Source organism: Carya illinoinensis, chromosome 11 (genome assembly GCF_018687715.1).
Source record: "Carya illinoinensis cultivar Pawnee chromosome 11, C.illinoinensisPawnee_v1, whole genome shotgun sequence".
NCBI classification, from domain to species: Eukaryota; Viridiplantae; Streptophyta; class Magnoliopsida; order Fagales; family Juglandaceae; genus Carya; species Carya illinoinensis.
Window position 1 is genome coordinate 33838554 of NC_056762.1, and position 288358 is coordinate 34126911.

The following is a 288358-nucleotide window of genomic DNA, read 5'->3' on the forward strand; positions in this document are numbered from 1 at the left end:
ACGTTGTTTGGTATGATATTAAGTAATTAGAAAATTAATTTTTTTTATTAATAGTCAAATCTTTTGACGCCACATTAAGCTGTGATCATCATGATTAAAAAATGAGGAACGTTATTTTTCACTCTTGAATCATAGAAATCTTATAAGGTCCAAATTTGAATTATGAATCTAACAATAAACCAATCATTTTTATGATTTCTCCCATAAAAAATATATTACTAGACTATGAAATGTTGCATGTTCATTATTTCAGTATTTTTATTTTAGTGGGAGAAAAAGATAGATGTGAGTGGGAAGAATTATGAGTTCCGTATCAGTTATATAGTTTAGAAGAGATGGAATGAGATATTTTAAATAATAATAAAAATTTTAATTAAAATGAGATAAAATAATTTGTAAACAAAATATACATTTAGATATTAAAATGAGTTGAGATAATTTTTAATTTTTAGAATTTAAAAAATGTATGGATCTCACCATTTTGTAGAGTTTCAAAATTCTTGATATTTTGTACTGTTCATGTCAGTTTTCTCTATTTTATACTATTGATTTGCTATTTATTTAAATAGATATTTTGAAAACTTAAACATTAAATATAGTGCGTTTGGATAGCCAAAACCTTTATCCGTACAACACCAGAGATGGTTCTCATGTGACTAGCCAAACTTGCATTCCAAAACCTTTAACAAATATTAATTTTAGGAAAAATCTAGTTGTAAGTATAGTTGTGCATTAATCTACGCATCAATTTAATGTGATTGGTCAAAAAGTAGATTTTATTGAAAACAGTATTAATTTAAATTTTAAGTATGAAAGAATCAGTATTGATACGCAGATTAGTATGCAACTGTGCTTGTATGTAGCAAAACTCTTAATTTTATGCACAAAACTTGAGTAACTATTTAAAAACTTATATTTGGAGGCATTTAAATATTAATTATCTTTCCATAATTTCTTCATGACGTATTATACCATTGGTAAGTAAGTAAAAATTACATAACTCATCAATATTTTGATGCCACATCAAAGATGATAAACGAAAGACAATTTAACTAGAAACTTGCAAATTGTATCTCTCTATATTTCTTAGACTTTTAAATCGGGCACCTTTAAAATTGTAATGATAATTTTTTTTTAATGAGAAAATACTTAATTGATAAATTAGGTATATCGTCTAGTCACGGTTCAACTCATGGAATTTATTCTAACAACATCTGAAATCACTATTTATTTTTAAAAAAATTAAACTAATAAAAAAAATATATTTAACTATTTATATTATATTCTTAACTGAGTCATGATCTACCATTTGATCTCGAATACATTCCCGGTGGTTTTAGGTGGAAATCTTGGTCCTATCAAATGTTAGTTAAGACATTGAAATAATAAACGACGAAATTATTATTTTTTCAACTTTTTATAAAAAAAGTTAGATTTATTTCAACCTACTTTATATATTTTAGTTTAAAAAATTAAATTTATTTTAACTTAATAACGTTAAATATATGTTAATGAAACTTACAAAATATTATTATTCACAACTTAATTTATTTCATTTTAATAAGGTACACAAAATACTACTTATACAGTTATACAATTTTTTGAGATTTTCCTTCAATTTTTTAGAAAGCATGCATATATACAAAAGTACGCAAACCCCTGCCAAGAGAAACCAAGTGGTAGCATTCGTGTGTGTGTCTACATGATTTTTGCTATTCAGCATCCTTAAACACCACATATTATATTTATTTTTATTTTTTTGGTTTTATTCTTAAACTAATTAATTCTTCTACTTATCATCCATATATCACACACTTGGTAAGAGAAAAAAAAAAAAAAGTAGTGTGTGGTGTGTACTCATCATTCCCACACACCATACACCATACTTATTTTTATTTTATTTTAGTTTTTTGATTTTATTCTTAAACTAATTAATTATTCTACTTATCATCCATATATCACACACTTGGCAAGAGAAAAAAATGTGGTGTGTGGTGTGTAATCATCACTCCCACACACCACACTTTTTACTTTTTTAGTTTTTGGTGATTTTATTCTTCTTAAACTACATGAATTTTTCTACTCATCATCCATATATCATACATTTAATAAGAGAAAAAAAATGTATGTAATGTATGAGATGATGAATAGAAATCTTGTATATATATATTTTTATAAATAATTATATTTAATAGTCTTACACACCGCACACCACATATCTTTTAAATTTTTTTCTTTTTCTCATAATATGTATGCAATGTATGAATGATAAATAGAACAACTCAATTAATTTAATAAGAATAAAATAAAATAAAAATTTATATGATGTGTGGTGTTAGATTATGAGTAGCATAATCCATATATTATATGTCAACTATTCATCGTGTCTCTCTCTCTTGAATCTCTCTCAAGATACCTTGGTCGGCCTTGGATGGTCGAAAATGCCGGTTACCCTACATGCAAGACAGAATTCTAGGTCTTTTCTAATTCCCCGTGCTCATATTCTAGTGGTCGGAAGAAAAGATATATGTAGATCAGCAAATCCTTGGAAATAAAACTGATATTCTAAAGCTACACAATTAATACTTTATAATCCGACAGTTCTCATGCTATGCAGATTTTTAGGCCACTATATGTGCCACTTTACTTTCTATCAAAACGCCAAGACAGAAGGCCACGAGCCATGCCTTGACAAGCACTTTGTCGTGCCTAAACAACACATCGGGAGCATTATTGGCATCACTTGATTGCCTACAGACTGAGCCCTTGGAGAATGCTAGGTCACGGTCACCCTCAGGCAGCCGACTCAAAGTCGGCGCACACACAACTTGCGCGCGCGCAAGAAGGAGATTGTCACACCATACTCAGCGTGTGGCCAGACTACACGCATGCCTAGTGTGTGTGCATACATGGGCTACACACCCACATAGAGCGCATGCATGGCCTGTGCACAAGCACAGCACCCATGCATGGCCTAGGCACCTGCACAGCGAGCATGCATGGCCTGTGCACAAGCACAGAACCCATGCATGGCCTAGGCGCTAGCACAACGCACGCAGACATGCCCCATTTGAAATTGACTGTGTAGCTGTCCAGCAAGCTCACGCAGGCTGGCATGTCGCTCAACGCCATGCTGACCAACGCCCAGGCCCCATTAGCCTGGGCCATGCGGACCAACGTTCAGGCCCTACTGGCTTGGGCCATGCAGAAACTTGCCATGCTCAAGCCCACCATAGTCCAACCCAGCAACACACCAATGGTGCCTAACCCACACAACCTGGACCACACATGTAGGGATCAAGGACCAACCAGAACCAGCCTAGCAAGCCAACCTGAAGACCCATGCACACTAGCAAGCAGCCTATGCCGTGGGCTCATCCAGGCCATCCATGGCCTACCAACGACATGAGGCCTCAACCGAGAGGCATGAACCCAGCAACCATTATCCATTTTGTAAATATTGAATTCTAGTATAAGTAAGGCACTAGGCCATTAGGATCTTTTATCTTTGATCATTTGGACAAATTTGACTTGTAAGCCTTTGTAGGCACTCTTGTGTTTTCACTTAGGCTCTATTAGGTGCAATTCATGAATCCCAAAAGAGAAGACTACCCCTGTGCAATTCGTGAATCAGGGTAATCTATTGTTCTCATTGTTTCCCTTATGTTAATGCATTTTTGAGCTATTTTAGCATTGTGGCTTACTATTTGTTCTATTGCATTTGCCTTTACTTGCTAACCATTTTGAACTACTCGGGTGGGGCAACTCATAAGGTAGTGGCCATTGAAAGGCATTCAACCTGCACCAAGCCTCCATAATCGAATCTGGAACAAGGTTAGGGATAAGCTTGGCGGTTATGGCTAACCACCCAAGCCACACCCCCCAAACCTTAGTCACCTGTCTAGCCACAACTGCATCGCCCACACTATAAACTGCCTAACCACCTATTCAGCCAACCCACATGACCGCTCATAGTCACGTGTGCTTCACAATTAGGCGCACGTGTGCTTCACTCGATCACCTCAGCCCACTTAACCACCTTATCCCACTCAACTGCCTTATCTCATTCAATCGCTTTAGCCCACTCAACCGCTGCACATGCATGCACGCATGCATGGCTGCTAGCATTGCGCCCAATAACACCCTTTGAACACTCATACGAGTTCAACCAATACCATTCATAGCCATCACAGTAAAGCAAGTGGCAGATTACTTCAGTCATCCAGGCACAAGAAGGGGCGAGGCTGCTTGGTGTCTAGGGTCTTGACCGAGGACCCTATCACCTTCAAAGCTGCTGACTTTGTTTGTTTGGCATCCATATACAAACAATCCCAGCAAGATGATGGATCCTTCTACTTTTTCCTTTTGAGGATTATTGCTTGCTTGCTTCCTTTGGATTTGATGGGATGGCTTCCCTCCACCATTCCTCTCGGTAGACTTTGCTTGTTTTTCATTTCCCACTCTCAATAATAGAAAATAAAGGGACATCCATCTAGAAAATAAAGGGACGTCCATCATCAAAAACTTTTTGCAGAAATCGGTTTGTTATCTCTCAATCTCACAAAATTTAAAACCCAACCCCCCCCCCCCCCCAAAAAAAACACTTTTAGGTACATTATTCATTATCATCACAACTCAAGAGTAATACTACTCATCATCTTAACTATCATCTTTTTATAATGTAGTATTAGATGATTAGAGATTATTTATTATACTTCAATTGTAAACCTATCATCTAATACCATATGATCACGAGATGATGAGATAATGATGAATAAATTTTTTCTATCATCAATACCTATATAGAGTCTCCACTAGGGGTGTCCAGATTGAATCCAAATTTTTAAAAGCAGGCGGATATCCACCCAAATAGACTCGGTTAAAATCCGAATAGATATCCGAATTTCGGTCGACTTAAAAACCGGATATTCGGATTGTAACCAAATACTCATATTTTATATCCGATTAATTATTATTTTTTATTTTTTTCTTAACATTTTTTAAAAGAAAATTTTTTATAGCCTTTGTGTTCATTATTTTTTTATATAATAAACATTATTATAGGCATTTTAAAAATTTTATTGCCCTTTCAAATTTTTATAAAACAAAATAAATAATAATAAACATCAACATACACAATACTACTATGTATTAAATTGTTAATTTATGTCACAATACAAAACATCAATTTTACAAACAACAAATCTATGAGTTTTACACTTCAACAAATGGCATTTTTGCTTGCTCACATCAAATAATTGAACTGATTTCAGCAAGAACTCCTCTGCTCTTGTTCCACGCATCTAACAAAGCAATTAACCATGTTAAATTAAAAATTGAATCAAAACAATATCGATTTATCAATTTAAAATCATGTGAAGTTTTAAGAATTAAACTGAAGAAACTTTCTATGGTTTCCTTACCTATTAATCCTCGATAGGATATTATTATTAGTCGAAAAAATGAAAGGCAATTAAAATATTTTAAAATGTTAATCGTTAACATTTTCTTTTCATATACCTATTTTTTTTATACTTTTTCCATTTTGCAATTGTCTTTTGTATACCCTATAAAACCGTTGAAAAAGTTGTCCTCAATAAACTAAATACAGTGAATATAAAGCAAAACCATCGTAATATTTTCTGAGGCTAACATCCTCATAAGCCTCAGAAATTTATGTTGGATATAAAACATCATTTTAAGGACTGTTGCCATCATTAACCTTTTGTTTCAAACCCAGCAAATATATATGCCGAAGAAATATCTTCCTTAGGTGGTATTTACTATTTATCCTAAGCTTCGAAGATTTACCCCTGCTCTGTACTATAGGCTCATCAGTTGGTTTCTTAGCCCCAATTACTCAAGTTAGTCAAAAGTATTTGTGCGAGGAACTTCTAACATGTACACAAGGGTGAGACAAAATTCACATGACCATTATGGAAATCATCACCAATAATATGAGGAAGTCATGCCTGAAGATTAAGAACTACGTAAACTAGCTCTGTGCTCTTGATAAGAAATTGACTGCTTATTCTTTAGAACAGTCATCTATGGATATCTAGACCCAACAACAAAGAGTCTATCCCAATATACCACCATAACCAAAGGACTGAAATTGCAAATGGGAATTGAGAGAGAGAGAGAGAGAGAGAGAGAGAGTACTAGAATCGAATGGAGATGAAGACGAAGCAAGGTGAAGATGAACGAAGATGAAAAACAACGACGACCGGCGGAGCTTACGAAGAACAGTTAAGGTTTGAGGAAAAGGGAAAAAAGTTATGGTCGGATGATCGGTTTCAACCAATTTTGAGAGTTATTAAACCTGACTTTTACGTTAACCCAATTAACCCGATTTTTTTTGGGCAGGTCCAATCGGGTCTTTCAGTCGGATCAGGTCCAATGCCCTTTTGCACAGGTCTTGGCAAGTCATAAGCCTGAACAAATAAACATAGAACTGACTAGACCGACTGGAATTGGCCAGGCCGATTCTTTACTTGCAATGCCCTCCTTTAATTAGGAATATCGTGTACATACGTAAATAAAGCCAAGCAAGATATTTGCATAAATAATAAAATAATTGGTCATCTTATAGAAGAGTTGATAAAATAAAACGATGTCTTGAAATAAAACATAATCAAATTTTCCAAATGACTATACCAAAGGAAATGATGGTAAAATCAAGTAGAAAGCCTATAACTAAGTTCATCAGTCTGATTTTTCTATGTCTGGCCTGCCTGCTAGTGCTCATCATCATCTTCACTTGTATGATTAAAAATAAGAAATAAAACTAAAACAAGTCGAAGATTTTTCATCACAACTTAAATATAAATATAAGATTTTTCATAAAACTTTTAATGCTTGAGAGAATAAAAAAATAATAGTTCATACTTATGCTTATATTATACATGATTTATCTTAATTTATCTGAATTAGTTAACTGATCAATATACTTAATTATATATGCAAAATAGTGCACCGGTCTCACATTTTGACCGCAAAACGACAGTGGAGAAAATAAGGAAAATATATGAAAATTTTTTTTTTTTTTTTTTGAAAGGACATAGGTGCTGGCTACTCATGTTGATGGGTTGAAAGTTTGAGAGTGAGAGAGGAATCCCAAGGCGGCTGTCCCAGTCTTCACATAGTTATCTGCTTAGATGATCTTCCTTCTCATGATTTCATGCAGCACAAACGGCCTCCTTTTCATGCGAAATGCCTCTGCAGATCCTCCAATATTTCCTCATCCGGAATGAATCGATTTGTGCATTAAAAAAAAAAAAAAAAAAAAAGACCTCTTCCAGGGATTAATTTTCTACCCTGATATGTATGTCTTATGCATTTGTATATATTAAATAACCGGATTCGATTTTATCTTATATGCTCGGATTCAATTCGGATAGATAACTGTTTAAATTCATCAAATTTTTGAGTTCTAAATCAGAATAAAAAAATAAAATAAAATCTGACCTAATTGCACACCCTATGATCTCCACAAAGCACCACATGAACAAACAAGATATGCGATCGAGGGAGATCTTAGATATTGAAAAGATCGAGCAAGTCTTGGGTGATCATAGAAATTTTTATTTTTATTTTTATTTTTAGGTTTTATCATGTATAAAGCAACCTTGAACAATGCGCGTTGCCATCAAAATAAGGAATTTCCAAATCCCACCTTTCATACATAAATGAACCATGCACTTGAGACCACCTAACAGGCCAATATTATATAGAACTCAAATTCAATACACACATACAAACATACATATAAATATTTACTTATGAGTCATGAGTTGTATTTGATAAGTTGTATGTACTGATCAAGATTTACTCGAATTATTGTTTGAATTTTAGGATTTCAAGAGTATCGCGTACTTAAGTATGTTTTCCAGCTAAATGTATGTGGGTCGGATGGCATGAGATCTATTCTTTATAAGAGAGGTTCTGGATTCGATTCCCTTCTCTAAATCCTCCAATATATAAAAATAAAAATAAAAATAAAAAAAACACGTTTTGCATAAAACGTTAAGTGAACAATAATTTTTTTTATACATTAAGTGAACAATAAATTGAGCAATATTGTTAGGTATAAATTTCAAATAAATAAGTTCTATACAAATAATATTTTATAAAAATGTTGATTTCACTAAAAATAAAAATAATTTTTTATATTTTTTCAAAATAAAGTTTATTTTTTTTAAAAAAAAATTACAAAGTACTTATGTAAAATTTGTATAAAACATTTTTCATTAATTTTTCAGTTTTCTTTTATATGTTAATTAAGGACAAAAAAACTAATAATCACGATCGTTACTTATTAATAACGACTATAAGTTTAAAGTGGGAATAATTTTATAACAATCTAAAAGGATGACCTTTGGTTGGCGAGTCCTCTCTACCTAGCGAAGATGGATCAAAATTCAAAGGCGAAGTTGGTTGCTGGCACTTGGCAGCGCGTTCATAGGACCCAAGACATGACAGATGATGTTGTTGACGATGATGCAGAAGAATCGACCACAAAAAGACAGAAAACGTGTAAATGCTTCAAAGTGCGTGAGTTATTTCAAATGATTTCCGGCCAACTTCTCATAATTATATACGCCAACCCTTATCCTTTCTGAAATGTCCATGTCCTATTTCTGAAAGAAAATGATAGAGATATAATTATACTATTATTTATTTATTTAATTATTTTTTATTTTTTATTTTATTTAATAATTAAAGAAATAATTATTAATAAAATTATATATATTTTTAATAATAAAGATGTTAAAAATATATTTAAAAAAATAAAAAATTTCAAATCTTTTATAAATAATAAATGGCTTACTATCACTGCCCATTTTTGAATGAAAAAATCTTCACAATATCTCAACACTTCACATTTTACATTTTTTTTAATTTTTATTATTTTATTTTTTATTAAATATTTAATAAATAATGAATAAAAGAATTAAATTAATTTAAAAAGAATAAATTCAAAAAAAAATATTAAAAAATTAAAAAAAAGTGAAGTGCGGAGTGTTGAGAGGTTGTGTAGCATTTCCCTTTCTGAATCCCTTGCAGTGCACCCAAATGTCAAATCAAAACCTACAATTTTTTTTATCTTCCAAAAAAATTTATAAATTACAGTTTATCGTAAAATAATTTATATTTAAATTTTTATAGTGTTTCAATAAAACGAATAGAAAAAATTAAATAAAAAATATTATAATTTTTAATATTATTTTTATTTTAAAATTTAAAAAAATTGAATTATTTTTTATATTTTATTTAAAATTTTAAAAAATTATAATAATTAGATAATAATTAGATAAAAAGTAAAAATTTAAAACTAAAAAATATTTATATTTATAATATTTATATATTAAAATAAAATGAGATAAACTAAAATAAAATAATAAGATAAAATAAAATAATATAAAATAAAACAAGATAAGATCAAAGAAATGAGAATATCTTATTATTCAAGCCAGATCTACAAATCAATCAAGCACGTAATTTGCGTATCTTTTTAATCAAAGTAAGTAGAAAATGGAATATCATAGAAACTGTGAGAACTTTGCTTTGCTACTGAGATTTTTTAGATGAGAATTTTGAGTTTTAAGATTAAATATTAAAATATTATATTTTAATATTATTATTGTATTAGAATTTAAAAAAGGTTAAATTGTTTATTATATTTTATATAAGAATTTAAGAAAATTGTAATAATGAGATGAGAATTATATGTTTGAGATGAAAATTTCTTATAGCCAAACAGTACCTTAATGTTAGAATTAAAGTAGGCAAGCTAAATTAGATTTTAGCCATCACGACTATATATACATATATAATATATATATATATAAATATATTTATAGAAAAATAATATTTATAATCGTGAAATGTATAAATATAGTGTAATTTTTTTAAAAAATAAATAAATACAAGATTTACATAATTTAAAACTAATTTTTTAATAGTAAATTTTATTCTTTTTTAAAACGATTATGCGATACTTACACAATCCATAACTATACGTAGCATTATTCATATTTATATCGCCCAATAAAACAATGATCTTCAAGTCATAATTAAAATTGAAATTCTCAATGTACCATTGTAAAATTATGAAATTGTCTACCAATTTCTTTGAACAAATAAGTTAGATCTCAATTATCAAGATTATGAAACGAATCAAATACTTTAAAATAAATAATCAAACTTGCAAGATACAATGATTGGTTACGAAAGAAAACCCTTTAAAAAACTCTTTAAAGGTAAAACCCTACGAGACAGCCAAATTTAGAAAAGTGAATCTTATTATTTGAAGAACAATTACAAGCAATAATCAATTACAAAACATTTGCAATTCGACTCTCTTACATGCCTAGACAAACGACCCGTTTGTCTTCTACCGCAGTAGCAGCCAGAACCTATGACGATCTTCAAATGTTGACTTCCCTTCTGGAACTCCAGAGGCTGAAATCCAATCAATATTCCTTCACACTCAAAGGAAGATCACACTCAATAAGATATGAAAAACTCCATGAAAATTTTCAAGTGAATTTTCTCTCATAAATGTTCAGAATATCCTCTTTGAAATTCGTAACTCAAAGTCTTTGAAAAAAATACAAAACCGAATCCCTTTAAATAGAAAGTCTGGAAAGAGTTCTAATCACAGTAGAACTCTGTTGACGGTTAGCAACAGTGGCGAAAACGTATTCCGACGGACTGCTAACATTTCGCGATAATATCTTCTATTATTGACTAAACTTTGTTCAGCTTTCTTCTAAATAAATACAAATCTTCCAGGACTCGATTTTAACCTCAAAAACTTATCTAAACAAGATCTAAGATTTATAGATAGACTCAATATTGTTTAGATATAAATCAATACTTATTTTACCTTCATCCAAATTTAATCAAATAATGATAAGATAAATCTTATTATTCATCTAAATTTAATTAAATAATAATAAAATAAATCTTATCATTTAGTCATCTAATCCTAATCAATTTTTACCTTTACAAAAATTATTACGTACAAGTCCCTCGAAAAAGAGCTTTTGATTGCATCATTCTTTGATTCATATTTGGAGTAGGTGTAGTGCCTTAGTCAATGCATGTTTATGGAGTCACCAAGGGAGTTTATGAGATAACGTTTTAAATTCCTTCTCATGAACAAATTCACATTTTCTTTAGGTATAGCAAGATTATATTACATTATTATTACATCGACTGTCGTGTGTGTATATATATACATATACATGCACAAATGTTATGAGTTACAATGTATAGAACATACTTAATAAAAAGATATATGATATTTGTAGTCGCATAATGTGTGAGCACCACGTAATTTTTTTTAAAAAAAGTAAATAAAGTAAATAGGGACTCTTATAAAAAAAATTAAGTTTTTAATAATAAATTTTTCTCTTTTTTATTTTTAAAATGATTATATATTATTTATATACTTTATATACGACTATATGTAACATTACCATAATAAAAAATACTTACTATACCCAAAAGTTTGAGCTACATACCAATCTATTCATGAGCCGAACGACATTTATAATGTTCAAATCAATGACAAAACGCAAAGGTTTGTTGGCCCAATTTTATAGTCATGTGCACGAAAATCTGAGTGGCCCAATTGGCTATATATATATATATATATATATATAGTAGTTTATATGTTATAACTAGCCGAAGTCATGGTTTAATGCATGCTTGTTTTTCAAGGGAGAACGCAGCAAAAATTGCCAACAGTATCATACAATCAACGTACTTCCCGACGTCCTCCAAAGTACTTAGCGGTCATTTCTCACCATGCAAGAAAGTTTGTATTGTGTTTTTTTTTTTTTTTTTCTTTTTAACTCCAAACCATCATTAATGTATCAAACATTACTATGGCCTACAGCCATTAGATTGTTATGGCCTACATCCATTACATTACTTTGGCCTAAAACCGTTACATTAGCATGACCTACAGCCACTGCATTAGACCAAAAGCCTTGTCTATGGCATTCAGCCATGACTTAAGCTATTATACATGGGTTGATGAGATCAATTTCAATAATCTCACAACTTTGATGGAGTGCTTGCTATGCTAACTGGTGAACCACTTGATTTGGATTCCTCTTTTAATGGTTAATCTCCCAACTTATATCAGTCAAGATAGTGTGAACATCCTCCACAAGGCATCCAAGAATACTATTTTGCTGTTTATGTTGTTTTACTGCCTTCACAACCTGAATTGAGTCCCTTTTAGATACTACATTCTGCAAATTAAGCTAATCTTTAATCAAATTTGCAGTTGATATTAAACCTTTAGCTTCTGCCATGGTAGATTCTAAGCAAAACTGTAATGGTTGCATAAATGAAGCCAATAAATCACCATCCCAGTCTCTAACTACCACCCCACCTCCAATTCTATTGCGTCTTTATCTCACTGCTACATTCCAATCACTACAAAAAAAAGCAAATTTGCCGGCGTTGGTTATACGCCGGCAACTATAAAAAAAATGCCGCTAATTAATTTGCGGCGTTTTTCTAACGGCGCAACCGTCCGCCGGTAATGGAGGGTCGCTATTTTCATTGTTCCGGCGTTTGCGCAAACGCCGGTATTTGTAAATCTCATTAGTGGCGTTTGGATCAATTTAGCGGCATTTCATGAAACGCCGCCACAATAATTAATATTAACAGCGTTTCTCGAAATGCCGCCACTTTATCGCTGCCATCCCCTGGCATATACTAGCGGCGTTACCATAAACGCCACTGCTACTACATTATCGACCCATCAGTTAAATTGGCGGCATTTATTTAAATGCCACTAATAATACGTTGGCGGCGGCACATTGAATTTTTTAACAGCGTTTATTCTACCGCCACCATTTTTTCAAATAGCGGCGTTACGATAAATGCCGCTACTAGTAATTTGCCGACTCATCATATAAATTAGCGGCATTTTTTTAAATGCCACTAATAGTATCTTGGCGGCGTCACATTGAATAATTTAATGGCGTTTAACTAAATGCCGCCAATGACCTAATTTCTAGCGATTATCTAAACGCCGCCACAAGTAAACTGCCCGCTCGTCATATAATGTGGCAGCATTTCTTTAAATACCACTAATAGTACTTTGGCAAATTTATTAACGGCGTTTATCTAAACAACGCTAATTTTTAAAATAACGGCATTAACATAAACGCCACCGCATTACGTTGCCAACGCATCATATAAATTAACGGTGTTTATTTAAATGCTACTACTAGTACGTTGACGGCACATTGAATTTATTAACGGCGTTTATCTAAATGCCACCATGAGTTTGCTGCCACCACATTGCATAAATTAACAACGTAATGTAAACACCCCCACTAGTTCATTGCTGGCACATTTTTTAAATTAATGGTGTTATTATAAACGCTGCTACAAAAATGTTGCCAGCACATTGCATTAATTACCAACCTTTAGAACACACAAATAATATGATATACCATAATAAAAATATATAATAAATAAATTAATAATAAATATGATATAATGAATCATTATTCATATAATAATAATAAAAAAGTAACACAAATCACATTACATGAAAGCTCTTCTTCATGGATAATTATTTTACTTTACATTGTGTTTGTCGTTAGTTTTCCGACCATTTCTTTCATGGGTAGTTCTTCTTCTACCAGACCAACCCAAAACAAGCAAACGACCACCAAGATTGATCCAATAACTCCACCACCTGGAAGGTGAGAAGGCATGACATAAGAATTTCTCAAAGTGCACCCATCATGGATTTGGAATTTTGAATACTGTAATATAAAAAATTGCAATGCAACCATTAATATCTACCACATGAAAAGGGTAGTTGAGGTTAAAATATTTTAGGACGGAGAAGAATTTATACTTCTCAATATTTTAATATTCCTTAAATTATGTTACAACCAAGCATAATGAACCGTACGTTTGCCGTTATATCATGTATACTATTGACTTCAAACAACTTTTTGAGATATAATTAGTCTCACCATTATATACGTCCACCAACCCTTTGTATATGTCTGCCAGTCCTTTGAAGAATCCTGTTTTGACAACCAAAACAAACCAATATATAAAAAATTAAAAATCGAAAAATTTTAAAAAAGATAGAAATAGTCGAGATCACGTACAAGATCTCAACTACTACTTGAAAGTGTTGCATATTTTTCAAGCATGCATTCTTCTGTGTACGTACATACCATTATCACATTAAATTTTATTCACGTCATCGAGGTAGCAATTGTTGGGTCCCTCGCATTGACAAGAAACATGTAGCCAATTAAACTTAAAACCGCATAACAATTCGTTTCGAATCTCTTCGCGGGAAGCAGTTTTTGGATATATTGACAGCCTTCCCTCGATATTAGGGATATTTGCTCTATTTGACAAGATTCCTCCACCTGCCCTGGATATGGAGGTCTATCTAGATATTTAACATATCTATGCATATCATGGGAAGACGATGAAGAGTTGGAAGAATATACTTCGGTCTTAAAGCAATAAGTTGAATCGTTCCAATAAAAGGATGTATTCACTTGCTTTTCACAGCTCAAGAAAACCATAGTAATTAGTAATGGGAAATATGGTGAGTAAAAAAATGGATGCAACCAACTTAAATTACCAGGGATAGAAGCCGAGAAATGATCTCTCTAAATACCTGAGAAATGACAAGTAATATTTTTAGAAGCAAGCACTCTCATTTCGGGCCCCTGACACATTTGTTTTACATGAAACATAACATTAATCATTACCTGATAGACTCCGAGTGTACAAGACTTAAAACCAGCTGGACAATATTCAAAGTAATATTTCCATGTCCTTATAAATTTTTCATCAAAGCCAAGAGCTACGATTTTGCTGCAAATTAAAGGAATTAACATTAGCTCCTCAGCATCAAAATACAACAACGTCGTCTAGTTAAGTAGCTTAGTTCTTATCATTTTCAGTTTTACAACCAACGTAAAAGAAACATTATTTTCCCCATAATATTTTCAGTCAGAATAACAATATCAAGTTGTAATTTCTTTTATTCGAAGTATGACATGAATAACAATATTACATGATGGGTCGTCGCAGTTTGGTGGATCCTCCATTAATCGAAATGGATAGTCTATGTTTTGGATACAACCATTAATATACTAAACACTACAAGTTTGATGGAGTAGAAAAAGAATGAAAAGGGATGTGAGTACTGCTGCAGGGAAGCTCAGAACGGATACAAAGGTTTAAATTAAAATAATGCAGATGCTACCCATTAATAACTATCGCAGACTCTGTTTCCTGCTCTATGTCTGTGTTTTCCATTTCCAGCACTCCTTCTCAAAAAGCTGATTAAATGAGAGTCCAAATCTGTAAGCATGCTGGAAAGAAAGCCCAAATCTATCAAGATTGAAAGCATAGGTAGAAGATAAAAACACATGCAGGGGAGAGGAATCTGAAAATTTAAGGAGAGGGGTGAACCTACCAACGTGAACTCGAAGATGATACCACCCAATTCTCCAAAAGAAAATCACAGCAGTGAAAAATAGAGAGAAATTAAAATCTGTTGGAATCAGGATGAGATGGGAAATCCTACCTTCATACGATGATGGCTTCAACGGCCACCCGTTCCCTCGACTTACATGAATTCGAATAAAACATGCATCAAAATAACCAAATAAACTCAAATATACAGCTAAGAAAGATGTGTTACTTTGAGAGAGAGAGAGAGAGAGAGAGAGAGAGAGAGAGGGCAAAAGATCATTCAGCACCTTGCAATTTGGTGAGAAAGCAAGCGCTATAGTCATCAACTCCACCGTCACTTCTCGTCACCGGCCACCAAGTCCTCCAACAACGAACAGAACAACTTATTCATGAGATCGCTTAAAAAAATAAAATAAAGCATTTGGGAGAACAAATTAAAGATGGCCTAAACATGGACTCGCGACCTAGGTTTCCTATGATGGAGACCCAAATTAAAGGTCATGAGTAATTTCCACGGAATTAAGGAGATCCAAGAAAGGCATCGACATTCGGTCGCCAAGGTAGATGAATCAAGAAAAATGTTTGAGATCCAAGAAACGGAGAATAAAGCTAGAAACTTCATGAAATCTGGAACTATGCGAAGGAGAAACTACATGAGGCGCTAATTGGCAGCGTACAAGAGGCGCTAATTGCATAAAAGAGGGAACTTTGAATTTTCTGAAATTTTGAGGCAACGTATGAGGCGCCAACTTAACTTTTCACTAGTTTTTGTTTTGATAACAATATTTTAAGAGAAATCTGAATATTCGTGCATGTATATCTTAATGTAAAATTACCTTTTCTCCACCTCTATTTTCTAATTTCTTGATTATTTTTAACTCTTTCAATATTCCAATCCTATCTATAATTGAAATGTTAATATAATATTTTTTCATATTATATATAATTATATTATATAATATATATAATAATAATATATTATTATATATTATATATAAGATAATGTTATTATAATGTTATGTTAATATTAAAAATATATATAATAATGTTATTATAATCTTAAACATGAATATTTAATTGAGCATATGCTTTAAATATATACATTAACTACAAATCATTTCCAATAACACAATTATATATACCCAGAGACTCCATAAAAATATTAACTTATTTGTTCAACACACAGAAATACCTCAATAAAATAAAGTAGAGTCTCCATAAAGACTAAGAAATATCCATTAGTTAAAATATCAAAATAATATAAAATAATAAATCTACCAAATAGGACTCTCTAATAAATACTTGTACCCTTTGCACTTACTCCTCTATGGTCATCAAACCTTGCTAACATCTCTTACTCTTGAGCACCAAAATTATCTGAAAAATATTGTGAAGATACTGCAAAATAGCTCATGTCTACACCAGTTATAATAGAAAATATTTTCTCTTTTGTACATATTTCATGAGTAATGCAAAACAAAAAACTAAGGCTCTTTCAAATTTCTTTTTATAACAAAACATGCATATTTTTCATAAAATCAATCTCAGTCCAATTGCTTTTTGTAATGTCTAGCATAGGAACCTCGCTTACGTAGACTTTTTAATTTCTCTAAATTTCTTCACAATAGTGCCAAATGAAAATCAATCGTTGCCTATAAAATAGACACATAACTTACTTAAATCTCTAATAAACCACAAATTTTGATATTTAAGCCTAAAATACTAAAGAGTAATGCTATAATCCATACTTTCTTCCTATTTTCATCCCACTATGTAATATATGGCATTTTATTATCATTGGATGATAAAGAATCATCCAATAAAAGATAATCTAATGGTGATAAACATGCCACATCTTATATGGTATGATGAGAATGGGATGATAGTATATTGTATCAGTTCTGCTACATACCCCCGGGGAATAACCCCGCCGCGGCCCCAGGGCTGACATGGCAATTAAAATATTAATAAAAATAATAATTATTTAAAAAAAGAAGAAGAAAGAAACGGGAAAGTAACGTAGAAAGGTAAACGAGAGGGGGGAAACTTATGATGAAGAATTCTTGCATCAATGACCCTTGGTTTGCATAAGAAGTATCCATTCAAGTTGAGATAAATCCTTAAGACGACAGCAAAAACTAGTATGAAAGAATAAAAGTTTTAACTCAGATTTCATAAAAAAATAACAGTGAAACATCCTACCTAAGACATAGAGACAAATAAAAAAAACTTCATTACAACAATTTCAAGCAACATTCTTTTCAAGAATAAAAAATTGATCAGACTAGAAGCATGATCTTTCACAAAAAAAACAAAAAAGTTATAAGAAGCTAAGCACTCTGTCATTACCAGCAAGGTTCTTTTCTTGCAGTGGATCCCCCATAAAAAGCTAAGCTAAGAACGGTTTGCCGGTTCATGGGTTCGTGTGGGTTCACGAGGTTGTGGAGAAGAGAGGGATGGGAGAAGACAGAGATGAGAGAAAACAAAGGGATGTAGGGGAAGAGGAAATCTAGATCTAGGCTTAGGGTTACGTGGAGAAGAGAGGGATGAGAGAAGATAGAGATAAGAGAAAGCAGAGGGATGCGGGGAAGAGGAAGCAGAGGGATTTTAGCAGCAATAAAACGGCGTCGTTTATCATTTAATGCCACGTAGGCCCCGAGGCCGCAACGGGGATATAAGCCGGTTGCATATAGACTTATTGATATTGTATAGAATTTTTCAATACTAAATTAGCTTATTTTCTAAAAAATCTAAAAATGCTCATAACTATAAGCTACCATCACTTCCCAAAATCGTCGACATTCACTTAATATTCCCCTAACACAATTCTAACTCAATCAAAAGTCTATTTAAAAATAAGCCCAAATTAAAATATCTGTCTGAATTTTAAAAGTCAAGCCCATCTCAATTCAATAAGTATTCTGCCGAAGTTTGACTATAAGGGTAGTAACGTGTGTATATATATATATATTATATGAAAAGGGTACGTATAATCTCCATTTTGGGAGTTATATTGGGCCAAGATAAGTCCAAAATTGGGTATACTCATTAGTAATATACTCATTAGTACGAATATACTCATTAGTAAATCCATTAACTGTGAACAAATAAGTTAATATTTTCTTCTTGTTCTGAATTTTTTCAAAATTAAAAATAAAAAAATAATTGAAGGCTTTTTATTAAAAAAAATTCTGAAGTGGTTTAAAGCTTATCACGGCCGTACAACTGTTCCAATTAGATTAGAACTCTAGAACCCTTGCCATTAAATATTGTCAGCCAAATTATCCTTCAAATATATATCCCCACGGCCCCACAGATAGTGCATCACGTTCCCATTAAACATCTTCCCCATTAACACGCCTAGGGCTGCCGAATGTTTTCACAACACATAGATTGTGCATCACGTTCCCGAACAGCAACGCCTCCACACATCGCTTGATCATAACGCCGGCTAATCCCATCTCCTCTTCCACATAGCAATGTCCCCACACTGTAGTTAAAAAACACTAGCCTTCCTCCCTTAAAATCACTGCAACGTGCTCTGTTTTTCACCCTCAAAACAGAGAACTTCAACTGCAGTTCAAACGTCATAGCCACGGCCCACCACGCACGATACCGGGACCATCAGCAGAGGGCGCCAGAGAATAGCTCTCCACCATCAAACACAACCGTACGTAAGATTCTCTAACTCATTATTCCCTTTAGTTTAACCATTACCGTACATGATGTCCCTGCAATTTAACCATTATTCTGCTTATCATTATAATACAAATGCTATTAACTCTTGTTTAATTGTTATAATACATCCCCAAAATCGTTGCCGTATATGATGCACACTTCGATTGTCCATTCTTACAGCCTCATATTCGTTATAATACAAATGGCAAACCCATAATAATACCGTACATGCAGTACTTTTCGATCAAAGCAGTCAAAAGACTTGAAAAATTACTTAAACGTACATAAAAAGATCCTAAAAACAAACATAGTCTAATAAAGATTTTATTTTTTTTGTGTATTTTCTTTTGTTAAAATACTGCATGGCATTCCTATAAAGGGTTTCTCAGTAGGTATAATAAAATCTTTATTAGACTATGATGTGAATTAGCAATTTTACCTATGACGTGAATTAGCAATTTTGAAATTAGCAGTTTTTATTAGACTATAATACACTACCGTACGTAAGATTCTCTAACTCAGTATTTTATTAGACGATGGCATGAATTAGCAATTAGCAATCTTTATTAAACAAACATGTTAAAATACTGCATGAAGTGAATTAGCAATTTTGAAATAAAATAATAAAAAAAACTTCAAAATATTACTACCGGTGTCATGAAGTGTGGCCTGCTGTCCTTATTCATATAAAATATAAATTCTTGTGGTTAAAATTTAATGTTAAAGTTCCTGATGATAAATTGGATGTATTCAAAAAATGGATACTAAAAGACTTGGGGAAGAAATGGAAAGACTACAAGCATGAGCTGAAGAAGAAGTTACTTAATGAAAAGGACGCATCTGTAGCACAAGTTGTGGCAAAGGCAAGTCCCGATATGGTGGACTGCAACTGGCAGAGTTGGCCAATCTTTGGTTCGATCCAGAATATATGGTAACAATGCGCATATTTTTGTTATAGATTTATAAAGTCAACCAACTAGTTATTTTCATAATTCTCATAATCTTTGTGACGTTGTAGTCAAAATGTAATAAAAATAAGGAGTGTTGTAAGAAGCAGGTGATTGTTCACAGCGGAGGATCGAAAAGTTTAGCAAGATATGCCCATGATGTGGTATTTATTTAATTAATATTTATTTATTGTTGAATATTTGTTAATTCTTTGTTTTCAATATATGTGTTTAATCTAAAATATTGAAAGCAGAAAAAATCAACTGGGGCATTGCCAAGTCGAGCCCAGTTGTTTGTCAAGACCCATAAGAAAAAGGATGGCACACACTACAATGATGAAATGAGAAAGAAAGTGGTATGTTTATTTTCAAATTTATTACTTTTTAATTTTAATGGATTTATAAGATAGAAAATAATGTGTATTTTTTATTGTCTATTACAGGTTGAGATGGATGAACTTTTAACACAGGACACAAATCCTATAGAAATGGGGTCTGGAGGAACCCTGACTTGGAAATCAGATGATATTTATTCGAAAGTTATGGGCCTAGAATGGCCTGGACGTGTGCGCGGTTTGGGGTTTGGGCCAACCCCTACAAGGCAAACTTGTCAACATTCACTACCAACTTCAAACCAAGAAGATGGTATATCAAAGGAAGAGTTTGATAAAATGCGGAACGAATTAACTGCATTGCGGAACTTAGTAAACACATTCATGCATGCGCACGTGAGCACTCTACATATGTTTAGTTGATATCAGTCAACCTTATTTTGAAATTTTTGGCCACTCATTTGAATTTATATTCAGGCTTTAGGACAAAATCAAAATGAGAATGAAGAGGAAGAGAAAGATGAAGAAGAGGAAAATGTTGAAGAGGAAGAAGATCAAGAGGAAGATGAAGAAGAGGAAGAGAACGATGAGGACAATGATAGAGGGTTAGGATTATAAGTTAGACTATAATTGAGACTATATTTATGGTATTTGTCATATATCGACGTTTGCTCTGTTTAATGGTATTTGCAACTTTCCTTAATTAAGACTAAATTTATGGTTATGACATATATTGATGTTTGCTCTGTTTTGCTAAGTTGGAATTAGGACGGATTATAAAAGGATAAGTGCTGGATTATGCATTAGTTTTACTACTCTTTTTGGAAGTTGTGAATCTTAGTATGATATTTAACATATTTTGTCATAAAGTTTGCAAATGCCACATTCTTTTTTAAAAAATTAGAATAAATACGAGATCCATATTAAAAGATTAAATTTTTAATAATAGACTATTTTTTTCAAAATGAATATTGTACGACACTTGCACAATTTTTAAAAGGAATGCACAATACTTACATTACTGTATTATACATTACTTATTAAATATTAAAGGAAAGAAATTAAACGGCGTCATATTAAGATCTTGACGCGCGAACTCTCTTCTTTAGTTCTATTTAACCTCCCTCCCTCCAGAACTGTAATGCGATATATGGCATTTACAAGTAGGACATCCTAGAAATTCAACTAAGATTTTGTGGGTATTTTCGTATCGTTTAAATAAGTTTTTTTATTATTTTTATTATTTATTTTACTATCAATAAATTTATAATAGCCTTCATCGCTGACACTATATATTATTACCGTCGTCACAATAAATATTTCGGCGCATTTATAAATTATTAGTGTTTCATTGATCAATTTTCAGCATTTGGTAAACGCCGCCAATGCTATATAATTATTACCTACGTAACAATATAAACACCAAAAAACTACTTATTTACCAGCGTAAAATTAATCAATGACCGACATTTGTTCAAACGAAATAAACGCCAAAACACTCAATACTTTATCGGCGTAAACTTTATCAATTGTCGGCGTTTTGTGAAATGCCACTGATGCTATATATTATTACCGGCAGTATATTAAAGACGTCGGCAAACACGGTTAATATAACGGCGTTTAATTAATAAAGTATTGGCGTTTGTGTAAACGCCACCAAAAATATATATTATTACCGGCGTAACAATCTAAATGCCGGGAAATTACTAATTTCCCAGCGCATAATTGCTATCTTGGCGGCGTTGTTATAAATGCCGCTAAGCCTATACATTATTATCGGCGTAAAAATTTAAACGCCGGGAATCTCAATAATTTACCGGCGGAAATATTAAGCGCCGGTAAAGTTTTATATCTACCGGCGCATAAACAAACGCCGCAGATATAAACGCCGCCAATTTTACTTTTTTTTGTAGTGAATTGATCTTGATCCAATTTGCACCAGGAGGTTTCCAATGAGTAGAGCACAATTGATTATCATAGGGTCTCGAATTGAGTTGCTTGTTGTGCACTTGTTGAAAGTCTTGATATGCCTATGTAGCTCTATTCATCAAAATTGAAGGGGGTAGAAAACAATCTTCAAATAACATTTTGTTCCTTCTTGTCCACAAAAATCTGGCTATTTCTGCAAATAAGCGTATTTCAGTTAATCCTATTCTCTAAAGCATTTGCATGAAAATGGCTCCAAACTCTTCTTGTGTGATTGCAACTTTTTGAAATTTTTACTTCCTAACATCCATGCATCGTGTAGATGGACAAGTCCAAAGGATATGACTTGGAGTTTTTTCAACTTGTTGACAGATTGGACATAAATGATCATTTACTGTTTTTCTCTTGCATAAATTTTATTTAGTGGGTAAAGCATCATGACATGCATGCCAAATAAATATTTTGACAACATTTGTGGTTTGCATTTGACATATTTACTTCCATAACTCTCTATGCTCTCCCTCTGTTGAAGTTTTCCATTTTTTCTAATACTGTCTCTACTTCCATAGGTGATAGACACTCTTGACTGAGAAATACCCCTTAGTAGTATGCTTCCATACCAAGATTGTGTTGTGTTATGTTGTGTGTGGTAGGACTCCAAAGGTATATCTAATTATTGAGAGGGCGCGCATGAAGGAATCCTAACATCAGCCATTGTGTTCGTCACCTTATCAATCGGAGGAAGAGGAACCCAAAGTTCAATTGGCTGCCTCATTCTACTATAAATCATACTTGGTGATATGTCACATTTTAAATAGCTTCTAATTAAATAGTTGATAGAAGAATTGATGCTGGACATAATTAAAATTAGTCTGACGGCTAGTTAATCAATAAAAATTAAGAGTTGAAATTAAGAAAATATAAAAATTAGAAATAAAACTCTAAGTAAAAGTTAAAATTCGAAGGTCTGTTCTGAAATCTACAAGCCGGATTTAAATAGTTATGGAAATTCAAGATTATGAGATTTTTTTCCAAAAAATAAAATATGTAATGAAATAAAAAGCTTGCCAAAAATCATTTTCAAATTGGAATAAAAATGATCTCAAGTGAAAGTGAAATATTTCCTTGAAAGACAAAATTAACTTAAATTGACGATTTGAATGGAAAAACGACTGATTTTAGAGTTGAAACTTGAAATGTGCACTATTAGGCATGGCGTGGTGACCATGACATGCGTGCCAAAAAATATTTTTTCGAATTGGATCTTTCTGAATGATTCTAATACCCATAGCTAAACTTATGACTAAAATACTAACATGTATACAATGTTGCCTCAATCCAAGGAATTTTTATCGTTTCTTGTCATATTGGTATTGATCTTTCTTCTTGTCGACATTGTCAACGTAGAACCTATCAAATCTACATCATCAGACCCAGATCTTCTGTATCAAGAAGTCAATTGAAATTTGTCACATCATCAAGTGTAACAGGAGATGACAAGGTATAGGATGAAGAATAATATTTTGTTATAACTTTTGTAAATGATTATTCTCCTATGACATAATTGTTTACGAGAAGTGTAAGGTTCACATAAAGTTCTTTAAAAAATAAAACTAACAAATTAATGTAGATAGATGTGATATATTAGATCTACTTTAACCTCTTATACTTATGTTTCATGAAAGGACTTAGAATATAAATATTGATAGAGAACTTGAGATCATGGTTTTAAATACCGTACCGTATCGGCCGGTACGGCCGGAATATTCCGTACCAGTCACCGGTTCGGTACAGGTATTGTACCTGTTTCGTACCGGTCTAAATACCGGCCGTACCGGCCCGTACCGGTCGGTATTTCAACCTTCTATTTTTTTTTTTTTCATTTTTTCAAACGCCAAGTTTATTTTTTGACCCCCAATTTATACCATACTATTTATAATTTATATATATATGTATTTATATATAAATTATTCATATAGAAACTATTATTTTAGAATATAATTTATTTATATATATTTATACATATAATTTATTTATATATCGACTATCCCGAAACGGTATACGAAACAGTACTGGTATCGAAATATTTCGTTCCAATGCCTTGACTGGTACGCCATCCGGTACGGTATTCAAAACATTACTTGAGATACGATATAGAGCGGTAATATTTTTACACATTTTTAAAAACATGCTACAGTATATGGTTCCCAAAGCATATTCTCAAGGATGCTTTGGGAAGTTCCGTCATGCTTTAGTACAATATGGGAACCATAGAATATACCAGTATTTTTAAAAATATTAATATATGTTTTTACAAAGATACTAAAGCCTATACTAAAAGCCGGATTCAAATAGTTACGGAAATTTGAGATTATGAGATTTTTTTTTCAGAAAACAAAATTATAATTAAATCATAAAAATAAAATATGTAATAAAATAAAAAAACTTGCCAAAAATCATTTTCAAATTGGAATCAAAATAATCTCAAAAGTGAAAGTGAAATATTTCCTTGAAAGACAAAAATTAACTTAAATTGACGATTTGAATGGGAAAACGACTGATTTTAGAGTTGAAACTTGAAATGTGCACCACCAAGCATAATGTGGTGACCATAACATGCACGTCAAAAAGAGTTTTTCAAATTGGATCCTTCTGAATGATTCTAATACCTGTAGCCAGAATTATAACTAAAATAATAACATGTATTCAATGTTGCCTCAATCCAAGGAATTTTTATCGTTTCTTGTTGTGACGCCCCCAAATTCCGTTTGGGATCGGAAGGACATTTGAAGCGTCGAGACATGCAACACAAGGTTACCTGCCCCCGTTCATGACATATAAGATGCAATAATCCTAACATGCATCTAACATTATGCAATATTCGCAGCGGATAATTTTTTTCTTTAGCAATACTATGCACCAAACTGAAAATATCCCAATACTTAAAACATACTTCATACATAAAGATCCATTGAATAACTAAGATCACAGCACTATTCCAAAATAGTTATGATCCAAAAGTACTGGAGATACAACTCCATCGTACAAGTAGTAATTTAACTACTATATTAATATTAACGACGCACCGTCGTTCAGTCGACTGTGTCTAGTTGGTCAGCTCCTGGTCCACCTTCAGATCCTGTAACAAGATCTACCATTCGGGAGGAATGGTAGTTGGGACTACCACAGTGAGATTTGATTACAAATCTCAGCAAGTTAACAAAAAACTTCCACACAGACTAATGATGCATGAATGACAGTAAAAGCATAAATGCATAATCAAATTCATAAGTAATTAAAGAATAACTTAGCGTACAACATAGCATAATTGACATAACTTAAATTGAAATATGAACTGAACTTGACTTATCATAAACTTGCTTTGAAACTTGAATTAACATGAAAAATACATACTCCACAGTTGTTGTGGCCCCATGTATTCTACACAAACTTGACTTAACATTAAAAATACATACTCCACAGTTGTTGTGGCCCCATGTATTCTACACAAACTTGACTTAACATGAAAAATACATACTCCACAGTTGTTGTGGCCCCATGTATTCTACGTGTAAATACATACTCCACAGTTGTTGTGGCCCTATGTATTCTACACAAACTTGACTTAACATTAAAAATACATACTCCACAGTTGTTGTGGCCTCATGTATTCTACGTGTAAATACATACTCCACAGTTGTTGTGGCCCCATGTATTCTACACAAACTCGACTTAACATGAAAAATACATACTCCACAGTTGTTGTGGCCCCATGTATTCTACACAAACTTGACTTAACATTAAAAATACATACTCCACAGTTGTTATGGCCTCATGTATTCTACGTGTAAATACATAGTCCACAGTTGTTGTGGCCCCATGTATTCTACACATCATAATGTACTCAAGATGAAATGTGACTGGAATACGAAAGGACTGAAGTCCTGACGTAACATAACGTGACTTGAACATAACTTAGAATACATGACCAACTTGAGATAGAAACATTTCGTAACATGGCATAACATATAATAGACAACATATTTAACATGACATACTTGCAACAATGAATATTACATGACTTGACTTACATGTAATAGATGACATACTTAGCATGACGTACTTGTAATGTACAGTAATACATAACAGAATATATTATATAACAGATAAAAATTGATGACAGAATAAATTCTGTATAATAGACAATTACATAATAACTTGACATGGCATGACACATATGATAACATACATATATACACGGTAGTTCTTTTACTTAGCACACATACACAGTAGACTGCTAGTAAGTTAAAAGCTAACTTACCTCGATCTCCGCGTTTCTTATAAAACCTCAAGCGCGATCACGAGGAACTGTAATTAGTGATTCTAAAAGTTAGTACTAAATCACTAATAATTTGAAATATGGAAAAATACTAACTTAAAGAGTAAAATTTCCATTTTACTTCTTACATGTGGGAAATTGACCGTTTTACCCATAACTTAAGGATTTTGCATACTAACTTCAAAAGTTTCCAAAATTTACATTCCTCATGTAAATTTTGTCCTAAACTTAAATATCAACTCATAAAAATTTAAAACAAAACACAACCATGAAGAACACACTATGGTCGAAACATCCATAGGCTATTTCCCTTTATTTTTGTTGCAATTCCTTCCAACTTCAAAACTCATGCTTAAACCAAAATTTTGCAACAAACATCTTCCAATCCTAAGTTCAAAACCATACTTAAAACATCCATTTAGAAAAATCTAATAATCAACACCAAACTTTTTTGTAAAAAGATCCAAGCATTTGAATCACAAGTTTTGACCTTAAATCAAAACATCTCCAAGAATTTCAAAAATCAAATCTTACTTCTAACATATTCATAATATCATCCTAACATCAACCATGCTTTAAATCATCAAACTAAAGTCACCAAAATCACAAAATAACATTTGGAGTTTTTGGTTTTACACTTAGTCCAAAAACATGAGCTTTTTCCTCAACTAGTTTTGATAAATCTCTTGATCTATGACTTATAAATATATGATCTTCAAACCAAACCATTACATGGTTTAAAAAGATGTCCTAAAACATATACAAGCTTCTAATTCAAGATCACATGGTTAGAAATTAACCAAAACATAAATTTAGTCAAGAATATCCACACTTTGGCTTATCTGAATATCTCTTTGCATAAAATTTAATATCTTTGAAACTAACATCAAATATCTTCAAAATAATAATATAACATGTATATAAGATGTTTAGGATCCTCCAATAAAATTATCAAAGTCATTAGAATAGGTTTAGACCACCAAAGAGTTAAATTTTCTCAAAACAGAAACTGTTTTTCCTCTTCCAGTTTCTAAGTTTCTAAATCTAAGAAAATCTTTCATCAAAACCTTTAATCATGCAAAAATCCTCAACCAATAGTCATATATACATGTTAACAATACTCCATAAAAATTTCAGACCAATATCTATCCATTAGCTTAGTCAAAAACTCCAAACTATAACATACTCTCCAGATTCACGCCCAGAATGACCTTTCTATGGTTAAAAATACTTTTGACCGACCAAATGACCATGGAATGATACGAAAAATACATCTACGGAAACTAGACTCAAAGAGGAACAACTTATATGAAGGAGATTTTATGATAAAACACTTACAAAAGCTTCGAAATGGGTGTGCAAAAGAACTCCTAAAAGCTGTCCGAGAGAGAGTGTTTGGTATTCTTTCAATAGAAAGCATAAATGAAGATAATTTCGTGGGGAGGGATGGCTGGAGATATTTCTGGATAAGATATGGAAGAGATGAGGCTGGAGTGAGAGTTAAGTGTAGGAATCTCTTACCCGAAATGAGAGTTAAGTGTAGGACTCTCTTACCGGAGTGAGAGTGGAGTGTAGGACTCTCTTACCGGAAATTTGAGATTATGAGATATTTTTTCCAGAAAACAAAATTATAATTAAATCATAAAAATAAAATATGTAATAAAATAAAAAAACTTGCCAAAAATCATTTTCAAATTGGAATCAAAATAATATCAAAAGTGAAAGTGAAATATTTCCTTGAAAGACAAAAATTAACTTAAATTGACGATTTGAATGGGAAAACGACTGATTTTAGAGTTGAAACTTGAAATGTGCACCACCAAGCATAATGTGGTGACCATAACATGCACGTCAAAAAGAGTTTTTCAAATTGGATCCTTCTGAATGATTCTAATACCTGTAGCCAGAATTATAATTAAAATAATAACATGTATTCAATGTTGCCTCAATCCAAGGAATTTTTATCGTTTCTTGTCATATTTGTATTGATCTTTCTTCTTGAGATAATCCAACACTGTCAACATAGAACCTATCAAATCTGCATCACCAGACCCGTATCTTCTATATCAAGAATTAGTATATGGTCCCCCTGAAAAAAAAAAAAAAAAAGAACATGTTAAAAAATTTCAGTTAGTAATTACTTGCCTAGGTTTCATTTAGTTTTTCAACAATTTTTTCATACCTAAACCTATTTTTTGTCATTCATAAAATCTTACATTCTTATATTTGTTTTTTCACATCTCATAAGAGGCAAGAAATATCTTGGTCTTTTTTTATAAGTTATTTGATAAATTTACAACATCATTTTATCTATTTATTAATTTACACTTTTCTTTTCAAGTCTTCCACTAGCTAACTTATTAATTTAGATTAGATTTGTTAGTAAGTACATATATATTACGGTTGAATTAACAATTAGGAGTAAAGGCAAAGATAAAACCACATAGATAATTTTTATGATCTTTTGTTTATCTAATTTTTATCATTTTTTTCAAAAAATCCCAAATATATAGTTATTTATATCTTAATTTTTATCGTTTTTGATTCCGATGGAGCTCAAGTGAAGGTTCGGATTGGAAACTTTAATAATTTAGTTTGCCCTTAAATAGCTATTTTATATGGTTAATATTAAGTGCCGGTAACACATTTTACTATCTTAAATATTGGTTATTATTAACCCTTCATACGACACACTTTGCTAATGCCCTCACACACTAAATTCTAGTTCTGCCCCTGCCTATATCCTTATGCACATCATAATTGATTGAAGTTTATATGTCACAACCTGAGTTTATAGTATACCGCGTATACATGCTCCAACTCGAGGGAGAAGATTATAACTCTAAATGTAAGCTGAAGTGTATAGAATGATAATGATTGGGCATGATTCTAAGTCCTAACCTACCCTTATTTTCCCTCTCTCTATATCTTATCATTTCTTCCTTTTCTCTAAAATCTAACTTCTGATTCTCTGAATAAACTGCACAAGTCTGCATGGTAGTACTATCTTGTCGAGAGGATGGCCTTAATGCAAAACCTGCCTTTTTAATGACCAATTTTATTCATGTCTGGATAAATACAAAAAAAAAAATGCTAATTTTATTTTTTCAAAAAAATTTAGAAAAAAAATTATTTTTTCATATCTCAATTATTGATCATATGCTAAAAACTATAAAATTTAAATTTCAAAATAAAATTTATAAAATTAGTCTTGTATTTAAAATTATAAATTAAATTGTAAATACATATAACATTACTCAAATATAAAAACAAGAAAAGTAGTAAATGAGACATTAATATGTTTAAAAAGTAAGATGAGATAAGATATTCTCATAATTTTATTAATAATAAGATAGTTTGAGTTAAAATACTTGAATTAGTTTTATAAAAATGTGTAAATCTCACTGTAAAATATGTTTAGATGTAAAAATAAGATCACGAGATAATTTTAATTTCGATGGAGTTTCAAAAAAAGTGGTCAATCGCATAAAAGTTTTTTTAATGATTAATATTGATGAATAACTTTTTGTTAGCGAGAATTTTCAGTCTCTCTCTCTCGGTTTCCCTGTCTCGGTCTGATGAGTTGTCAATGATTTATACTCCCCCAAGAGAAAAATGATACGTTTACTGCTTTTTTATCACTTTTTAACTACTATTTTTTTTTTTCAATCCAAAATATCTCACTTGGTCTGATTAGAAGCGCTCTCTCTCTCTCTCTCTCTCCACTGTGAGAACAAGAAATCACCGCCAAGGACCAGTCACCGGTGGAAGCAAATCCACGCACAACATCAGCCCTAACACCGCCAGTTGCACTACCGGCACACAAACCGAGAGCCACCCCTTCATGAAAAACACGTGTCATTGTCTCCTGCACCAAGAAATTCGTCCACATTGAGTCTAGCAGCCACAACCCACGTCCAAGCTCCACCTAATTCCTCAATCAGTTCCAACCTGAAAAAACTAATGACGGGAGATAGGCAATTTTTGAATGAGTTTTGTTATGTATAAGTAAAGTCGTGTATTAATTTGTATATTGATATTGATTTATTCATATTTAAAATTTAAATTAATATTATTTTCAATAAAATCTATTTTTTGACCAATCACATCACATTGATACACAAATTAGTGCACAATTGTACTTATAACTATATTTTTCTTTTTTGAATTGAGCCTTAGACTGTCTGTCTAAGGTATGTTAGTGCATGGTCTTCGTAATGAATAGTTTTGAGAAAACTTAAGATGCAAGCTATCTCTGTGTAGTGAAACACATTTGGATATCGAGTGTAGTTGATTGTACGAAAGTATTTGAGATTCAGTTCTAATACAGCCAGTCGGTGGCTGCAAACGGCATGCAGTCGGCTGATTATATTATAGTTTGTTTTCTATTTCTTATTCAATTCTTATGCCACGTCAGCCTTATATTATATTTTTAAAAAAATGCAGAAAAGTTCAAATGCTGGTGTGTTCTTCAAGCTTTGCTGAAGTGAAAATGGAACTCTCAATCGGAAACCAACCCAGACAACAAATCGGGGCATCTTCTTCATGCAATACTCTAAATCAGAAACCAACCCAGATAACAAATCTCAAAAGATCTTAAAAAAAAAAAAAAACCGCCAAAACTGTCCCAAGAACTGAAAAACGTCCAACCAACCCACAATGAAAACAACCCATCTTCAACAATACACAAGGGACAACATGTGATACAAGGAGAGACTTACCACACGAACTCAGCACCAAAAATCAGAGACCAACAACAAACCAATTTCATAAACCACGCAATAAAAACGCAGGAGTAAAGATATGAACAGTACACAAGCATAATCATCTAATCTCATCAGCACCCATATTTTAGCTTTGCACAGAGAGCCACTTTCCTCGTGCGATGGGAAAAATCTTTGTATGAACACTGGTGCTCCGAGCTCCTCCTCTAGAGTTGGTGTGCTGTTGTGAGGGTAGGCTTGAGGGCTTGGGAACTACCGGTACGATGATGGAGAGCGGGTGAGAAGTGGGTCTTGGTGCAAGGGTGGCCTGAATTCATAAGGGGTTTCACATAGAGAGAAAGAAGACTAGAAGAGGGAGAAGGGGCGGCCGACGGCTTGACTGAGGGGAGAATTAGAGAGAGAGAGAGAGACGGTGCCGTTTTGATTTTTGATCTTCAAAAGTTGAAACACAAAGATAGAGATAGAGATAGAGATAGAGACGGTACCGTTTTGATTTTTTTCACATCAGCACCGTTTGCATGGCGCTTGCTCGTCTCGACTGCATCTAGACTTTTTCTTTGAGATTTTTGTGTTTCATCTCAACACCTGGCCAAACGAAGCCAGTTTAGGAGTTATCCTCATTGTGATGTTCAACTTCGTGGCTATTAGGCTGTACGTACATGATGGCTCCGATCACAACACTCGCTAGTAGTCCCTTTGCTATTATATGCTTTGTCTATAGTTGGAATATTGTCTCTGTGACCTTTTTGCATGTTCTTTTTTTTTTCAAGAAGAGAACGGTATCTCAATTTTATTAATTGTCCTCATTTTTAGAGGAAGAAAACCGTGTTTACAATTAGAAATCAGAGGGTTTACAAATATTTTAGAAAGACCAAATTCAGGTCTCAAAATATAAAACCATATACTCGAGTTCAAAAATATAATGTTCCAAAACAACAAAAGGACAAGGAAGATAAACGAAAACACAATAACATGCAAGTAAAAAAAAAAACAAGAAAAAAACAAAAACAAAAAAAAAAACAAAAACATAACAACCCAAATAGATATAAAATACAAATGAAAATAAAAGCAAAGAGAACATACCTCACTAAGATATCCTCATATAGGGAATACCAATTATATCCATCTGGATCAGACCTCTTAACTAATTGGGAAGAGATCTATCTTCAATCCACTCCATATTAGACCCTCTAGAACCCTTTTTTGCAAGATAATCGGCTACCACATTTCCTTCCTGAAAATCATGGCTCACACTATACTCCAAGTGATCAAGGCAAACTTGAAGCTCATCCCAATAATCCTCTAGGTACTAAATATCACACTCACCATTTTTAATCCAATTAATAAGGATTTGAGAATCTGTCTCGATGTGAACCCGTCTGAAACCCAGATGACAGCAACTCCTAACATCTTTCAGCAAACTTCTCAATTAAACATAATTATTAGAGCTCTGGCCTAAGGAAACAAAGAAAGCCGCACAAATATTACCACCTATGTCACGAATGACAACCCCAACCCCAGCAGGATCAGGATTTTCTAAACTGCTCTCATCAATATTAAGTTTAACCCAATTTGAGCGGGGCAGAAGCCACTTCACTACAGAAACTTTCTTTGCTTTAGGGGTCAAAATCAAAATATCCAACCTCTTAAGGATGGCTAAATCCTGGTTCAGAAGTTTCATAGCTTTCATATTTAAATGCATAATTCTACAGACCCAAAATGAAATAGCATTCCAGACAGACTCAACCAATTCAACCTAACCTTCATATCAAGGTTTACAATACCTATTCCATAATTTCCAGGAGGCAATGGAAGGAATAAGGCAAAAGATAGTCCTAACCTAAGACAATTTGCCAGCATGGCAAAACCAAAAATTAATTTGCTCCTTCCAAGTATGGAACTCGCCCATATACACCCATAGTTGAACAAAAGCTATGTGTCAAATATGTCTAACAAAATCACTAGTACAAAGAACATGATTAAGGTCCTCAATCCGGCCTATAGAGTTACAATTACATTTCGAAACCATAGGGATTCCAACCATTTTAATCTTTCATCCACATTCAAATAATTATTATAAGCCTTCCACATCATAATTGAGGTTTTTTTAGGAAGGTTATTGTGTCAAATCCAAGAGGTCCAAGGTAAAGGGGGCGCCCGAACCCTAATACAATCCCAGGCACTTTTAGTTTTAAAATTTCCATCATTCTCCTTCCTCCAAACTAAAACATCCTGCCTCTCTTTCCTCCTTACCAAAACCTGATACAACTCCGTGACTTTTTGTTGGCCCACCAACTGTTCTAAGAGAGGAATATCCCAACCATTATCAATGTAAAACTCTTTAATCTTAATCAAAGGTTGCTCAATCACCAGAACTTGGTCATGAAGAGGACCCTCCTCCTGCCAATTGTCATACCAAAAAGAGAGGTTGCCCTCTCGCACTAGCCATTTAGAATTATTAAGCACAATAGGGAAATCATTGACAATAGATTTCCAAACAAGAGTACTCTTATTCGGTGACAAAGGGGAAATATGATTTCCCCTAACATACTTACCTCTGAAAAAATTTGCCCATAAAGATTGACCAGAGGTCAAATGCCAGGCCAATTTCATGTGTAAAGCCCGCTGCGTATCTCCAGAATCCCTAATGCCCAAGCCACCTTCTTCAATAGGATGACATATCTTATTCCAGGCCACCCATGTTCTTTTGCTTTTCCCTTCGGATTCACCCTAAAAGAAAGTACTCAGAAGCCTATTCAACTCCATAATCACCACCTTGGGAACTTGTAAAACAGTTAGAAGATGAGTGGTCATACTCAAAAGGAACTGATGCAACAAAATAGTTCTCCCACATGCAAAAAGTAATTTCATCTTCTAGCCCACAATTTTCTTTTTAACTTTCCCTAATAACTCACCAAAATCAAAAGCTTTCAATCTACTGACCACAATACGCACATCCACCGACCACAATACGCACATCCAAATACTTGAAAGGAAAAGAACCCTAAGAAAAAACCAGTAATATGAAGAATAGCTCTCTTTCTATGCATAGAGATATGTTTAAAAAAAAAAAAAAAGATAGCACTTTTCTCTTTATTAAGGACTTGACCCAACCAATCTTCATAAAAATTTAAAATTTGGATCAATCCTTTCATCAACCTTTTCCCACCATTCATAAAAATAGCAATGTCATCAGCATACATAAGGGGGGAGACAAACAGAGTACGTCTCGCCTGATAATACTGACCAATATTACCGTTATTGAAAGCCTACTTCAACAGGCAAAAGAGAACCTCCTGCATTATAATAAAACAATTAAGGTGATAATGGGTCTCCTTCCCTCAAACCACATTCTCTTTTAAAAGACCCTAAATGAGTGTCATTCATCATGATAGAATACCAAGTCGTAGAGATACGCGAGTTAATTAAAGCACATACTTGATTAAAAAAAAACAAAAGCTGTCAAAACATGTAACAGAGACCTCCAGTCAATTCTATCATAAGTCTTAAACATATCAAGCTTAATCAACACATTACCCCCAATAGATTTTCTGTTAATAGAATGGACCATTTCTTGAGTTAAACTAATATTCTAAAAAATGCTACAACCTAGAATAAAAGTCCATTGTTCATGAGATATTATCTTAGAAAGCATGTTGGTCAGACAGGCAACAATGATCTTAGCATAGATCTTGTAAAAAATAGAGCACAGACTAATAGGTCCAAATTTATTGAACCCATTAGGTTTATCCACCTTAGGAATCAAAAAAATATAGGAGGCAATGAAAAACCTAGAAAGATAACTAGTACAAAAAAACTCAAATGTGGCTTCCAAAGGTCCTCCTTCACAAAATCCCAACAAACTCTAAAAAAACCCAAACCAAAATCATCCGGACCAAAACTACTATCAATGGGAATACTAAAGAGAGCATCCTTAACTTCTTCAAGAGAAGGGCCTTTACACAATAATAAATTTTCCTCAACAGTGATCACAGGCGAAATCAGATGATTCAAGTTAGGCAAGTCACGGTTACTTGGATTCTATGAAAAATCCTAAAAATACTTAGCAGCAACTTGGTGAATATCAATAGCAGTATGTAAATAAGTATCATCTGCCAAGCATATCTCACTAACCCTTTTATGATTCTTCACATTCAAAATAGCATGGAAAAACTTAGAATTTTTATCACTGTCTTTTAACCAAACCTTCTTAGCCATATGCGATAAGCGAATATCCTCCCAACTCATCCATGTTGATAATTCTAACTTAGCCACCATAAGATCATCATTGTCCTCAGAATTAAAACAACTTTGGAGACTGAGTTCTAGTCTCTCAATACGTTGCTCCAATTCTTGGATAACATTGGTAGTTCTACCAAACACAGTTGATTCCAATCCTTTAATGCCACCTTAGTTCTTTTTAATTTAAAAGATAAATTATTAAAACTCACACCTAACCCTTCTTGTTCCCACACCCCTTTCACAAAACTAAGAAAAGCAATATGATCAGTTCACATAAATTAAAAATGAAAAGGGCTAAGTCCATACCTGAAAGGGTCCTCTCCCATTTGAATCACCAAAGGAAAGTGATCCGATGTGGTGCGAGCTAATATTTGATAAAACACATTTGGGAAACAATTTAAAAAATTAATATCAAGAAAACATCTATCCAACCTTGCCCAGCTTCTCGCCAAACCACCTTGACCATTATACCAAGTTATACGTGGGCCTTTGAAATGCATATCCATCAATCCACAGTTCTGAATACACAAGTTGAAGTCAGCCATTGCCGAGAATTGTCGCGGGTGTCCACCCCTTCTCTCAAAGTCATCTTTAATGATATTAAAATCTCCACAAATAATCCATGGTAGGTGACCATTGCCACTAGTCTCCAAATCCTCCCAGAGAGATTTCCTCTCAATTTGATTACACTTAGCATACAGAATGGAAAGGAGAAATATATGCCCATTCTCTTCCAATTTGACAGTCAAAGATTGACTAGAACTAGTCACCCTGTGCATAGATATAGCCGATTTCCATAATAACCAAATTTTTCCATCATTCACTTCATTCGCCAGAAAATAATCACTACTAAACTTTCTAAAAAAACCAAGAATTCTATCCTCCTTCAGAAAAGGCTCAGCTAGAGCTAAAATATTAGGCTTGGATTTATTAATGATTTTTCACACTCTCCTATGAGAATTTCAATTCCCCTAATATTATAAAAAATAATAGAGTTGATCATAAATTAAGTTTGGATGGACAGATCACTGCTCGAGAGGAATTCCTTTTCTGAAACATACCAGGATTATTTTTTGGAACTTCCGCGTCCATGCTATAATCTTTCTTCATATCAACAAGCACATTGTCTCTTTCAACTTCATTTTCAGATTGAGTTTCGTCCACTGTAATTATGTTCATCTTGCTAGCAACACCTTCAACCTCTAAATACTCAATTGTCATGTCTTCATGAAAAGACCCATCGTTTCCAACCTACAGCATCTGGTCCTTCAATCTCACTCCACTCTCACCCATATCTCTACCCAACTCCAAAGGCCCATTTAGATCATTCACGGACTGGAGGTCCATTGCCAAGTAGTTCAAGTCACACCTTTCACCATCATGACTGAGCCTATACGAAGGACCTGCACCATCTAGATGAGTATGAGCTCCAGTCTTCACCCTTATTTCTTCATGTATCATAGCAGGTATCATGGCCTCCTGTAAAAGAGGCACTTCATGCATGGCCATGGCATCCTTTTCCGACGTGGACTCACTCAGTACAGCAGCGTCTTCCAGGTTCGGCAACCTAGCCTCCTGCTGCGACACGGCTACCTACATGGATGGCGAATGTGCATTCAAGGTAAGACCCTCTCCTTGTTCTAAGCCCAATGTTCCAGCCAAGCCATTCTCTGAAGTGTCCCAAACAACGAGATCCATATTAGAGCTCTCCTGATTATTTTTTTGAATTGTCTCATGGTTTTCTTTCACAATAGCACTATCTTGTAGCACTAAACCCTTCTCATTCAATTCTACAATCGGCAAAGAAGGATCCAAATTCAGAGTACCTTCAGCTACCTTCACTTCCTCCGTAGGTTTTTCTCCCTGCTTAACCCACATATGCCCTCCCTTTGGTTTCCTCTTTTGGCCAAGACCATGCCTACAAGTTCTTTTGTTATGTCCCTAACATTTATAAAAAGTGCAGTAAACAAGAAGTGTTTCAAAAACAACCTCCTACCTCCTGCTACTTGGCATCCCTGGTATTCCTAACCAAAAGTGTGTAATCGGCTCCTAGAGGAATCTGTCTCTAGACACACGGGCCCATCTGTTCTCGTAGCACAGGTTGTAGAGTTGTTAAAGCGGATGAATTTGCCAATCGGTGTTATGATCATTTTTAATACAGAATGATGGTAAAAATTCGGCGAGAGTTCAGGTAAAAATACCCTTACTGGCACACGTGGTGGTTCAAAGTCTTCGTCAAATTCCGGTGTCCATGCAAAGGATCTATAGGGAACATCATTAACCTTGCACGATTCTCTGGACAAAGCTTTATGGAGGTCATGCTCATTAGTCATCCTTACAAAAACATGTCTCGGACGCCGCATACTAGAAACTACAGGCGTGCTAGAGAGACCCCAGCCGCTGCGAATGAATGCTCGAACGACGTCTAATGAAGGCCTCTGTTGTAGGAACTTAATCACCATCGAGTTGCGGAACGGCTGAGCCATTCTATCTATCTCCTCCACTGTAAAAGGGAAGAATAATCACCCCTCTAAGTATTTCGGTGGACAAAAAGGTACCTCCATCTTCGGCAGTGGTTGAGGCATCACAAAGACGATGTCAGCGAACGATTAAGGAGGCCTGCCATGGGCGGTGAGGCCTCTACCGCCATGCAGCCAACAAACCCAAGCAGAAACCAAATCGCAAACCCTAGTAGAGCTTTTACATAAATAAGGAAAGTTGACTCATACGACCTTTCTACAGGTTCATCAGTTGGCAATCTTTCGAAGTCTCTTCTCTCATTCTCTTTCTTTTCTTTCATGACCATGGCTCTTAAAGAAACTGTTCGCAGAAACTTTCAACGCTAATTAAAAAGAAAACTTAAAAAATCCAATATCACAACCAACATAAAATATAAAATATAATAAATATTGAGATAAAGAAAAAACAAATGAGAGAGACTTTGATGGCTACATTTTTTTCATGTTCAATTGTAATTGAATGCAAAACAATGGTTATTGTTTGTAGGAAAAAAAAAAAAAACATAGAGATTAGTTAGTAAATATCTTGATCATTACGAAAACCAAATCACTTGATTTGATAATAATAAAAATTAAATCAAGATAATACTATTGATTTGATTATTATCTCTAACATTCTCTCAAACTCAAATTAAAGAATTTAAAATTTTGAGTTTAAAACTTAAGTCTAGCATTCACATCCATTGATGAACGGTGATGAGGTGATAAAAGTAGTGGTGGTGATAATATAATTGGAATCTAGAACATCAAATCTAAAGTTGTGGTTGACAATGTGTTCCTAATGGACTAAAACCAATAATGGCCTAAATGGCCATAAAGATTGGCTCCACAATGTGTTACACATGATATGGTCAACTATAGGACAAAATCAAAAGACAAAACATGGATCTGCCCATTTGGGTCTTCAAACAAAATTCATAATATAATAGATCAAAATTCAATAAAAATACTCTAAATACGTGCATTTAGGATAAAATATGGTTGATCGACGATGAAAATTTTGTGAGCATTTATGTTAAAACTACATTTATAATTCATTTTAATATGCAATGAATTTATAAATAAAAAAAAATTGATAAATCTAAAAGTTTGTAATAAAAAAAAATATGAATTTTTATCACAAAATAACGTATGATCTATACACTACAACAAAAAACATTTTTTGGGACGAAAATTTTCGTCCCAAAATATATAGATTTCGTTCCGAAAGATTTTTTGGGACGAAAAAATTTTGTCCCAAGGTCGTCCCAACATCACTGTCCCAGAAGATATATTGGGACGAAAATCACAATTTCGTCCCAAAATATATTTTTTGGAACGATTTTGAAATTGACCATTCGATACCGTTCGAACGATGGATGTTTTTGTCACAGTTTAAATTCGTTCCAGAATAGCGTTCGAATGCTTCTCATATAACGTTCGAACGTTAACGACTCTTTTGAACAGTTATCAAGATACGTTCAAACGCTCAGTAGAAATACGTTCGAACGTTAAATGAGACGATCGAACGGTATAAGAGTTCGAACGGTGATGATCAACGTTCGAACGATATGGTAATGTCATGTGTTTGAACGGTTTTTTGAGCATCTGGTATCGTTCGAACGGTTTGCGCATTGTTGTTTGAACGGTACATTATCGTTTGAACGGCATGCCCATTAATGTTCGAACGTGACTCGGTCGTTCGAACGGATATTATTTTTATTAAAACTAATAATTATAAAAAAAACTAAATAGATATCCATATTATTTGAAAAACATAAATTAGGAACTGTTTAATTACTCACAAAAGTTTTATAATAAATGCGAAGAAATAAATAACCATAAAACTAGCATTGTTCATACATAATTAGATAATGTCATAAGCTAGACGTAAAAAACCATCAGTTGGTTGGAGGCCTGTACTGTTGCATAAGCTGTTGCATTTAGAGTTGCATATCTCTCCTGAACTGTGCTTGTTCTTCTTCATGTTGTTTGAGGCGCATCTCCATGTCTCTTTGTCTCGCCAATTGAGCCTCTAACTCTTGTTGTTTTGCAACCAATTCTTCAATTCTACGATTCGCATTCTCTTGAGCTATAGAGGCAGACCCGGAAAAAGAGAAAGAGGGAGAAGGTTTTACACAGCGACCCAAACCCCTCAAATATCCTGAACATTCACCCAGAACTTGTGTAAAAATCTCAACATCTGTATTTGAGGAATTTTGATCTGCCGCAGATTCAGCACGCAGGGCAACCATTTTATCCTACACATAAGATAAAGAGTTAATATCATCATAAATATTCAAATATATTTATTTAAAACAAATTATAATACTTACATAATTTTCACAGGCATCAGGATGACTCCACTCTCCATTACGATTAGTATGTGATGCAGCATATAATTTTGTCAGATCATAATTGGCATCTGAATCTTGCTATAATAACTCTCGAACGGGTCTAAGGCTAATATTGATGAACAAGCAATATAAGATATACCAATATTTAACATGTATCAAACAAATAATTCAACATCATAAATAATTAAGTTTTGTAACAAATCTTAGATGATTTGTAATTTAATTCATTCTCATTTGATTATTTGAATCTTTTAAGTATTTAAGTATTATTAAATGTAGATTATAATTAATTAATTTTTAATTACACTCCTGCATTTAAAATGATAATTATTTTAACACTGCCCAAGAAATCGTTCAAACGGTGCTCGTCACCGTTCGATCTAATATATTACGTTCGAACGGAACACGAATACCGTTCGAAACATTCGGAATATCGTTCGAACGGAACACGAATACCGTTCGAACGGATTACTTCCAGAAATCACTCGTCTTCAACTTCCGAAAACCCCAAAATTTACAGTCCATATTACATCAAAAGATAGCAAACTATATGACGAACTCATGTAAGCAAACGAAAACACTTATATAAAAACTAAAATGAGGTTAAATTTAAGGAGAATACCTGATTTGGAGAGATAAAGCGGAAAATCCACCAAACGGTAAAAACTCTTCACCAAACGGTAAAAACAACCTCTTAATCCGAAAATATAAGAGATTGATAGGAGTTAGTAATATTTGAGGGCTATATTAAAGAATAATGGCGTTGGTTGGAACAAAATGAGCGTGGGAGTGATGCTCGGTCGACTGGAACGAGTGCGAGATTGTGAGGTTCTGTCGTGTAAATGTAGAACAAAAACGTTCAAACGGTGTTTAATGAACGTTCGAACGTCAAATCGACTAGCGGGAAAAATTTTATCCGCTAATTTAACGTTCGAACGTGAAAATTGGCGTTCGAACGTTTTTGTTAAACGTTGGAACCGTTATATTAGACCGTTCAAACGTCAAATCGATTAGCGGGAAACATTTCCCCCCCTAATTTAACGTTCGAACGTTAATATATACGTTCGAACGTATTATTAAACATTTGAACGTCAATAGTAAACCGTTCAAACGTTTAAGTTATATTGTTGCATAAAGTATTTTTTTTGCACTATACCTTTAAATATAATAATTTCTAAATGTACTATAGTTTAGAGCCATAGTAATATAACTATATAATATATAATCAAACATATATTATATAGTTTAGTAACATATATAGTATAAAATATCATATTACATCTAATATTATAGTCAAGTACTACATATATTAACCTATTATATATAACATATATATGGTATCATAGCATAGGGTTATATGTATCACATGCATATATATATATATATAATGTTTATTTCTATAATATTAATAGTAGATATTTAATAATAGAATATCTACTATTAATATATATAGTGTCATCTATACTAGTATATATATGTGATACTAGTTAATATCACATATAATATATATGTTATATAAATACATGAACATAGCTTCATGTATATAGTAGTCTATATTATATTAATTATACTATATAATATAACTTATACTATATACTATATAATATTCAATAGTATAATATATTTTAGTACTAAATATAATATAATATATACTATATATATAAAAAATTATATATATAATACATAGTGTTTAATAATATATAAGTGCATTAAATATATTGCATTTAATATATTTAACAATTAAAATATATTATAATTGAATTAATTATTATATTTAATATAATTAATACCGAATATTGCATTTAAATATTATTTATTATCATAAAAACCGATTAATTAGGGATGGATATTAATATTCAGTTAATGCGTTCGAACGGTATAACTTACCGTTCGAACGGCACTGCATATATAAGCCCATCCCGACGTCATTTTCACGCATTTCCTCCGTTCTAACCCTCCAAACCGTCGATCTCCACCGTTGAACGCCGTCTTCGCCGCCGTCAACAGTGCCCACTCGAAGCCCCTACCTCTAACAACCGGTATTTTTCATTTTTAAAGCATTTTACCGTTTAGATTTAGGTTTTTGATAGATTAATTATTTAAGTTAGGGTAAACCGATTTATACATCAAAATAATCGGTAGATTTGCATAAATCCATGTTAGGAACGTTTATTTAGGTATCTATTGCATTTATTTTGGTGTAAAATCCAGGGAATCGAAGGATTCCATGGATTTCAATGGCCGAGTCGACTCGGCCTGGAATCCCGATCGACACGAATAAGTAAACGTTCGAACGGTAATTAATATTATATTTATATTATTAATATTGATATTGAGAAATATATTTATTGTTGATAATGTTGTTCAGAATATCAAATATTATTAAATTGCTGTTTGTTTCAAACTACTGTAAATTGTTCTTTATTGTATTTTTCTTGTTAATGTTATATATCTAGTTTGTAATTATAAATTTCAGGTTGATTATAATGTCTACTTCTAGACCGGCACGTAAGCGACGCAATCTTGGTGAGAGTAGTAGTGGTCCAGTTCGGGAGAGGACAGTTTCACTGGAGCGACCAGTGAAGATTTCTGATTTCCAGAGTCTTCTCTGGGAGGGTCATTCATTGCCCTCAATATTCAATGATCGTGGTTGGGGACCTATCTTGGATGAACGGGAGGAAGCATGGGAGCCAGTCTCCTACATTGACATTGTTGCTGAGTTCTATAGAGAACTCGGCAGTGCCAGCGCAGATGATTCTGGGGCCTACAGTATCACTGTCCAAGGAGTACCCGTTGTATTTTCACGAGATGGACTTGCTGAGCATCTCGGTGTTCCTAGGCTGCCAGATGCATATCCGAATGTGGTGCCTAGAGAGACTGATCCTTCAGTTGAGGCGGAGACAGCTGAGGAGGAGGCATCAATTTATACTGATGAGGTCGATACCCTTGCTGATCACGAGGTGAGGGATTTGGTTGTCGGTCCAGATGCTCCACCGTATGACGGGACGAAGAGCATCAAACAGACAGATTTATCTTCTTTCTTTAAGATATTAAATTTGATAATTGCCAATAACATTGACCCTCGGCAGCACAAGACAGAAGTTGGCATTGATCGGACGAAATTTATGATACGGGTCGCTCGTGGCATTCCTATCGACTTGGTGGGGTATATATTCGATAGGATTCGATTAGAATCTCGGTACATTTCAATGGATATACTACCATTCGGAGTCCTGATCACCCGATATCTATTATGTGCTGGTGTTGTGCCAGATGTTGCTGAGCGTAAACGGGAGCCGATGGGACCGATAAACAGCACCACCCTCTCACGCAGCACGGGACACTCGAGACTACGTTTTCGTGCACATGTTCCAGAACCAGTTGATCCTCACGGAGATGCACAGCCGGGAGATCATGGAGTCTCAGCTGCAGCTGCAGAGACATCTACACGGGCCGAGGCATCAGTCCATAGTGTTACTCGTGAGGAGATGGCTGACATAGTGCGTGCAGCGATCAGCGAGAAGACATCAGCAATGATCGATGCAGTGCGTATGGAGATCCATTCTGCTGTGTCTGAGCTTCGTACAGAGTTTGCTGCCATGTCTGCGACTCAGGTCACCATCAATACCCAACTGACACAAATAGAGGAACGTATAGCTGCAGTCGAGGAAGTGTGCAAAGACTTGGGGTCTTAATTACTTTATGATAAATTTTATTTATTTATTTCCTGTTTTTTGTATGGACAATATTTTGTGTTTTGTAAATTCAGTATTTAAGTTATATGAAATAGTATTGTTTTATAATTTCTAAAGTAATTCTTAATTTAGATTATTCATATTATTTAATTAACCAATTTTTTATAATTACTAGTTAATCTAAATATAATTTGGCAAAAAACTTAAAAAATTAAAACTCTGTCACCGTTTGACCGATTAAAATAACGTTTGAACGGTGAATATGCATCATTCGAACGGTTAATATTAACCGTTCGAACGGTTTATCTATTTCCCTCCAAAATATTTTTGCCTATCGCGCCAATATTACGTTCAAACGGTAAAAATTAAACGTTCGAAGGGTTAATCATTAATGGTCGAACGGTTAACTTATTTGGGACAAAAATTTTCGTCCCTAAGAATACCGTTCGAATGCGTTCGAACGGTCTGGCATAACCGTTGTCATTTTGGAACGAAATTCAAATTTCGTTCCAAAATCCCACTTTTTGGGACGATTTCCATTTCGTCCCAAAGTAATTTCGTCCCAAAAAATATTTTTTGTTGTAGTGATATTTTATTAAGGTTGGAAAATATTATGAACATATTACATACAAAGTATTATACCATTTGGATGGAATTTATATGGATTTGATTACTATACTAAAACAACTTCATGAGTTTTTGCTCATATTGAAGTTGAGTCGACATCATTATCGAATTTTTTACTATAGTCATTTTACTCATCATTTTTATACCATACATTATATATGATTATTTATTATTATTTTTATTTTATTATTGCTAAATTAAAAGAATTCTTCTACTTATTATTCTTATATTACACATTTAATAAGAAAAGAATTATTAATGTGTAACGTAAAAATAAAGAATATATAAAATTTTCTTGCTTTTAACTTGCATCCGAAACCATTCTGATGAGGGCAAGTTAATTTGCTTAGGTGTCACAGTTAAAATATAAAAAGAAAAAAGAAAATCATTGAGCAGAATTTCAAACTTTTCATGAATGATTTGGTTCATTAATTCAAAGCATTAATGATTAATATTTGCACTAGTTGTATCATGTTGCTAAGAAAATAAGGAAAAGTCAACTTCATATCCACCGAAATCTTCTATCAAAATTTATTTTTTTATTTAATGATTAAGTAAATATTTTTAAATGAATATGTGGTTGTTTTTTTATTTTTAAAAAATGATTAAATAGTTTAAAAAATGTTTGAAATAAAAATTATAAAAAAAAAAAAAAAGAAACTAATCGGTGAAGATTCTTAGTAATCCTGTGTGGACGTAAAAAATTTTAAAAAAAAATATTTATCTCATTAATACTGATCATTAAAAATAATTAAAAAAAAAAAAAAAAAAAAGAAAGAGGAAGAACTTCCACCAGCGGGTAAATGAGCTCTCATTCAAACTTCTAACGCCAGAGAGAAAAAGCATTAAGACTGTCCATTAACGTCTAACCTACTCGATTTTTATTTTCCCGCACCCGATCATTTTTTTTTTTTTTTTAAAAAAAAAAAAAAGAGAGGCTCTGATTTCTAATCCTTCTATTCAGCTTAATTCGTCGGAGACTTCACCTTTCTCTCAATCTTGCTTTCTTTTGTTGTTTCCTTTTCGCTATTTATATATGAATATGTTTATACGATAGTGTTTTTTCATTGGTTCAGATTTTTTTAGATCTATAGCTCTCTGGCCATGAATAACACGCGCCCCCACCACGGCATTCCCCTCCCACAGATTTACAGGGATGATGCGGAACTGTGCCCAAAATATCGACACGTAACCATCACGCGCAGCTTGTTTTTGTGCGTGGCCTTCATGCACCGTCACACTCCGACAGTTTTGCTGGCTATATGCACTGTACTAGTAGACTCTTCACCCTCTGATCATTCAAATTGGCTTGACCTCACCTCCATTCCACTAGCGTGTGGTCCTTACGCGCCACTCCAAGGGGGCAGGTTGGCTATTCCGCCACTGCATATCTGCCCTTCTGATGCCAGTCTATCCGAGTTATTGTTTTTCCTAACTGGTGATCTTGTGAAAGAGACTAAGGACCTCACCAACAAATATCTCAAAACTTTCAACTACAGTGCTTTCGCTTGCATCGCTTCCAGTGGTGGCATATATTTAAAACGTCTTTTAAGATAGTACCCTTTTTGTAGGGCTTGAGTAGAGACTAAGAAATTAGTCTCAATACTTTTTTTTTTTTCTTTTCTTTTCCACCTTGTTTATATTATAATTGTTATTTTGGGGTGTTTTTGTAGGGGAACCTTACCCTGTTTAACTTATATCATCTTTTATTTTAATGAAGTATGCTTGCTTAGAAAAAAACAAAAAAACAAAAAAAAAAAACGAGCTCTCACTCATACAAAGTATCAAGAGTCTGTTTAACATTATTATTTTTAAATATTCACAATATTTTTATATATTTTTGAAATTTTTTTAAAATATAATTCAAACACAAAATGCTTATCAATTTTAAATTTTCGATATTTTTATCTAATCATTACAATTTTTTAAATTTAAAAAAAAAACAAAATAATACTATATTTTCAAATTTTAAAACAAAAATTATATTCAAAGATTATGTTCAAATAATTTTTTAACTTTGTAAAAAAAAAAATTCAAATTTTTCTCTCTCATTTTTCAAAATCTAATAAAATATCTTAATTCAAACCATTTTACTACTATTAACATATATACTAAGACTTGATTTGGATATATAATAAGTTGCAATGAATTGATTTTTAAAAGTTCATGTGTTTGGATTTATATTTTTTTGGGATTTGATAGGGTGGTTTCTACTAATTATAGCATTTGTAATAATTGAAGATAATTTTTAAATATAATTTATATTATATATTTATAAATAATATATAAATTACAAATACTATATGGATCAATTTCACGAGGGAGGCAGGGGGGAAAATGGGTTCTGCTACGTGGTCTTGGACTCTTGGCTTTTCTTCCCGTTCTCTGCTTGAATTAGTGTGTATTGTTAACAGTGCTTTTCTTTTCTAAAATACTTTTTAATTTATTTGATATTAAAAATATTATAATATGTAACATTTAAATAATCTATTTTTTCATTAAAAAACTTTTAAAACTCCTATCATAATCTTAAACACACTCTAAAATATTTTAAATATCACAACAGTATGTAATCAAAGGTTAAGGTTAAGCTGGTTGGGGGATACGCCATACCAAGATGTGACAGATAATGTAGATGAGAGGAGACGCCATGGTGACAGGGAATTTGGAGTCTTTTCCAAGAGGTTGAAACACTGAATGAATTATTTTTGCTTCCTATTTTTTTGTTCTTATTGTATATTTTCCAATCAAAATACATTGAACTGAAAACAAGTACATCCCATGCCACCTCATGGGAGTTACAAAATATGCCAAAGTAATGAAGTATCATACTATCGACTCAAGTTGCCTTTAAAAATAAAGAGCAAATAGACAAAAATATACCTCCATTCGGGTACCCAAAAAAAAAAAAAAAAAAAAAAAAAAAGGAGCTCAATTCACGTACCTCCCCAACAACCCACACGCTATTTATTTTCTATCAATCCTAGGATAATTCTCAATCTGTGGGCATCTATATATCTTATAGACGAAACTTTCAAGTTAGACAAAATTTTCTATTATTTCTAAATTGATAACAATAGTAATAGATAAATGATATTTACAGTTGTTGAGTTTGCATGTGCTGTTTAATCCTTTTAAAAAAAAAATGAGTAAATACGGAATTTATGTAAAAAAAAATTAATTTTTTAATAATAAATCTCAGTTTTTTTTTTTAAAATGATTGCGTGTTGCTTGCATACTCAACAATTATATCTAGCATTACTTGCCAAAGTATTTATTTCATCAAAACTTTTATATACAGTTATTTTTGTGTATTCTTTGTACATTTTATTAATGTGATTGACTACATTACTTTTGTTAATATAAAATAATTAATTTGATCAATCACATTATTTGAGTGTATAAAAAATATATAAAAGTAATTATACATAACAAAACTCTTATTTTCAAATAATTCATCTAATGCTCTTAAAAAGATATAGAGAATTTCCGATCCCTCCCCACAGAACACAATCAACACTGTTAAAAGAAAAAATTTACTCATAATTTTTTTTTCTTATCATTTTATAGTGTAATATTAAATAATAGATTCATAAATAAAATATAATAAATAATTTTTAATTATCTAATATCATATCATATCATATAATAATAATAATAAAATAAATAATAAATAACATTACTCGTATCGACATCTTGATATAATTAACTGATTATGATAATTTATAAAAAAACAAGTTGAAGTTATCCCCGGCCCTCAGATACGGTCAAAGCCTTAAATCCACGTCCTCCCCGCCACAGAATCCCATAGAAAGTGTCCTCGCTCCCGGCACTGCAAGTCCTTAAAAAAAAAAAACACACACACACTTTCTTCGGCGTATTGTCCACGATGGCATTAAATGGGCCAAAATCCGTGTGCTCCTCCACCCCCATTTCCGACGACGAATTCAAAACCGACGGCGCAGCTGGCCATAGCCAACATACAGATAATTCCCTACCTGGCCCCCTCTCTCTCTCTCTCTCTCTCTCTCTCTCTCTCTCTATATATATATATATATAAGCCGTTCCGTATCTTTCTTGTTCATACAGAAGATGTGTAGGTCGACGGACTATCACCGATACCTGTCTTACAGTCGAGATTGCCGCCTGAGAATCAGAGCGTTCTTCGTCCAGTTTTCCGGTCTGAATGCCCGGATACCGTTGCCGGCATCGGTCACTCTCCTCTACCTCCCACGAATCAACGAGAACGCGCTCGATGTCGACGGGGTAAGTATCAGACCGGGCTCACCAGTGTTTGTTACTCTGCACCGGGTCGTGACAGCGAAGACGAGGGATGGGGAGGCAGTGTTCGGGAGCAGAGAGCGGGTTCGGGCCAGCGAAGGGGTGCGGTTCGAGGTGTACCTGAGAGAGGAGAAGGTATTGAAGGGGATTTTCAGAAAAGACGAGGGCGACGAGTGGAAACTGGAGTGTAAATGCGCGGTGGAGGTAGGCGAGGTTGAGGTTTCGGAGGCAGAAGTTTGCGTGGCCGTGGAGGGTCACGTGGCGATGAATGAGAGGGTGGAGATTGTGGCGAGGAGGAGGAAGAATAAAAGTAGGGGTTGTGGATGGTTGGAGGAGATTCCGGAAGAGAGAGAGGAGGAGGATACCACTCATGAATCATACGGCTGCTGGTGTTCTTGTGGGGAAGAGGAGATCAGTGGATGGGACGGTGGAGAAGTAGGGGAGAAGTGGGGCGAAGAAGATAGTAGTAAGTTGGTGGGGATGGAGAAGGAAATGGAAGGAGTGAGATGGGCCGTTGATGTGGGGATATGGGCCATGTGTTTGGGGGTTGGCTTCTTGGTTTCTAAAGCTTCAGCTAGGAGGTTGAGACGCGGGAAAATATTTTGAGGCTTTTGTTCACCCTTCCACTTAGAGTAAGCTTATAGTTGGAAGATCAATTTTGAAAAACTTTCCCTATAAAGAAGCCAACAAGATAGTAGTGAGCTTATAGTTGGAAGATCGATTTTGATAAACTCTATAGGTCACTTTGTATTCTTTATACACTCTATACAGTCATTTGTTAGACATTCTAATTGTAAACTTTTAGAATTAGGTGGGTTGGTCCTAATCAAGTGTCAATAAAAAAAGAAAATCTTGGGTTAAGCAAGAAAACTTTGATCAGTAATTCTTTATGCTTTGGCTAGATTGAGATTAGCTCATTGTGCATTTTTATCATTAATAAATAGGACAAGTTTTACATCAGACTCCCTCATTAGAAATTTTGTTCACTCTAATTAACAAAATTATTTTACTTATTTAAAAATAAATGAAAGAACAAAACAAAAAGACATAAATAAGATTCGCGAGGGGAAGTTAGATTAACAGTGTGAATAGGTAGATCTATGTGCTGACCAAATCCAAGCCACCACAAAATTGCTTGAGCTCGGGCACATGAGAGTGGACGAATTTGTACAAATTATATTATAATAATATTTTATTCAAATAAATATCAAAATTTTCACAAAACCAAAGCTAAAATCTCTAAACTCTTAAAAACAACCGCAATATTTTACTACCACAAACAATTTTGAGGTGTTGCGACATTTTTGGTCAATATTATCAATGGCGAGCCTTTGCCTTAGGTGACTAGGTCTAGGGGTGCAAGACATATCCAAAAAAAGATTGAACGAGATGAGATTAATAGTCTTATTTGTTAATTTCAAGATGTAATTTTTATAAAACATACTGGATTGAAATTGGCGAATGTATATATATTTAAAAATTTATTATATATAATATATTATTTTATATAATAATTGTATAAATTGATTATGTAATTTTCATTTAATAGATTATCATTCACTATATATATTATAAAATCATTTAATATTTATTAACCATGTGTAAAATGTTAAATAAATAACTTAATTTTAATTTTACTAATTTAATAAAATTTTTATATTAATTTTTTTGCCAAAAAAAAAAAAAGATTAGAAAATGTTTATGGACCGACTAGACCATCAACTAATGGTCCTGCTTGACAAAAATGATTAATTGAAATTTTTAGTTCGTGATCTTTCTAAACTGGTTCGAGTACGCCCCTGCTTGGGTCAACTTTTTGGATTCCTCGTCTGAGGTCAAGTTAGGCGCAATTACTTTAATTGAATTGAATAACCTAAGCATGTATTTTATTAAAATATCATCGAGTATTTTAATTAAGCAATTCATTTTTTATCCCATCTATGTAATTAATTGGTTTTGATGATTTTCCATCAATATATTTGTTTTAGTTACAAGATAACAGTCTCACTCTAAACTTTTAGGCTATGTTTGATTAGTAAGGTGAGATTACATTATACTATTTCACTATTATTTATAAATTATTCGCTATTTTTATTATTATTAATTACTTTTTCATTATTATTCACAAATTATTTGAAACTACCTCAACATTCAAATATAGCCTAAGGGATTGGCTCGAGTCGTAAGGGCCTTGGGCTTAGGGCTGTAAGAGGATTGGATCGAAAAAATCAACTAGACCAGATTGATAGTCTTATTGGTCGGTCTTGGGATGTGTTTTTTTGGACCAGACCAAATTGAGATTAATTGAATGTATATATATTTAAATATTTTATATATAATATATTATTTTTATATAATAATTTTATAAGTTAATTATGTAATTTTCATTCAAGAGATTATCATTTAACAAATATATAATGAAATTATTTTATATTCATTAACCATATATAAAATATTAAATAGATCATTTAATTTCATTAACCATATATATACAATGAAAAAAATGTTCAGAGACACAATCAAACTGAATGGACATGACCTATAACTAACGGTTCAGTCTGGCAAAAAATAAAAAAAAAATATTGAAATTTTTGATTTGTGACTTTCCCGGACCAAACCGATTACATCCCTACAGTTAAGCTTGAGGGTATGCTCTCTTAAGTCTAAGGTTCAAATCCCCTTAAATATAAATAATTTTTAGAGATTATCAGACTAAGAGATTTTTTATACTTGCAAAAAACTTCTTATTAAGAATCTACGCACTTTTAAGATTAGTTAGAACGTTGTTTTCGAACACCCAATATCAATAATAAAAAAAAATCATTCTCACGTTAATATTGAAGCAACAATTATAATACGTATAATTATTTTTACATACTCAATATTTATTTTATATTAAAAAAGTGATACAACCAATTACATTAATATATTACATAAGAAATACTTAAAAATAATTATATATAGAATTTTTGTCAAAGTAATATTACTTACAACATCACCTGCTAAGCATCTATGTAATATTATTAACGTAGCCATCGTGCATTAATTATAAAAATAAATTGAAGTTTGAAAATCAAGTCTGCTTCGTTTGTTTTCATAATCATTATCACTTTATCTAATTTTATCTAATTATTATAATTTTTTTAAATTTTTACAGAAAATAAAAAAAATTTTTTTTAATTCTATAATAAAAATAATATTAAATTTTTTTAATAATATATTTTTTAATTTTTATTTATATTTATCTCAACTTATCTATAAAAGCAAACAAAATTAGACGTAAAGTTATATGAAAAGTAGTGCCTGGTAAAGCGAGATGTACGATATCATTTTATCTCACCATGTAAAATAATTATTTATAAGCTAAATACTGATTTTCATATTAATTACTGTTAATTATAATATTTAAAATAAAAATAATATTCTTTTATTTATATTTATTTTTATGAATCAAATATATTTTTTTAAAAAGTTTATATGTAATCATTTTATGTATTTTTTTATACTTTATTAATGTAATTGATTATGTTATGTTTTTAATAAAAATTTTATGTGTAGTCACTTTTATATATTCATTTTATATTCTAATAATATAATTAATTGAGTCACTTTTTTTAATATAAAAAATTATTTTAAATAATTATATTAGTTAAATAATTTTTAACTAAAATAATTATATTATTTTAGCACCTCCATTAATATTACCCTATGGAAAAAGTCCATTTAAGCCGGTCCATCTCTCCAACACCAAACGCTATGACGTGGCAAATCCGGTCTGATCGTCACTTTACGGTCTGATCGTCATTTAAACTCCTTCGTGCTCAAAAACCCCTACGCAGAAAACCCCCAGTATCTCTCGCTCTCTCGTCTTCTCCTTTGTCCTCTCCCAATAGGCCAATATCTTCTAAAAAACACAGTGCCCGATTCTTCTCAAATTGGTTTCTTCTCAGTTGCCCGATTCATTTCTTCTCAGATCGGTTTCTACACGCAGAAATCTGCATGCAGACATGCAGAAACCCACGATTACGATCCATTTCTCTCTCGTTTTCTCCTACACACAAAAACCCACGATCCCTTTCTCTCTCGAAATCTCCTTCGTCCTCTCCTACACGAGAAATCTCTTCTCCTTCGTCACTTCCCTATCGTTTGACTACCCTCTCTCCCTCTCTCACTTCCGTAGCCACTAGCCATCCCTCGCGACAAGAACTTCCTTCTCGTAGCCCCGATCTGTGCCTGCTTCGCCAATCTGTGAGTGATAGTAAGCTGGAGGAATTTGCTGCCCGATCTATGCCTATGTCCCCAATCTGCATAGGAGAAAAAAGGCACCAAAAGAATAAGAATTCCAAATACTGTACGCAGGTATGCAGATAAATGTGGGTGTTCTGTGTTTTACTTTTTAGAGAGAGAGAGATTACCATAGAGAGAGGAGTGGAAAGAGAGGACCTTTAGAGAAAAGCAGCACGAAAGCCTGCCGAATCCGACGCTCTTTGGTCGATCGGAAGCACACGTACTGCAACACGGTGGAGGGAAGAAATTCGAAGCGTGGAGGGAGAAGTACGTGAGAGGAGAATTCAAACGGAAGATTCGGGGAAAATTGAAATTGTGCAAAAACGTGGGGTTTCTTCTTTCTTCTAAACGAATCGTTTTGATGAAAAGAAAATACAAAGAGTTGTTCTATACAGAAGCCACTGTAGCAGTGCACACAATGCACTCACTACGTGGCTTCTTCCGGTAATTGTTCTTTTAAAAAAAACCAAAAACAAAACGTCTGTTTGATCTCAGTTCATTTTCTCTTTTCCCATTTGAAATTTCCTCATTCGAATTTGCCCCGCGAAATACCTCCTCCCTTGCCCGCGTCGCGTCGCGTCACCTTCCTCTACCCAGAGCCACCCGGCGATGCCGTCTCTCTATTCAGCACCACCCCCGAAGCTCATCCGTCTGCCCAGTGCCGCCTTTCCCCGCGAGCTCATTCAAAGCAAACCAACCTCTCCCAGTACTTTTGCCGACACGAAGAAAGAAATGGAGATGTGAATGGTCCTCCTGTCTCGCCCTTAACTCTCTTTCTCTAACTCTCTGCTCTCGATTTCTTCGCCTTTGCTTTACTTGAATACCCTAATCTCACTCTATCCAAATTTCTTATTTTCGTTGTCCGATCCCCAATTTTGAACTGCAATTTCAGGTACGACGCTTTCCCGATTTCTCTCTCTAACATAGTTAACTCTATTTTAAATCGTATTTGATACTCCATCTCCATTTTCAAGTTATCATTTTCCCTTATTTTCTCGGCTCCCAAACGCAGGTAGTTTTTCATCAAATCTGCCTGTTATTTTTCTGGAGATTCATCGGTCTCTCTAGTATATTTATGCATAACAACCTCTTTAAATGATTTGAGTTATGTGCTGTTGATTTTCTTTGATTTTGTATTTTATCGTTTGATCCTTCAGTTGAGTGTTGTATAATTTGGCGTTTTTCAATAACGATAGCTTGGGGGTTTTCATCCTTCTAGTTTTTATTTTTATTTTTATATTCGTTGAGATAATATGGTATTCTTTCCTTCTTGTTTGTCACAATGCTCACGAAGGAAATGAGCTTAATTTGGTTTTTTGTGCTTTTACTTTGTCATGTTATCATAGAATCCTCGTCTGTGTATTTTCTACTCACTGGCATAGATTTAGGACACCAGCTGAGACATTATTTTCCATATGGTAGTGGGAAAGGTTTATAAATGCCTGGAAATGTGAGATAATCTGGTGGTTTAAAGAGCCAATTTAAGGGTTTAAAAACTCTTCTATTAATTTGTAAGCAATATGGGGCTGGGAAATGCGTGCTCTTTGGGTGTTGATGGTTTAATATAAACTTGCTAGTGCATGGGTGTTATGGGCGAGTTCTTTGAATATTCCTTTACCCTTGAAGCAATCGCAACAAAAATATGGATTTATCTTAAGGGTATGTATAGAAATGGATTTATCTAATGTTGTGGGGGATGTCATTTGGATTGGAATAAATAATGAAAAGTCGTTTGGCAAAAAATAATGCATGTCCATGACAATTCTGTGTAAGAACCTCACTAATGTTCCAATTGGTAAATCTACTGATTTGCCAAAAGTTAATCCAATTGTGAAGCAGAAACTTGTGGAGAGTAAAGATCAAATAGAGCCTAGCTCTACAAATACTAATTGTTCAGTCCCTGTTATTATTGAGCCTTTTTTTTTTCTTTTTTTTTTAATGATGCTACGATTGAAGAAGATGGTAATCAAAATGGCCCCTTAAGGTTTCCTTCCTTCTAAATTTGATGAGCTTATTTTATATCAGACTCTCTCTCTCTCTCTCTCTCTCTCTAACAAGAAGAAGGCTTACCAAGAAGCAGAGGAATGTGAAGTAGAAGATTTATGTCATCTTGCTTTGATCTACTATATGGAGCATTGAAGCAGCTCCAGTTGTTCTATTTTCAGTCTCCGTTGGTACCAAATTTTGTCACACTCCTTTTGTTCTTCACCTTTTGCATGCAATCTTGGTGTTAGCCATTCCGAAAAATAGACTTCCCCGACCTTTTCCATGCGATTAAGATCAAAACGGTATGTGCTTTTTTGTTTGACCTTTAGTTATTTTTCATGCTGATTATTGTATTTCTATTATCCAATGCAGCAAGCAACATTCTTTTTGTATTCATGGAAAGGATTTTGATAGGTTTTAGGATCTTTATACTATTTTGTCTTGTTTTTAAGGAGTAGATTTTTGTGTAGGACTTGTTCTGGAGTAGAGTGCTTTGGTTCTAATCTCAGAAAACATTGTTGTTCTTTCACTTTGAGTTTTAAAGGTTCTAGAAGAGAATTTCTAGTATTCTATTGTTTACTATTCTCTTTTCTTCTCTTAATTAAAGAAATAATTGGAAAATAAAACAACAAGTACAAAAATGAGTAATAACTTTGGGGTTCTCGTACTATCCAAGATTGACAAAGATATATTTTTTCCCAGATTTTTATCTTCCTTCCTCTGGGGTGATTTTACATGGTATCATAACAAAGATTCTAAGTTCAAATCATAACAAAGATGGAAGTTTAATCCATCCCTCATAAATTTTTCTCTGTTTTTTTTTTCTGCAGAAGTAATGATGGAGATCGAAAATGGTATTGGATAGTACTCTGGACACTTGCAAAACTGAAGATCTATGGAAATAGTTGCAGCCAAATAGTGGCCATGGGAGTTGATTTTGTCTTTGTTGTTGCATTTATATACACTTAAGTTAGAAAAGTATAATACTTTGTTGTTGTTGTTTTAGTTTGGAAACTGAACTCGTGTATTTCCTTTCATTCATGTATGTTGAGTTATTTAGACTAATGAATCTTTGTGAAGTAGGAAATCTGTTATGTGCTCCAGCCATTGTATTTTGGATTTTAATGAAATGAGGTGTTGCTTGGAAAGTACACTCTATTCTTATCATTATATGCAGCTTCTTGTGTCAAGTTGTGGAGATGTACTTGGTGTTAATTATGTAGATTTTAGACTTGGGATTTTGTGTGCAAACACTTGTTGTGTTGTGGAGATGCTGTAGTGTAGTTTGTGTAGATGATGTATAGCTTGGTAGCATTCACCATGTGTAGCTTGTGTATATGCTGATATCTCTCTGAAATTCAGACTCTAATGTACATAATTATAAGACTATCAATTTCTACTATTTTGGTTTATGCCCAGCTCTACAACTTTTGTGTTTCTACAAGAATGATAAATTTTTAATTTTTAATGTTGTTAGGCACTTAGGTCTTGATGTTTTGGGAAAATTAGATGTAGGAATTTGAAAACTTTGGTTACCAGTTACTTGCCCAAGAATATTGGTATATTGTTTGCACCAATTTTACAGCTCTCAAGGACATGGAAGAGTGCTTTAATTTGTTTCGTCCCTTTTGTCCATTGTTCATTGTTATTTTGAGTAAGATCTAGCCTTGTAAGATCCCCAACATGTATGGCTTGGTAAGCTTGCAAATATTAAATATGCCAATAGCATCATAACTTTGATATAATTATCATGCTCAATAGACATTGTCAAATAATTTTATAATACCGATCAAACAAGATGGAACTAGAAATTGGATTCTCATTTGAGATTTTTCTCCATATAATAGAAATCAAAATTTTCTAACACACTAATCTAAAATTTATATATATATTATTAAAAGCAAAATCAGAATCGGGTCAAGTCTCAGTTTTCATTTGACATTTTTTTTACATAATGGGAATCAAATTTTTCCAGCATATGATCTAGAACTTATATCAAAAGAAGAAATGAAATGAAACAGGGACAATTAACGATCTCCCCAATCATTAGTTGACCAAAGAAACAAGAACAAGAAGGTAAGTTTAGATTTCTATTACAAAAGTAACCTTGGATTCAGATTAGATAAAAATCAAACGCAAGAGTCACATGTTAAGCATCCTCATGGATATAATCCAAGGGCAGGGCATGCAATTCTTTGAGGAGTCTTCTTGTAATATATGCAATTCTCCTCCCGAGTTTTGTAGTCTCCTCCTGAGTTTTGTAGAGATGGTAAGAACATAGCAGAAAACATGAAATTCTTTGAGGAGTCTTCTTGTAATACATGCAATTCTTGTAGAGCAGAAAGAACATAGATCAACTTGTAGAGCAGTCTTCTTGACACTCACCACTCTATTAGTTTGCTCTCATTTTCTTGTCCGCATCTAAACTTCCATTCCATTGCTATCCCTAAGTGGAGAACAAAATAATTAGTGTTTGAAGGTGCATGAAATGAGCATGTGGCACCACTTCTAAGTCAAGGTTTTGGACTTCAAATTTGTCTTAGTTACAAGATGGACAATTAAATGTTAATGTGGCTGTTTGTGTCACAAGAAAGGAAACTAAAAAAATTGTATTAATCATGCCACTTATTATACACACGAAGCAGGAATTTGCAGCTGCAAACTATACAGAAAGAGAATGGGAACAAGTAAGTAAAAAAGGTGAGATACATTCCTGATATGCAACATGAACTACTAGGAAGGAAATGTTAATTTCCCATTAATTTAACAATTTTTTTACAAGCAGGAAACCCAAATTAATTAAAAACACAAAATATCCTTCAACTATAGGATCTTTTCTAATTGAAAGGTTCTAATATATTTATATATCCTTCTGCAATGTAATTTAATGTAGTGTGGCCCAATTGCAATCATTATATGCATTTAAATGCACGATTATTCATTGCAAGGAATATTTACCCAGTACCTCATAGCTTGCATCTCAGAAATAATTTAACAAAAGAAAGACGGAAATATATATATATATATATATTGCTGAGAGAAAAGATGGAAATAGTTACTCTAGGTTTGAGAAGAAACTCTCTTAGAAATCTTAGGTGGCGAGATTGGCAATGGAGAATGTGAATAAGGAAATTCTTCTGGTCATCAACCAAGAACACATGAACCAATATTGAAAGTGGTGAGATATGCATCACCCAAATGTCATGATAGCCACGCTCAAGTCTCTTTGATTGTTCTTTGTGAATCACCAAATTGATCGACTATATGTTGGAAATGTAAAAATGTTCCTTATTCGTACTCGAGTCCTAAATAATTGGAAAAAAAAAAATCCAAATAATTTTTACACCACGAAAAGCAAAACAGTTAGCAGTTGATCTAAACTTTAGAGATAAAATCAGAGGAATAAATACACAGAAGCCTAGAAATGTATTCATAAACCCTAGCATCACAGAGAAACAATGAGTAAGAAGGGGTTACCTCTCCAGCAGATATCTGGATGTAGTTTCGTAGTGTCTGGACTCATATCGTTGTGGAAAGATGAAGGGTCACATGATTGAGATGGGGGAAATCACATCGGGGGGAAAATCACAATGTAAGGGAATGAAGGGAGGGGGAAATCACAATGCATGTGAGGGGACTGAGAGACTCACATAGAAGAAGAAGAAAAAGGTCTCGCCGTCGAGAACATATTTCGTGATTGAGAAGCAGAAGACTAGAGAACTTGGGGTTTTCGAAATCGTCAGGGGACTTTTTGCGATTCATAGAGGAGAAGAAGAAGGTTCAGGGTTTTGTGAGGAAAGTTGAGGGATTTACAGTGAAGAAGTTGGATTAGAAACTTGAGGGGATTGAAGGTTGAAACCAAGAAGTAGGTTGGGGTTTCCTTCGAAGCCACTTTCGAATTCGCGAGGGGACTAAGGGCTTCGGGGAGAGCGGGGGCTGAGGTAAGGAACCGATTCGTTGTTAGTGAACCCGGTCTACACGTAATGTGTGCAATGACTTCACCCAAATAGTAGCTTCCGCGAAAAATATTTCAAATAGAAAAAATCAGCTCAGCTGGTGTGCTGTGTTGGAGAAATAAGTGGCATTTATAGCAAATTTATCCATTTAAAAATTGTATCTAATATTATCACTTCTGTAATTACGTAATATCTTGATCCATTCACCTAAGAGCATTGACAACAGTCTATATATTTTTATATTCATTTTTATATTTAAATAAAAATTTTTTAAATTAGTCTATATTAAATTATATATTTTTAAAATTTTACATAACTATAAATAGTATTTATTTAAGTTTAAATAATCACAATTCACTCTTCAAATATTATTTTATTATTTTTTTCTCTCATATCTATTAAAATTAATTTTGTGAAATTTGTATTAATATAATTTTGATATATTAAGTTTATATTAAGTTGATAATATAAAGTATTTTTTAATATATATTTATATTTATTAATAAAAATAGTCATTTTGATATATAAAATTATTAATATTTAGATATATAGAATTTATATTTTTAAGCACATTACGTTAATTATAAAATATATAAAAATAATAATTTAAAAGAAAATATTTTATTATTATTTAATTCAAAAATATAGAATTTAACGTAGTAGTTTTTCTTTATATGTAAAATTAATTTTTAAAAATTGTGATTTTGAAGATGTGCGTAAAGAAGCAAGAGTAATGTCACATACAGTCACTTTTACGTATTTCCTGCGCACTTCACTGATATGATTGGTTGGATTAATTTTTTTTAATATCCAACCAATCATATCACTGAAGTGCACAAAAAAATGTACAAAAAAGATTGCACATAGAATTTTTGAAGAAACAATTTCTCTAAAATAGTAGTGGCAATTCTTCGAGTGTGCTCGGAAAACGAGATCCCAGTCGTCCATTATGACGATGTACCCACGTGTCAACATCCCAAAACACCCAGCAAGACTCCGACACGTCAGCAACCGCACCTCTCTCGCTCTTGCTGCCTCACTCTCAGTCTCTCTCCCATCTGAAGCAAGCAGTCGAATCTCTCTCATCTTTATAGTATAGACCTTTTCATGCCGGTCAACGACTCGATATTCCAATACACTCCGTGAATACTGAATTACTGAATCCAGATAGCTGTGGAGAGCGGCTTTCGATCTGTTTAGGCGGGTTCACGAGCTGTATTTTAGGGGCATGGGGAGGACGGGAGGTAATCAGAGGACATACTCGGCGAATCCCGGTGACTACAAGCTTCTGGAAGAGGTAGGGTACGGTGCGACCGCCACGGTCTACAGAGCAATCTATCTTCCGCTCAATGAAGTCGTGGCAGTCAAGTGCTTGGATCTCGATCGCTGCAATAGCAATCTGGTTAGCTACTTCGTTCACTTTCTCATAGTTTGCTCGGGTTTTCCCTTTTGGAAGATTTCTTTACCGTTTGGTTTCATTAGTTTTCAGTGAATTGGGTTTTATATGAGATCGTGCTTAGTTACTGCGATTTGGTTTTGTCTGTGAAGTTGAAGCTTGGAGGTGACGTGGATATTTTTGAGATGAAAATAGCGAGCGATTGAGGTTTGAGGAAATATTATTACACTTTATCGAAATGGTTCATTTGAAGTTACTGTTCGTCTGCTTAGAATTCATCGAGGGCGATTTTTTTTAGAGTTTTTATGTCTCAAGAGGGTTGGTTTAATTAGGCGGGGGTATTGAGTAAGCTAATAAACTTGTTTTCAGCTTAGAAGCTGTTCTTTTGGCCTTGAGTTGAGGTAATCGATTTTTTTCTTCTCTTTTGTTTTTCTCTTGAATCTTTATTGTATCCTGGTCCGTGCACAATCCATGATGTGTGCACGGAGTGTACAAGGAAGAGTACACTATAAAATAGAAAAGATGTTTCTGTTTGGCAGGAAAACCTACGGATTGCTAATATTTTCAAAGCTATTTTTTTTTTTTTGGTTTTGGGTAGAAAAATTGCACATCTTTTGTGTGTTATGATGTTATCAAGGAGGAAAGTGCATTTAAAATTGTTCTCGAAATTATAGTAGTAGGATAATTGCCTTGTTGCTTTTGTATCACGCACCGAGCCCTCAAAAGTAATATCTACTTTTAATTTTCCACTTATGTGTGCTCTTAAGAACTTCATCAATGCATGCCTATGTGAATTTTTTGGATGTTAAGATTGGATGCTTTTATAGAAAGAAATTCGATCCATGAGCATTGCTTAAAGATCTGTCTATGTAGTTTAGTGGTGGGATGAATTTTGGGAAGATTGTGATTGTAGGATTTGGGTTACTGGTTTGGCTTGTAGTTTGAGTATGGGTCCCCAAGGTTTAGTACTATTTCTGGAAATTGCTGGGAGTTTTCCAATGGTCTTGGGACCAAAAGACATCTCTTATCTCTATTAACAAAGGAGCAAGGGTGATTTTATGGGTCCATTTTCATATGGGCGCCTGTGTTGTCTTTGGCTGTCAAGGAGAAAATTAATAAAGGTCTAGATAGGTTGGATGAATATTTCAGAAAATTGAAAATTGTGCCCGTAGCAAATTCTTAACAGTGCCTGGTTGTGTTTCAAAATGTGTTTTGATGAGATATTTGTAGCTACACGCTAGGGAAAGTACTGGCTTTTATGAGGTTTCACCTTGATGCAACGACTCGTCTAGAGTGAATTTCCTAGGGCTGGCAATTCATGTTGCCGTGTCAAGTCTCAGCTTGCATATGAGTCAACCCTAACCCTACCCATTTAATTAAAGGGGCCAAATCCCAAACCTAATCTGCTAATTTCATGTTGAGCTGTGGATAATGACAAAAATTGTTAGTTCTTGATGTCATATATTGCGTTTGGGTCGTGTCAAATTGAGTTAGATCATATGTGAGTCAATATAACCCGATCGATTGATTAATGGATTAAATTCCTAAACCCTTACTGTTATTTTTGTGTCAGGTCATAGGTCATGTAAAAAATTCTTGGACCTAGAATTTGCTGAACTGGGTGGTCATTTTTTTTTTTTCCAAGAAAAAGATGTTACATGAAACAGTCAACCTGTAAATGTCAGGGTAGGGGGAGAAGCTTTTGGTTGTTCAGGGGCTGTGTAAGAACTCTTAAAACAATTGCAAACATTCCATTTATTCATTTCTAATAATCTCCAGCAATACAAATATAAATGCATTTTCAAACCCAGCTTCCCGGTCTTCTTATTGTTCTCTCTGACGTCTATAATTTTACTTGGTTGCCTTTTTGTGTAAGTTATAAACTTTTTGTCTATTTGGTTCTTCTTTCAGTCAATTACTTGTTCCTCTAAATGGTGTTTACTTGCTATTGATTTTATTGTTTTGCAGGATGATATACGTAGGGAGGCTCAAACGATGAGTTTGATAGATCATCAAAATGTTGTTAGGGCATATTGTTCATTTGTTGTTGAACAGAGCCTTTGGGTGGTCATGCCATTCATGGCAGAAGGTTCTTGTTTGCACCTCATGAAGATAGCTTATCCAGATGGGTTTGAAGAAGCTGCCATTGGTTCTATACTGAAGGAAACTTTGAAGGCTTTGGAGTACCTACATCGACAAGGACATATTCATAGGGATGTGAAGGTCCGTTGAATCTGGAACTTCAACATTGTCTCATCATATAGTTTGTTTTTGTTCTTTTGTTTTAAAGATATGCTGGGAGGGTTTCAAGGGAGTTTATTTTGATATTTGTGTTTACAGGCTGGAAACATATTACTTGATGACAATGGGGTGGTAAAGCTTGCTGACTTTGGTGTTTCAGCTTGCTTGTTTGATACAGGTGATAGACAGCGTTCCCGAAATACTTTTGTAGGGACTCCATGCTGGTAAGACATTGTGTCAATAGGCTCACTCGTTTTTTTAATATCTTATTGATAGGTAATTGATATTTTTAATATTTTTTGGTTTATGATTGTATCTTATGCTAATTTTCACCATCCATTTGTCTGATATTTCGACTTATCTTTTCTTTTTAGGATGGCACCAGAGGTATTGCAGCCAGGAAGTGGATACAACTCCAAGTGAGTTTCATTCCATTGCAACTTCATAGAAACATTAAGGGACTCTGAGGGGTTGGGGTTTGGGGGTTGGAGTTTGTACATGTATGGTGTCACTACTGTTGATTGCAGCCCCAAATTGAATTCGATTTGAGCACTTGAACTTATCGTATGAGGAAATATACTTTGCACCCTCCAATTACTAGGTGTTTTATACTTTGTATCCTAAACTACCAAAACTGACATGTACCCTGTGCCCTCCAATTACCAGCACTTGAAAAATAGTATGCTCATCCAATTCTGGCTTTTAAGGTAGATGAAAAATAGGTGACACGGCACGTCTTGACAATCAAATCTTAAAAGGAGGGAGCGAACTCTGTTTTTTTTTATTATAGCACTTTAATGATTGTCATTATGTAATATATGGTCAATGCCTGTTCTTATGATCATGAAAATCTTGCTTACTGATAAAAAAATGATTGTCATTATGTAATATATTTGACACTACCTACTTATATGTTTAAGAGCTGCTATGGTAGTTTGAGCATGTCCTTTTCTAGGTCATTTGACTTGGGCAAGAATAGGATTTGTGCTTGGCTTGGGACATAAGGCAGACTGCCATTATGTGTTCGTATGTATATGTCTAACCCCAGTAATAGATAGTTCTTTAAACTACATTTCTTCTTCTGTGCCTCCTTTTATTGAACAGAAGCAGATCACCTTCTTATGATAGCTGTCAAGTGTCTCCTTTGCATAAAGTGTAATTAGAAAATGTCTTTAACACTTGTTTTTTTTTTTTTTTTTTATCACTCTTGTACAGGGCTGATATTTGGTCATTTGGGATAACGGCACTTGAGTTGGCTCATGGTCATGCACCATTTTCAAAATATCCTCCAATGAAGGTACCACATTTTAACAGTTCAATAAGACATTATACACAAATAGGTAGGAGCTTGAGAAGGCTTCCTTGGAAGTGCTTTCGTAAAACATCTCAAATATATCTGACCTAATATTGTTCTGATAGGTTCTCCTGATGACCATACAGAATGCCCCTCCTGGACTTGATTATGATCGTGATAAACGGTTCTCTAAGGTACTGATGTTCTTTCTGGCTGAAGTAGAAAAATACACAAATATGTGCTTTGCACTTAGGTAGTTGCTATCTTTAAATCTCTTCCTACTATAGAATGATATTCTAATTGGAGGATTTCCAGTTGTGATCAGTCGTTTAAAGAAATGGTTGCAATGTGTCTGGTGAAAGATCAGACAAAGAGACCGACGGCAGATAAATTATTGAAACACTCCTTCTTCAAGAATGCGAAGCCTCCAGAACTTTCTGTGAAGAAATTATTTGCTGACCTGCCACCCCTTTGGAATCGTGTAAAAGCCCTCCAGGTTAGCCACTATACTGCTGTGATGCAGCTTTCACGCTTTGACATGCTCTGGTACGCTTATCTGATGGATGTCTTCAAATTTGGCAGCTTAAAGATGCAGCACAACTAGCTCTAAAGAAAATGCCTTCAGCTGAACAAGAGGCAATATCACAGGTCATAAGAATACTTTTAGTTTGTTTTCTTTCATAATATGTTCATTGTGGAAACATCAATGAACATGATCCAGTAATTATCAGTGACAAGTGCCTCCTGTTTTGAAGAATATTCATGCTGCCTTATTATTGTTAATCTGAAATTACAATCTTGTTCTTTAATCTGGAGTTTCCCAGAACATCCCTTCCATCCTAAATTCCCAATCAATGAGAACCCGTCACATATGAAGCCATTAAAGGAGTAACAATAATTTAGCAAAGAATAACACCTGTATTAGAGGGTAGGGTTTTCAAAGGAGAGATTTCCTGTGGTTGATGTATGTTAGAATGTCGTTCTCTTATTGTGAATTTGCTATTTCATCCTGCTTAGATCTGTTTTATTACAATTTCTGCCAGCTGCTAATAAGGATCAACAACATAGGTATCTTTTTTCTCTTTCTTTCTTGGTGGAGTTTGTCATTCATATACTAGAGACTTAATCTCTATTATGTCATATGAGTTATTCCTCTAACTAGAATTAATATAAATAAGTTGGGAAAATGTTACTTTTCAATATAGACAAGTTTCTAAGATCTTCCATTCAGCTGTCGGAGATATCTGAACTTTCTAATTTATGCATGTGTCCTTTGATTATTTCTTATCCTTAGTTGTTATTTCTTGTTTAACCCACCAGAGTGAGTACCAACGAGGAGTTAGTGCTTGGAACTTTGATATTGAGGATTTAAAAGAGCAAGCATCACTGGTAAGAAACAGGTTTTTTATTATTTATCAATTATCATGATATTGAATATTGATATGGTATCTTCCCAGTGGACGTTGTTTGCTAGATATATTTGTCAGCTACCTTAAGTAATTTTTTTTATTAGTTGCAAGATGATGATGATATGCCAGAGATGAGCGAAGAAGATGAAGGCAGAAAGTCTTTGGTCGGTGAGAAGGTATTAGTTTTAAAAATCATAGAGTGCATATCATTCTGATTTTGAATTTGGGTTCTTTTGAAAGTTTGGATCCTAGTGAACTTTTGGTTTCTCGTCTTTCATTGGCAGTATTCACCTGATTGCCAATCCGGTTTGGTGAAATTGAATTTAAACAACAAATTAGTGCAGCCTGAGTGTGGGGAACAAACTAGTGGTGAAGAATTACCACAGGTTGACTGCTTGAATAGAAAGGGAAAGAACCTGGAAAGTGATTTACTGGAATCTGGATGCCAAGAGAAAGTTGGTTGGAAGAAAGATGTTTCAAGCCCTGAGGCATCGTCATCTATGACAGAAAAGGAAATGTTACAGGCCAAGACTAAAGCTCAAATGTTGAAAAGTCGTCATACTCAGAGTGGCCCACTCATGCCTGGTGCTGTGCTTAATCATTCATTATCAGAGAGGGGACAAAGCTCTGAAAGGTTTGTAAGGTCCAGTGCGATGTATTCCATGAAGACAAATTAACCTCTGTTTCTTTATTTGCTGTATGCTTTAGTCATTTTGGATGTTTTCTTTTATTTTGCTGTGGATAAGTGGCTCATGGTCAATTAATTACCAGGAATGAGAATGAAATTCAACAATGTACTGAGAAAACTTACCGTGAAGTACGGCGGCCACCAAACTTTAGTGGTCCTTTGATGCTTCCAAACCGAGCTTCAGCAAACAGTTTATCAGCTCCAATAAAGCCTACTGGAGGTAATTAAGTTATTCAATGTGCACTAAAGATTTTTATTGTTGTCATCAATGTTGCTATTGCTATTAATATTGATATAATACAGGCTTGAAGATTAAATGGCACTAATTGTTTTTCTCTTAATAGGGTTTAGAGAATCTTTAGATGACAAGTCAAAGGCTAATCTGGTGCAAATTAAAGGACGGTTTTCAGTAACATCAGAGAATTTAGATCTTGTAAAGGTAATGTTTATAATGATGACATTTTGTGTCTCTCCCCTTTTACCCCCCCACCCTCTCTCTCTCTCTCTCTCTCCCCCCCAATTAAGTGAGTGTCGCTAACTTGAATGTGTGTGCTAGGATATTCCATTAAGTACAGTTCCACGTCGGTCCTCTCAGGTAGTTGGCCAGTTTTGATTTACAAATTTTGTTCAACTAACTAATTTGCTTTTCTACTTACTTGGTGTTCTGCTTTTGTTGGTTTTAGGGATCTCCACTTAGAAAGTCGGCTAGTGTTGGTGAATGGATTTTTGAATCCAAACAGATGGTTTGTATACTGACCTATTGCTCTAACGTGGTTTAAGTTTTTATTAAACAGTTGTTTTGTTTATCACCACCATGATCTTGTTGGTACAGCCTCTTAAAAGCTCTATGAATATGGTAGATTCTCAAAAGAAGACAATGTTTAATGGCTGTGTTTCTCTGTCCTAATTTGACTTATTTTCCTTTTGAGAGTCCCAAAACAATCCACTTGCCAAAAGTGAAGTATTTGCTCAAAAACTGTCTTAAACTATCCTCATCTATATAAATATATATATTTTTTTCTTAAAAGAGATTTCAACAAATTCGTTTTAACTTCTGATAAAGAGTGATGAATATTTTTTTATTTTTTGAACTTTTCTTCATTTTATTAATGGTTTTCAGATTTTTTTTTCTAAGCATTTTTTCAGATTTGTCGCATGGTTTAATTACTGAATTATTAGATCCGTATATTTACACACACGGGGCCACATAAGTATGATTTTATCGTTTGAAATGTTCACGTTTTATACATCGCATTTTTTTACCAAAATCATTTTTTTCGTATAGCAAATTATTGCAAAATTAATTCTAGATTCCAAGCAGCAAAAATTTGGAAGATTAAACCTCATATTAATTATTATGTCAGTTTGATAGTGTTTATTTCCTCTCTAAATTAGTACATTGTGATATTCTGTGTTTTCAGCCTGTTAATCAGTCGCCAAAGGAGTTTAGCAACGGCAATTTGCCTGCATCACTTCTCATGCCGCACCTTCAGAATCTATTTCAACAGACTGCAATTCAACAAGTAAAAAAAGCAATCTTAGAATGAGTTTATGATTTTTGGTTTGATTTTGACAATGAAATTTTTCTTTTCCTTGATGAACTTAAAACCTCTTATCAACAAATGCTTTTATTAAAAATTTTACTTGTATACCAGGAGCTTATCTTGAACTTCTTGAATAGTTTGCAACCACCTGAGGTCGCGGATGGTGAGTATGATACTTCATACAGTTGTATGTGCTTGCATTGGAAAATGAGGTATCAAACAAGTTTCTGAGGAACTCCTATTTTTTTTTTTTCAGCTTCTCAAAATGGAAAATTGCCCCCACTGCCTCGCGGTTCAGAGAATAATGGAATTGTGAGTTTTCCTTTCTAGTTGGAGCTTTCCTGAAATCCTTTTCATTTTCTAAAAGGATCATTGGAATTTGCAGAGAATGTGGTTGTCATGACTGTAATAAGCTCTTAGCTTTTATTAGCTTTGGAAGTTTGTAGACTTAAAAGTTATTGATACAGGCTATTTGATTAGATTTCACCCACGTAGGGTTCTTGCTAGATGACTTTCTTATACACATCTCATTGTACTTCCATTGTGCCTTTGACAATTTTTAAGGAAATTCTTATTACTTGTAAAAAAATGTGTAGGGTTCACTTTTTAGTTTTGGACACTGGAAAAATAAATGTGTAGGTTCTGAGACTGACTTCACCAAATTGAAGATCCCTGATAATTGATTTTTTAAATATGTTCAGATAAGAGATGTTTGATTATCGTAAATATATTTATATAATCGATTAATGTTATCTAGAGCAATGGGAGTTTTCCTTATGAAGAGCTTCCATGAGTTCTCTCCAGGCAATTTAGCATGAAAATCAAACTAACCAAAATGATTGCATGAGGATCCCTTGGCCTAGGTTGAAATTGAGATGAAAGCAAGTAAGTGGATCAAAGCTGGCATGTTCTATCCTTTCATTGTGCATTGGCGGACATGATTCCATCAAATGTAGAGCATGTAATCAGATCTGGATTTTGTTTTTTCCAATTATTTAGCCCGTTCAATCACTTTGAGATTATAGATTTTGATGACTTGGCATGCATGGTATTTGGTACCAAAATTTATCAATGTGAATGCAGAGGTGGAGACAAGGCCCATGAGAGCACTTTTATGGAACCTTGTTTCCTACCTTATCAAGTCTAGAGAAAAATCCTGTGTTTTCTGAATAACAACTTTTTTTTTTCTTTGCTTGTCACCTGAAAACAGTTTGGCTTGCCTGTCGTGATTAATGGTTTGCTGGTTATTCTTGTCCTTCTTCTCTTTATCTGTTCGACAGATTGAACTAGCGGCTTCTGAGAGGGAGCGGTTACTACTTATCAAGATCTCAGAGCTTCAAGCTAGGTTTGTCATCATGAGTACTTCTGATGTGTTTTTCTTTCTTTGTTTTCCTCGTGTATGGTTATTTCTCTTATTCTCTCTCTCTCTCTTCCCCCCCACCCCTCATGCCCGGCAGGATGATCAATTTGAATGATGAGCTGACAGCTGAAAAGTTGAAATATACCCAAGTGAGTAGCTCAAGGGTGTTTATATTTAGTTCTTACTGTTTCAAGTTACCTGTCTCCGTGTCTTGGGGTTGGGCCTATTAAGGATTTGTTTAAACATGAAAACTCTGAAAACTGGTTGGTTTTAGTTGTTCTTTGGCTGTTGACATAGGATTACCATTAGATTAACATAAACCGTAGATATGTTCCTCTCAGCCTTGCTCCATGTGCCTCATCTTACTTTTGTTCTTTTACCCATTGATAAATAAAGAGGGTCAGATTGTTGTTGGGTATGTAGGAATAAATTGTCAAAGTAATTTTAAGCTTACGTTGATGATGATTTATTGCTCAACAGTTGCAATGGCAGCTAAATGCTGCGTCCGGTCGGGAAGAAAATGGGGACAAGAGGGAAGGGGATGCCTGAAACTCAGATATTGTGGTCAGTGTAAAGTAAAATAATCATGTACATCCAGGCAAGAGATCTGAGATGCACATCGTATGCAGAAAGTGTTTTCCTACAAATTCTTTATCTGTGCCAAAACGGGACTGTTTTGGCTGTTGACAGCGATAGATATGAGCCGAAGTGTGGCAATGCATGTGTCTGGATCACTTTTGCCACTGTGTTTAATAAGTTTTTTTAGAGATCTCAGCCACCAAAGATTATGAGCAACAACAGTTCAAGTCGTTCAGTCAGTTGCTCTCATACAAAGAAAAACGAGCTCCTTCCGCAATGTCATGTTAATTGTAGCTTGCGAGTTGGCAGCTGATTCTTTTTCCTTTTCATTTTTTCCCTTATAAGTTATAGTTATGGGTGTTAATTTATAATTTACAGTTTTTGTGGTAATAATGCTCAATTGTAATAATAGATTTTTTTATTGTGTAACATAGGACTTATCAGCTTGTAAATTTGGCGATAAATATTAGGAAAAATCTTCTTGTCATCCTCACACTAAATATTAACACCCCCCTTTTTTCTTCTTTTGTTTCTCCTGGGAATTTTGACTTTGTTATACACACGACAAATGTGTAAGCCAAAGAAATTATATTGCTTAAGGTGAGAGAAGAAAATTGTTAGAGATACAAAGAGATCTCATAAAGGGATTTCATACATTGACTAGCATTATTTTTTTTTTCTTTCATCCTCTCTCCTCTCCCCCCCCCCCCCCCCCCCCCCCATGCCTCTCTCCTTTCCCGACCTTTCATTGACGTTGCCGCAGCAATGTCTCACCAATGTCGCTATTGCAACCCTCATCTTCCTCGCCACTCATTGACATCACCCTTCACCGCAGTCCAGTCATCTTTCTCACCTCCATTACTGACTTTAGAACATTGTAGTTGTTGTTGTTGTTGCCCTTCACCAATAGGTACAAGATCTCTCTCTCTCTCTCTCTCTCTCTCTCTCTCCTCTTGGTCGGGTTGAGGGAGTGGGGGAAGGGGGTTGGGAAAGTAAAATTGAAAAAAAAAAAAAAAAAAAAAAACCTAATTGGCGTGGTTTCATGACAGTTTATAGAATCTTTTTGTGATTATAGTGTTTTTTAAGAGAAAAATGGTACTAAATAATTAGTTTGCTCCCGTAATTGTTCTCTTTGAAGGCAAATGTTAGAGATTCATTGGTTGGATTGTTTTGAAACATTTACTGCATGTGAATCTCACAAGAAGATGCAAACTAAGTATGACTATTTGGAGGCTTAGTCACTGGATTATAATCTTCAATCCGATGCATTGTTAGATGAGGATTGATAGATATATAAATTTTGATAAAAGAAAGCATTGTTGTAGTCTCAAGGTGACGGATAATCAAGTTTGGAGGAGGGGAAGAGCCCTCAACCGTTCCATCATCGTGTGTAGCTTACGCCCTGCTCATAAATGTGCATGAATGGATGGTACGGGGAGACGGTTGATCGGCATGCGCCCATAGAGGGATGTGGCAAATGGGCATAAATTGGTCTGACTCGGCCCATTAGAATGGCTCTGCAGGCATTTGTCTATTTCCATCTTCTCCTCTAATCTCTTTGCTTGCTTGCCCGACTTACGCTACTGTATAGACGGACAGAGCATAAACATTCTGATTCTACTACGCGTAGCGTAGGTGGTGCAAGTATATATGTACATAAAGTTTTTCCAACTGTGTATGGACTGTTTTCGGTCATTTTCATTATTTGCACTACTTTATATATATAAAGTAACTTTCTAACGGAATTTTATCAGTTTAACAGTTTTTTTTATTTTACCGTTAAAATTAACGCCGTTAATTGTATGAATAAATTAAAGTAGCTCTCTCTTCTTAAAAGTTCTTAATTTTTTAATTTCTCTTCCAAATCACTTATAAATAAATTCATAATTATTAAAATTCATATAGCATGTATCGATCATGTAACTTATGCATTGATGATCATATATAAATATATATTCTATATTCTATTATATATATGATATTATATATAAATTATAATTTATATATAAATTTGTATATGTAATTTAAAATTTCTATTCAAACAAAGAGAAATGTAAAATAATTAAGTTTAAATCTATTTATCAACTAAATTTACGAATACAATTATTCTAATAAAATATTATTTATTTATCAATTTAAATTCATTATAAAACATTAAAATCAAATAATAATATCTTATAAAAATCTTAGTATTTTATTTCTTTATATCAATTTTTAAAAATAATCTATTTATTTAACTAAGAAAACGTGCTCGGCACGTTATTTTACTGTTAAAGATTTATCTCCTATGCTGCATAGGTTTGATTCAAGGTTCATTTTTTTTTTAATTCTAAATGCTTTAAAACTGACTTAAATCTATCTTATTAGAAATTATATATATATTTTTAAAAGCATTATATTATTAATTAAAATTTTTTTCTTAATAAAAATAATATTAATTTTTAAAAATAATATTTCTATATATTGGACGAACGTCCTTGGACGTTGCCCAATTACTAGTGTGTATATAATATATATATATATATATTTATATAATGGGGAAAAAATGACTGAGGGAGTAAAACTGACCCAAAAAATTTCAAAGAGATCGAGCAAAACTGTGTTATATGGAAAATTTTAAGATTATCTGAGTTATAATATTCGTAATTATAAAATTTCATTTCATTTAATATTTCAATTTTTTTCTTTGCCTTAAAATCAGTAATGTTAGGTTTGTTCTTATTGATGTGACATATTTTAAATAATTTATATAATGATAAATAATATTTTTCATGTAGAACAAAAATATGTAGAAATGAATTTCTTGTTTGAAAAGATTTTGACATAATAAATGATAGCTTTTATAGTTGATTTTGTCATCTCAATTCCATCAATTGATGTATTATAATTAAACTAATTTTTATTTATTTAAATACTTAACTTATAAAAGAATTTAAAACATATCAAGTGAATATGATAAAAGTTTAAGAGGTTGCCTAGAAAAAAAATTAAGAGATTGTTTAGATAGTGAGATGAGGTGATATAGTTTTAAATAAAAGTTGAAGGTTGAATAAAATATTATTAGAATATTATTTTTTAATATTATTATTGTTTTGATACTTAGAAAAGTTGAATTGAGATTTAAAAATATTAAATTGTTTATTATATTTTATGTGAAAATTAAAAAAAATTATAATAATGAGATGAGATAAGATGAAATAAGAGTATTTTTTCAAACGGTTGGAAAGCCACAATATAATTTTTTTAAAACAAAAATGAGCAATTATTGTTAGCGCACGTTTGAGATTGTAATATTAAATATAACTTATAATTTTAAAACTTATACCTTATAACTTAAGTAATAAGTTCTACTATTAAAAAGTTATTTACTGTTTGATAATTATATATTTAAAGTACTTTCAAACATTTTATATTTGTTTGGAAATAAATTTAAAAAGTATTTTTTGAGGTAGAAATGACGATTATTTAAATTTTTAAAAATTATGATCATATTCTTAAAAGTTTGAAAGTTATAATTATTTTAAAATTGTATAGTTATTTTTGTCCATTGAAGGTCTTTTTAAAATTTGAATTACGTCCGCATTATCTAGAAAATCATATTTGAGAAAATGATGTTTTTCCTTAAACGTACTTTTTAGCTTATTCGAGATTAAAATTTGTTTAATATGTAACATCTAAACAACTTAATTTTTTCATTAAAAAACTTTTAAAAATATTTAAGAACTTTTTAAAACTCTTACTATAATCACAAACAGACCTTTACAAGAGAATATAGGTTGAATGGTACTTTTCTTTATAACAATAAAAATGGATGCATATTTAAATCAAAACAAGAAGGAAATTTTTGACTTTTGATTTATTATTATTATTATTATTATTATTATTTATCTTTTTTATTCATCTATTACAATTCCCAATTTAACGTTTCCAATAGAAGAAGTTGAGGATGGTGCATTGGAATTTGGTTCTAAAAGCCCGAAAGGTAGAAGACGCCATCAACGGTCCAAGACTCCAAGTCATGCTCGCACTGTCCAGAGGGTTTAACCATAGGTTTTTAACCTTCCACAGGCACCTTACTAGTCCTCTCATGGCCAACAACGCTCCCCTGAAGCGCGTCGGCACTCACAATGGGAGCTTCCACTGCGACGAGGCCCTCGGTTGCTTCATGATTCGCCTCACCGATAAGTTCTGCAACGCCGAAATCGTCCGCACCCGCGACATCCAGGTTCGTTCCTCGAAATGGTTTCCTGCTTGGTTACCTAGAGATAACGACGGAAATAGAAAAGTAAATGGAAAGAATACGGCTGTTTTCTGAATTGGTTGTTCTTAGGATTCTCATGAACTTTTATTAATTTAATGGGTTCTCCTAAGTGGCCAAGTCCGGATTTTCTTGGTTATAGAGAAAACGGTTGAAAAATAAAAGGTTATAGGAAGAGAAGCTAATATTTTTGTAGAAGCCTGTTGTTTGAATTTGCTGTTCTTGGGATTTTCGCATTTTTCGTTATCTCAAGGGGTACTCAGCAAGTATAAGTGGACCATTGTTTAGCTCGGAATCAAAATGCTCTATCTTGTTACTGAGGAATTTTAGTTCTAAGGTTTTCGAGGAATTATTGAGTTCAATCGATTAACGGAGAATTAGAAGTTTTGGTTTTAAGGATAATCTCTGAAGGAGGTTTGGTTTTAGTGGGATCTGAATGGAGATGTTTTTCATTTCTCTATGTGAATTTAATTTTCTTTTTTCAATCGTTTTGAGGGTTGTAGGTGCTGGAGGGTCTCGATGCTGTTCTTGATGTTGGGGGTGTGTATGATCCAATTCAAGATCGGTATGATCATCACCAGAAAGGGTTTGATGAGGTTTTTGGGCACGGCTTCTTTACCAAGCTCAGTAGTGCTGGTCTTGTCTACAAGGTAATCCTCTGTTCAAGTGCACATTGGTACTTGATATGTGGGAGATGGAAGTATCTACACGGTTTGTGTTAGTTTTATTTGATCTGATTTGGTTTCATTTTTTTTCGCCATTTTCTTTGTTAGAATCTAATTTTCATTTCTTTTACATGTTGGCATTTAGCATTTTGGAAAGGAAATAATAGCCAAGGAACTTCAAGTTGATGAAGGGCACCCGGATGTGCATCGGTTATTTTTGGCTGTGTACAAGAGCTTCATGGAGGTACTAATTTATTTATATTGGGATGGCCGTGCATCTATGGGATAGGATTATTTTCAGAAAAGTTTTGTTACTTCCTGTATTTGAGTGAAGATGTTCATTTAATGTGATGTTGAATATCTTCAAAAGAGGAAGGTGACTGATTTCATATTTATTGCGTGCTGACAGCTTCAGATGTGTAGATTCTTCTTGTTCTTAACTGGTGGTGAATGAAGTGTCCATTAAGTTTTTATATATTCTTGCAGGCAATCGATGCTATTGACAATGGGATCAATCAGTTTGATACGGAGAAACCTCCAAGATACTTGAATAATACAAACTTGTCTTCAAGAGTTGGAAGATTCAATTTGGATTGGATAGACCCTGATCAATCACCTGAGAAGGAGAATGAGGCCTTTCAACAAGCTATGTCTCTGGCTGGTCATGAGTTTTTAGATGTGAGGTTTTTATATCGTTAATGGTTAAGCTTCAATTTTGTTCTTTTATTCGTTAAATTATTTACTTTTACCATACACCTGCAAAAGCATAGAGATTAAAATGGGCCATAGTTATTGCATTTTTTTTTTAATGTGTGTACACTTTTAATGTGACAGCCCTCTCCTACTTTCAGAGTGTTAGGTATCATGCAAAATCATGGTTGCCAGCGAGGTCAATTATAGAGGAGTGTCTTGCAGCAAGACAGGATAGTGATCCTTCTGGAGAAATTATGGTTTTGAATAGATTCTGTCCTGTAAGTTGGCTAGGCTTATCTTTCTTTTTGCCTACACAATATTGTTAGTCTAAAGCTGCTTCATACGGATATTCTATTCGATCTGCAGAATGTTTCATCCATTTGATCTGTCGTATGCCACTTACTGTTTTTTTCCTCTCTGTTTTATGTTGATTTATATAATTGTTGTTTTCTGTGTCTTTTTTATCCGGTAATGGGTAGAGAAGTTGAATAGCTACTACATTTGGATTGCCTTTAATTTTTCTTAAATAAAGCATGTTGCTTAGGATATGAGCTTCCATGTTATGGCAAACAATGGTCTCTACATTACTACATCAATTACATACTTCATGTTCATAATCTCTAATCTGGTTTTATGTGCTACAGTGATTTTTCTTGAATAAAAGGCTAAGAATATAAATTACTCTATTATGGCAAACAATAACATATTCATCGATCATCATGTTCAGAAGACTTTAACCTGATTTTTTGCCTTGCAGTGGAAGCTTCACTTGCTTGAGCTTGAGGAAGAGATGAAGATTGACCCTCTCATCAAATATATTGTCTATCAGGTAGTTATACCTATCTTGTGCAATTTTTGTGCTTTTTTGTTTCCTTCAGACAGATAGATGGCTTTGTTCACAGGTAGGTTTGGTAGCAGGATATTTTTCCTATCATTTTTTTCAGAAATTCTATTCATCATTCTCTCATCATCTTCTTATGTAGCACCAAATGATTGCAGAAGTATCTGTTACTTTTCACTTATCTACCAATCATTTGATACCATATTAGGGGATGATGAAAAAGTGATAAATGGTATTTTCCCTTTTTTACCATATCGTTCAGAGATTCTGTCCTTAAAAAGAGGCAAGTCGTTTTTCTCTAGCATGGTAATTTTTAATGTAATTTTTTTCTTCTAGATGTAAAGCTTGGAGCGCCTGGAGTTTGAGAGAGAGAGAGAGAGAGAGAGAGAGAGAGAGAGAGAGAGAGAGAGAGAGAGAGAGAGAGAGAGAGAGAGAGAGAGAGAGAGTGTGTGTGTGTGTTTGGGGAATTTGTTTGCATAATGGTGTTCTACCTTTTATTTTCGCATGTGACTACTTTCTGTGTCTCCTGGTTACAAATACCTTTAAAATGAAGGTTGCTATAATATGTGTTAGGCATACCCAATTGAGAGTAATGTTATTTTTTAGTAGTGCAACGGCCCCAGCGGGGCACTTTTCTCTGTTATTTTTCTCAGATTGCTGTCTGCCTATGATCAGTAAGGATATCAAATAAATGTCGCGATCGTTTGAACATCTTGTTTAGCATATTCATTTGATTCCAGTTTACCGTCCTAAATTATATGTTTTTTCTGAGGAGACTTCTGAATGTGTATATATTGCAACACAATCTCTAGGATGACAGGAACAAAACTTGGAGAGTGCAGGCAGTAGCCGTGTCCCCTGATAGGTTTGAGAGCAGAAAGCCTCTTCCTTCTCAATGGCGAGGACTAACAGATGATGAACTCTCAAGGGAGGTGGGTATTCCTGGCTGTGTTTTTGTCCATATGAGTGGGTTTATTGGTGGGAATCGAAGTTATGAGGGTGCTCTGGCCATGGCAAAAGCTGCTTTGAAGCTCTAACTGAAGAAAAGTGATCTGAGTCAGTGATTTTATTAGTTCGGATTCTGAGAGATTTTTGGCATTTCTGCGGGATCTACCTATTTTTTTTTTTCCTGTTTCCATTTTATGTGCCTTGGGCAGCAATTTTGAAGTCCCATGTGGTTTCTCACAGCTTGTTGTGGGATGCATTTGGAAGATTTTAGCTTTTGGTTAATAACTTTTATCCATTTCCGATTTCAGCATGTATATATAGCTGTGTTTTCTACATAAAAACCAACGCAGGCCGGTGTTCATCAGCTTGGAATGACCAGCAAATCAAATGCAGAATACCTTAACACAATAATCGAATAGCCAACAATAAATGATAAATTGATCTCAAGGGCAAGACGATAACGAGTTATATTGCGTCTTTTATAGAGGTTTGGTTAAGATTGCACGTGCCTCATAATTGCACGTGCACGTGACTCATCATCGAATAAAATCTTCAGCAAGGATGAGTGGCAATCGAAGTCAGCACTCCAATCACGTCTCTTTGAACAACTCCCATGGCCTCCGCCACCCCCAGATCCCTCAAAGCTCGTCTCAACGACGGTGAAGGGCCCTTCTATGGCCTCTTCCTCCTCAGCTTCTCACCCACCCTCGCAGAGATCGCTGGCCATGCAGGCTACGACTTCGTCGTCGTCGACATGGAGCATGGCTCCGGTGGCATTTCCGATGCCCTCCCTTGTCTTCGCGCCCTCGCCGCCACCGGTACCCCTGCCATCCTCAGGGTCCCGGATAACTCTCCCACCTGGGCCAAGAAAGCCCTCGACTTAGGCCCTCAGGGCATCATGATTCCCATGATCGACTGCCCACTTTCCGCCCAGCAAGCCGTCTCCCATTGCCGATACCCACCCGCCGGAGTTCGAGGAGCAGCCTACCCTATCGTGAGAGCCTCCAAGTACGGTATGGACGAAGATTACATAAACAAGTGTGAGAGCGAGCTCATGATAATGTGCCAGGTCGAGTCGGAGGAAGCCGTGAGAAAGGTAAAGGAGATTGCTGCTGTTGATGGGGTTGACTGCATCATGATTGGGCCGTTGGATTTGAGCGTGAGCATGGGGTACCTGGGGGACCCAGGAAACGGGAAGGTGAAGGAGATGATTAGGGTGGCGGAGAAGGCGGTGCTGGGGACGAAGGAGAAAGGAAGCGATGGCGGGAGTGCAGGAGCTTATCTGGGTGGTTTTGCAATGCCACAGGATGGGCCTGAGGAGCTTAAGAAGCGCGGATACAACATGGTGTGTGGTGCTGTTGATGTAGGCTTGTTTAAGTCTGCTGCTGTTGAGGATGTGAAAACGTTTAAGATGAAATGACTTCTCATGATCACTCAGGACCCATCCCTTTTCTTTTCGAATTCCTGTTTGGTTTCTGGTTGTTCTTGTTGTTTTGTTTGTGGGGGAATAGATGAAGAGATGAACTATTGATCTTACCTTCAAATAAAGTTAATATTTCATCATGAAACATGTCCTATAATGACCTACCTAACAAGAAATCTTATGCATATATTGGTTTGTTAATTTGTTTGGTGAACCTTTTCATGAAAGAATATTGAGAAACAAATTCATGACAAGTTGGACATGTTTCACCCTGCAAAGCTCCTGACACCTTTACTTCTGAGTGCACATAAAGGATAGAGAAAACCTAGGGAGCGGTCGGGCTAATAAACATAGAAGAGCAGCCCACCACTAATTAGCTTACACCTAGGCTTTCCATCTAAGCTATCATGTGTTGCACAACATCTGACACATAGGCTTTCTCTTCCACATTTTAGCAAACACCTTGTATGCACCCTATGTTCTCCATTGCAATAGGTCTTCTATGTTTCCATCATCCCTAATACTTCAATCCATCAAAATAGAAATTGAGAAATTTTCCAGGAGACCATCATCATCTTCTTTTTTCTTTTGTTATTCTAATCTAATTCCTTGGTTCTGTTTACTTTACTCATGTGTTTTTAGAAATTGGATATGAAATTTATTTACTTGCTTTTTGTTGGAGTTTGAACGCCATATGATGCTTCTCTCCAGCCACCGCCGAAGACTTATACAAATTGAATTTTGTAAACCCAATTGATTTATAGTCAAACTCAAGAAAATATGGATCGAATTTTCTCCAATAGAAAACCAATGATTTTTGTCGCCAAACAAATGTTGAAAAATTGGGAGATTTCTTTGAATACCGTCAAAAATGGGAAGAAATGGAGCTTTATTTACAAATTTATAGAAATCACATTTCTTCATCGAAAGCAATATTCAAAGGTTTTTATTATTTGTTGGATTCCATCACAATCAGTGCCAGCCATTCGAGTTGCCATCGGGGATTATTTTTTCAGTTGAGATCTTCGTTTGGGTTGGGATGGAGTGGAAGATAGGAGCAGCGAGGAAGACGAACAGACGAAAACATGAAGTGCTCTTGGCGAAATTAGAAGTACGTGTTTCTGTGTGGTGGAGTCCATTTCTCTTATGGTGTATTTTCTTACTTGGCAAGCAGTGATTGGAGGGTTGCTCTTCTATGTTTATTAGCCTGACCATCTTGCAGCGGCTTTGTAAAGGATATGGTTGCCTTTCAACAACAATATGCATATTGTCCCATTATTATTATGTATTTTATATATTTATTTCATAGCTGAAAAGATCAGTCATGTTTATTTATTCATTTGATATATTTTGTAGTATAAATGGATCTAATATAGATCCATTTATACTACATAATTCTTTGTGATCAAAATCTATATAATTCTTGACCATGTTATCAACAAGGAGGTGCCATACATGATAAACCATACATAAATATTTAGTATATGTTCAAATCACATTAGCATTGCATTAAGTTGTTAGATTGTAAATAGTGCATTAAACAAGCTATATGGATTGGATTATGAGATACTCTATTTGTAACGAATCAATATAAAAGTCTAGTCAATAATAATTTTTTTTTTGCAAGTAATAAGATATTTTATTGATATAAAGATAGGCCTAGCCCATGTATACTGGAAGTATACATATGAATACACCTATTTAAGAACTAGAAATTGTTACAAGAAAATCATGAAAGCTGAGACTATTTAAATCTAAAGTAATGTCCCATATAAATAAAGTCTTCTAGAAAAAACTCTTAAACTCTTCTAAGGAGCATTCATGATCCTCAAAATGTCTATTATTTCTTTCACTCCAAATACACAAAAGAATACATATATGAGCCATATTTCATACGACTGCAATCTGTGGTGTCCTTGTGATCCCTCTCCAGCTTGCTAATAGTTCAACCACCTTTTCCAGTATTACTCATGCTATTACCATTCTGCTAAAGAAGTAATTTCATATATCCCAAGCAAACTCACAATGTAAAAGTAGATGGTTCACCATTTCACTATTATTTCTACACATATAACACTAGTCCGTAATTATAAGGGCACGTCTTCTAAGATTATCAATGGTCATAATCTTCCTTAAGCTGAGTAGATGGCCTATGTTGCATGGTAATTGTGTCATAGAAAGAGCATACTGAAAATTTCTCTTTCCTAGAAGATCTCCATTCCATCTTATCCTCATTTGTGATAGCAGGAGTAGTGTTATAAAGCAGGTTAAAAAATTCTACCAGAACAATCACTTCCCAATCATGTGCCTCTTGAATGAGGTTGGTGTTCTACTCCTGTAAGCCACGAGTGATTACCTGCAGGTTAGCCACCATAGCTTATTTTTCCTGTGCAATTCTGAAAATGGTGGGATAAGCATCATTCAAAGCCGTGTCTCCCACCCACACATCATGCCAAAAGTTGATCATGTTGCCATCCCCTAAACACAGCCTAGTATTACTAGAAAAAGAGTACCAACTGTTCCGTATATACTTCCATAACCCTACACTATATGCCCCCTACCCTCCTTAGAACACCAACCCCCCTTGCACTTCCATACTTTGTGTCAATCACCAATTTTCATAAGTCTTCCCCCTCACAATTATAATGCTACAACGATTTTTCTAATAAAGTCTTATTAAAGGTCCTCACATTGCGAACCCTTAAGCCATTATCTCTCAAAGGAGTACGCATCTTATCCCACCCAATTAGGTGAAATTTAAACTCATCTCCTAATCCACTCTATAGAAAATCATGTTGAAATTTCTCTATTCTAGATGCAATGCTAGCGGGGAGGGGGAATAAAGACAAGAAGTATGTGGGAAGGTTGGATAAAGTACTATTAATAAGTGTCATCTGTCCCTTTAGATAAATACAACATTTTCCACCCGACCAACCTACGCTCTAATTTTCTCCAACACCCCTTCTCAAATTGTATTAGCTTTAAAAGAATCCCCCAATGGAAGACCAAGGTACTTCAACGGCAGTGAAGAAACCATACATCCCAATATGTTAGCCAACCCCCTGATATTGCTTACATCACCCACCGCAACTATCTCTGTCTTAGCGAGATTAATTTTTAACTCGGATACTGCTTTAAAATGAAGTAAGATAGCCTTCAAAAGATTGAATATATCCTACATTTGCCTCAAAAAATAGCAACATGTCATTTGCAAACAAAAGGTAGAAAATAATGATGGAGCCGTGATGAATATCCCCGGTTGAAAATTCAGAAAAAAATCCACCATTTATTGCAGCTGATACTATTATACTTAGAGCCTCAATCTCTAGGAAAAATAAGGTGGGTGATAATGGATCACTTTGTCGTAGTTCTCGTGAAATTTTAAAAAAACCCACAGGATCACCATTTATCAAGATCGAAAAGCGAGTTATTGACACACATTGCCTCATCCACTCCCTCCATCTTTCCTCAAAACCATATCTACTCAACATATATATTAGAAAATTCCAATTAACTTGATCACAAGCCTTTTCCATGCCCAATTTACATAAAATACCCGGTACCCCCGACTTGATCTTACTGTCCAAGCATTTGTTAGCTATAAGGACCGAATCCAATATTTGTCTACCTCTCACAAATGAGCTTTGAGACTTAGAGATAATCTTATCCATGACTGTACTCATCCTATTAGCAATGACTTTTGAGAGTATTTTATACACGCTGTTCACAAGACTAATAGATCTAAAATCTTATACCTCTATTGCACTAGCCTTTTTAAAACCTACATGACATCCTCTTTCACCACCTTCCAACAAGTTTAAAAAAATGTTATAGCAAAACCATCTGGGCCTGGAGCTTTATCTTTATTCATTTTTCTGATTACTTATTGTATCTCTTCCTCTTCAGATGGTCTTTCCAACCAAGCCAGACTACTTTGATCAATGGACTCAAAAGCTAGTCCATCTACTGTAGGCCTCCATGCATAAGGTTTCGACAGCAAGTGTTTAAAATGTCCAGCCACTTGATCCTTTATCACTAGTTGATTTAAAGATGCACCTCCATATATGTTCATGGACTCAATAGTATTAAACCTCCAATGTGAGTTTGCAACTTGATGAAAAAACTTTATACATTTGGCCCCCTCCCTAAGCCGCAATGCCCTTGACTTTTACTTTCATGAAATCTCCTCCATTAGAATCAACCTTTCTAATTCTGAAACTACTTGGCCTTTGCTGTTGTTCTTGTCTCTTACACCCTCTAAGCTTTGTAACACTTGGAATAAGCCCTTCTTCTATAAGGTTATATTACAAAATACCTGTTCATTTCATATCTTCAAATCTTTCTTCAAAACTTTCAATTTTCAACCAATACATTGCTCGGAGTGCCTTCTAGTTGATATGAGTTCCACTATTGTCTAATCAAATCCACAAACCCATCAGTTTTTAACCACATATTCTCAAATTTGAGCAGCCTTCTACCCTCTTGAATACCTCCACACTCTAACATTACAAGAAAGTGATTAGAGCATATCCTAGAAAGTCTTTTCTAACATAAATCTGGAAATTGCAGCTCCCATGAGTGAGATATGAGAAATCAGTCTAGTCTTGATCAGACTTGATTATTAGACCAAGTACCTTCACCTCTCATTAGAGGTATGTCTATAAGTCTCAACTCAAATATGAAATCCAAGAATTCCACCATAGCATGGTTTTGGCGTCCATGACCCGATCTTTCGTTGGAAAATCTTGTCATGTTAAAATATCCACCAATACACCATGGAACCTCCCACCAAGTACATAGGCCAACAAGCTCATCTCAAAGCAACTGCCACTTGCAATCCAAATTAGGACCATATATCCCAACAAAGGCTGATAAAAAACCATCTTCACAATTTTTAAATGAACACCCCACCAAGTATTCTCTCACAAACTTATCAATGTTCTCCACCACCCTTTTATCCCACATAGCAAATACTCCACCCGAAGCCCCTTTTGAGGGTAAGTATGACTAGCCTACATATTGGCAAATCCATATGCTTTAAATAGTTCTTCTGGTGATAAGCTTCAGTTTTGTTTCCTGAAAATAAATGATGTCCATCTTCCATTGTCTTAAAAAGATCTTATTTGGAGGTGTTTGTTGATCTCGTTCAACCCCCTTCATTCCAAATCAAGATTTTGGGCTTTTATGAACTATTTTAGCCCTCCCTTTGTTTCTTCCATGTATTACACTCCCTTCCATTCCATTATAATTAATAGACCAAGTCAGTCTCTTCAATTCTATTTCTTTTTTACCCTGCTCCATGTCGGCCTACCTCAATGGCGCTATTAACAGTGACTTAAATTGATCTTCATAGCCTTCACATGAGATCCTCATGCAACACTAAAGTTCATCCACTTTTTTCATTACCCAATCAGAGGATAGAGTAGGAGGAATCATACTTATTGGTGAATGATCCTCCCCTGAAGGCTTCTCGCCCCCTGTTAGGTTTCTACAAGGCTCAAATAGGATCAAAGATCCTTACCTCTTCTATCTCCCCCTTTTCCGTCTCACTCTCACACTCACTCTCCAAAACAACAAGAGTTTCATCTAGAACTCCCATTGTTGACTCACTGTGGTGCATAACTTCAACCATCAACCTATTTTGTGCCTGCCCCCAGGGTGGCGGTGAGTTTTGTGGCAGCCCATGACTCACCAACATGTTCTGTGGTAGGCCACAGAGTGAAGACCCTCCCTATGCAGGAACTTGCTTCGACAGAGGGACTCAATTCCAACCCTTCACCTCCTATGTTGATCTCCATGATTTCCCCCCTTCCACTACCGGCATCTGAAGTGCCACCATTGGACTACCATCTATGTCATAGAAGATTGCCGCACTTTTTTGTACCAAATTGAGAAATCTCAGCCTAAGATTAGGTTCTGATGTGGATGTTTTTGGAAAGTCTGAAATACCTTAAATCCGATATGAACGTTTCAACCCTTTTTCCTTCCAAACCATTTGCGTTACACAGGCCCGACCCGACCACCTTATTCTTCCCTTTTAGATCTAATACTCCTATATGGGCCACAATATTAGATAGCTTCACAGGTTGAGGCCCGTTAGACTAGACCCGGTCCATTGGTACATGCCCACCTAAAACTCTCATTTTGTTATCGTTATTCTTTCTTGCATGTTATCTAGCTGGCTCTTTAGCTCAAGCAATACTCGATGCTCCCTTTCCTTATTCAAATCAACAGCACCCCTGCCACATTCCTCCAACGTCTGTACACCTATAGAAACGACAACATTGTCTTTCCTTTGGCCTACCACTCCTATCGAGCATGCCGAGATGTCAAAGCTAGCACCCATCCTGACACTTACTCGGGGTTGAAGTGCCTCCTGATACGACTGAGAAAGTGGTTGATGTTGAGCTAGTGTCGTCGTTGGTGGTGGTAGAAATGTAGGACCACTTGCACTACCAAACTCCCTCAAAATCTCAGCCAACTTCCTTCATCCCCTACCATTCTTATCCTCTGGTATGAAGATAAAGCTCTAATGATCACCCCTACCATACTCTACCAATGTCATAAAATAGCCTTGGGATTTAGAGCGTCGCTGTGCAATGTAGCCCCCCTATCTCCTTCCCAATGAGCAGTATAAAACTCCTTCCTCACAGCCTTCAAGTAGTGTGTTTGGCTGTTGAGAGTATCTCAACACTTCTCAACATACTCCACTACTATTCATTACTTCATTATTATTTTTTATCTACTTTTTACTACTATTCATTACTTTTTACTACTATTTAATATTATATTATTACTTTTCACCTACTTTTTCATTACTATTTACAACATATCTCAACACCTAAACTCATAATGAACCATTGTGGTGTGCCTAACCCCAAGCTTATCTCTTTCACCATTTTCCAACCTCTCTCCATTATAAGCACATATCTACCATCCCTTAATACCTCAAATGCCTTAGATTCAATAGCCACAAGTCTTGAATGACCTATTACACTCTAAACTCAATCACAAACTCACTGTTACAAGCACCAAAACATCACTAGAAGAAAAAATGATCACTTTTCTTCATCGTAGTGTTGCGTGTACGGAGAGAAAATATTTGGGTGTTCAAATATTTAGCAGCTTATTCTGCCTTACATAAATGGAATTTATAATTTCCTAGTCAATAATATAATTGATATTCTTAGAAATCATTATATAGGGTTTGAATTTCCCCATCTCTAATAATAACGGAGGATCCATTCATCCTTTTCCTATGCATAGTCACGCAATTCGGAGTGTTATCTCATTCTATGTAGGTGCAGTCTAATTTTTTTTTTTTTGAAAACCAGAACCTCCAACATTTCATTTATGAAACATCAGTATTACAGGATTTATCAGAAGCTATACTACTGCCAATAAAACCTGGCATATCCTCTACCCAAACGGTTTTTTCTATCGAAATCAAAGCTTTTTTGGCTAACGAATGTGCCACTATATTGCACTCCCTATAAGCAAATTGTATATGCCAATCAGCAATCCTATTGAAATAAAACTTTACATCTTCAATCACAGACTCGAAAGTAGACATGTCCTCCTCATCCCTTTGGACTGCCTTAATGACATTTTTGGCATCCCCTTCAAAGGTTGCATTGTGGATATTAAGCTCAGCACATAACTCCAAAGCCATCCTTAAAGCATAAACTTCGGCCACCACAGGACTCTCAACATGCCTAATTTGATCACAAACAGCAACCAAGCCTTCTCCATTATCATCTCTGATAATTATGCCCACTCCCATTCTACTTTTTTTAGTGTTTAAAGAGGCATCCCAATTTACTTTAACCCAACCATGAGCTGGTTTTATCCATTTTGAAACTTCTCTGGCCCCATATTGCACCTGTTTTTCATTGATCTGAAGAGCTTGCACCTTCTTAAACTCCAAGAGAGTTTCAGTAGCTGTTTGCATAACTATTTTTGGGCATAAGATTTTCTTTTCAAAAATAAACATATTTCTCCTCATCCACACCTTTCTAAACAGCACTGCCATCAACTCCAGCTCATCCTGGTTCAGCTTCTGCATAAGCCTCTCCCACAGCATTAGGAAGTCAGACTCAGTTCTGTTCCATTTTTGTACCCTGCTACCCTCTTCAGTCCATATGTCATTTGCAGCTGGGCATTCCCATAGCACGTGCATAGTAGTTTCTACCTCCCTACTGCAGAAAGAGCAAGTGTTCTCACCTACCACTTTCCTTTTTAACAGATTATCTTTTGTAGGTAGTAAGTTGTTTCCAGCCTTCCATAGAAAGATTTTTGTTGCATTCGGGACTGTGAGGTCCCATATATTTCTCCACCTTTCATCCATTTGTAACTCCCTTGAGCATTCACCATCTCTCATTCTGAAGATCTCTTTCTGCAAGAAGTATGCACTGCTGACAGTAAACTCTCCCTTTTTAGAGGGGCCCCATATCACTTTATCTTGTGCAAAACCTCTACTCAGAGGTATACTCAGAATTTGATTAGCTTCATTTTGTATAAAGATGGCTCTAATTCTTTCTTCATTCCACTCCCCTTTTTGCTTATCAATCAGCTCTTCTACTTTAGCATCTACCTGCAAAACAGAAACTAGTGACTGTATAGAGAAGGATGAAGGACTTGGTAACCACTTTGAACCCCATATTTTTATTTTGCTGCCATCCCCCACTCTCCACCTTATTCCTTCTTTCACAAGGGCCCTAGCATTCCAAATACTTCTCCAGATTAACGAGGGTTTTGAGCCCAAACTAGCATCTAGGAAGCTTGAGTACTTGTAGTACTTATCTTTGAAAATCCCTGCTGCTAAGGAATTTGGGCTTTTGATAAATCTCCACCCTTGCTTAGCAAGTAGGGCCATATTGAAAATCTCCAGGTCCCTGAAGCCTAAGCCTCCTTTCCCTTTCCTCTCCCCCAACTTTTCCCATTTTCTCCAATGAATACATTTTCCTTCTTGCTGTTTACCCCACCAGAATCTTGAATACAACATATTAATTTCGTGACACAGCTTCTTTGGGAGTTTAAAAACTGACATAGTGTATGTAGGAATAGCCTGTAATACTGCTTTGATCATGATTTCTTTCCCAGCTTGGGACAAGAAATTGTTCTTCCAGCTTGTGATCTTTTTCCATATCCTCTCCTTCAAGGTTCTAAAAGTATTAAAACTTGACCTGCCAACCATGGTAGGGAGGCCAATATACTTTTCATAATTACCACAAACCAGTGAATTTCCAGCCTCCTTGATCCTCTTTTTATCCTCCTCCTTTGTATTACTACTAAAGAATATTGAGGTCTTCTCTTTGTTTAAAAATTGACCCGAGGCTCTCTCATACTTCTTTAACACTTCTTGTATTTTATGCCATTCATCTATTTTAGCTCGCCCAAAGAGGATACAATCATCTGCAAAAAGCAGGTGATTGATACTTGTGCTTCCTCGTGCCACTTGCACCCCTCTTGTTAGCTTCTGATCTTCATAATAGTTCAATAGATTGCTCAAGCCTTCAGCACAAAGGATGAAGAGGTAGGGTGACAAGGGGTCACCCTGTCTCAACCCCCTCTTTGGCCAAAACTTTAAGCCCGGTTGCCCATTAATCAGAACTGAAAATGAAACAGATGTTACACAGCTCATCACCAACTTCACCCATGAAACATGAAAACCCAACTTTATCATTACAGCCTCTAAGAATGCCCACTCCACACGGTCATATGCCTTTGACATATCTAACTTTATGGCCATACTTCCCACTCTCCCTTTTTTTCTAGACTTCATGGAATGCAACAGCTCATAAGCCACCATTATGTTGTCATGTATCAATCTGCCTGGTAAAAAAGTACTCTGAGTTGGGGAAATTATAACTGAAAGAGTCTTTTTGAGCCTGTTGGATATGGTTTTGGACACTATTTTGTACAACACATTACACAGACTTATAGGTCTGTACTCACTAGCTTTTCTTGGCTCTTTACACTTAGGAATTAAAGTTATGTGAGTATAATTGAGTGCAGGATCCATATGATTACCATTCAAGATAGACAAGGCAGTTTTGTATACCTCCTCTGAAACCACCTCCCAGTGGTTCTGGTAGAAACAAGGCCCAAAACCATCTGGACCCGGGGCTGTTAAAGGAGCCATTTGCTTTAAAGCTTTTTCTACCTCTAGTCTTGAGAAAGGCCTCATCAAAGAATCATTCATCTCTGAGGAAATTTTTTGTTTTAGCCCCCCCAAACATTCCTCAATTTCTGTACATCCAGGATCTGAAGACTGGAAAAGCTTCTGAAAATGGCCTCGAAAAGTTTCTTCCACTTCCTTATGTCCCTCCCTTCTTCTGTTATCCTCATCATACACTGAGCTTATATGATTTTTCATTCTTCTTTGATTAGCACAAGCATGAAAATATTTTGAATTCCTATCTCCATACCTGTACCAATTACATTTTGCCCTTTGCTTCCATCTTAAATTCTCCTTTTCAAATAACAGGTTCAGTTCCTCTTTAATTTTCTTAATCTCACCAATATTGTGGCAGTTTTCTTCACTTTGCAGCCTCTTTAACACCTTTGTTTTTTCTTCTATCTCCTTATCTCCCCTTTTCCTTTTCTTGCAACTCCACCTTTGTAAAACTTCCCCACTCATCTTCAATAGATCGACCACTGAGCTGTCCTGCCTTCCTACACTTTCTTTTTTCCTCCATACCTCTTTTAAAATCTTTTCACACTCTTCTTCCAGAGCCCAGCTAGCTTCATACTTAAACCTCTCTTCCTCCCCCAATTTCTAGCTTTCTGTTTCAGAATATGCATCAGTAAAAGTTTGTGGTCTGATGTTCTGGCCACCATTACCTCAACCCATGAATCTCTATGTGCATTAATCCAAACAGAGTTAGCTACTGCTCTGTCTAATCTTTCCTTTGTAAAAGAATCACCCTCATGCGCATTACTCCATGTAAACTTCTCCCCTTGCCAACCAAGATCGAATAGATTACCTTCATGCATAACCTCCCTGAATTGTTCCATTTGTTCTTCTGGCCTTTCTTTCCCGTCCCATTTTTCATCATTTGTGAGGATTTCATTAAAGTTCCCCACTATACACCATCCAACCTCATATTGGGGCTTGAAAGATTTCAACAAATTCCAGGATTCCTGTCTTTTGACAGTTTCTGGATGCCCATAAAAACAAGTCATCAACCATCTTTTCTCTTCTTCATAGTCAACCCAAAGATTTATGTGTCTTTGAGAGTAGTTAACTACTTCCACTCCTACTTGTGAGTCCCAAAACAACACCATTCCCCCTCCTTTCCCCACTGCCTCAACCACAAAGCAACCTTCAAAACATAGCCTTCTTTTTATATTTTCAAAACTTATATTCATTGACTTAGTTTCCATTATAAAAACTAAGTGGGGTTTATTTTTCTCTACCATATTGTAGAGATCTTGAACTGTCCGAGGATTCCCCAATCCTTGACATTTCCAACTAAGTATTTTCATAATGATTGGCAGGGCTGGGTTTCAGCCACCGCCACTGTTTTTGAAACTTCAATCTCAACTTCTTCCCTTTCCCATCTCCCTTTCTTTTTTAAGTTCTCAATTTCTTCTGTGTCTTTTTCTTCATTACCTCTCTTTTTTTGAACACTGACTCCCACTTCTCCCTTCTTTCCTACTGCTCTAGCCTTCCTCTTCCACTCTCCTTTCTTTTTTAGCTGCTTCTGCACCTCTACCCTCATCTCTGCTTTCTCAAGAATTTTTTCAGCAAGAATCTCTATCTTATTCTCCTTCCCTCCTTCTGCTCCCTCACCCTTCCTGTTTTCCTCCACATTTGTACTTTTTTCCCCAATATCTTCAGGACCCCCTACCTCCTTAATGGCATCCTCCATTCGAGCTTCAGTTCCTTCCCAGCACACCCTCCTCTCATTCTCCTTCTTTCCCTCAATTCTCACTTCCTTAGTGTTTACCACCTTATTTATACTCAAATCCTTTTCCTCTTCAGACCCTCCCACCTTCTCAATGGTAGTATCCATTCGAGCTTCAGTATTTTCCCAGCATACCCTCCTCTCATTTTTATTTTGCTTATATTCCCTCTCAACTCCATAATGTCTTCTTCTTCCTTTCTCCCTCTATGCCCCTCCTCCTTTCTCCATGTTCCTCCACTATATACCTTATTTTTTTGAATCTGTTTAGCTCTCAACCAGGTTCCATATTGCTCCTCATCATCCTCACTCAATGTCTTTTTACACCCCTCATCTCCGTGCACAAAACAACCACACAAGAAGCATATCTTAGGCATTTTTTCGTAAGTGAAGGGAGCCCAATAGCTACTCCCTTTCACTTTTACAGTTCTCCCCCTTGCTATGGGCTGGGTTAAATCCAGATGGATCTGGATTCTCAAGAAATTTCCCCACCCACTCCCATCTTCCAGCACTTCCACATCCTCTACTTTTCCCATTGATCTGCCTATTTTTTCTGGTTTTTCTTTTGTCATACAAGATAAGGGCAAGTGATGAACTCTCACCCAAAAACTTTCCGAATCAAAATGCACACGGTCCAACGTGGTATACCCCTCAAACTCCTTCAATACTAACAATTGGTTGTCAAACAACCAAGGCCTTCCAGACCACACTCTCTCTTTATCAGCTATATTCTCGAAAATAATTGCAAAGACGTTGGGCCTTACCTCGGTGAACTTTGCAGCTTTACTTATCCTTCACACTCTAGCCAATGTTGATTCCAGAATTTCTTTGCTAATCGTCCTCGACGAGCAAAACTTCCCCAGTAAGCTTCTCTGTTCTTTGTGTATTAACTCCGCTGTGGAATCATCATCTAATTCGATATCCACTTGCTCCTCTTCCAGCAGCCAAAACTTCTTCCACTTCTCCTCCAAGGCATCCATTCTTCTCCACACGAAGAAGACGAGACTCTCTGTCAGTTTCCGAGCTCCCCTCACCCCTCTATTTCCTTCTCCATCCACCGTGATCCACCGTAGCCTCCTCCACCCTGCCTCTGTTTCTCCTAAGTTTCTCACCTTTTCTCCCTAACAAATCTCAAAAATCCGTTATAACAACCTTTCCGTGCCACTATTTGCACCACTCACACTTCACCTCTTTTCAGAGAGAAAAGAGAGAAGACTCCTTTTGAGGTGCAGTCTAATTAGATATTAAAGTCAGAACTATATGTTTATTTGAATTACTTATTATATGGTGAGATTATAAATTTGGATATACTCTATAATAATGAAAGAAATATGTTACCTAAGAAATAAGCCCCGTTTGGTTACACAGATGAGATGAGATGTTTTAAATAGTAATAAATAAAATATTATTAAATGAACTGGTCCGGTCCGGAACCGGTTTTGCCGGTTTTATTACACAGATGAGATGAGATGTTCCGGTTGTGCCGGTTTTGAACCGTTCCGATCCGGAACCGGTTTCATAAAATGAAAAACCGGCCGGAATCGGTCCGGTTTCGGTTCCGGCCATTTTTAGATCGGACTAGACCGGTACTATTTAATATGTGTATATTTTTTTTATTTATTTAATGTTATATGTTATATATTTTATATTATATATAATTTTTTATATATAATATATAATAATATAAATTATAATTATATATAAGATAGTGTTATTTTAATTTATAAAATAAAAGTTTAATCTCAAACATGAAAATTTAATTGATCATATGCTTTAAATATACAATATTATAAATATATATTATTTATTAATAACATTTTATCATAGATTCATAAGAAGTAAGAACCTAAAAAGAAAGAAAATCACTCAAATATTATTACTAAATTTTAATGGCCTAATACACTTAAAACTCTTTATATTTTTTTTGATAAGTACATAAGACATTAGTAGATAAATATAAATTATATATATTAGCATATAATTTATATAAAGCCATACCAAAGCTATACTAATAGCATAAATTTTTTACATAGCACTTTTTTTTTTGCATAGCAGTCTTTTTATATAGTAGTTTTTTTTTTAAAGTAGAACTTTTTGACATAGCAGTTTTTTTTTTTTATAAACAGATTTTTTTTATAATAAATATATATTTTATTAAAACTGAAAAACCGGACCGAACTGGACCGGAAACCGGTAAAACGGGAATACTGGTTTAGGAGGGTAATCGGTGCGTAATCGGTTTTGAAAAATGTAAAACCGGTGCCTACCGGTTCGGTCCTAGATTTTGTCTAAAACCGGACCGAACCGGACCGGTTACACCCCTAGTCGAAACTATATGTTTATTTGAATTACTTATTATATGGTGAGATTATAAATTTGGATATACTCTATAATAATGAAAGAAATATGTTACCTAAGAAATAGGTCCCGTTTGGTTACACAGATGAGATGAGATGTTTTAAATAGTAATAAATAAAATATTATTAAATATAATTTTTTAATATTAATTTTGTATTAGAATTTGAAAAAATTAAATTGTTTATTATATTTTATATAAAGATTTGAAAAAATTGTAATGATAAGTTAATATGATATTTTTAATTTTATGTAACCAATCGGGATAATCTCTCATTTTCATTCTAACATTTCAAATTCCAAAGGAAGCATTCACAGCGCTAATAGTATATATATATATATATATATATTTTTAGAATATAAACAGTGCTACTATGCTGCTCGATTACCGTTGGGTGTGCCGCACAGGTAAAAATTATTATTTATTTTTCTTTATTTTTCATATTTTTTTAAACATATTTAAGTATTTTTAAAAAAATAAAAAAAATATCTCAATACATTAAAACTTACTTTTTTTAATCATTAATTAAAAGATAAATAAATTTTTTTGGCTGAGAAGTAAACTTGAGCTGTACACTCGAGTGGACAAGCTAATTTTATTCTTTAGAATATAGTAAAATATAAGTTCATAAGATCAATAACGCTAACTAGTATTTTGTTATGATCTTTGACGATGGAAAAATGGAATCCCGGGAAATCATGAAATCGAGTGCCAAATTGCCATACTTTTTCCACTAAATTGAAAATCCACCCGAAACCATGATAATGACCCTCAACGACGAAAACTTTTTAACTACACCACCCTTTTCTTCTTCCTCACCTTCTTCTCTCTCTCTCTCTCTCTCTCTGAAATTGATCTGCCAGACTGCGAATGGAGCTCTTCTACGTCTTGATGTTCGGTGCTCTCACGGTAGTTGTGGCAGCGTTGGAGCTGAGCAAAACTGGCAAAGATCGCATGAACACCTCCTCTGCTTTCAATGCATTCAAAAACAACTACATCCTCGTTTACTCTCTCATGATGGGTATGCTTTAGATCTGAACCGGCACTTGTTCTTGTACCTCATATGAGTGTCGTCTATTCATGCAAAGATTATTGTAATGTGGTCGTTCTTCTTATTTATCTATGCGGTTTGTTCCGGATTAGCGTGTTTTTGGTGATGATTATTGGGTGGGTCAATTCTGTTTGCAAATCTTTTATCTAGGATTTTTTTTAACATTGCAAATGTGTGCTTTCTCTTGACACAGAATGGAAAAGAAAAGAAAGAGAAAGAAATTTGAGAGTAAATTGTACACCAGATAAATGATAGACCTGCCACACTAAATTAAACAGTTGTTTTGGATTCAGTTGAGAGGGTCTTTATTTTTTATCACGAGAGATTCACTATAGTTAATAATCTCTATTTCTTTTTCTTTTTTTGTTTCTTGTTTGTTTTTGTTGAATAATGTTTCAGCTCAAATGGGCATTAAAGTTTTGTGCAGTAATCATCCTAAAGAACTTGCTATTTCTTTCATGAGTAGGAATCATCCTATTGTTTTCCTATCGGTATAAACCCTTGGCCATTGATTTTCGTTGCTTCTGCCTTCTGGCACTTCGTCATATTAATTTACATTTATTAATACTTTCGTAGGCATGTTTCCTTTTTGAGTGGTGCAGAGATCTGGTGGCCGTAATGAAGCTTACTCTATATATTCTTGGGAAATTAGTTGATTATCAAAAGTTGTCACGATTATTGAATTGCTTGAATTGATGGAGATTGCTGGTTTTGGAAATTTCTGTATTTTCCATGTTTTCCTAGATCTAATCATATTGGTTGTGGCAACAGCCGGGGATTGGTTGCAGGGTCCATATGTTTACTACCTTTACAGTCAGTATGGATTTGGAAAGGGGGACATTGGGCAACTCTTCATTGCTGGGTTTGGATCCTCCATGTTGTTTGGGACAATTGTTGGATCTTTAGCTGATAAACAGTAAGATCTCATATTTGATGCATTTTTGTTTTACTTTTGATCCTACTACTAGTTTGTAATCAATCACATGCCAAATTCAGGGGTAGGAAGAGGGCATGTGTTACTTACTGCATAGCTTATATTCTAAGCTGCATCACTAAACATTCTCCTGAGTACAAAGTTTTAATGTTGGGACGTATATTGGGAGGCATCGCCACATCTCTTCTATTTTCAGCTTTTGAGTCTTGGCTTGTTGCAGAACACAATAAGGTGCGTCACTGCTCTGATGATGATTTAAGCTCTGCAGATCAAATAGATAGAAGTTTACAGTGACTGGTTCATTCTCCAAAAATCTTGATTAACACATACTTGAGCTCTTTTTGTGGATTAACTTGTGCGGCTTATTTCTTACATAATCTGCACGTCCTAGGAGGTGGACCCTGTCACTGATAAGATCCTAGGAGCGATACTTCCCCTGCTGTTACTTTCTCATTTTTATATAAGCATGTGACAGTTTAAATGGGCTCTTCTATGTTGCTATTTTGGCTCATCACACTACCGGTTATTTGCAGAGGGGTTTTGAGCAACAATGGCTTTCAATTACATTTTCCAAGGCAATATTTCTTGGCAATGGTCTGGTCGCCATTGTATCTGGGTTGTTTGGAAATCTTTTAGTTGATACATTGGGATTTGGCCCTGTTTCTCCATTTGATGCCGCTGCATGCTTTCTGGCAATTGGCATGGCAATTATAATGTCATCATGGAGTGAAAACTATGGAGACCCTTCAGAAAACAAGGACTTGCTTGCCCAGTTCAAGGCTGCTGCTGTGGCCATTGCTTCTGGTGAATTCCTAGTCTTTTATTTTCATCCTATTTTAATCCTTTATCTTTTGTTAAGAAAAATGAATTCATTACATTTCCATAACCTAGCATGGGCTCCAGACTAACTATTGGGAACCATTTAGGATTATTATCCGCAAAACTTGACCAATTTTGGTTTATCAGAGTCATTTTGAATGAAAATTAAAATATTACTAAGATGCTTTCATTCTGGTCGATCCTAATTTTTCTGTGCCTTTTCTCTACTACTCTATTCTCTTTGGAATTTTATTCAATGTTTATGCTTCCATATGGGATCAGATGAGAAAATCGCATTACTGGGTGCTATACAATCCCTGTTTGAAGGCTCAATGTACACCTTTGTGTTCCTTTGGACTCCGGCTCTGAGCCCAAATGAAGAGGAGATTCCGCACGGTTTCATTTTTGCAACATTCATGTTGGCTTCAATGTTGGGAAGCTCCATTGCATCTCGATTGTTGGCTCGTTCATCTCCCAAAGTCGAGAGCTACATGCAGATTGTTTTTGTAATCTCATCAGCATCCCTTCTGCTTCCCATTTTAACCAATGTAGTTGTAACTTCCGATTGCTCTAACTTCTTTCTACATAAAAGTCCCATATGTTTTTCCTTTTCTAAGATCTTGTTTCTGTGGAAATAATTTGTTTGAACAGTTCTTGATAGCACCTTCCAAGGTGAAAGGTGGAAGTATCTCGTTTTCTGGATGTATTCTGGTTGTCGGCTTCTGCGCATTTGAGGCCTGTGTGGGGATATTCTGGCCATCAATGATGAAGATGAGGTCCCAATACATTCCTGAGGAGGCAAGAAGCACCATCATGAACTTCTTTCGCATTCCTTTGAACATCTTTGTGTGTGTAGTGCTGTACAATGTGAGTGGCACTTGCTCTTTTGTGAGATTGGATGCACAATTTGAGCTTGGATGATAAGTGTACCATGTGCTATAAGTGGCATTCTCTTTATTATTTAATAGCATCTATATTCTGTCTGTCCCTTTCGAAGGTCGATGCATTTCCCATGACTGTCATGTTTGGCATGTGCTCGATTTTTCTCTTTGTGGCTGCTGTACTGCAGCGGCGGCTCATGATGATTGCAGAAAGCCAAAAGCCTAGTATGTTCTCCAATTTCTATCAGAAATATATCGTTCTGAGTTTAGAAGGTGCTAAAAAATGATAACATTAGAAGTTTCAAGTATTACATGTCTTGAACCTAGAAGCTGTAACTTCATGATTTGGAGTGTCCTTTAAAAACCCTTGGTTTTGTAATATGATCATTTGATGATATGTGTTTCCTCATAGAACCACAAGACTGGACGGCACTGGAGAGGACCACAGAGGCAGAGCCGTTGCATATCTGATTTACTTGAAGAATAAACTCTGGAAGTTTTGAAGATTAAAGCCAGCTACATTGTCATATTTGGAATTGGTGGATGTGCATTCTAATCGATGTTTGCTATCCAATAAGTAAGGAAATGGAGAATGTGGATTGAGTCTTGATAAGAAGAGGCATAAAGATTTTCTGGGGAGCAACCAGCTGGTGGTCATGACATAAAGAAATGAATAGGTAAAAGAATGGTATAGTCAGTACTCTTAGATCATGCCTTCTGCAATTAGTGTATATTGGTGCTGCATAATCTCGGATGTTTCAGGATTTAAGGCATTTGCCCTAATATATATAGTGATGGTTTCTCAGTCATTATCATTCTACACTTTTTTCTGTTCTTAACTTCTTTTCATTTTTAATTATTTTTCTCCCCCTTCTGTGCCTCGATTTTTGTTAAAAAATGATGCCACAAAGAAGCAACTATTGTCGCATGTTCTTACCTGGGTAAATAGATATTACCTGGAATTCATGATGGTTACTTTTGTCTGCTTTTCAGTGGGTACTGCAACAATGTTTTCCAATTATAAATTTGCTTAATTGGGATTGTAGATAGTAATGATGATGGAGAAGACTGAAGAGGATGATTTTATAGAATTTAGAAAGAAACTACCGAATTCGTCTGTATAATTGTTAGAAAAAGAAGTTCCATGAAATGGCCGTTATACATGTAATTGTTCCCTTGCAAATTTAAACAAAAAGGTAAAGAAAGGAAAATCATATGAAAATGGAGTAAAAAATATGGATTCGAATTTGATTCATAACTAACTGGATTTTTTATTTTCTATTTATTTTTTAAATTATATATATATTTTTTTAACTTAAGTATTGGTTCATGCACAGCATCTTCCCATTTACTCGAGCCTTATTTGAGGTGGAGATCGTTTCTATTCCTAAAATCCCGATCGATTCTTTTAACAAAGAGGAACGTATATAAAGCACCACAAAAGGTGAAGCCCCAAAGTTCTGTGAAAGTCATGCTTCTTCATTAGAATTGACCTGAAACAGAAACACAAGCCGAGTTTCACGCATTTGCTGCTTTTCCTCATGTCAACCAAAGTGCTGAAATGGTAGGATTGGAATTTATTGATGGTACAAGTAAGAAGGGGCCTGGAAGTTCAGTCTTGCATTATGCCAGCTGATGATAGATGGTACATAAAAGTGGCATAATACCTGAAGCTAAAATATGCTATTTTGTTCAAAATTGACAGGATTTAACCCCATTCGACCAACCATGTGAGGGGTGAGGGGGAGACAGGCTGCACCGCTATCTCTTGTCTTCTCCACCTGATGATGACATTACAAAAGAGAATCATGTACCTCCTACTAGTATTTGAGAAAACATCCCAAGTCTCCTTCCAGGCTTCCACCTTCTGTCCAAACTTACATTCAAATTCTGAGCTGCACTCAGGGTCCAGGGATGACCATCCAACTGTCCCATGTGCTAATAAAGGCACCATGATTGGTTTCTCTCTCATATTTTAACCTACTTGAAAATCTGTTAAATTTCCACATCTATCCAAACTCTTTTGGGTGATTATAAACGCAAAATTCAGAAGGAATAATCCAAGCCTCCCCACAGGATCTTCACGATAAATTTTGTTTATTTTTGGGTTTCTTACAGTATATGGGTCTGACCGTCCAATGTCAGATTTAAAATCAAGGGAGAGGGGCACTCAGGTAAATCTCCTTCAAGTCGGTGCCTTTTGCTCTAAACCAATCACCCTACAGACATTCGAGCCAATAAGCTTCAGCTTCCGCAGTGATTTGGGAAAGAGAGGGAGTGAGAAGTTAAGATGGCCGCCAATCTTGGAAGTACCAGGTACCCCTTTCTGTTGGCCTATCTGTTCCTGGTATTGTTGCAAACCAGAGTCTTGTGTTACCAGTACAAGGTTGGAGATTTAGATGCTTGGGGCATACCCACTTCAGCAAAACCACAAATTTACACACAATGGTCCAAGTACCACACCTTCAAAATCGGAGATTCTCTCTGTAAGTTTGTGATAACCCTCTTTCTTTCCAATCCAGGGTGCATCCATAGTTTCTCATTCCTAAACAACAAGAATGAATAAGTGGTCATATTGTTCATGTTCATGTTTATGTTCATACTCATTTCTGTTTCTATTTATTCAGTGTTTTTATACCCACCAAGTCAAGATTCTGTGATACAAGTCGGGGAAGAATCCTACAACAGCTGCAACCTGAAAGATCCAATCTTGTACATGAACAATGGCAACTCTCTTTTCAACATCACCGCCCATGGGGAGTTCTACTTCACCAGTGGACAGCAGGGCAACTGCGATAAGAAGCAGAAGCTCCACATTTCTGTGTTTTCAGGCAATGGATCTGCATATTCTCCTTCCTACGGTCCCACAGAGAGTGCATCCTCTTACCCCACTGTTTTTGGTACAATCCCACAACCACCTTCCTCTTCCCCTCCTCCTCTAAGCTATCCGGTCTTCATGGCTGCCCTCACTGGATTTTCTGTATCTGTACTTGTCGGCGGTATCATGTGAGGAACATAATTTACTCTTTTTCAGATCCCAAATGAGTAAGATTCTTTTATATATGTTCCATTTGGTATTATTTTTTCTTTGACATTTTGGTTAATATTAAATTTTTCGGGTAACAAATTTAATAGAAAGATGTAGTTCAAATATGGGCCAGTATCGCTCGTATATTTTCGGTTCATTAAATGTTATGTGTACTTTTTTATGAATTCCAAAGAAGAGAGCTATCGAGAGCATCAATAGACTGTAAAAATATCAGTCTCTTTTGCTCTTTTATATTTAAGCCTGAATAAAATTCTGCATTTATTCCTCGTGTCACTTTTACATCCAATTCATTGGAGGCCAGTCGCATTAACCTCGTATAACATTTGAATTTTGGTCACCAACTTTCTCCGAGTTGATGAAGAATTTTATGTACGAATTGAACTTGACAGAAACTACATACACAGAAAACAATTGGTTTCTTTTTCCCCATCTCAGTAAACAACAGGGCAACCTTCTACCACAACTCCTTTGGCGGTTGGGCAGGAAGCCAAGGGACACCCATCAAGGTCGTTTCCCCACCAACTGAGGCTAATGTCCTCCAACCCCAAGCAAAAATACAGAAGCACCCCCATAAAGGCAAGGCCAGCATCGAGTGCCCCAGACAGAACATAATTGTGGCGCTGCCACCAATCCGGCATATACCTATATGCCACAAATCCAGACAGAAAACCTGCGATAACCCAAGTAGTGTAGTTTACTGCAGTCGCCGGAGGCATATATCCTGTGGCGCCGATCAAGATCGGCATGTTGATGAGCCCGATCCATTTTTGTTGTGGGAACGCCTTTGCTGCTAACCAGACAAGAATAGGAGCAACTGCTCCACCTAGGAAGAACCAGTTGACTGCCTCGTACGTTCCCAGGTCCCCAAAGATTCTGCGAGGTCCGATTAAACCCCATATCACAGATGCATCGTAGAACACAGTATCACTTGGGCATGTCCACACCGAGGATGTATCCTCGCATATGTCGGGAATGGTTTCCATCAGCCACCACGCTGTGCCCAGGTACACCAATCCAGCTATGAGGGTTCCGACAACCTAAGTGGAGATCGAGAGTCATTAAGAGTGGTGCAGAGAAATTCATTCAGAGGAAATAGGGTTAACAGTTATGGTTGATATTGATGATTAAGTAACCTGTGCCATGAACATTGTTCTGGGAGGGATTTTCATGTAGTGACCGAGCTTGAAGTCTTGCAAAAAGGTTATGGCCTGTGTCATACTTATGTACCCGTACACCTTGAAGCACATGTTAGCAACGGGATATCCCGGGTAGATATACCCAATTATATATTCGGTGATGATGTTCAGGCCCGGTGTCTGCATCAGAGAAAAATGTAATCCCATTGATGCATGCAAAGAAACTTAACAATAACAATAGATGACAGGGAAATGCAGCGCTCCAAGCTAAAGGGCACGCTGGGAATCTGAGTACCAGAAAACCAAAGTTGGTCGTTTGTGCAACAGAAACAGTTGGCAACATTTCTATCTTCCCAAGAGCAATATGTCGGGGTGAATTTTTGGTTTCAAATAAGTATCCAAATGTGAAAAGGAATTACCTGATTCGTAATAGCAGTGATGATTCCAATTGGAAGAGTGAAGACAATGGCAATACCACAGGCAAGTAAAACGCCCCACCAAGGCAGCTGAAGTTGCTCATTGTAATACTCACAGGCAAATATGGTCAAGGCGATGTTTCCTATAAGAATAACCACAAACCACCACTCAGGGACTTGCTTATACTTCCTCATGAGTTTTGTGTGGATATCCATTGATTTCTCTTGAAAACTTGATTTGCTTTGCTCCCATATTTCTCTGCATTAATTCACAGCTAAAACATAAACTTCGAAGTGCTACTTCAGCTGGGAAGATTGACATGATAATATTTCATAAAACTTGTTATGTACCTTCCATGGAACAGCGCAACATGTGCAATTGTAGCAGTAAGTGCAGCAAAACCAACACCATATGTCATTGCAAAAAATGTGCTGAGGTAAAGAGGCCCTTCACGTTCATAGGCCTCAAGATCAAGGTGGAAATTAGAGTCAATGATGGATGTAATGTTATACTCTTGGCCAGTTGAGGTGAAGAGATCGTCAGAGAATATTGGGAAGGTTTTGGCCTTGTAGACATTGAGCCAGTAGCATAAGGGGGTCAAAATGTACATGACAAAAACGAATCCTGCAGCAACATTTGCTGTGGCAAACCATGGGCTTGCAAGTGGGCTTCCGAGGTAGGCAGAGATGGTGGACCAGTCAAGCCCAACGGCAGCAATTCCGAGTCCATAAAGACCGGAGCCAAGCTGTTGGGCCAGGACCGATTTGGGGAATATCCAGCATATCCAAGAGAGGGAAGTTAACATTTCAAAGAGGTAGCCTGGGAAGACATAATAAGCAAAGCTACACATGAAGGCAATCAAGAAGAATTGGGTTCTAGTCACTCCACCTTTCCGCCGTTTTTCTTTCTCATGTAGAGCCCTGCAACAGCACATGTATTGCTTGATTAGTTAATCCAAAGCCCACAAAAGAAAGATTTTATTTTATTTTATTTAAAGAAAGTATAGTAATTCAGATTTTATTTAATAAATGTTGTTTTCCACATTTGATGTTTTTTTTTTTTTAATCTCTGATCATATTTGCTATATAATACATTCTAAATAGTTGCATTAAGGTGATTAACACATAAAGCCAGATAAAATGTACCATATCAATATAATTGAAGATGATAAAATTTAAAATAAATTTAAAATTATATATATATATATATATCAAGAGTTTGATGGATACATATATATATATATATATATATATATGGATTCAATGTTAAAATAGTTTCTTTGGTTTGGTTTTAAGATAAATTACTCCCTAATTTTTAAAAATAAATTTTTTTACCCTTAAATTCTCAATTTCTCTCGTTTCGTTATAAATATATATTAGATCCACTAGGCCTTCCGCCATGTACGTGGCTCTAAGTCAAATTACCTTCGTATTTAAAATATATATATATATATATATATATATAAAGAGTCCTCTAATGAGAATGTCACGTGTGATGTTTAGCAACGTGTGTTTTCACGTGTCACAATAAATAAAAATAAGAATATTTAAGGAAAAAAATCATTGCAATAGTACTCATTTGAAGGTCTCATACACAGGTAGCAACCCTTGACCAAGAGGTAGACCAGAAAGTAAAAGCTCCTTGCCTTCAGCGACGAACATACTAATTATAGGTAAAATTCAATCGGAAATGCTTTAATCATAAATAAATAACTTAAAATTGATTTTATAAATTAATTTAACTTCATATAAATTATTAAATTATAAAATTATTTTTTTATAAAATAAATTAAATAGATCACATAAAATCACGTTAATTTATATAATTATTTTTATAAAATCTTTTTATAACTATAATAGTCAACTTGTAATGATCATGAATAATAATTACGATTTTTCATTTTCACTTCATATAATATTTATTTTTATTTTTTAAATTTTGATTTTTTATATTAATTTAATTTTTCTATTCATTATTCGTGTATTACATTTTTGATAAAAAAATATATATATATATAATATATCATACATGGTATGAAATGATGCGTAGATTTTTTTTCTTCTTTTGGTCAGAAAAAACAAAACTTTGTCGGTTCCATTGCGTGGCGAAAGATGAAACCCTTCCTAATGCAACTAAAAACTATCATATCGGCAGCCCAAACTCACCGGCAAACTCGGATATCCGACGGAAATATGACATATTTACACCGGAAAAAATGAGAACTACACAAAGTGAAAAATACCTGAACAATGAAACTTGAACCAAATTTGCTGGCCACCACATAGCTGCCGGCTCCACCAGGTACTTCCTGAATATCCCAGCCCATCCAAACCCCAACACCTACCATTCAAACCCCATAAAAACCTAATGAATATATATAACATAAATTTAAAACTAAAATAAAAAACAGAAAGTTAGATCCAGAAGAAGTTCCCAAACTGATAATATTGCTTGAAGAACTAACCTGAGTTGTTATAACAACAAGTAAAGACACGAAGAACGTGATGTGCTTCTTATAAAAAACTTTGACGACAGTGACAACGTGAATGGCATACACAGTCCCAGCCCCAGAGTTGGCAAAGATTGTGATGAGAACATGCTCTTTGACATTGAAAGGACCAGGGTTCAGCGTGAACTCCCAGCGGCTCCCTTTGAAGAAGACTCGGTCTGTGATCTTTGCTGCCATTAGTTGGCCAAGAGGCACCACAGCGATCTGCGCTGAAATGGCTGTGATTGTGAGCGGTTCAGTACGGTACCAGAAGAACTGGTTGAGGAAGGATAGGAGAATGCATGAAAGGGCCCCTAAGACCCACATTCGAAACGTGAGTACCAGAAGGGACGGGTCGTCTGTGGTTGGTACAGTTAGAGCAACCTGTTTGACGGGTGAGTTTTCTTCCTGTTCTTGCTCCTCTTCAACCTCGGATTTGGATTTGGCTTCCATGGCTTGTGATGATGATGAGGGAACTGCTGCTGGGTCTTGATCTTTATCATCCTTCGATACTGAAGTACCAGGTAGAGAAAGAGCAAAATTAATTGAGAGCAAGTAAACCAAAAGAAAACTTTACGACAAGGAATCAAATTAAAGAAATGGTAGAGATTAATATGGAAAATTATATGAGAGCTAGAGAGGCTTACTTAGGGGAGCACTGATCTCAGACGGCGATTCTTCCATGGTTTCTAATTCAAAGGTCCCCAAAAAAGAGAATCTATCTACCAAAGAATATCATAATCAAGTGGTTTTTGTAAGTACAGTAGAGGTATCTGAATCGAGACAGAAAGGGACTCTAAATGGTAAAAAGGAATGGTAAATTCTTCTGGATTGCAGTTTTTTGGTGGGGTTATTGGCCCGTGATAATTAGGTAAGTTGTTGCAGCTGCTGACCACGTCCTGTACGGCCCTTTTTAATTGATTGATACCTCTATTCACCCACGTTGTGCTGAGCAGCTGAAGGAACGATATTAATTATGGCTAGCTGAAGCCTTGCAGCTAGCGCCTGTATGTATAATTACATGAAACTGTCACCTTGTGCTGAAACTTGATCGATACACAATTATCATGTGGTGTGTATCTATGTAATGTAAAGGCCTGTAAATATTACTTGAGCGTTCAGAATAATTACCATGAATTGATCTGGTCCTCGAAGTGGAAATCAAACTTTACCAAACAGAAATCCTTCCCACTCGATCCAAGCTAACTATTTGTCACGGTTCCAACTAATAGTCCAAAGGGAGAAACGAAGACTTGGGGTTGGGGATCGTACCAACCTGGGAAATGGGAAAATGGCACCAATAGTCCCAAGAAGTACTTCAATTCAAAGTCCATGCATGCATGCATCATATGGAGCCACGTTGCATATCCCATTTCCATTTGTAAGGGCTCGGATGCCATGTTCCGCGGCTTAATACTATTTCCTAAATACTATTATTAAAATATAAATATTTTAATTTTAAATATTTAACTTTTTTATTTTATTATTATCTAATTATTATAATTTTTTCAAATTTTCAAATAAAGTTAAAAATAATTCAATTTTGTTAAATCTTAACATAAGAATTAATAATATTTTAATTTTATAATAATTTGATTCAAATTTTTCTTACCCATTTCTCTCGAAATTCAATAAAATATCTTAACAAAAACCATTTTACTACTATTAAAAAATTTCTTTTTGCATATCAACATTCAAACAAAACCTTAATACTGCAACATAGGTATAAGTTTACATTTAACGGTTTAAGCCGCCTTGTCAAAAACTCATTTTATCATTGAGATTATAAACAAGATTATTGAGAAGAGATATATCTAGATCGATCTAATCTGGAATCAAATGAAAAATTATTTATTAAATAGTAATGTTATAATCACAAAAAAATTTCATAAAAATAAACTTATAAATTGACATGATTTCATATATTATAATAAATTTACTTTATAACTTTACAATATGGTATAGTATTACTGTTGCCCAGATGACTAACACAAGAGGGGGGTGAATTGAGTTGTATTAAAAAAATAACAATTATAAATCAAATGTATAATATAAAATATAAACAAAATATGAAATAACAATAAATATAAAGAGTAAGGGTAAGAGAGAAACAAACTCAGTATGTTAACGAGGTTCGGCCCCACTGCCTACGTCCTTGCCTCAAGCTACCCCTTGAGGATTCTCAAATTTACTATTCAACCTCCTTCAGGTGGAGATAGAAACCTATTACACTTTTGAACAACACGGCTACAAAGGATCAGTGTAGAACACCCTCTACACTTGCAATCACCTTACACGTGGTGATTCAACTATTTCCCGTGTAGAATATTTTCTACACACACAAGGGTTATACACACCTTTTTTCTGATACAAGAGCTGATAGTGGGTAGGTTATCAGAAAACACTCCTCAATGAGTGAAATAAGAACAATACAGCGCAAACTATATCTCTCAAAATGAACAAGGATTAAGGCTCAATGCTTAGAGAAGAGAGAATGAAAGCTTTGAATGAATGTTGTATGCTCTTGGTGTTGTGAATGTGAAACTCTCAAGTGATCTATTTATAAGCATATGAGACTTCATATTCAAATTTAAAAAGATTCACATGTCAAAGACACATCATTCACTTTTTCAAAAAAATCAAACCTAATCTTTTACTTTTGGCATATGACAAAAGGAGCACATTTTCATTTTCAAAAAATTCAAACATAATCTTTTACTTTTTGCATATGACAAAAGGAGCACACTTTCCTTTTCAAAAAAATTCAAACCTAATCTTTTACTTTTTGTATATGACAAAATGAGCACACTTTACTTTTCAAATTTTTCAAACAAAATCATCTACCTTTTGTATAAGTCTAAAAAAGTATCAGTCACTTTTGAAAATATTCAAATAAAACATGCACATGTGAAAGATGACAATCAATCATCTTTAATATTTTCAAAATTCAACCCTTTAATCAAGGCATGCACATGTAAAAGATGACAATCAATCATCTTTAATATTTTCAAAGTTAATTTTTAAAAATATTCATGCACATGTGGAAAATGTATTTTAATGGTTTATGATAAAATATTAATTTTGAGCATTAATCCTAATTTCGAATTTTAAGAGATTTACAACATTACTCTATGACTTTAATGTGAACTTGTTTCCTTCTTGCTCATGCTTGGTTCTTTGATGTGCTTGACTCCATTGTGTGGACAACTTGAGCTTGAAACTCCTTTATTCTTTGAATTCATTTGTTATCATCAAAATCTATGTGTAGATTTATAATCACATGAAATTTAAAATCTTGAGTTCAACAATTACATCAAATTAAGTTAATTTATAATTTTATTTTTATAAAATTCAATTATAACATCTTCTTAAACCGTGCATTAACTGTTTCCAGAGGTCAACAAAAACTGGGAAGGAAATGATCTAATCCGCTTTAGCAACAGTTGATGATGAAAATTTTGGTTGGTTGAACGGTTGGGCCGGGTTGGCCCTCTGCTGCTTTCACTGCCACCCTTTCCATCTGCCTTTCTCTTTTTGTATTTTCCCCTGTTTATTCTCCAAAAGTTTCGTATGCGCCCAATTCCAATCACTCTTGGAAACCATGCATGCGCCATCCCCTCCTCCTCCTTCGATCCCCCGCCCTAATCATTCATCTTAATCATTTCTGCATTTATTTAATTAATGCCTGTAGGTCCACACTATTATTCAATGGGATTGATACCTTGACCAAATGTAATATATATATTTCCACCATGCCTGAAATTATAATTCTTTGTTGATTTGAAAAAAAATCAGAAATTATAATTTGATTAACATGAAACCAGTAGTATATTCAGTATAGAAAAATTTAGTTATAAATATAATTATACATTAATATGTATATCAATCTAAAGTGATTGATCAAAAAATAAATTTTATTAAAAACAGTATTAATTTAAATTTTAAATATAAAAAAATCAATATTAATACACAAATTAATACGTAACTTTACTTATATACAACAAACCTTATTCAATATTCACATCCTGGATCCAAGTGGAACAAAAAAAAAAGGTGGGTATAAGTAAGGAGATCATGTGAATCGTGATGATTTTGATCAGGGATGCATTTATTTAGAATCTTCCAAAATTGACTCTTCCATTTTTGTATAGTTTGGAGCTTAAACGACTCATATGGTAATAATTATAAAAATGTTATAAATTTATTTATATGATCATATTTAATTATTAATTAAGACTATTTAATTATCAATTAAAATCAATCTTTAACCATTAATTAAGATCATTGAGCCATCAATGAAGACTTAAGTTATACCTATTCCTTTGTACTTTTATATATATGAGTCTCATTCACTTGTATATTATCAAGTTTTGCATTTGAATAACAACTATTTCTCTTGCAATATCTTCTTTCTCTTGCAATATCATTTATCTCTTAGTTTTATAACACATTATTAGCACGAAGATTCTAACGATTTTGAAGTTAGTAGTCTTCTACTTCAAATAAGTTTTTCAATATATTATTTGTAGTTCTCAAAATGAATATGAAATGTTACATTACATATTATTACTTGATGAAACTCTATATTTATTCTCATAATTTTGTGAATATATTTCTTATTTACAATATAAACATATTTATGTTCTTGATTTATATATGTAGAAACTGTCAAATCTTATAAAATTGGAATTCATTGCTTTTGACATTTCTAGAAAAAATTATTTATCTTGGATCCTTGATGCTGAGATCCATCTGGATACGATGAACTTAGGAGATCTAATTAAAGAAGGAAATCAAGGGTCCTAGCAGGACTGCGCTAAGGCAATAATTTTCCTTCGGCACCATTTTCATGAAGAATTAAAAATTGAGTATCTTACTGTGAAAGATCTCTTTATTTTATGGAATGATTAAATGGAGAGATATAAGTACCAGAAAATTGTAATCCTCCCAAAAGCTTATCATGATTGGATGCACCTAAGGTTGCAAGACTTCAAGAATGTTAGTGAGTATAATTCTATACTTTTTAAAATTAGCCCACTATTAAAATTATGTGGTGAAAAAGTCACCGATGATAACTTGTTAGAGAATACATATACTACTTTCATGTATCGAATGTGCTCCTACAGCAGCAGTATCGAGAGCAAAAGTTTAAAAAATATTCTGAACGTACTTATATCTTGTCTTCTAGTGGCTGAGCAAAATAATGAGCTTTTGTTAAGAAATCATCAGTCACGTCCTACTGGTTCTATATCATTCCCTGAAGTGAATGGTACTAGATTTACATCATTCTCAAAAGTGAATGGTGTATCTTTTCAAAGAAACCGAGGACGTGGACGTGGTAGGAAAAACTATAGAAGTGGAGGTCCTAGAAGTGACCACACTAGAAGGGATAATAATAGATATACACCGTACCACCAGAAGTGGTTCAACTCAGAGAAGAGTAAAGGTCCTCAACATTTTTTTTTTAAAGAAAGATGAAGATGAATGCCATAGATGTGGTATGACTGAACATTGGTCTCGTACCTGTCGTACAGCTAAGCACTTGGTTGACATATACCAAGCTTCTATAAAAGAAAAAATAAAAAAGTTTGAAACAAAATTTACTGAACCATCAGATGCTTTAGATTGTATAGATGGAAAATATATTACAGACTTTGATATTTCTGATTTCTTTAAGGATTATAGTGATAGAGTTGATCATTTGATTGGTAATAAAAGTGTTTCTTTTTAATTAATGTATTTTCTTTATCTTATTGTAAATTTTTTCTTTTATATTTTGCAATGTTTTGTAGTAATGAAAGTTTTATATATTTTGTAGAATCATGAGTCTTACTGATTAACTTTTTATCTCTAAGATGAATAATAAAGATGTATGTCTGGTTGACAGTGCTACAACTCACACAATTCTTAAAGATAAAAAAATATTTTCAAAATCTAGGATTGAGTAAAGCCTACATTCATACCATATTTGGTTCATCGAATTTAATTGAAGGCTCCAGAAGAGCTTATATTGTGTTGGCTAATGACACCAAATTTTGTATTGATAATACTCTATTTTCCTTACAATCCAAAAAAAATTTACGGATCTTCAAAGATATACGTCGTAATGGTTGTCATATTGAAACCACCAACGAAGACAATAAAGAATATCTTCTCATTACTAAAATAATTTCGAGATAGAAGCTCATATTAGAAAAACTACTCGCTCTCTTATCTGGATTGTATTATACAAAAATGAGAACAATTGAATCACATGTAGTAATGCACCAGAAGTGCATTGACCCCAAAATATTTATGACTTGGCATGATCGCTTTGGACATCCGGGATCAATAATGATGAGACGAATAATTGATAATTCGTATGGGCATCCCCTAAAAAATCAAAAGATTATCTTACCCAATGAATATTCATGCCTTACATGTTCTCAAGGTAAATTGATTATCAAACCATCTCTCTCAAATGTTGTTTTTGAATCTCCATCATTTTTACAATGGATTCATGGGGATATATGTGAGTCTATTCAATCATCAAGTGGACCGTTCAGATACTTTATGGTTTTAATTGATGCATCAAGTCGATGGTCACATGTTTGTCTCATTTCTACTAGAAATATTGCATTTGCTAAACTTCTTACCCAAATAATTAAACTACGAGCACAATTTCTTGACTATCCAATTAAAACTATTCGATTAGATAATGCATGTAAATTTACATATCAAACTTTTGATAACTATTGCATGTCAATAGGAATAGATATTGAACATCCAATTGCCCACACACGCACTCAAAATGGTTTAACTGAATCATTAATTAAAAGGTTTCAGCTAATCGCTAGACCGTTACTTATGAAATCAAAACTTCCTATTTTTGCCTGGGGACATACTATACTTCATGCAACATCGTTGATTCGAGTTAAGCCATCAGCATATCACAAATATTCTCCATTACAGTTTGCATTTGGTCAACAACCGAATATTTCTCATCTTTGTATTTTTGGATGTACGATATATGTTCCAATTGCACCTCCACAACGTACAAAGATGGGTCATCAACGGAGACTTGGGATATATGTTGGGTTTGATTCTCTATCTATTATTAGATACCTTAAGCCTTTTACATGGAATATGTTTAAGTCACGTTTGAGAATTGTCATTTTGACGAATTCATTTTTTCAATATTGGGTAATGAGAAGTCGGTGCATGAAACACGATAGGAAATTACTTGGGAAAATAAAATCTTTTTCCAATTTGATCATCGTACAAATGAATGTAAACTAGAGGTTCAAAAGATTATTCATTTCTAAAATATTACAAATCAATTACCGGATGTATTTACTAACACTAAATGTGTAGTAAAATTATATATTCATACTGTTAATGTTCTAGTAAGGATTGTAGTCCCTAAAGGACAAGTTGCCAAAATAGTAATAGGTGAGTCTGAGATACGCCTGAAGCATGGACGACCTATTGGTGCAAATGACAAAATTTATCAGAAGAGAAAAATACAAAATGAATTTAGTACTCCTAAAGAGTCCATACCCACAACACAGGCCATAAGAGTAATTGATGCTCCTGAAGAGACTAAATCTCCTGAAAAGAACCTCCTGAAGAGGTATTTAATGAAATGTATTTCCTTGAAGAGGGACAGGTACTTGAAAATAACGAAATCTCGATACATTTCAAGAGTACTGGATAAATTTTGGATAGAAATAAAACTGTTATCGATAACATATTTTCATATAAAATGGTCATTGACATTACCAGAAGTAATGAAGAAATTAAGTCAAAAATTGTCGAAGAATGTCGACGTAGAAATGACTGGCCAAAATGGAAATCAGCTATAAAAGCTGAATTAAACTCGCTAGCAAAGCGAGATGTCTTTGGACCAATTGTTCAAATACCAAAGGGTGTAATGCCTATTGGATATAAATGAGTATTTATACGTAAGCGTAATGAGAGCAATGAAATTGTGTGATATAAAGCACAACTTGTTGCACAAGGTTTCCTGCAGAAACCAGAGATTGATTATGAGGAAACATGCTCTCCTATTATGGATGCAATCACATTTAGATTTTTAATTAGTTTGATAGTTACAAAAAGATTGGATATGCAGTTGATAGATGTGGTCACTGCATATTTATATAGATCATTAGATCATGACATATATATGAAAATCCCTAAAAGATATAAAATACCTGAAACTTCTAATCTGAGTACATCCAGAAATATGTATTTTATTAAACTTCAAAGATCTTTATATGGGTTAAAGCAATCCGGACGCATGTGGTATAAACATCTTAGCGAATATCTATTAAAAGAAGGATTTGAGAATAATCCTATATGCCCATATGTTTTTATTAAGAAATCAGACTCCATATTGCAGTTTATGTTGATTATCTAAATCTTGTTGGAGCTTTTGAAGAGATCAGAAGAATTGCTACATATTTAAATAATGAATTTGAAATGAAAGACCTTGGCAAAACGAAATTTTGTTTCAGCCTGCAACTCGAACATTTGCAAAATAAAATTCTCATTCATCAGTCAAATTATACAGAGCAAGTCTTGAAGCACTTTTACATGGACAAAGCTCATCCCCTGAGTACTCCAATGGTTGTTCGATCACTTGATGTGCAGAAAGATCCATTTCGTCCTTATGAAGACGATGAAGAAATTTTTGATCCTGAAATATCTTATCTTAATGCAATTGGACACTAATGTATCTGACAAATTGCACTGACCTGATATTGCATTTTCAGTTAATTTACTTGCAAGATATAGTTCCGTACCAACTCGAAGACATTGGAATGACATTAAACATGTCTTTCGATACTTCCGAGGTACAGTTGATATGAGATTATTTTATCAACATAGATCAAATCCACAATTAGTTGAAAATGCGGATGCAGGTTATCTTTCAGATCCACACAGAAATAGATCTTAAACTGGATATATATTTACTTATGAAAATTCTGCTATATCATGGAGATCTGTAAATCAAACAATATCTGCTACCTCTTCAAATCACTCAGAGATCATTGCAATTCATGAAGCAAGTCGAGAATGTATTTGACTAAGATCAGTGATTCAACATATTCAAGAAAAGTGTAGTCTTCCAGTGATTAATGATAGCCCAACAATTTTATACGAAAATAATGCTGCTTGTATTACTCAAATTAGAGGAGGATATATCAAAGGTGATAAAACCAAATATATTTCACCAAAATTCTTTTATACCCACGAACTTCAAGAGAAATGTGAAATTAATGTCAAGCAGATACGGTCAAGTGATAATCTGACAGATTTATTCACTAAAGTATTATCAATTGCAACATTTAAGAAGATTATGCAAAACATTGGGATGCGAAGACTTGAAGACCTATTATCATGCAATTTTCAGGTGGAGTAAATGTCTTAAAAACTTGTGCTGATTGTACTCTTTTTCCTTCGCTAAAGTTTTATCCCACTTAGTTTTCATTTGCAAGGTTTTAATGAGACAATCTTAAAGTATTTGGTAGTACACATAAATGTTGTACTATTTTTCTTTCACCATTGGGTTTTTCTCACTGGATTTTTCCTTGGCAAGACTTTAACGAGGCATATTTTTCCTTGGCAAGACTTTAACTTATTTGTATGACCATTTTTAGTCATCAATTAAGACCATTTAACCATTAATTAAGACAAATATTTAGCCATTAATTAAGACCATTGAGTCATTAATTAAGACCTATTTTTAGCCATCAATTAAAACTTTAGCTATACCTACTCCTTTATACTCTTATATATATGAGTCACATTCACTTATATCATCAAGTTTTGTATTTGAATAACAACTCTTTCTCTTGTAATATTCCCTTTTTCTTGCAATATTATTTCTCTTTTAATTTCATAATAAAAAATAAAATAAAATAAAATGTGAGAATAATATAAGAATATGCGAATGAGTCCATGGTCACGTTCTTCTTTGGATGTGGACATTTCATTAAATTTATTATTTTATGTGTCTTTTTTCTTTTTCTGTTTTTGAGATCTTCAAATTTAAATAGTAGATTAGAATCATGACAAGATTAAAATAAAAGAATCACAGCATAAAAGATTAAAATGTTATGACAGTCCTTTAAAAGTGGACTCATAAGCAAAGACAAAATATGGAGTTCATGGATGTTGTTGCACGTTGCACATGAGTTTCTTTGAGTTTAGCTATTGGTCCCAGCTTGAGAGTATTGGGTGGACTGTCTTAACCATGCCTTGAATCCTGTTAAATGGCTAAGAGGACTAGTTAAATTTTGACTAACTTTTATTAAAGTGATCTATATTGGATTAGTCAAAACTGCAATGCTCCACTTTTGAACTACTAAAAATTCAAACAAATTTTTAAGTTTGGCTAGCTACTATTTATCTCTAAAACAATATTTTATTCTAAAAATATTCCCAGCTATTGTTTGGTGTAAGAAGGGATAGCAAAATGTATTTGTTGGATAATTAGGTTAAGGAAAAAAATGGTTGGGAAACAATAAATTTAAGTAAAATTTAAATTATTAATTAATATATGGAGTGTATTTGTAAAATATAAAAAAATTAAAAATTGTTATTAAAATATCTAATATTATATTATTATTTTAACTTTGAGATGGATAGTCAAATGTGAATTAATATTTCCCATGGTTTTATCTTTTGTCAAACCCTCAACTTTTAATAAAATTTTAGAATTTGCTCTAATTGAGTTCAAAATCCTACATCGGATTAGGATGTCCAAAATATTTGTTCTTCGCTATAACAAAGCTATATTAATATTTGAATAATACTACATTTAATCTTTAAATGTGTAACTATTGTGCAATTCTTTAAAAAAAAATAGAGTCTATTATTAAAAAATTAATTTTTTATGTGGGTTCTATATTTACTTACCTTTTTCAAAGAGATTGCACAGTATTTGAATATCTCATGACTACAAATATCATTTCTCTTAATATTTTATTTGAGTTTGATAAGTCGAACACTACTTTTTTAACCATTTATTTTTCTTTTTCCACACTTTTTTTCACTTTTTCCTTCTCATCCAATCAAAGCCTTTTCCACAAAATATATTTTATTTGATTAAAAATTATATATTTGCTATTCATCATCCTTACACAACACACTACACATAATTTTAATTTTTAATTTTTTTAATTTTCTTTATTTTTAATTTTCTTAAATTAATTGAATTTTTATACTTATCATTCATATATCACAAATTTAATAAGAGAAAAAATAAAAATAAAAATATAGTGTATGGGATTGATATGCCTTTGAAAAACTCTATTTATCATCAATAATTTTATTATAGGCAACTGGCATGTCTCTGCCGCGTCCTCGCGGCAGTATTTAAAACAAAAAATAAAATAAATAAATAAATAAAATAAAAGCGAGATATGAAATGAAATGGATCAGTCAAGTTTGTCTTCACCCAAGTTGGCTTCTCCCAGCTTCATCGACAAGATGCATCTCACCTACACCAACTTGCCCACACCCTCTCCACCATCAAGTCCAAGGGCCTCCAGAATGTCCTTGCTCTCTGTGGTGACCCCCCTCATGGCCAAGGCAAGTCCATCCAGATCGAAGGCCACTTTGCCTGCGCTCTCAACCTTGTACCTTTCTTTCTCTCTCACTCTATGTTCAATTTATCTTATATGTGGTTTTTTGTACTGCTCTATTCATCGATCTACCTCTAGCTAATTGTTTAGAACGTTTGCATTTCAATGGCGTGATAGTGTCTCTCTATTTTTCACATTTTAGGTGAAACACATCAGAGTGAACTCTGGTGACTACTTCGACATTACTGTTGCTGGTTATCCAAGTTTCCTTATCTTTCCTAATGTCTTTTTAGATTTGTTATAGCTAAAGATTTATTTATTCCCTTGAATCTTGTTTTGGTGTATTGTTTTGTATTATTCACTGCCATACCACATATTCTTATAATCCTTTTACTTCTGCTTATCTACTCAGAGGCACATCCCGATGTAATAGGAAGTAATGGTGTGGGTACATTGAAAGCTTATTGCAACGATCTCGCTTATCTCAAGAGAAAGGTCTTGCTACTGTTCTACATAACTCCTCTTTTAATTCTTCCATTATGATTTGTGCTTCGTATGCATTCTATTAGAGAGTTAATGAAGTAATTTTCAATTAATTACTTCAATTAACTGTAATTCTATTAGTTAAGTTTGTTACTGTGATTTCACCTTTATAGCCTCAGTTACTTACTTGTATAAAAGCAGAGTTGCTTGTAATATGCAGGACACGATTTTCACAATAAAGATTTCACTATTCTTTTCAATTTTATTTCTTGTATCCTTCTTCTATTTGTAACATGGTATCAATGAAGAAAATTTAGGGTTTCATCCATCTGTTACTGCTGTGATGGAAGATGAGGTGACAAACTTGAATTTTTTTCAAGTCCTAAACTCTGACCAATCAGCGAATTCTTACCATCTGCAAAATGGTGATTCGACTGGATTTGTTTTGGTTTCTCAAGTCCTCATAGGGGATAATTACAATACATGAAGTAGATCAATGCAAATTGCATTGAAAGCAAAGAATAAGATGGGATTTATTAATGGAGTAATAAGTCAACCTATTAGTTCCAGTTCTTTATATGAGACATGGGAGAGGTGCAACTGTATGATCTTATCTTGGATTCTAAATGCTTTATCGAATGACATTGCTGGAACAATCATCTATGCTACTACTGCCAAAGAGATGTGGGAAGAGTTAAAGAATCAATTTTCTCAAGGAAATGGCCCACGGATTTTTCAATTACAAAAAGAACTGACTTCATCATCACAAGATCAGATGTCTGTAAGTGTTTACTATAGAAAATTTAAATGTCTGTGGGATGAACTTCTTAACTACAATCAGATTCCAAACTGTACGTGTGGGGCTTTGAAATCTTGTAGTTGTGGAGCTGTCAAATTCTTTATAGAATATCAACATAGGCAACATGTTATTCAATTTCTTATGGGATTGAATGACAATTTTTCTCACATTAGAAGTCAGATTTTGATTCTTGATTCAATGCCAACAATTACAAAAGTGTTTTCTTTAATCATTCAAGAAGAAAAACAATAAGAAGTTGGATCTTTAAGAATCACTACCATGCAAACGGCAGCTTTCTTGAGCAATAAACTAGAGAATTCAAGATAGAATTTTGTAAGGCAACAAGGCAGAAAAGAGAAATTGTTATGCACTCATTGTGGAATGACCAATCATACAGTAGACAAGTGCTACAAGATCCATGGCTATCCTCCAAATTATAAGCAACAAAGAGGAAAGTTTTCTACAGCAAATCAAGTCATGGTTCAACCTGCGAGTACTCCCATTGATTCAACAAATTCACTACCTTTCTCTCAAGAAGAATGTCAGCAACTACTTGCTTTAATCCACAACAATCAAACATCCAATGCCTATCATCAAGCAGCAATTGTTTCTTCAAATCCAAACCTGTTATCCTCTTCAGCAGGTATAAACTCATTACACACGTGCCTTTCCATTTTTAGTATTCCAAAAAAAAATCAATCAAACCACCTGGATCATAAATACAGGTGCCACAGACCACATAATCCATTTTATCGATTCTTTTACACACATTACTCAAAAAGTCAATTCATATGTGAATCTTCCAAATGGTGACAGTGCTCCAGTTACACATATTGGTAGTGTTCAAGTATCTAACAACTTAATTCTAAAGGATGTACTTTGCATGCCATCATTTTCCTATAATTTGATTTCTGTTAGCAAATTAACAAATAATCAGAAATGTTACTTCATTTTTATGGCTAATGAGTGCTATATTCAGGGCCTTACCCCATGGAGGATGATTGGGAAGGGTAGAAGATTGGTTGGTCTATATTTGCTGCAACAACCACAGGCTAATGCTGTTAATAGCTTTTCTAATTTGCCAAATATTAATTCAGTGTTGGACTCCAAACTTTATCTTTGGCATTGTAGACTTGTCCATCCATCTCTAGTTAGGTTGCTAGTACTTTCTTAATCAATTCCAGAAGTTGTTTGTCTAAATAAAGATGTACATATGAACCATTGTTCTGTATATCCTTTAGCAAAACAAAAAAGGCTGTCATTTCCTAATCATACTTACACTGCCACATTTCCTTTTCATCTATTACATTGTGATATATGGGGGCCCATCTCAGTTCCTACTCATGATAATTTTCAATACTTCCTTACAATAGTTGATGATCATTCTCGATCAACATGGGTGTATCTTATGAAATCCAAATCAGATGTAAGGCCCATATTCATATCTTTCTATAATCTAGTTCTTACACAATTCAAAACAAAAATTAAAAATGTAAGAATTGATAATGGTCCAGAATTTAACATGATAGAATTTTTCTCTTCAACAAAAATAGTTCATCAAAAGTCTTGTGTAGAAACACCACAACAAAATTCAATAGTTGAATGCAAACACCAAAATCTTCTTAATGTTACTAAGGCTTTAAAGTTTCAATCAAATGTACCTTTAAATTTTTGGAATTAATGTATACTTACAGCCACATATATAATCAACAGGATTTCTTCTCCAGTTTTAAATAATCAGTCACCTCATGAAGTTTTAAATGGAATCCCTCCATCATATAAAACCTTAAAGGTCTTTGGCTCACTGTGTTATGCTTCAACTCTTACTCAAAATAGGTCTAAGTTTGCACCTAGGGCTAGAAAATGTATATTCATTAGATATCCTTTTGGCACAAAAGGATACAAATTATTTGATCTTGAGAATAAATCCTTCTTCATTCCCAGAGATGTTGTTTTCTATGAGGACATATTTCCTTTCTGTTCTGACATTTAATCTAGTTCTACCTCATCTCAAGTTGTCATACCTCAGTACATATCTGAAACAATTTCTACTACAACTACTCAATCTCCATATACATCTCAACCTGAAAATCTTACTGCTTCTAATAATCTTTCAGATACTTCTTCACCAAATATTCCTTTCAATACTGATCCTAACAGTTCCTCACACACTTCCTCCCCTCAACTTGACATCCAAGATGAGATTCAATTCCCTTGTTTGAAAAAATATACTCGACAACATAAAGCCCCTGGATATTTACAAAATTATCATTGTAATATAGCAACTTCTACCTCTAACAACTCTTCTGAAGGTATGTCATGTAAGCATTCTAAAACTCGTTACAACATTTCTGATTTTGTTTCATATTCCAAACCATCAACTTCTCATCGTGCATTTAATATTTCTATTTCATATCAAGTAGAGCCAGAATTCTATCATCAAGCTGTACATCACAGTCATTGAAGAGAAGCTATGTCTCTTGAACTAGCTGCTCTAGAATCAAACAATACTTGGAAACTCACTAATCTTCCACCAAATAAAATTCCTATAGGTTGTAAGTGGATTTATAAAATTAAATATAATACTGATTGTTCCATTGAGAAATATAAGGCAAGATTAGTAGCAAAAGGGTATACTCAAAAGGACGGTCTTGATTTTTTGACTTTTTCTCTTGTTGCTAAGATGGTGACAGTAAGATGTATTTTGTCCCTAGCTGCAATACAAGGTTGGCATCTTATTTATTTTGATGTCAACAATGCATTTTTATATGGAGATTTAGATGAGGATGTCTACATGAAGTTACCACCTGGATATCTTCGAAAGGGGGACATTAGAGTGTGTAAATTGTAGAAATCACTCTATGGTCTAAATACAAGCATTTAGATAGTGGAATTCAAAATTTATAGTAGTTTTAGTTTAGCTTGGTTTTCAGCGGTCCAAGTCAGACTATTCCTTATTGACATGGAAAGAAGGAAATGTTTTTGTGGCTTTGTTAATATATGTCGATGATATACTCTTAGCTAGCAATGATATATTAATAGTGGAGCCTATTAAAATTGATCTCAATAATCAGTTTAAGTTGAAGGATCTTGGACTTGTTAAATATTTTTTGGGGATGGAGGTGGCTAGAACAAAACAAGGCATTTCGATCTGTCAAATAAAATATGCCTTAGAATTATTAGATGGTGTTGGTTTGCTGGGTTCTAAACCAATAAAATTTCCGATGGATACTCATTCTAAACTTAGCAACGAAGATGGAAATTTATTAAAAGATGCTACAATTTATAGAAGACTTTTTGGCAGACTGACATACCTTACAAACACAAGACCAGATATCACATTTTCTATTCATCACCTAAGTCAGTTTCTAGATCAACCTCGAATGCCACACATGCAAGCTGCTTCGAGAGTTTTAAGATACATCAAAAAGGCTCCAGGACAGGGACTTTTCTTCTCAACATCCTCTTCAATTCACATAAAAGCATTTGCTGATTCTGATTGGGCTAGTTGCCTTGACACAAGAAGATCAGTTTCTGGTTTTTGTGTGTTTATTGGAGATTCACTTGTACCTTGAAAATCAAAGAAACAGAAGACAATCTCAAGGTCATCTACTGAAGTTGAGTACAAATCTATGGTGTGTGCAGTTTGTGAAATTACATGTATTCGTTCTTTACTTGCAGATTTTCATCAAACATATTCCAAAACATCTTTACTTTTTTGTGATAATCAAACTGCCTTGCATATAGCTTTTAACCTAGTATTTCATGAAAGACAAAGTATATAGAGTTGGATTGTCATCTTGTAAGAGAGAAAGTGCAGGCTGGACTAATCAACACTTTGCATATCTCTTCAGCTCATCAAATTGCAGACATATTAACTAAACTATTAGGTTCTAATTCATTCTTCTCTTTTATCCAAGATGAATGTGCATAATACGTCATCTTGAGGAGGACTATTAGAGAGTTAATTGAAGTAATCTTACTTCAATTTACTGTAATTCTATTAGTTAAGTTTGTTTTTCATAGCCTCAACTACTTACTTGTATAAAAGCAGAGTTGCTTGTAATATGCAGGACACGGTTTTCACAATAAAGATTTCTCTATTATTTTCAGTTTCATTTCTTGTATCCTCTTCTATTTGTAACACATTCCCTTCAACTAACTTGTGCTCATGAACACGGCTTTTGCCAATGTATTAGAGCATATTTAATGATTTATTCCCAATAGAAAAGCAGACATTTTTATTCAGCATAAGGGCGGCACACTCAACGCCAAACGCAGTGATCGAGTACCGCTTTCCTTTGTAGATATTGCTCTTTTTTTCCCATTCTATTTGAAAATACCAAGTATTTTTTATCATACCAGAGTGGTCATAAAGTGTAGTTCCGTTATATATTTACGAATGCCCTTAAAAAAATAGATTTAACTGCCCTCTGGTCTCCGCCCCCTACGGTCAAACCGGTCCTCCTATATTGATGTCATGTTTTCTTTTATAGGTTGATGCTACAGTAGATCTAATCATTACTCAACTATTCTATTGTTTTTCTCAAACTTGTGAATGATTGTCGCCTAATTGGAATAACTTGCCCCATTGTTACTGAAATTATGCCATTAGATTCGGTTTGGCCTCAATAATTTTTATTTTAAATTTAAAATTTTCACCTTATTATTATAATTTTTTTAAATCTTTATATAAAATATAATAAATAATTTAACTTTTTTTTAATTTTTTTAAATTTTAAAATAATAATAATATTAAAATTTAATATTATATCTTAAAATTTAAAATTCTTATATTAAAATTCTCACTTACCAAATCATACCTAATAATCACAAAGGATTTCTTTGACCACAGACAAAATGCTTCACTCCTACTCTCTAATTTTACTCTCGCACGAACACAAAACTAGAAGACTAGAAGGACAAAAGTTAGGAGAAGATGAAGTGCGGGCTAAGACTAGGAGAAGATAACTAGAGCGAAGACGAAGTTGTGACCCATTTCATTTCATTTCTTGCTTTGTTTTTGTTTTTTTTTTTGTTTTTTTTTTTAATAAAATAATACTGCCATGTCAGCTTCATCCCGTGGACGCATTGTTGCCTATAGAATTATTGTGTCAGCAATGAGGTACTGAGTCAGGGATATGTCAAAAGCTTATACAAATTCGACCTTCTCTCTCCTTCTCCAAAGAAACATCATCCTCCAATTTGATCAAATTTGTGTAAACTCTCTTTATTTCCCGTAGTCCACAAACTCAATTTTTTTTTTTTAGTTCCACAAACTCAATTTATCTTAGGGTAAGAGAGATACATTCAACTTTATTAAAAAAAAAAAAAAAAAAACTTTCAGTTTTTGTTTAAATTTGAGGATTCTGAGTATAAAAGAAATAGATTATATAATATTTATTACTGTTTATATAAATTTTTTGAACAAAATTCAATATATAATAAATATATTATTAATCTTACTCTAAGATTATATATCAAATTCTGTAAAATTTCAAAGATAATTCTAGAGGGAGAGATCCACGCATCATAATAGATACGACGTTACAGGCCCAGCTGGCAGCTTGTCGGTGGAATGGAAAATAGAACATCCCGCGAAAATCCAAAGAATCTCAGAGGCAACAGAAGAGCTGACGGTCGCTGATGTTATTTTGGAAAAATTGGACAGTTTCATTCGACATAATACTGGGAAAAGCAAGAAATAAAATAGCAAGAAAGAACATAAAAGAAAATTAGTAGGCTCGGGAAATTTCAACAGTAATGTGATGTGAAATGATAATATTCCTATGACCCCAAGACGCAACTTGTCATCTTCTAATCAAAGAACCCACCTCACTCCGACACAACTTCAATCTGCTCAAAGAGAACAACCTTAACTCTCTCTCCCTCTCTCTCTCTCTCTCTCTGTATCTCGCTTACTGGAGTCATCAGCACTGACCCATCATGGCACGGTAGCCAGGTTCGTCGAGGAACTCTGAAAATCTCCGTTAATATATGCAAAACTTATTGTATTGGCTGATCTGGGCATTGATTATCATTTCATTCATCACTGCATACTCCTTACCATTCCACGAAATTTCGTGGAATTTTAATGAATCTTGTGTTTTTTCCTTCACTTTTTTAGAGGTAGAGCTTTACATTTATTGCTGGGTTTTGACTTGTTTGGTGGACCTGATCCGGTCTATTCTTTAACATTCAACGAACTTTCGGGCAATTTTAACGGATTTTTTTTTTTTTTCAGTCTATAACACAGAGGTGGAGCTTTATCTTCTTTTTTTTTTCCTCTCTCTCTAAATTCTGACCAATCCTATCCTTGTGCGGTTCATTGTTGAAGACTAACTACTGGGTTTTTGCTTTTTGTTGTTCCTTGATCCCGAATTGCTAATTCTATTTTTTGTCCTTTTATTTTTGAAATCAACCTTGCCTTTATTAATACCCTTATGAATGATTTTCATTTTCATTGATATATCTTAAATTGTTAGCATACTTACCGGTCGGACGCCATTATCTTAATGTAAAGTATGATCCTGGACATTATCACCTCCCTGGTTGTCTCTGAGAACAGATATTGCGCTCAAGATTAGCTGATCGGCAAAAAAATTGTGCAGTTCCTCGGTGGTGGAGAAGGTGAGCTTCAGCTTCCTCTAACATTTTTTAATCGTATATTTATTTAAGTGATTTTTTGTATGTTTTTATGCTTTCTTTAATCCTAATTTAGGATAGCAATAAGTGGATCGTGTCGATTGTTATCCTCCATGGCAGAGTTGATTGGACCAAGGTTGTACAGTTGCTGCAATTGCAGAAACCATGTAGCCCTTCACGATGATGTTATTTCTAAATCTTTTCAGGTGAGAACCTAATGTCGGTTTTGCTGTGTCTTTAAGCTTTTAGTGTTTATAATGCCCTTGTATGTATATCAGTTGACTATTAGACCGACCGAGAATGCATTAAGTGGCTGTAAACCATGATATGGTGAAGATGAATCAAATATAGAGTGAAGAATATAACTCATACTTAACTGATGAATGATCTGGTTTAAGTTGTATTATTGCGCTCCATGAAGCGGAGGTTGTTTGCACTCATCCATGTCTGTAATTAGATCATTTTGTATGTGATTTGGCTATGATGCAAGCACTATGCCAAAACTCGATCCACATTTTTCATTTTTATGTTGTAGGGGAGAAATGGTCGAGGGTTCCTGTTCTCCCACGCGATGAACATTATGGTGGGACCAAAGGAGGACAGGCACCTCATGACAGGTCTTCACACTGTAGCTGATGTCTACTGCTGTGATTGTCGTGAGGTGCTTGGTTGGAAGTATGAAAGAGCCTATGAGGAAACTCAGAAATACAAGGAAGGGAAGTTCATACTTGAGAAGTCGAGAATAGTCAAGGAAAACTGGTAGCACCAATGAAATTTTCTTCTCATTTATCCTCATGCCAGTTTAAGAGTATTGATGCCTCGACGTGGATTATCTTGTCCAGAACACACTGATCAATTGAAGATGCTAAATTATTGTTCCTTGCTGTGCATTCTACTTGTGTTTTCTCTGTAAATTGTATTTAGAGATCATCAATTATGTGGTTGGTAAATCTGTGATTCATTATGTGGCTGGATTTCAGTTGAATACATAGAACCATTGTAATCTTGACGTCTCCTCTGTCATGGATCAAGAACACTGAGCATAATATGTTCGAAAAACTCTATATCATTCTTCAAATCATCATACTCTCAATATCCCTTAATCTGACATTAAATAATTAGTCCACAAGTGAAACATAACAAATAGTCTCCGATTATTAAATGCTACATCATAGGATGGTGCATGGGTAGCATTACTCATGATTGAATAGACATACAGTTTATGTGACGCCCCCAAAATCCCCACGTCCGAACACGGGGAAATTGAGACGTCCGGATGGTGACAACCCGGGTCACCATCCCATCGACGGGTGCCGAGTGTGTGCAAGGCAACAGATGTGTACAGAGAAACACGCAGCGGATAACGAAAGTCATAACTAAGTACCAGAATTTTTTCTTAACTTAATACAAGCTGTTTAAAACATACATAGATAAAATATTACAAAACACAAATACAGTTTTAACAAATAAAAAGACAGCATCAGCAACCCGGCGGAGCCGCATCCTCGGGCTCAGCCTCCTCCTCTTCGTCCTCTAACTCTGCACCAAAAGCTACGGAACCACGAATGGTACAGCAGGTAAGTAAAACCCAAACACTACCAGATAAAAACACATAAAACTCAAACAATATGTATGAACCATGCCCAATGCCCAAAGCCCAAAAACACCAGTTTTCCACACACGCCAAAAACCCTTTTTGGCCCAAAAACACATCCTTTCCAAAAAAACACGCCAAAAGTCACATTTGGCCGCCAAAAGTCCATTTGGCCCAATATCTTGCCAGAAGTCCATCCGGCCCAATATCTCGCCAGAAGTCCATCTGACCCACGCCAAAAGTCCCATTTGGCCTCATAAACCATTATCCAATTTTAACCGTATGCACCATGACCTCCCCTAGGGGTCATCCGCACACCCTGGCTCCAGTGTCACACCGTAGAGTACCACCACGCATGTGACACCTAACGAGCGATGCCCAGTTCCGCGCCCCGCGCGTGTGTAGCCAAGCATCCTCTAACCCTCGCCAGCAAAGGGCCACGGAGTCGGTGAGTAGGGCGATGCCCGGTTCCGCGCCCGGCGCGTTCGTAGCCAAGCATCCCCTAGCCCCGCTCCCGTCATCTCTCTCGACAACTCAGGAGACATCACTCAGTTTATTCCCCTCCCGAGTGACCAGAGGAGCTCCACCGAGATAATAACTCATCCCGGCTTGGGCTCGTGATACACACGCACCCGTAAAACTACTCACGCCAATACACAGGCTTTTCACACATGAACAAAAACACACGTGCATGTATCATGAAATGCCATATCAATGCATAATAAAATAACCAACCAACATAAATCAATTAAACAGACAACTCCGTCCTCCATCCATCCGACCCCCGAAACTCCTCGGACTCAGTCCGGAATCAGCCAACCAACAGATAAATAATTGAATGAGCAATATATATTAAAATCTGAAAATAGAGTTTGGAAAATACTTACAGCGCTATATGGCAATTTTAGAAAACAAGCGGCGTTGCAAACGGCGGAAAAACAGCAACGTCACAGTGAAAATTCACTGTGGCCGTGGGTTTGAAAAACCCACTTTTGAACGGGGACGAACTAGGACACGAGATTGATAGGGAATGGTCTAGGGATGGTTGTGAAGCTATTGGAAGTGGCGAACGGCCGTGGGTGGCGGCGGAATGGCCGGATTACCCAAAACGGAAACTAAGCTCGTAGGAGCTGTTCCGGTGGTCGTTGGAGGTCGGAAATGGGTGGGTTAGGACGGCAAGGAGTCGGTGATGAAGTGGTGAAGAAATGGTGGCCGGAGGTGGAGCGGCGGCGGCGGATCGGAGCAAAATCCGTGCGCCCTTCTTGGAGCTTTTCCGGGCCAAACGGCCGGCCGGTTGGGGGTGGGTTTTGGAGGGGTGGTGCACCGGAGGGAGAGGAAGAGAATGGGACCGGTGGGAGGCCGAACGGTGGCCGGACGGCGGCGGTAGGGGCTGGAGAAGGTGACGCCGGCGTGAGGGAGATGGAGGAGAGAGAGAGAGAGAGAGAGCACGGGGGGGGTTCGGTCGAGCGGGAGAAGAAAAGAAAAAAAGGAAAAGAAGAAAAAGAAAAAGAAAGGAAAAAGAAAAGAAGGGAAAAAGAAAAAGAAAAAAGAGAAAAAGGAAAAAGATGTGAAAAGAGATGAGGTCCAGTCCTCACTCCGGGAAAACGAAACAAACCGCCAAAAGATTAAAACCACAAAACAACTAAAAGAAATAAAACACAACCTCAATTAAATTAAATTAAATTAAAACCCAATTTTTTAAAACGCAAATAAATTAAAATAAAATAACTGATATATTAATTAAAATAAAAACAATTATTTCAGCGAAAATACACTCAAAAGCGGGTCATCACATCCTCCCCTCCTTAAAACAATTTCGTCCTCGAAATTGCAAATCAACCACCAACTTAAAGCAAGCCACGTAAACGCTCATAAACCAACTGAGATCAAGATTAAAATACATACCTTCATCATTCGAACAAATACGGGTACTGCTCCCTCATGTCCGCTGCTCGCTCCCAAGAGAAGTCTTGAGCTAACGGATCTCCCCAAGTCACTTTAACTAAAGGTATCGTCTTGGACCTCAACTGTTGCTTCTTCCAATCCAAAATCTGCGACGGAACAACTTCGTAAGTGAGATCCGGTTGCAACTGAATACCTGCTGGGTCGACGAAACGTGGCTCTTGCTGTCCAAAGCTCTTCTTCAGGGATGATACGTGGAAGACATCATGAACATCCCCAAAATAATCTGGCAAAGCAACCCTATAGGCGACGGACCCTACTCTCTCCAGAATCTGAAAAGGGCCGACGTACCTCGGATCTAGTTTCCTTTTTTTACCAAAACGCTTAACACCTCTCATGGGAGAGACTTTAAGATAAACCCAATCACCCACTTCAAATGACAATTCTCTCCTCCTGGTATCAGCGTAGCTTTTCTGGCGACTCTAAGCTGCAGCCATTTTATCTCTAATGATCCGGACTTGGCTTTGCATTTCCTGAATTATTTCGGGTCCAATTACCCTACTCTCCCCAACTTCATCCCAACACAAGGGCGACCTACACTTTCTCCCATAAAGAGCTTCATAGGGAGCCATCTGAATGGTCGCATGGTAGCTGTTATTGTAGGCAAACTCAATGAGCGGCAAATGATTTTCCCAACTCCCTTGGAATTCCAGGACACATGCTCGCAGCATGTCTTCCAGGGTCTGTATGGTGCGCTCTGACTGGCTGTCTGTCTGCGGGTGATAAGCAGTGCTGAACTTCAACTTAGTACCCAAAGCTGCCTGCAAACTCTTCCAGAACTGCGATGTGAACCTCGGGTCTCGATCCGACACTATACTCTTTGGTATGCCATGTAGTCGCACTATCTCTTTGACATACAAACGGGTCAACTTACCCAAAGAGTCGGTGTTGTTAACAGGCAGAAAATGAGCGCTCTTCGTTAACCGGTCCACGATCACCCAAACAGAATTCTTCCCACTAGGCGTTCTCGGCAAACCCACTACGAAGTCCATCGTGATGTCATCCCACTTCCACTCAGGAATAGGGAGGGGTTGGAGCATACCTGCAGGTCTCTGATGCTCGGCCTTTACCTGTCGGCACGTGTGGCATTTCTCCACATATAAGGCAACGTCCTTCTTCATTCCATCCCACCAGTAATTTTTCTTCAAGTCTCGATACATCTTTGTACTGCCGGGATGAACTGAATACGGGGCCGCATGAGCTTCCGCCATGATCCGTTCTTTGAAATCTGAGTCCTTTGGGACCACTCTGCGATCTCGGAACCGAAGTATCCCATCACTATCCATGCTATAGTGCAACGGCCCTCGAGATTTTCGGACTCTTTTCCTAATGTTCAGCAGCTTCGGATCCTTTCTTTGGAGAGCTTTCAATTCTTCAAAATCTGTTACCCGAATATCAAGAACTGAAGACAAAATCTCTACTTGCTGCGAACTCTCTATAAGGAGCCTTCTCATCCCATAAAGTAACGAATCCATTTCTGACGGTTCGGCTTCATCCTCCAAATGAGACTTCCGGCTCAAAGTATCAGCAACTATATTAGCCTTCCCCGGGTGGTACTTGATCTCACACTGATAGTCACTGTTTAGCTCCAGCCAACGCCTCTGCCTCATATTCAGATTTTTCTGGGAAAACAAATGCTTCAAGCTCTTATGATCAGTAAATACCTCACAAGCTTCCCCATACAAGAAATGCCGCCAGATCTTGAGTGCAAAAACAATCCCAGCCAATTCTAGATCATGCGTCGGATAATTCTTCTCATGGTCCTTAAGCTGACGAGATGCATAGGCTACAACCCGTCCTTCCTGCATAAGGACACAACCCAACCCAAACTTAGACGCATCACTGAAGACCACGAATGGCTTATGCGGTTCTGGGAGTGCTAACACTGGTGCCGTTGTCAACCTGTTCTTCAATTCCTGGAAGCTTCTCTCACACTTCTCTGACAAAACAAATTCTGTATTCTTCCGAGTCAAAGCTGTGAGAGGTCCGGATAGGCGAGCAAAACCCTCTACAAACCTTCGGTAGTAACCGGCGAGTCCCAAGAAACTCCTGATCTCGCGTACTGTAGTTGGGCGTGGCCATGACAAAATGGCTTCTACCTTACTAGGATCAACTGCCACTCCGCCCCGGGAAATTACATGCCCAAGAAATTTAACTTCTTCCAACCAGAACTCACACTTGCTAAGCTTGGCGTATAGCTGGTGTTATCTCAATCTCTCAAGTACCAGACTAAGATGATACACATGCTCTTCAACATCTCGGGAATAAATCAGTATATCATCGATAAATACTACTACAAAAGAATCCAGGTAAGGTTGAAACACCCTATTCATCAAATCCATGAACGCTGCAGGGGCATTAGCTAACCCAAACGGCATCACCTTAAATTCATAATGCCCATACCTCGACCTGAAAGCAGTTTTAGGCACATCCTGGTCTCTGATTCTCAGCTAGTAGTATCCCGACCTCAGATCAATCTTAGAGAACACGGCTGCTCCTTGAAGTTGGTCAAACAAATCATCAATCCGCGGGAGAGGGTATTTATTTTTTATGGTCACCTTGTTCAATTCCCGATAGTCAATGCACATACGGAGGGTTCCATCTTTCTTCTTAACAAATAAAACTGGTGCACCCCACGGCGACGTACTAGGCTGAATAAATCCCTTCTCTACCAGTTCTTGCAACTGAGTCTTCAACTCTTTCAATTCAGCCGCTGCCATGCGAGAAGGAGCTTTATGTACAGGAGCCGCTCCAGGTTCCAAATCTATGACAAACTCCATCTCCCGAACAGGGGGTAGTCCGGGCAAGTCATCCACAAACACATCGGGGAACTCTTCCACAACTGGAATGTCTGCCAAAGACTTCTTCTCAGACGGCGTGGACACCATCTGCACCAAGAATGCATCCACTCCCCATGCAATCTCTCGTCTTGCCTGAATCGCCGATATAATTATCGGTTTCTCTTTTAATCTACTCCCCACAAATTCCAGACAATCACCATCTGGAAGCTGAAAGCTAATTATCCGACTTCTGCAATTAATACTCGCAGAATATCGGTATAGCCAATCCATTCCGAGGATAATATCAAAACCCAACAGCTTGAACACCACCAAATCCGCATCCAAGAATCTTCCCTCAAAATTTAACGGGCATCCCAAAGCAACCTTAGAACACCACACCATCTCGCCATCGGGTAGCGCTACTACCATAGCCTTCGGCAACGGTTCCGTGACCAAATTACACACCCGAGCAAACGTGGAAGACACAAACGATCGTGAAGCACCGGAATCAAACAAAGTACAAGCATAAAACTCATACAAACGGACTCTTCCTGTGATTACTCCAGCATCATGGGTCGCTGGTGCCTCATCATCCACCTCTCCGGGTGTGACAGCATAAACCCGGGCTTGCACTGCTTGTCTCGGGTTGGTTCTTCCACCGTGTCTACCTCCACGGCTTCCTTGAGCTCTAACGGGGCAATCCCGAGCAATATGCTCCACTTGGCCGCACCGATAACACTGGGGTCCGCTACTCGTCCGACACTCGCCCTCATGAGCTCTATTACAAACTCCACAAACAGGCATACGTCCTCCCATGCGAACACTTGAGGATGCTTGAGGTCGAGTTCCGGTCCGCTGAACAAACTTCTTAGGCGAACCCGAGCTGCTTCCTTCACCAGAAAAACTCCGCCTCTTTTGCCCTGAAGGGGAGCCCATACTCAGATTATTTTCCCTCTCTATAAGGGTGGCCACATCCACTAACTCCTGAAAAGTGGATATCCGATGGCTGACCACCATACGGCATATGTCCTGACGCAGCCCCTCCTGGAAACGATCTGCTCGCATCTCCTCAGTGGCGACAAGGTGAGGAGCAAACCGCTCCAGTTCTATGAACCTCCGGGCGTACAGCTCCACTGTCGCGCCCCCTTGGACCAGATTGGAGAACTCTCTTGCCTTTTACTTCCTTACCGATGCAGGAAAGAAGCGGTCATTGAACTCCTTCTTGAAACGCTGCCAGGTCACCGCAGCGAAAGATCCCAGTTCAGATTCCAATAGCACCCTTTTGGTATCCCACCAATCGGAAGCGGTACCTTGCAAGAGGTAGCTAGCGTAAAGTACTTGTTGTGCCTCAGTGCACCCACACACCTCAAAAGTCTTCTCCAGATCCTTGATCCATTTTCCAGCCTGAATTGGATCCTCATTTCCAGTGAAGTGTGGGGTCCGATGCGCCAAGAAGCGCTCATAGGTGCATCCGGCTTGCACCATGCTACTGGACCCTCCTGGATACATCCAAGGCCCTCCCTGATATGGCCAGGGACCTCCTGGTTGTGGCCAATACCCTCCTTGTTGCGGACAAGGCTCTCCTGACGGTGGATAAGGCCCTCCTGATGGTGGACAAGGCCCTCCTGATGGTGGCCAAGGACCCCTTTGTGGTGGCCAAGGTCCTTGTGGTGGCCAAGGCCCTGCCTGTTGGGACCTCGCACTCTGTTGCATAAACTCCGTCATCTGCCGAATTGCTTCGGCTATGGAGTCATCTCTGGAGGTATTTTCTTGCGGTTCCTGAGTATTTTTCCTTGGTCTCCCCATATTCCTGTCACAACACTACTCTTGACCCTCCTTTAAGAAAACAAATAAAACCATCATAAAACCAACAAAAACAAAAACAGCACTACTCAGCAAGAAACAAAAGAAACCAGCATGCCAAAACATAACTAAACAAATAAAAACAAACAAACAAGCTCACACAAATAAAACAAATAAAACAACTATACTTAACATAATTTTCAAAACACAACTTTAAAAACATTCTGGTACTACCTACGGGACATGTGGTTTTACCCAGAGCCAAACCGCTCTGATACCACCTGTGACGCCCCCAAAATCCCCACGCCCGAACACGGGGAAATTGAGACGTCCGGATGGTGACAACCCGGGTCACCATCCCATCGACGGGTGCCGAGTGTGTGCAAGGCAACAGATGTGTACAGAGAAACACGCAGCGGATAACGAAAGTCATAACTAAGTACCAGAATTTTTTCTTAACTTAATACAAGCTGTTTAAAACATACATAGATAAAATATTACAAAACACAAATACAGTTTTAACAAATAAAAAGACAGCATCAGCAACCCGGCGGAGCCGCATCCTCGGGCTCAGCCTCCTCCTCTTCGTCCTCTAACTCTGCACCAAAAGTTACGGAACCACGAATGGTACCACAGGTAAGTAAAACCCAAACACTACCAGATAAAAACACATAAAACTCAAACAATATGCATGAACCATGCCCAATGCCCAAAGCCCAAAAACACCAGTTTTCCACACACGCCAAAAACCCTTTTTGGCCCAAAAACACATCCTTTCCAAAAAAACACGCCAAAAGTCACATTTGGCCGCCAAAAGTCCATTTGGCCCAATATCTCGCCAGAAGTCCATCCGGCCCAATATCTCGCCAGAAGTCCATCTGACCCACGCCAAAAGTCCCATTTGGCCTCATAAACCATTATCCAATTTTAACCGTATGCACCATGACCTCCCCTAGGGGTCATCCGCACACCCTGGCTCCAGTGTCACACCGTAGAGTACCACCACGCATGTGACACCTAACGAGCGATGCCCAGTTTCGCGCCCCGCGCGTGCGTAGCCAAGCATCCTCTAGCCCTCGCCAGCAAAGGGCCACGGAGTCGGTGAGTAGGGCGATGCCCGGTTCCGCGCCCGGCGCGTTCGTAGCCAAGCATCCCCTAGTGCCGCTCCCGTCATCTCTCTCGACAACTCAGGGGACATCACTCAGTTTATTCCGCTCCCGAGTGACCAGAGGAGCTCCACCGAGATAATAACCCATCCCGGCTTGGGCTCGTGATACACACGCACCCGTAAAACTACTCACGCCAATACACAGGCTTTTCACACATGAACAAAAACACACGTGCATGCATCATGAAATGACATATCAATGCATAATAAAATAACCAACCAACATAAATCAATTAAACAGACAACTCCGTCCTCCATCCATCCGACCCCCGAAACTCCTCGGACTCAGTCCGGAATCAGCCAACCAACAGATAAATAATTGAATGAGCAATATATATTAAAATCTGAAAATAGAGTTTGGAAAATACTTACAGCGCTATATGGCAATTTTAGAAAACAAGCGGCGTTGCAAACGGCGGAAAAACAGCAACGTCACAGTGAAAATTCACTGTGGCCGTGGGTTTGAAAAACCCACTTTTGAACGGGGACGAACTAGGACACGAGATTGATAGGGAATGGTCTAGGGATGGTTGTGAAGCTATTGGAAGTGGCGAACGGCCGTGGGTGGCGGCGGAATGGCCGGAAATGGCCGGATTACCCAAAACGGAAACTAAACTCGTAGGAGCTGTTCCGGTGGTCGTTGGAGGCCGGAAATGGGTGGGTTAGGACGGCAAGGAGTCGGTGATGAAGTGGTGAAGAAATGGTGGCCGGAGGTGGAGCGACGGCGGCGGATCGGAGCAAAATCCGTGCGCCCTTCTTGGAGCTTTTCCGGCCAAACGGCCGGCCGGTTGGGGGTGAGTTTTGGAGGGGTGGTGCACCGGAGGGAGAGGAAGAGAATGGGACCGGTGGGAGGCCAAACGGTGGCCGGACGGCGGCGGTAGGGGCTGGAGAAGGTGACGCCGGCGTGAGGGAGAGGGAGGAGAGAGAGAGAGAGAGCACGGGGGGGGTTCGGTCGAGCGGGAGAAGAAAAGAAAAAAAGGAAAAGAAGAAAAAGAAAAAGAAAGGAAAAAGAAAAGAAGGGAAAAAGAAAAAGAAAAAAGAGAAAAAGGAAAAAGATGTGAAAAGAGATGAGGTCCAGTCCTCACTCCGGGAAAACGAAACAAACCGCCAAAAGATTAAAACCACAAAACAACTAAAAGAAATAAAACACAACCTCAAATAAATTAAATTAAATTAAAACCCAATTTTTTAAAACGCAAATAAATTAAAATAAAATAACTGATATATTAATTAAAATAAAAACAATTATTTCAGCGAAAATACACTCAAAAGCGGGTCATCACAGTTTACATTCAATTTATGAGGTTTTTGTCTACCAGTTTTTCCATATAGAAAGACACTAATGATTGTTTTATTTGTGTGATACTTGAATTATGTTACGACAGTCTTGTAGAACTCATGACATACCATGGTAATGTAAAACCCATGATCTGCTTTTCTTCAAGTCAAATGTGGAAATTACATTACCGTGTTGTAGAGCCTTTTGTTATGCTTATCTTCAATTTAAATGTGGTCAGAGCTAATCATTTAGCCCTACAAGAGTATACTATGATGATGAATGCATGGAAAACATCTGAGGGTATGGTATTTTTCTTCATCCTTTACACAACTTGCAGATACTTTAAAAAGAAGAGAAATAATATCTACAAGCCCCAAATGTACAAGCCTTGCTTATAAAAAAAGTGGACCCCATGATGGAAAAGTATGAAAAACTCATTTTTTCTTAATGGGTTCACATTTTCACCAAAGTCTTGTACAAGACTTCTATATTTGGAGCTTGTGCCTAGCATTACAAGCACATCTTAAAACGTGAATATGTTGCTAATGGATGATCTTGAGACACTGATCTCTAGTATTGTGTTTTAACCGAAGACAAAAGTTACCTCAAATCTCTGTAAAATTTTAGAGCACCAGTGAAATTTTGATTTTCAGCTGCTGTTTTATTCTAGTGAGTTTGATGTTTCGTAAGTGGTTCAATTTTCTGTATGCAAACAATGTATTGCCATTGATTTAGAGCTCCAAATGATCGTCTTTGCTGCCAGGTGATGGGTCCTTTTGCTTTTGGTGTTTATGAAGCCGTAATAGTACCTGTGGTGCAAAACGCCAGTTATCAATTCTGGTGCAATGCTACAACATTAATTCTCCTCGATAGCTATGCTTTTAGCAACATAATAAAATGCAGCATTTCAGTATTGAGAGTGCTCGTTGAATTAAATGGTTGGTAAGGGTAACCATCAAGCAGCTGTAGCCTGCTAGAGTGATATGGGTCATGATACTCAGGTGGGAAAGAAATTCCAGTGAGGAGTCAGGACCACATCTTATGTTCTTTCCAAGCAAACGCAAGCATCAAGGCCTCACAGCATCTTGATTTTAGCAGAAAGCAGTAAGCAGCAGCTTTCAACTTTAGGTTCTGAAAAGTCAGTATCGTTGTCGTCAGTAAACTAATTTCATGTTGCTATTCGGTAAATCTAGTGTAACAATTGAGAATGGAGAGAGGTGGGGGTGGGGATTGCTCCTCTCACAGTCAGATTTATGGAAGATGAACACAATATATCAAATTGATTGACATCTTAAAAAAATGATTTACTCCATGTATTGCCACAGAGTGAGACAGAAAAAGGCTATCAACAAAACTGAGGAAAAAGAATCATAGCAAAACAAAAAACCAAAAAATATTCATAGATCAAATGACTGATATTTTCTTCTTTGCCATCCACCTCGTTTTGGCATTTTCTAATGCTACCTCCCTCATCCTCAGGAGTTCAATTAAACGTTGGTGATACTGCGTATCAATCGCATCCAGCTCCAGCTTCAGCTCATCACACTGATCCTTGTCTGCCAGAGATAGTGAACATATGCTCGACAAGCTGAAGTCTTTTGACATACCCGAACATGAATTAATAAAGGAGGTTGCAGATTTTTGTGCAGTCTCGTTATGCCCGCCATGATCATAAACCCCATACTCTGAATTAAACCCACCACACCGTTTTGAACCTTTATAGGATCCATCACAACTGAAATTATCGGACCCTAAACCACCACCATCATTAGAGACATCTGAAGCCATTGAGACGCCATACTCTGTAGATATATCTGAAACAGTTGATTCTTGATTGTCTTCATCTTCCACACGTGGGAGAACATGGTGCTCAAAAACTGCATCCGGAGAAGCCTCTACTGTCCCAGAATTTTCCCCAATCTGAAGTACAGTAGAATCACCAAATGAACTATTTGATTGTGACGAGCAACTCCCAAAACAAGCTTTCCATCCAGGTACAAGCTTTGTTATCAAGTTGTCAATTAACTCAGAAATGACGGCCACATCTTCTTTTGACAGATCAAGTTGCTCAACCATCTCCTCAGCTATTGATATTGTAGTATCAGAATCAAGATAAAACGCAAAATGGATGTTTCTCACCTGACCTGTTAACAAGAACAATATATTGTTAATGCTAGAAGGGAAAGAAAGTAAATTATTCAGCAGCGCATTTACTTACCATGAGGATCAGCAATGCGCAGAGTAAATGAAATTGTATTCTCATCATTTTTCTCCCCTCTTAACCTAAATTCATTAGTCTCAGTAAACCTCTGAAATTCTGGAGTTGAACAGTCAGAAGTTTTCATACTACAGCCAACAGAACCCTTGTTAGAGTCTATATCCATGGCATGAGATTCAGGCTGTTGTGAGTTCACCAGCATGGGCACATTATTGGACAACAGCAGCAAATCACAATTGAGATCCTTCGGATTTCCAGTTGCAAGGAATGGATCTTTCAACAGCTCCATTGCTGGCAATCTCATAGATGCTGGAACCAGACACTTCTCTATGAACTGCTTGACTTGAGGGTCTTTCACTTTACTGAGAGAAGCAGGCCTAATGCCCTATAGGAAAGGAGTGTCAAAAAGGAAAAAAATTACAACAGCCATTTTTAAGAAAAGCAAGAATGAGACATACAGCAGGTAGTTGCCAACTTACAGAGGTGACCTTCTTGTATATTTGAGCGGGATTTTTGCATTCACTATATGGATATTCACAAGTAACCATTTCTAACATGCACATACCAAAAGAATATATATCGACAAGATCATTGTATTCCTCTTCATAGAGCTCGGGAGCCATAAATTCGGGAGTGCCTGTGCAAAAAAGAAAAAAAGATAACAAACAGCAATTTACACAGTTTTTTTTTACACAGTTAGGCCAAAGTCATAACACTTTCAGAGAAAGGGATGTCCATACCAATAACACTTCGGGCAATAGGCTGCTGCAAGACAGTTGCCAATCCAAGATCTCCAATTTTAACTTTTCCATTGTTACCATTAACAAATATGTTGTCACATTTCAGGTCTCTGTGGATAATTGGAGGATTTTGGCCATGCAAATAGCTTAAACCTTGAAGAATCTGCCTAGCCCAATTCTTGATGGCCTTCATATCAACATTCTTATGCTTCTTTCGATACCTAGAACACAATGAAACCATGTATTCTATAAATTATCATTGAACCCAAAAAAAAAAAGTGAAAGTAAATACGGCTAATAGGACAAAAAAAACTCACTGTCTCAAACTCCCAGAAGTGAAGAACTCTGTTATTAGGTTGATGGTCTTGCTCTTATCATCAACCCATGAATTATAGAACTTGATAATATTTTCGTGTTTCAAAGATTTCAGCAGATGAACCTCTGAATATAATCTTTCCAGCTGTTCTGGTGACTGCAATACATCATCAATGTCCACCTGGTTCCAAGCAACTTCTATTCCATGAACTTCATCAAATGCCTTGTATCTACAAAGAACAAGGGAACCACAGGACAATTTAACGAAAAAAAAAAAAAACAAATTTTCTAGTTTGGAAAACCACCGACTTTAGAAACTAACTACTACAACCACAAAGAAAAAAGAATTGATTAAGATAGGTCCTAAGAACCATACACAGTCTTAAATGCTCCTCTCCCCAAGACTTCGTTATACTGAAAGAATAAAAGCAATAGAAATAAACGTTATCTCACAAAATCAAATAGAATAAACAATTTGACTCAACACAGCATGCAAGATACTAACAATGCCTAGGGAGTTGAGACCAGATGACTACAAGTAATCACAAAATCCCTGCTGACATAAAAATTTTCATATTAACAATTTAAAATCTACAACAATGAATGGAAACAAAACAAAAAGGACTCTTCCATCTGAATTGGATTTCCCAAAATCAAGATTTTTTAATCAATTAATTTTCATTTGATATAAACTACTATAAAGATTTATCAAATAATTTGAAAAAAAAAAAAAGAGAGAGAGAGAGAGAAATAAAAAGCTAACGATATTATATTGTGAGCATCCAAGCAGGGATTATTACCGACGAAAGCACGCGTAAAACAGAGTTGGATTCTTTTTTCAAGTGTTTGGATTATTTGATTAAAAGACGTATGCTAATCAATCGCAGTCATCAAAACCCAAAAATATTAATGCAAATTAATAGCAAAATGGATGTCGTATCAAATCCAGCTAAATTTTTAAATGAAAAACTACCACTAGAAACATAAAGTGCTGTTTGGTTGCTCAGAAAATATGAGAAAAATCAGGTACCAAATAGTCCGCTCAACTAAGCCAAACGAATAATTGGCCACGGAAAATTGAAACAACGAAAATCAGAAAATCCATAATTTTACGTTCTTTTCTTTGCCTGATAATTTTATTGGAAAAAGGGACAGATGTTGAATTCAAAACTTAACAGTACCCATACCCGCACGTATCTTCCGGTAGGATCTTGCTCCACAACATCACCGTCCTGAGCCTCCAATTTCGGACCCGCACCAAAGTCCATTGCCAGAAAAAGACGACAAATTGCAACGCGAACAGAAAAAGAATGGAGGAGAAAACGGGCAAGACGCTATCAAAGGATCTGGATCCTGATTCCAAAAAGATGAAAAAGAAAAAGAAGAGGCTTTTCCGAGAATGCTTCACAGGCCACCGAATACGAATCGAAAGCCGATTTTCGGAAGCGGGATCGGCAACCGACGAGCAGTAGCGACGAAAAAGACTTCGATTCCATGGCCCTGCAGAGTCGCTCGGCGATTAGGGCACAAATCTTTATACTAATCCTAGATTCCTCCATCCAACTATCATCTGCATGTTTCGACGCACCAATCAAACCATCACAGACCGATTTGAGATGGTGTAGGGATTTATATCGAACCTCAAAAGATGGGAACCGAATTAGGAATTGGGTAAGGACTTGAATACGTACCCAAAAAGATTATATATAATACTAAATAAAAATTATATATAATTAACTCATAAATTAAAAATTCGTTAGATTTATTTTATATTAAAAATAATTTTATAAATTTATATATTTATTAAGTCACATTAATTTATAAATTATTTTTATAATCTTTTTATAATTAAAATATTTCTCAATTGAATAGGATAAATAAGTTTCATGCTATATCAATATAAATTTATTGGTTAGTATTATAAGAATTTAAATAATTTTAATAAATATGTAATTTATGTATGTAATCTCAATAATCAAAATTTCTTTACTTTATATAGGAAAAATATAAAAATTATTAAATAATAAACACATAACAAATATAGTATTTTATGCAAAACCATAAATTTAATATAAAATACTCATTCATCTCCTTAATTTTTTATTCAGTTAAAAAAATAAAGAATTATATGTTTTATTTTTCAAATTTTTTATAATTCTTATTTAATATAATAACGAAAAAGTTAATATATATTTAGTTCTATCATTTTTTTTATAAAAAAAATTTAGTTGTTAGATAATTTAAAAATAAATACAATTTGAATGGTTGGATCAGTTCAAATTAATCTAAAATTAGCTAGAATCAGTCTGAATCGGTTAATTAAAATGGTTAATTGAACAATTCAAAATATTCCCTAAAATGGGTTCAGTTTCTACTGAATCGACATGAATGGAATTGTTTTTTGGACCTCTGATTTATATAGACAGGGTTGGGTAAGGGGGAAAGTGGACGCACAGTAAAAGTAGTTGGAAGAGGTGCCCAAATGGATGAACTCCGAATCCTAATCATATTCATCAACGGCTCGAGGCTTCTTCAAAACTTTTATTTTACGGAATATGTATTTGGATATTGGATTATAAAACCATAGAAAAATCCTTTTTATCATTATCATTACAATATTTTTTATGAAACATTAAAGGATAAGTTTATATGTAAAATATAATAATTGTTTTCTAATTTTTTTAAAGGAAAATTTTCATAATTCATTCATCAGATAAACTTACATTCATAATCGGATACATTCTATGATATTCTCATATTAAACATGATATCATAAATTAAAATAATGCATTTAGAGTTCCACCAGTATACTATTTCCTTTTGTAACTGGTCTAGTTTTCACTATTGCTAATACTCTCAATAGACAAACGTATAAAAGATAACACTCTCTACCTAAATAGAGACTCAACCCCACCTTTTATAAAAAAAATATGACTCAAATTCTCTAGAAAAAAATTCGAGAGACAAATTCTTTTTTTTTTTTAATTAACAATAAGGAAACTAAAAAGGTAAGTAGTAAAATAGATGTGAAAAATGACAGATTATAATTTAAACCAACTTTGATAGACTTCAAAATATGTGAAGGCCCATAAAGATAATACACTTATCTCTTTTCAACCATAAAGGTCAAATCTGAAATATTTGGTAATCACGAATTTGGTAATGCAGTACATGTGTCTATAGGAGTTATCAAAAAGGGTGGCACGTAAGAATTATGCACAATGATTTTCACAAAATCACCATATCATGAAATGATAAGAGGATGATGATAAAAGAGATGAAGATTGTTATTATTCTAAAACTATTTTTTTTACTTTTTTTAATTACTGTAAAGTATAAATTTTATTTTATTTTTAATTATTCTGTTTATAATCCGGTGTGTAAGACACAGCAGTATACATATTATCTACTAAGATTTTATTTATGCAAATAAGATTTATTTTATTTATTGTCATTTACTTTTATTTTTATTTTTATAAACTCAACTACTTTTATTACTTTGCTTATAAATATAAAATGGATAAATTTATTGTGTTTACAATTTTCGCATATTAGTCTTTAGAGTTTTGTAATAATTCTAAGATTTGGCAATCACAGAACAACAACTACATTACAACTTCAAATTAGACAACTAATTTTTTTTTCACCTCATTTTAAAATTATGGTCAATGCAACAGCTTAAAATAAAGAAATAATAATAATTCTTTTAATACTCAGTTATAGTGTAGTTGTTATCCTATCATTTTCCTTAATTGATAAAGACAAAGTAAAAACTGACATTTGGGTTGGGTGGAGTATCAATGCGTGGGGGAGGTGAAGCCGGAGAAGGTGGCATTCAATAAAATAGTTATTTTATTTATTATCTCTACACCACACGATACATACGAAATTATAAGCTCAAAATAAGAATATTAAGTATACAAAAAGATAAAAAAGAAGTTTGTTACAAATGCAATACATATTTAAATTCTTGTGAATTTAAACATTAATATGTATATACATATATGCATGTAATTACAAAAACTCAAATTTGGTTTACCAAAATATATAAATAAAATTGTAAGATACGGTGTAAACAATATATAAGATATAATATATATATATATATAAATAATACTATATACCACACTCTCATCTTATTTTCATTTTACTAAATAAGATGTGGCACATTTATCACCATTAGATGATAAAGAAGCATTCAATAAACAATTATTTAATAGTGATAAATATGTCACATCTTACTTAATAGAATGAAAATAAGATGATAGTGTAGAGTATAGAATTTTCGTTAAATAAATTGTTAATATAAACTTTTTGATAAAGTCAAACCTAACTCAAATAAAAATTAAACAATTTTTTAGGAATATTATATTGAGAATTGGTAAAGAGCAGATGGTCTTAGTAAATAAATAGGTTAGTCTTAAGAGTAAAGATTTAAATACCATATCATACTAGTCGGTATATGTATTATATATGTTTCGTACTGCCCTAAATACCGGCTATACGTACCTACCGATATTTCGACTTTTACTTTTTTCTTTTTTTTTTTTCATTTCTTCCAACTACAAGTTTATTTTTTGATCTCCAATTCAGATCAGGCTATTTATATTTTATATATATATATGTATTTATATATAATTTATTTATATATAAACTATTATTTTGAAATATAATTTATATATATAATTTTTTCATATATCGATTATTCCGAAACAGTACACGAAACGGTACCAATACCAAAATATTTCGTTCTAGTGCCTTGACCGATACGGTATTCAAAACTTTGCTTAAGAGGCAACCAGTGGGTCTTGTTAAATTCAAAACTATTGTGTCAATTATTATAAAATAATATATTTATACTATAATATAAATAGACTAATAGTTTATTTATATGTCAATATCATATTATTACTAACATAGGCAATCCGTAAAACCAGAAAAACCGAACCAAAACTGAAACTTTCAGTTTCGATAATCTAGTATTGATTCTTAAAATTTCAAAATTAGTTATACCAATTTGATTCTAAAAAATGCACAAAACTAGACTAAACCGAATGGTTACAACACTAGGAATGCTTGAGACCTATTCTCCCTTGGGTCACTCTATTTGACCACACACACATATATATTTGATCTGGTTATTCATTGGTCATAATAATTCTATTTAAATGACTTTACTCCACACATCATTCGAGTGGCATAATTAATTTAGAAAATAAATTTTAAAATAATAGAATCTACTTTTTAATAAAATCTCACACGAGACTTGAATATTTTGAACTTGTATATATCATTGTTCATAATTATAACTATTTTCTGAGTAATCGGTAGCTTCTTGGAGAGGGTAACCTAGACAGACGTGCTTCAAAAACAAGGTTAGGGATAAACACTAACATATATTGTTTACATACTAATTTTATTTTTATTTTTATTTTTATTTATTTTATTTTATTTTTTCCAGATAAGAGGTATACAACTTAGGCTAAACCTAACCAACATATGATACGGCTAAGACGAAATAAACTAATTAAGATAAAATAAACAAAGAACTACTAGGATTCAAACTTATAGGACTTTGTTGATTCATTGGACTCTTGTGCATTATTCATTCCTTTTAACCAGCTAAACAATCCACCTGACCAGCATTTCACCCAAGTTTCCCATGCACCATGTCAAATGACCCCAGACATACACATCAGAGACATCTCAGAAACCAATTAGATGCTTCGGAAAATATGCAAATCCAAAAATTATTATTCAGAGTCTGACGAAATTTTGAATTAAAAAATTCTTACTGCTAACACCCTGTAATGTTCTAATGTATCAATAATCAGCTGTAGCTTAATTTAATCTTTCAATTTGATATATGTGCAAAATCAATGTCTTATATCATTTCGAACACATTTTCCACTTAGGGCCATCTGCTTCAGTGATTATGCATTGAGGGGAAAATAAACATCCACAGAGACATGGCAACCTATCTTATCTGATTGTATCCATGCTAATTAAGTTAAAACATGAACAGAGAAATACAACAATCAATCCTACTTGCGGCCCATCTCTGACTACATTTTTTTTTTTAATCATATTACTTACTTCTGAAGAAGTTCCTCCTGTATCAGTTCAGCTCCACAAAAAGGCTGGCCTGAGGATGCAATCCTGCTTCATTCAATGTCAAAGACAGTTTCTCTGGGCCATAAATGACCCGAGGAAAGTTAGAGACAAGGCTATAATTCTCGACTTCTAAACAGCCCAAAGAATCAACATAGTCATATAGAGACTGAATCGTTGCAGTACTGTGAAACCTCCTCTCCTTGCGTTCTCCAGTAGGAAACCGCACTAGAACCTGGTTTAAAAACATAAAGCACAAATGTCAAATGCACATCGGGTTCAATAAATACTTTAATTTTCATGCCCAAGCTACCAACAAAAGGTATTAAGATAACGGTATCTGAGGCCATACACGAAGTGCAAAATGCAAAGAAGTTAGACAGTAATGCTTCATGTGACAATTCAAAAGGAAAAGAAAGACTATTGCCAGGCAATGTTGTTGTAATAGAAAGTCACAAAATTTACAATTAGTTTAACAAACAGATAAATAATGGTACAAGAAAACTTGCTTGAAAAAAAAAAAAAAAAACAGTACAAACAAAGCATGAAGCCTATAAAAGTATTAGTTCAAACTTGACGTACCTGTGTAACATTAGGCCCTTTTTCAGGTTCAGCACCAAGTGACAAGGCTTTCTCATGCCGCATTTTTGCTAATGCAGCTTCTTTCTCTGCAGCTTCACGTGCAGCTCTTTCACGAGTCTCTTCTTCCTCCTTGCGTTTCCTCTCAGCTTCAGCAGCTTCTCTTTCAAGACGTTCTTGCTCTTCTCTCCACTGGCGTTCCCTAGCCTGATGCAACATAAAAAATCAGTCAGGAGCCGTGAGAAAAACAGTGACAGTTCTTTCTAAAACAGAACTCTTTGCAGTGTGGAGCCAGGGAAGGAAGAATTCCATCTGGCCTACAGTAAAAGGCACAAGAAGACAAGCAAAAACTCCAAGTTAAAAGAGTTGCATACTTGATCAGCTTCAAGAGCTGCTCTGTAAGCAGCATCTTGCTCCTCCCTTAAGCGTGTGTTGTTTCTTCTTTCTTCTGCATCAAGCCTTGCTGCAACAAGAACAGGAGCACTTTCTTCAAGAACTTTCTGTAATATCATGAGCATTTCTTCAGGAGATTTTGGTCCCTCAACCTGGAGAACATAAAAAACATAAATGGGCAAGTCCAACATACAAAAGAAAAAGTTGTCCCCTTCAGAAGCAGTGAAAGCTAAGAAGGTAATGAAAGGATCATGGTAATAAGGCAGATAGCGAATATAAAGGTAAAGAAGATCACTTGCATATAGATGTTAAAAGAAATTAATATTGGCAGGAAACACCATCCATTCCTGGCTAAATCTATAGATTAGAGTGTACCCATATATGCATTTAATCATTCATAACAACATTCAAGTTCATTATGATATGTACAACACCCAATACTGTTAAAAAAATAATATCACATATTCTGAGCATATAAATTAAGGCAGAGCGGTTGTCTTAACACCTGCAACAGGGTGGTTGGCTCAGACCCCATCAGACAAAGAACAATGAAGGTTAATGCAGCCATAGAATTGTGCTTCTATTTTCCATTACAAGTTTGCCCTTAAAATAGATAAGAGAGGGTTGGCTTACTTGGCTTCCAGCAGCAAGATAAAACGAGGGAAAATTCTATATAATAAATTGTTTGTAGTCATACATTTTTCTCATGTGAAATAATGGAGCATCATGGCAGAAGAAGAGCAGCCATACTTCTCCATCAGACTCCTATGTACAACCAAAGATATAAGAGGAAAATACACTTTCCACCCTTCAAGTAATAGATGTTCTACACTTGGTACCTCAAACTCACAAAACTGACACAATGCACCTTCAAACTAGCAAAAAATTGCAATTTGCACCCCATTAAACCAGCACTTTCCAAGATTGTGTCACGTTGTTTACCTGTACCCATTTTTCATTCACCCCAGTGGCTATAAATGAACGAGGGTGATGTTTGTTAGTTTTTGGTAGTTAGTGTGCAATATGTCACTTTTAGTAGGATATTTCTTGTGTATTTGAGCTGTCTTTTCTTTATTATCAATAAAATTTTCGCCGTCTATAAAAAATGCCACTTTTAGTGGTTTGGGGTATAAAGTGTAGACCAATTGTTAGATGGAGGATGGAAAGTGAATTTTCACTGAGAAATAAAGGGCTATTAAAAAGAACCAACCTGTTTCTGGCATCATGTCCATAATGAGCACATTAATGATGGGTCAAAATTCAAATCTCCCTGGTATCAACACCATGGTCAACATCATTCCTATCATCAATACTGCCACTATACAAAAGTTTTTTGTTATAGTTTATTGCCACTATACAAAAGTTCTGTAAAAAATATATTGTTTTCCCTAGTTTTTCCCCTTCTCCCAATTTCAAACCCATATTTACCACTATCGACAATCAATCCTATACCTTCTGACTCCCGTATCATGCTCGTCTAATCTGACTAAGTCAGCAAAATGTTTTATTAGTGAATTCCAAATTGCATTGGACAAAGAGTTGATCAAAATAGTATAGCATAGAAAAATAGGCGACAACAGAAATCTAAATCAAAAATAAAATAGACGTAAAAAATAACAGGGTTTCAAAAAATTCAAACAATACATTCTAGGTTTTTCAAAGAAACTTGCAAGTGATTCCACCACAACAAAGAAAATAAGAAGCCATAAGGGTCACTCAGTCTCTGCTCGACTGCCTCGGTCCCTTAGAACTCTGGAAAGAATTGAGTCAAAAAAGGGACAAAAGAAAAAATCAACGAATGGAATTCACCAATCATTTCTTTTCCTTATTGGATTACATCCATTATCTCAATGAATGGAATAAACTGATCCACTAACAGAAATATTTTGAAACCTAAATTTTCCTTACAAACGTTAAACATTTTCTACAAGCTTGTGAGGAATCTTCATGTTGTAAGCCTTGTATTGAGGAAACTCATTGAGCATCTTATTTGTGTACATTCTGGCTAAAGTTATCAAACCAGAGCTTGCTCCCTGTATCATTGAACGCAAACTTACACCATTGATCCAATGAAAAGTCCAGAAGAACAATAACACAGAGATAAAAAATAGCCGAAATAACAAGATGCAAGTACCATTGCTTCATCTATTTACCTGTAAGAAAACAAATGCCGGATGATTGGTTTCTAAAAAGGAAACTTAAATGGAATTCTTTGTTCAACAACCAATATACCTTTTTTGGGTTTACTGAACGGGCAACCTTCCCTTACATTAAACCCTCCCACCCTAGTATAGATGAAACTTGATTCTAGGTATCCTATCCAATGAAAGGAAAATGTATCAATTTGGATCCACTTTCAGCTGCACACAAGACTTGATTCTTCTTTTTGGGTATCCTTTTCAGAACACTTGTTTGTTATCGTAAAAAAAAATTAACGCTGAATGTTAAGAGGTCTAAGCGAAGATTCGCTATCGTTTGACGTATACTGTGTATGCAACCGTTAGATTCAGTGGGGGCGCACTCGTTTGATGTATACCGTGTATGCAACCATTAGATTCAGTGGGGCGCACTCAATTCAAATTCTATATATGACCAATGAGTGTAATTATGAAAATAAGAAGAGTGACAAAAAAGATTTGCTCCCAAGTAAGCTCTCTCTGGACTCGGATACCACAAAGTTTCACTGGAGCTTCAATACCTCAAACCAAGACGCAATATATGCTGTAAAGAGGGGTACCTGCTGGAGCAGCGCAATCCTCTGATTTGTAGCCGCCATAACAATGGCACAGAATGGAAACCGCGACGCCTTCAAGCTGTTACTCATCTTGAACCCTTCGCTAGCCCTAATACTCCCTCCCCATGGGACGAAGTTCTCGTTGACGAACGCCGCCAAGGTCTCCGAGCACAGAGTCTGCTCGCAGAACAAAGGCGAGTCCAGATGATCCGGAGAGTGCAAGTACACGAACATGAGCTTGAACTCGTTCCTCGACCTTTGCAGCGCGTCCATGAACCCCTCGCTCACGAAATTTGGCCTCCTCGACCCGTAATCCCTCTCGAAAGCTGCCACGAAGTCCGTAGCCTCCGATGCCGCCGCCGACAATGGAACCAACCGGGCGGACTCCCCTGTCCGGCCCGAACCGGGGCCCAGCCCGATCATTCCCATAGAGTACGAGATCACGCCCCCCGCAGCCCATAGTCCGAGCCCAATCGCGCCGGTTATCAATCCCAGACTACCGGAAACAACAGAAATCGGCAAAGTAACTAGCTTCCACGCCAAACCGGGACGAGCGACCTCGTTCGCGGTCTGTTCCGATCGTTCGGAGACTCCTCGACGCGATTCTAAATTGGAAGCCACCGAACCGCCGAATCCATCCCCTGCGGCGGATGTGGTCTCCGCAGTGGAGATATCCTGCGGTACGACGTTGGTGCTGGTGAAGGAGGAGATCGCAAGCTCGAGGTCCCAGCCATGGGCAGCGAGGATCTCAGTGCACAAATCGGGATCATCGAGGCCCGTGATGGCTTGGAAATACGCCAATTTGTCGGCTACATCAACCATATCTGTTCGGAAACACGGCAAGAGGAGTTTGGAGGGGATTTCGCCACTGAAATCGATGGTGATAAAGGTTTGACAGGCGGAGAAATTTACAGAGAAATCTGTCTTTCAGCGAAATTGAGGGAAATGGACTGGGAATTTTGGTGAATGTATTAATGGGGGTTGATACGCACAGTTGGATCCTTATTCACTTCAACTCATCTCAACTATCTCGTTAATCATTACAATTTTTTTTTTAAAATTTTAATAAAAAATATGATAAATAATTCAATTTTTTTAAATATTAAAATAATATTAATATTCTAAATAATATTTTAATTAATTTTTAACTTTCATCTCAATATTTAAACACAACTAATATACATACGGACACGACAAAGTGTACCATATAAAATGTTAGATAAAAATATTTTACAATTATATATATACGAGTAATACTATATATTAAATTTGATTCTTCTTTCGTTTTATTATATAAAATATTATATAAAATATAACATATTTATTATTAATAAAAAAATATTTAAATGTGATAAGTTTACAATATCTTACATAAATAAAAGCAGAATAGTAATATTGTATATAGAATTTCTTTTATGTAAATATTTTAAGCAAAGGATATTTTTATACAATAATATTATTTTACATAAATATCTTTATTTTATAACATATTATATAAAAAATTATAAAAAAGATTGTGCATGTTACTCTTGGTTTTTGTGGGGCAGGTTACGGAATTCACCCTCACTCTTTCAATGGTGGTTAAGATTTTTATTTGGAAAGCATGTCACAATGGTTTATCAACAACAGGAGCAAGTTTAGCGATAAAGATGGTGATTGAATACGATCTCTGTCCCATTTGTGGTTTGTTTTTCGAAAATGTGGCTCATGGCTTTGGAATTGTGTTGCATTTGGGGATGTTTGGAGTATTGATCGTCAAAAAATTCAGAAAACAAGTAGTTGGGAGTTGGACTTTCTGACTCTTGAGCGGAGCATATGAGCGGTACTCTTGATAAGTAAGAATTTGCTGAATTAACAATTATTATGAGGAAGATTTGGCTTAAGAGGAATGTTGTTATGTATTGAGAATTTCTTCCTTCATCCTACTATCCATGTTGGGCAAGCCATGGGTCAATTGCAGGATTTTCAGAATGCTAAGATAGAGAGGGTACATCAACGTAGTTTAAGACAGTCCGAATAGTAAGGGTGGTCACCACCTGAGAGGTCATTTGTTAAGGCAAACTGGGATGTAAAAATCATCAAATATAGGTATTTTGTCCTCTCAACAGTCTGTTGACTTAAGTTTTAACGTTGAATCAAGTAAATTTTTATATTTATTTTATAGATAAGTATCCGAATATCAGATTAACGTCAAAACTATAACAGTTAAGTATTTTCACTTTATAAGAATACTCCATTTTAAATCATGATTATGTATAACCCTCGGAAACCTTTTTATCACTGACAATTGTTATTATCTTAATAATCTTATCTTTAGTGTTAATACAAAATAAAATATTAATGATTTAAAAATCATCTTAGCTAAAAGTATTTGAACCATGCCGTTTCGGGAAAGTTTGGAGGTTGAGATGATAATTTTAAATTGAGATAAAAATTTAAAATATTATTTTTAAATGTTATTATTATTTTAAAATTTAAAAAAGTTGTATTGAGATTTGAAAAAATTGAATTATGTATTATATTTTGTGTAAAAATTTAAAAAAATTATAATAATAAGATAAAAATTTTGAATTAAAATAATAATTTTGAGATGAATCATATTTACCAAACTGCCTTAAACTTTGCGGGCCAAGATTATAGGAACGCATTTCCAGACTGTTAGCAAACAAGTCTTCTGTCAAGAATGTCATTATCAATTTTCAAAAAAATAAAGAAAGAATGTCATTATTGTTGTAAAATAACATTGTAAAATTGTATGACCACCTTGAGCTAGCCGTCAAATGCACAGTGCATAGTGCCAGCATAGTACTGGCATAGTGAATGACCGACATAACACAGTGAGCATAGTGCCAGCATAGTACTGCATAGTAACTGGCATAGTAAATGGCCGACATAGCACAGTGCGCATAGTGCCAGCATAGTACTGCATAGTAACTAGCATAGTAATTGGCCGACATAGCACAGTGCGCATAGTGCCAGTATAGTACTGCATAGTAACTGGCCGACATAGCACAGTGCACATAGTGCCAGCATAGTACTGCATAGTAACTGGCATAGTTCCCTTTGTACGCCTATATATATCGTTGAATTCTTTAAGAAATTCATAAGTTTCATAACCTCTCTGAGCTCTATCTCTCTATCTCTCTCTCCTTTAAGAAAGTTTTATAACACGTTATCAGCACGAAAGTTCTGACGATTTTGAAGCTAGTAGTCCTCTACTTCAAGTAAGTTTTTCAATGTATTTTTATATTCTTGATTTATATATGTAAAAAATGTCAAATCTTACAAAATTGGAATTCGTTGCTCTTGACATTTCTGGAAAAAATTATTTATCTTGGATCATTGATGCTGAAATCCATCTGGATGCAATGAACCTGGGAGATACTATTAAAGAAGGAAATCAAGGGTCCCTGCAGGACCGTGCTAAGGCAATGATTTTCCTTCGGCACCATCTTCATGAAGAATTAAAAACTGAGTATTTAACGGTGAAAGATCCACTTATTTTGTGGAATGATTTAAGGGAGAGATATGAACACCAGAAAACGGTAATCCTCCCAAAAGCTCGTCATGATTGGATGCACCTGAAGTTGCAAGACTTCAAGAGTGTTGGTGAGTATAACTCTGCACTCTTTAAAATTAGCTTGCTATTGAAATTATGTGGTGAAAAAGTCACTGATGATGACTTGTTAGAGAAGACATATACTACTTTTCATGCCTCGAATGTGCTCCTGCAGCAGCAGTATCGAGAGCAAAAGTTCAAGAAATATTCTGAATTTATATCTTGTCTTCTATTAGCTGAGCAAAATAATGAGCTTTTATTAAGAAATCACCAGTCACATCCTACTGGTTCTATATCATTCCCTGAAGTGAATGGTATTAGATTTACATCATTCCCAGAAGCGAATGGTGCATCTTTTCAAAGAAAAAGAGGACGTGGACGTGGTAAGAAAAACTATGGAAGTGGAGGTTCTAGAAGTGACCACACTAAAAGGGACAATAATAGATATACACCGTACCACCAGAAGTGGTTCAACTCAGAAAAGGGCAAAAGTCACCAAAACAAACTTTTAAAGAAAGATGAAGATTGATGCCATAGATGTGGTATGACTGGACATTGGGCTCGTATCTGTCGTACAGAGAAACACTTGGTTGACTTATACCAATCTTCTATAAAAGAAAAAACAAAGAAATTTGAAACAAATTTTACTGAACCATCATATGCTTTAGATTCTATAGATGGAGAAGATATTATAAGTCTTGATGTTTCTGATTTCTTTGAGGATTCTAGTGGTAGAGTTGATCATGAAAGTGTTCCTTTTTAATTAATGTATTTCCTTTATCTTATTATAAAATATTTTTATATTCTGCAATATTTTGTAGTAATGAAAGTTTTATTTATTCTTTTATACTTGTTATAAATTATTGATGATATGATTTATTTGAGAATGGAAATGGAGCATCCTTGAAGGATCGCCCTAAATCAATAATTTTATTGAGTATCTCATATGAGTGATACTTGTACCAAAAACTCATTATGATTTATGTACCTGAAGTTGCATAATTGAAATTGTGGAAAGAATATATATTTGAATGAACGTCTCGAATGTGCTCATGAAGTAGCAATATCGAGTATGCTCCTGAAGTAGTAATATGAAATGCAAACGTTCACAATATATTCTAAATTTGTGTCAGGTCTTTCAGTGACTGAGCAAAATAATGAGTTTTTGATAAGAATCATTATTCATGTCTTACTAGATCTACATCATTCCCTGAAGTGAATGATAATAAATTTATATCATTCTATTCCCTGAAGTGAAAAGAATGATGCGTTTCATTCAAAGAAACTAAGAGATTGGACGTGATAATGAATATCTTTTCGGGCCAGAAGCTCGTATTGGAAAAGCTGTAAGCTTTCTCTTTGAGATGATATTATACAAATTATTGAATCAAATATTATGATGCATCCAAAGGTGATATGATTCAAAATATTTGTATCTTTTCATGGTTATCTTGATCATCCAAAATCAATTATGATAAGTCGAATGATTTTCATATGGACGTCCATAAAAGAACTAGAAGATTCTTTTATTATAAAGTCTTACCATCAGAAGTGGAAAGAAAAATTTGCCAGAAGCAAATAAGATGAAATAATTCGACGTTATCTTGATTATCATATGTGAACCAGAAGTTCAGATGATAATTAAATTTTGGATGCAATAAGATAAAAATGTCTCATATTCTAGCTGCTAAAATCTCAGCGAGGATTGAAGTCTCTGTAGGATAATTAAGAAATTCAGCAGTCTAAAGACATGTTTAAAGGCATGTGAGATGTATTGATACAAAAGATAGAGCATCTCAAAAGAGAAAAGCACAAATAATTTGGTGCTCCTGAAGAGGCCATACCCACAGAACAAGCAATAAAGTCCATCCAAATTTTCTGTATAAAATTCTCCTATATAAACTCTTGAAGAGTATAAATCTCCTGAAGAGTGCCTCCTGAAGAGGTTTTTCATGAAAATGTCTTCCCTTGAAGAGGGACAGGTACCTGAAAATAACGAGATCTCGTTACATTTCATGAATAATGGAGAAATTATGGATAGAAATAAAATCGTTGTCGACAACGTATTTCCATATGAGATGGCAATTGACATTACCAGAAGTAATGGAGAAAGTGAATCAAGAACCGTCGAAGAATACCGACGTAAAATATTGGCCAATATTTGAAAGAAACAATTCCTGCAGAATTGATTCACTAGTAAAATATGATGCATCAGGACTTATAGTCCAAACACCTAAAGAGGTGATGCTTGTTGAATGTCAGTGGGTATTTATGGAAATGAAAATGTGATATATAAATCACGAGTCAGTTTCTCAATTCCTGCAGAATTGATATCACTAAGTAAAATGTGATAAATATGGACTTGAAGTCCAAACACCTAAAGAGGTGATTTTTGTTAAATATCAGTGGATATTTATATACATGATATAAAAAGCCTGAAGCTTTTAATATGAAAATGTGATATAGAAATCACAAGTTAGTTTCTCGAAGAAACAATATTGATATGATTTTAAAGTGGTTGAAATCATATTGAGATTTTTATTAACTTGAAAGTTACCGAGAGTTTGGATATGCATGATTAACTGCATATTTATATGGATCATTGGATCATGATATATATATATGAAAATCCCTGAAGGATAGAAAATGTCTGAAGCTTTTAATATGAATACATCTAGAAATATGTATTCTATCAAGTTTCAGAGATCCTTATATGATCTAAAGCAATCCAAACGCAAATGGAAACAAGCTATTATTGCAGTTTATATATATATGATTTAAATGTCATTGAGGCTCCAGAAGAGCTCATGAAAACTGCACATATTTGAAATATAAATCTGAAACCCTTGCGTCTTCAAGGGGAAGATGGATGATGTTATTAGTCATGAAATACCATCTTTTAATACAATTAGTATTTCAGATTCATATTATGGGTTTAATATGAAGTGTGCATTATTAAAGAAGAAATAAAAAATGAGCACACAGAAATCTACCAGAAGATAGAAACATAAATATGAATATTTGTGAAATATTATTTTATTATCTTGAAGTAAGAATTACAGAAATTTGAGGCACTTTGCCTCATTCTTCAAACGCTCTTATTCTTCAAGAATCTGCATGGCATCCCTATCTAAAGGGGTGGACAATCGAAAAGAAGATTTAAGCAAGGATTTTAAATTCATATTCTCTTGCTTTATTGATTCTATCTTCATGTTGGACTCCAGAAGAAGTCGCTGAAGTATAGCAATATTCTCGTGGAGATTGTCAACTCCACAAGTTCTGGATTGTAGTCGCTGAGAAAATGCGACAATGGATGATGAGTATCGGGTACCGAGACTCACAAGCTCATAGATAGCTTCATTATCTGACCTATGAGTCAGATCATTATATTGCATGATAGCACCTGTGGTAGTAGCAGGTACAGCTGATGAACTAGGTGCAGAGTACCTCATATATTGGCCACGAGAAGATCGCTGAGCCATTGCAGGATAAGAATGCAGAAAGAGATTGCAGAGTAAAAATGCAGTATGATTACAGAAAAGTGAAGAAGATGAGATGCGAATGAAGATGAGCTGAATATCTCTTTTATAGAGAAAATTATGATACAGCATCTCTCATGAAGCAAGAGAAAAGAGACGAAATATAGCTTCATAGCTCTGCGGCGCCTGACAGCACGTCTGACAGCTGCGGTGCCTGACAGCACGCCTGACACCTACAGAGGAGTTGAAAATCCGCGGTGCTTGTCTGATCTTAAAAGGCTGGCCACCGTTTTTATTAAAAAATGAGGTTAGCGGTTTAATATTGATGAATTCTCCACTAACTGTGTTAATTACAAGAACTCCAGAAGAGTACAACTCCAGAAGAGTAGTGATGAGCAGAAAGATCCAGTTGTGATTATTTTATCAACATGGATCAAGTCCACAGTTAGTTGGATGTACAGATGCGAATTATCTTTCAGATACACACAAGAAGATCATTACAATTCATGAGAAGAAAGTTGAAATTGATATCAAGAAGGTACGATCAAGTGATAATCTGGCAGATTTATTCACAAAAGCATTACCAACTGCAACATTTAAGAAGATTGTGCAGAACATTGGAATGCGGAGACTTGAAGACCTTTTATCATGCACTTTTCAGGGGGAGTAATGTCTTGAAGACTTATGCTGATTGTACTCTTTTTCTTTCGCTAAGGTTTTATCCCACTGGGTTTTCCTTCGCAAGGTTTTAATGAGGCAATCTTAAAGCATTTTACGGTACACATGAATATTGTACTCTTTTTCCTTCGCCATTGATTTTTTCCCACAGGGTTTTTCCTTGGCAAGGTTTTAACGAGGCATATTCATTATATGTGGTCATCCAAAGGGGGAGTGTTGTAAAATAACATTGTAAAATTGTATGACCACCTTGAGCTAGCCGTCAAATGCACAGTGCATAGTGCCAGCATAGTACTGGCATAGTGAATGACCGACATAACACAGTGAGCATAGTGCCAGCATAGTACTGCATAGTAACTGGCATAGTAAATGGCCGACATAGCACAGTGCGCATAGTGCCAGCATAGTACTGCATAGTAACTGGCATAGTAACTGGCCGACATAGCACAGTGCGCATAGTGCCAGTATAGTACTGCATAGTAACTGGCCGACATAGCACAGTGCACATAGTGCCAGCATAGTACTGCATAGTAACTGGCATAGTTCCCTTTGTACGCCTATATATATCGTTGAATTCTTTAAGAAATTCATAAGTTTCATAACCTCTCTGAGCTCTATCTCTCTATCTCTCTCTCCTTTAAGAAAGTTTTATAACAATTATCAGATTCTTAAAGCCCAATCTGTTTTTAAAAATAATAAAAATCAACGTCCAAATCTTCTATATATAAAAGTGGCTATCTAATGTATCTAACGTATGAACAGTAATTTTTTATTATTTTCTGTTTATTTCTTTGTTTCTCCATTAAGTTACCATTAAGTTGACTCCATTCGACTCTAGCACATGATAGGTTTGTAAAAAGTGACTGGCTTCACCTATTATGGGTTGGGCCCAAAAATGACAATCCACACCAACTTAAACTCAATAATAAACAACATCAGAGGCCTACTAACAAAGACAACTTAAACCCAACAATAAACAACTCCCTAGATGCAACAAGAATCTGAATGAGTTTTTTTATTTTATTTATTTTAAATATTTTTTAAACATTCTTAACGATTGATAAAAAATAAAACATAAAAATAAAAATAAAATATATGAGTGGACATATTTGGTAGGTATATTTGATAATTATACTATCAAATATCAATTTCCTTAAAATAATATTTTATTCTTTTTAAGATTGAGATTTGCCTTCAACTTTTTCGTGAGGGTAATGTAGAGTTAAAAGTAATTACAAAAATGCAAACTAGCTTTTCCAGTGAAACATAAATATCCACGTACCAATTTGAAGACTTTATTACATTGTTACTCTTGAATTCTAAATCATGATAAAAAGTGATTGCATCTAAGATTTGGACTTGATTTTACGTGAATTTGTTTTAGTTTGGACACTATTTTTATGAGAATGACACTTATATTTTATGGCAGTTAAAATATATTACTAAGTAATGATTTATAATACAAGTATAATAAAATAAAAGGATACAAAAAAATAGAAAAAATGTAAATAAAAATACTACAACGAAAATCATGTTAAATTTAAAACAAGAGAACTAATATTATTAATAAATAAAATAATTATTTAATTAAAACAAATAAAAATACAGGATATCACAAGCATATTACAAATTGTATATTTCCTCTAATGGTTTTTCAGTAAATTCTTGTTGCACGTGTGCTAACAAGAATTAAAATACTGATCGTAGTAATTAATTTATTTGTTAAAATTCCTTTATAATATTCTATTAATTATATTACTTGTATAAAAGTTGAAGTAATGTCTTTTAAGTTATATATGTCATCAACTATTTTTTACAAATTTTATTTAAAAAAATATTATTTTTGTAAAATAATTATTTAATTCAACTAAGCAAACATACTTTGTATGTTACTTTAACCTAGTAAAAATAAAAACACCAACAAATCTTCAAGAAAGATAAAAAAACACCAACGAATCTTCAAGGAAGATAGACTAGCTGGGGTATATGCTAATTAGTAATTAGGCCCAATGCCCGATAAATAGTAGCCAAAAAAAAAAAAAAATAACAATAATAATATTACATATAATTTTGAATTTTTTTTTCTAAGCACATATAATTTTGAATTATATGGTACTTATTATATGTAAAAACCGTATACTTCTTTTTAAAAAAATTATTATTAAAAAATTAATTTTTTCATATAAATCTTATATTTATTTATTTAAAAAATAATAATACAATGCTTACTATATTTTTTTAAAATAAAATAAAATCCAAAGGCAAGCATCCATTGATTCCAAAACACTCATTTTTTTCCTCTACTTATTTATCCTCGAAAAAAAAAATTGTCAAAACGTACTTAAAATTGGCATAATCAATATCTTTTTATGAGACAGCATAATCAAGATCTTCAGCAAGTAAACTATTTGCATGTAAAAAGTTTCAACATTCCTTTCACATGCGTGCTTGATTCGGATGGCAAAAATATTCATATACATTTTCAGCTAAGAAAAAAAAAAAAGGTAATAATTCACCTATCCTCATAACATATGCTATCACTTAAATCTCTTCAACCAAAGCCTTGCCTCTGGTTTCTTCCTTATTGTTCGTTTTCACAGCTTGCTTACTGCCTCCATAATAATCAACAGCAGAGCTTTTCTCTGCACGTAAAATGGCTGCTAAGGAAGACCAAGCTTCACCCGGCTGCTCATGGACCCAACACATCATGAAATAGATCTTCCTCTCGGCAAGCTTGAGCTTACTCCTAATTTCCACCCTTGTGTACTTTTTGTGTTTCTCCGACTTCAGTTCCCTCTCCCCGGTCTGAATCAGCCTCTGCAGATCACAGAGCGAACACACCAAAGCAGGACCCCCAAGAGAGATTAGGCTTATCACATCTTCAACAAGAACCAATCCAAGTTGCAAGCCACCCATGTGTCTGTAAGCCGGAGAGCAAATTTGCTCCAAGCAATGAGACAGAGCTTCCAACACAGTTTCTGGTTGCCTGCCTTGACCCAAGACAGAGGAAACACTCAACACCACCATGGCTGATCCTATGGTATCTGATTGCCATTCTCCGTTGTATAGTCGAAGTGCGAAACAGTAGCTATATAAAATGTCAACCAGGTGAACAGCCAAAAATGGTGATGGCTCTGTGGAACTAAGCTTGCTAATTGGAAGTAGTGGACTTTCGGGGCCAGGAGGAATCTCACTTGATTGGTTACTTTCTAAATCTTCTTGTGGTAATGCCGATTCTTCCTGCTTGTCAAGTGCCTGGATGAGTTGAGTTCCTTCCTGACTGAGGGATATTGTTCGTGCAGAAGGCTTCAACCACCAAGGATCCCATGGCTCAATCATTTTACTCAGTTCCCCAGATGCAAGCGCTCTTTGGAACTGTTTCTTCTCTACTGCAGATAAATCATCAAAACTAACTTGATCTCCTGCATAGAAGAAAGATAAATGAACTCTAATGAGTAATTACTATATAGTCTTAAAATACGGATATGTGGTACTCCAATCCTAACATAGGAAGCCATATTATTAGCTCGTTTGGATGTTGAGATGGGATGATAATTTTATCTCAACATTCAAACATCACTTAAACATAAATGCTTCAATTTAAAATTTTCAACTTTTTTATATAATCATTAATTAAAACTTTTCCAAACTTTTAAACAAAAAGAGTAACAATTCTACTTTTTCAAATTTTAAAATAAAAATTATATTAAAAAATTATATTCTAATAATATTTTTATTCAATTTTTTTCTCTCATTTCTCAAAATCTAATAAAATATCTTAACTCAAACTATTTTATTACTATTGATAAAATTTTCATCTCGTTTCGACATCCAAACAAGACCATCGTTTGGATGTTGAGATTAGATGAGAAATCTATGAACAGTAATAAAATGTATTGAGTTAATATGTTTTCTTGTGTTTTGGGAAATGAGAAAGAAAAAGTTGAATAAAACTATTATAAAATTCAAATATTGTTAGAATATTATTTTTTAATATTATTTTTGTTTTGGGATTTGAAAAAGTTGAATTGTTTTTTGTGTTTTGTTTGGAAGTTTGGGAAAGTTGTAATGATTGGATGAAAAAGTTGAAGATTTGAAATTCAAAAGTGTTTATGTTTAATTGATGTTTGAGAATGAGATGAGATGGGATAAAATGACTACCAAACGAGGCCAAAAAAATAGTGCTTATACAAGTAATTTTAATGGCATGACATGTTGTGATAGGATAGGAGTATCACATCATCCATACTACAGGAAGATAACCCTACTAATTTTCCCACTCTCATCTGCTTTAGGCAATTGCGCAGAATTTCAAAAACATAATATCCAGAAGAAATACCAGCTGATATTCACACTCCAACTACAACCTAAGGAGTGCTGGGATCCACTTATTTGGCAATGTGAACTCAGAAAAGAATTGAAAGATATGCAAGCAATTAAGATCTAGCATCTAGAAGACAAGGAGAGGATAGACAGGAATGTACCGGACAAAATCCTTTGAATAATCTCTTCAGACACAGCTGAATCTGCCCATAAAAAAATAGAGAAAGCAGAACTTAGTCAGGACCTCTTCCAAATAATCATTCAGTTTGTCGTCCCAAAGTTGCTACATAAAGAACAAAAAGGTGGAGCTATTTCATTTTAACTTGAATTCTTAAGCATATATGCATTTCAAATAAATTACCCATGTAGTCAATTTGCAACCATCAAAGCATCGGGATGCCATCAACCACTACTTGCAATTCTTTACTCAACCATCTTATGTATAATTAACTGCAGTTAAAACACGCTGTAATATGCATCAACTGAAGCTATATGATCAATTTGGCTGCTCACCAGCAGAAATGATCACTTTGTTGAATGGTCTCTTTGTTTGTTTTATGTTTTAAATGTCCCAAGTGTTGATGATGAGGATGAGTTCGCAGGCCAAAACCATAGTAGAGAAAAGACTTGGTCAAGCTTATATTAAGTGTTGAACGCAGCTGTTAGGCCCTTTTTTTTATGACATGATGCCTCAAATTTGTGAAACCGTTCTCCCTCTTGAGCGATGTTCATTAGGGGCTCTTTATTATGGGCTAGGCGTTTTCTCTTGTATACTTCCAGTGTATTTGGTTATGCTTATTGGTATTAATACATTTTTACTTACAAAAAAAAAAAAAATTGAAAAATGGCACAGGCCTAAACAAACCCCCCCCCCCCAAAAAAAACAAAAACAAAAAAGAATTGAGTCAAAAGATCCTCAACTTCAACTAGCAGCTGTTATTTTATAACAAGGAATCCCAAAGACTACAAAGGCAACATGTCTTTTACCCAGTTAAACCCTGGACATATGTAACATGTCTCCATCACAGGGACAAGTAAATCATTAGCTTTACACCAATGAGATGTGGCCCCTAGAAATTGGCAGCTTTTTTCTCATCCAATGAATTTTTTCGAATGAAATTCAAAAACATTGTAGAGCAAACATTGTGCTGACAGCTTTGTAAGCTCTGGCCCAGACTTCCTTCACCATACATAGATCTTCTTTTCTGCATTTAGTCTATATCCTTCCCTGCAACATGTCTGTTATGATAGACCCTAGGAAATTTTAGATTCACATGCTTGTCATTTGGGTCCCCTATCACTTCAAGTATGCTATATTGCAGATATATATTTTAACAGAGTTTCATGTCTAAAATATTCTGTGACAATTGATAACAGCCCACTTCACCAAAATTGCAAGATAACCCAACAATCTCAAAGGAAAATAAAAAAGTACATCTAACATAGCATCCTCATCTACTTATCACAGAAAAAAAAAAAAAACATACCATCCTCATCCATCCTCTCTGTTTCCTCTTCTGAATGGAACCGCTTTAATATGTCTAACATTTTCCGTTTAGTTTCATCATTGGACTGCATCTGCTGAAGCTCCTCAACTACATTTTCTCGCATGAAGGACTCAGTGCATCGAAGACTATGTGACTGTTAGAGAAAACAAATCATTAACCATAACTCAGAACACCGCCTATATTCAATCAAACCAACCCAAAAAGAAATCTTACGAGGACTCTTCAAATAATATAGAATTTGGATAAGAATCAATAAGACACAAGAACCCACTTGTTCAGCTATAAGCAAAGTGATGAATAGCATCAGGATTCCCCCCACTTCTCTCTCTCTCTCTCTCTCTCTCTCTCTCTCTCACACACACACACACACACACACACACACACACACACACACAAAGCAACTCACAAAAATCCTAATTCAAAGGTAAGCATATGTCTAACTTTCGATTTAAAAGAAGGAAGTTATATAAAGCAAAGATATCCAAGAAAACAACAAACAAACAATCCAAACAAAGCCCTGGCCCTTAAAAAATATGCTGCAATGCTAAACGCAGACAACGTCATGCAAAAAGCAGGCATCAATTCTGCATACCTTATAACAGTGGAGGGAACAGTACCGAGAGTTGCATCGAGGACATGTATATTGTGAAAATTGCTTCTGGCACCTGCCTTAAAGTGGGGGAAACACATGAATAGTTGAAAAAAAAAAAACTGCAGACTAATTCAACATAAAATACAAAAAGCTTGAGCAATACAAAAGGATAAGTTTATAGAAATCTCTTATTCATTTACATTATTTAGACAGATTCTAATTTTTTTTTCAAAGACTGCACAACATCAATATTACTTCCAGTAACACTTTCTTGACTTACCAAAAAACAATTACTTATACTACCTTCAGAACATAGTACACAACTTTGCCATAGATCCGCTCCAATTTAACTTCTCATGTTAATCTCAGTCTATCTCAGTGTTCACGAACCTAGAATGTTCATCCAACCATAAAAGGGCAACCCCAGCCCAGCTCAGTCGGATGGCATGATTCAGAAAATGGAAATAATAAATAAATTGACTAATAAAGAATTGAAACGAATAAGTCGTGAAGATCTGAAGGCATTATCCTGTGAAATAAAAAAAAGCTTTTACATCCCAATAAGAGCATAGACAACCAGGATGAACCAAATAGTCGAATCTAGTCCAAAAGCTACAAATTTATCACCTCTTAAAAGCTTGCGTCACATAAAAATTAAGAATGCCATTGAACACTTTAATGACTACAGCACTTAAACAAGCAACCAACAAGATCATGAAATTCCGAACAAATTTTAAAATCGAAAGAAGGTTTGGAGAGGAAAATACACGTGGCAAATTATCCGGGAAGGAGGATTCAACGATGAAGAATTGGAAAGTTTCTCGGAGGTGAGGATCATCTCCGCCATAACTCAGAACCTCGGTGAGCAGCTCAGTACCAGTGAGACCCAAGTTGCTAGGGTTTTGCTCAGTTGGATTGTCCTCGTTTCGATTCTCTAACTCGTGTTGCGTTTCGAAAGCTCTGGAAAACAGAAAACTTGAGTCCGGTTAAAAAAAGGGAAAAAGCTTCCAGCCGGATAGGTTTAAAACCCATTTTTGCATCGTGCCACGTAAGCCATCTAGAAAAAGTGAGGCTGCACCCGAAAACACCTGATCTCCCAATCATCTATTTCTTTTGAAAAATGCTACACGCAACCCGCCTGGCCCCCGCGTGGCACGTCAGCTGACTTAATTTTTTTTATAAATTAAAATAAAATTTAAAACACGTCTTTTTGTTTGGGAAAAGGAAATACAATAGAATGAAATTAAAAGACTGAAAATAAATTTTCTTCCTTCGAACCTTTGAAACCCCATCCCAAAATAGAGTTCACCGTCCACCATCTTCCTTCTGTCTGCCCCATCGGCTTCGAGCCATCAAAATCGTTGTCATCGTGGTTAGCCAACCAAAACCCCCATCCCAACATCACGATTTACTCCCCATCAAAACCCTCAATCTTTTTCTTCCCACCGAAAATCCATATCGACATAGAAGTCACCGTTTGATGCTTCGCCCCATCGGCTTTGAGCCATCAAAATCGTCGTCGTCATGGTCAGCCAACAAAAACTCCCATCCTGGCATCACGATCTACTCCCCATCAAAACCCCCAATCTTTTTCTCCCCTTCGAAAACCCATATCGACACAGAAGTCACCGTTTGATGCTTCACCCCATCGTCTTCGAGCACTCATCTTCGTCGTCGTGTTTAGCCAAGCAAAACCCCCATCCCGGCATCACGATGTACTCCCCATTGAAACCCCCAATCTTTTTCTCCCCTTCGAAAACCCATACATACTGAGACTCACGAAGCCCATCCAACGAAGGCCCCTTAGTCTTCTCCACAGCCAGCGTTTGTGTTCTCCACGAGCCCTAGAACACTCACGAAGCCTAGAACACCCACGAACACCCCCCTTCTCAAAAAATTTTTTTTTGCCCTTGGCCTGGGGGACCATGGAACCAAAGAACTTGTGGGAGCGGCAGATTTGAAGCTCAGATTCATTGGGTTTCTGAGGTACCCTTTCCTCTTGTGCATATTAAGAAATTAGATTCTATCGGGTATTGTTTTCGAAGGATACCCTTTTGAGTTCTGTATTGTTTATTGCATAGGAAAATAAAACTTACTTTGTCCATAAACCGGCTTTGCAGGGGCCTCAGTATCCTCAGTGAAAATCAAGCCCTGTTATTTTTGTTTGTAATCTGTTTTGCATCTTGAAACTGGTAGCTGATTGTAACAAACTGGTAGCTGATTGAGTTTCGATTTTGTTTTCTTATCCAAGTAAATTTAGTTATTTCGAATGGATGCCCTGTATTAATTGACCCTCCCTATTCCGAGTCTTCACTGTATTCGAGTTTGTAGAAATTGTTTGGCTTTGTAAACAAAAACCATGGACACCCATTTCCATTTTCTTGACTGGGTTAATTGTTTAGTATGCTTTCTATATATCTGCTCAGGCTTGGATGAAAACAAAAGGAACTAAAATAACCCAGCCAAAGCTTTTATGGTCTTAGTCTTTAGATCAATTGATTGATAATTTGTGAAACATATTTGAATAGCAGTATAACCATCACTTATTGAATGCCTCTATTAATTAGGAAGTAGATATTATTCGAGCAACACATGGTTGGGAGATTGACAATTTTGGCATCTTTTTCTGTCCAGTTATATTTTGTTATGGTTTATGAAATGATTTTTTGGGATTCTATAAATCTTCTAATTCTTTTTCTATGTTTTTTGCATTTCTCTCATCATGTACTCACTAACAAGTACATGCACAAAAAACTCTTTTGAAAACTCTCTCCAAGTTAACTACTTTGTGATTTTGGGGGATCTAACAATGTCAGCATCATCAATTTCTTCCGCATAATCTACTAAATGTTACTGTGAGGTTGAAGCCACGATGAGATATGCAAATACTGCAAGAAATCCAGGACGACCCTTCTTAGGGTGTCCAAAGTACAATACACAGGTAATGACATTTAAATTTCTACACAAGATACCTTTTTTTAACATGATTTTGTATGAATTGAATCATCTAACATTTTTGGGCATTTGCTGCATTCGAGTAGGGATTACCATATTGCAAGTTTTTTCAAATGGGTAGATAGAGATCAGATGGGAGAGCTTGAACTTCGAGAAATGACCATCCAAGCACTATTAAGGAAACTGAAAGAACTTGAGAAGAAATTGCTTGATGTCGAGAAGAGGGAGATTGAGCTAGAAGGGAGGGTGGTTGAGATTGAAAATAGAGAAGCTGAGATCAGGCTCAGACGCACACAGCTTCCCCTTAGGTTTTGGGCATTTGCATTTTTTGTTGCATTCTATCTTGTAGTATCCAAGTAATCATCATTCTAGTGTTTGTAAACCATCACTTATGTTGGTCTTTTATTTTTGTACTCGACTTTTGCACTTGTATTGGACGTGCACTTCACGTAATATGAAGTGTTTGTAGTCAGTTTGTAGTCAACCAAAGTATTGGACTAGAAACTAACTAGATGATGTATAAATCGCCATTCTATTTGTGTCATTGAACTGATTGTTGACAAACTGGTCCACAAATGTGTATGTTAAAACCTGGCAGACTCACACACACTCATACTCTTTATTGTCCTCAGCTTGGACGTTATATACTCTTACCTCCCACCATTCAGCAACTAAAGCAGATCCTCCCCTGACCAGAATGTGATACAAACATCTATTTACAAAATTTCAACAAGATAAATTCTGAAACCATATTCATAACATTTCAACAAGAATAACCAAAAAACCATAATATGGAAACTTCATTGGCCGATACAATTTGGTATAACTGTAACCAAATTTGTATAAACGAAAACATCCCCAAAAGTGGTCGATCATTTAAGATCACAGTTTCCATCCAAACTGTACCATCCATACTTTCAAATCTATTAATCATATGTACAGAATAAAATACAATAGCGTATTCTCACATCCAAGCCACAACAAGACTCCTTTTAAATCCACAAAATACTCCTAAAATCCACAAATAATACTCCATCAATATACAAAAATCTTGGAAATTCACAAAAATTAATAAATGCCCTGAATCTCTCATCCAGCCACAAAATACTCTAATAACTCAATAATATCAACTAAAAATACATTAATAAATGCCCTGAATTTACATTCAACTCAATCTACCAAAATCTAATTAAATCCACAAAATACTCCTAAAATCCACAAATAATACTCCATCAATATACAAAAATCTTGGAAAGTCACAAAAATTTATAAATGCCCTTAAATATTCATCAAGCCACAAAATACTCTAATAACTCAATTAGAATTATTAACTCAATTAAAGTCCACCAAAAATACAATAAAGTCCACCAAAATCAATTAAAGTCCACAAATATGTGATTAAAGGCCACAAAAAAAATACATGAAAATCCCCATAAATCATTCCCTGCCTTGTGATCAATCCATGTCATTTCCATCCATCCCATACTTCAACAGTTGTGATTCATCCAACCCAAACTGCATCTATAAAGAGTAAAAACCCAAATATTAACGTCGTGTCGATAAATACATTCAAAAGTAGAGGGAAAAATAACTCAATCCACTTACACTTTCTTGACTCTGAATCACTGTTTCTCGGAGCTGGGATCCAGTAATTTCAACATTAGGCATATCCATCTGAGTATTTCCAAATAAATTTCTGCAAGTGTCCACGGCTGGTGTATCTCCTCCATCTCTCTAATAATCAAGTAACAAGTAAGAATACATTAATTTTTGTAAGCAGAGAGTAAAATATAACTTACTTTGTAATGCTAAATATTTATATCTCTTTACGTTTTCCTTTTGATGGTGCTTTTTTCGTCTTCGCCTTAACTTTTCGCATGTCTATCTCCATCATTGATGCTCTCCGCAAAGATGGGGGTCTGCCTTTCCCTCGCACAATATATGGACTGCATACTTGACCAGAACCACTTCCTGTATTTGTGTCATTTGCCGTACTACATGCATTGGAACCCGTTTTGGTCATTAATGGGGGTTCTTGGTTGGCATCATACAACTCAATCATTACATATAACTTACTTTTTGTATCGTCAGTATGCGCTCTAGTACCCGCTGCACGAGTAATCATTTGGTAACAAATATTCAATAATTTTGAATATATATTAAAATCTGCCCGCTGTTTCCCTGCATCATAGCTACTATGGATTAATGTGTATCGCCTTTTAATATCATTCCTCCATCGATCTAAAATATATTTATCTGGCAAAACTTTTATCTCGTTACATCTAAAAACGGTGTAAACGTGTTGACACAATATTCCCCTCATCTCAAATAATCCACAAGAATACTTTGCAGTTGCATCTACCGTACTGAAATCCACAGAATGTGTCACCGGCTTAGTGAAATCTTCCAAACGAATTTCATCTTCAACCCTATAAATGTGTAATGCACCATCACTCTCAAGTAACTTTGGATTCAAATCGATCATGCCAGTAACTTGCTTTTGAACTTCCTTGAACTTTGCATTCGTGTACAACTCTTGAAATATCTTCTCAATTAGTGATCTAGAAATGTAGGGAATTGTGACACTAAATGAGTGGAAGTTTGCGGCAATTTCATTCTCAATTTTTTTCTTCAATGCGTTATCAAACTGGTCAAAAAACTCTTTTAGGTTTGTCTTAGCATGAACGTAACCGTCAAAAAATGCTATCATGCTCTCACTCCGCCATGTCATACTCATTCTAGGCCAAAATGACTCTTTCAAAAATGCCGGTACCCAATGCTTACGGTTAACGTATAGGCTTTTCAACCACGCATTCTCTTGCAAGTTGTAAGTGGTAATCAATTTATCTCAACACTTCTCAAACTCTTCAATAGATTGAGTGTCATACACACATTTTACCAATTCATTTTTCATCCCATTTTTGTATGAAGCATATGAGCCAAATTTCTCTGGAACTTTCTTTAGTATATGCCACAGGCAAAATCTATGTTTGGTTTCTGGAAAACAATAGCGATTGCATTTTTCATTGTTCTATCCTGATCAATGATAATAGCTTTCGGAGTTATACCATCCATACATTGCAGCCAGATCTGGAATAACCATACAAAAGTCTCAGTATCCTGGCTGGAAATCAAGCCTGCTCTCAACAAAATTGATTGCCCATAGTGGTTTACACCAACAAATGATGCAAAGAGCATCCCATATCTATTCGTCAGGTAAGTGGTGTCGAATGTGACCACGTCACTAAAATATTGGTAGGCTGTTCTACTACGGGGGTCTGCCCAGAAGACATTCTTTAACCTCCCGTCATCATCTAAATCCATCAAAGCAAAAAACCCAGGATTTCTATACTGCATCCATAAAAAATACTCATTAAGTGCTCCAGCACCACCAGCTCCAAGTCGTAAATGTTTTACTTTATCGATATAATTACGACAATCCTTTTCCAAAAATAGAAGGTTCTCAAATCCACCCGCACCAACAACAAGAGATCCGAAACTCTTATTCATTCGGATGCCACCCAAGTCATTTGTATCTAGGATTCTTTTTACCGACTCACTCACTTCTCTATTACATCGAAAGAAGTGAGATTTTTTTGGATTGAGGCCATGGTTATGGATATTATGAATTGTAGTCAATCGAAGCTTTCCATCAATTCTTACGGCATTAATCTTTGCGTTACATTCCGTCTTCCCTGTTGGACGTGAGTTGGTGACATTCAATGTCCTATTCCGAGACTTCCCACCCTGAACACAAGCAAGGGTGACATATCTAACAGCCTCATCTTCTCCTATCTCAGTCCTTTTGATCATCACCCCAAAGCCACATTTCTTACCATATTGCTTATAATAACTCAATAAATCTTCAAAGGAATTAAACTCCATCCCATTGGTTAGCTCCTCAACCATATCATCATCATCCATTACCATATTTTGAGATGTCCCAGAACTACAATCCTCTATTTCCCGTGTATTTTGCCTATCCTTAGTACTTTCTTCAACTCTTGGAGAATCACATTGCACTTCAGTTTCCCCACCATTAGGTCTATTATCCTTTGTACCTTTATAGTTGCTTGTAGCAGAGCTTCTACTGATGTGAGGAGTCGGACTTTCCATGCCATGTTGAAATGGGTATTGGTTGCCAACTGAATATGGTAGAAAAGCAGGTGACCACGCAGGCACCGGTCCAAAGTAACAAGCATGTAATTTGGGATGTTTGGACTAGTTGATGGTATGCCCTAACATATGAACACAACATCTTGTTATTGATGTAACTTTCTAATAAATAAAAACTCATTAAAGTCTAAATATTTTTGTATTGATATATACCGCAAATGAGGTGTTTGAGCTGCCAGGTGTAAGGGAGGGTGGTTGTTCTTTCTCGTTTCCCATGCTGAAAAGAAGACAAATGCATTGTCAATTTATATCTTACGATAGAATAAGAGTATCAATACATTCCTATACAATAATTTATACAATTTTTATAAATTGTGATACAAGTTAAAAATTGTAACACACATATATTTGTTACAAAATATGTTGGTAGGCTGGTAAATATTATATGCATACAAGATATTAGATATGAAATATCAGTACATGTGAAAAAATTGGCCATTAACATATGGGTAATTTATAAAAGTAATAAATATAAAATAAAATAATCCGTATATTGTATTACTATAATTTTTCTAATTTATATTTATTATCTCATTTACACTTAACTCGAACAAAATAATCCAACCTAGTAAACACTTATCCACAAATAACACTTCATTAATATCTTGATTCCTTTGGGAAATTAAATTTCATTTTTCAAGTTTTCAAACCCACCAGTTAAAAGGCAACCAATTCATTCTCCTTTCTTCATCATGAGAGGTCCAGCATAAGATGTCAAACACTAATGAAAAAGTCCACCTTAGGAAATTATAAATGGAAGGACGTTGAGTCAGGCCAATTCAAACTATTATACCTCTTAAAATAGGTTCAACATACTCATTGAAGTTAGAAATCCATTACTAAATCAACCAGGCGAAGTAAATGCACTTGACTGATTGTCAAATAGGAATTTCCTATAAATGGAGTATTTATGTTTTAACTCAAATTGTTGGCCATAGCGTTTTTGTTTTGGAATATTCATACTTAATTAACTCAAACACAAGGAAACAAACCCAGTACAACATACACAATAATCCCACCAGGTCTAATAAATTAGTGTTTATAGAAATCTAACACGTCTATCCAACGCATTGATAAATTAGTGTTATAATAATCACACCAAAACCACAAACAGAGCCACCCACCAGCCACAAACGTTCATCGTATGAACCTATCACTATAACAAAACTGACATGAAATCAAAACAAAATCACAGAACAAACCAACGGCAAGCACAGATGTCGCCGACAACCAAAAACAGAGAAGGCCGACAACCCAAAACAGACAAGCCCGAGAGTAGATGGTTGAACACCTAAGTTACTTACGCAACGGCGACAGATCTGGAAGCTGGGAGGCGTGTATGGAATGAACGACGGTGACGAAAGTCGGCTGAAGACGGCGACAAAAGATGGCTGGCGATGGCGACCGAACCCCGAGGATTCTCATATCTCCTCTTTCTTTGCCTGATTTCTCTCCTCTCCTCTGGTCCAAAATGCTCAAAATGCCGCTCAAAATTGTTTTCCTCCTCTTTCTGCTTTTTTCATCTCTTTAAAAAAAAAAAAAAAAACTCAATAAACGTGGCATATGCCAGTTAGCCGGGGATGCAACCCCGGTGGTACGTAGAAGAACTGATTTCCTTTTGCCACACGTAAACCTTTGTCCCTTCCATTCTCTCCGTCTTGCTGGCACCAAACCAACCCATCCTGCACGTTTGGAAGCACTCATCCTCTCCGTAGCCTATCTTCTCTTGCAGACTTTAGCACCTTGCACCATGCCTTCTTCTCTAAGAGCTAATCCTAGTTTTTGGATTTAAAAAAATGAATTTTAGAATATAAAACTGAATAATAAGTGCACATATAATTAAGAATTATGTGGTGAATCCATTTTTGTCGTCCATAGGAAATACAAAAAAAGGAAAAAAAAAATAGAAATAGAGGAGAAGAAGAAGAAGCCAAAAAACCCAGAAACTATTTAGATGCAATTTACATTGAAGCTGGATAGCAAAACCAACAATTTTAACTAAAGGAAACGCCCTTTACCCTTGGCCATCTTTAATCCAAAGCACAAATTCAGAAGCAAACAAGAAACAAACACCATATATGTAACAGCCCGCTAGAAATTCAATTGTGGAATTTCTTTTGACCTTAAGAACCTCGTGAAAATTCCGTAAGTTTACATGAATCGACTAATCGCATAGGTTTTAGCCTGTCAACATAGTTAGTGTTATCACTCACTATGGTGCCAGAAATGCGATTTTAATTATTTGAGATAGTTAGAAGTGTCAGAATACATTATAGTCTACACCACTAGGCTTAATTGAATATTTAGGATTTTTCAGTACTAAGTTTATTACGTTTATTTTTGGAGTGAATAGTAATCTCGGTAAACGTACTAAACGCTATGTTTTCAAAATCACAGTATGAAATATCCAAATTAGGTTAGCGAAATTTTATTTGGATATTTGGCAAGATCTTAACCACACATAATAAATAGTATTAGATACTTAGTACAAAGAGAAACCATTAGATGGAATTGTGAAGGAAATCAAGGTGTGAGATCATGACACCTAAGCAAAATACACATTTGGAAAATATCTTAAGAACATAGATTTAAAATACACATGGAAAGATTTTAACCACCTTACTCTTCCAAGTCTACTCCACATTTAGAAAATATTTTAAGCTAATTTTGTGGATATTATTGGGTAAAAATATCTTGAGTTGATTTTTGTAGATATTATTAGGTAAGAGAGTCCTACACTCCACTCTCACTCCGGTAAGAGAGTCCTACACTTAACTCTCACTTCGGGTAAGAGAGTCCTACACTTAACTCTCACTCCAGCCTCATCTCTTCCATATCTTATCCACAAGTATCTCCAGCCACCCCTCCCCACGAAATTATCTTCATTTATGCTTTCCATTGAAAGAATACCAAACACTCTCTCTCGGACAGCTTTTAGGAGTTCTTTTGCACACCCATTTCGAAGCTGTTGTAAGTGTTTTATCATAAAGTCTCCTTCATATAAGTTGTTCCTTTTTGAGTCTAGTTTACATGGATATCTTATTTGCCCCATTTGAAGATCATTTGGTCAGTCAAATATTGTATAAACTATAGAAAGGTCATTCTAGGAGATAAACTGGAGAATATGTTATAGTTTGGAGTTTTTGACCAAGCTAATGGATAGATATTGGTCCGAAATTTTTATGGAGTATTGTTAACATGTATATGTGACTATTGGTTGAGGATTTTTACATGATTAAAAGTTTTGATGAAAGATGTTCTTAGATTTAGAAACTTAGAAACTGGAAGAGGAAAAACAGTTTCTGTTTTGAGAAAGTTTAACTCTTTGGTGGTCTAAACCTATTCTAATGACTTTGATAATTTTATTGGAGGATCCTAAACATCTTATATACATGTTATATTATTATTTTGAAGATATTTGATATTAGTTTCAAAGATATGAAATTTTATGCAAAGAGATATTCAAATAAGTCAAAGTGTGGATATTCTTGGCTAAATTTATGTTTTGGTTAATTTCTAACCATATGATCTTGAATTAGAAGCTTATATATGTTTTAGGACATCTTTTTAAACCATGTGATGGTTTGGTTTGAAGATCATATATTTATAAGTCATAGATCAAGAGATTTATCAAAACTAGTTGAGGAAAAAGTTTCTGTTTTTGGAATAAGTGTAAAACCAAAAACTCCAAATGTTATTTTGTGATTTTGGTGACTTTAGTTTGATGATTTAAAGCATGGTTGATGTTAGGATGATATTATGAATATGTTAGAAGTAAGATTTGATTTTTGAAATTCTTGGAAATGTTTTGATTTAAGGTCAAAACTTGTGATTCAAGTGCTTGGATCTTTTTACAAAAAAGTTTGGTGTTGATTATTAGCTTTTTCTAAATGGATGTTTTAAGTATGGTTTTGAACTTAGGATTGGAAGATGTTTATTGCAAAATTTTGGTTTAAGCATGAGTTTTGAAGTTGGAAGGAATTGCAACAAAAATAAAGGGAAATGGCCTATGGATGTTTCGACCATAGTGTGTTCTTCATAGTTGTGTTTTGTTTTAAATTTTTCTGAGTTGATATTTAAGTTTAGGACAAGATTTACATGAGGAATGTAAATTTTGGAAACTTTTGGAGTTAGTATGCAAAATCCTTAAGTTATGGGTAAAACGGTCATTTTCCCACATGTAGAGAGTAAAATGAAAATTTTACTCTTTAAATTAGTATTTTCCATATTTCAAATTATTAGTGATTTAGTTCTAACTTTTAGAATCACTAATTACAGTTCATCGTGATCGCACTTGAAGTTTTATAAGAAACGCGGAGATCGAGGTAAGTTAGCTTTTAACTTACTAGCAGTCTACTGTGTATGTGTGCTAAGTAAAAGAACTACAGTGTATGTATGTGTGTTATCATATGTGTCATGCCATGTCAAGTTATCATGTAATTGTCTATTATACAGAATTTATTCTGTCATCAATTTTTATCTGTTACATAATATATTCTGTTATGTATTACTGTACATTACAAGTACGTCATGCTAAGTATGTCATCTATTACATGTAAGTCAAGTCATGTAATATTCACTGTTGCAAGTATGTCATGTTAAATATATTGTCTATTATATGTTATGCCATGTTACGAAATGTTTCTATCTCAAGTTGGTCATGTATTCTAAGTTATATTCAATTCACGTTATGTTACGTCAGGACTTCAGTCCTTTCGTATTCCAGTCACATTTCATCTTGAGTACATTATGATGTGTAGAATACATGGGGCCACAACAACTGTGGAGTATGTATTTAACTACAATTGTGATGCGTAAAATACATGGGGCCACAACAACTGTGGAGTATGTATTTTTCATGTTAAGTCAAGTTTGTGTAGAATACATGGGGCCACAACAACTGTGGAGTATGTATTTTTAATGTTAAGTCAAGTTTGTGTAGAATACATGGGGCTACAACAACTGTGGAGTATGTATTTACACATAGAATACATGGGGCCACAACAACTGTGGAGTATGTATTTTTCATGTTAAGTCAAGTTTGTGTAGAATACATGGGGCCACAACAACTGTGGAATATGTATTTTTAATGTTAAGTCAAGTTTGTGTAGAATACATGGGGCCACAACAACTGTGGAGTATGTATTTACACGTAGAATACATGGGGCCACAACAACTGTGGAGTATGTATTTTTCATGTTAATTCAAGTTTCAGAGCAAGTTCATACTAAGTCAAGTTTCAGATCAAATTCATGTCAAGTCAAGTTCAGTTCATGTTTCAATTTAAGTTATGTCAATTATGCTATGTTGTACGCTAAGTTATTCTTTAATCACTTATGAATTTGATTATGCATTTATGCTTTTACTGTCATCTATGCATCATTAGCATGTGTGGAAATTTTTTGTTAACTTACTGAGATTTGTAATCAAATCTCACTGTGGTAGTCCCAACTACCATTCCTCTCGAATGGTAGATCTTGTTACAGGACCTGAAGGAGGATCAGGAGCTGACCAACTAGACACAGTCGATTGAACGACGGTGCGTCGTTAATGTTAATATAGTAGTTAAATTACTACTTATACGATGGAGTTGCATCTCCAGTACTTTTGGATCACAACTATTTTGGAATAGTGTTGTGATCTTAGTTATTCAATGGATCTTTATGTATGAAGTATGTTTTAAGTATTGAGATATTTTCAGTTTGGTGCATAGTATTGCTAAAGAAAAAAATTATCCGCTGCGAATATTGCATAATGTTAGATGCATGTTAGGATTATTGCATCTTATATGTCATGAACGGGGGCAGGTAACCTTGTGTTGCATGTCTCGACGTTTCAAATGTCCGTCTGATCCCAAACGGAATTTGGGGGCGTCACAACATAGACCATAATAATAAGCATTCTTCTGGTATTATAATTATGTTTGACAACAACAACACACCATCAACTGATTTTTTTTTTTCAACCACTTTTGCATTTTTGTTTTTGTTTTTTTCAATTTTCAATTTTAAGTTCATGGTTGAGACGTTTGGCCACTGATTAGTAGTGGCCTGAGCTTATTCTTCCACGTCTTTGTAGGAACCGGCGTCCCCACTGTAACAGCCTGCTAGAAATTTAATTGTGAAATTTCTATTAACTTTAGGAACCTCGTGAAGACCCCATAAATTTTCACGAATCCATTAATCGTATAGGTTTTTGTCTAACTACATAGTTAGTGTTATTATTTACTATGGTATCAGAAGTGTGTTTTTGATTATTGGAGATAGTTAGAAGTATCTCCAGCCACCTCTCCCCACGAAATTATTTTCATTTATACTTTCCATTAAAAGAATATCAAACACTCTCTCTCGGACAGCTTTTAGGAGTTTTTTTGTATACCCATTTCGAAGCTTTTGTAAGTGTTTTATCATAAAGTCTCCTTCATATAAGTTGTTCCTTTTTTAGTCTAGTTTACATGGATATCTTATTTGCCTCATTTGAAGATTATTTGGTCAGTCAAATATTATGTAAACTATAGAAAGGTCATTCTGGGAGATAAACTGGAGAATATGTTATAGTTTGGAGTTTTTGACCAAGCTAATGGATAGATATTGGTCAGAAATTTTTATGGAGTATTGTTAACATGTATATATGACTATTGGTTGAGGATTTTTGCATGATTAAAGGTTTTAATGAAAGAGTTTCTTAGATTTAGAAACTTAGAAACTGAAAGAGGAAAAACAGTTTTTGTTTTGAGAAAGTTTAACTCTTTGGTGGTCTAAACCTATTCTAATGACTTTGATAATTTTATTAGAGGATCCTAAGCATCTTATATACATGTTATATTATTATTTTGAAGATATTTGATGTTAGTTTCAAATATATGAAATTTTATGTAAAGAGATATTCAGATAAGCCAAAGTATGGATGTTCTTGGCTAAATTTATGTTTTGGTTAATTTTTAACCATGTGATCTTGAATTAGAAGTTTATATATGTTTTAGGATATCTTTTTAAACCATGTGATGGTTTGGTTTGAAGATCACATATTTATAAGTCATAGATCAAAAGGTTGATCAAAACAAGTTGGAAACAAAAATCAATAGAAATAGCATATGAGAAATTCGGCCCTATGAAGTTTTAATAGTTGTGATTAGTTTTAAATTTTTCTAAATTGATATTTGAATTGAGGATAAAATTTACATGAGACATGTAAATTTTGGTGACTTTTGGAGTTAGTATGCAAAATCCTTAAGTTATGGGTAAAACGGTCATTTTCCTACATGCAGAGAGTAAAATAGAAATTTTACTCTTTAAGTTAGTATTTTCCATATTTCAAATTATTAGTGATTTAGTTCTAATTTTTAGAATCACTAATTACAGTTCCTCGTGATCGCACTTGAAGTTTTATAAGAAATGCGGAGATCGAGGTAAGTTAGCTTTTAACTTACTAGCAGTCTACTGTGTATGTGTGCTAAGTAAATGAACTACAGTATATGTATGTGTCTTATCATATATGTCATGCCATGCCAAGTTATCACGTAATTGTCTATTATACAGAATTTATTCTGTCATCAATTTTTTATCTGTTACATAATATATTCTGTCATGTATTACTGTACCTTACAAGTACGTCATGCTAAGTATGTCATCTATTACATGTATGTCAAGTCATGTAATATTCACTGTTGCAAGTATGTCATGTTAAATATGTTGTCTATTATATGTTATGCCATGTTACGAAATATTTCTATCTCAAATTGGTCATGTATTTCAAGTTATGTTCAAGTCACGTTATGTTACGTCAGGGCTTCAGTCATTTTGTATTCCAGTCACGTTTCATCTTGATTACTTATGTATGGGGTCACAGCAATTGTGGCGTATACACTACGTGAGACACAGCAATTGTGATACGTAGAATACATGGGGCCACAACAACTGTGGAGTATATATTTAAGCAGTTAAAGAATAAGTTTCCGCAGAATACATGGGGCCACAACAACAGTGGAGTATGTATTTACACGTAGAATACATGGGGCCACAACAACTGTGGAGTATGTATTTTTCATGTTAATTCAAGTTTCAAAGCAAGTTCATGCTAAGTCAAGTTTCAAATCAAGTTCATGTCAAGTCAAGTTCAGTTCATGTTTCAATTTAAGTTATGTCAATTATGCTATGTTGTACGCTAAGTTATGCTTTAATTACTTATGAATTTGATTATGCATTTATGCTTTTACTGTCATCCATGCATTATTAGTTTGTGTGAAAGTTTTTTTATTAACTTACTGAGATTTGTAATCAAATCTCACTTTGGTAGTCCCAACTACCATTCCCCCCGAATGGTAGATCTTGTTACAGGACCTGAAGGAGAATCAGGAGCTGATCAACTAGACACAGTTGACTAAGCGACGGTGCGACATAAATGTTAATATAGTAATTAACGTAAATTACTACTTGTACGATTGAGTTGCATCTCTAGTACTTTTTGGATCATAACCATTTTGGACTAGTATTGTGATCCTAGTTGTTCAATGGATTTTTATGTATGAAGTATGTTTTAAGCATTTGAGATATTATTTCAATTTGGTGCATAGTATTGCTAAAGAAAAAAATTTATCCGCTGTGAATATTGCATATTGTTAGATGCATGTTAGGAATATTGCATCTTATATGTCATGAACGGGGGCAGGTAATCTTGTGTTGCATGTCTTGACGCTTCAAATGTCCGTCCGATCCCAAACGAAATTTGGGGGCGTCACACCCACCATTCCTCTTAGTCTCCACAACTACCAGACCGTCCATTAATTGGTAAACATCCACCTCGATAGCGACGTTACCTTTCTGCCCTTCTAGTTTCACTCCCCATTCCTTCTTACACCTCACCCTTGAGTTATTCTCATTGGCCCTAATGAATTCCTCGACTTTCTCAACGATCTTCTTCGGCGGCTCAGCTGATATGAATCTGTCTCCTTTGTCTGCCGGGTTGCACGAGTCCTTGAACAAGCCGGACAAGTTCTATTGCAGGTTTGGTGCAGCGAGAGGGAGAGAATGAAAGGGAGAGAGGTTTACGTGTGGAGAAAGGAAATAGATGAGAGAGGGATAGGGTGTTTTCGGGTGCAGCTTCCCTTTTTCTAGATGACTTATGTGTTGTGATGTGATTGAGTCGGTACAAAAGTGGGTTTTAAACCCGAAAAATGCTAAACCCAGGCATACTGACAGAAGGCCCCACGGACGACATCTTACGTGGAGTAAAGCACATCGTTTTTTGTTAAATAAAACAGTGCGCTTAGTTGAAACCGAACTACTAATGAATTCCTTCATCCACGTTGAAACGATGCGTTTCACATTTTGCTATAGATTGCTCTAACTACCCCAGCCCTCTCTCTGTTGGCTGCCTTGCCCTCTCCCCATGTGACTCCCCTTCCCATTACAGAACTCTTAACCCTATCTACCTTTCTGATTGTCTGAGGATTTTTTTCCAAGTTTGATTTGGTTCTAGGTAACTCACTACTCCAATCTCAGTCAAGAAATAGACTAATCCTATTCGAATTGGGACTTTTAAAGATATAAAGGTCAAGACTAAAGATTGATGAGAACCCAGTGAAACCCTTCTTGATTTCTTTTCCAAAACCACAATTCCAAGACCAAAACTTAGAGACTAGACAAAACTGCAAAGCTTACCTTATAGGAGTAGGAAAAGAAATGGGGGATAGAGGGGGAGGAATGAGTGCTGTGGTTGGAGGACAATTGAAGACATCTCTTTCTTTCGTCTTTCCAATTCTATCTTTCTTTTCTTTTCTATTTTTTTTCCTTCTTTACAAATTTTGGCCTGATCATTCTTAGAGAGAGTGTGTCTGTTTGTGTGTAGTGTAAAAAGACTTTTATGTAGCCTGTTTAGAAGGTTTGGGTATGGCATGAGAGAGAGAGAGAGAGAGAGAGAGAGAGAGAGAGAGAGAGAGAGAGAGAGAGAGAGAGAGAGAGAGAGAGAGAGAGAGAATGGGGTGGTGAAGAAATACAGGAGATTATGAATGGTGGTTGCTAGCTGCTAGGTTGCAGTTTTTAGCCAGACTACTTTACTTGCTTTGAAAGTTGAAACGGAAATCAGAGGAGAGTTGATATTACCAATAAGATATACATCCAGTTTCATATTCTTTTAAAAATAAAATAAATACACGTTGCCACGTAGCGAGGTTGCACGTATAGGCACAAAATTGTGCCTATACATAGCAGTGCTCTTTAAACCCATCCGGCTTGGAAGCTTTTCCCAAATAAAAAACTCAAATGTTCCACAGCTCTAGTATTGTAAACCCGTTTTAAGTTGGGTCGTCCTATGACTCTACCCAAACAACCAAATTAATTTCCATTATCTCAATGATGCATAGGAAGGAAATACCAAAATAAAATCACCGAATGATACTTTGCTTGGACTCTAGAATATACTAGATCTAAGGGGAAAAAAAAAATCTAAGATTTTGAAAAAAATATCGAGAGGGGAGAAGTTGGGATGTCTAGAGGAGAAAAAATTGATGGCGAGGGACAGTGGTGGACGACGTCGAGGGGAAGGGTGTTAGGGGCCTCGGTCAAGTCTCTAAATACTATGATATCCTTGTCCCGAATCTCCTTAGTTAAGATAATTGAAATTACCATCCTTCTTGCTTGGCCTTGAACAAATCGTGGTAATAATGGGTCCCTAGGTTAATAGAGGTTTGGTTTTTAGTGATGAAATTGTAGTGAATGATAGTGTATTGGGTAATCTAAGATGATGAACTCGTGGACTAGAGTAATGAGGCACATCTTTGATGGCTGCTCTTGGAGCTTGCGCCACTTGTGATGTAATTGGGGTTTGAATGATGAGTGAGGTCAGGGTTTGGATGATGGAATGAGGTTTTCTAAATTTTAGGAGGCAATTTAGCTTAGGTATTTCAGCTATGGTAAGAGGGAATAGATTGATTGAATGAATGAGTAATTCTAAGATGATTCCTAAAATTAAGTGATCAAATATGGTAAGTATGACCAATCACCAAAGATTGGGGGTTATGATATGGAAGGCAAATTGGATTCCTAAAGTTTTGCCCCGAAATGACCTAGCCCAATAGGGAAATCCCAATTCATTGGGCCTTTCTATTTGATTGTATCGAAAGGCCCAAGGGCGTCATATTCTAGGAGCCCAAACTATGTGATTGAATAAATCCTCCTCTATCCGTTGCTATTTGAGGACTCTTTCTCATTCCCCTTCTTCAAACTCCGATTTGTATTGTTCATAGAGAAATCTCTGATCAACAATAGAACAAGATCCATTTTGCATCATATCTAAGGGATTCCTTAGTTCAGGCTGAAGAAGCAATGTTAGAAAAAAAAATCATATATAAATATAAATGATATAAGCCTGGAACGCTCGGAAAATTCTATAAGGTGTTTGAAAATGGTTGAAGTAGTTGAATAGGAGGATCACTATGACTATAGCCCTTGGTAAATTTACCAAAGACAAAAATGATTTATTTGATATTATGGATGACTAGTTACGGAGGGACCGTTTCATTTTTGTAGGTTGGTCCGGTCTATTACTCTTTCCTTGTAAATCCTCTAAACGTAGAGCATGCATGGCCTTGAATCCAAATACATTACCCACAATAGAAGTAAACATGTTAGTAACAGAACCTTCTTCAAAAAGGTCTTAGGCATTCCACGTACAAATACAAGTGATCATTAATTACATATATGTCTAATCATATATGTATTACAAATTACAATAAATAAGGAGGATTTAAAATGCAAGATCTAAAAACACATCTCTCCGTGGCATTGGTAGTAAGTACTTTATGGTTTGGGTCTTTAGCAGGTCTATTGATAGAGATTAATCGTTTATTCCCAGATGCATTGATATTCTCCTTTTTTTAATTCTCATTCTCTACCTACCCACCTGTGTCGGTTTCGGGTACAGGTACCCTTTTGTTGAAGGTCGTTCAAGCTTTTCCTGGGAGTATGGCATGGGTTACTTCAGCGCCGTAGCGCCTGGTACTTGAACATCGGCTCGAGGTATTTTCCCCTTCTTACCCTGAAAAAGCAGGGGCACCTTGCGTCCTTGAACCGATAACTATCTTTCGGCTAACCTAGCCTCCTCCGCCGAATGAGAACTGCACTTTGTGAGATAGCGATCTCATTATCCTTAGGCCCTCTTTCGTCGTCAACTGACAGACGAGAAGGGGAAGGACTACAACTAGCCAGCTGTAACGACTGGGAACTGCTCTTACTAACCACCGGCGAGATGAACTTCAACATTCCCTCTCTCTATGTATTTATAAATATCTATAATTTGAGATGTGCAATTTAGGAATTCTTATATGATAAGTGGAATTTCGGCTAGGACAATAGAAGAATGGAAGAAGGCTTGATTTATGGTAATGCCGAATATGGAAATAAATGGAAGACAATGGTGGGTGTGTAGAGCGTTTGAGAGATGGGAATTGTGCAAGAAAATATATGAACACAATGGAAAATATGAACAGCATGCAAGAAAATATATAACTTGGAGGATAAGTTGATGAACACTCAAGAAATTATGAATGAGCACAAAGAATAACAACTCATATATTGGATATATAATTTACTACCGATTCATGAATTACACGATGATGAAATAAGATAAACTGAACCAACACCTATTCACGAATTGCAAGGTGATGATCCTCTCATTGGAATTCACAAATTGCACCCAAGTAGCCCAAGTACAAAAGCACCAATAGATGATCTCAAAACAATAAGCCGTCCTCAAAGGGAATTGTCCAAAGATTGTTAAATGAAATCCTAATGGTCCTATATATAGAACTTACAAAGTGGAAACCTCCAAAAGATCCATTGGAAAAAATACTTAAAATAATTAAATGAAAATAATAAAATAAGTCTTGCATGGGCCATGATGACCCATGGATGGGCTAGTGCGGTTCTTGGCCCAAGCTAGTGGCTTGGGCATTGCTGCTGGTGGGCACAGCTTGGTGCCGTGTGCTGGTTTTGCATGGTTCAGGCACAGGTTAGTGCTGTGCGCTGGATGGTATGCCTTAACCTCACTTGCAAGGCATGGGCTGGAGCCATGCGCTGGATGACATGCCCGCTGAGGCATGCCACTAGCCTCGCTGCTGCTACTATACGTGTTGGGCATGTCTTAACATGGCTCTAGTGCTGATGGCCAAGCCATGGTCCGTCACAGGCATGCCATGGCATGTCTACTGTGTGCTGCTGAGTATCAAAGGCGATGGCTAGGCCATAGCATGCCTGTTGGGCCGTCTTAGGTGTGTAAATGGGGCTGTCCTAGCATGTTAGGGACAATGTCAATGGGCTATCTTGGCATGTCAGTGACAATATCGATGAGTTATCTTGGCATGTCAATGACAATGTCAGGGGGCTATCTTGGCATGTCAAAGGTAGTGTCGAGGCATGGTCTGAGGTTACTTTCCTTAGGGTTCTGACAAAGGAATAGTGATAGCCACACGACAGGAGAAGAAAGAGAGAGTGTTATGATCCTGAGGATTAAAGGTCTAACCAAATTAGTATTCAACAGTCCTACGACTTTTGGATCAATGGTTGTATCTTTAACAACTGGTATAAGAGCAGGGACCACATCAAGAGTTTAAGTCACGGAGGGGGCGTCCTATAGACTGGATTAGAATCTCTTAGTACTATGCATGAGCATAGTGTTAAGTTATTGAATACTGATAGATGAATGAAGCCGCCAAAAGGGAAATGACAACTACCAGGTCAATGTCGATAGAGTGGGCTGTCGTGGAAGTCGGATTAGGAAGTGTAGTTGAATGTTATGATATTGAGGGTTAAAGATTTAACCAAATTAGTATCTAACAGTTCTAGAACTTTTGGATCTTTAACAAAGAGAGAGAAGCGGTGGGTCTAAGAGTTAGATTGAGAGCGAGTGAGGTCACACGCAGGGGGGACAGTGGTACAGACAATGAGGGCAGGAGCAGTGACAGCTGCATGGCGGGTAGGGCTGTAAACAAACACAGCCGCTCGTGAACAATTCAAGATCGACTCGTATAAATTTGACTCGGATTCTATTCATTTAATAAATGAGTTGTTCGTGAACACTAATTTTAGTTCGAATATTAAACAAGCAAAACTCGTATAATCTCGACTCGATTCGGTTTAGACTCGCGAACAATATTCATATACACTCGATTCAACTCGTTTTGAGCTCGTCACAATACTCGTATATATATACTTACATATATACTTACATATATTCTTTTATTATATATATTTAATATTTTATATGCTATATATCATTTTTGATACTTTGTATAAGTAATATATGTTATTATTTTAAGTTTATGTATAAGTAACATGTTTTATTATTTTACAATAATAATGTATTAAGTTCATAAAAGAATTATTGAGTCAAATATAAAATGTTTATAAAAATAAACAACTCTAATTAATTGCAACACTTTCTTAACTAATCTTATTTTGATTATTTGGCCATATTTAATATTATATCAAGGATAATTGAATACTTTAATAGTAAATTAATAGCTTTATTATGTAATTTTTTAAATGACTTTAATGTATTAGGCATTCTTGATGCCACATGTATTGGAAAGTGACAATGAATCAATGTTATATTGATATTTGATAGACTTATATTTTAAGTATAGTATGTGTATATGACTCATATCAAGTGAAACATCACACGTATATTTTAGTATGTATATGTGGTGCCTCATATCAAGTGAGCTCTAAGCTTTTGAAACTACTCAGTTTATTCTTTTTGTAAGTTTGCTGGAAATTGTAATTGTAATTAGTGATTTACTATTTGAAATTATAATTTATTATTTTTATTATTTTTTAAATTTGCTGAAAATTGTAATTGTAATTAGTGATCTATCATTTGAAATTGTAATTTATTGTGATATGATATCTTAGATGTTGGAATTATTATTTTACCTATTTGTAAGTTGTAATTATATTGTGGCAAGTGATGAATCATTGATTTATGTCTAATAAATATTAAGAGTTCAATTTAATATATATTTTCATATTTCTAGTTAAAATTAATTAAGAGAAATAATCTCATTTATTTATAAAAAATAAATCTCATTTGTACTTCAGCCAACCATTAAAAAAAAAAAAATTGCGGATCAGATTTAAACTGAGCTCGTATCAACTCGAGTATTTTTTATATTCAAGTTCGAGTCGAGTTTGATCATAATTTACATTAGACGAGTCGAGTTCGATAAAAAATTTTCAATATTTTTCGAACTCGAGTCGAATTCAAGCAGATATATATGTTAAACGAGTTTTTGACTCTATGTTCGAATTCGACTCGATTCGATTCATTTGCAGTCCTAATGGCGGGAGAAGAAACAGAGAAAGAACGATGGCACACGGGTCCAAGATGTAGAGTGAAATAGAGAGTGAGTAGCTAGTATAGTCATGCGAAGGAATCCTAAGTTTTAACCAAGCTAAACGGTGACCCTTTTTATTCTAAAAACGACGCCATTTTGATCAAACAAGGCTGGGCTCCTTCGATTTTGGACCTTTGGGCTTCTATGCTCCTTTTTTTTACCCTAAACCTTGTTTTAGGCTTTTCTTTTTTCATAAACCCTAAAGCAAACTCTTTTTTTTTTTAACCGTAAATTTAATTTTAAATTTTGTTTTAAACATAATTTTTTTTTATTTTTTATTTTATAATTTTTTTCAACATCAACCTTAATTGTAATTAGTATTGATTATTAATAATTAGTAATGTACTAGTGTTAATTACCTGTTATTATTTGATAATATTACGTGTTATTAACTTATTATCCTATACTTATTTCTATACTAGTGTCTAACTCATTTCTACACTAAACTTATATTATAGTGTCTAATTACATGCTATTATACTAGTATATATCTAACTTATTTCTATACTAGACTTATACCATAACATGTTATTATACTACTAATTTCTATATTTTATTATGTATGGTAGACTATAGCAATATTATGATGTTTACATGTACTAAACTATTAGTATATTTATATTATAGTATTAATATATTATTTTATAATAATTAATACATACTAGTATAGTATTAATTTAATTATATATCTTTTAGACTTTTTAATACATATTTTTATAACATATGTACAAATCAAAGTCGGAGTCAAATCAGAATGGAATCGGTCAGAACATAACTCTAACTCTTACTAGAATATTGAAAAAAAAAATCCGACTAATCCAAAGTTGAAGATTAATTTCTTCCTTGTATTTTTCTATATATTTGCATTATAAAACAGTGCCTATTTATAGGCGTATGCTATACAAAGTCTAGAATCTTCTAATGTGAGAAAGGTGCAATTTGTTACAAGAGTTTGTTATACAAAGATGCAGTACAGAGGACGCGTGGGGATTGTCGAAGGCCATAAATGGCTTTGTGTAACCTGCGTACATGAGATGGAAATTGTGGATTAGTGAATCCAGGGGGCTGAGACATGAAAACAGTTTCTTGAAGTGGGCCATGCAGAAATGCATTCTGCACGTCGAATTGCCGTATAGGCCAGTGTTTTGAGACTGCCAAAGCAAGTACTAGACGAACTGTCGCGGCTTTAACTACTGGGCTGAAGGTTTCTTCAAAATCTATGCCGGGTTGTTGAAGATATCCTTTTGCGACCAGTCGAGCCTTTCGCCGTTCAATGGAGCCGTCAGCGAACCGTTTGGTTCGGAAAACCCATTTGCAGGTTACTGTATTGGTGGCATGAGAAGCAGGGACGAGAGACCACGTCTGGTTTGCTAGAAGTGCGTTGAATTCACTTGCCATTGCTTCACGCCATTCTTGGTGTTTCTTTGCAACTGTAAAGCAAGATGGAGTTTCAGGAACAGAGTTCATGGCAGAGACATGTGCACGGGGAGGAGGCCATTTGATAGTGCCATCTGTAAACTGTCGAGGTCGGGATGTATTGGTACGTGATCTAGTTAACATTGAGTGTGCATGCTGCTGAGTATCAGACAAAGAGGAGCTCGGTAACGATTGCACTGGAGAGGGAGAGGAAGACGAAGGAGGTGGCGACGTTGGCAATGGAGATGAGGAATTAGAAATAGACGAGGAAGATGGTGACGAGCCCAGAATAGAGGTAGGCAGTGGTGGCGGGGAAATGGATTTTGGAAAAATTGGTAGAGCAACATGCGTGGTAAAAGGAGCAGATTTTGGTTTTTGATTATGGGCAAAGGGGAACTTTGACTCATTAAACTTAACATCCTTTGAGATGTATACTCGGCCCAACTTAAGATTATAGCATATAAAACCTTTGTGACAGGAACTAAGACAAAGGAAAACACATGGGACTGATCGATAAGCAAATTTATTTGCATTGTATGCTTAGGTTAAAGGCCAACATTCAGCACCAAAGACACGTAGACTAGTGTAATCAGGTTGAGTTTTATATAAAAGAAAGTGAGGAGAGGAATTATTGAGAGAAGATGAAGGTAATAGATTAATTAGATACACGGCATGGGTGAAGGCATAAAATTCCAAAACATGAGTGGAAGGGAGGCCTGAGCTAGAAGAGCTAATCCGGTGTCGATGATGTGACGGTGTTTTCTCTCAACGACACCATTTTGAGTGTGTATGTGGGCATGTAACTCGATGTTTAATGCCGCATGAAGCTAAATACTCAGAAAATGGTCTAAACTCGCCCCCCCAGTCTGACTGAAATTGTTTTATTTTGGTGTGAAATTGAAGTTCGACATGAGCTTTAAATTTGACAAACGTATCAAATGCTTGAGACTTAGTTTTAAGAGGAAATAACCATGTGTATCGGGAAAAGTCATCAACAAAGCTAATGTAAAACTTAAAGCCATCATGGGATACATGTGGGGAAGGACCCCATAAATATGAGAAAATAAGCTGAAAAGGTGCTGTGGAGCAATGTATCCGTGAGTGAGCTGGGACTCGATGAAATTTTGCCATTGCACATGCATCACAGAACACAGGTACTAGAGAAGGATCATATGGGAGGTGATGTTGACTGAGTATTGATTTAACAAACTTGATGGATGGATGGCCAAGTCGAGAATGTCAAAGAGGAACTGAAAGTGAACTGGTCTGAGCTGATGGAGGCGAGAACGGAAAGGAGTAGAGACCATTACTTGTTGTTCCTTGAAGGAGGATTGTCCCCGAGTTGCAGTCCTTAATGAGAAAAGAATCAGAGAAGAATTCAAGTGAGACATTATTATCTAGACAGAGTTGCCGAACTGAAATTAAATTTTTTTGAAATGAAGGAACACAGAGTATTTTATTGAGAAGGAAGTGAGAAGTAGAGGAAGAAAGGGAGGCAGAACCAGTGTGAGATATGGGTATAGGAGACCCATTGCCAAAACGCAGCTGTTCATCGCCATGATACTCAGAAGCATGTAAATTCAAGTTTGCTAAATCACTGGTGATGTGATTTGTAGCTGCAGTATCCATATATCAGTTTGTATCTGGAGATTACCTGGAAGAAAAATGTGCTGCAGCTGGTTGTGAGGCTATGCAAGCTTGAATGAGTCGTTGAAAACAGCTGAGTGCAGAGTGACCATGCCGATTGCACACCTAACAGGTCACAGAATTATTAGTGGATGCAGAAAAAGTGCTCCCATTGTTACCTCGTCCTTGCTGAGAGTAGAAACGGCCAGTCCCTCTTCCACAAAAATTACTTCTATTCCCACGGTAACCTCGGCCTCTTGGAGCATTTGGAGATTTTGCAGTGAAATTGGCTGAAGTTTCACCTTGAAAAACTTGAGTGCCCGAGTGGCGAAGCATGCGAGCTTCATGAGCTAAGAGATAGCCGAGTAGTTCTTCAGGTGATATAAGGTCAATACGGGTAGTGACTGATGATACAATAGCATCATAGTCACTTCCAAGACCAGCAAGCAGGTATGGTACGAAATCAGAGGGTTGAAGTGGTCGGCCTGCAGCTGCCAAGGTATCAGCTAGAGTTTTGGCTCTGCGAAAATAAGTGGAAATGGAATCAGAACCCTTTTTGAGGGAGGCTAGTTGATACTGAGTTTGTAGGACCCGAGCTTGAGAAACAGATGAAAAAGAGGACTCCAGCGAGAGCCACACGGCTCGAGCAGTGTTGCAACCAACTACTTGGGCAATAAGAGTCTCTGAGAGGGACGAAATGAGAACAGACATGACCATTTGGTCATATTCAAGCCATGAGTCATAGGCTGGGTTTGGGGTAGAATCGGAGAGTATGGGTTTTGGAGAAGGGCAGGAACCATCTACATATTTGTAGAGACGCTGCCCACGAAGATACGGGGCTAGTTGTGCCTTCCATAAGAGGTAGTTTTCTGGGGTGAGTTTTATTGAGATGACATGGGACAAATTTGGATAGGGAAGAGCAAGAGAGGAGGAAGGAGAAGCAGCCATGGACGTTGGTCCTATGGTGCTCTGATACCAAGTTGAAGATTAATTTCTTCCTTGTATTTTTCTATATATTTGCATTATAAAACAGTGCCTATTTATAGGCGTATGCTATACAAAGTCTAGAATCTTCTAATGTGAGAAAGGTGCAATTTGTTACAAGAGTTTGTTATACAAAGATGCAGTACAGAGGATGCGTGAAGACGTGTTTGCTGATTTACGTAATTGCACTAGACGTCTGGTGCTGTAGTGGTGCGGTGACTGTTCTGTCCTTAACATCCGATGGCGCGAAATTGGAGCGGAGTCAAATTTTAGAATTTTTTGAACAGCCCTAGTTGGCATCGAAGATAATGCAAAGGAAAATTCTACTCTAGCCATTGGAACGAATGAAAATTGGGTATAATAAAGGCAAAGAACGTGACACAGTCTTGGAAATTAAAGTGCTAGTTTAATGGGATGCAAAATGAAAATTTCTTGCTAGTTTGAAGGTGCATGCATGCATCGTGTCAGTTTTATGAGTTTGAGGTACAAAGTGTATAACGTGGAAAGTGTATTGTCCTCTTATATCTTAATTTGTTCGTACATATATATAGGAGTCTGATGGAGTATGGCTGCTCTTCTTCTGCCAGCTCCATTAATATTTCACATGAGAAAAATGTATACATGATCACAACAAACAATTTAGTATATTGAATTCTGCCTCTCGTTATATAGAATCTAAGTACACTTGTTTGCAAAAGGTGGAAGAACTTATGAACTTTTTTATTATCTTATTAATAAGAGTAGTGGTAGAGCCACCGAGAGTGCAGCTCCCAACAATTAATGCCCACGAGAAGGCTAAATGCCTCTTTTTATTTTTTGTATCCTTTGTTTCATGTATTTTTTTTTTATATTCTTAAATATTTTTAAAAGAAAAAAAATTTACAATATTGTTAAAAAATATTTATTTAATCACTGAAAAAAAATATAGATAGAAATGCTCGACACCCAAAATGGACCCAAGCATTTCTCTATTAATAATTATTAACAGTAATCTGCAGGTAAATTGTCACCGTATCGTCCCTAATTGCAATGACTTTACAATCTGGCCGGCCCTTAGCTCCGGTCACTTGTTACGGCCCTCTCAACAATTATATACCGCACGGCCACCCGCTCATGATTTCTTAATTCCTACGTGCAATTAATACTTATGTATATATACTGAGCCGAGAAAAGATGATAGTGGGTCCGATATATATGTATTATATTCGATCCCTACCTTAATTAATTTTCTTCTTACAATCAGTACTTGCAAGGCTTATTTTAGTAACTTTAATTATAGGCACTCAGATCCGTTGAATCGTGTTCATGGTTTCCGTATCTTTCTGTTCATGACCGCTTGGTAAAAAATGGTTACTCGGCTGAATTTTTGGGCACTTGCCATTGCCTGCAGGCGAGAATTCAGACAAGTTTGACAGCTCTTCAACAGCCTCGACGATGTCACTGATCCGTGCGGCAATTTCAATCAATAAAGAAGCTTGTGTTACCAGTGGAATAATCTCCATCAGTGGCATTGTGGCCACTACTGTTACTGAGGCTGCCTCTATTTTCTTGTTTTCTGGAATTTCAGCTTCCATGTTTGATGGGGGACTGAATAACTCAGGAAGGGATTTTAAGTCAGTTTGGAGCTCTTGAACTGCGCTGTTCAAGTCTCCAACCAAGTAATGGATGTTAGAGGATTTCTTCATGGTCTTGATAGTCATTGCTAGCTCTCTTATGACACTTGAAGAGTTGGTGCTTACTTTCAAAGAATTTTTGCTGATATGCTTCTTTATATACTCTGGGGCCTGTTGGAGTTTTGCATTAGTGATTCTCTACATGCATCCGTGCAGAATAATATTATATAGGATTGCTGGAACTTGGGTTGTAAATACCTGATTTTCCGAATTGATGCAACCATTGAGAGCCTCTATGCAATAGGCACAGCTTCGCATTGATGCCCCAATTTTGATGTACTGTCTCCATGGATGCCGAAAGTAGAAGCGGCCATGGGGTGGCTCCCATCTAGCAAGATTAGCCTATGAAAAGCAATGCTCATTAATGATTTTAGTGAAAGATCGATCGATCATAAAACAAAGTTCAAAACATGAATATTTTGCATGGTCCTGTCAAATACCATAGATTCTTCTGCTGCCTTCGAACTTAGAACACATTTATAACCTTGCAGTTTCTTCTGACATTCCTTATCATAATCATTACCATCAGCAAGGCTGCAGCCACCATCTTGAAAGTATTCGGATACACAAGCTGAATATTGTCGTAAAAATAGGCTATGATCAACAAGAAGTGACATGAATATTATCACAAAAAAAAACAAAAAACAAAAAAACAAAAAACAAAAGAAGGTATTTGACAAAGTACTCACCACCTAGGGAATCAGAAAGCTTGTCCATGTTACGAGTTATTAGAGTATAGAGCTCTTGACCAGCCCAAATGGGGCAAACCAGCATGCTTACGATAATGCACAATGAAGTGCCAATAATGATTGTGGACATTCTTTGATGTGCCAGATCAAACAATCTATCCACCCGATAACCTGATACTGAAACAAGGCTAAAGGTAAGGATGAAGATCAAGGCACCATAATCAAACCGGGCTTTCACCGAAGGAATGAATCTTGAGAAGGTCGCTGCAGAAGCTGAAGAAAAGATCGATGAATAATCACCAGTCAGCTAACTTATCTAGATTCATGCATGCAGCAAGAAGAACCCAATATTCACGGTGATCAACTTTAATTAATTACGTACAGACCTAGTAGGAAAACTGAGACTCCAACAATTACAGGTTCAAATCTCTCTCCCGATTGACTAGCAACCCAATGAACACCAATTGCAAGAAATCCAGCAAGACAGGTCCCGAACACTCTGTTCAAACATTTATAAAGTGTTGCACCTGTATTTCATTGAGGCAAAGTCAATAAACTGCTACGCTAGTCAAGCAAGACGTTGCTTTTGTACAGTGAGTGAATTTTAAGCACACAAATCTGCGAGGAAACCAATATCTTTTATGCTCATCAAAAATCTTTTTATTTTCTGAATTTGAGAGTCTTAAAATGGAAGAAATTAGATAAACATAAAAAGTGAGCGCGCTCTACAGTATCAAATGAAGAATATATACTATAAGATCCATTGCATATATCTCTATGTGTGGGTGACTCTTTTAAGGGTTGTGAGTATTTACCCACAGTGTTCTCAAACACAACCACGACAGTCAGGATTGCCCACATAGCATTTCCTCCAACACCTTCGTACAGAGGCCTCGTATAGTAAAATAGCGAGACAACGGTGAGTGCCATCCCCACTTTTAGACAATGGATCACTTTTCTGGGATCTTCTACACCTAAGTCCCACGCTTTCTGAGAAAACTTGCACACTTTAAAAGCCAAACCCACAATAAAAAGTTTTAGATCACCAAACAAGAAATTGCTGCAGGCTGCAGGCTTTGCCTCCGGAACCAAAGTCTGTGATGAGCCATCGGCCACTTTTATCCTCCACTCCACTCCATTGTTTACTTCTTTCTCAGGAGCCATCCTTATGTTAGCTTCGAGAAGAAAGAAGAAAACTTGATTGCTTAGATATGCTGATCAAGTCACGCAACAGATCAAGCTCTGGGATGGTGAGAAAAGGTAGCCAAGAACGGTAATGGCATGCAATACATGGACGATCGATGGAGCTGGCTTGGTGACTATTGAAGTATTTATACAAAAGATCGAAGTATTTAACATTTCTTACTGCAATGAAAAATCGGAGTATATAATATTACCTATGACGTGAGGATACTTTTGCTTTTTTCTGCGTGAGGATACTTTTGCTTTTTCTGTTGTTTTTTTTAGGCCAATCGACATTGCATGCATGGAGATATAATGGTCAATTTCTTATAATTTTGAGGTAGGCCGTTAAGGTGGGAACGTTGGACTTCTCCCTCTTCCCCCCGCATAATATCTATTGTCGTATCAAGATTCAAGACAGCCTAATAGTACAAGTGACAAATATTGAGAAGTATCGTGAATACTAAAAATACCTGAGCTACTTTCAGCGGTTTGGAGAATCTCATCTTAATTCATCTCATCTAATTATTACAAATTTATCAAATTTCACACAAATAAAATAAATAATTCAATTTTTTTAAATCCTAAAACAATAATAATATTAAAAAAATAATATTTTAGCAATATTTTATTTAACTTTCAACTTTCATCTCAACTCACTATCCAAACTGGCCTCCTCATATATATATATATATATATATATACATACATATATATATGTACCATGCATGCACTACTATTTTGCAAATCTTTATTTTTGTTAAAAACCTCTAATTAAGCATGAAAAGCAACATTTGATGAATGCAAGAGCAAATCACTTGCGCATCAAATTCAAATCATGATGATCACTAGCTAATACAAGCATGAGGCCAGGAACAAATATTACATGGTTGTTTCATATTATTAAGTCCATATATGGTACTGTCAGATGGCCTTTGAGGACCTTGCTTTCAGGAATGGAAATGAGACATGCAACATCAGATTTCACTTCTGCATGCTAGCCCTACTGATCAGTTCTTCCCCAAAGCTAGGTCAAATTTGGATGGTCCTCTTTAAACTTATTACAGTACGTCTCATCAATTGTACATTCTTTTATTTCCTGCATTCTCATTGTTGCAATTAATTAGTATTTCCATTCAATTTCTTTAACAATATATAGTTGCCTGATCATTTCCAAACTTTGTATATAATAATAGAGTACGGCCACACTCTGTTCATATGTTAAACCCTTATTCCTCCTTTCTTCTAATTAGTGGATATTCGATTGGATTCCTCTCTCATCTGTCTCCCATGAATATGAATATTTATGCAGATAACTATAGCTAGTACTGCAAGATGATCTAGCTAGAAACTTTAATATTGCATGCATGCATCACTTTATAATGAGAAAGCGGAAAGATCAATCCAACAAAGTGGACGGCCTCATCCTTTCCCAAGCTGGCAAATTAGGTCACGAATAATTCATCTTTAATTAACAAAAGTCAGTAGTGCAATAAGGCTTTGGTCAGCTTCTGTTAATTTGTCTTTAATGGAGAGAGCACTTATCTCCTTATAATATGATATGCAGTATTAATGCTATCTAGAGCCTTTCCCCACAGCCGCACACTCTTGAAAGGCCAACACAACTATCAAAAAGCAGCCGCACATTCCCTGTCATCATCTGTCTAAACAATATCATGATAATCAAATGCTTAATTATAAACATTTACTTCCAAATTAAAGCTTTAAATCAAGTAAATATATTATCAGCAGGCACGGGGTAGCTAGGCACATTCACTTTTGTATAATCTCATGTATATCTATCAAAGAGATTATATATATATATATATACACACATACGTAGGTAACAGTACTTGTGATTATTTTAAAACTTGATTTGATTCATCCGCACTGCAGACATTAATATTGTATAGTACTACCCGGCCAAAGTAAACCCAAACGTGGAGCAAGCACCACCACGTACATGCGGCCATAAGGATCGATGGCATCATAGGTTAACAGATGAAATCCCAAAGAAATTAAAGGAAACTAATGAATTACGTACTCATTGCCTAACTTTGTGTTTTTTTATATTTATGAAAAGAAGTATGTACGTATGTACCTAATAAGTACTGCATGCTTAACCTAATGCATGCCAACTCTAGTGCATGATGACATGAGCTTATATATAATTTATTTAATGCAGTATCTATAACAGTGTCGCAAACCGATCAGGCGTGACAGATAATAATTAAGATATTGTTAGGCAACATGCAAGTTGGTTATAAAATACACCGTGATTGTGAAATTTTGTTAAACACGGAGTTCTTATAAATTGTATATCAATATTGTAGATGATTAATGGGTATTATATTATTTTATTGGCATTTTGTTTTTTTTTTTCTTTAATATATAGTAAACTTTCGTTAATGCTAGCTAGCTATCATAACAATATATGAAAATATTGTCTCGTTATTTTTTTTTTTAATAAAGGAAAAATATAATTGTTCCAAACAAATAACAGCAAGTACTGCATATTAAGGCTCCCAAAAGTTGGGTTAAATACTATAGTAGTTCTAATAATTTGGATTTTGGACAAATTGGTTATTATACTCTAACTAGCTAGATAGAGTATTTGGTTACACAATTCAGATGAGATGAGATATTTGTTAAAAGTTGAATAAAATATTATTATAATATAATTTTTTAATATTAGTTTTGTTTTGAAATTTGAAAAATATTGAATTGTTTATTATATTTTATATGAAAATTTGGAAAAGTTGTAATGATTATATGAGATGAGATAATTTGATTTTATGTAACCAAACTAGCCCTTAATCTTTGCCATCATCCTATATATACCATCACCGTATGTTATTTTCACTAAGAGAAATGCTTTAGATATAAAAAGATTCCACAAAAATAAACTTAGGCCTGGTTTGGTTAGCCAATACAAATGAAAACATCTCATCTGGAGTTGCACCGTACAGTAGTTTTAGCCATCCAAACACAGTATTTCATCTCTTAAGTTTTGAAAACATCCATTTAAATAAACAATGAAAACTGACATGAACAGTACATGAACAATGCCAACCTGACGTGATCAGTGCATGAACAATGCATGGATAGTGTAATTCTGACATGAACAGTACATTAACGGTGATAATTCGGATACTCTACAAAACAGTAGGACCCACACCTTTTTCAAATCTCAAAAATTAAAAACTATCTCATCTTATCTCAATATCCAAACACAAATTTTTTTAACAAGCTATTATATCTCATCTTAACTCAAAAACTTTTACTACTATTCAAAATATTTCATCTCATTAGAATTGTGTATCCAAACGAGACCTTACAAACTGACGTGACTTAATGTGGCACGTTAGATTGTGAAGTTACTTTTTTGTAAAATAAATATTGTTGAACTCAAAGTTTCAAGTTTTGTATAATTATATATCTAGACATAGATTTTGATGATAACAAATGAATTCAAAAAATAAATGAGTCACAAGCTCAAGTCTTTTATACAATGGAGTCAAGCACATCAAGGAAACAAGTATAAGCAAGAAGGGAACAAGTTCACATTAAAATCATGGAGTAATATTGTAAATCTCTTAAATTCAAATTTAGGATTAAGACTCAAAATTAATATTTTATCATAAAGCATTAAAATACATTTTCCACATGTGTATGAATATTTTGAAAATTAAATTTGAAAATTTTGAAATATGATTGATTGTCATCTTTCACATATGCATTACATGATTAAAAGTTTGAACTTTGAAAATATTAAAGATGATTGATTGTCATCTTTCACATGTGCATGTTTTATTTGAATATTTTCAAAAGTGATTGATGCTTTTTTTTACTTATGCAAAAGGTAGATGTTTTTGTTTGAAAAATTTGAAAAGTACAGTGTGCTCCTTTTGTCATATGCAAAAAGTAAAAAGATTAGGTTTGAAAATTTTGAAAAGTAAAGTGTGCACTTTTTGTCATATGCAAAAAGTAAAAAGATTAGGTTTGAAATATTTGAAAAGTAAAGTGTGCTCTTTTTTTCATATAACAAAAGTAAAAGATTAGGTTTGAAATTTTTGAAAAATAAATGATGTTGTTTTTGACAATTGAAAAAGAAGAATCTTGTATTTGAATTTTTTGAAAAAGTGAATGATGTTGTTTTTGACATGTGAATCTTTTTAAATTTGAATATGAAGTCTCATATGCCTATAAATAGATCATTTAAGAGTTTCACATTTACAACACTAAGAGCATACAACATTCATTCAAAGTTTTCATTCTCTCTTCTCTAAGTATTGAGTCTTAATTCTTGTTCATTTTGAGAGAAATATAGTTTGCGATGTATTGTTCTTATTTCACTAATTGAAGAGTTTTTTCTGATAGCCTACCCACTATCAGCTCTTATATCAGTAAAAGTGTGTGTATAACCCTTGTGCGTATAGAAAATATTCTACACAGGAAATAGTTGAATCACCACGTGTAAGGTGATTACAAGTGTAGAGGGTGTTCTACAAGGATCCTTTGTAGCGGTGTTGTTCAAAGGTGTAATAGGTTTCTATCTCCATCTGAGCGAGGTTGAATAGTGAATTTGGAAATTATCAAGGGGTAGCTTGAGGCGAGGACGTAGGAAGTGAGGCCGAACCTCGTTAACATACTGAGTTTGCTTCTCTTTTACCCTTACTCTTTATATTTATTACTGTTTCGTAGTTTTTTTATATTTTATATTGTATATTTGATTTATAATTATTATTTTTTTAAATACAACTCACCCTCTTGTGTTAGTCATTTGGGTAACAATTGGTATCAGAACTAAGAGCTCTGTTATAAGATTAACTATCTTTTGAGTTAAGATCTTATGGCTAACATTGCAGCTTCATTTAGTGAAGATCAATCTAACAATCGGCCTCCACTCTTTTGTGGAGACAATTACTTATTCTGGAAAGTTAGAATGAGAATATTCCTTCAGGCTCAAGGTCGAGAAATCTGAAAATGCATTGTAAACAAATCTTATATTCCAACAAAAGTGGTTGATGGAATAAAGGTCAAAAAGGAAGAATAAGAGTTTGATCATGAAGACGATAGACTTTATACTTTGAATTTAACTGCTATGAATTTATTATTTAATGCTCTCAAAGGAAATGAGTTTAATAGAATAATGACTTGCACTACAGCAAAAGAAATTTGAAATAACTTGAAAGTTACTTATGAAGGAATTTCGCAAGTCAAGGAATTAAAAATTTATATTTACTCATGAATATGAAGTGTTTAAGATGAATGATGATGAATCTATTTCTAGTATGCACACTCGTTTTACTAACATCATAAACAACTTGCAAAGTTTATTCCAAGGTGGAGATAGTAAGAAAAATTCTCAACTCTCTACCAAAACGCTAGGAATCAAAAGTGACGGCTATTCTTGAAGTTAAAGACCTCAAGAAACTCGAAGTGAATGAACTCATCGGGTCACTTATCACCCATGAGTACACATTGAAAAAAGGAGAAGAAGAAAGAAAACTAAAGTAGAGCTTCGCACTTAAAGTTGTTCCTCATGAAAGTGAAAGTGATGAAGATGAGGAAATGACGACAAAAATGAAGAAGTTGCGATGATAACAAGAAGAATTCAGAGGTTCTTGAAGAAAAATAAAACTCTTCCGATAAAATCTTTCAAAAAAATTTTCAGGAAAGATTCAGGTAAAAATGATACTTTAATTTGTTATAAATGCAATAAGTCTAGTCATATCAAACCAGATTGTCCTATGCTAAAGAAAGATTGAAACAAGGGCAAGAAAGTAATTAAAACTACATAGGATGATGATTCAAGTAGCTCAAATAATGAAGTAAGTAATGAAGAATCAGCAAATCTTTGTCTTATGGCTAAAGATGATATTGAAGTAACAAATCTTGATAATATTGAAGATCTTTCATATGAAGAATTGTAAAATATTTTAGAAGAGATATATGAGGAATTTGAAAAATTGGGTATCAAGTATACTCCTTTGAAAAAGAAAAAATTTTCTTTAACAAACGAAATTGATATTTTAAGAAAAGAAAGCATCATTTTGAAAAATGAAAATCTTGAGTTGAAGAAGAAGAAAATTGATTTAGAAAATATTGTTGAAAACTTTACGAATGGAAAAAGAAATTTTGAAAAATTTCTTGGTAGTCAAAGATGTGTTTTTGACAAAGCAGGTTTGGGATATATACCAAAACAAAAATACAAACCTTATAAAAACTTTTTTGATAATCCTTCTACATCAAAATTCAATATTCAAAATTCTTTTCATAAAAATAATTTTGTCAAAAAAAATATTATTATAATCAAATTTTTCATATATGCCACATGCTATTTGTAATTTTTGTAATAGAAATGGTTATAATTATCATGCTTGACCTATTAAAAGAAAGCATACAATGACTATTAGGGCTATATGGGAACCTAAAAATTTTATTTTTTCTAATACTAATAAATAAATGACCAAAGAATTTGGGTACCAAGAAAAATCATTTTAATTATTTTTATAGGTATGCATGAAGTCCTTCACAAATAAAAACAAATGGTTTTTAGATAGTGGATGTTCAAGACACATGACGGGAGACAATACTAAGTTTTTTAATCTTAGATCTAAAAAAGAAGGACAAGTGACATTTGGAGACAACTTGAAATGGAAGATCGTGAGAATAGGTAAAATTGGTAATGAATCTTCTCTCATAATTGAAGATTTTCTACTTGTTGAAGGTATAAAACATAATCTTTTGAGTATAAGTCAATTATGTGACAAAGGATTTACAATTACTTTCAAAATGGATAAGTGCATTATTTTGATTGATCATAATTGTAATATTTATTTTATTACTTTTAGAAACAACAATGTTTATACAATTGATTTTGAAGAAATTACCTCACAATATGCTATTTGTTTTTTAGCTTAAAATGAAACTAGTTGGCTATGGCATAGAAGACTAGGTCATGTCAACATGGAACTTATTTCCAAACTTTCAAAAAATGATCTTGTGAGAGATTTACCAAAACTAAATTTTCTTAAAGACAAAATTTGTGATGCATACCAATTTAGTAAATAAACAAAAATTTCTTTTAAAAGCAAGAAACATATTTTAACTACTAGATCATTTCAACTGATACACATGGATCTTTTTGGACAATGTGTATCAATTGCAAGTTTAGGAGGAAAATATTATACATTTGTTATTATTGATGATTTCTCTAAATATACTTGAGTCATCTTTCTTACTCATAAAGATAAGGCACATAATGCATTTACCAAGTTATGCAAGAGAATTCAAAATGAAAAGGGTTATACTATTTCAAGTATCCAAAGTGATAGGAGAAAAGAGTTTGTTAATAAAAATATTGAAATATTTTGTGATGAAAATAGTTTTGTGCATAATTTTTCTGCTCCTCAAACTCCTCAACAAAATGGGATAGTAGAGAGGAAAAATAGATCTGTTCAAGAGATGGCAAGAACAATATTCAATGAGAACAATTTGCCTAATTATTTTTGGAATGAAGCGGTAAGTACTGCATGTTATGTTATAAATAGAGTTATACTAAAGTCTAAATTAGATAAAAACCCCCTATGAGCTTTAGAATGAGAAAAAGTCCAACATTGCTTACTTTCATGTATTTGGATGCAAATGTTTTATTTTGAATGACATGAATAATTTAGGCAAGTTTGATGCAAAATCTGATGAATGTATCTTTCTCAGGTATTCTACTAATAGTAAAGCTTGTAGATTATTCAACAAAAAGATTTTGACTGTACAAAAATCTATGTATGTAGTATTTGATGAATCTAATTCTCCATTCTTCAAAAAATCCCAATCCCAACAAAGAGAACACAATAGAGGAAGTTCAACATGAAACCATCAGGAAAGATCATCAAAATTTAATACAAGATGCAACCAAACAATGAAAATTTGTGAAATATCATCCAGTGGAACAAATTTTGGGAGAACCTTCACGAGGTGTAAGTATTCGATCATCTCTTAGAAATATTTGCAATCATACTGCTTTTCTATCTCAGATTGAACCCAAAAATATTGATGAAGCACTTCTTAATAAATCTTGGATTCTAGCTATGCAAGAAGAGTTGAATCAATTTGAAAGAAATGATGTTTGGATACTCATTCCTAGATCCAAAAATCATACTATTATTAAAACAAAATGGATTTTTAGAAATAAAAAAGATGAGTCCGGAATCATTACTAGAAATAAGACTCGACTTGTAGCCCAATGTTTCAATTAAGAATAATTAATCGATTATGATTAGACATATGCACCAGTCGCAAGATTAGAAACTATTCGAATGCTACTTGCATATACTTGTTATAAAGATTTCAAACTTTTTCAAATGAATGTTAAAAGTGCTTTCTTAAATGGTTTTATAAATAAAGAGGTATATGTTGAGAACTTCTAGGTTTTGAAAATCATATTTCCCCAAATCATGTTTTCAAACTCACAAAAGTACTATATGGATTCAAATAAGCTCCTAAAACTTGGTACAAGAGACTCAGTGATTTCTTGATTGAAAAAAGTTTTTCAAGAGAAAAAATCGACACAACTCTTTTAATTAAATATGAAAATTATGATATTCTTTTGATTTAGATTTATGTTGATGATATAATATTCGGTGCTACTAATGAAAATATGTGTCAAGTTTTTGCTAAGACTATGCAGGAAGAATTTGAAATGAGCATGATGGGAGAACTTACATTCTTTCTCAGATTACAAATTAAGTAAGCAAAAAGTGGGACATTCATTAATCAATCAAAATATATTAAAGAATTACTAAAAAAGTTTAGGATGGAATGTGCTAAAGAAATTGGAACATCAATGAGCCTATCAACTAAACTTGATAAAGATAAAACTGATAAACCAGTTGACTCGAAAGTATATCGAAGTATGATTGGTAACTTATTATATTTGACAGCCAGTAGACCAAATATTATGTTTAGTGTGTAATTATGTGCACACTTTCAATCATCTCCAAAAGAATTTCATTTAATTGCCGTTAAGAGCATTTTTAGATATCTTAGTGGTATAATTAACCTAGGGTTATGGTACCCTAAACACACATCTTTCGATCTACTCAGTTACACAGATGCTGATTATGATGGCTGTAAAATAGATCGAAAAAGCACTAGTGGAGCATGTCATTTCTTAGTTCATGCACTAGTTTCCTGGTTCAGTAAAAAACAAAATTCTGTTGCACTATCTACTGCTGAGGCAAAATATGTTGCTGCGGGTAGCTGTTGTGCTCAAGTTCTCTACATGAAGCAACAACTTGAAAATTTTAAACTCAAGTATAATCACATTCCAATCAAATGTGATAATACAAGTGCTATAAATTTTTCAAAGAACCCAATACAACATTCTAGAACTAAGCATATTGAAATAAGATATCATTTTCTTCGAGATCATGTGCAGAAAGGCGATATAGTACTAGAATTCACAAACACGCACGATCAGTTAGCAGATATTTTCACAAAGCCTTTACCAGAAGATAGATTATGTATGATCAGAAGAGAAATAGGTATGATGCATGCTATGAATATCTCTTAAAAGATAGACTAGAGTCAATAAAAATAGAGATAGATTTTTTAAATACTTTTATATAAACTTGAGATTCTTAGCCTCATGTTTGAGACGCTCATTCTCTTCATACAACATCATGTCATTCTTATCCATGGGAACCAGCAAGCGAAATGAAGAATCTAATAAAGATTTCAACCGTTTATTCTTCTGCCGAATGATTCCTTCCCTTGTGTGAGACTCTTGAACAATTCGTTGAAGTACAACAATTTGTTCTTTGAGCTTTTCAACTTCATGATTTTTGGCTTGTACCCGCTGAGAAAAAGCAACAATAGAGGAAGAGTAGCGAGTCCCAAGACTCACCAAGTCATAAATAGCATCAGAATCTGACTTATTAGTCAGATTATTATTTTCTTGCTGCAACATGGCACCAATGGCAGCTGCAGAAAGGACAGGAGGTTGAGATGCAAAATGCCTCATGGATGGATCTAGAGAAATGTTAGAAGAATGAGCCATTTGAGAAAAGAATAGAAGGCTTAAAACGAGAATGCTGAAGGAATGCAGATGAGTTATAGAGATGAGATGAAAACTTGATGCGGATTGGATGAACTTCAGGACTGATTTTATAGAGATAGCATAAAGAATAAGACAAACTATTTTCTCTTCAAATCTTATTTAGTAAAAAAAAATACAAGATATGCTGGACACACATTGTCAAAAGTTTTCTTACTAAGCCAGCGAGATTAACAGTAGATTGTCCCTATTTTTCTAGTAAACGATAAACCTCTGCTGTTATCTGCCGATGTTGACCTTGTATCTGAACTCTTTCTCGTTCCAGCTCCTCTATTCGTGGTTGCAGATCATGAGCATACCAATCTGCAAATTTTTTCAACTCTTGGTTTTCTTGCTTTAGCCTTTTATTCTCACTATCCTTATTAGCAAGCTTCTGTCGTAACTCAAATATTTGCATGTTAAGATGATCAATCTCACTCACCCTCGCCATTAACCTCCGAGATATGATCGTAACAGAGGCAGCATATTGACTACTGAGCATTCTTGATTCTGCAATAATCTCAGAATCAGCCTTACTAGAAAAACGATTCACTGCTCCTATCATGGTATTGACGGCCTCAGGAGAGAAGATTGATGATTGATGCGTCAAGGGTTCCTGATTCAAGTCTGGAACATTAGTGGAAGAGAATTGCTCAGCCATTCTATCGTTGTGGAAAAACAGAACTCAGGTCAAAAAGCGATTATTTTTTTTGGCATCCGATAGATGAAAATGATCATTTTTTTATAGAAACTCAGATCCTTCAATCCCGTTTGTCAACAACATCAGGCGATTGTTTAAATTTTCAGCCGTATTAAATTCATAGAGTTAGGCCTCGAGGCTTTGCAGCACTTGTCGGGTCACGGACGGCTCCATTTTTTAACTATCTATAGTGTCTACTAACGCACCGTTTTCTTCAGTCTATTTACTTGTTGCGGATCCTTTTTAATGATGCCAAAAGGGGGAGAAGTGTTAGACTAGAACATTAACACTGTTTAAATTGCTAAACTTATTATATATGCTTGGAATTATATTTATACTTTTGCTTGAAAAACTAACGCATATTTTCAGGGGGAGCTTAAGTATTAATACAGGTTTCAAGTTCTATCAAGTATTTGTCATCATCAAAAAGGGAGAGATTGTTGAACCCAAGGTTTCAAGTTTCATGTGATTATAAATCCACACATGGATTTTGATGATAACAAATGAATTCAAAGAATAAAGGAGTTTCAAGCTCAAGTTGTTCACACGATGGAATCAAGCACATCAAAGAATCAAGCATGAGCAAGAAGGAAACAAGTTCACATTAAAGTCATAGAGTAATATTGTAAATCTCTTAAAATTCGAAATTAGGATTAATGCTCAAAATTAATATTTTATCATAAAACATTAAAATACATTTTCCACATGTGCATGAATATTTTTTGAAAATTAAATTTGAAAATTTTGAAAGATGATTGATTGTCATCTTTTGCATGTGCATGCCTTGATTAAAGGGTTGAACTTTGAAAATATTAAAGATGATTGATTGTCATCTTTCACATGTGCATGTTTTATTTGAATATTTTCAAAAGTGATTGATGCTTTTTTAGACTTATACAAAAGGTAGATGATTTTGTTTGAAAAATTTGAAAAGTAAAGTGTGCTCATTTTGTCATATGCAAAAAGTAAAAGATTAGGTTTGAATTTTTTGAAAAGGAAAGTGTGCTCATTTTGTCATATGCCAAAAGTAAAAGATTAGGTTTGATTTTTTTTGAAAAAGCGAATGATGTTGTCTTTGACAATTGAAAAAGAAGAACCTTTTATTTGAATTTTTTGAAAAAGTGAATGATGTTGTCTTTGACATGTGAATCTTTTTAAATTTGAATATGAAGTCTCATATGCCTATAAATAGATCATTTGAGAGCTTCACATTCACAACATCCAGAGCATACAACATTCATTCAAAGCTTTCATTCTCTCTTCTCTATGCATTGAGCCTTAATCCTTATTCATTTTGAGAGATATAGTTTGTGCTGTATTGTTCTTATTTCACTCATTGAGGAGTGTTTTCTGATAACCTACCCACTATCAGTTTTTGTATCAGAAAAAAGGGTGTGTATAACCCTTGTACGTGTAGAAAGTATTCTATACGGGGAATAGTTGAATCACCACTTGTAAGGTGATTGCAAGTGTAGAGGGTGTTCTACCCGGATCCTTTGTAGCGGTGCTGTTCAAAGGTGTAATAGGTTTCTATCTCCACCTGAAGGAGGTTGAATAGTGAATTTAGGAATCCTCAAGGGGTAGCTTGAGGCGAGGACGTAGGCAGTGGGGCCGAACCTCGTTAACATACTGAGTTTGCTTCTCTCTTACCCTTACTCTTTATATTTATTGTTATTTCATATTTTGTTTATATTTTATATTATATATTTGATTTATAATTGTTATTTTTTTTAATACAACTCAATTCACTCCCCCCTCTTGTGTTAGTCATCTGGGCAACAATTATTGTTTTGGAATTTAAAAAAGTTAAGAAAAAGTTGAATTATTTATTATATTTTGTATGGGAATTTGAGAAAGTTATAATGATGAGATGAGAATTTTGAATTTGAGATGAAAATTTTTTATTACCAAACCATACCTAAAAGTTTGAATTTTGAAAATATTAAAAATGATTTATTGTCATCTTTCATATGTGCATGTTTTATTTGAATATTTTCAAAAGTGATTGATACTTTTTTTTTTACTTATGTAAAAAGTATATGTTTTTGTTTGAAAATTTTGAAAAGTAAAGTGTGCTCCTTTTTTCATATACAAAATGTAAAAAGATTAGATTTGAAATATTTGAAAAGTAAAGTGTGCTCTTTTTGTCATTTGCCAAAAGTAAAAGATTAGGTTTGAAATTTTTGAAAAATGAATGATGTTGTATTTGACAATTGAAAAAGAAGAATCTTGTATTTGAATTTTTTGAAAAAATGAATGATGTTATCTTTGACATGTGAATCTTTTTAAATTTGAATATGAAATCTCATATGTTTATAAATAGATCATTTGAGAGTTTCACGTTTACAACACCAAGAGCATACAACATTCATTCAAAACTTTCATTTTCTCTTCTCTAAGCATTGAGTCTTAATCCTTATTCATTTTGAGAGAAATATAGTTTGCACTGTATTGTTCTTATTTCACCCATTGAGGAGTATTTTCTGATAACTTACCCACTATCAGTTCTTGTATCAGTAAAAAGGTGTGTATAACTCTTGTGCGTGTAGAAAGTATTCTACATAGGGAATAGTTGAATCACCACGTGTAAGGTGATTGCAAGTATAGAAGGTGTTCTACACGAATCCTTTATAGCGGTGTTGTTTAAAAGTGTAATAGGTTTCTATCTCCACCTGAAGGAGGTTGAATAGTGAATTTGGAGATCCTCAAGGGATAGCTTGAGGCGATGACGTAGGCAGTGGGGCTGAATCTCATTAACATACTAAGTTTGCTTCTCTCTTACCCTTATTCTTTATATTTATTACTGTTTCGTATTTTGTTTATATTTTATATTGTATATTTGATTTATAATTATTATTATTTTTAAATACAACTCAATTCACCCCCTCTTGTGTTAGTCATCTAGGCAACAAATATAATGTATAATATAAAATCGTGTCAATTTATAAGTTTATTTTTATAAAATTTCTTTATTATTGTAGCACTTCTCTAAATTTTCACATTTCTCTATACCATTATATATAGGTAATTTATGAGAAAAGAAAGAGAACACAAACTAAGAATTGTTTTGTAGCTTGCTTTTCCAGTAGTCAATTATGAGAAAATGGCATGCATAGCAACATTTTTCTTAGCAAATGTAAGATAAACATTTTTGCTTTTATTTTTATACATTTAATCTCTTGCAATGTGTCTCCTTCTCCATCTTGGTAGAAATTTTGTATCATAAAAAATAAAAAAATAAAAAAAAATCTTTGATGTTTGGGAATAGGTTGCTAATAAGAAAGATGGAACATTTAATAAATACTGGATGACAAGAAAGATGGAAACTTTCCTATACCGGTCACTATTCTAGTACGAGAAATACCAGTTGTACCAATCAATACGGTATGAAATTTAAAACTTTGGTCAAAATGCAACGTTTCAAATTAGTAATAAAACAAAAACAATGAAAGAATAAAATGCACACCTTAGCTTCCCTTTCTAAGTAAAACACATCATTTTATTAAGTTTTTTTTTAGAACAAAATGCACAATTTTATTAAACCAAACACCCCATTTCACGCTGACTTCTTCTTTTATACTTCCAGTCGTTAAAGTAGTTGATCTCTACGACAATCTCCTCCCCTTAAAGCCTTGCCCCCAAGGAAAATTAACTGATTCTCTCTTGCTGCTATAGGTTCCCCCCTAAAGAACCTTGTCCATATGGTGGGGAGAAAGACCACGTAACTTTCATAGGGATTCCCAATGTCTTCCACTGGGGCTCCTAGCCATTTAATAAATCTTTTCTATTTCAAATTTTTATAGTGAGGATACCTATAAAGCCTCACTGAAACCAAATGGGTGCCTTCTTTCAACACTATCTGATGATCAAAAGCTCATGGAGGTCGCAGTCCTATTGGCTACTCAAACAGTACCTTGAACTCCTCAAGTATTTCAGCAACTTTAGTCTGCACTACAATGCCTCCTTTTTGTTCCTCCACTGTCACTAACTACAGCAGCCAAGCACTTTTCCTTACAAAAAAAAAACTTCAATTGTTTACTAGTAGTCTCCACTTCAACACATTCAGAATTAAGACTTTGTAAGGTCAGGTTGCCCTCCTTCACCGCGGTCATGTTTGTAAAGTCCCAATTTATAAGACCTAATGTTTTCAACCATTGCACACCAAGGACTATATCACAACCCCAAAGAGTCAACACATGAAAAGGCACCAAAAATTTAGTCCCTTGAATCTTTATAACTTCCTTACACTTCTCTTGATTGAGAATTTTATCCCCATTAGCAACCTTTACTTGCAGATTAGAATCCCTCTCAATCTTCAATTTTGCTACCTCAACTACTAATGGATTTAGGAAGTTATGAGTACTTCCTAAGTCCATTAGTATCTCCACAGAATAACTACCAAGCTTACCAAGCAATCTCATAGCATTATTACTAGGGAAACCAGAGATTGCATGGATTTCAAATCCTCACTTCCACAATCTTGCTCAAGAACACAATCTTGCACTACTTCCACATATTCTCCTTGATCACCCATTCCTTCCATAGAATCATCAACATGTAAAAGACAGACTTTAGGGCTCTTACAAACATGAGATGGATTCCACTTTTCATCACAATGATAACATAAACATTTCTTTCTTTTTTCATCCATATGTGAAGAAAATATTCTCTTAGTTCGAGCATTACTTCTTAGTACCTTACTGCCCCCATCTACACTTGAGTCTATTGAGCCCTTCTCAACACTACCACTATACTGTCTCATTGCCTTTCTTGATGTCAACATATACTCTTCTTGGATTTTAACTAATCCAAATGATGCACAAAGATTGATGGGATTAAGCATTCGCACAAGAAGGAGAATCTCATCCTTCAATCCACTCAAAAAGTAATTGAGTTTGTGCCTTTTCAACAAACCCTTAAGTCTATTTGATAGCCCTTCAAACTGAGCTTTGTAAGAGACCACAAAAGATGTTTGTTTCAAATCGGGTCAAAGCTTCCATGAGGTCATCATAAGTTGTTGGCCCGAATCTCACTTGTTAACATTTAACAAAAGAATCCTGTAAGAAAGAGGCACCTATAGTGGGCACCCATTCCCCTTCCCTTGGGGGTTATAAAGTGGCTATCAGCCATTTCATGAGCCTTGATGGCTAGTCCTTAATGGCCAGCATGGGGTTACAATTAGAAGGGCTATGTATAGCCCCTCCCCCTTTTAGATGATGTGTGTGTAGCATCACAAATAGAAAAATTTTCTCTTTCAAAAGAGTTCTCTCTAATCCCCACATTTAGGCTGTGGAATATGTGGGTGTTACTCTGGTTTTCTACCATGTAACACACTCCACTATTGACGAGATGATTTCAAACGAATGCTGACGACAGAGAATCTATGGAACAACTGCACAAGATCCAAGATATTTTCAATGAGGTAATATTGCTTCTGCTATGTACTTTGATCTAATATTTCTAACATTGGTACCAGAGCCAGGTTATCTGTTATTTCCAATTATGTTTCACGTGCATATACTGATTTCACTTTGCTGAAATAATTTTTTCTGTGTTGAGAATATTTTTGCCGGGTGCATGAAGTGATTATGACCATACCACTGTGAGAGGTGGTTTGTGTAATGGTCTTCACTTGATGAGATACTGCAAATAGCCATGACGAAAGAATTTTATTTGCAAGGCTTGTTGGGTGATGAGAAGCATTGTTCATGGTGCTACACCGACGAGGGTGTTGCACGCATCTATTAGGTGTGCCTTGCCAAGGCACAATGTCCACTAGTTGTGTACAATGCACTCCAATGGTAATGTGCTTGCCCCAGTGCTACGTCAACCAATGTCAGAGCTAGAACCGATCATGCATTCACACACTGTGACACGGCACGGTGTAACGAGCTCTGAAACGTTTATGGAGGTGCGAGGAGAATCTCGGTATAGTGTAGCGACGATTTCCATACACATATAAGGGAACCATGCAAAGCAGCATGCTCTGCTACAAGCATAGTTGCACGCCTTGACTGAGGTTGTTCTCTGCTACGCACAGAGCAATGCGCACTAGGGTGGTGCCTCAAGCTCTACTATAGGAAGAGCTGGGCATAAAGCTGGTACGCAAGATTAGCATTCCCATAGCTACAAGAAATAGCGAAGGAAGGCAAGCGATGCAGGTGCATCATGCACCCAGCTGCAATTATCATGCTCTGCCGCTGAATAGCGCAACCTATGCAACCAAATGGTAGTACCACCTGCTGCAGAGCGCACCAATGCGCACCAAGTTTGTGACATCCTGACTCCCACATACGAACACACAGGAGTCTTGACGTTAGGATGACAACAACCTGAGCCACGCACCCCAACGATAAGTGCTCAAGTGTCTGTAACATGCAAAACGTATACAACAAAAGTCACAGCAGAGGATTAAAAGTTAGCCAACTAAGTATCAAAAATTTAAACACACGCATACCAAAATAAAAGTACCTTAAAAAATTATACAGTAATCCAGTAAAATATAATACAACAAAACACATAATAGAAGTGGGAAACAATTCCCATAATCCCAAGTGACCACATGTCACTCCTCCGGTGGAGTCAATCCCTCGGGCTCAACATCTTCATTTGCATCAAAATTTATAATACCATAAAACAATACCGCTGGGTATGGAATACCGTGAAATTATGAGTTTTCGTAAGTAACCAACCAAACAACCTAAGAGATAAAAATACCTTAATGCATCCAACAAACATGCATGCATATGACGAAACCTGTATGAGACCCAAATCCAATATCTCCCCAAAAACGATTATTTACCAACGCACGCCAAAATCCCATTTAGACAAAATCATTAAAATAATTACCCGCCATTTTCCCAAAAAATAACCCAATATAAAATCTATCATTTTGTCATAAAACGATTCACATATTCATTAATCACGAACCTGCCATTTTTTTCAGAAAATGACATATTAACCAAGTATTAACTCATTGTAGGCGAGAATCACAAGTGGGACTACCACTATCCCTACTTACCAACATCCTTACAGCTCTTACTACAGGCAGGAATTGCAGGCGGGACTGTCACCATCCCAACCATGTGCACCGTAGGTGGGAATCACAGGCGGGACTTTACCACCTTCCATGCTTACCACCATCCCTACAACTCCTTTCCACATAAGGGGTACCTATTAGAGTACTGTAGGCGGGATTCGCAGGTGGGACTCTACCACTATCCTTGCTTACCACCATCCTTACAGTCCATTTTTTTCTCTCTCTCAATCCTTTCATTTCATTCATTACAAACATACCAAAAATTATCTCTCACATGAAAATCCAGTTTTCATCCTTAACACATGAAAATGCATGAACATAATGATGAATGTCATGACACCAAACATAACATATAAAAACCCGAGCATAAATCAATTCACAAACAAACTTGTCCTCAATCCAACCTGACCCCCATACTCCTCGGACTCCAAGTCCAACACAACCAACCAACTATAGATAATTTGTTAGTGCACAAATATATATAAATTTCAAGAAATTCTTTAAAAAATTACTTATAGTGGTGAAATATAATTTTTGAAAGATCAAAAAGGTGCAAAAGGTGGTGGTACAACAACGTAACAGTGTATTTTGAACTTTAGCCGTGGGTTTCAAAATGCCCAATTTTGAACGGAGACAAATGAAGACTTGGGTTAGCTAGCAATAAGCTTCAAGGTATTGGTAAAGCAAACGGTGGCGGTGATTAGCTGTGGGCGGCGATTGGAGGCCAAAACACCCAAATAGGAAAATGAATTAGAAGGATTTCAACGGTGGCAGATCAGAGTTGAGGTTGGATGGTTTATGTAGCTAAAGGGTCGATGGTGGTGTGGTGAAAAGATGGTAGCTAACGGTGGCGTCACGGCAACGATGGAAGGAAATATGGTCGCAGCTTGGAGTCACACGTGGAGGCTAACGGCGGTGAGGGAGGAGCTAAAAATGGAGGGGGAAGATCGTCGGCTGGAGGGAAAGAGAATGGGAGGGGTTACGACTGCAACGGGCGGCGCACAATGGCACAAAACACACAACCCAAATGGATTTCACACAGCCCGCTGGGAAAGAGAGAGAGCGTGGGGAAGGGAGGCTGAGGTGGGGGAGGTCACCTGTGTGGAGGAAGGAGATTGGGCTGGGTGGTGGCGCACGGTAACTCTGCAGGTGGAGAGAGAGAGAGAGAGAGAGAGAGAGAGAGAGAGAGAGAGAGAGAGAGAGAGAGAGAGAGAGAGAGAGACGCATGGGAGGGTGAAGGAGAGGGGTCGCGTGGGAGAGCAGGGGAGAAGAGAAAAGAAGAGAAAAAGAAAGAAGAAAAATGAGAAAAAAAAAAAAAAAAAGAAAAATGAAAAAGGAAAAAGAAAAATGAAGGGAAAATATTTGAGATCCAATATTTTTATCTTGAGTCTCAAAATTGATCCAACGAAAAGGTTTTAAAAATATAACTTAAATTAAAAACATAGTAACTAAATAAAATAAAATAGTAAATCCAACAATAAAATAATTTAAAATAAATAACAATTTAAATAATAAATAACAATTAATAACAAGAGAAACACATTGAAATAAATTTTACAACTTAAAAAAGTCATAAAATAATATAATAAAACTCATATAAATTTTAAAACAAGAGTACCAATAATAATAAAAAATTAATTAATTAAAATATACGTAAATACGGGATATCACATAGTCTACCATGAAGGCAGGATCCCCGTGGGTGGCCAGTTTTTTCTTCTGTGCATAAGGGTGGCGGTGGCTGGGATTTGTTTTTGAGTAAATGAAAAGTAACCCTATACAAGTGAAAGGAGGAAGATGCAGTGTTATTTGTGTTGTTTGGGCTGTGAGCTGCATAACCATTGGGTTTTTTTTTTTTTTTTGGTTATTTGGGCCGAAAACATATTTTTATTGCTTGTAATAAAACATGTTTGTGGCTGAAAAATGGACTGGGCTATTTTTTAATTTTATAGTGGCCCAGCTCAAATTTATAAAAAAATAAAAAATAAATAAAAAAAAGAGAAGCCATTGGGCAATGAGCCCAGTAGGCACAAGCCTGCTCAGTAGCTGGGCGCCCAAGAGGGTGTGGCCCACTGGCTGACCAAGATCAGTGGCACAAGTTTTTTTTTTTTTTTTTTTTTTCTTTTATAAAAAAGCACTTGGGTGTTGTTTTGAACCCAAGACCTCACACACAAGAGCTATAAGTCCAGCCATTGGGCTAAAACTTATTGTTGGTAAGTTTGCTTATTTTTATTTATTTAGCATGTCATTATGGCACATGAATATTTATCTAGGATATTTTTTGCATGTGATTGTAGTAATTAAACACATGCATGACATGATATTATGAGATAATTTTTGTCACATTTGTTAGGCATTTTACTTTACGTTATAAATTGCCTAGATTATTATTTTTGTGAATAATAATTATTTGGATGAAATGTGATGTGATTATTTTCGTACATGTTTTGTGATTGCATGTAATAGTATGAGCTTATTTTATCACTTGTATTGTTAGGCTATTTTTAAGAATTAGTCTTCAATTTTTTAGAATGTGATAAACTAGAGGATTAAGTAGTCTAAGCTTGATTAGTTCATGCTTATGATTGGCTCAAATTGATTTCTTCGATTTAGGAAGAAATTATTTTTGCATGTGGCTGACTCGGTAGATTACTTCTCCTAGTGGGACTATAGTTGAGATTGATTTAGAATTAATCTCCTATATGATATAAATTTGAGTGAAAATTAAGTTAGAAATTAATAATTAGGACTTAGATTAATGCGGCAGATTTCTTAAATGTGTATGCAATTAGATGCACATAGGTTAGTAACTTTGAGATAACTGAGAAGGAAGCCTAGAGATTATTTATGCGACTTAATTGTCTCATTAATCTCCTCCATGAGCAATAATTGGAAACAAATGAAGATTATTGTGGATGTTAGATAACCTTAGACCATCATTATTGTATAAACCCCTTAAAGGTTTAGAGTAAAATTGGAAGTGCCTATGGGACGCATGCACTACAATTTTTATAGAAGTTAAAGGATCAACTATCAGATAGAGTTAAATCATTATTTTGCATTTGAGAATCTTGTGGATAATAATGAAAGTTTCACGTTGTTTTCATAACGCAAAAATTAATTGTTCTATAAATTTTAAGGTTGAGCTTTATAATCTTGAAGCAACTTAAATTAACTCACAGATAAGAACATACTCTCTAAAACTTGCTAGTATGTCTGGTGAGTAAGGACATAAAAATCTAAGTGTGCAAGAGTGTTGAGAACACTCTTGATTGGCACATTCATTTTAAAGGCTTTATTAGTGCTCCTCTATATGGTATTAACACCGGTAATTTTGCTCTTTATTTCTCTCTAATGAGAACAAATAGGTTTTTGCAGATATATGAACTTAGGAAGACCTATTGAGAGTAATACCAAGCACCTTAGATGTTTACATGGTAACTTTAGCAGTCTTAATGATTAGGTATGACTTAATTAAGTCTAAAAATTTTACTTGTGGTTGCACTAAATTCTAATGCAAAATAGGTTTTATGCTAAGATAATTTCTCGCAAAGTTTTCTTTTCTCTCCTATAATAGATTGGAGAATATGAAAATATTAAGTAAGCGAGAAATGAGGATATATCGCTAGTTAGTGGCTAAAACATCACATACTGCATTTGTTGCACAAAGCGATATTTTTATTAGCCCTTTTAATATGATATTAGAGAAGTCTAGACCTAATTCGATTTAAGACTCATTGAAAATAGTGGTGTTAATGAGAACTCTTAAAGGTTTAGAAGTTGGATGGTCACTCATTAACTCAGTGATATTATTTCTCAGGTGGAGAAATGATATACTAAAATGTGTCATTGAGGCAAAGGATGATGAGTGTGAAACTTGAGAAATTGAAGTTTTTTTTTTTTTTCTCACTAGTGAGATCCCTCTCCTCCATTTTGAAGAGTCAAGAAGAAAAAGTAATATGAATATTTTTTATATGGAAGTTCCTATAAATGCACAATAAGGACATAGAATACTAAAAATATTGTTTCATCAAATAAATGACATTCCAAATTTTCTTTAAGGAAAATATATTTTTCAGTTAAAATATTTTTTTAAAATCTCAATCGTATGAGTTATATGATAAAAACAATTATCTCGCAATTTAATGACTTGCTAAGAATGGTGTTATAAATGAATTATGGTGTAAAAGCAATTCCGGCCTTAATTGTGAATTGTCGTCCTTAGATTAAGATCATTCGCCATTGAAAAAGGCTAACTATTTAGTGCAAACGTGAATTCTAATAAAAATCTAGATGATCTAAGCTTGATCATTTTTTAGTTGGATCAAGAAAATTACTCGTATTTTTTACGAGGATGGGATATTGTGGTTTTTTTTATAATACTTGCTTTTTGGAAATAGCGTTTCATTATGTTCCATTCTACATTAACATAAATTAAAAATTTTTAGAAAAGATCGCAAAGATAGTGAGAATAATTCAATAACTAGTGAGAGTATATTTTTGAGTAAAGGTGTATCATTATTAGTGATAGTGACTCCCAAAATTCATAGAACACATAAAAATCCTAATAAATAGCATGGAAGCAATATATCAATATTATCTCATTGTTCAGAGACTGGAAGAAAATATTTGTAACATGGCTCTACTAAAGTTATTGAATTCACATAGTAGGAACCTCAACATAGAATCAAGATTCACTCCGCTTATATGATCTAACCCGGAGTTGTTGATTTGTTTGACAAAGAAAAAGTGGAGTTGATAGAGGTATAGATCCATCTCTTAGCACTAATTGAGTTGCCTTTAGATAATCATTAATCGCACATTTATTAAATTTTTTCTCGAAATAGTCAAATAGCTGATTCTCATAGAAGAATTAGATGATTAGTTTTTTGTGATGTTTAGGTGCAAAGTACTTAGGGGTGAAAGTTTAAACCGGAAAATTGGCCCAGACTAAACCCGTTGGTCAGGTTTTGGATTGGTTCGATTCGGGACTCGTTTCATAATTCCATAAATAGGATAAAATCGGTCCGATTTCGGTTTTAGGATTTTCAGGACCGGACCGGTTCGTGTTTATATATATAATTATATATTATAATTTATAACATAAATTATAATATTAAACATGAACACTTGTTTGATCATATGTTATTAATATAAAATATATATTAATTACATTTTTAGACCTAATAAATTCTCAACAAAGTCCTTTGAATCATTTTGATAAATATATAATACATTAGTAATACTAATATAAATTAATAAAGTGATTACATTTCACTTTAATTAATTGGTATAGATTAGTATAATAATGTATAGTAATATTAATACTATATTAAATCACTTTTATATAGTAATATTAATACTAGTACTATATTAATATTAAGACCATACTAGTACTATAATATACTTAGTACTTAGTGATTTAATATTAATACTAGTACTATATTAAATCACTTTTATATAGTAATACCATTACTATATTAAATCACTATAACTTATAATGATATAATTATACTAAAACTGGACCAAATCGGAGTTGAACCAGTAAAACCAAAAGTATTGATTTAGGAGGGCAATCGATGCGTAATCAATTCTTAAAAATGTAAAATTAGTGTAGCTGGTTCGGTTCTAAAAATTGTATAGAACCGAACCAAAACAGACTAGTTAACCTCTAAAAGTATTGTTAGCATATAATTGTTGCTTGTACTATTTTGGTACAAAAAACAAATGAATGCTACTGGTACTATTTACATGCAGCATAAACGAACCATCTATTTAAAGATACCCAATGTATCTAGTCATTTTTTATTAACGACCTATTGAATAAAAAATGTGGTTCTTTGAACGATGTTAACAATCTTAAAAATTGTCATCTTGAGAGAGATAATGATCTAGTTGTCTTATATTATTAATTGTCATCTAATTAAAGGCTTTTCATACTACGAGCTGGTGGATATGGGTTTGTGAAAAGTAGTTAAAACTTTACATCTTGTGAGACTGTATATGAGAAAAACAGCTTCTAAGACCTCTTGTTTAAAATTTATAGACAATTAATGAAATGAAAAATACCAAAGAATCTAGTTTTTCCTTATATACAATTTGGTGTTTCCATTATGTTTGCTCATGGGAGTTAGAAGTTGAGATTTTGTTAGAGGGTAAATATGGCTTACTTGATTAAGTAAGTTTGTGATGCGATTATTGTTAAAAGTAATGACTAGACTATTATGATTGTCTTTGTAGGCAAAGGCATTAATCGCTTTACCCTTAAAGAAAGATAAATGATAGTTATCTCACATGCTTTTATTGAGTACAAGAGATTCATATGAAACCCTAAAGTCGCAAATTGAGTTTGCTGAATGAGATTTGAGGTCCCCTTGTAGATTCTTAAAAGTCACAATTAAAATTGCTAACAAGAATCTAAGGTTTATATTGTAAGTTCAACCTTAAATGAGATTCACGATGAGTCGTCGCTGACTTCATGGTTGTGCAAATGACTTTTATATATAAAAGTAGAATATCATGCAAGGAGCACGTTTTTGGAAAGTTACCACACATGAGAATGCGCATGAAGAAAAATTATCCTAAAACTTCACTTGAGAGTTGTGATTTGATTATTTTTAGTTGACCATGTGATTTCCCTTCGTCATGGTATTGCTCGTTGTGCACATAACACTAGTGTGTTCTATGATCATGTGGCGTGGCTAGAATCATTTTTTAGTAAGCACACACATTCACCATAAATTTGGTAGTTATGATGAAAAATGTATGTTGACAAGCTTAGATTGGCCCACTCACAGGATCGCACGTCTTTGGTGCTACAATGGGGTAGTGAGCAAAGATGAGATAATGTGTCATTCGGTACTTGTGCAAAGAGAGATAAGTTGTATGACACAAAAGATATATTGCCTTAGTAGGAGCTAAGATGAGGTCCATCATATTTAAAAGGACCGTGCATGGTTACCCACAATCCATGTAACATATAATTTAGCCAAATACGAGATCCTCTTTGGCGTTTTGGATAGTGAGCAAATTAAGGGATTTGGGTTAGACACTGAGATAGCGACTAGACTAAGATCTATATGGTGTATTGAGATTAGATATACACTATTTCTTTCTTTGGAAAGAGAACTCTACCATAGTATGTATTTCATACTACATGAGCTTTTGTAACCAACAATAGAGGTGAGTGAATGAATCCTTGCTTCCTCACCATGTGAGTCCCATAGGTCATAATTGATGATCTTAATTTATTTATGTCCTTAGGAGACCTTTGACTATGTCACGAGATTGATGTTTTAGTGTATGCTATTTTGTCATGTTATTTATTGCCATGAATGATGTGGTCTAAAGAGACATTGCTGGAAAAGCGGCTAAACTGAAACTGAATGACCTAAGAGCGAAATGAAGACTATTTGGTAACACATTGATAATTATGTGTACTTATTGCCAGCAAGTTATGTTGCTTCTTGGGAGTTGCAACGTAGCTGTGAGTACATCATGTTTTATGAAAATTAAGCATTGCTTTGAATTATTTAGACTCAATGTGAACAAATAAATCGAAGCATAACGAAATACTTTTATGGATGTTGCTATATTGGTCTTCCCTTAGAGAGATTTGGTATAGTCCTCCCAATTTTCTTTTACAGTTGTGCTCAATGGTCGCACAGCCTACTTGCCAGTATGAACAAGATTGAGAAAATATTGAGAGATGCAAAGCTGGGATCTTGCCCACTATGTGAGAGTAGGAGATGTAAGAAATGGCACCCATTCCCCTTCTCTTAGGGTTATGAAGTGGCTTGCCACTTCATGAGCCTTGGTGGCTGGTCCTTAATGGCTCATTTAGGTTGTGGAATATTTGTGTATTGCTTTAGTTTTCTACCATGTAGCATACTCCACCTTTGACGGAATGATTTCAAATGAATGACGACGATGAAGAATTTGTGGAACAACTGCACTAAATTCAAGATATTTTCAATGAGATAATATCGCTTCTGCTATATATTTTGATCTAGTATTTCTAACAAATCCCTATTCATAAATTGTCCACACTTTAAGACATCTTGATATCATACTAATGTCTCACCCTCCATATAATAAGAAGCCATTAAAAGCTTCTTCATTTGAGGGAGTTTGGTGAAAATAGAAATATTAGGTGGCTTTGAAAATCCACCCCGTTGGATCATTCCCATCAAAGTGAGGGAAATCCAAACATGCTCCCCTTGGCATAAAGCCTCGTTTGTCTTGACGAAGTATCCTGGTCTCATGATATTCATTCTAAGACTGATCATTTTGTCTAGAGGTGCTACCCGTCCCCCGCCCCCGCTCATGCGGGGGAGGCTTTTTTTTCCCCGGCCCCCGCATGGACAGGGCGGGGTACCCCGTCCGGTAGCAGGGGTGCGGGGGAGCCCTTCCCCCCATCCGGCCCCCGACTTTGGTGATGGGCCCTTGGCCCATTGAAATATTTTGGGCCATTTTGAGCCCAAATAAGTTTTTTGGGCTCAAAATAACCCAGAAACACAATCCAAATTTGTTTATAGACGAAAAATTTAACTACAACTATATTTCTATATTAAAAAAAACTTTTAAAAAAAATAAGAATACAAATACAAATATTAATTACTAAATTCCAAATTCAAAAACTTCAACGATCAACCTTATAGTCTTATACTATTAACCTATTAATTATTAAGTAACTAAGGCATTCACTAAGCTATTACAAAATTACAATGATAGAAATTACAAAATCATGTCAACTAATAAACAATTACAAAAGTACAAAGACATAAAAATAATAAATACTACAAATTGTACCATTAATAATTAACATTACAACTAATTATAAATTAACATAATCATAACATTCGAAAATTTGATCAATTTTTGGTGGCAGTGAGTTTACTGAGACATTCCATTGTGTTGAGATATGGGCAGACAAATTGAAGATCATAAATCCTGCAATAATAATAAATTAAAAATAAAACGAATTAAAATTATCAATATAAAGTTTTAACTTATAAAGTAAGGGATCAATTCTGCAAATCATGAGCAATGGTGGGTGTAGAGTCTAATATAAAAGAATTCATATTGTAGCGGAGGATGTAACTGTAGATGTCGTCCCAGCACCAGGTAATGCAGGCATCACTACAACAATTAAAAGCAGAAATTAACATAAATTAATTTTAAATAAATAAATAAAAATAATATAATTGAATTCATAGACAATTACCAGATCCAAGTACGTCGTACCCCCAATTTATAGTAAGAATTGAAAAAAAAAAAATACACAAACCTCCCTCAAACTACGTCGTACCACCAATTTACAATTACGTACCCCCATATATACCCGCAACAATAAATTCCCTTTATAAACAAATTGAATTCAAAGAATTTAAAAAACAAAAAATCTTCAAAAATAAATTTAAATTTAAAATAAAAGGCATGAATTTCTGATCATCTTGGTTCTAATTTGTTTCTTCAGATATTTTTATTTATTAGAAATATTAATATTTTAGTTTTTTCGAAAATCAAGCTTTTAGAAATTAATTGAAGATGGTATTTTTTATTTTTTATTTTTCAATTTGACTAATGAACTACAACAACTGAAAAAAAAAAACCGTTAAAAAAAAAAACAATAGAGGCAGAGACAAGTTTGCTGATTAGGGGTTCTTCAACTTCTTCCATTAAAATCAAAATCAACCACACGAACAAAATCAAAATCAAACTCAAACAAAATCAAAATCAACAATCGGATCCTCCACACTCCATAGCATAAAATCAAAACACACGAACAATCATCACAGATTCACACACATGCACATTCAATCCTCCACAGCACACAATTCCAAATCACATCCTCCATATCCATTAATCTCATCCTCTACTAAATAAACAAAAAATTTAAATGTAAAACAAAAATAAAAAGAAAAAAAAATAGAGAGATGTACCGGCCGGCGAGGTAGATGCGTACCTGCGGTGGGCCGGTGGCGACGGGGAGGTGCGGCGACGATGGGAGAGGGGGGAAGAAAAAGAACTCGGGAAGGGGGGGAGTGCGGCGACGATGGAAGGGGGGGTGCGGCGACAGGGAGGTGCGGCGAAGGGGGGTGCAGCGACGGGGAGGTGCGGCCGGGGGGGGGGGGGTTCTGCCGTTTTGGCCTCTGGGCCCGGGGGGGGGGGGGGGGGGGGTTAGGCCTTAGGGCAACCGGCACCCAAAACGACGTCGTTTTGGGTTTGCCGGTTAAAAAAAAAAAACCTTCTTGTGCCAAAACGACGCTATTTTGGACCTGAAGGGATTTTTTTATATATATAATATATATAATTATTAATATATATATATTAATTATATATATATTGCCGGGCCAAGGCGGGGCGGGGGTCCACCCCATCCCGGCCCCGGCCCTACATACGGGCGGGGTAAACCCCGCCCCCGTGTTGCCGGGCGCCGCCACCCCGCCCCGCCACACGCTGCCCACCCCTAATTTTGTCTACTTTTAACTAAAGAACGAATCATGTTAGTAAGTAGATCTAACCTTTGAGTGATATCCCGAATAGCATGCACATGATTCTCCGACTGCCTTTGCGTCACTTCTTGTTTTTGAGACGTTTCTTGTTGTAACTTCATTGATGCCAACCTCGTGCCTTCTGTCATTGTAGGATCATCTTCAATCTGATACCAATTTTCACAGGCAGTCTTATACTCCAGTGACTTCTGCCCACGAAAGAATGTAAATGAAAGAAGAAAAAATTAAGAACAAACACAAATTTAAAAACTCAACCAAGATTCCATTGACAAATCTTGGAAGGAATTTTCGAGGAATTCTCATAACCTCCACATTCACCCTTCAATGTCGTCTGATGCAGAACAACGAACACCTTTTTGCTCTTATACTCGCGGGGAATGTGTTTATTACAGAGCCAAAACGACATTTTGAATTAGTAATAAACCGCAAACAATGAAATCGGTACTGTTTGGCCATTGAAATTTTTCATCTCAAACACAAAATTTTCATCTCACTATTACAACTTTTCCAAATCTCTATATAAAATATAATAAATAATTCAACTTTTTCTTAACTTTTTCAAATTTCAAAATAATAATAATATTAAAATATAATATTTTAATATTTAATCTTAAACTCAAAATTCTCATATGAGAATTCTCAGTGACCAAGCAGAACCTAAAATGCACACCTTAGCTTCCTTTTCTAAGTAAAATACACTGTTTTATTTAGTCTTTTTACAACAAAACGTACAGCTTTATTAAACCAAACGACCCGTTTCACGCTGACTTCTTTTATACCTCCGGTCGTTAAAGTAGTTGATCTCCCTGACACCCTAATAATTGAAGGATACAAATTGTACTGTTTTTTTTTTTTACCCCTCTGCGCCTGATCCTCCAACGAGGACTTTCATATCAAAGGTTTAGATTGAAAGAAAAAAGATTACACAGGAAATACAATGGTTTAGAAGCAGCACTTAAAATGAAACGTCCAACATTTGAATGATAAGAAATTCTTTCTAATTACCATAATGGGATCAAGATCCAAGATCTCAACAGAAAGAGGTAAAAACAAATACAAGTTAGCCTATCATTAATTGATCTATCGGCTTAATTCACGCTATAAACAGGTTATGGCAGCAGGAGCAACCAAAGCAAAAGACAGAACAAAAATGGTGCAGCATCCTTCAGGTCCTCCCAACCTAAACCCCGGCAATTATATGACCAAGAAGCCTGCTGCATCATTTTGCTTTTTGCACAGCTCTCTAATTGGAAACTACTCGAGGAGCAACAAGAACTCTTCCATTTTTCTTTCTTTGACAGTATATCCTAGCTAGTCTATCAACCCTATGCACATTACATTCCCATTTCTAAGATAGCAGAAATGGGATGAGCCAACTCCTTCTCCTTGTTCAGGTGTGGCTCTTTTAACTTTCAGAACACCCATCATGGCAGGCATTTGAGCACGTGATGCTCAAGGTACTTCTGAAACTCTCATGCATAAGCTCCATGATCAGCACCCAAGTGTCTCGGCCAAGCTTATGGGATGCAGCAAGTTTTGCTGCTGGTTACTGTCCAACAGAGAAATCCCAACGCCACCAATGGCGTTATTAGATTCATATGCTGTATCCTTCGAAGAGGCGGTCGTTTGCTTTAGAAGCTGGACAAGTGACAAAAATATATCTATCCTCGTTACGTGACTGCTTGCCTGTAATACAATTTGAGAACAGTAAACAAATAAGAAACAGATTAGAGGATTTGCTTTTGGAATGAATGTGACGTGATCTTATTATTTCGTCATACTTATTATCTAGTTTACCTCAACAATGAAGCGTGCCCAAATTTTATCATCTCTAGTTTCCATTACTCCTTTCAAGATGTTCAACTGGAAACCCCGGATTATATCTGCTATCTCAAGAAAATATCCCTGTTCCTCACAAAGCATCTGCAACAGGAAAATGAAAATACATTGGTGGATTGCCAAGACTGAAAGTAGACTTGAAGAAGCTTTTTTATTTGCCTTCCTGTACCTCTATGAGCATTTGGCCAGGTGGGTGGTCCTCAACTATAATGGGGCAAACCATCGTTTGACTTCCCACTTCAAATGCCCATGTAGAACCACCGCTTCCCCCACCCATGCTGTTGTCTTTAAGAACCACTCCATTCTCTTGGCCTATCAACTGCAGAATCCACACAAAAATTGTTTTGCATTAGAGAATGATATACAAGCATTGATCCTGTGCTTATTAAACCTTGTCCATGTTAATCAAAGTACAAAGTGAACTAAACTAGTCACCTTTGGCTCATCAGATAGTTTAAGCCTGTCTGCATATTTTGTCATGCCTTGCAAGAAAAGCATGTATTTGATGGTCCGATCCAACAGAGAATCAATGCTGCACTGTTACATCATAAGACCAAAGTAATCATCAGTATCACATATAAGATGTTAGATAATATAAAATGGGGAATGGTTAAGAATAACTTGCATGATCCTCAAGTGATACAAGGAATTACTTTTCCCCCACTTATCAGACACTTTGTTCCCAAGATTATATGCAACGAAAAGACTAAAAGATTTAAGTACCTTTCCACCATGAGGGATGATCCCCCTCAATTCTTTGATACGGTCTTGGATCTGCTGCCGGTCTTTAGGCCTTGGTCGTGTATTCTCCCCTGGCCTAGCCCTTTTTCTGGTTGCCTTTGTAGGTTCCTCAGGCTTCTGAGGTCGTGCTAGACCAGTGCTCCCCACATTGACACTATAGCTATCATCAATCCATAAACCTACCTGTGATTTTGATAGAACTTCTTTCTCAGGTACATTATTTTTCTTCTCAAGGTTGCATCCAGGTTGCATTGTGTTCATGCTCCCATTAGAGCAAGCAAGACTAGCCAACTGTAATTGATTGCTATTCACAGATGAGCTATCCACCCTGGCTCTTTTGGTGGTCGGTATTTTTTCCTCAAAACTATATTTGGCAAAAGACTTAGAATTACTTATGCCATCCAGAAGTTCTTGAAGCCCTAATTCTGAGAATAAACCCTTCCTGGGGCCAGCCATGGAACTAACATCCAACTCTGAGACACATTCTGACAGACAAGTATCATTGGCAGCACTCATTACCGGCATTATGAGATCTTCCCCAGATTGATCATAGCCAAAATCCAGTCCCAAATTCTCAAACAGACCATTTTCAGCACCATGCATAATTGCAGAATTCTCTTTTCCATCAGAGTTGAACGTATTAGTGATGGAACTTTGAATAGAATTACCAGGATTTTTTGATGTAAAACGATTCAAGACATCATCTCCAACCAGAAAAGATGATGCTGAAGTAACTCCTATTGGTTGTGAACAGTCATTACCCAATGCAGTTGCTACCCTATTGAAGCCATGTGCTGGTGGGGGAGAAAACCACTGAGACAGATCATCCACCAGACACAGTTCGGAGACTTCCGTAGTAAAATCATCTGGCTTAAACTCAGAAAAGTTATGCATGCTAGTTGCTGTTTCTGGAAGTTTGCCTTCGTTTTCAAGAGTTGATGGACAGAAATGCTGAGACAAATCATCCCCCTGAATATTGATTACTGTATTTCTGCAAAAGTCAAGACTACTTTCCTTCGAAGTAAACAGATTTGAAGAATCATGGACCCTTGATTGAGATGCTAACACAGGGTCAAATGAAGTCAACATAAAATCTTCAGTACTCCCTGTACTAATAGGTGAGGTAGACTGTACAAACACTTGCTGCAACTGAGTACAAAGCTTATCAGATAGCAAGATTTGAGTTTCTGTACCACCTGTAAGTAATCTGTTATCCGGATTATCCCAGTCTCCGAGCAAGGGAGCCATCCTTGCATCATGAATCTCCAACGTGGCATGCGAGGACTCGTTCAGAATTGTTGCTGAATAAGATTCTCCCAGCACCTCCTTACGGCTGTCATAACATATGGCATTGAGATCTCCATTCCGTGAATTTCCAGATGAAATTGAGGAATCAAATAACCCATTTAGAACATATGCGTCGCTGTTCATAGAGGATAATGCCTTTTCCAACGGAATGGACTCCTCAACATTTTTCAACTCTTGAAACAATCTTTTCGTTTGATCCAAAAATTCTGATCTCTCCAATATCTGCAACAGCAGTAGCAGCAGTTTCGGTGAGCTATTCAAGCATTCTACAGTACATATGATAATTTACTTCCACATCAATTCCGAACCTTAACTTTTAACTTTGATTGTGGACTAATAATTAAGATACCACAATATTTCTAGTTGTTTTAAATTCTTTGCAATAGGATGTTTAAAGCTCAGTTCTTTAATCTCAAATGCACCTTAAATTGAGATACGTTTCAAATTTCTTCTAATATACATGAACAAATGGATAGAGGTAAAACATAAATGGGAAACAGATTGAACAATGAATAGAAAGGTAAAACCCAATTCAACTCTTACAGTCAAGTTTTACAATTTTCGGGTAACAAGATCGGTCACATTACAATAAACTTTTTGTCACGTTCTGTATGGAATCCTAGAAACTTGAGAAAATCAATGGCTAGTAAGTTATTTCACTAAGACATAATAAAATAGCCTTCTCAAGTTTATTCATGAAGCTGAAAAGTATTTCATCCAAGGTCCTCAAACTAACCTTTTGGGTGGATCCAAACAGTACCACTCCTTGTGGTGCCACAGAAATCACCGCTATTGTCTGCGAATTAGATTGAATTGTGAATAACTTATGTTAGATTGATACTTCAATTGAAAAATAAATAAATAAAAAATAAAAATAAAAAAGAACTCCCAAACAAGTATCGTATTTTCAATGATAAACAGGGGAATAGATTAACTAATTTGCTTTGTACTATATGTGCTTCGTGTATAAAAAGGTACCTTAATTCCAGAGGAAAATTGGTAACGAAACTCAAAACCATCCTGCAGGATGAAAGAAAATTTTTACATAAGTGGATGAAAACAAGACTCCTTCTGGACAAGTAAGTTATTCAACAGCTGAAGATGGAGGAGGATGAGGAGGAGAAATACCTGGAATATATCTTGACTTTCAAAAGAACCAATGGAATCCCAGTCTTCACCCAGAACGTCTGCAAACATCCATCTATGCTTTCCAGTGAAAGCGGCTTGGCCAATTACACTAAAATAAAGAATAACAATGAGATTACAGTCGCATTCTTTCCAATGCTTAAATTTGAGCACTAGTTTAGAACAAATAATCTTGCCACAAAAATTGTGGTGAATATGGAAATTAATGCTAAAACTCAAACGGATCTTATTCCAGAACAAAAGAACTAAAGTAAATGAGGCGTACCCTTCACCCATCATATGGACCTGGGGAAGCATGTCAACCATTGCCCCCACTTGCTCTTGGTAATAGGCATCTTCAAAAGTCAACAATCTGCTAGGATATCAAAAGCACAAGTTTACATCCAAACTAATTCCAAATATCAAAGGCATTAACTAAGTTTCAAGACTAATCCAAAAGTCAAATGCTAAAAAATACACTTGTTATAACTTCAAAATAGGCTTGATCTCATATAGAAAACTACTAATTTTGGTAGTCATTTATTAATATAATTAGAATAAATATAAAGAAAGAAACTTACAGAACCAAAGTGCATTACAAAGCTTAAGTAAGTACTTCAAATTGTCAACCGAAAAAATCACTTCCAACCATCCTAAAGCAGTTCATATTAATTTACACTTGCTGGTCATTGCAATGTGTGTGTAATCATAATAATCAGCAAAGCAGAAATCCAAAAATCATGGTATATAGAGGAAGAAGTTACTAGCAAAATATAGGATTTGAAAAGGGAAAAGAAAATTTGATAAATTCAAAAATAAATAAAAATAATATTTACAACCCCCTCCATAAGATTAAAAAGTTTAAGATGGTAGGGATTGTAAAAATAATAAAATGAGATTTCGTAAGAGTAAACTGTAAGAGTAAACTAGAAGCCGATCAAAAACATGCCAAGACACAATCAAAATAAAATCAAATAAATACACAGATAAACAACCCAGAAATCTTTTTAAAAAATGCAAGAACCTAAAAAAGAAAGAAAGGTTTGGCTTACAAAGAATCACGCTGAGCCAAGCGCCAGAAAACCCCATAAGACCATCCATCACTGCAACACAGACACTTGAGCGTTTTCTTCAGCGCCGAACCCGTCTCTGCTTCACCCATTTCAGTACCTCTCAAAAGAAATATCTGAATATATCTAACTTCACGATCCCAAGCTAGCGCATCACACAGACTCGGACAGGTCGGGTCCGACTCAACCAGCTGAACTCAGACGCATCAAATGCCAGGAAATCCACTGTCTTCTTCGAAAAAAAACAAAATACACGAACGTTTTGGTTGCGACCAAAAGCAGGTTTGGAAGAGACTCCGAAGTGTGCAGAAGAACAAGGCCAGAAAAGCTTTGTTTTATATAAAACAGAAGCCTGTTTTTGTGAGAGAGAAACAGAAAGTGGTCGGTGAGAGAGTGAGCGAGAAGATTAAAAAGCAAGTTCTTTTTTTTTTATACATACATATAGCAAAGCTCGTAGCGATATACATATGTATGAGAGAGAGATGGTTTTTGTTCTCTCTCTCTCTCTCTCTCTCTGTGAGTAAGTAGTATTGTCTTTATGGACGAAAAAGAAATCAATACACTCCAAGCTTGAAGGGCAACGGGAGATCCCCAGAGCATTACTGTCTAAATATCTGTCTCTGTTCCGGTTTCTAGTTCAATTTCTCGGGAAAACTTTTCGAAATAGCGTGAGTTATATTTGAGTTTCGAAATCTTTTGATTCTCGTGTTAAATGCAAAATTATGGGAGTGAATATTATGGTATTGATTTGGATATTTATTCCGAGTTAATATTAAAATATATTATGAACAATTTATATATCACGTCATTATTTTATTTTTATTTTATTATGTAAAATATGATATATTTATCATTAATAAATTATTAAGAATTATTTAATAAATGATCATTTAATAATAATAAATGTGTTACGTCTTATATAGTAAAATAAAAATAAGATAGTGATATGATGTATAGAATTTTCTATATATTATTAATTATTATGGATGGGATAAAATCATAAAAGTATAAATTATAGGATAATAACAAATTAACTACCTTTTTTTAATCTATTTTATATTGGGTGTAATAATTAATGACCATCATTGCAACAATTTCATAAGATTTGTTTTGCTAAAATGCATTAATGTTTATGCCCACATAATATTATAATTTATGATGAGGATTTTTGGGGTATAATACCCTAAATTTGGAACATGTACATTTTTCTCCTTTCACATATATGATGTATTGAAAATGATGATGCTAAAAGTTATATCAGATTAAATTTTCTCTAATTATTTGTTCCATATATCATTCGCAGTAAATAACAGTATTAAATATTATAGAATCCACGTATTAAATCTCTCTCGTAATATAAAATATATTTAATTTTATATGACTATTATTCATTTTAAATAAGAGTTATTTTAAATTAAAGACATGTGACCTGATTGGTATTACCCATAACCTCTAAAATGAAAATATGAAAATCAAAACACGTCCTCCAAATGTATCTAAGAAAAATATAAGAGTTATATTACCAATGAGAAGTAATTACAAACACAAAAGATCAGATGGTCAAAAAAGGTTTCAAGGTAACATTGACAAACAAAAAAACCATGTTTAGTGGCAGCAACAATTGACCCAAGCTCAAAATTGTCCTATTCCAACTTTAGTCAATAATGAGGTTGCTTGGTGCCATGTTATAAATACCATGACCTAATTATGAAGGAAAGTGGTAGCTAGCTAGGTCTATCAAAATATACAGAATAAAATATATATATATATATATATATATTTATATTTTACAATTATATATCATATATATTAATTTATAAAATAATTTTTTGTAATTATATTTATAGACCAAGTAGTACTTGTCAATTATTAGCCACACTAACCTATGATTTAGGGTTTGTAAGAAATAAAACTTCCCTGTAATTAAGTGTTTTGCATTGCCTATGCTAACCATTGGCACCATATATGTAAATGTTTAGCCCAATGATGACGACCCAACTGAACTTGATTCAATGTCACTACTAATCATGATCATTCTAAATAGAGTGAAACTTTCAAGTTCCAATAAAATAGTACTCCTCCTTTTTATGAATCAATAAATAAAGTGTATGTATATACAAATATGAATAATGCTACACACAGTTATGGAATGCGCAAACGTGGTGTAATTGTTTGGAAAAAATGAAATTTATTATTAAAAAGATTAATTTTTTCATGTGAATCTAATATTTATTTACTTTTTTCAAAATGATTGTATCATGCTTACATACTCACGACTATAAGTATTATATATATATATATATATCAAGATTACAAGAATATTTTATCAAGTTAACCTATCACATTATCCTAAAGCATGAAAGAAGGCTCTTTTTTTAAAAAATAAATCCACATGTTTTAGATCACAAAACTCACTTTCATTTGCTTATTTAAAAAAGAGCAATGCTACATATAGTCGTGGAATTGTAAACGCCGTACAATTGCTTTGAAAAAGAGTGGAGTCCACGATTAAAAAGTTAGTTTTTTTTCATGTAGGTCCCATATTAATTCATTTTTTTTAAAGCGATTGCACGCCGCTTGCACAATCACAACTGCAAATATTATTTCTCTTTAAAAAAACTACTTTACGTGAACCATGAAACTCATTTTCTTACCAAATGCATATCTTTAGGGAGGATAAATAATTATCATAACATGTGACAAACAAATTATATTTAGGAGGTACATGATTATCTTTTCTAGTGTTGCATTAAATAATATGTTTCTTCTGATACGGTATTACGAATCTGCTACTTTTTTTCATCCGTGGTCCATGGTCCTTGCACGTATTCAAACCTCCGAATTAAGTCTAGTTTGTTAGCCAATTAGAGTTAAAATGATATATTTTATTAAAAGTTAGATAAAATGTTATTTTAATATTTTAAAAATTAAATTATTTATTATATTTTATATAAAAATTTAAAAAAACTATAATAATTATATGATATGTGATAATTTAATTCTATATAACCAAACCAGCATTAATATGTATTTTTAATTTTTAAGCACTTTTTAATATGACCAATTTGGTTTCTAAGTTTATTTCAACTTATCTTAAATAATTATTATAATTTTTTTAAATTTTAATATAAAATATAATAAATAATTTAATTTTTTAAAATTTTAAAATATTAATAATATTTTATTTAATTTATAACTTTTATCTCAATTTAATTTAACATTTCCGTACAGTCTTAAAATTCTCAAACAAACAACCACCTAGAAATAATTAGGAAAAAAGCAACAAAATAAAATATTAAAGAAGGTAGCTGCAACCTAATCAATGCCATCCCAAATATAATGATTCAGCTCTGCATGGTGATGATTCAGGCTATTGGTCGTATATGTGTTTGAGAAAAATATAGTTGTAAATATAATTATGTATTAATTTGTGTATTAATATAATGTGATTGATTAAAAAATAAATTTTATTAAAAATAATATTAATTTAAATTTTAAATATAAATAAATAAATATTAATATACAGATTAATACGTAACTGCACTTGTACGTAACAAAACTTATGTATTTATTATGCTATTTATATATGGCCACGAATCTTCTCGAGATGCTTTCTTCAGAAAAATGAAAATAAGAACAAAATAGTATTAAGAAAATAATACTGTTATTTTTATAACTTTTTATAATCATATTTTAAAATAATATAAAATTAAAATACTTTCTATTTATATAGAATTATGTTAGATATAATTTTAAATTACGTAAATTTACACAACATTTTAAAAAAATAAATTATAAAAAAATACATAAAATTTATACATCATAAAATTATAAATATTATTTTTCATATTCATGTCTCTATCTTAGTTCTCATGGTTAAGACAATTAGATAAAGATAAATGCAATGGTTACATTGGAATAATTAATTTTAAAAAAATAAAAATAAAATAGTTACAGAGAAAAATAATAATAGTATTGGCAGAGATCTCTTTCAGTGGTACTCAATTACTAGTGACAGACATACATTGAATGCAAAAAGGTGCTGTCAAAATGTCAGGCATTGGCTCGGCTTCAATTCTGTCCAAGGCAAAGCTATAAAATAAGCCATGGGCGGTGACGCTTTCTTATCCGCCTGATGTAAACAGCCAGCCCCGTGAAAAAAGTAGACTACCTAATTGAGTGAACTCCAAGACATATATATATATATATATATATTATTAAATAATACCTTTAAAATATATATATATATTATTAAATAATTATATTATTATTATTATTATTATAATTTTCATTTTATTTTCTTTAAAAGGAGTTTATATTTTCTCCGTGATAAAAAGTTATTCCTAAAAAATGAGTTTGCCAAAAATATAAATTCATTATTTATCCAATTACAACCTTTTTTAAAATCTAGGAAATTGCTATAGGGACAGGTGGATGGTACAAAATTAATGTAACTACGGTGCATTTTTGTTGTTTTTTATTAAATATTTAAATAAAAACAACAACATAAATAGAAAAACAACAACATTGATCTATATAGTGTTAAGATATTAAATAAATAATAAAATTTATTTATTTTTATTGGTTCAACCTTTTAGGATAAGTTGTGATTTCATATAGTATCATAGTAAAAGTTCTGAATTCGAATCCTGACTCTATATTTTATTTCATTTAATTAAATATTCAATGTATTAAGTTACTTATTAAGAAAGAATCTCACTCACATGTGAAAAAATATTAAAATATAAAATAAATAATAAAATCTACATCTTTTTATTAATTTAAATTTTTTAGATAAATGATACTTTCATATATGGAATGACTCATGTATCAAATACTAATAACAAATGATTAGGTATATTATATTTTTACACAAATTGTCTCATAATCTTGTTCTAATTTATCAACAACAACCCACTTAAGATTTATTTAACATTTGTTTTCCACATCAACAATAACAATATAAACTTATTGTCCCAAGATGTCCGACTGATGTATTTATTTATCTAAAATTGTGTAATTTTTAACATTTTCTTGGCTCATCCTCATGGAGCCGAGAGACTCATGAGATGTGCCTCTAGTTCAAGACCTTGGGAACTGAAATATTAGAAAGAAAGAAGGAAGGAAAGGGTTGGGGTGGTCCCTAAATGAAAGTCTTGTAGCTGTAGGTGTGGGGTTTGTAGGGATCATTTTCTGATTCAAACCTTTTGCATATGCTTCCCCCTTCTCTCGATTCTAACGACTCGATAATATTCATAAGTTTCGTTTGCGTAACTTAGCGATAACTGCTATCAAAAAAAAAAAAAAACTTAGCGATAACTGTTATTTTAAGAAGAAATCATATTGACGGTTTTTGTTTTACATTAGATAAATTTTACCCATTTTTTTTAATAAAATTTATGTGTAAATATTTTTATGTATTTTTTATATACTTTATTAATGTAATTGATTACATTATTTTTTAATATAAAATAATTATTTTGACCAATTATATTAGTAAAATATATAAAAAATACGTAAAAATAATTACATGTAACATAATTCTAATAATAATAATATAATCAGATAATTTAATCAGCTTTTGTTTCTATGAAAACTAATCGTATCACAGCTTATTACTTTCAAACTAAATTGCTAAGATTTGTCTGTGTCTATCTTTTCATGCCATTCATACTTTATGAGAATTTGACTATGTAAAACAACCTTACTTTTATCCGTGAAACCTTATCCAAATGATATTCTTTATAATTTTCATGCATAAACAACTCGCAAAATCTATTTCTTAGTACAACTTAGCTACATCTCAGACAGTCTTGCGCCTTACAACTCCGACGTCGATCGACTCTTTATAAAAAATGAATATTTATCATCTTTTTAATTGTTATCGATCTTTAATCATTCGTTCATTTCATATCAAATTAATAAAAAAAATGAAAAATAATATTTACAGTCAAATTTATAGTGCAAATTTTTGTGTATTTTTTTAAAAAAATATATAGATCAATATAAAAAAAATAATTTTTATAATATTAAACTTTATTTTTTTTCAAAATAAGTATACGATATATAGTATTACTATATATTTAAGATATGGCTATTTGCAAATTACCCAAAGGTTGTTTCTAATCCTATAGCAAACCCTTTTCCATAGCCTTTTCGATATGGTGGTGTATTGGATGAATCAACTCTATCATATCATGTTAAGTCAATATATGCACAACTTGCTTTCTAGCTAATACAGCTAAACCAGAATATCTTGGAGCAATATATATTCTCTTCCCTTTCTCTTTCATGTGTAGGGTATCCAAGGTCCAAAATCTAAAGCTTAGGGACATCCATTATTGTTCATAATAGAAGAAAAGGAATGTTGGTGCAGTACCACTAATATGGGTCCCCATTTATAAACCACAATCTACCTCTAGTCTGAGAATCTTGACTTAACAGTACTACCTCTAATGCTATTACGCCACCCTTACCTCTTTTGGATTTTCCACAAAATTGTCATTCCATCCCATTCCATTACATGCACTTATCCAATCCCTCTCTTTTCCCCTTACCCAATGCCAGCAAACCCCTTGCCTGAGCCCCAGTACTCCATTAGTAATCTCAAAGCAAAGGACCACAGCTCGTTTCGTTATTTGATGATTAATATTTTGAAAAAACAAATCATGCCAATGTGTAAAAGATGATTAAAAGTCAGTCCAATGTGTATTTTCTTTTAAAACACATTCATTTTGATGTTCATTTGTTAGTCAACATCGAGAATAATAAGGTCTGATCTCTGGGGCTCTAAACTACTCAGCAGTACCTCATTTTCTATCTCTTTGTGGGTATGCCAGAGAAAGGGGGCTGAGAGAGATGAGATCAAAGACCCACAACTGATTGCAGACGCAAAGTTAAAACTCATTATTCTTAGCATCTCAAACCCTTAATTTTTTCAGCTAGCAAAGGTTATGATTCTGTCTCCTATAGCCAACACACGCTTCATCATAGCCGTTGAGGGCGAAGTCAACGGCATCAAAAAGTTTTGCTTACAACTTTTCCAATCTATCTCCTTTAATGCTAAAAGTGCAGAATTAAATCCAAGGCTAAGATTTAGCTTTGCTCATTGTCTATCTTTATTTTTTTATTAACTTTTTTGTATTTTAAAGAAGCCTGCGCGCAGCTTGAATGAGTCTCGACTGTGGGAATAGTAGTAGTACTGACATTAATATGACTCAAGTAAGAGGTCTGGCCTACATTATATATATCATGATGATTGAATGAACAACAAAGATTTGCTAAAAACATTTTAATTATGGTGTCATAGTGCTTATTTATATATACATATATGCAAGTAAATAAACTTTAGTTCGATCTCAAGCACAAAACATGCTTTGCCCAATGAAAAAGAGGGCAACGGGGCCATTTTAATGGGGTATCGGACAGAAACCATTAATGAAAGCTATAATGGCATCCTCTCTTTCTGCTAACAGTGGCATGTGATTATATTTTTCGACTTTGCCAGTTTTGACTACCGGTAAAGGAATTTGATCAGAATATCTCTTTATGTGCCTCGGGAATAATAATAATAACATCAACAACAATAATAATAAACAGAAAAAAATTAAAAGAAGTCGTTTTGGTTCTACTTTTACTAGAAGCATAAAATAATAATAATAATTATTGAACACGAATATATATGGCCGCAAAGACTAACTAGCGGACTAAGGCGAAGTCACGAGAGATTCACGTGATATATAGCAAGTGAGCAAAGCATAGGATGACACCAAACACATCCTATAGGCCCAAAGTGAAGCCTAGGAAGATGTCCAAATTATCAGACATATCCCTATAAGGTCGGGATCTACGAAGTACAAAGATAAGTCCAAGCGAGATACTTACACTGGAAGGACATTTTCATTGATGAGATAATCACATCGAAAGGATGTTGTCAATGACGAGATGCTCGCATTGGAAGAATGTTGTTAATAGTAAAATCGAGCTCAACAAGGAAACATTCTTAACTGAGCATTGAGAATTGTGTCCTCGAATGGATAACGTTATTGGCGAACATTTCAATCCCTATAAATACCCTATCAGGCTGTATGTTTTAAGGAGATTCTAGTTGTTTATTATTATTATTATTATTATTATTATTATTATTATTAAGAGAAGATATATTCTCTCTAACTTAACTAATAAGAGAAGATATATTCTCTCTAACTTAACTGTCTAAGGCATTCCCACTAAATTTCTCGAGACTTTATTCTAGTTACCGGTTGGTAGAGTACATGGAAGACATTGCCGAAAATTGCATAAAAGACAATAATAATTCTGAATAAACCATAAAATCATGAGCTATCATTTGAGATTGTTTTATATGTGTTGTGGAAAATCAAAGACTTAATTCAGTCAAGACCTACAGTCCTAGATTGTGAATTAATACGAGAGATAGCCTTTAATTAATTAAAGAATGACCAATGGATCGAGACTATTATTGCTTTCTTGGATGACTTAGATTGTGCTTTCTCATATATTTTGTAAATAGTAATAAAAATAATTATAAAATATTAAATAGTAATAAAATATAATAAAAAAATATGTAAAAATTAATAATAAAACAATAAATAATAGTGAAATATTATCATAATACTATATTACCCAAATGGAATCTTAGCCATCCTAGTCGTATATAAAATATTCGACATTCAATTTCTTTGCTTCAATCATCAATGATCTATATATAGTGGAAACTCATGTCTCTTTATCATATAGTCCAACGAAAGGGAAAATGGGTTTCGGCTACTAGAATTAATATGTCTTGGACTTCTAAGCTTTCAAGGAATCTCACACCTTTATTGGGGAGCAAAAGCTGACAATGCAATTGAGCTGCCACATAAGCTTTATAGTGCCCAATAAAAGTGTAGCATAAAATGCTAATCTCACGGACCTTTCCCATGTTACCAATATCACAGATCGAACTAGCTAGATCAAGATTTGATAAATAATTGTGAAGCAAGACTAATAATACAGCCTTAATTTCATAGCTAATATTAGAAGATTGGTATTAATTTGAACAAAAAATAAATTAAAAATTTTATATGCAGTTAATTTTATGCACTTCATTAATATGATTTATTACTTTATTTTTTTAATATAAAATAACTATTTTGATCAATTATATAAATAGAATACACAAAGAGTACACAAAAATAACTAACTATATATCATAAGTCAAAATAAACTCCTCCCCAAAGGAATCCCACTGATTTACAGGGACTTGTTGTTGGGTTGCATGCTTTAGCAATGTGGGAGGTAGGGAGCAAGAGAACACAAAACAAAAGGTGGAAACCATGGCATGATGCAGTACTTGAGGAACCAAAATTGCAGCATATAACATGCATGATTTTCTATTTTGGTTGGAAATAAACAATATGATTAAATTAAACATCTTGATCATACGTTGTTATAGCTGCCCTCCAACAACCTGAAATGAATATAATGTGCATGGTAATAAAATGTACGTTACCTACCTAAGTACTACTGTTGGATAAATCTTAAACGACAATATAATTTTCCCCACGACTTTGGGAAAAAGCATCCTTTTTGGTGAACCTAATTCGCATTTGGTTGATGCATACATTAAAGATGCTTTTGTGTGTGTACATATATATAGCTTGTTATAAAGCATTCGAGGATGGAACATGACAACTTTTTTGCTAAATTTTAACATGGGCTAATTAATTAGGAAATTGAGGTATCATGTAAATAATTTCTATCGTTCGAGTTGTATGTTACATCAAATTTTGTTATTTTATAAATTTATTTTTGTGTAATTATTTTATTATTAAAATATTTCTTTTTTTAAAAACCATTTTCACATTTTTAAAAACCATATTTTTAAGTGATTTTTATGAACACATTTTCATTCTTTAAATTATTTTCTTGTCTATATTAGAAAAGCTCGTATTTATTATTACCAAAAATAATGGCAGGAGTTACGAATTAAGGAGCTGAAAAGCACTAATGATCTAATCATGAAACTGCTGTATTCGAGAAGGTGGTCTCTCTCCTCTCTCCTGATCTGCTGGGTTGGCCCACCCATTATCAATACCCCATAACAAGTCCCACTAAAGCACGTGGGTCCCATCGCGGCAAGCAAGCAAACAAACAAAAAAAAAACCCTTACCCTACACTACACCTCCGACAATCATTTTCCCACCTCGGCAAGAACTGTCCAGCAGAGAATGTCTACCCTCTTCACTACAACACCTGTCTACCTGATGGAAAAGATTCTCTGCGTTCACACTCTCCCAAAACTCCTATGCACCACCTCTTTCCACTCCTCAACTACGGTCAATCTAAATTCAAAGCTGGGTTTTTTTTCAGATTTTTTTTACTTTTTACAATGCTACTTTCCGAGGATCGTAGATTCGAAACTACTCGTAAAAGAGTATGGCATTTTTTTTGAAGCAAATCCCAAACTGAAATGACAAAATGGGTTGAGATTAGTGATGGAGGAGCCTCCCTCCTCATCTTACCCTTTTGACGTGATGATCTATCTTTTTTGTAGCTTCACAATGCAACATCGAGGCATGTCAAACTGTTCCTTGGCATATTCACTTCAAAGAGCGGGGAAGAACAAAGAGAATAATGTTGCCAAATGTTTGGAATCAATACACTTTCCTTTCTGTGTTCATATGAAAGAGTGAAAGTTGTAATTGAATTAGGGTGTGAATTATTATCAATTTGGTAATTTAATCATGCAAAAGTTTTAATAGTTTAAAATGCAAAGTGTAATGGGATAACATATATCAGATTCAAAATAGTTCTCAAGGCCAGTCCATCAAATAAACATCATTAAAGGACAGAGGAAGATAGAGAGAAAGGAAACAGAGAGGGAAGGAAAAGTGTCAAGGTGTCAAGTCTCAGAGAAGAAAAGAGAGCAAGGGACATAAATGAAGGATGGGGTGACATAAAGTAAAGGGAGGGCAGGAGATAAAAGACACAGGCGCATATGATTTCGGAGACTTTGGCCAGACTTCTCCAAGAAAGATTCTTCTACCTCACGACAAGAGTTCCAACGATGAGTTTTCTACCAGAAAACGTACCTTTTCGGGATCTATAGTATAAAGATGATGAGAGATTGTAAAACAATCTTGTTATAGTGGATTCTCTCATCCTCAAAACCTCCGTGGACATAGGTCTAGTGTTGAACCACGTAATTCTGTATGTCTTCCTCTATTTATTTTCCTATATTTATTTACTGTTTACTGTCATAGATGTATACATGGATACCGTACAGCCGCATTGGACCACTGTTGGGGGCCCACGCAATACCAATCTAGGCCCAACACAATCTCAATGGAGCTGGAGATGGATCATTCCCCCCCAAACACACAAAGTATGAGATCTCGTTTGGATAATGAAACTATCTCAACTTATCTTATATAATTATTATAACTTTTTCAAACGTCTAATAAAAATATAATAAATAATTCAATTTTTTTAAATTTTAAAATAAAAAATAACATTCTAACAATATTTTAATTTTTATTCAACTTTTATATCATATATATATATATATTTCATCTTATTTTAACTCATTATCTAAATCAGTCCTAAATATTTGGTCAATTGTGGATAGAACACACTTCCACGTATGTTTTACATTAAACTTGGAATATGCATTTAACTAAATAAAGATATAGGCTGAAAATTTATCTTAACACTCTGAACTTATAAAATTACGAGAATTCATATTCAGCCAATAAGTGTTATAGTGACATATATATATATTAAAGGATAATGTCAAGATGCACATCAAATGTATATTCTAAACATGTACATTTGTGTAACTGAGTTTTTTCGTTTTTTTTTTTTTGAAGTATTTTTTATCATTATTAATTATTTAAAAATATAAATTTAATAATAATTACTTATTTAATCGTTAAAAAATATATATATATATATATATCTTCTATATATAAAAAGTGTGTATGAAACGGAAAATCTTGTTTTTCCGTTAAAGTTAACACCGTTTATTTTAACGGTTTGGCACATAAAATGAAGACATAAATGTTGAGAGAGATAGCATTTAATGTTGTTATATGATTTATTAATCTCAATAATTATAATATTAATAGTTTATATAATAATAAGTAATTAAAGATTAGTTATTATATTTTTCTCTTTCTCCTTAACATATACACGTGTATTAGGTGCATAAGACGTGAATCCCTAAATATAATATACGTGTATTATACATTTCATTAACTCAAATTATTGAGTATTTCAAATTTAAAAATCTCATATAATATATAATATAAGTGTGTTTAATCAAAGTGTTTTTTTTTTCCCATGGTAGTAGGGCATAGCTTCCGCTAAGTCATATTCCATACGTGGGCTTGCTATGATAGGCACGTGACAAAGGCCGTGATCCTTGAGCTAATCAAGAAAGAGTAAATTCGGCCAACAATTTCAAAATATATTTTATGATTTATATATATGCTATATATAGAAAATATTATACCACAAATTTTATAAAAAGATTATGTTTTAACTTTATGTTGTCCCTGATCGACTCAACCAACAACAAAATAAGAATTTCAATGTTGTCTCAATTGATTGTCTACAGGATGACATAAATTGATGAAATATAATACAAACATCAAACGACACATATTTTGAACTACCGTTTGTGTTAGACTTTTATTAAATTTTTCATGTACATCTTTGCTAAAATTATAGATGTTTTAAACATGTATTGGATTATATGATACTTTGAACTAATTTTTTTATTTTCTCCAATATGTCTTAAATTATTAAGTGACATCAATAATTTTTATAAAATATATATTATTTTTTACAAATAATTATTTCATAAAATTAGACAAACGTGCTTTGCACGTTACTCCCACATAGTGTATATATATATGGCTGAAAACATTTCACATACTTAAAAGAGGACGACTACCATTTTCGACTAAACACTAAAGTCTGTACATATTATGGAGGCGCATAGAACCCAGACCTTGGGTCATTGTGTAATTTACGCGGGTATCCATCGCCAATCGGCCACAAAAGCTTTTGGTTCGGGACCATTTTTCACTTTTTCTTGCTTTGGTGCGAGAGGATCGAGATGCCGGTCTTTCCACGTAAGGTCCGACACGTGGCTATTCCTCGACGTTGATTGACGTGTCGATCAGACGGCGGTTATTTTGAGGGTTTTTCATGCCGGTCGTAAAGGGGGCAAAGAGCCGGACGGTTCAGAATCCTTTTGTTTTTTTGTTGGTTAGGTGAGGGGCTCGACTGTGGTGGGGACCAGCCTCAGGACGATGTGGTTCCCATTGGGTCTTGTGCTGCCACGTCGCATCATGTTTTTGGGTGGAAATGATGACTCTGTTGTCAGTGATCATGATCCATCAGACGTCATCACTGGTCCTTGTCTATTTTTGTCCTCCTGTTGCTTGCCTTTCCAACCATTTTGTTTACATTTTTAATATTTTTTTAAAAATAAATTATATTATTTTAATTGAATAAAATTATATAAATAAAAATTAACTTCAGAAAAACAAATTGTTAGTTATTTTTAGAAGATATAAATAATGAAAATTATTAATTTGAATTATTTATTTTGAAATAATAGTTTAGATATTAAAAATCAAATCACAAAATTATGCTAATTAGTTTAAAATATTTTATTATTAATTTTAGGTCAGGAGATTCTGTTTTCATCAATACATACATAAATTGTTGGGTATTGTGGGCTTTATAACGGCGCCAGTTCCCAACTTCAAGTATCCCAGCCCATACAGCCCAGAAAAACTGGGCTTGTCTCTAAGGATATGCCACAGACTTTTGTTGGCAAAACTTCGCAACTTACAAACACTTGCAGCATGTTTTGGGGAGGAGCTTATGAGAATTTACGGATTCAATCCTTGATTTTCAAAAAGATTAGAGTTTGCCTTTTCCTTTTTTCTAGAACTTCAAATTTTAATTAAAGGCTTTGGCATAATTTAATTTAAAAAAATATAAATTAAAAAATTTTAAATAAAATTATGCTAAGTGGTTTGTGTGTGGTATAAAGACCCCAGAATAACATTTCACAAATATAGTCTTATTCACTCTATTCGTTTTCTATCGGTATTGCCTAGAGAGTAGAGCCTGTCCAAGCAAAATAATAATAAGTAGGACTGTTCAGCCGACTCGACCCGACCCGGATAGTCTCTGTTCCGACCCGACCCGACTATTTCCACTACCGACTTTGGTATTCCCGAACCGCATTCCGTTACCCGATTACTCGACCCGTTTTTTTCGGCTTTTCCAATTTGATCTTTTTATAGCAAAAAAAAAGAACGAAAAAAGGACGAAGGAAAGATGACTTCCAATGCCATAGTTTCTCAGCAACCAAACACATATATAATAGGAAAGTTCCGGATATAGCTTCGTACCTTCAAGAAAACTCAAAACCCCTCATTGCATTTTCTAAGGATTTCTGAAAAGAAGTCGTGCGTTTCTGAAAAGGGTTGCTGCAATGAGTTGCTGTGTTTGATTTCGTCTTCTCCAAAAGGTTTCGGTTCGATTTCGTGGTATGCTTGCTAGAGCCGACGAGTAGGTAGCGGTAAGTGACTGAAAGAAATTTGAGTGGGTCTTCTTCTGCGTGGGTAGATCTGAAAGAGACGTGCCTTGATTCTCAAAGCTGAATCTTCTATCTTTTTTATTTTTTCTTTTTTCATTTCCTTGAGAAAATTGACCTTGCCGATGGTAAAGACAAGGAAATAATGCGTGGGTCTTCTGGGTAAAAACAAGGAAATAAGCTGAATGAATTGACCTTGCCGATGGTGAAGACAAGGAAATAATGCGTGGGTCTTTTGGGTAAAAACAAGGAAATAATCTTAATTGACCTTGCCGATAACTTGAAATTTGAAGACAATAATCGTCTTCTGGATTGTCTTCTTCAATTCTTCGTCCTTCGTTTTTTTTTTTTTTTTTCCCGCTATCCAAACGCAAGCAAACAAACATAAACTAAAAACAAAACAAAAAAACCGAACTCAACCAAAGTAGATTTAACAAATAGGCACCGACCCACGAAAGACGAGCCCGAATCTGGATCTGGGTATTGCTTAAGATGGAGGATTTAATATCAGACGGGGCTGAGGAGCTGGGAAAGTTGAGGTTTGGGCTCCGAGTTCATGCCGATGATGATGATCAGAACTGTACGCAGGGCCGTAAACTTCTTCGTAGGCTACATCAATTTCTTCTTCGGTCTCCATGGGACCATTGTTGAAGCACGGTAGAGGAACAAAGCCTTCACAGGAGGGAAAGGCAGAGAGCGCGAGAGAAAAGGCCCAAACGGGTATCGGGTAATTCCGTTTAAATAAAAAACGGGTACGGCTATTTCCACTACCGAATAAAATTGGAACGGTTCGGGTTTTTTGTACGGTTCGATTCGGTTGAATCGGCCGGATCGGTTATTCGGCTTATTTGTGCACCCCTAATAATAAGAAGTGAAATCATTTGTACAACCCTCGTGTAATTTATTTGAAAAAAAATAGATAAATCAAAGATCTACATAAAAAAAACTCACTTTTTAATAATAGACACATTTTTTTTAAAAAAATAAGTGCACAATTCTTGCATATTTTAAAATTGTGTATGGTATTTCTATAATAACAATAATGGTAATAATACAGCAAGTTGTGCATACCCCAATGCCTAGGGCAAACTTGTGCATGTCAAAGTCGTGCAAGTTGAAGGAAAAATAAAATAAGAAAATTGCCACTTTTTGAGACTTTTGAGCCTCTCATCCTTAAGAGCATCCGCATACGGATGTCTATAACTAAATAAGGCAATATGTAACACGACACACTAATCTAACATGAACATGATATAATAATAGCAGGTTTGAATTTAGTTTTAACAGGATTAAGTTAAAACGGATTGATCCGTTAAAATATGATTTCTTAATGGGTTGAAAACAGGCCAATCTGTTTTGACCCGTTAATAGGACTGAATTCCATTCGATCTAGTCGGTCCGTAAGAGGTTTTGCTGACTGGACCGGACCAATTCGGTCCAAGGTTTTCCCATCCTGGATCGGACCGAAATGCTATAAGGACTGGTTAGGTCCGGTCCCATTCGGGAAGGTTCATCGGTCCAATCCTGTACCATATGGGCCAATGGCCCAATTTATGTATTTCAGCCCAACAGTGAAAGTCCACTAATATTTTATCCAATTTTAAGTAAAAAAATACCAAAAAAAGATTTGAAAGCAAAATAAAAATAATCATAAAAGGAAAATTATTTATATACAATAAATTTGAATAAAATATTTTACTAAAAAAAAATAAAAAAGTAAGAAAATTTGAAAAAGACCCATAACTTAATGTTTAAGACACTAGTTGGGCTTAATGGCTTGCAAAAAACCCATGACTTCATCAAAACCTCAACGTGCACCACTTTCACATCAAAAAAAAAAAAAAAAAAAATATCCAACCGTTCGTGTTAGATCCTCACATACACAGAAGCAACATATATGTCAAATGAAATTTAGTACATCTAATTCTATATCAACTAAACATCTATATTTCAAAAGAAAAAGGAAAAAGTTAAAAGTACATCTAATTCTTAACTAAACATGCCAACTAAACATCCAAGAGTTCGAATAAAAAAAAAAAAAAGAGTTAAAAAACAAAAAAAGAAAGTTAAGCAAATGACACAACAAATATTACAATTTACAATCCATGCATCTAAATTTCTAGCCATAAGCCCATAACCCACCTACTAATAAAGTAATATTACAAATGACTAAATAATAACTAATATAAATAACAAATAATTAAGATTTGATCTCCAAATGGCAAACACAACTTGATCTCGTCAAAGCTTTCACCACCAAATGAAATGCTGCTACTATATAGCTGCTGCCATAGACCAATAAATTAATAAAATGAAATGCCACATTTTTTGGGTAATGCCAAATAGGAACACAAAATTTCAATGAGAGACAATACAAAAGTAAAACTAAATTGGATAAGTCACAATTCAAGAAAATAATCTGAAATTTTAAATAAAACAATTCAAGTTCTCCCCTCATGAATTTGCATTGGATGTAGACATTGTATTTAATGTCTCCATAAAATTTTCATTCTCCCGAGCAAATGCTATACAATAAAGGGAAAAAAAATAATTTATATAAATTTACAAAACATATATAGATCATAAAAGTTATAAAATGAAGTAAATAATAAACATACTGATATTCAACTGCCTCTCAAAATCCTCCACCTCATCAATTATAGTTCTAAGGTTAATTGGAGTAGAAGAAGAACGAAGCTAATTTTGTACACAAATGAGATCCTCAATCATCATCGGAGATAAACTACTTTGGAAATGATCAAGAACACGACCCGTCGTGCTAAAGCAAGATTTAGAAGCAACTGTAGAAACTGATATTGCAAGTACATCGTGTGCAATTTTTGAAAGCACGCGATATCTAAATGAATTAACTTTTCACCAAACTAGAATGTCAAAACTTGCATTGTTTACCTCACACTTTTCATCTAGGTATCTATCAACCTCTGACTTGATTTCAACAAAATCCTCTGACTACAACCGTTGCTTAAATATGGCCATTCTTTGTGCATGAATGTCCATGTCTCCACTTGCATCATCTTCACCTGTAGGATTTACATCTTCACATTATAAACTTGTAGGCGGTTGTTGTTGTTGTGAAGAACTGCTCACTTCTTCATTTGCAAGGTATGTCTCAAACACACGGGTTAAAGTATTCTTCACTGAAAAACTCAAATCAATCACTTTTGTGGGATCATGGGCATTCATTTCTTCTAGTTCAAAGTCAAGATATCATATCTTGTATCGAGGATCACGAAGAATCCTAACAAATAACAACATATTCATATTATCCAAGTTGCCCCAATATTTGTTAAATTTTTTCTTTATATTTGTGGCCATTAATCCCACCACGGGGTTATGATTTTGACACTCCAAAGCAATCGCATTGGTATTGTAGCTAACTTTGAAAAAAAGAAATTGCAAGTTGCATACAGACCCCCCAAAAACGTAAAGTTGCATCATGATAGTTTAAGAAACCTTACAAATAACATTTCCTTCTCTTAATCGATATTATTGGGAGGCCTCAACTTTTTTGACATTCTCATATTCACTACATGCTCCACATCATCTATATCATCATCGTCATCATCGTCTCCAATACTAGTAAGGAACACTAAATCTTCTTCTTTCAACCGTTCAAAAGCTTTTCAAAATTTTAAAGTTCTTTCCAACATAAGATAGGTGGAGTTCCACCTAGTCGGTACATTTAAGCAAATGCCACTTTTACTTGTAATTTCTTCCAACTATACACATTTCTTGAACGCACTCCACCTTTGAGGTAATGACTTTATATATTTCACAACACCTATGACCTTTGCAATAGACTCATTAAATTCCTTCAACCCCTCACGAATGACTAAATTTAAGATGTGGGCACAACATTGAACATGCAAGAATTCATGTTCCAAAATAGTGTCCCTCATATACTTGTTTTTTTCTTTAAATAAGAAACTGCATTATTATTAGAACTTGCATTATCAAGTGTGATAGCAAGATATTTTGGTCACCTCCAGTCATACAAACGCATCCCAATGGCCTTACCAAGTGTATCTCCCCTGTGATTCTCAACCAAAGAAAAAGAAAGAATCCTCTTGTATAGATTTCATCATCATCAATAAAATGTACAGTTAGACAATAATAGTTGAGATTTTTCATAGATGTCCATATATCCATGGTGAGGAAAATCTGTTGCCCTTGAAGAGTACTTTTCAACTTATTTTTTTTCCCTCGTATACACACTAAAGCAATCATTCGCAATCGTAACAGGGGATGAAATCGTTACCCACTTAGGGCAAACAATAAGCATTAAACTTCTTGAAACCCTCCCCTTCAACAAACTTAAAGGGTAACTTATCAAGAATTTTTATCTCTACTAAGCCTTCTCTAAAAGTCTCAACACTAAAAGCTATGTACACAAGTTCATTACTACCACTTCCTCTATCCACCTTCCAAGTTAGAGTAGTTTGGGACTTATCCGTCTTATTAAAAGAATATTTCTTACATTGTTTTTCAATGTGATATTTCATGGACTTTATATCGTTGGTCTTTGTATCACATGCATACGAAGCAGTACAATGATTATATTTAGCCCTAGGTTTACTTAGATCACCGTTTGGTATTCTTGTAAAGTGATCACAAACCATTGTCCTAAGTCTACCACTGACACTTGGTTTAGTACCACTACTTACATTAGGTGGGAGTGAAGGAATGCCTCCACTTTGTGTAGGCATGGTTGACTCTACATCATTTGTAGTAGAGTCCTATGGATTCATTTTTTGAATATGGTTCACCTACAAAAATAATTAATTAGTGTATGGAGATTGGATAACATACTTTTGTCATCATTTTATGAAGACAAGAGGAAAAAAAAAATAGTGAATGAACTTGCATGCATGATCATGTTGTCTTTATATCTTGAAGCTAGTGTCATGGATTAGTGTATTGATTTGCATAGTATATAGAGATTAGAGAGCATACTTTTGTCATCAGAAAAAAAAAAAAAAAAAAAAAAAAAAAAAAGAAAAAAAAAATCAGGGTCTCCACATTTCATAATCACTAATTTAACACCAACTCCAACTTGCATTTTAAAGTGAAAGTATTTTTAGAATGAGGATCTCTCAGCAGGCACTTATATTCTTCACCCAAAGCATCATAGAATACAAATTAACAATTTTTGACCCGCCCATAGAATTGATGGGATTGCACTCAAATATGCTCTCGATTGCCTTTCTATTAGTTTTGAGCACCCCATATGTAACAGCCCTCTAAAAATTCAATTGTGGAATTTCTATTGACTTTAGGAATCTCGTGAAGACTCTATAAATTTTCATGAATCCATTAATCATATAGGTTTAATCTAACTATATAGTTAGTGTTATTACTTATTATGGTATCAGAAGTGTGTTTTGATTATTGGAGATAGTTAGAAGTGTCAAAATGTATTATGGTTTGTGCCATTAGACTCGGAGAGTCATTTAAGGTCTTATGGTGCAATAACACTTTTTCATATTTTCAGACGAAACGTCGGTTCAAAATTGTGGATATTATTGGATAAAAATATCTTAAGTTAATTTTGTGGATATTATTGGATAAAAATATCTTAAGCTAATTTCGTGGATATTATTGGGTAAAAAATATATTGAGATGATTTTTGTAGATATTATCGGGTAAGAGAGTCCTACACTTAACTCTCACTCTAGGTAAGAGAGATCTACACTCAACTCTCACTCCAGCCTCATCTCTTCCATATCTCATCCATATATCTCTAGCCACCTCCCCCCATGCAATTATCTTCATTTACACTTTCAATTGAAAGAATACCAAACACTCTCACTCGGACAGCTTTTAGGTGTTCTTTTGCACACCATTTTGAAGGTTTTGTAAGTATTTTATCATAAAATCTCCTTCATATAAGTTGTTCTTTTTTTAGTCTAGTTTACGTGGATATCTTATTTGTCCCATTTGAAGATCATTTAGTTAGTAAAATATTGTGTAAATTATAGAAAGGTCATTCTGGAAGATAAACTAGAGAATATGTTATAATTTGGAGTTTTTGACCAAGCTAATGGATAGATATTGGTCCGAAATTTTTATGGAGTATTGTTAACATGTGTATATGATTATTGGTTGAGGACTTTTGTATGATTAAATGTTTTGATGAAAGATTTTCTTAGATTTAGAAACTTAGAAACTGGAAGAGGAAAAACAGTTTCTGTTTTGAGAAAGTTTAACTCTTTGATGGTCTAAACCTATTCCAATGACTTTGATAATTTTATTGGAGGATCCTAAGTATCTTATATACATGATAATTATTATTTTGAAGATATTTGATGTTAGCTTCAAAAATATGAAATTTTATGCAAAGAGATATTCAGATAAGCCAAAATGTGGATATTCTTGGCTAAATTTATGTTTTGGTTAATTTTTAATCATGTGATCTTGAATTAGAAGCTTATATATGTTTTAGGACATCTTTTTAAACCATGTGATGGTTTGGTTTGAAGATCACATCTTTATAAGTCATAAATCAAAAGGTTAATCAAAACAACTTAAAAACAAAAATCAATGGAAATAGCATATAGGAATTTCGGCCCTATGAAGTTTTAATAGTTGTGATTAGTTTTAAATTTTTCTAAATTGATATTGGAGTTGAGAATAAAATTTACATGAGACATGTAAATTTTGGTGACTTTTGGAATTAGTATGCAAAATCTTTAAATTATGGATAAAACAGTGATTTTCCTACATGTAGAGAGTAAAATGGAAATTTTACTCTTTAAGTTAGTATTTTTCATATTTCAAATTATTAGTAATTTAGTGCTAACTTTTAGAATCAGTAATTACACTTCCTCATGATCGCGCTTGAGGTTTTATAAGAAACGCAGAGATCGAGGTAAATTCGCTTTTAACTTACTAGCAGTCTACTGTGTATGTGTACTAAGTAAAGGAACTACAGTGTATGTATGTGTGTTATCATATATGTCATGCCAAGTCATCACGTAATTGTCTGTTATACAGAATTTATTCTGTCATCAATTTTTATCTGTTACATAATATATTCTGTCATGTATTGCTGTACATTACAAGTACATCATGCTAAGTATGCCATCTATTACATGTATGTCAAGTCATGTAATATTCACTGTTACAAGTATGTTATGTTAAATATGTTGTGTATTATATTTTATGTCATGTTACGAAATGTTTCTATCTCAAGTTAGTCATGTATTTCAAGTTATGTTCAAGTCACGTTATGTTACATCAGGGTTTCAGTCTTTTTGTATTCCAGTCACGTTTCATCTTGAGTTACATTCAGTTTCGTGGGTTCCACAACAACTGTGGCACACGAAGTATGGGATTACAGCAATTGTGACGCATACACTACATGAGACACAACAATTGTGACATGTAGAATACATGGGGCCACAACAACTGTGGAGTATGTATTTAATTGCATTGTGATGCGTAGAATACATGGGGCCACAACAACTGTGGAGTATGTATTTAACTGCATTGTGACGTGTAAAATACATGGGCCCACAACAACTGTGGAATATGTATTTAACTGCATTATGATGTGTAGAATATATGAGGCCACAACAACTGTGGAGTATGTATTTATACGTAGAATACATGGGGCCACAACAACTGTGGAGTATGTATTTTTCATGTTAAGTCAAGTTTCAGAACAAGTTCATGTTAAGACAAGTTTCACATCAAGTTCATGTCAAGTCAAGTTCAGTTCACGTTTCAATTTAAGTTATGTCAATTATGCTATGTTGTACGTCAAATTATGCTTTAATTACTTATGAATTTGATTATACATTCATGCTTTTATTGTCATCCATGCATCATTAGCCTGTGTGGAAGTTTTTGTTAACTTACTGAGATTTGTAATCAAATCTCATTGTGGTAGTCCCAACCACCATTCCTCCCGAATGGTAGATCTTGTTACAGGACTTGAAGGAGGATCATGAGCTGACCAACTAGACACAGTTGACTAAGCGACGGTGCGACATCAATGTTAATATAGTAGTTAACGTAAATTACTACTTGTACAATGGAGTTGCTTCTCTAGTACTTTTTGAATCATAACCATTTTGGACTAGTGTTGTGATCTTAGTTGTTCAATGTGTTTTTATGTATGAAGTATGTTTTAAGCATTTGAGATATTTTCAATTTGGTGCATAGTATTGCTAAAGAAAAAATTTATCCGCTGCGAATATTGCATATTGTTAGATGCATGTTAGGAATATTGCATCTTATATGTCATGAACGGGGGCAGGTAACCTTGTGTTGCATATCTCGACGCTTCAAATATCCGTCCGATCCCAAACAGAATTTTGGAGCGTCACACCATATATGACCAAGAATTGTTTAATTAATCAAAACTCATTTGACCCTTATTATGGAAAGCTTTTGAAGATAAAACCTAACAAATTACAAACTCTTTGTATGGAAAGATCTTTTAAGCTACTAAACACAATATGCAGAAAACCAAATTTAGTAGCACAGACACGAACACGAACACATAAGCAAAGAGAGATCTGAGGCTAGAAAATGAACTTAGATCCCTAAGCTAATAGTAGCCAAAAGAAAAAAATTTCCAATTTGTATATATATAAATATATATATATACATACATACACAATTATGTGGTTATTTTATTAGAATGTCAAGCAATGAGGAGAAAACAAAAAAGTAATGGTGCGTTATGCAACCTGCCGCAAATTTGTCGTCTGTTGCCTTTTTTGAAAATTAAAATGCTTGCTCCCATTTCATACTATGAACATTAAACATAGTATAATATTAGTGATGTCAACACAGATTACTGATTGACCAAGTATGGAAAGTTGAAACCTAGCTAAGGAAATCACACAAATATCAGATTCACCACGAAATCACACAAATAACAGATTCACCAACAAAAAACCCAGATTCATGAATCATAAATTTACAAGAAAAAATCGAGATTTCTAGATTCATGAAATCACGAAATAAAAAATTAAAAATACATATTAGAAAAGTAGAAGCCATGCGAAGGATCGGAGGGTGGCCCAATGAGCCTACGACAAAATGGGGTGGGGAAAGCTTTGCGAGGCTGCGATGGTCACGAAATGAGGGTCCTAAGGGTTTCCTTTTTAGTTTTCATGCAATGAGAGAGTCTAAGAGTTGAGAGGGATTGGGAGGGAATTGGGGGAGGGGTGGGTTGTAACAGAGAGAATTGTTGAAACTGTGCCGTTTGGATTGAATACAATCCTAAACGGCGCCGTTTCAACATACGGGAAAGGAAAAAAATAAAATGAGTTGCATGAAACGGCGTACTCAATTATCATTTTCCTTTTTCCTGGACCTAAACGGCCATTTCTTTCCTTAGTAACTATATACATTTTCATTTGCTCTATATTTTTAGCACATAAATTAATAAAAAAATTATTTTAATTAGTAAAATTAAAATTAAGTAAACTATTCAATATAATTATTTAATTAAATCATTAAAAAATGTATAATTATAATTATATTGATGATGTTAATTGTTACATTGTTACTAACTTAGAGTACATCAATGTATTATGATAATTCTAAATTCTAAGTTAATGCATAATGAGGAATGAGCTATATATTTACATTTTGTACATTTTTTATAGGAATCAATAAACATAAATAATTTAATTATCCATACATGTTTTATATTTACTTACAACTTAGGTCATAGATGTAGATGTTAGTAATTAGTTAATGTCTTAACGAGGAATTGGCCAATTAGGTCATACATGCTTTATATTTACTTGCAAGTTAGGTCATATATTTTGTTATTTGTATATGAAGCAAGAAGCATAAATAATTTAATTAAGAGCACATCTATAGGACCATACATGCTTTATATTTACTTACAACTTAAGTTATAAATGTAGAATTGTAGATGTTATCATGTTACTAATTAGTTAATAGGGAATTGGTATTGAGATAGTTAATTTACAATTTACCAATTTCTTTATATTTACTTACAATTTAGGTATTTTACAAAAAATTAATCTATACACTTTAATTAGATATAGATGTAGATGTTAGTAATTAGTTAATGATGAATTGGTGATAAGTTAATTGATAATATTATTATAATATGCCTTAGTTAATTAATAGAATATTAATTTTTAATTACATATTTAAAATTTTCTATTGTAAATCGTAATAGGTTAGATGAAAATTACACAACTAATTATATAAAATAAATATATAAAAAAATCAAAAAAAATTATTTTAAAAATTCGGTCAGTATGGTCTGGTTTGGTTCAAGGAAGCCTGGACCGGATTGAAGACTGAATTCTTCACTAATCTAGGACCGAAACCAAGCCCTCTGCTTACTCGGTTCAGTCGGTTTCTCAGGTCCAGACCGACCGCTGTATAACCTTACTCGTTAAGAAAATTAAAATAATAATTATACCTTTATACCCAAAAGTAAAATTGTTGGGATTTTAATTTCGATATTTTTATTATTTAGATTGTAATTTTGGGCTTATAGTTAATTTTATATTTTTTAATAGATATTGTGATTTTAACATTTATATAAAATTATACTAAACTTAATTAGGTCAAAGGGTTAAATTCATGTTTGTTCAACCCATTTACATAAAAGTGTTGAAACTGATTGGGTCATGTTAACCTATTTCGTAGTATTCATTAACGGGTCAAAACTCAAAGAAAAAGTAGCCTTAACATCAACATTAACCTCACCACCCACCCCGATTAGATTCTCTAATATAGGGAATTCAAAGGTAGGGCTAGATGCCAAATCAAGCAGTTGGATAGGGAGGTTAAAATCAAACGCCATAGCCAAGTCAGAAAGAGCTTGGCCCATCAAGCTCTCGATGTCATTAAGGCCTGGAGAGGATGTACATGTTGGCGACGATTTGGGGTAAAAGGCTAGGTACCCATCTTTGCCGCGAGGGAAGACACATTTGTGTTGGTGGAACAAGAGCATTTTTGTGAAAAGGTGCGCTTTCATTTCGTTGAAGAAGGCAACATCACGACCTTGGTTAAGAAAATGTGCCCTTTGACCTTAGGACGGTTAGGAATCACCAAAAAAGGGTGGTCAATGTTGGCTAGGGTTAATAGATCCTCAGTCTGAAGGTCATCCTCATGGTCTTCTGCCCAAGCATAGACCATCTTGATACGAGATCTCTCCCATTTAGACAAAGATTCCAGGGCTGCCGCCAGGCCCTTTTCATTAGGGATTTTGCTTCAAGAAGCCCTAATCGGGAAATCCTATTGGAGAGCCTCTGAGTTTGGGAACTTCTAGCCTGTGCTAAAAATCAAGAAGAATTTCCTTTTCCACTACTTGGCGTTCGAATTGTGGATTTCAAAACGAGCCAATCACTGATCCTTCATACGAAAGCTCAGAACATTGCCAGAAGAAGGTCTTAGGGAAAAGAATGCCACGAATTCAGGGGCAGTTAAATCAGGGTATTCCTCTTTAGTAGGTTCAAGAACCATTCAGAATACAATACATGAGCATAGGAGAACCCTCCACGCATGGGAATGGAATTGTGCATGAACTATATGGAGAAGGTCAAGAACATCGCTTATAGGACGAAAAAATGGAAATTTCTAGCCGTGCGTTAGGGCACAGATAGGGAGGGTCACCTTCTCGGCAAACCCTTCTCGATCGATGCAACCACGGTGAGGTAGCTCCAGGACTATCGAATATGGGATCCCATACTCTTCATGCAAGTTTCTCAAATCTTTAGCTATAAGAGAGGAGCGCCACCCGTACCCTTCAAAGGTTGGGACATCTTTGATGATGGAAGACTTCGGGGTCGTAGGGGTTTGGGGTACATTCTATTGAGTCATTAGAAGACGAGAAAGGTAGTAGAGAAGGAAAGTAAAATGGGGGAGTTACAAAGAGAGCAATGAGTTGCGATAGGGGAGTTCAAGAAAGTAAAGATAGAAAGGGAAAGTGGGAAGAAAAGAAAAACTAATGTGAACCGGGAGATGAAGAGGAACAACAGATATCATCATTGCCTGACCAAGTGATGCGACTGAAGGGAAACGTAGTGATGATTACTAGCTAACGTCCTCCAAAGTTTAAAATTCCCGCTTCTTGTTTCTTGGTAAGTGGAAACGGCAAAGTAAGAGAGTGAATGGGCTAGCGGGGTAACCCATATGTCTAAGACCCCCGCGGTGTAATTCATAGTTTGGAATGCCCTAGAACACCTTGAAGAAAGTCAACAAGGATGCGAATGAGTCTAAAGTTAATAAATTCCCCATGCATACATGTGAAGGTAATTAGTGAAGTAAATAGAGAGTCCAATATTGGCCTGGCCCAAATCGTGGCCCAAAGTCCCACTACGACCTGCTACCCTTGGAAGATAGACATCCGAATAGCCCGCTTGGCCACCCTGGTTACTAGGAATACGATTCACGGCTAAGTACCACGTGAACCTAATCTATTTATAGTGTTGATCCAATGGATCTTTACGCCTATATATATGAGTAACAGGTAACTCTTAATGATCTAATTACTTTCTTGAATTATTATCCATCATTAGTTATTGACTTAGGCATTAGAGTGGTCATAAGCACCCAATGCCACCCATAAACGACTTGCAAGTTGACGAACATGTTCGGTGGTGGGCTACATCCTTTATAGAATGGTTCGGTCCGGACCAATAGTCTTATTGGTTAGTCTTAGGGTGTGAATTTTTTAGACTGAAACGGATCGAGACTGATCGAATGTATATATATATTTTAAAATATTTTTATATATAAAAAATACTATTTTATATAGTAATTATATAAGTTAATTATGTAATTTTTATCTAAGAGATCACCATTAACTATATATACAATGAAATTATTTAATATTTATAAACCATATATAAAATATTAAAAAGATCACTTAATTTCATTAATAATATATATCATAAAATATTTATGGACTAAATCGAAACCATATGGACTGACCAAATCGATGGCTAACTGTTCGGTTTGGTCCCACAAAATAGATGACCGAAATTTTCAGTTTGCGACCCCCTTATACTGAATGGTAGGGCCATACACCGATGGGTTTGGCGTTGGTTTCAGCGCCAAATCGAGACGCCACCGACATTTTCCATGAGCTAACACCACCGACCAAAACTGTGGGTTTGAGGAAAGAAAACCGATCATATCGGTCTTGATGTGCGTTGATGCAGTCTTCGATTTACCGTTATCATCTTTTGTGAAGGAGGAGGAACTGAAGAAAAAGGCATCTGTGTTGTGTTGTCGTCTGCCATGGAAGAAAAAGAAAGTTGCAAAGAACAACCGAGGAAGAAGACAACACGGAGAAAAAGAAAAGGGGTGAGGGGTTATTAATTCATTTTGAAATGGCACCGTTTGGTTGGCACCATTCTATTATATATATATATATATATATATATATATATTTTTTAACTTCCAAGCCTTATAATGATGTTGTTTAACTCATTTAAGTGAAATGACGTCGTTTTTATATATGTATAAAAAAAAATATTTATATGAATTGGTTGGTCGGTTTAGCGATTTTTCGCACTGAAGAACCTAAACCGAACTGGCCGACGTTGGTTCCTATGTATTTCACTCGACTGCCAACCAACTTTTTGCCAATGTTGGCCGGTTCCAACGTTTGACAGTCAATTTCCGTTGGTGGAGATCGGTTTAGCAGTTTTCTGTATACCCCTACTGAATGGACCGAATACACCCTTCTTGGCCATGTTCGAAGTCTCGCATTTAACATGTAGCAGAAGGTTATATCTGTCATTTGGAACTCTCACAAAGAAAGTTGAATTCAATGAGAGTCCCCAATATCTAATGGAGGCCTTCAACTGCATACTCAGGAATTTCAGAAGCAAAGGTAAACTAGCTTCAAGTGGCTATTTTTTCTGGAGTTGAAGCCTAGCTTACAGGTTAGTAGCTTTTTCACAGATTATCCATTTGGAAAGTTTTTGTCTTCATCAACATCCACTTTTATCGTTTTGAATTCATGCTCTTTACGCATTTTCTGGTTGGGCTTTTGATTTTTTCCCCTAGCATTTTTGAGGTCTTGGGATACAACATCTAATGGGGAATTTAATTTTTATTGAAGCCTCGAGGGGGAAAAGAATTTGGGAAAGAAATGTTGGGTTGTGCTCTTGTTTGCCCATTTGACAAAGAATCTGTTTCGAAAATTTACTTGTAAAGATTATTCAAAAATTAAAATTTACACGTAACCGGCAGAATTCAATCAGACCACGTGTTGTTAGCAATATTAAATTTACAATGCAGGGTTCCACTTGGTTGACATGAGAGTGGTGCGGAAAGTTGAGATTTTTAAGTCAGTCGTGTTCAGCTTTGTGTGGGTTTCATCAGTAATAGGTTTTGTTTGATGGTTGTTGTTGGGATGTTTAAAAGAAAAGTGACTTAGGGCCTGTTTGGGATGACAACTGTTTTCAGATATTCTCAACTATTTTCAAACTATTTCAATGATGTTCACATATATTCTAGGATATTCATAGTCTCCAAACTTAATAATCATGCACTATCATAGGAATGATGGACTTTCTCGCTAGGTTGGCACTGACTTGCTTAATGCATGATAAATTGATAAATTTGATTTTTCAAGGTCCAGCTTTCCTTTGAAGTGTTACAATTGTGTATAATGAACTTACAAAGGGTTGTATCTCAGCCTTTGCGGACAGGGAAATGAATTAGATAAGAGGATTGTTAGTTTTTGAGGCATAACACCAGAGAATGTACCCAAAGAAGTAGTGGTAGTTTTCTTTCCATACCTACCTTCGTTTGTTGAAAAATAATGACTTGTCTACCGATTCTGACAATCAATTAAGATGCAGTTATCAGCAGAAAAGATCCAATCAAATTATCGTCCGAACTAACAAGAACTTAAGGGACCTTAATCTGTTATCAGCCAACTTGTGATAGCACTCACTTTTAGTGTTTCAACTTTCAAGGCATAGTTGTAGCTGCAGGGATCCGCTCTTTTTATGGCCCTTTTAGATTTTTTGTTCGCTTTCATGGAAGAGGAAATCTTCTCCTTAGCCGTTCACAAATTCTACACGACACACATAACATGGCAAACCAGGTTCATCAATTAAATATAAAAACACAAAAACCAGTTCCAGATTCTCCATGTTTTTGTGCCTTTGCATGTAGAAAATTTGATGAAAAAACCAAAGTGAAAGTGAAAATCAAGTGAGAGGGCTGTGAGAGAGAGAGCTTGAGGAGAAAGATAGGGTTTGGTGAGAAAGAGCGAGCTCGAAGAGAAAGAGGACTTGGTGAGAGAAAGCTTGAGGAGAGAGAGAGCTCGATGAGAGAGATGGGGGTTTGGTGAGAGAGAGAGCTTGATGATAAAAAGAACTTGATGAGAGAGAGAGAGAGAGAGAGAGAGAGAGAGAGAGAGAGAGAGAGAGAGAGAGAGAGAGAGAGAGAGAGACGTGGATGGGTCATGACACTAAAAAAAAAAAGGAGGGAGTGCAGTGTGCATGCTGTTGTGTTGCAGTGCTCTTTATGGAAACTGTAATTTGTATTTGCATTTGATCTCAAGTACAAGATCTTTTTGTAGTTAGAGATATGCACATTGGTGGCTATGTTTGTACTAATTTTTCCGTCTTTAAGTGTAGGAATTAGCCATTGCATATTAATTCATCAAGTTATGACATTTCTAAAACTTTTGTTTGGATGGATGGGATTTATGTAAATTAACTTCTATGTTCTTTACCTTTCTTTCTACAATTGCACTTCAATTCGAGCTTCGTCTTTTGATTGTATGAAGCAGGAGCAAATTCTTTGCCAGTCAGCTCTCTCATCCAGACTGTACTTGCATTGAGAGTCACTGTTCAGAGTTTGATTATGATGATTATGTCAACCTTTTGAGTTTGTTGTATCTCCCTGTAGAGGCAATTCTGGAGACCTTGGGCTCAGTCAAATCTGCCATTGGTATTCTGCAAATAGATGTTGCCTTACATTGTGAAGAGATCACACAGAGCTGCATTCAGTGCTTGGAGGTCGTTCCTTGTGAGGACAAGGAAGATGAGCAAATTTTGAAAGCAGTCACGAAATTGGTTCCAATAGCCATGCCTATATTAGCCAGGATCCAACCCATTGATTCAAGTGCCACAAAAAATGTTTTTGTTACTGCAATTCTTTTTGCCATGTCCATTGGTGGACCATATCCTCTATTTGGAAATGAGCTAAAGACCTTTGCTCTAGAACAAGTTGAATATATGCTAGGGGAAGATGAAGAGACACCATTAGTTACAGCGGACCATGAAGTCAAATCGGTGGTAAGAATTGGTCTTTCCGAGATTTGTTCCTCATTTGAAAAAATGTTATCATCCCTGCTTTTGGAGTCAGAACTTGCTTGTGAAACAACAGAGGATACAATTTTGCTGCCTTTATCTGATATTGAATGGATGTGTAACATACTTCCCAAGATGAATTTAATGAAGGACTTTGTGTCTAAGTGGGTTTGAAATCTCTGATAATGTTTTGGGGATCATTGAAGATAAGAAACTCAATTGTGTCATGTGAAAGCAAAGTTGATAGAAATTACCAGTAAAGTCTTGGAAGCAGTAGGCTATGGCAATGTGATTCTTCCAGCACCAAACCGAGCACAATTGCTAAAGACATGGCTTCCTTATATAAGGAAGATGAAGCCTCTCTTGGATGCAAAAGGCAGCGAGGAGACGAGTTTTCATTACAAGATGAGTGAAGACCTCTACCAGAACATCGAAGGGGCGATAGTCTCGTTAATATTGGTATTGCCATCGGATGATCAAGCTGATATTCTGGTAGACTGGATGAGAACCGAGCAACTTCAGTTTCCTGACTTGAGTGAGGCTGTTGAGGTCTGGTGTTACAGAACCAAATCTGCGAAGAGAAGATTAGGGCAGGGCTTAGACAGTGTTAACAATGCCACTGCTAGCCTTTGAAATCTCACTCCATGTTTTTGCAGTGTAATTATTTTATGGAAAGGCAGGACTTTAGACTTGTGCTCATCCCATTCATGTATTTTGATAGGATTAGTCTCTATTTGATTTCTTTTTTGTTTCATTTCCATGTAGTTCATAGGAAAAGGATTCAATAGTTCTTAATGTGTAGATTGTTTTCAAAATTTTAAATCTCGTTTTTAATTAAAGAATTGGGATATTACTGTGTCAGTATTTTTCACTTTTAAAATGTGTCAAATATGCTAAATACTAAGACAATATTTTTGTGTTGGTTAAAGGAAAAAAAAATACTGATATGACTATTAAATCTGAAAATTTTCAAATTTTGTATCATCATGGTTTCCAAGTAAAGTAATACTAGATATAGTTTTAAAGTATGCAAGTTTCGTGCATTTTTTTTTTTTTAAAATGAATCGTAGATTTATCTAAATTTTTCAAAAGAAGTGCGCGATTTTAATATACTTTAAAACTGTAAATATCATTTCTTTTTTAGGTATCATGCAAATGGAAAATGTGGATATGTTTTGGAAGAAAATAGTTGAGGGCTTGCCAAATTTGTCACATAATTCTAAATGGAAAGGAAGGGAAGGTAATCTTTCCTTGTAGTATGATAAATTCATAGGTGATAGCTCCTTAGATGCAATGGTCGATAGAGTTGAAGATCCGACGACACATATAAAGGATATGGTGTTCCAAGGTATCTAGGATGTGGAAAGGTTGCAAAATTTGTTTGGGGATCAGTTGGTGAGAGATGTAATGGAAACCATAGGGTCGCTGAAGGAAGCCAAGGATTTTTTGGTTTCGTTGCCGGATAAAAATGGTGTTTTCTCGACTAAGTCAGCATGAGATTTAATTCGAGTTAGCATGCCAAAATTTGAATGGATGAAGTGGGTTTGGAATAAGTGGATTAAAAAAAAAAACTTTCATTATACATGTGGATAGCAGTTTTTAACTGCTTGAACATCGACAAACAGATTTGGAAAATTGGAATTCCTCTAGTTTCATGCTGCAACCGTTCTGTTGAGGGCCACATTGAAGACTTGGAACATGTTTTGAGTAGTGGGAAGTTTGAGAGAGAAGTATGGAAGAATGTGTCGGCTGAGATTGGGGTTCCTTTCTTGCCTCAGCAACGCTGGCGTGAGAGAGTGCAAGCTTGGCTTAACCGAGCCTCTCAGCAGGCATAACTTGGGGTTCTGGTGGGTTTAATACCCACAATTGTGATTTGGAGATTGTGGAGGAGGCGTTATCTTGCTCAAATGAAGGGTAAAGCTGAGAGACAAGGAGTTGTTTGGAATTCTATCAAGCATTGGGTCTAGGTACTAGTTAGTAAAATTACTAAAGTGAATAAATTGTTAGCTTTGGATGTGCAGGTCCTTAAAACGTTTAGATGTTTAGATCAGGGAACAGAGACTCAAGTCTACTCATATAGTTCGGTGGTCCAAACCGAGTCCGTGCATGTTTAAATTAAATCTAGACGGGAGTAATATGGGCAACCCAAGTAGTGGCGGTGGGGGTGGTGTTCTTTGGGATAGTGCGGGTAAGATTGTTTTTTATTTCTCTAAATTCTTTAGCAATTTTTCTAATAATGAAGCCGAATTGCCGGTGATTTAAGAATGCTTGTTGATTTGTAAGCATCTGGGTTTCTTTGCAGTTGACATTGAATATGATTTTTTAGTGGTAGTATCCTGGATTCTGGCTGAAGGGTGTACAGTTTGGTATTTTTGAAATTTTTTAGATAAGTTGTTGATTCTTTTAGATGAGTTTGATTTTTCCATTCATCATTATTTTAGAGAAAGTAATAAAGTTACTGATTTTTTGGCACAAAGAGGTGCGTTGGTGGTGAACAAATTGTTTCAAGATGATGGTCAGTTTTCTCGTGAGTTAAAAGGCATGTATAAAGTAGATAAATTGGGTAAGGCTTCTATCCAATATAGTTAGCGTTGATTTGTGGTGTATTTGTTATGGGTATGAGTGTTTTATTTATAAGGTGAGTTGTTTGTTTGTTTAGAGGCTTTTCTCTGACCCAAGTGAGGGTTAATATAAATAAAGAGGCGTCGTCCTCCTACATGTTCTTTTGAATTGAAACCTTAATTTTAGTTTTCATTGTACGGTACGTGTATGTTTGCCCACCGACCAGATTATTAGGTTAAAGTACATGTCTTATTGCAGCTATTTCCCACATCTATTTGGGTCGGGCGTGCACAGAAAATAATACACCCATAATTATTTATAAGATAATAACATCTAAATATCTTTTGAAAAGTCTGGTACCAACAACCTTTTCTTGAGTTTCCATTCCAATGATTCCATTTTAGTCGGTGCGTCTCACATTAACTGGTTGGTTGGTTTGAAAACAAAACTGTCAAAAAAGCTTTCCTTACAAATAATCCACTAATTTTTTTTTTTAAAAAAGAAAAAAAAAATTGTATCGGAACTCATCCCGGAGATAAATAGCATTTTCCTATAATTAAAACAAATAATGATTACCAGAGATTATACTCGCCACCTAAAAACTACTGCTCGTTTTTCATTTTTCTAAACTCAAAAATAAAATAAAAAATTGTTATACTCTAAATTATTAATATGCTCATTTTCTACCATCCATTTAAATTTAATCTTTTAAGACTGTGACACACGACTTTATTTTATTTATCTTAACATTTAAATCTTAACCAAGGCTGTAAACGAAAAAATATAAGAAGTTGAAGATGCAAATTAAAAATTTTTATAATTTGGGGTGAAAATTAAAAATATAAATTATTATTTCTTTTTCGTTGCAAAAAAGAAAGGCTTGACAACCAACATAACAACTCTCTCTAAGCATGATCATATGAGATTATTTTTATTACGGAATGTTTGGTTTAAATTATAACTATTGTCTAAAGTAAAAAGCCTGTCATCACAGTACTCTAAAGTATTCAGCTAGTTTATAAGTAATTTTAATTTATATCCTTACTCAAATTTTTGAACTCAAAATAATAAAATATCAGTAGTCATAGAATAACAAAATAATAAATATTAACATATTTATGTTAAATAATTTACTACCAAGGTAAATAAATTTCTGAATTGTAAATTATTTAACATAAATATATTAATTATCCTGATGAGTAAGATTTTAAATACCATATTTAATCGTCCTAAATTAGCTTGCCATGTTATCACCCGGAAAAATCAGGCTTTTTTGGAAAAATAGAAGGAAAATACCTGGACTTCGAGAGAATTCCAAAAATGCCCCTCGGGCGCACAGATAGCCCCTCTTTCCTAGTCCTAATAGGGTAATAATAACCAGTACGAATAAAAAAGCTGAAAAGTATAAAACCAGGCCCGTCTCCGAAGTCCTGTATCCCTGTGAATCCCCTTCTCTCCCTTCCGCGACATCAACACGACAGCTCGACGATCGAGTTCTATTGTAATAAACTTTCTGGTTTTGGAGTAAATTCGTCATTCTCTTAAGTATTCCTCTGTGCGAGAAGGCCGTTGAACAATGTACGTAAGGGCGGTGCCACCGACGGATCTGAACCGGAACACCGAGTGGTTCACGTACCCTGGGGTGTGGACCACCTACATTCTCATCGTCTTCTTCTCTTGGCTTGTCGTCCTTTCCGTCTTCAATTGCTCCCCTGGCATGGCCTGGACCATCGTCCACCTCTCTCATTTCCTCGTAACCTCTCTCTCTCTCTCTCGACGGTCTTTTTCCGAATTTGTATTTCAGTTCTGTCTTGAACGTTGTACCAATATGTTTTACTTATTATCCGATTTGATTATTTTTATTTTTGTTTAATTTGGACGATTAGGTGAGGTTATTAAATGATTTAGGGTTTGGGGTGAACTAATTTTGGTTTTGATATGGAAAGCATGAGATTTGAGTCTTTGATTTGTGTGATCGCTTTTTTTCGTTTATAAAGAAAGTTCTTTGCTTGCTAGATTTACGTCGTGCTAATAAGAGCAAGGGAACCTTGCCTCTGTTTTCAGCTGAGTTATTCATAGAAGCTTTTAATCAAATTGGAAGAGGGTATTAATACATTAGTGCTTGTCACTAATTATGGTTAATTTGAATTCATAAAATGGAAAACTTCTGACAATTATGTGAGAAAAGTTCTGAGTTTGTAACCGTAGACTTTGTGGGTATATGGTATATTCTAGGGTGACTAGAAGGGTTAGTAATATACGTAAGTTGTTTTTTTTTTTTTTCGTTCTGAATGATACATTTTTATCTTATAAACTAGGGATATTACGATCTTCAATGCCAAGATGGGCGTTGAACATTTTTTTAAGCGTCGACGAACTATGTGTAGTTCTTACTTTTGAATTGAACTGCTTTGGCTTTTCAATTCCGCTCAAGTTGAATTAACTAAGTCGTAATCCTAACTGTTGGGATAGGCTGCGTGGATCCCGTTTACCTGTCTAGGTTCTTACCATCATTTTAGTAACTTACAAATAGGAGACATTGATCAACATAGACCTAGATATGTTACTAGAACAGTAGAATATTGACCATAGAAATTGTATTCCCTATATCCTAAATAAAATTTATCAATCTTTTGATTTTAAGTTGTAATGTCCCAAGGAAGGCCCAAGCCACATCCGAGCTTATAATTCAAAAGGACTAGTCAATGGTACAGTCGGAGGGCCATTGGAAATATTATAAAGAGCAAGAAATTCTCATTTTTAAATAATGTGGGATCTCATACACTACCTACCCTTATCAGTTAGTATGGAGTATTACAATCTCTCTCCTTTAAATTCTCGATGTCCTCATCGGGCCTGTCTGCTGTAGGTAGCATGGCTCAAGTCCCATAAATCTAGTTGGGATAGACTCAGATACCATTTGTAAAGTCCCAAGAAAGGCCCAAGGCACATTTAGGCCTATTCCAAAAGGACTAGTCACTAATACAACTGAAACCCCATTGGAAACATTATAAAAAACAAAAACTTCTCGTTTCTAAGTAATTTGGAATGCCATGCATGACAAATCCTTATCACTTATTAGCAATGTTTTGAATTTCCTACAGCCAGTATTTCTCGTACCGGAATAGTGACTGGTACAGAAAATGCCTCTTTTTCATACCGGGTCGAATACCGGCCGGATTTTGGTGTACCGGCCGTACCGGTACCAGTCGAAAATAGGGAATTTTTGTAATTAATGTAAAAATTCTGTTTTTTTTTTATTTTCAGAACTTTTACTTCAATCCTCACATCTGGAGACTATTTTCTTAACTTAAAGGTATTATTGAGTTTTATAAATATGTGTTTTAATTTTTTAAGATTTTGCATTGATATTATTTTGAAATATAATTTATACATATATAATTAATTTATTATGTATAGACTATCCTGAAAAGATACTGGTACCGAAATATTTCGTTACAGTGCCTTAACCGAAACGGCTATCGAAACGGTATTCAAAACATTGCTTATTAGTTAGAATGAGGTATCTCATAATCTATCATGACGAGTTGTGTGATATAACTATGTTTTTTGGTGTATAAATCAATGTGTTTTCAAATAGTTGGTCACACTTGAAATCCTTGGGAGGAAATGTTCCTTGTGAAATATGGAGAATATTGAGTTTTGAGAAACATATTCCTTTTCTATTGAAAAATTGTCTGGAGGAGGGAATTAAGATAAATGGTCAGTGGTCACCACTTGGTTTTTCACTACCCTTGTATTGACTAGGACTATGAATTTTATTGCATGGTATTCTTCTCTCCAGATTATGCTGTTTCCAAGTCAAGTATCTACTTGCAGGGAAATGGATATATGCAATAAGTTATTCCCTTCAATGATTTATACAAGAATTTTATGTGTTCATGTTCCCTTTGCATGCTTATGACCTTTCTGTAATCACTTTTAAGTTTTTTATTCTTATTATATTATTATTATTATTTTTGATAAGTAAAAGTTTTTTTTTTCTTATTATGATTCTGTATCTTCATTCATCAGGTCACGTACCATTGCTTTCATTGGAAAAAGGGAACACCATTTGCCGATGACCAAGGCATATACAACAGGTTGACTTGGTGGGAGCAGATAGACAATGGCAAGCAACTCACTCGCAACAGAAAGTTTTTGACTGTGGTACCTGTTGTCCTGTAAGTATATCACGTTTCGTCAATTAATTTCTTCATTAAGTGAAAATATGAAATATAAGTTTAATTATAGCACCTATATCCTTTTAGTTTGGAAAAGAAAAAATATGAAATATAAGTGAAAATATGAAATATAAGTTTAATTATAGCACCTATATCCTTTTAGTTTGGAAAAGAAAAAATTCATTTGGTGCATGGTTTGGGAGATGGGATCTGCATGGGATATTGCAGAGACTCGATAAGCATTGTAGAATTAAGTCTGATTTGACTTTTGCCAAGCGGTTGATGTCTAACTTATGGTGCCAATACTCTTTTATGTTATCCCTTTTCCTCCAAGGCATATTGACTTGATTTGCTAGGCAAACCGTGCAACTCCCTCAATGATTCTATGTGTGTGTGCGTGCATTATCGCTAGGAATAGTCCATACGTCTGTGGCTGCACCCAGTTCTTTGCTTTCTCATGATGTGTTCATTATGTTCATTATGAAACACAAGTTTGATTATAGCAACTATATACTTCCGAGGGTGCAGTGCACGAGACCGGAGTTTAGTCTTCAAGGGTGGGTCGAAGGGCCCTGCCTTGGAGAGGTTCCCCGACATTAAAAAAAAAGAAAAAAAGAATTAAGACTGATTTGTTGCCACTGCTTGTTTATGTTATCCCTTTTTTTCCAAGGAATATTGACTTGATTTGCTAGACAAACCATGCACCTCTCTCCCTCTCTAATTCTGTATATGCATTATCGCTAGGAATGCCTATGCATCTGTGACAGCACTCAGTTCTCTGCTTTCTTAGAAGAGATAGTTGAAGAGCTCTATCTCTTGTACGAAATTCTTTGTTTGTACATCACATGCTCTCTTAGCTTTTAAGGAGTGTTTCTTAATACTTACGGTTCTGCTGTGTGAGACCTGCCATGCTCTGTTACATGGATAACCTCCACGGCCTCCTGGATTCCTTGTTATAAAAAAATGTGTATGGAATGCTTTAAACTAATTACAAATGAGGATATATTTGTTGAATTTTTAGATGACCGGGATTATATTTTTGAAATGACTACTATCTTAATGATATACAAGAATTAGCTATTTATTACCAGTTGCTTCATTTGGCAGGTACTTGATAGCCTCGCACACAACTGACTACCAGCATCCAATGCTCTTCTTTAACACGGTTGCAGTTTTTGTGCTGGTGGTTGCAAAGTTCCCACACATGCACAAGGTCCGTTTATTTGGAATTAATGCTGATCTCTAAACGGTGAAGAGATTCATTCACGTTTGGTTCACTCCAGTTCTGGTTGATAATATTGATATTCCAATTGAGATCCCTGTACAGATGTTGAACTGGAAAGGGTGTAATGGTTTTCTTTATCAAGGTTAAAATTCACATATTTTACTGTTCCTCACATTCTGGCAGAGAAGTAGTTCAATATTGTATTTTCTCTTTGTACCAGCTATTATTAATACTGATGAACTCAGGAGCTATTCTGTTTTAATCCATTATCGCCTCAAGCACATATCTTTTAAGTTTGTTCAAAAGAACTTAGGGTTTAGCTTAAGTGGTAAAGGCCTTGGGCTTGGGGGGTATACTTTCCCACGTCTAAAGTTTAAATCTCCTTGAGTACAAACAATCTCTATGAGTCATCGTATAGGGGGATTTTTTCCTTAAATTACTCGAGACGCACTTGTGGGAAACTCCTTGCCGAAAGCCTTGTCACCCCTTAGATTAGTTGGGACATTCCAGGACACCAGGTGCAAGTAACAAAAATGTTTGTTTAAAAGAGAGAAAAATGCAAAGAGTGCTTTTGGTTCCTCCTGGACACACACACATATAAATATAACATCCTTTTTCTCCACGGTTAAGAATAAAGGTAATTTTAGAATTTCTTGGGAGCCCAGTGCTATTAGACTGAACTTGACTTAAAAGTATTTTTTTTTTTTATTCTAAATGAAACTCCAAATACAAAAATTCCTTATAATATATAGAGTTGTTTTATATTAAAATACTGAAATTATAAATGAGAGTGCGTGGAAGTATTTATTAAAATTTCTCAAAATTTGTACCATAAATTTCTCAAAGTTTGTACCATAAAAAAATTATAACTTAAAATCTCTATACATGATCTAGGTCATTGTCATGCATCTCTGGACTGAATCCTCTCTTGTAACTCTATCTTCATAAATATTCTAACGTGAGGTGTTTAAAAACATAAAACAACTAAAATGAGTCGATGACTCAATCAGAAAACTATCATAACGTAAAAATACCGTTTTAGATCACAAACGTAAACATACTTAACATAAAGTTTTCATAAAATTTTTCATGCTGAGAGTTAAAATCATGACTGTTCATAAATATGCTGACAACATGCATGACTTATTTTGGCTTATCTGACTTATTTTACTTATCATACTAGGCCACACACTTAACCATATGTGCAAGGTTGTGCACCGACCTCACATTCAGCAGCTGCAAGGGAGTCACTAATAATATTCTAGCATATTATAGTAGACCACACTTAAATCTGTGGCTTGTACATCCACGTATAAATTACATTGGTGCCATGCATTTAAATGACCACCTGATTAACTATTCTGAGCTTAACTTATACTTGATTTTATGAAAACTTACGTGTCTTATACAATGTGAGAGGCAAAATGCATACATAACTATAATATGCATAATGAAACATGAACATGAATTATGATGAATGATGTGCTTGCAGATATTATGACATGTGTGATGTATAAATATTGCTTTAAAAATAATATATATAACTACCTAACGTATGTTAATCTTAATTTATGATCAAGCTACTTATCTCATGATACTAATTTAATATTTCCAGCATAAGATAAATCACATAAACTAGAATGAGAGAGAAAACGTGAGGGATGTTGTGAGAGGAATAAGGCAGTTGGCTATTGGTGTGGTGAACGTGGGACACGCAAGGTGCTAAACTGGGCATCATGGGTTCAGCCATTACACTTATGGAGATTTATGATTTTTTCCAAATAACACACGAAATGTAGATATTTATAGAGAGATTTGGGAGAATGTGTTGACGAGTTCGAGTTAAAGTTAGACTCGGTCACGATCATTCAAGAAGAGAGTTTGAATTTAAAAATATGATCTAATAGTTCGTTCAATGTAAGATTGGGAGTGACTGAGACTACGTAGGAGACATAATTCAATCAATGATGATTTTAAATTGAAATAAATTTCGAATGACAAATCTTTAAATTCTAAAAAGAGTCGAACTCATTCAATAAATAATAAATGAGATTTAACGTAATTATTGAGTCTAATTAAAATTCCTAAACAATCTCATGAATAATTTATAGCTCGTGGTTTTATCTAATATGTCTCATTAACTATAATTTCAGCTCAATAAAAATTTTCAATTTTCAATCTTTTTCAGCTCAATTGAAAAAGAAGAACCTTTTATTTGAATTTTTTGAAAAAATGAATGATATTGTCTTTGACATGTGAATCTTTTTAAATTTGAATATGAAGTCTCATATGCCTATAAATAGATCATTTGAGAGTTTCACATTCACAACACTAAGAACATACAACATTCATTCAAAGCTTTCATTCTCTCTTCTCTAAGTCTTGAGCCTTAATTCTTGTTCATTTTGAGAGATATAATTTGCGTTGTATTATTCTTATTCCACTCATTGAAGAGTCTTTTATGATAATTTACCCACTATCAGCTCTTGTATCAGTTAAAGGGTGTGTATAACCCTTGTGCGTGTAGAAAGTGTTCTACATAGGGAATAGTTGAATCACCACGTGTAAGGTGATTGCAAGTGTAGAGGGTGTTCTACACGGATCCTTTGTAGCGGTATTGTTCAAAGATGTAATAGGTTTCTATCTCCACCTAAAAGAGGTTGAATAGTGAATTTGGAAATTTTCAAAGGGTAGCTTGAGGCAATGACGTAGGCAGTGGGGCCGAACCTCGTTAATATATTGAGTTTGCTTCTCTCTTACCCTTACTCTTTATATTTATTGCTATTTCCTATTTTTTTTTATATTTTATATTGTATATTTGATTTATAATTGTTATTTTTTTAATACAACTCAATTCACCCCCCTTGTGTTAGTCATCTGGGCAACAGTTAGAAATAGGAAAAGAAGACTTCTCTATCTATCTGAGAAAAACTATATCACCAAGATCCTCAACAGGTTTGGTATGTCTAATTTAAAACCTGTCAGTACACCAATAGGACAGCATTCAAAACTGTCAATAAATCAAGCTTCTAAAATCGAGGAAGACATTAGATTTATACAAGGTATACCCTATGCAAGCATGGTGAGAAGCATCATGTATGCTATGGTATGCTCTAGACTTGATTTAACCTATGTTGTTAGCAAGGTAAGTAGGTTTATAAGTAACCCTAGGAAGCCACATTGGCATGCTATGAAGTGGGTATTACAGTACTTAATTGGAACACAGAGTCTAAGTTTGAGGTTTGAAGGGTATGTGCAACAGAGGAGTGAGTTAGAGGAATTTGTGGATTTTGACTATACTGCTAATTTGGATACCAAAAAGTCTTTGAATGGGTATGTATTTACAGCATTGGAAGAGACTATTAGTAGGAAAGCTAATTTACAATCTGTAGTTGCTTTATCAACAACTAAAGCTGAATATATTACTATGACAGAAGCAATAATGGAGGCTATGTGGTTAAATGATTTTTCACATGAGTTAAGCATATTTAAAGGGGTTATCACAATTCACTGTGACAACCAAAGCACTATACATCTTGCTAAAAATTAAGTATACCACGAAAGGTTTAAACACATAGAAATTCGACTTCATTTTGTGAGAGATGTAATAGCATCTGGAGAGATTAAAGTAGAAAAAGTTTCAACTAAGGGAAACCCTTCTGATATGGTGACAAAATCCCTACCAGCTACCAAGTTTAGGCATTGTCTAAATTTGAATAATATGTGGATGTATTAGAGCTCAAATTACTTTGCAGGAACAATCTAGAGGAAGAAAAAGATCACTTTACAAGGATAAAAGGCTTGTTAAGGTGGAGATTTGTTGAAGAAATGTCAAGCCTTTTGAAAGTGTTCTATACGACTTGCCATTTTCTATTTTCATGTATTTCCATTAATGGCATTTATGTAATTTTGTATAAAAGGCAAATGTGTAAATTGTATAAAAGGCATGGGTGCCTTTGTAAGAGTGGTGTAGAGTCCGATTTTTCACTTTACCTTTCTTGGAGCCGCCATCTTTCTAGAGAAACGGAGGGTTTTTATACCCTAGTTTCATCAAGATTAAATTAGAACTTGAGGTGAAGATCAAGTGCAAGAAATATGTGGTTTCGTTAGAGGATAATATGAGAAAGCCACTCCCTATTTTATGCAGTGAGAAATGGTTGTAAGTGATTGTAAAACTCTATTTTTGATGCATTCTTCAATTATAAAGACTTCTAAACTGTTTCTGTCGTGGATGTAGACCATTAGAGTTGAACCACATAATTTCCTGTGTTGTTTTCCCATTTCTTTTATTTTTCTTGCATTTATTTTGATCTTGCAAAATACATACTGTGATTTCGGATTTCTAATGCATTTAAAATAGAAAACTAAACTAATCACGTTAATCATATAATTTTCTTGAAGTTTTAGTTGTCTCTTATTCAAATTAATTGCATATTATAACTAGTTACATTAGTTTGGTTCTTTGAGTTCTTATTTGTGAGAGGGCTGAAAATATAATAGGTTTATATATACTTCTTAAACTAATTGAATTCTTTTATTCATTATTAATATATCAAACATTTGGTAAAAAAAATATGGTGTATTGTGTAGACATGATAAATAGAATTTTTTTTTTTACGTATGAAGATAGACTGATCGAGTTCTAATACACGTGGCAGAGTGTCATTGTAGCATCATAAATTCGTCCCACATGAGATTTTAGTGAACAGAATATGTGGGCTCAAAGGTATTAGCGTGCAGTAATTAAGCCCTAATTATAAATTAGTGGATGTTAATTGGAGCCAAATTAAGCACACACATGAAACTCAAGTATTATATATATATATATATATATATCAGAAATGATTTGGAATATCATTGTTGATATCACTGTTTAAATGAATAATAGAATGAACAGTATAGGAAACATGAGTGATTTTTCTTTTTTAATTTTTTGGTACCCCAAGTACTTCCTTTGTTTTAGCATGAAGTGAAATATGTCTTGTAATAAATGCCACGTTCAAAATGATGCCTAGTGTTTCTTGAAGCAAAAGACAACCGTACGTACGTGAACTACATGATTATCAAATTTGAATTTTGGGAATCATCAATATATATTCAGCATCGGAATAACTGGGAAAAGCAAAGCCTCTACGTACGTACATATCAACAAGTACAGATAAAAGTATAACTGCTGCATGCGGGCAGTACTGCATGTATTTAGAGAAACAAACATTTTTCCTTGTGAAATTAACAAAAACTAGCTGCTAGCTTGCCGATATATAGTTAATTAATTCATCGGCGATCGAGAATTACTATAGGTATGAAACATTAATTGGCTGTTGATGAAGCTTATCTCCTCGATGGTATTATAAGATACGCCGCCTGAATAATTTATCTTTGACGAAAATACTGAAAGTCTCAATGCACAGAGAGAGAGAGAGAGAGAGAGAGAGAGAGATACCCATTACAGGTTCTGATCTGGGTAATAGCAAATAAAGCCGGGCATGGCTCAGGTTCTCCAAAATCGTACGGCCTAATTAGATAATATCTCATTCCGGGCAACCAGTACATGACATGAAGCAGTTCTGCTCCCATTTTCCCCGTCCTCTATAATTATTATTTTGTTTTAATGGTCAGAAAAAACTTGAATTGAACTTGTGCAAACCAGCCTTGGTGCTCTAGGAATATTATGTTTTGTCAACTTGGACCAAAGTCATGTACATTTGGGTGGCCTAAATTTGGTAGGAAAAAGACCTCCATAATATATATATATATAGGAGGTGGTACATCTAACATTTGCTGCTTATTATATATGCAGTAGTACTTCACCAAGTGGCTTACAGCACAGAACAAACCAAATTAAATAAAGTAATTTAATCTATAAATATCGATGGCCTAGATCTGGATATGGATCGGCTTAGTGGGGTGCATTATTCTTCAGCACACTTGCCGAGGGGAATGTTTGTGGGGTCCCTCCCAGGACCAAAGAAAGGGGGGGCTTTGTCAGAGATCTTTCTCAATCTTCTAATTTGAAAGAAAAGGGAGGGGTTGGCATGGAATTAGCAAAATGACCAATTTAATATTCGTTAATGGTCGCCACTGGCAACCGTGAGGCCAGGAGTCTCCAAACCTGTTTGGATACAGAAACTAAGTAGGTGAGCTTTTGGTTGAGGCGGGTTTAGTGGTTCTAATTTGGGTTAATGCTTTTTCTGAAGAGCTGTTTAATACAAACGTGATGTGAAAGGGTCAGTTTTCTCACCTGGCTCTTCTTCTCTAGCTAGCTGCCTGCCAACTTCTTCATGGAGAGTACGGGAATTAGAGTCTATGTCCTACTAATGAGGCTTCGATACCTGTTTACAAACAGCAATAGAGCAAAAAAGGAAAGTAATAAAGATTGAAATGAAGAATTGAAAGGCTCCCTTATATATTGCACCATACGCGCGAGTTCTGAAATAATTAACAACAATTGTCTGCTAAGCTGAAAATTATTATAAACAAAGGCTATTCATCATCCATGAAACTCCTTACAAACTTGCAAATTTACATATTTTTGGATGGAAAAGTTGAACATCCGACAAGCTTTTTCGTACCAAGCCAATGAGAGCACACAAAGTAATGGGTTGTCCATCTGTTCTTGTTTTTTGGGATAGAAGAAAATACATAAAATAAAGGGCATGGTGCATACCCTTCTTATGATCTACTTGTTTAACCCTAAAAAAATCCGGGCATGTCTTGATCTCTTCTTCTGTCCTTGTAAAATATGCGTATCCCATGCCATCCTGATCTTCTGAAGCCAACCTAAAATAAGCTTCAAAACCCCACTCTGCTCATTGAGTAAACAAGATCTTAAATATTCGTAATTGGAGTAAAACAAGATGATTAGGAGGAAAATATAGAGAAGCGGAAGGAGAAAGAAACCGATGTATCCTATCTGTTAGTTATGAAGAAATCCAAACACGTAACCGACCATGAGAAATTAATAAAAACCTAAAACTCATAAAAAAAAAAAACAAAACAAAACAAAAAAGAACAGAAACCCCATATTATCTTCGTTTTCTTTACCATGATCCTTCTCCTAACATCCCAGTCCAATACCCAGTTGAATCTCCTTGCTCTTTGTTTTGCTCAATACCACTTGAATTAGAGACTTGTTTCAAATCTTCAAATGGAAATAAAAGCCTCCCACTTGTCTCCTGAACACCTTGGAAACTCCCAAATCCACTTCCAAGCCCATCCAGTGAGAAACTCAGGGTTGGCGCCTTGAAATCTTGCAGGGGAAACCCAGACGTATAAACCGTGTTTGGATCTGTAAGAGGCATGGGCATGAAGGAATTGAAACCCCTTGAAGTAAGTCCAGAAAGAAGCTCTAAAGCAGAAAGCTGAGAGGTAGTGGGAGTAGTGGAACTAGCAGTAGTAGAAATTCGGTTCTTGTTGCTGTTTTCAATGCTGGGTACTTGAATCAATTCAGAGATATTTCTGAAATCTTGAGCTGCTGGGAAAGCCAAATTACGATCTTGGCCATCACGGATCTTAGGGTTTTGAGAGGAAGACTGTGACATGCCTGGAGGTGTCACCAGATCAGGTAGCTTTTTTGATGAAGAAGAAGAGGAAGAAGTGGCTGACCTCTTGTTCTTCCTTGAACCCCCTCCAACGGGAATGTTTCTGAGGGAGCCACCTTCAGTCCAATACCTTCTACAAGTCTTGCAGAAGTATCTTGGCTGTGTAAGGCTGTAGTTGTTGTAGTAGCAGAACTTTGTGTTCGTTGAATTGCACCTCGGACAGTTTAGGGCTTGCTCTTTCTGAGGCCTTACTTTCCTCTCTAAAGCTGCAGGCTTTGGACATGTGTTGGTGAGTATCTCTTCTATTGGTTTCACCACAATCTCCTAACAAGGCCAGTAGAAAACAGAAGGAAATGAAAATTGAATTGAGACATATATAAACAATAAATAACTTCAAGATCAGAGAACTTAAATAACAAAGGAACAAAACAAGTTAGCTGCTTTTACACTTGAAAACGGGGAAGGGAAAAGGTTTCTTTCCTTTATCAAATAACCAAAAGAAAAGATAAAGTGAAAGATGTTGAAGAACTGATAAGAACTAAATCCAATTAGGTGGGGACTTGCACTGAGCACTAACCATGAACATCATACTTTTTACCAAAAAAGTGCCCCAATAAACAAGAAAAACAAACTAGGAGCCTAAACTTTTCTCACGAAAAGTCAGACCCAGAAAGAAAATCATAGTCTCAGACTGAATCAACAACCATGAGACCAAGTATTGGATCTATCTACCTGCGGCCATTGAGCGGTGTCCATGGATGCAAGTGCTGGAAGATCAGGACACAAGGCAGGAGTAAATGATGCCTAGCAGCTTCAAAGAGAGTAAACTGGACTTTTTTTTTTTCTTGAAACTGTTTTAAAAGCAGGGAAAGGGAATGTTTAAGACGGTTTGGTTGGCCGTTCTATGTAGGTATATATCACCCTTGTCCTTTGCTGCTTGCTTTATCTGTTGTCGGTGTGCACATGAGAGAGAGAGAGAGAGAGAGAGAGAGAGAGAGAGGATATATACTACAATATTCTTCTTATTTGAGAGCATTTTAACTCAGAAATCTGGGGCATGGGAATATCTGTCTGCAAATTTAAAAATCTGAAATGATGTACGTTTGAAATACGATTGTATGAAACTTGTTGTGAATATGTATTAGGTACGTATATACATCTTGCTGTGATAACCTTTGAAAAGCAGGGGAAAGTCAATCAGATTTATTTAGTATTTTTCTTAGTCAGCCAGATAATATATAATTTCTCATCAGCTCCCTCTTTGCGAAAGATCAGGCTTTTCATCATTTTTGTCCCATTAATTTGGTTTTAGAAATATGATTAATTTTGAACTTTTTAATTTGGCTGGTGCCTAGCTACTAGCTAGCCGTCGGCTTCTAGAAGAAAAGGCAAAACCAAAACCAGAAATTAAGATTAATAAGAAACAATGTACATTTAAAAAAAAAAAAATGGAGGGAAATTCATAACATTTAGCTGTTTCATTTAATGGTGGTTTCAATTAGCTGGTAAAACATGCTGACATCTATCTAGTTTTGAGACAACCCGCTGCCTCCAATAATTCTATTATGAGTATGAAGGAGTAGTACTCGATCATGAGCTAGCTCTATGCATAGAGCATGAAAATTGAGTAACGTCTCGTTTGATCGATAAGATGAGATGATTTAAAAAATTTATAAATAATAATAAAATAGTTTATAAATAATAAAATAATTTAAATTAAAATATTTTATGAAATTTTGATAGAGAAAAGAGAAAAATTTGAATAAAATTAAAATATTATTATAATATAATTTTTATTTTAGAATTCAAGAAAGTTAAATTATTTTTTATGTTTTATTTAAAAGTTTAAAAAAATTATAATATTAGTTAAAAAAAATTAAAAAATTATATTTAAATAACATTTGAATGCTGAGATGATATGTCACATATTTCTAATCTATATTAAGAATCTACGAATATGTCGATCTGTTAGCTAGCTAATTAACTCATGCTAAGCTATATATAGATAAGCTCCTTGTAGTAGTAGGGAGGGACAAATAAATAAGATGAGGCCGCTACTTACGTACTAGCATTGCAATTAATGGGAAATATATAATTGAGGTGAGCATGCAACCTCTTTGGTCATAGCTAGCCAGCCATTCATCACACGTATGTACATGCACGTACGTGTTATATATATATAGTACTGCCCATCATGATCATCATCAATAACAAGGCATATATACCGATAAATCCAAAGAGTGAGCTAGCTAGGGCGCCCCATATATATATATATATATATGGTTCTAAATCTATATATCAATCTTAAATTTCCTTATAATTTGGATCTCGTCTAAAAAAATATTTCTTGTTTGGAATTCAAGATTTATGGACTATGGGAAGAGTTCATTTAAGATATATCTAGTCATTGCAAAATGCAAATATTGACTACAAAGGCTTCCTTAAATAGGAATTCAATTGTCTGAATTAATACGTAAAACTTGTAAAAAGACCGAAAATACTTTTGACTCGATCGCATATGTGTGTGTGTATATATATGAGCATTAATAATGCATCAAATCTTTGAATCAAGCGATTGATGGATGCACCAAGCCAACAACCGCATTTTTACAATCCCCCTACAAAGTTGAATAGACAAGCGTATTTCTTTCAACAAATATAGAAAGTGACTCCTTAACATCTTCGAATCAAAGTTTGGTGGCAGCCAAGTATATATTCACACTAGATATAGCTAGCTAGTTGTGGCCATGATCATCATCTGGCCATGCATTCAGTCAATGTAGGTCTGGCTTTTCTTCGGAAAATCATTTTTCCCGAGAAAGTTAAATCTTATTATCAAAGGTTACGCGGTGAGGATCTTTCAGTTTGCTAATATTGTAACATGTATACCTAGCTAGCTCTTCTCTGTAATCACAAGTTCAAAGCTGGTGTTTATCCTAATCAGGACAATCATGAAAAGGAGATCTTGTCTCTTCCCTGTCACATCTGGGAAAACACCAAAATAGAAAAAGAATTAATTAAACTGTGCGTGCATGCATTGCATATTATATACATATATATATATATATTTATATATATTAGCAGAAGATTACCTTCCTGATCATGAGCTGCAAATGTACTGAAAATACCATTTCTGTTGAGGGCACAGCTCTACGACAATTAAAAGCCCTGCCTACTTTATCAAACTACAAAAACGATACATTAAAAAGCAGTAAAGTTCTCGATTTATATATGTTCTTGGAGGTATAATGATGCATGTCCTAATTATTATATATATATAATATGTATACGTACGTATGTATGTATGCTGTAGGGGAAACATGATGACGTCCTACGTATGATCATGCAGTGATACAATTATTAGTCATGTCATGTCATCATACATGCATGGCAGTATGCATCGTCGTACGTATGCATGATGATGATGATCTAAATATATATCAAATGAAGAAAATGTTAAATTTATACAACTTTCACAACAAAAATCTTACAAATTGCAAAGATAAATATTGATTTGATTTAATTTAACATTTGATTGGTATAAGACGCATGGATTTGTAAAAGTACTTATGCCGTAAATATTATAGTACTTCTCGCGTTACTCAGTACCAATTAATATTCGATCAATGGCATTTCAATTCGTCCTCTAATACTCAAAAAGGGTATGAATTATGCCGACTCTTTGAATTCTGATGAAAAAATCTGTGATAAATATACGGCACATTTACACTAAATAAAATAAAATAAAAGAGGGCAAAAGCGAGTTCATGTTACCTATGCATAAACGATAACTTACTTTTGCCTTAACTTAGTGTGCTTAACTGAGCTGTGGATATTAAGTTAAAATGAGATGATATAGATAAAAATTAAAAATTAAATCAAATATTATATTTTATTTTAAAATTTATAAAAATTAAATTATTATTATATTTTATTTAAAAACTTAAAAAATTTATAACGATCAGATAAAATGATTTAAAGTATAATTTTAAAAACTCTATATTTAATTACTTTTCAGAAAAGGAATGTCTTTTGTCTCAAACATCTTTGAAAGGAAAGGACATTAGAAATCTGGAGTACTATTAATAGTACTCGTTGACAGTTTTATCCAACCAAACCGACATGAACTCTAATATCAACTTAGGTTTTCTTGTTTGGTTTGACAACAATCGAAAACTTGATAACAAAGTGATCATCTCCAGCTATTATTTTTGTCATTGATATTCACATGCGTTGCCGTACGTTTTTGTCTCTTGTCATCATGCATGAACTTTGGTACGTACGATGGTTAATGTTCTAGTAGTATTCAAAGGCAAAGCCTGTTACTAATTACCTTTAATTTGATCCATGGGATGTGAAGTAGTACTATGCATTCACGTACTTAGCAGAATCATTGAACGGTCCTGATTGGATTGAATTTTCCATGAAATCATGGCCTTGATTGATGAAATATCGGGATCTCTTTATATCCATCAATTATATAGGTCCCACATTGGTATCTTTTTGAGCAAACTGTCATCATATCATTATCTAACCTAATCATACTCTCTCCCACGTACAGCTCCACCAAATGCTCTTCCCAATTTTTGCTTGGTGTGCTATGATTATAATAGTCCACGTGGAGAGCATCCAATGGCTCGAGTTGATCGATCATCATGCCCCAAACTCGACAAAAAATGAAAAAGCCTTCATATAGTTGAACTAGTATTATATATTTTCTCATTAATTACATCAGTGAAAACAAAACGTGACAAAGTTATTACATCATTATAATTTATCATTTACCTTGCTCGGTTTCTCTTCTCATGAATGTGATGATATTTAATAATTATCGGACCAAATAGTTGATTATAGCATTTTACATTCCTATTTGCCGGTAGATTTTCACGATAGTGTTTGAAATGGGCGCCCCACACACACATTCATGACACACATATACATGCAGTACAGTGCAAGACTAGTGTTCATTCAGCTTCCGACTCGAAAATTTAGGTATACGTCTATTGGAATGATTTGGGTTTTAAAATTGGCCCGAAACTGGGATGCAAACCGATTTTTAAAAATCTGGAATCCAGATTCCGGTTTATACCCTTTTTTCATTTTTAAAAAAATAAAATAAAAAATAAAAAATCAAAGCCTACATGTTATGAATATTTTTTCATGAAAAAAATGTTGATGTAGCATTATCGAACACTACACAAATCTCTTATTTGATTAATGCCTATTTAACTAAATATAAATAAATAAAGATCAATTTCTAATACACCATATATGCTTTGCGAGTGGATCGGCATGAATTCAGATCTCTTGATTGCGAGGGGAAGATGTAAGAGCGTTGTTAATAGATTATGCATATATAAATGATACTTTTGATTAATGTAGGATTAATTTAAATTTTGACTATTCCATTCACATAAATCTCTATATTGGAGTAGCTATTTTTTCATTATATAACAATAAAATAATATGAGATGAATTTGACTTTGACTATTTACATCAAATTTCTACATTGAATTATCCATTTATTCATTATATAGTAATGAGTAATTAATAATTACAAAAATATTTAATTTTTTAATTATTCATTTATTTTATTTTATCATAAATTATTATTCTACCTATTATATGTTAATTAGTAATCATATTCTAATTAAATTATCTAAATGTGTGTGGATGTAGATGGAGAGAAGAGAGAGTGTGTTATAAAAAATAATAAAATATATATTTGCTCATTCAATAGTAATTATCAAATTTGGATTACGGTTTATAAATATTGTAGGTCAAAATCAAATTATTTGAGTTCGCATAATCCATTGTGAGTCCATTTTCATCACTAATAGCTAAAAAGTATAATTTTTTTATGTGATACCCCGTTTTTATGTGTATTTTATTGAATGATTATTTAAATTATTATAAATAATAGTTTTCTTGTTTTAAATTTAATGTGATATTTGTTGGATTTATTTTATGATTTTAAGTTGTGCAATTTATTTTAATATGCTTTTTTGTTATTAATTATTGTTTTGCATTTAAATTACTCTTTAGTTTAAATTATTTTATTGTTGGGTTTTAATTATTTTATTTTATTTTATAAAGTCACTGCGTTTGAATTATTTTATTTAACTTGTTATTTTAAAAATAGTTTTCGATGGACCAGTTTCTTGACCTAAGATGTGAGAACTAGATCTCACTTTCTTTTCCTTCATTTTTCTTTTTTTTCCCTTTTTCTTTTCTTCTCTTTTTCTTTTTCTACTTTTTTTCTTTTTCTTCTTTTCCTTTTCTTCCCCCCCCCATCCAGCCGTGCAACCATCTCTCTCTCCCTCTCCCTTTTCGTCCATTTCTTCCCCTCGCCCTAGCCACCGTTGTTCGCTGCCGTGACTTACACCACCCCCACCATTCGACTCCCCACTAGCCAGTGCACACCCTCACCAATTTTCAACCCCTCCCGCACCACCATTAGCCGCCGTGAGCCCCACCAATCAGCACGGCTTTTCCTCTGTTTCGCCGTCGTCGCACCACCCCATGCCACAATTTCTTCACAACTTCATCACAACCTCTTGCCAACCTAAACCACCAATCCCCAACTCCGATCCGTCGCCGGAGCAACTATCACGAGCTAAACTCCGTTTTGGCCATTTTTTACTTCCACTACCGTTTTCGCTGCCACCCACGGCCAACCACTACTTTCACTAGCTTCACTAACACCTCTAATTCATTCTCTATCAATTCTAAGTCTTAATTTGTCCTTATTCAAAAGTGGGTATTTTGAGACCCACGGCCACAGTGCATTTTGCATTGTTACGTTGGTCCGCCGCCACCTTTTGCAGCTCTTTGATTCTCCAAAAATTATTTTATAACGTTATAAGTATTTTCCAAACTTCTTTTGAGATTTAAATAGATTTTTACTTTAATAATAAATTATAATTGGTTGGTTATGCCGAACTGAATCTGAGGAGTCTGAGGTTGGATGGATTTGAGTACGGAGTAATTTTATGTTTGGATGTTTTGGATTGTTGGGTATTTTGTGTCACGTTATTTGCATTGCATGGTGCATGCATATACATGTGTTGGAAATTGAAAACTGGGTTTTCACGTGTAATAGATTTTTGGGTACGTGTGTATCACGAACCCAGGGCGAAATGGGTATTAACTTGATGGAGCTCATCTGGTCATTCGGGAGCAGAAAATGTTGAGTAGCATCCTCTGGGTTGTCACTAGGCGACAATAAGATCAGACGATACGATAACGCTGACGTGCAGACTCCGTGGTCCCTCGGCTGGCGAGGATTAGAGGATGACTGGTCATAGTACGCGTTAGGCGCGGAGCTGGTATCGCTCGTGTAGATGTCACACGCGTAGTCGTTACCTTTAGTGTGACATATGAGCCAAAGTGTGCGAATGATCCCTATGAAAAATCATGGTGCATTCAATAAATTAGAGACTGATTTTGATATTGAATATGGACTATTTTCTGAAAAAATTGCGAGTTTGATTAAAAGATATTTGTAGGCCATTTTCTGAAAAAATTGTGAATTTCTTGTTTTGGTCCATTATTTGAGATAATGGCGAGGATGTTTTAAACATATTATTGCAGGCCAAAATGAAATTTTTGGCATGCGTTGAAAAAAGATTTATTTTTGGAAAATGTTATTTTCGGATCTCAAGCATATGTCATCCTATTCATGCATATTGTTAAAGTTTTAATATATTTCTATCTTGTGGTGTTTGGATTATTACTTACCAACAGTACTATTTTTAGTAATCTAAATTTTGATGCATATGACGATGAGGCTGAACCCGATGAGGCGATTCCGTTAGTTGATTGATTGGAGTTTTGCTTGCATTATTTGGGAATTATTTTATTGCCTTTAAATTATGTATTTTGATTTTATAATGTTATTGAAAATTGTAATACTGTTGAAATACTTCTATTTAAGTAAAATTGTATTTAAAATTTCTGATACTTAGTTGAGTGATTTTAACTTAACCGTTGCAATTTTTATTTATACATGTGACATGTGTACACACTTGGTACTTAACGATGGGATGCGTGACTTATATTTAAAACTATATGTAAAAAATAATTAAAATAAAAGAAAATTCTTTTAAAAAAAAAGGTACATTTGCCCTTGTCGGTTCACTTCATCGCTTGTTCTAGCATAGGCAATTATAAAAATATATATATAAATATATATTATACAGTAATTTGGGTGTAAGAATGGATTGGATTGATCTGAATCCGACATCCGACCATTCGAATGTGATAGAAAATTAATTACTTAATTAATTAATTAGAAATATGATGACGTGAAAATGTTGAGATAAGCCTCATCAATTAGGAGCAACGAACCAACGACCCGGCGCACGAGGGACGACACGAGACGAGACGACGTGACTTTACGATTACAGAACATTAAGCATTTTTCTTGAGTTTATGTCCATTTAGTTGTTAGAAACGAAAAAAAAAAAAAAAATCAAAATATTCAAACCAAGAGGGAAAAAAAAAAATCGGTTTAAAACCCGATACTCGAACGTTTTTCATGTGGGTACTTTCTGGATTTGTTTTGGATCAAAATGGAATAAAAAAAAATTTGGTCCAGATGAATAATTTTAATACACATATAAATATTAATTTAAAATTTTAAGATAAGTGGTGATTATACATATTATTAAAATAAAAATTTTGAATTTGAAAATCGACTTTATACTTTATCTAATTAAATAAATATTTTACCTAATAGACCAATTTATTGAAGAGAAATATAGCATTCATGTGAGGAGAAACATTAAAAGATATAAATATTTTCCATCGATTTAAAATTTTGAGATAAATAATAATTTTACAATATAAAATTCATGTATCCAAAAAGCGCTTTAATTAATTAATTAATTAGTGGAATGCAACGCAATCAGCAACTTAAAAGATGCATGCATATTTCATTGAATTTGAATCATGCATTATTGGAGAACTTTTTTTTTATTATTTATAAAAACTCGTGAATTGATCATCATCTAAATGGAATTGATTGTGCATTTTGATTGCTAAACTAGTGTGTAAAAAAAAAAAAGTATAAATCTACAAGTGCTAATGATTAAATACTAGAACATGTTCTTTCAGATTTGTTGTTAATGATCATTTTTACATACCGCACATTATATTTAATTTTATTATTTTTAATTATTTATTTATTATATTCACTCATCATTCATATATTATATATTTAATAATTAAAAAAAATACTGCAGTGTGTCTTAATCAACATGTTACATGTGGACAAAATTAAACACACTTTCCGGATGTCATGAATTTGCCGATCGATGTGAAGAAAATTATAAGTAATTTTCCTTCAAGTTTCAATACAAAAATGTTTTAATACTGCAGGTATTTTATCATCTTCCGTAAAAGAAAACATCTAATTATCGTGTGAGTCTCTGACTTTCAAAAAGTTCCAACATCAAAGCCACTTTCATAAAAACCAAATAAATGTTTGGTATACAGAGAAATCAAAGGACGAAGAACCGCAGAAGTGGGGATTTGGCGGCGATCGGACGCCGTCAGATCAAATATAGTTGTCATCTTCTCCGGTCGGGACCCACCAAAAAGCTGCAACCCCGATTCAACTCTCCCGAGAAAAAAGAAAAGGACGGGCATGATGGCGACGATCGCCCCCCAAATGGGTGGGCGGTGGAGATGCGGGCTTTGTGGGGTCAGTTCGTGGGCCCCGCCGTAATAACAAAACAAAACACGCGCATTCCAGCTCCTTCTTTTTTTTTTTTTTTGTTTTTTGAATTTTTAGGATTCCAACCTTTATCCGTCCGATCAGCATCATCGCACGGCTTTTATTAAAACCTTACCGAAGCCGATGACGTCACGTGGCGGGCTCTCTCCTTCTCTGCCTTGACGTGGACCGCATGTGTTTGTGCTTGACACGTCAGCAAAACGTAGCAACTTTGGATGACTTCTGCCACGGGCCTTTCCTAAGCTTCCCTTGGCTGTCCTGTACTCAAATTAAGCGCTTGTTTGCTTCTTGAGATATCTCACGTTAATTCAGTTTAATTTAATTTTAAATTTAATTTAATATTAAAATAAATTATTTTTAAATTATTAAATTTATTTTTATTTAAAATTGTTTTATATGTAAGATCTATAATATTTTTTAATTTAATATTTCTTTATAAGTAAGATTAATAATTTTTTTAATTTCTCATAAATAATATTAAACTCATTTTCATATCTAAAAATATTGTTAATGAATTATGCATATATAAAGAATACTTTTAATGAATATAAGATGAATTTAAATTTTAATTATTTTATTCACATAAGTCTCGATATTGAAATAGCTATTTTTTATTATTTAATAATAAATTATTAAATAATATGAGATAAATTTGATTTTGATTATTCACATCAAATTTTCACATTAGATTATCTATTTATTCATTATATAGTAACGAGTAATTAATAATTAAAAAAAATATTTTATTTTTTAATTATTAATATTTTTTATTTAATCATATTTTACTATTTTACGTATTTGTATGTTAATTAGTATTCATATTCTAATTAAATTATGGATTTAAAAATTATATTTTTTTAATTGTCATTTAATGATAATAATTACAAATGTCTAATTAAACTCATCTATTCTATATAAAGAATTTTAGGAAAAAAAACAAATGTTAATTGCGTTGAGAAAATATCAAGAGGAGAAATGGAGAGTTACAAATAAAAAATAAAATAAAAATTTACTCTTTATATAATACATATCGAATTTAATATTCTCTTCACAAATACTATAACTAAAAATTACAAAATTTAGAATTAGCTAATCCGTAGCAAGTAGATTTTTTGTCTAATAGTTAAAAGGTACACTTTATTTTAGATATAAATAATTTATTAATAATAATTTAAATATATTTAAATTTATCTTAAATAAATTTTATATCTAAAACTCATTTTACTATCACAATTCGTTACTATCTATAAAAATTTAAAATCAGGTCAACTAAATCAATATCTAAACGCAGCCTAAGTTGAAATATGGATCGGATTAGCTTACCGCCGTTGGATTGGGGGAGAGAGTGGGGTTTTGCTCCGTTGGTTCAGCCCTTGTGAAATTCGGTCCGGGACCCACTAAATCTCAATTAAATTGCGGGGCCCACTTCCTTTTGTCGTGTTTGTTTCGACGTGAGTAGAGAGGGCATCATATTCCTTTCCAAATCTCCTCCGGCCTGATCAGAGATATGCTGTTCCATTACATTGACTCCAAGTTTCCAACACAATACTCACGTGGCATTTTCATTTTTTCTTATAACAAGGATTAACACACGGGAGACATTGTTTTTTCACGTGTTTTGTTTTTGATTTTTAAAAAAGAAGTGATACACGGACAGTTTTATATATAATATTATATATTAAATAATATTTTATTTTATTTTTCAATTTAAAATTTTAAAAATTTTATCATTTTCAATAGATGTCACATCACCACTACCGATATACATGTAAAATTATAAATATAGATAATATTTATAGAATTAAAAGTAATGTTAAATATAAATTTAGAACGTATAAGTTTGTACAAATTATTTAATAAAAGATAAACATACATGTAAAAAGATTTTTTCCCTCAGACCGAAAGCTCAAAAGACAACTCCAAACATGGAGAACCCAGTTCGACTGGGAAACCCTTCGGCCGATCAGATGCCATTGGCTTATCAGAGGTCGGCCTATGGCAAGAATTACGCGAAAAGACCCTCAAAACGTTAGGACTGAGGAGACATATCATCTCAACATTTCCCTACAACGCTTAGTCTCAGATAAAATTGTATAGGCAGGAGGGTGGGAAACGACGGGAGCCTTTGATCTTCTAACAGGCAGATGAGAATGAGCCTAATGGTGTGCACCCACAAGATATAAGAGATAAGGAGCCACAACATATTAATTGCACTATTCTAAAAGCCACGCCGTATTAAATGAATCTGACTAAAAGAATTGTTGAGTGGACATATCCTCATGACATGAGGTATGGGCAATTAACCCTCAGAAACCTAGTATAAAAGACAATCTCCACGTACAAAGAACTTTCTTTAACCTCTCTACTCACTCACACAAATTATTAAGGTGATACTGACTTAAATATTAGAGACTCATTGGCCTCTGTTAAGACTCTCGATTCTCTATATTTTCTCTGTATATGTAAGCTCAAAATCAAAGACCCAAGTCATTGAAGTCTCACCCAAATGTATGCGAGACATGATGTTAACACCACCTATTAGAAATTACGATTCTTTCACTAAATTTTTCTTTTTTAAAAGACTTGCACATCTTAGATATATACAAATCATTTTTCTAAAATTAATGACACTCAATTTTTAAAATTTTTTATGAATTAAAATATCATTTTCCTATATTATTTTTATCAAGTGTATAACATAAGATCTAGGCTTTTAGAGATGATAATTAAAAAATACAGATGACTGGCATAACATAATTGACCCCTAAGCTCGTGAGTGTGTTTGAGATGGCCGGGGGAGTTGTGCAGCACACAAATTTGAATTATTAGGCCAAACGCGGGATTGCAGCGCGGAGTGGGCATGATTATTGATTAAACTAGGGAAGGCCGGCGCCTAGTAGAAGGGACCACAGCACCTAATATTCTCCCAAAAGGAGCGTAGTTCAACTTTCAGGCTGGTTTTTCTGGGTATGATTTTGAAAGTCATGCACATGTGACATGTGACATGTTTTCATTCTTTGGCAAAATGTTATTCTAATTGATTGAACTGGGATTAATGGTTGAAACATCTGGGATCACTTTCTGGTTTTGTGGTTTCAGTCATTATAGAAAGGCTGTATTTTGCTTTTCCAACTGGTCCAAAAGTCTCTAGCTAGCTCCATAATACCACGATTTCCTATCATAATTTAATCATTTATTGCTATTACCAAAGGACCTTGACTTCCATCTCTCATGGTTAGAATTGAGTGATCTCATGATCACTTATATTTCTTGTTATGAAACACGTATTTCATTCAACAAAACTTGTTGGAGGTAAAATGAGTGTATATATGAGTAAAGTCTACCGGGAGTCCGTAGAAGATTGAAGGTTTGGTATGCAAGGGTGCAACAGAGAAGGCAGGAATAGATTTTTATCAACTACGACTTGATTGGACATAAAATAATAATATTTGGGACATAAATAATCTGAAAGACAAGATATAAAGTAAATGAGATATAACGTAAAACTGGGAGGGAGACTGGAAACTGAGAGATAAGCGGCACCAAAACGGGGTCGGATTAGTATTTGGTGCAAATGAACATCGGAGAGCTAACCAAGCCATAGAGTTTTTAAAGGGTTTCTCCATAGAGAACTCCATGGGAGTAATTATAGGTACAGAATTTGATTAGGATGGATAGATTGTAACAAACTCGATTTATAGAAAATTTATGCCCAAGACCCGTGGACGTAAATCTTAATGCCGAATCACGCAAATCAGCATCTAATTTATTTATAGTTATTTATGATTAAGCAAGCCATCAATGAGGGTTCTAAGCACATCACCACAACGCCATAAGAGAGAGCCATCCGACCATATTGTTGGCATTCAAACGTGACCCAAAAATGCTCCAAGAAAACTAATTTTAAAAACAATTGAATTCAAGCCAAACTTATTACAAATTACGTGCTAAAATATTACAATGAGCCACCGTCTTCGTTTACTCTTGAATTGATTCGTGATCGCTATTACCTCACTTCATAAGAACCATGAGATTACGGATATGATCACTTCCATGCTAAGGGATTATTAAAAGTCATTTCTATTTGGAAAGAGACTTGGTTTTGAATTTTTCAAAACAAGTTTATTCGATCGTTTCCAATAGAGCATGATAATTTCCCACTTCCCGTAAGTGACATGGAATTATTCTCGCGAAATTCCCACTATTACAATGAGAAACATAACTCCTAAGTCCTACATTTGAAATTAAGGAAGTTTCGTGCATGGGTACTTTAATTATCTTTACTTTGGTTGGTATTCCTAGCCAACACGTTTCTATCATAATCTTGATTCCAGCAGTGATTCTGACCCACTTGGTTGGTACCCTACATAAGCATAAGTACCTCGCTACCGCACTTGAATGATAAGCATTCATTCAATAACTTCCTATTCAGGGCTTATAGACCTGACATTAATTATATATAGTCATGATTCAATATAAATAATACCTTACGCCAGATATTTAAATAAAGGACGGTGCTACGTCCACCGCTCCCCTATTGTTAGTTTTGTTAGTGTTTTATTTATTTTTGGTTTTTTTTAAATGTATTTTTTTAACATTTTAAAATATTTTTCTAAAAAATTTACATCGTTAAAAAACATTTTCTTAATCATAAAGTAAAAATAAAAAATAAAAATGTCAACAATAGCTCCCAATGGGAGCGGTAGGACTATGATCATTTTCTTTAAATAAAATAAATTTTAATAAAAAAATCTAGAGAATATTATTCCCGCGTGGATTTCGATTGGAATCATGCATGCTGCTGTTGAGAAATTCCAAGGTCCAATATTACGTACCCTGGCTTCTACGTTTGGGTAGCAAGAATACTTCAAGTATTTTTATAATATTTTAGTACTATTTATTATTTTATTATTAATTTTTATATAAGTTTTACAATTATTTATTATTTTACACTACTGTTTAATATTTTATTATTATTATTTATAAATCTTCTCAACACTTCTTATTATCCAAATATTATTAAATGAAGTTGCTTGGGCCTCTAATGGTTATCAATTGTCTTCTGGGCCTTGCAGTTGGCAGCGCCCATTTATGTTCTAAGTTTGCAAATGGGTCGGATATTAATAATTATTACTTGTAGATGGACCAGTAGTACTTTATCTAAGATATGAATTGCTACTTGTCCGGTCTAATCTGGTCCAGATCAATAGGTTCCATTGTAACCACTACAATGCCCAATTGCTATCACACTCTCACATGTTCATAATGGTCTATTCCTGCCCTGCTTCACATCCATTAATTGTACAAGAAGAAAATGATGTTCCTCATTATCACTCAACATAATTTAGAAGGAAAAATTTAATTGTAAGCGATTTTACACACCAACATACATACATATTCAACGTCATTAGTTAGAAAGTAAGATTTTAATAAAAATAGTGTCAATTTAAATTTAAAATATGAAAGCAACAATATTAGTATGCAGATCGGTATATAAATTCACTTGTACTTAACAAAACTTGATCTAAAACTCATTAATTGCTTTTCTATCTATTTTTATCTATAATCTGGTGGTCTAAAGTTAATGACTTTAACCAATATGTAAATCGGTGTGGATGATATATAATTTATGATAATTAGCATATTGAGAGTGGCCCTACCATCAAAACCCTTACTTTTCTTTACAGGGGTGAGGGGTTTGCACCTAGCTCTTACATTTAGAGATAAGACCTTATACCATCCATTCCAAAGAACTTTGGCAGCAAGACCCACCTTATTGTAATTGCATTTGAAGCTGTCAACCGCACACCATCTTTTGGACGTACAAATTAATAACTATTCTAACTTGATTTCAAGATTGTGATGCTTTGAATTGAATGAGCCCTGTTCCACGCCTATCCCCATCTTCATTTTCATCCATCCTAGTGGCCTAACTCTGTATATCAATTTCTTTCAACAACCCGGAAGGGGGAAAAAAATAGGAAAAGAAAAGCCATGCATGCATCTCGTAAAAACCGGCCATTAAATTGTTGTGCTTTTTTTATAACGTTACTCACTTTCTTTTCTTTATTTTTTTTTTTCTTTCCCTAAATAAGATTTTATTAGATTAAATACAAGTAAAATATAAGAGGATGAGTGGAAACCCTAAAGAGGTTATATGGCGAAGGTCTCGAAAAAGGTTGGTATATGTTGGCTCACGGAGTAATTAATTTTGAGCTTATCGTTGATTAATAAAATGCCCAAAAACACATGATGGTAAATGCCAAGCTCATAAGGTAAAATAATATTTGGGTAGAACACATAATTAATAATTATATTATATAGTTTAATTTATTGCGTGAACCCCACTTTTCAGATATAATATATAGTTGTCGAGAGAAAGAAAGAGATGGTTGGTAGCCAATAATTCTTAATCACTAGAGCTGATTGATATCAGCATTTGTTTGTGTAGCCGACACATAAACATCGCTTCCATGCACAGTCACAAAGAAGTTCATTAAGCACATGATGATTTAAATTTTTGAGATTAAGTACTAAATTATCCTAAACTATGATCAGATCAGTTTACTCTAATGTCTTGTAGCCTTGA

At 34.6% G+C, this 288358-nt stretch overlaps 17 protein-coding genes, 1 long non-coding RNA gene and 1 pseudogene across 55 annotated transcripts; 9 read left to right on the forward strand and 10 right to left on the reverse strand.

Annotated features, from left to right (window-relative positions):
- Positions 1 to 5132: 5132 nt before the first annotated feature.
- On the reverse strand, positions 5133 to 6321 carry LOC122283017. Its single transcript, XR_006230516.1, has 2 exons — positions 6163 to 6321; positions 5133 to 5303 (listed from the first exon to the last, which is right to left on the reverse strand). It is a non-coding gene; the product is annotated as an uncharacterized LOC122283017 (long non-coding RNA).
- Positions 6322 to 13479: 7158 nt separating this feature from the next.
- On the reverse strand, positions 13480 to 16235 carry LOC122280515. Of its 24 annotated transcripts, none has more exons than XM_043091447.1 (7): positions 15783 to 16235; positions 15497 to 15643; positions 15284 to 15392; positions 14784 to 14889; positions 14654 to 14689; positions 14022 to 14075; positions 13480 to 13805 (listed from the first exon to the last, which is right to left on the reverse strand). In XM_043091447.1, exons 3-7 carry the CDS (start codon positions 15334 to 15336, stop codon positions 13620 to 13622), a joined length of 435 nt encoding a protein of 144 aa, XP_042947381.1. In that variant the 5' UTR covers positions 15337 to 15392; positions 15497 to 15643; positions 15783 to 16235; the 3' UTR covers positions 13480 to 13619. The 24 variants fall into 24 exon arrangements, 14 of the variants coding, with proteins under 14 accessions (XP_042947381.1, XP_042947379.1, XP_042947388.1 ...); XM_043091445.1 differs by having other exon boundaries at positions 15497 to 15648; XM_043091454.1 differs by having other exon boundaries at positions 15284 to 15359; positions 15608 to 15643; positions 15783 to 16234.
- A 32495-nt stretch (positions 16236 to 48730) lies between these two features.
- Positions 48731 to 50011, forward strand: LOC122280907. The gene has a single exon (XM_043092027.1). It carries the CDS (start codon positions 48953 to 48955, stop codon positions 49745 to 49747), a length of 795 nt encoding a protein of 264 aa, XP_042947961.1. The 5' UTR covers positions 48731 to 48952; the 3' UTR covers positions 49748 to 50011.
- Positions 50012 to 60411: 10400 nt separating this feature from the next.
- LOC122281640 (serine/threonine-protein kinase BLUS1-like) lies at positions 60412 to 70405 on the forward strand. 6 transcript variants are annotated; one of them, XM_043093330.1, is made up of 21 exons: positions 60413 to 60772; positions 62735 to 62989; positions 63107 to 63231; positions 63382 to 63426; positions 64223 to 64304; positions 64427 to 64495; positions 64627 to 64797; positions 64884 to 64949; positions 65622 to 65690; positions 65815 to 65886; positions 65995 to 66353; positions 66482 to 66618; positions 66743 to 66837; positions 66955 to 66993; positions 67082 to 67141; positions 67820 to 67921; positions 68054 to 68105; positions 68199 to 68254; positions 69223 to 69287; positions 69400 to 69451; positions 69783 to 70405. In XM_043093330.1, exons 1-21 carry the CDS (start codon positions 60599 to 60601, stop codon positions 69849 to 69851), a joined length of 2214 nt encoding a protein of 737 aa, XP_042949264.1. In that variant the 5' UTR covers positions 60413 to 60598; the 3' UTR covers positions 69852 to 70405. The 6 variants fall into 6 exon arrangements, with proteins under 6 accessions (XP_042949269.1, XP_042949264.1, XP_042949266.1 ...); XM_043093332.1 differs by having other exon boundaries at positions 67832 to 67921; XM_043093333.1 differs by having other exon boundaries at positions 64448 to 64495.
- Positions 70406 to 73796: 3391 nt separating this feature from the next.
- LOC122282073 (MYG1 protein C27H6.8-like) lies at positions 73797 to 77600 on the forward strand. Of its 2 annotated transcripts, none has more exons than XM_043094005.1 (7): positions 73797 to 74106; positions 74643 to 74789; positions 74950 to 75048; positions 75291 to 75482; positions 75656 to 75775; positions 76255 to 76326; positions 76675 to 76936. In XM_043094005.1, the coding sequence occupies exons 1-7, from the start codon at positions 73828 to 73830 to the stop codon at positions 76678 to 76680; spliced, it is 915 nt and encodes a 304-aa protein (XP_042949939.1). In that variant the 5' UTR covers positions 73797 to 73827; the 3' UTR covers positions 76681 to 76936. The 2 variants fall into 2 exon arrangements, with proteins under 2 accessions (XP_042949939.1, XP_042949938.1); XM_043094004.1 differs by lacking the exon at positions 76675 to 76936 and adding an exon at positions 77151 to 77600 and having other exon boundaries at positions 73799 to 74106.
- A 145-nt stretch (positions 77601 to 77745) lies between these two features.
- LOC122282075 (2-keto-3-deoxy-L-rhamnonate aldolase-like) lies at positions 77746 to 78849 on the forward strand. Its single transcript, XM_043094006.1, has one exon. The coding sequence runs from the start codon at positions 77900 to 77902 to the stop codon at positions 78704 to 78706; it is 807 nt and encodes a 268-aa protein (XP_042949940.1). The 5' UTR covers positions 77746 to 77899; the 3' UTR covers positions 78707 to 78849.
- A 14788-nt stretch (positions 78850 to 93637) lies between these two features.
- On the forward strand, positions 93638 to 97468 carry LOC122281396 (molybdate-anion transporter-like). Of its 5 annotated transcripts, none has more exons than XM_043092840.1 (8): positions 93641 to 93995; positions 94797 to 94941; positions 95022 to 95190; positions 95493 to 95763; positions 96061 to 96332; positions 96430 to 96645; positions 96776 to 96884; positions 97072 to 97468. In XM_043092840.1, the coding sequence occupies exons 1-8, from the start codon at positions 93845 to 93847 to the stop codon at positions 97128 to 97130; spliced, it is 1392 nt and encodes a 463-aa protein (XP_042948774.1). In that variant the 5' UTR covers positions 93641 to 93844; the 3' UTR covers positions 97131 to 97468. The 5 variants fall into 5 exon arrangements, with proteins under 5 accessions (XP_042948777.1, XP_042948778.1, XP_042948774.1 ...); XM_043092842.1 differs by having other exon boundaries at positions 96061 to 96284; XM_043092841.1 differs by having other exon boundaries at positions 93644 to 93995; positions 96061 to 96326.
- LOC122281398 (mavicyanin-like) lies at positions 97196 to 99981 on the forward strand. The gene is made up of 3 exons (XM_043092845.1): positions 97196 to 97336; positions 97997 to 99145; positions 99287 to 99981. Exons 2-3 carry the CDS (start codon positions 98950 to 98952, stop codon positions 99667 to 99669), a joined length of 579 nt encoding a protein of 192 aa, XP_042948779.1. The 5' UTR covers positions 97196 to 97336; positions 97997 to 98949; the 3' UTR covers positions 99670 to 99981.
- On the reverse strand, positions 99950 to 104789 carry LOC122281395 (oligopeptide transporter 7-like). Its single transcript, XM_043092839.1, has 7 exons — positions 104397 to 104789; positions 103726 to 104261; positions 103504 to 103601; positions 101612 to 102181; positions 101264 to 101519; positions 100842 to 101024; positions 99950 to 100745 (listed from the first exon to the last, which is right to left on the reverse strand). Exons 1-7 carry the CDS (start codon positions 104431 to 104433, stop codon positions 100140 to 100142), a joined length of 2286 nt encoding a protein of 761 aa, XP_042948773.1. The 5' UTR covers positions 104434 to 104789; the 3' UTR covers positions 99950 to 100139.
- Positions 104790 to 122301: 17512 nt separating this feature from the next.
- On the forward strand, positions 122302 to 124327 carry LOC122280488 (protein yippee-like At4g27745). Of its 2 annotated transcripts, none has more exons than XM_043091395.1 (4): positions 122302 to 122566; positions 123173 to 123234; positions 123326 to 123455; positions 123785 to 124327. In XM_043091395.1, the coding sequence occupies exons 3-4, from the start codon at positions 123363 to 123365 to the stop codon at positions 124010 to 124012; spliced, it is 321 nt and encodes a 106-aa protein (XP_042947329.1). In that variant the 5' UTR covers positions 122302 to 122566; positions 123173 to 123234; positions 123326 to 123362; the 3' UTR covers positions 124013 to 124327. The 2 variants fall into 2 exon arrangements, with proteins under 2 accessions (XP_042947329.1, XP_042947328.1); XM_043091394.1 differs by having other exon boundaries at positions 122303 to 122566; positions 123090 to 123234.
- Positions 124328 to 135085: 10758 nt separating this feature from the next.
- On the reverse strand, positions 135086 to 138780 carry LOC122281725 (serine/threonine-protein kinase WNK8-like). Of its 2 annotated transcripts, XM_043093472.1 has the most exons (7): positions 138296 to 138780; positions 137485 to 137522; positions 137111 to 137338; positions 136794 to 137014; positions 136533 to 136690; positions 136054 to 136438; positions 135086 to 135979 (listed from the first exon to the last, which is right to left on the reverse strand). In XM_043093472.1, the coding sequence occupies exons 1-7, from the start codon at positions 138374 to 138376 to the stop codon at positions 135240 to 135242; spliced, it is 1851 nt and encodes a 616-aa protein (XP_042949406.1). In that variant the 5' UTR covers positions 138377 to 138780; the 3' UTR covers positions 135086 to 135239. The 2 variants fall into 2 exon arrangements, with proteins under 2 accessions (XP_042949406.1, XP_042949407.1); XM_043093473.1 differs by lacking the exon at positions 137485 to 137522.
- Positions 138781 to 142945: 4165 nt separating this feature from the next.
- On the reverse strand, positions 142946 to 147919 carry LOC122281761 (plant UBX domain-containing protein 10-like). The gene is made up of 4 exons (XM_043093526.1): positions 146929 to 147919; positions 144173 to 144343; positions 143802 to 144005; positions 142946 to 143454 (listed from the first exon to the last, which is right to left on the reverse strand). Exons 1-4 carry the CDS (start codon positions 147745 to 147747, stop codon positions 143227 to 143229), a joined length of 1422 nt encoding a protein of 473 aa, XP_042949460.1. The 5' UTR covers positions 147748 to 147919; the 3' UTR covers positions 142946 to 143226.
- Positions 147920 to 156988: 9069 nt separating this feature from the next.
- On the reverse strand, positions 156989 to 162073 carry LOC122282126 (zinc finger HIT domain-containing protein 2). Of its 2 annotated transcripts, none has more exons than XM_043094084.1 (5): positions 161832 to 162073; positions 161065 to 161137; positions 160452 to 160605; positions 159126 to 159167; positions 156989 to 158063 (listed from the first exon to the last, which is right to left on the reverse strand). In XM_043094084.1, exons 1-5 carry the CDS (start codon positions 161909 to 161911, stop codon positions 157183 to 157185), a joined length of 1230 nt encoding a protein of 409 aa, XP_042950018.1. In that variant the 5' UTR covers positions 161912 to 162073; the 3' UTR covers positions 156989 to 157182. The 2 variants fall into 2 exon arrangements, with proteins under 2 accessions (XP_042950018.1, XP_042950019.1); XM_043094085.1 differs by having other exon boundaries at positions 161065 to 161141; positions 161832 to 162047.
- A 4907-nt stretch (positions 162074 to 166980) lies between these two features.
- On the reverse strand, positions 166981 to 168135 carry LOC122282411 (protein FAR-RED IMPAIRED RESPONSE 1-like). The gene has a single exon (XM_043094364.1). It carries the CDS (start codon positions 168133 to 168135, stop codon positions 166981 to 166983), a length of 1155 nt encoding a protein of 384 aa, XP_042950298.1.
- Positions 168136 to 188892: 20757 nt separating this feature from the next.
- LOC122282412 (aluminum-activated malate transporter 10-like) lies at positions 188893 to 191135 on the reverse strand. Its single transcript, XM_043094365.1, has 6 exons — positions 190787 to 191135; positions 190358 to 190498; positions 189972 to 190244; positions 189723 to 189853; positions 189481 to 189624; positions 188893 to 189393 (listed from the first exon to the last, which is right to left on the reverse strand). Exons 1-6 carry the CDS (start codon positions 191133 to 191135, stop codon positions 188893 to 188895), a joined length of 1539 nt encoding a protein of 512 aa, XP_042950299.1.
- Positions 191136 to 220489: 29354 nt separating this feature from the next.
- LOC122282716 (transcription factor bHLH157-like) lies at positions 220490 to 226139 on the reverse strand. 2 transcript variants are annotated; one of them, XM_043094711.1, is made up of 10 exons: positions 225574 to 226139; positions 224808 to 224897; positions 224525 to 224633; positions 224375 to 224416; positions 224133 to 224192; positions 222071 to 223618; positions 221783 to 221884; positions 221517 to 221666; positions 221306 to 221431; positions 220490 to 221194 (listed from the first exon to the last, which is right to left on the reverse strand). In XM_043094711.1, the coding sequence occupies exons 1-10, from the start codon at positions 225681 to 225683 to the stop codon at positions 221000 to 221002; spliced, it is 2532 nt and encodes an 843-aa protein (XP_042950645.1). In that variant the 5' UTR covers positions 225684 to 226139; the 3' UTR covers positions 220490 to 220999. The 2 variants fall into 2 exon arrangements, with proteins under 2 accessions (XP_042950645.1, XP_042950646.1); XM_043094712.1 differs by having other exon boundaries at positions 224808 to 224894; positions 225574 to 226138.
- Positions 226140 to 253269: 27130 nt separating this feature from the next.
- On the forward strand, positions 253270 to 257151 carry LOC122282413 (annotated as a pseudogene).
- A 3312-nt stretch (positions 257152 to 260463) lies between these two features.
- LOC122280498 (ORM1-like protein 2) lies at positions 260464 to 264751 on the forward strand. The gene is made up of 3 exons (XM_043091415.1): positions 260464 to 260833; positions 263116 to 263264; positions 264372 to 264751. The coding sequence occupies exons 1-3, from the start codon at positions 260657 to 260659 to the stop codon at positions 264508 to 264510; spliced, it is 465 nt and encodes a 154-aa protein (XP_042947349.1). The 5' UTR covers positions 260464 to 260656; the 3' UTR covers positions 264511 to 264751.
- A 6186-nt stretch (positions 264752 to 270937) lies between these two features.
- Positions 270938 to 272996, reverse strand: LOC122282899 (dof zinc finger protein DOF4.6). Its single transcript, XM_043094962.1, has 2 exons — positions 272763 to 272996; positions 270938 to 272354 (listed from the first exon to the last, which is right to left on the reverse strand). The coding sequence occupies exons 1-2, from the start codon at positions 272784 to 272786 to the stop codon at positions 271530 to 271532; spliced, it is 849 nt and encodes a 282-aa protein (XP_042950896.1). The 5' UTR covers positions 272787 to 272996; the 3' UTR covers positions 270938 to 271529.
- Between the last annotated feature and the right edge of the window lie 15362 nt (positions 272997 to 288358).

Excerpts from the sequence above, each read along its gene's own strand:
- LOC122280515 (XM_043091447.1), bottom strand. The coding sequence starts at position 15,336 with ATGGAAAACACAGACATAGAGCAGGAAACAGAGTCTGCGATAGTTATT. Across the intron at positions 14,890-15,283 it reads TCTGCGATAGTTATTAATGG|CAAAATCGTAGCTCTTGGCT; the intron begins GTAGCATCTGCA and ends TTTAATTTGCAG. Across the intron at positions 14,690-14,783 it reads GTACACTCGGAGTCTATCAG|GTATTTAGAGAGATCATTTC; the intron begins GTAATGATTAAT and ends GTCATTTCTCAG.
- LOC122280907 (XM_043092027.1), top strand. The coding sequence starts at position 48,953 with ATGTGTAGGTCGACGGACTATCACCGATACCTGTCTTACAGTCGAGAT.
- LOC122281640 (XM_043093330.1), top strand. The coding sequence starts at position 60,599 with ATGGGGAGGACGGGAGGTAATCAGAGGACATACTCGGCGAATCCCGGT. Across the intron at positions 64,798-64,883 it reads ATCGTGTAAAAGCCCTCCAG|CTTAAAGATGCAGCACAACT; the intron begins GTTAGCCACTAT and ends CAAATTTGGCAG. Across the intron at positions 68,255-69,222 it reads GTTCAGAGAATAATGGAATT|ATTGAACTAGCGGCTTCTGA; the intron begins GTGAGTTTTCCT and ends TCTGTTCGACAG.
- LOC122282073 (XM_043094004.1), top strand. The coding sequence starts at position 73,828 with ATGGTGCATTGGAATTTGGTTCTAAAAGCCCGAAAGGTAGAAGACGCC. Across the intron at positions 74,107-74,642 it reads TCCGCACCCGCGACATCCAG|GTGCTGGAGGGTCTCGATGC; the intron begins GTTCGTTCCTCG and ends TGAGGGTTGTAG. Across the intron at positions 75,049-75,290 it reads TGTACAAGAGCTTCATGGAG|GCAATCGATGCTATTGACAA; the intron begins GTACTAATTTAT and ends ATATTCTTGCAG.
- LOC122282075 (XM_043094006.1), top strand. The coding sequence starts at position 77,900 with ATGGCCTCCGCCACCCCCAGATCCCTCAAAGCTCGTCTCAACGACGGT.
- LOC122281396 (XM_043092840.1), top strand. The coding sequence starts at position 93,845 with ATGGAGCTCTTCTACGTCTTGATGTTCGGTGCTCTCACGGTAGTTGTG. Across the intron at positions 95,764-96,060 it reads TGCTGTGGCCATTGCTTCTG|ATGAGAAAATCGCATTACTG; the intron begins GTGAATTCCTAG and ends ATATGGGATCAG. Across the intron at positions 96,333-96,429 it reads CCATTTTAACCAATGTAGTT|TTCTTGATAGCACCTTCCAA; the intron begins GTAACTTCCGAT and ends TTGTTTGAACAG.
- LOC122281398 (XM_043092845.1), top strand. The coding sequence starts at position 98,950 with ATGGCCGCCAATCTTGGAAGTACCAGGTACCCCTTTCTGTTGGCCTAT. Across the intron at positions 99,146-99,286 it reads CAAAATCGGAGATTCTCTCT|TGTTTTTATACCCACCAAGT; the intron begins GTAAGTTTGTGA and ends CTATTTATTCAG.
- LOC122281395 (XM_043092839.1), bottom strand. The coding sequence starts at position 104,433 with ATGGAAGAATCGCCGTCTGAGATCAGTGCTCCCCTAA. Across the intron at positions 102,182-103,503 it reads GTTCAAGTTTCATTGTTCAG|GGCTCTACATGAGAAAGAAA; the intron begins GTATTTTTCACT and ends GTGCTGTTGCAG. Across the intron at positions 101,025-101,263 it reads TCACTGCTATTACGAATCAG|ACACCGGGCCTGAACATCAT; the intron begins GTAATTCCTTTT and ends TCTCTGATGCAG.
- LOC122280488 (XM_043091395.1), top strand. The coding sequence starts at position 123,363 with ATGGCAGAGTTGATTGGACCAAGGTTGTACAGTTGCTGCAATTGCAGA. Across the intron at positions 123,456-123,784 it reads TTATTTCTAAATCTTTTCAG|GGGAGAAATGGTCGAGGGTT; the intron begins GTGAGAACCTAA and ends TTTATGTTGTAG.
- LOC122281725 (XM_043093472.1), bottom strand. The coding sequence starts at position 138,376 with ATGGACTTTGGTGCGGGTCCGAAATTGGAGGCTCAGGACGGTGATGTT. Across the intron at positions 137,523-138,295 it reads CTACCGGAAGATACGTGCGG|TATAACGAAGTCTTGGGGAG; the intron begins GTATGGGTACTG and ends TTATTCTTTCAG. Across the intron at positions 135,980-136,053 it reads GCGCATTGCTGATCCTCATG|GTCAGGTGAGAAACATCCAT; the intron begins GTAAGTAAATGC and ends TCTTGTTAACAG.
- LOC122281761 (XM_043093526.1), bottom strand. The coding sequence starts at position 147,747 with ATGGTTGATGTAGCCGACAAATTGGCGTATTTCCAAGCCATCACGGGC. Across the intron at positions 144,006-144,172 it reads CAGCTCTTGAAGCTGATCAA|GCTAGGGAACGCCAGTGGAG; the intron begins GTATGCAACTCT and ends ATGTTGCATCAG. Across the intron at positions 143,455-143,801 it reads AAGGGCCTAATGTTACACAG|GTTCTAGTGCGGTTTCCTAC; the intron begins GTACGTCAAGTT and ends TTTTTAAACCAG.
- LOC122282126 (XM_043094084.1), bottom strand. The coding sequence starts at position 161,911 with ATGGCGGAGATGATCCTCACCTCCGAGAAACTTTCCAATTCTTCATCG. Across the intron at positions 159,168-160,451 it reads AGAGAGGATGGATGAGGATG|ATTCAGCTGTGTCTGAAGAG; the intron begins GTATGTTTTTTT and ends TTTTATGGGCAG. Across the intron at positions 158,064-159,125 it reads TATTCAAAGGATTTTGTCCG|GAGATCAAGTTAGTTTTGAT; the intron begins GTACATTCCTGT and ends TCTTCTATGCAG.
- LOC122282411 (XM_043094364.1), bottom strand. The coding sequence starts at position 168,135 with ATGGAAAGTCCGACTCCTCACATCAGTAGAAGCTCTGCTACAAGCAAC.
- LOC122282412 (XM_043094365.1), bottom strand. The coding sequence starts at position 191,135 with ATGGCTCCTGAGAAAGAAGTAAACAATGGAGTGGAGTGGAGGATAAAA. Across the intron at positions 190,499-190,786 it reads TGTGTTTGAGAACACTGTGG|GTGCAACACTTTATAAATGT; the intron begins GTAAATACTCAC and ends AATGAAATACAG. Across the intron at positions 190,245-190,357 it reads AGTCTCAGTTTTCCTACTAG|CTTCTGCAGCGACCTTCTCA; the intron begins GTCTGTACGTAA and ends TCTTTTCTTCAG.
- LOC122282716 (XM_043094711.1), bottom strand. The coding sequence starts at position 225,683 with ATGGGTGAAGCAGAGACGGGTTCGGCGCTGAAGAAAACGCTCAAGTGT. Across the intron at positions 224,417-224,524 it reads AAAGTCAAGATATATTCCAG|GATGGTTTTGAGTTTCGTTA; the intron begins GTATTTCTCCTC and ends TTCATCCTGCAG. Across the intron at positions 221,195-221,305 it reads GGGCACGCTTCATTGTTGAG|GCAAGCAGTCACGTAACGAG; the intron begins GTAAACTAGATA and ends ATTGTATTACAG.
- LOC122280498 (XM_043091415.1), top strand. The coding sequence starts at position 260,657 with ATGTACGTAAGGGCGGTGCCACCGACGGATCTGAACCGGAACACCGAG. Across the intron at positions 260,834-263,115 it reads TCCACCTCTCTCATTTCCTC|GTCACGTACCATTGCTTTCA; the intron begins GTAACCTCTCTC and ends TTCATTCATCAG. Across the intron at positions 263,265-264,371 it reads ACTGTGGTACCTGTTGTCCT|GTACTTGATAGCCTCGCACA; the intron begins GTAAGTATATCA and ends TTCATTTGGCAG.
- LOC122282899 (XM_043094962.1), bottom strand. The coding sequence starts at position 272,786 with ATGGACACCGCTCAATGGCCGCAG. Across the intron at positions 272,355-272,762 it reads ACACCGCTCAATGGCCGCAG|GAGATTGTGGTGAAACCAAT; the intron begins GTAGATAGATCC and ends TGGCCTTGTTAG.